This window comes from Neovison vison, chromosome 2 (assembly GCF_020171115.1).
Source record: "Neovison vison isolate M4711 chromosome 2, ASM_NN_V1, whole genome shotgun sequence".
In the NCBI taxonomy this organism is placed as follows: Eukaryota; Metazoa; Chordata; class Mammalia; order Carnivora; family Mustelidae; genus Neogale; species Neogale vison.
In genome coordinates this window covers 77,502,244-77,760,645 of record NC_058092.1, presented here as the reverse complement: position 1 = coordinate 77,760,645, position 258,402 = coordinate 77,502,244, and the positions used below count along the sequence as shown (strand labels likewise).

At 37.9% G+C, this 258,402-nt stretch overlaps 2 protein-coding genes across 13 annotated transcripts in view; both read left to right on the top strand.

Annotated features, from left to right (window-relative positions):
- The first annotated feature begins 107,441 nt into the window (after window positions 1-107,441).
- Window positions 107,442-237,668, top strand: ZNF644 (zinc finger protein 644). Of its 12 annotated transcripts, none has more exons than XR_006383195.1 (9): window positions 107,442-107,563; window positions 108,357-108,953; window positions 141,297-141,357; window positions 191,320-194,357; window positions 194,538-195,143; window positions 197,074-197,196; window positions 212,178-212,280; window positions 213,107-213,463; window positions 236,904-237,668. XR_006383195.1 is itself a non-coding variant. In XM_044238658.1 (9 exons), the coding sequence occupies exons 4-9, from the start codon at window positions 141,314-141,316 to the stop codon at window positions 213,297-213,299; spliced, it is 4,107 nt and encodes a 1,368-aa protein (XP_044094593.1). In that variant the 5' UTR covers window positions 107,442-107,563; window positions 108,357-108,953; window positions 111,397-111,548; window positions 141,297-141,313; the 3' UTR covers window positions 213,300-214,810. The 12 variants fall into 12 exon arrangements, 10 of the variants coding, with proteins under 10 accessions (XP_044094593.1, XP_044094596.1, XP_044094592.1 ...); XR_006383196.1 differs by lacking the exon at window positions 236,904-237,668 and adding an exon at window positions 232,214-232,455; XM_044238658.1 differs by lacking the exon at window positions 236,904-237,668 and adding an exon at window positions 111,397-111,548 and having other exon boundaries at window positions 213,107-214,810.
- An 18,785-nt stretch (window positions 237,669-256,453) lies between these two features.
- The window catches only part of LOC122899148, a 69,950-nt gene continuing 68,001 nt past the window's right edge, over window positions 256,454-258,402 (top strand). The window contains exon 1 of the mRNA XM_044236777.1: window positions 256,454-256,472. Within this exon, the coding sequence (XP_044092712.1) occupies window positions 256,454-256,472 (19 nt within the window). The remainder of the gene's footprint in view (window positions 256,473-258,402) is intronic.

The following is a 258,402-nucleotide window of genomic DNA, read 5'->3' as shown; positions in this document are numbered from 1 at the left end:
GTTCAGTCTTGAGGGGGTAGCCCTCTCAAATGGGATTAATCCTCTTGTAAAAGATTAGTGCTCTGTAGGATCTAGCACCCTCCAAATTCTATCCCATGGGGCCTTCCAATCCCTTCCACCACACCAGGACACACAAGAAGTCTGGGACCGGGAAGAGGGCCCTCGCCAATGGTGCTGGCATCCTGACCTCGGACTTCCAGCCTTCAAAATGTGAGCAGTAAAATTCTGCTGTGTACAAGCCAAGCAGCTTGTGGTATTTGGCTACAGCTGCTCCGAAGGAATAGGAGAATGACCTCAATGAAGCGGCCCCAGCCCCTTGCACAGGAGACCCGGGCACACTTACCTGCACTGGGGGGGCTGCGGCGCCTTCGCCTGGCCCTGAGCTCCCCCCGCCCAGCCTCCTCAGTGCTCCTGCTTCCCGAGCCCCACGTTGATCTCTGCTTGTCCCAGAGCTTGTAGTGTTTCTCTGCTAGGAGGTCTGGGTTCAAAACCCGTTTTCTCCAATCACTATCATTGTGTGACCTAGGACAAGCAACTGAACCTCTCTAAGCTTCTGCTGCCTCTTGTAAAATGAGATATAAAGTAGTATCTGCTCCCTAGGGCAGCATGGGGCTCAAATGAGATAGACGAGGCTCCTCCAGCTCTCACTCAAGAGCCTGGCACAGAGTTAGCATTCCAGAAAGAGCAGCTATTATTAACTGCATAAACCTGGGCTGCTCCCTATGTCACTGTCACTTCTCAGTAGAAGCTTCCTTTAAAGACAAGAAGTAGCTTTCCTCAGCTTTGTATTCCCAGCACTTGGGATGGTGTTTGATACACTGCGGGTGCTCAAGTGTTTGTTGAAGCATCTGATAGCTTTAAATTCTCTCTTCTCATTTAGACTGTATCTTTGTTAATGATAAAAATTGCATATATATGCAACAGCAGGATTTTTTTTATTGGGTTAACATATACATAAAATTCACCAGCTTAACTGTCTATAACTGTACAATCCATGGCATTGAGTAGATGCACGTTGGGCAACCATGTGGTACTTTTTTCAATCCCTCACAGCCCGCAGTTGAACAGGAACAGAAACTGAGTCCACATAGACTCAGTGCATGTGAATAAAGTGCAGGTGGGCTTTGTTCCAGTAGGGACTGTGCCTGGCCCCAGCCCTCAGTACAATTCCTGGACACAATAGGTGCTCAATAAATGTAAAATGAACCACCAGCAAAAGTGGCACTCTGGCAGGGAAACCAGACAGGGCTTTGAGACATGTTTCGGGTTTTTTGGTTTGGTTGGTTGGTTTTGTATGTGTTTGTGTGGTTTTTGTTTTTGGAGGGTTTTTTTTTTGTTTTTGTTTTGTTTTGTTTTGTTTTGGGGGGGTTGCTTTGTTTTTGTTTTGTTTTTACTTTTTTTTTTTTTTTTTTTAGTTTTTAGCAAGAGGTTTTGAATAGTTTGGGATCTCACACACGAAAATCATATGGTAGAGCAAAAACCCAAAGGCTCTGGCCAGGGTGGGCCTGCGCTCCTGTGTGGCAGCTCTCAGGTTTTGCTGAGTAGCAGCTGGCCCTGTGGGCAGGGCCTGTGCTTTCCAGATAATGCTGTCCCTGGGTTCCTCCCCTTAGCCATCTGGGTTTGAGAGCCCTGCCTGAAGAGTCAGAGAGACTGGGCCTGAGACCCACCTCCTCCACTCTCTAGTTCAGTAGGCAAGTGGAGACTTACCTCCTCATTGGCAGGATGGGAAAGACAGCAGCATCTCCCCCAGGCTTCTGTGAAGGGCACTCTGAGACCAAGTATGTGATGGTGTGTCCCACAACATTGAGGCCATTACACAGATGTTAGCCCAACATCTCGGAGTCCTGCACCCGTCTTTTGTGTTGGCACTGGGGAGGTCTGGATATGCCTGCCGTGTGGTATCCCCAGGTTTTTGTAGACTGCACACTCACCTGGGAAGACACCAGCACCTGTAAAAGGTAGGGCGCTCTCTGATCAGCACCCACCAGTCACCTGAGGCCTTTCACAAAGTCCCTACCTGGGTGTGACACAGTGAAGAGCAAGTCTGTAGGGGACAGGCCTGCTGCCCTTCATCTGCCGTCTGAGAGCCCTTCAGCACACCACACAGCGGCCCCACAGGTGGGTGACTCTGTCTGCCACACCAGAGCAGAAATTCACTGTGGATTTGCCACATCTGGAGCCAGCAGGAAGGACGGGGGTTTGGTATCAGAGTACCACTGATTTTCCTTCTTTTCCCTTCAGAGCTGGGGCTTGGTTTCTGTGGTGACTTTTCAAGCTATGAGCTGGAGGAAACAAGGGTCCTTCCACTTTAAGTCCCTTTTACGAACTCCCTCTCATCATTCACCTCAAAACTCAGGTCAACTGTGTTTCATTAGAAGCATCTTGATAGTGAGGAAGAATTCAAGGCAGGCAATAAATATAAAGGTAAGTCACGTGATTTGGTTTTGAAATAAAACAAGTTTATGTAGTAACTGGTTCCAGATTGCCTTACAGTCTTGCTTGGCAGGGAGAGATTTATTCCTGATAGCGAACCAGATGTCACACTTGCTCTTCTAAGACATTTGCTTTTATCTGCAGCCGTTTCTGAGGGAAGAGATACAAAGAAAAGACTAGAGCCTGGTTGAAGCACAGAGTCGTGTGTTTGCGTCCTGACACCAAGAGGATCTGATCATCTGAGAGCTTCCAGTCTAGGTCTTAACAGCTTTCAAAAAATCAAACACGTTAAAATAAAACAATACAAAACAAAAGCACAAAGAGGCAGTTGCACATTTTGCAATCATTTGTGTGAAGACGTAACATGTCTGTGGTACAAGAACTACCTACAATAGATGTATAGCTTGGCTCTTCTGGAAGAAAATAAGGCTTCCAGAAATTGGCTACTGGTTCTGTAGAAAACAAGAAACCATTTCACAACATTTCATTCTAACAATGAATCCAGAAACTTCTGTGAGACTCGTTTTAATTTTTTGAGAGAGAGTGCGCACGCGCGGGGTGGGGGAGGGGAGGAGGGCAAGAGACTCTCAAGCAGGCTCCTTGTCCTGCTCTGCGGAACCTGACGGCCCTGCTGCCGTGTGCCGTGTCACAACCTCAACATCGTGACCTGAGCCGAAGTCAAGTGTTGGAGGCTGGACTGACTGAGCCATCCGGGCGGGCGCCCTAGGAGGCTCACTTCCACCAGGAGCGGCAGCTTTCTCCACACCAGGGCGCTTAGCTACTCCTTGCTCCAAGGAAGCTCGGCTCCAGGGCACATTTTCTGACTCAGCAAAGGTAAGTGCTCGGGCTCTTTGGCAGGTTGTACAAACCCATTGCAAACTGGTGTAAGTGAAACGGCATAGCCGTCAGAACTTCAGCGGCACTAACCCACGGGCCTTCTCTCCAGACTCTTAGTCTTGGGGTCTCTAAACTCAAAATCCAGAGAGCCTACCCCAGCTTAGCTCCCGGGTCCATCTGCTCCGGTCAGCTCCTGGGAGGGACTCACAAGCTGGGGAGAATGTAATGGAGTGGGTCATGGGCTGGCCAGATACTCTGGGTGGAATCTCCTGCTTTACGTGAGGTGGCTTTCATTAGAGGCTGTGGTAGGGGTGGGGGAAGTTCTGTGGAGAGTGCCTCCCAGAGGGAAGTATTATATGCGGGGGCTTGGGAGATGGCCTGGTGAATTGAGTGGCTGTAGTTTGGAAGAAATTGCATTTGTTTTCTATCGAAGAAATTGTATTCGTTTTCTATCAACACCATATCAAATCACCACAAATAACACAAACGTGCTCTCTTACAGTTCTGTGGGTAAGTCTGACAACTGGTCTCACTGGACTAAGATCAAGGTGCCGGCAGGGCCAAATTCCTTTCTGGACGCCTTGGGGAAGATTCTACTTCTTTGCCTTTACTGGCTTCTGAGACCAGTAGCGTCTCTTTTTTTCTTTTTTTTTTTTTATAAACATATATTTTTATCCTCAGGGGTACAGGTCTGTGAATCAGCGTCTCTTGATTTATAATATATTCCACCATTGTTGACAAGCCAGCAGTGTTGCCTCTCTCTGACCTCTTTTCAGTTACCAGAACTCTTTCTGTCTTTCTAAAGATTTATTTATTTAGTTTAGAGAGGAGAGTAAGTGAACATGGTTGGGGAGGGGCAGAGGGAGTAATGAAAGAATCTTTTTTTTTTTTTTTTTTTAGATTTTTATTTATTTATTTGACAGAGAGACCCAGTGAGAGAGGGAACACAGCAGGGGGAGTGGGTGAGGGAGAAGCAGGATTCCCATGGAGCAGGGAGCCCGATGTGGGGCTCGATCCCAGAACCCTGAGATCATGACCTGAGCCAAAGGCAGACACCCAACCCAGGTGCCCCAGTAATGAGCGAATCTTAAGCTAGCTCCACACTCTGCCCAGAACCAGACACAGGCCTTGATCTAACAACCCTGGGATCATGGCCTAAGCTGAAATCAAGAGTCAGACACTTAACCGACTGAGCCAACCAAGCACCCTTATCATAACTCTTTCTCACTGACCACAGAAGGAAAAATCTCTTCACATTTAAGGGCTCATGTGATTAGGTTGAGCCCACCTGGATGATTCTGGAGACCCTCCTCATCTCAAAGTCCTTAACTTTTTTTTTTTTTTTAAGATTTTATTTATTTATTTGACAGACAGAGATCACAGGTAGGCAGAGAGTCAGGCAGAGAGAGAGGAGGAAGCAGTGTCCCCACTGAGCAGAGAGTCTGATGCGGGGCTCGATCCCAGGACCCCGGGATCATGACCTGAGCCGAAGGCAGAGGCTTTAACCCACTGAGCCACCCAGGTACCCCTCAAAGTCCTTAACTTTAATCATATCCACAAAGTCTTTTGTTATGGGTTGAATTGTGTCCAAATTCATATCCTGAAACTATAAACCCCAGAATGTGAACTTACTTGGAAATAGGATTATCACAAATGTAATCAGTTCAATTAGATCCTTAGAGTGGGCCTTACATGGGCCAACATGAATGGTGTCTGTATCAAAAGGCGAAATTTGGACACAGACACCCACAGAAGGAGAGAGACAGGGAAGAGACAGTCACCTGGAAGCCAAAGTGAAAGGCCTGGAACAGATCATCTCCCTCATAGCTTTTAGAAAAAACCAACCTGTTGAAACCTTGATTTTACACTTCTAGCTTTCAGAACTATGAAAGAATGAGTTTCTATTCAAGCCAATTCGTGGTATTTTGTTATGGTGATCTTAGCAAACACATATATCTCTTTTTCCATGTAAGGTATCATATTCATTGGTTCTGGGGATTAGGACATGGACATCTTAGGGAAGGCCATTATTCCACTTACCATGGGTTTAAACAGTGGGTCCTAGCCAAATATTTACTTCACTTTGTCTTGGGACCGTGCTTAGTAGTTCCTGTACCATGAATGAAATAATGGATTGGACCATAGGCTTACTGCTTACAAACACCAGATACGCATGAGAGCAGGTTCTAAAACAATAAGTCTTTGCATGGGAACATTGTCCAGCCTCAGGCACACTGGTTTTTGTAGACCACAATGCAAGGTGCTGGTATTTATTGCCATTTTTGAAGGGGAGATATTGTGTTTGCAGAATCCACTGAACTGGACATTGTTAGCTTTTCTCTTAGACCAAATAAAAACATGGGAATGACATCAGCAAAATGGTGGAATTGGAGTTTTCTACTCTATTTTCCCCACAAAACAGTGAGTTTGGCAATCACCCACAGATGAGAATGCATTTATGGCAGTCCAGGAGTCCAACAGAGAAGTTCCAGCAAACCACTGGAGCGAAGAACAATCAGGTTGGACACACTGGAGAGAGGATGAGAGAAATAGTTTCACTTTACCCATGTTACCCCTCCCCCAAGGCATAGCTACAGCTCAGTGCTAAAGGGAGACCTTCTAGTTCTGTGGCTTCATTCACGGGGTGGCAGTCGGGGGCAGGGGGTACTGAGAATGTGTGAAGGAGCACCTGGCTCCCCAGCTGTGTGGAATGCTGCCAAAAGGGCCCACTTCTTTCACCCCATCTAGAATATTGGGGTATGCTACACAACTCAGGAGCAGAGAGGGGCTGGGAGAACAGCAGCCGGGCTCCTAGGAGGCATCAGAAAGACATGGATCTTATTAACCACTTTGTGGAATCGATCAGGAAGCCTGCCCACAAACTGCTGGGGATGTTTCATTTGGGGACCCTCCCAGATGGACCATGGGTACGTGAACACTTCATTTCCCTCACCCACATACACCCCACCCTGTGACTGGCTCTGTGGGTACTCCAAGAGCAGAGAGTATGAGCCTTTTTAGACTGTCAGTGAGCACGGGCAGAAAGCTGGCCCTGATGCTGGAAGATTGGGAGAAAGGCCTCTAACTTGAGCATTTAGCATCACCTTAGGGAAAGCAAAAGAAGCATGTAATCTTAAGAAATCCCCCTAAGACAGAGCAAGAAATGGGGAACATGTGTATCCATAGAAAATGTCTGAGGAAAGCCTCAAACTCCTTTGCAGAAGGTATTTCTTCCCCAAAGCTATTCAATAAGGACTAGACAAAGGTAACTGCTTCCTCATATGTGAAGACAGCAATGCAAGACTTCAAGGGATATGAAAAATCAAGGAATGAAGAAAACAATGTCATTTCAATAATATCAAAACAGTAGACTAGGAATAAGTTTAACCAATGAGGTGAAAGAACTATACACTGAAAACTATGACATTTGATGAAAGAAATAGAGGAAGACACAAGCAAATGGAAAGATATCCAATGCTCATGAATTGGAAGAACTAATATTGTTAAATGTCCATACTCCCCAAAGTGATCTATAGATTCAGTGCAATCTTTATCAAAATTCCATTGGCATTTTTCACAGATAGAGAAAAAATAATGCTAAATTTCATATTCATATCCACAGAAGACCTTGAAGAGCCAAAGCAATCCTGAGAAAGAACAAAGCTGGAGGAATTACAATGTGGAGGTTCCTTGGAAATTACTACATGATCTACTGGATTAGATCATAGTAATTCAATCTGCTATGAACTACTATATGATCCAATAATCTCTCATCTGGGTATATATCTGAGGAAAATGAAATCAAAGAGATATCTGTATTCCCATGTTCACTGCAGCATTATTCACTATAGCCAAGATATGGAAACAACCTAAGTGTCCTTCAACAGATGAGTTAAAAAGAAGATATGGTGTCTACATAGAATGGAATATTATTCACTCATGAGAAAGAAGGAAATCCTGCTATTTGCAACAACATGGATAGAAAGAGAAGACTTTATGCTAAGTGAAATTAGCCAGATAAAAATAGACAAATACAATATGGTCTCACTTACATGTGGAATCTAAAAAAGAAGAAAAAAAAAGTTGAACTCCTACAGAGAATAGATTGATGGTTACCAGGACCTACTGGTGGTTGGAGGAGACATGAAATGCTAGACAAAAGGTAGAAGCCTTCAGTTATAAGATGAACAAGCTCTGGGGCTGTAAGTACAGCATGGTGACTGTAGTTAATAACACTGCACTGTGTACTTGAAAGTTGCTGATAGACCTTAAATGTCACCACACATACAAAAAAGGTAACTATGTAAGAGATAATGTATTAATTAATTGGATTGTGGTAATCATTTCTATGAAGCCCATGTGTGTCAAAGCATTGTTTTGTACACTTTAAATATATATACTTTCATTTGTCAATTATACCTCAATAAAGCTGAAAAAATGTCAAAATCTTAAATTGGAGAATCTCAGTAATTGATTATAGAGGTTCAGTACTGTCTATCCTATTTTGTCTTTATAAAGTAAGGGTTTTTTTTTTTAAGATTTATTTATTCATTTAAGAGAGAGCAAGAGTATGAGTGGAAGGAGGACAGAAGGAGAGAATCTCAAGCAGACTCCCCACCCAATATGGAGCCTGACATAGAGCTTGATTCCATGACCCATGAAATCACAACCTGAGCCAAAATCACAAACTGGGTGCTTAACCAACAGAGCCACAAAGGTGCCCCATAAAATAAGAACTTTTTAAAAGTATGTAAATTATAAGAAACAAAAATCACTTGTACTCTGTCACCCTCCAATATGATTTCACCGTAAGAGAAGTTGCTCCCCTACGCTACGCCTTGAACGTCCCTCACAGCCCTTCATACCCCCTACCTGTGCTGACACATGGACCAGACAGATCTCAGCAAGAACCTGCGCCACTGGGACTACTTGTTGGTTTAGGCCAGATGCCAGAGAGCAGAAAATAAGGTAAAATAATAATCAGCAAGACATGAAAAATGACATAGATTAACCAGAAAAGTAAATCTGTGACTAACAATAAAATAATAGGTTCATGCTCACTGTAGAAAGTGTTTACCTTGCTCCATTTCCCCTGCCAACACCTAAACACATTCTTGTCCTCTTCCATTTGGACCATGCAACACACCTCCTTGGTTACCTGTTTTCAGTCTCTCCCTTCTTGCTTTTCATCCTCTGGCTGCTACATTCGTAATCAGGAAAAAGAAAAGGAAATCAAAGACACATACACACACACAGATCTGATAGTGTCTTTCACCTGCTTAGGCTTGAAGGCATCCAGAATCCCCATTACCCATAAAGTCTGAGTTTCAGACTGTGATATATGAAGCCCACACCAGGTGGGTCCAGTCTGCTTTTCCAACATCATCCCTCACTGCCCTATACATCCAAGAATCGATTCTAGTGTTTCTCAAAGTATGGTCCCTGAGCACCAGAATTAGCATTCTGGGTGCTTGTGAAAGTTCCCAGTCCTACTGACTCAGTCTTTTAACAAGCACTCAGAGCAATCTTCATGCAAACACAGCTGGAGTTGCTAATCTCCAGCCACTGTGCTCCCTCCCTCTGTCTGATGTGCCCTCCTCTTCCTTGTCCATTTCTTCTTTGGGGGCATTGTTCAGGTAGCATCTTCTTTGCCTCATAAGCCAAAGAAATTGCTCCCCTATTTCTAGTCCCTAGCACTTTATGCAGACCTCATAATACACCTTTGTTTTACAGATGTTTGCCATAGTTCTGTCTCTCCTGCTGGATTATAAATTTCTTGACATTAGGAACCACATCTTATTCACCTTTTCCCCCCTGAGTGACTGTGCAATTTCTTTGTTTCTACAGTGGGAAGTGTGTAACTGACCATGTTTCCCTTTCCTTTGGCCACCTCATGTGCTTAGAGTCAATTCACAGCTCAAATGTAACCATTATGAAGGCTGCCATTGGCTGTGTTTCTGTGTCCTCTCTTCACCCTGGACTTGACCTATTTTAATTTATATTTCCCTTGTCCTGAGTTATAAAACCTGTATTTGGCCATTTTAGTTTTTATGTTTCTGCTACAAGCCACCTCACATCCTTTCTGGAACAAGGTGAGAGAGAGATAAATTATTCATCTCACTATTCCTACCACCCAGGACAGCATCTGACGGATAGAAAATACTCAATAACGATTTGTTAAATTTAATCAAAGGAATAAAGTTATGTGGATTCTGTGACAGCTATTTTACTTGTCACTCAGAACACTTTCTGCTTACTTCTGATTTTGATCACAGTGTTCAAGAGCTAAAGCAGCTAGAAGAATGCCTGATGGACAAGAACCTGTAACTGGACAAAATTCACTTGACAACAGCAGTCCAGTTATCTCAATTTTCCACCTTGACCCATAAGCAACCGATTTTAGGAGTTCAGGCTACTCATTAACTCTGTAATCTGTGATTAATGTTAAAATATAGTGAGCAGGTAGAAATCCACTGGGAAATTGAAAAGGGAACAAAGGACAGTGAGCAGGAAGAATTGGTCATATAAGATGGCACAGGGATGGAGCCAAGAGAAGAATACAGGACACTGAGGAGCAGTCTCAGAGACAAGGGGGCATATAGGGAAATGGCAGTGGACCACATTTGTAAAGCCCATGGGGAGATACAAGACTTCTGTTTCCTGAAGTCACACCATGGTAATGCCCCCATGCACTGCCAGAAAGATGAGTGTGTTCAAGCACATAGTTAAAGATGTCGACATTGAGGGGCACCTGGGGGGCTCCACTGTTTAAAGTTGGACACTTGATTTCAGCTCAGGTCATGATTTCAGGGCTGTGGAATTGAGTCCTTCATCAGGCTTGATCCCACAACCCCTAGCACCCCTTCTTGCGCTCACATGTGCTCTCTCTCTCTAAAAAAAAAAATAAAATAAGTCAACATCAAATCACTGCATAATAAAATTATGAAGAAATAAGATAAATTTTGAGAAAAAAAGTAACTTTTTCTATTTATTTTTCTTCAACTTATGTCTAATGTCTCCCTAAGAAAAGCCATCTTTCTGTCATTATGTATCTTATCTGAAGAAATAATAGCAGCACCCAAGTCTCTTTAAATTGGAGATTTTATTTTCCCTGGGAAACACATGAACATGTGTAGTCTTGACTTTCAGTTGTCACCTCAACTTTCTACACGAGTCCTTCACATTGCCAGTTAACTATTTTCAAAACATCATTCTATTGAATTTTTTTTTCTTTCAAGGAAAAATAAAGGGATGCTAACCTATCAGTTGTTACACATAACCAACTACATGTAAAACCACGTCTAATTTAAATTTGCTTCTGACATCTTCATTTCGATCAGAAACATCAATTCAGTGTGTTTTCTCTATGAAAACTGGAGAAATTGAGATAATTCTTTAAACAACATAAAGAAAGGTGTTATTATTAAATAGATTAAAATGGAAAGTTTGTAGGAATGGATTTAGTGACATTGTAACCATGTGACATGGGATTTGACAAAAATCCTGGTCCATTATAATAAGATATGGTTCTTTCCTCAAAAGTAAACTTAACAGAGAAACTGGGAGTTAAAGTTTAAGATACCTGGTTTGTTTATGTCCTCCAGGATCACAGAGCCACTAGATCTGGCTGAGAGAAGGGTCTGAGCCTTGAAGGATCCAGTGTTAGTGACAGGATAATCAGCTAGTCAGCTGAAGCAGGGAGGCCTCCTTAACCTTGGGTCTAAGGATCAATTGGCTGGCAATGGCAGATGGAGGCCAGGGTCAGAGGTTATGTGTCAGCCCCTCTATGGCAGAGGCTTCCCACTCAATGACAGCTGAACTGAGAGTAACCCTCATGCCCAGCTGATGGCAATAATAACCTCAACTTGTAGGCCTAGCCTTCCCACATTCTGAACCCATGAGCCCTATCAAATATAAAGGCAAACAGTAAACTCAGAAGGCTCCAGGGCTTGACATGAGGTTAGTCTGGTTGTTATAAGCCTGAGGAATGGGGACAGTCTGGAAGCCTCTCTGTATGACCTAGACCATCTAACCTTTCTTTGAAACTTTCTGCAATCCCCCGATTCCTGAAATCATGTAACTCCTTTTCTTCTCTCTATAACACTCTAGTTTCCCTCTGGGACCTCAGCTCTTTTAATGGAAGTCCTTTAATGTCAGACTTTAGTTCATCTCCATCCCAGGGCCTGCACCCTGACTTGTTGAAAAACAAATGTACCATCCCCCAGCCCACATTCCTGCTGGGTGTGTATCTGGTTCACCCTGTCTCCAGTCCTAGCCCCTAATAACTCTTTCTGTGTTGCCTTATGTCTCACAACTACTCCTATTGTGATGTCAGAATCATAATCAATCAGAATCATAATCATACCATTTCTGGAGCTCTTGCCATAGGCCAGGTCATGTCCTAAGTACACACACTATCTCAGCACATTCTTGCAACAATAGGATGAGGTGGATATACTGTCTTGATTTTATAGCTCAATAAACTAGGCTCAAAAAAGATGAGTAGTTTGCTCAAGAGAACAAAAATCACGAGTGATAGAGCTAGGACTCAAATTCAGGACTAAAGGAGGTAAAAATCAAAGTTCCTGACAATTTGTCTCTTATGAATTAGAAACAAAGATACTGTAGAAGTCATCTAGAATCTTCAAGCCAGATCACTGAGGTTGGTTGAAGTGTTGGACGTATCTGGAGTACCACTCCAAGTCCCTGCAGCCCGACCTCTTTCTCCACTAAAGAAGCAGCTAGGTCTCTGTGGGCTTTGATCAGCTTTGTACATAAGCAGCCCAGCAGTGTCTTGCTTCAGTCTGAGTCTCATCCTCTCACTTCCTGTCCTGTGGCTTTTCTGATGTCCCACAAGACACAGAATCTCATGTGTAGGTCTCAAATGCAGGAGAATTCACACCCTGGGGCCATTCTTGACCAGAGGCAGATGAGAGCTGACAGATGTTTCCTTCCTTTATCATCCGTGGACATTCTGAGACACATTTCATATGGATCCTTACAAAGTTCTGCAGGGTCAAGCCCTATTGCCCAGGTCATGGCCAACTCAATCACGCATCCTTAATTTGGCTTTCCTTCCTTCTCTGTTGCTCTGTTCCTGTCCCCTGAGACCACATCTCCTAGTAAACTACCTGCATGGAAGCCTTTGGCTCAGGCTCTGCTTTTAGGGGAACCCAGGCAAGGGGACACAGAAGAACTACCTATTTTTCAAGAAAACCAGGCCATTTATTTACATATCGTTCTCTGAGGTGACCACAGTGCTATCTGTCTCAATTTCTGTCCAATTTTTTCATCCTGGGGACAAGATGGGATCCTGCACTTCCCCCTGTTTTCATAGTTACTAGTGATTAAAATGTCCTGGAAAGAGTAGGAAGAAGACCTAACAGAGGGGCAGACAAGGCAGCCAACACCTCTGAGCCAAAAGCCTAGGGAGGGTGGGCCTTCCGTAAGGCAGGTAAAAAGACGTGAATTTAGACAAAAGATAAAAGCTTTTCCTGCTACAAAGATAGAATAATTAATTTAGGAAGAATACTCTCCAGACTGACAAGGCACACAAAGACCAGCGCCTGCCATGTAAATGCAGGCGTCTGGGCTGGGACTGCAAGTCTGTCTCTAACCTGCTCCCACCAGGCTTCTCCATATCAGTTTCCCTATAGCAAAGTCCTGGACTCCTTGTTTCCTTAAACCATTGTGACTTTTAATCAACAATGTTCTCATCTCTCCACATATACTCACTCTCAACAGGGAGGCCAGCATCATCACTGTTAGCCTGAAGATGGGCCAAGAGAAACAAATCAAGAGAACCCCCACCGAGGCCACACTCTGCATCTCATCTCAGCAGCAGAGGTTACAGTGAACATCCCTCAGTGCCCTACTTGAATTCTTTCCATCTCCCTGAGCATAGGCAAAACTGATGCATGTGCCAGCCTCGTTCCCAGCTCTGAAATGAGATTTATCCATTTTCCTAGATATTTATCTAGAGCTAATTTGATATGGAGACTTTCTGCTAAAATAAGCTTTATCCTTTCAATTATTTTCATTCTGGTATCCCTTATTTCCTTCTGGATGCAATTGTTCTCTAATTCTTAGGATCCTAGATGTTTAAAAAATTGTGATATTATATACAACTGATGAATCACTGAACTCTACCTCTGAAGCTAATAATATAAAATATACTACTGTATGTTAATTAATTGAATTTAAATGAAATAAAATAAAATATTTAAGGCGCACCTGGATGGCTCAGTGGGTTAAGCTTCTGCCTTTAGGCTCAGGTCATGATCTTAAGGTCCTGGGATTGAGCCCCACATTGGACTCTCTGCTCACTGGGAAGCCTGCTTTCCCCCCACCCCCGCCTGCCTCATACCAGTTCATACAAACTAATAGCTCAATATTTAGAACATTTGCAAACTGATTATTAAAATGTTGGCAGCTGATAATGATGGGAGAATTTATATCATGGAAATTAGCAAACACTACAAATCAGGACTTTTTTATTTTATAGGGAGCAACTTTATCAGCACTATTGAAGATAAGAATATTAAAACTAGTACTTCAGGCAAAACAAAAATGATACCAGATAGAAATTTGGATCTGTACAAAGGAATTAAGGATGACAGATATGTGATAAACATAAAACATTTTTTTTAAATTTTAAAATCTCTTTAAAAGACAACCACCTATTTAAAGTAATATAAATGACTAATATTTGTAGAAGTTATATATATGACAGAAGTAGTGTAAAGGATGGCAAGAAGAAAAGAGAAATATACTTCTGTAAGAATCTCACACCATATGTAAAGTAGTATGTTAGGCGAAGATAGACTATAATTAGTTGAAAATGAATATTATAAACTGTACATAATTGAAAGTGTGATATTGTGTAAGTTGAACATGGACTTTGTAAATTGTATAGTAATCACACATTTACACACACAAACCCAAAAAGGTATGGCTAAATATATCAACAGTGGAGGTAAAATAAAATTATTAAAAATGTTTGATTAATTCAAAGGAAGACAAAAAAGAAAAAAAGGAGAAGATAGAAAGGATGGGGTGATGAAATTTTTTAAATAAATGATTAGAGTCATTTCAGAACTATATTTGTGGGAAGTTACCAAATCACACAACTTGGTGAGTTTTATTGTATGTAAATTATACATCAACAAATCTGATAGAAGGATGAGGAAGAGCACAGGACAGGAGAAGGAGAAGGAGGGGGAGGAGTAAGACTACCACCACGGAGTAGGAGAGTTATACTACCTGAGTGTAAGACATGCTATGAAGTTATGGTAATCAAGATGTTGTGGTATTGATGAAAAGATAGACCTAGAGATCAATGGAACAGATTGTCTGGCTACAAGGAACTCATTTCACCACACCTGCAGAGAGTGATGCTATGGACCACTGTTACTATGTGTTCATTTCTCTTCTGTTTTTCAAATCAGGAATGGGAGATGTAACTATCGTACCATTCTTGGACCAATAGAAATAAAGGTCAATAAAGTTTTGATTAGAAAGATGCACAGATGATGGTGATTATCTGGTTTACCATGCAGGGGTCCTGCACATCTAGAGCTGTAAGGGTATAGGTATTTGAGGTAGAGAGCCTTCTTCAGAATGAAGTCAATTGACAGGGATGCAGAGTTAGAAATGGAGGAATAGACAGAGCCTCTTGTGTCATATTGGACTTCTTGATCTAACCGCACCTGAAGCTAGAATCTCCTTGGACTGCCTGATTATTTGATGTAATAAATTCCCTTTTCTGTCTAACCAAATTAGCATTGTAGCAGAAGGAGTATGTATATGTGTACTCTGATAATAGGAGAGAAGCACTGGCTTATGCACATACTAACTGGGTGCTCTCAGGCAGGTCTTTTAAAAGCTTTGGGCTCAGATTTCTCACCTCTTAGTAGAAGTAGTTGGATTAGGGCAATAGTTCCTCAGAAGAGTTGTACAAAGGTGAGGTACTACAGTGAACCTCAATGGGAAATGAGGGAAAGGCACAGAAGGGACGCTAGCCTCTCAACTAAACCAGGAGTAACTCCTCCTCTTAAAAATCTGTTTTAGGGAACCCGGGTGGCTCAGATTGGTTAAGCATCTGCCTTCAGCTCAAATCATGATCTTGAGGTCCTGGGATTGAGCCCAACATCAGGCTTCCTGCTCAGCAGGGAGTCTGCTTCTCCCTCTGCCTCACCCCCCGAACTTGTGCGCGCGCACGCTCTCTCTCTCTCTCTCTCTCTAAATAAATAAATAAATAAATAAATAAATAAATCTTTAAAAAAAGGGGGGGGGCGCCTGGGTGTCTCAGTAGGTTAGGCCTCTGCCTCAGCTCAGGTCATGGTCACAGGGTCCTGGGATCGCACCCCACATTGGTGTCCCTGCTTAGCAGGAAGCCTGCTTCCCCCTCTCTCTGCCTGCATCTCTGCCTACTTATGATCTCTCTCTCTTTCTCAAATACATAAATAAAATCTTTAAAAAAAAAACAAAACAAAAATCCATTTTAGATTTTGGAATTATACATAGAGTTAGATTTGAAAAAAATTTCTTTTCTTTTTTTTTTTTTAAAGCTCTGTGATCTCCTCCAGTTCCCCAAATTCCAATATTCTTTGTTGATTTCTGAGAAGCAGTGCACCCTAAGACTTTGCATTACACCACCTCAGACTGCCTAGAGTCTGAATCCAGCTCCACCCCTACTAATGGTGTGAGATTGAGCAAGTTTCTCTGTTGCTTGGTTGCTTCATCAGTAATATAGGAACAATACTTCAAAGAGTTGTTATGAGACGTAATTGACAATATTGGCTAAACCCTTCCAACAGTGTCTGGTATGTGATGCCTGCTCAATAACTGTTAGTGGTGACAATGATGATGGTGGTGGTGGTGGTGATGGTGGTGATGATGATGATGATGTGAGGATGGTGCTAAGCCTGGAAGATCTCAGTGAATCTGGTTTGCCTTTATTTGTTCCCCTCCAAGGAGCTGAAAAAAGAGTAGAGACCCAAATCAGGTCACCTGCTTTTTCCCTATAATTGTGTCAATAGGGGTACTGAAAGCTTTGGTGTCTATTCTTAGTTTTCTGACTGTAATGGCTCTAGAAATGGCTAGCCCAAATGATAATTTTGTGTGTGTGATTGAAGTAAAACCTTTCCTGATTATATTAATAATGCATGTGCAGTGATGAAAATTTGAAAAATTAATAGAAAAAGAAAATATGAAAGCACTTGTAATTCTACTAACAAAAGATAAATTCTATTAACATTTTGATTATTGCATATTTCAATTTAGAGTATTTTCTTCCAGGTTTTCTTTTAAAGCATTTAGAAATAACATTTAAATACATTAAAAAAAACTTTATATGTGTGTGTATGTGTATAGTTTCTTTTCTCAAGTAAGGCTATGAGTAATTTTCCATGACATTAAATATTCTTTGAAAACCACATGACTTCTTTATTATATGGCTCTACCATAATTTACTTGACAACTTCCTTATAATTGGAACTTTCAGAAGTTTTTAGTTTGGATCTAGTATAAATAATGTTGTGATAAACATCCTTCGATACCCATCTTGAAACAAACCAGATTAGGATGCTATTCCTAGAGGTAGATTTTCCAAGTATGTATTTATAAGGCTCTGATACATATTGTCAAATAGTCTTTCAGAAAGTTTATAACAATTTATTATTATTTTGATTACAACATACTCCTCAACTCTTTCATGCCATACTTCGTGAAGGACCAACGTCCCATCCCTTAAATAGTGTAGTCAGAGGGATTCCTATTATCACACTAATGCTGACTTCACTCTAGTCCTTGAACAATAAATGACCTCTGCTTTAGATCAGTGACCTGTGGTTATTAAACATGAACATCTGAATTTAAGTGTGACAGACAATATGAAAATATTTCTTACACATCTCTCATTCAAGCTGTGGAAATTTTAAGTAGGAGAATGTTCCAAGGGGACAATTCTGTGACTGGAATATTGAGTTGTGAAAAGCAAAATGGCATCATCTAGAATTCAAAATAATCTTTTTAAAGGCCTCAATTTCCCTAGAGCTATGACTGTGTCCTGACTGACATTTTACTTCTCTGTGAAGCCAGAATATGTAGCCAATGTGATGGTTTCTTGGCCTCATTTTTCTCAGTATCTCTTCACCAGTATTAACTGCATTTGTGACCCGAAGGAAAATAACAGAAGTGAATCTGATCATGTCCCCATTCTCCACCCTGCTTAAGGATCTTGTCCAAACCTCAACATGGCAAACAGACTGCTGACAATCTGGACCCAACTATTCTAACCCCAAAGACCGCCATCCTTCCCCATCTTTCTCTCTCATCACATCCATCTTACGACCTTCCACCTTGACCTTCCATGTCTCTAAACCTGGATTGTCTACAACCCCTAGAAAAGTCTCCTCCCCCATGCTGTCTAGTAAATTTCCAGATCCTTCCCCCCCACACATACACAGCTCCAGTTCATAAGTACTACGACCAAGATTCATACTTTGTTTGGTTCTTTTTTTCATAAGGAATAGAAATTTAAGGTACCTCTAGTAATTGGGGGGTTGCTATTCACATGTCTATTACATGGGGGTACTAAGTAAAGAAGATCATGGAAACCAAGGAGCAGCTCCTGCTCAAGATCCAAGACACTCTTTGGATGCAAGTGTTTTTGTCCCTTCAGTTACAAGAGCCAAAGATCTCCATCCTCCTTCTCTGTTGTTAGGGTGACTCCTATCTTACTGGTCCTGTGTATCATTGTGTGTCAGCTCCTTTCTCCATTTTCCTCCCTGGCTCTTGCACCTATTACTGACTCTCTCTGTGCCTTCCCATTCAAACTTACCTGAATTGGTTTCCTGGGCAGAGGTTCTCAGATAAGACCATTTCACAGATGTGTATCCATCCCCTGGATTGACTGCCTTTGGTGGCCACCCCACCTTGGTCCTGTCCAGGCCACACAATGTTTCAATCCCCACCTAAGACCCTAATTCCTGCAGCAGGGGACTGTAGGAGGGCAGTTGCTCTTATAAAAGAAGAGGGGGCAAGATGGGCATGTACCAAGTTGCTAAATTTGGACCTAATAGTATTACTTTTGTGGATAAAAGAAGCAGGACCATAGTTCTCATTTGTTCCATACATTGTAAAGGAGAGGGTTTATAGTCATCCTCCAAGCAACATCAGATCATCCACACAAGATAATGTCCTGGAGTCATATCAGAGAGAGACCTTGGAATTTTGTTTTATCTCTTCCTAGAACAATAAACTGTTGCCCAGTGTCCACTCAATCCCAAGCCTTTAAATGGGGCATATCCATTTATACAGGAAGCACTGTACATGGAAAATCAGCCTTGACCACAGCTCCATTATCAGCTCTCCACCCACACTTACCTCCCATGTGCCTTCTTTAATCCCTTGGCCCTCCCAAGACATCCTTCCCCTTCCCATGACCCACTCTCCTCTGGCTCATCACTTGCTGCTTGGGATAAGAGGTACCTCTCTCCCGGCCATGATTCGCCAGAACCCCACCCCCCACCCCCGGCTACTCCAGGCCTTCCCCTTGAACCTACTCCAGGCCTTCCCCTTGACCCTGAAGGGAGTTTTAAAATTTAGGGCAAAATGGAGCATTGTTTTTAATGAGTTTTGGGTTGGACTATGGCTGAGAGACCAAATGTTCTACTTACCTCAGAGATTTGTTTTGAGGACTCATTGAGATAATCTGTGTAAAATGCTTTGAAAGGTACCTGCCCTTAATTATTATATCTTAGCACTTGGAATCCTCTTGGCAGTCTGCTGAGCTATTCTTCCTTTCAGAATGGGATCTGCCCTGAGGTATAGTCCAATTTATGCAGCGCCAATTATATTCCCAAGAGAAGAGGGTGAAGCATTTCATTTAGAAAAAGCACAGATTATTTGTAGTAATCTTTAGTATTTTTTGAGAGTTTATTAATATCAGATCCTACATTTAATGCTTTGCACTTGTTAACTAATTTATTCTTCATGAAATAAGTACTGCCATCACCCCACCTTACTTATAAGGAACCTAAGGGACAGAAAGATTAAATAATTTACCCAGGGCCTCTCAGTCAGTAAGTATCAGAGTCAGGAGGCAAATCATACAGTTCCTTCTGCCACTGAACCATGCTATGTCCAATTGGAATGGTGAATGTTTACACAGGAAATGGTTTGGAAATCATCTTGCCTCTACCCACCTCATTCTATGGATGGGAAACAGAAGCTGAGGCAAATGAAGGGGTTTTCCTGACCTGTAAACCTTGTTAGAGGCACAAGAAGGACTAGAACCCAGGACCTTCCTTTCATTTCAGTGTGTCTCTCACTACTCCACTTTATGGTAATATTTTTTTAGCTTTTGTATTAGCTTCTATAGAAGTGCTTTCTTCGGATTCATTTTGCTTTGAGAGAGTTGTGTCTTTGTCCCATCTATTAAAACAGTCTTCTGTATTCAGATGTACTCTCAAAACCTGGAGCACCAGTTCCCTCATATATTATGTGTGGTGGTTGAGTCTGATGACTGGTTTCTAGATGAGATTGCAGGGGATAAAATTTTTAAAAACTTAGGGATGAACATAGAATTGCCATTTCATTTTTATGGGTAAGGTTTTTCTAAAACCCATGGGCAAAAGAGAAAACAAAAACTACCATCTAAAATTCTATCATCATTCTGTAAAAGAAAGAATATTACAACCAAAAAACTAGGAAGACTGTAATCTTAAAGAAGTCATTTACAATGAATGCCATTTATCGTATGGAAAGACAAGAAATTGTCCTAATTGTTTTCATTTCATCACAGATCAGTGATGGTTTCCTCACAGATCAGCATCTGTCAATCTAAGCTGAATGTTTCTTTGAAGTTCTCTCTAGCTTATAAACTCTGTGATTTTGAGAATCATTTTTTCCACTTATGATTATTTTAGAGATTTCTGTCTTTATGAATTAATCCTTCTTAAGCCTGTCCTTAAAGGCTTTGTAATATTGTGTGTGGACTGACTACTGGAGATTTTACATTCAGAATAGTAATGCAGACACAGAATTATCTGTCCCCTGTCTTAACATTTTGCACAGCTCCCAGTTTCCCTCACCCCCATTCCAGGGAAACAAAGCAATGCTTCTAAACTCTGCCCTCTCCCTTCTCTCAAATCTCCTTCAGGACAAAGGAGTCAGGCTTATGCTGCTGCTGAAACTCTGGTTTTTCTACTGACTGGGAGCCCTCTGAGAGTTGACTCCTTCTGTCCAGGGTCTAAGCAGGGAATTTTGCCATCAGAGAGAAACAGTCCTTAAGGAAAGAACACTTGAGTCCATGTAACAATCTGGGGACAAACCAAAGTCTGGCCCAGACACCCACTGGGTGTCTCAGTGGGTTAAGCCTCTGCCTTCAGCTCAGCTCGTGGTCTCAGGGTCCTGGGATCGAGTCCCACATCGAGTTTTCTGCTCGGCAGGTAGCCTGCTTCCCCCTCTCTCTCTACCTACCTCTCTGCCTACTTGTGATCTCTCTCTGTCAAATAAATAAATAAAATCTTTTAAAAAAAGAAAGAAAGAAAAAGAAAGAGGGAGTATTTCTTTGTTTTCTACTTCATACCACCATGTTGTACCTATGTGTGTTTGGAGGGAAGAGAAGAGGTAGAGGGGGGTTAAAGAATGCCAGGACTAGGGCATAAATGCACTGAGTGCAGACATATGTCCCTCCATTTGCCTCTGCATCCCTAGTGATTTGCCTGGCCATAGCAAGTACTCTGCAAATGGTTGTGGAGCACACCACGTTTAAGCACACTAATTTAATAACAATAACCTTTTATAGCGTGACTACTAGCATCAGTTACTGTGAGCGATGCTTTATAAAAATTATCTTTTTTTTAAAGATTTTTTTAAATTTTTAAGCAATGTCTCTACCCAATGTGGAACTCAAACCCACAACTCCGAGATCAAGGGTCTCACGCTCCAATGACTAGGCCAGCAAGGCACCCCTAAAAATTATTTCTAATTCTTACTAGAACTCTCTTGTAGGTGAATTATTATTCCTATTGTATGGATGAGGAAACTGAGGCATAAAATAGTGAACTGGAGCCAAAGGCATTGAACTAATTGAAGTGCCTGAACCATATAATCTTTGCAGTGTGCTGAGCTGCAGGGACTGCAATGTGTCAGGCTTCAGGAAAAGAAGGGGAAAGGCAGCCAGCATCTTCCTCCAAGGGCTTAGCAGAACCTCTTTCCCAGCCAAGTCTCTGCATAGGCAAATAAGCAGCTGTGTCATCATCACAGAAGAAGAAATCATTGACCTTCTTCTTGGATTCTCAGATCTCTGAGACCATTTGGGTCCTTCAGGAAGTGAGGGGTAGAGCCCAGACTAGGACCAGCTCTGCAGACTGCCTATCTGGTACTTCACACACCCTGCAGACATCAGCAAAAAATAGAAAAGCTCATCATACTCATCAGAATAGGCCAGCTGCTTCAACCACTACCACAAGGATTTGTAGCTTAGCACAGTGAGAGTCTATTTCATGTTCCTGTCAAAGTATGATATAGGAGCAGGGGGGCTTCCCTTTCCCCTCTGGCCTCTTGGTGTCCTTGGTGTCCTCTTCATTCAGCCAGCAAATGAAAATGAAAAATCAGAGCAAGGATCGTATCTGGGAGGGTTGAACGGGCCAGGCCTGAAAGTGGCCTATCTCACTTTCACTGTCCAGAATTCAGTCAGGCAGCCACATCTAACTTCAAGGGAGGCTGGGAAATGTAGTCTGTGCTCAGGAAGAAGAGCACCCATGGACACTTGTAAGTTCTAGAAGTCTCTTTCGAGAGGAGCAGCTATCAAGGGGCTTGTTTTGACTTTGTAGTTTTGTCCTAAATTTACTATGGGCACTTGAACTTTAGGTCTCTATATTTATTTAAACATGGTTTTCAGGATGTCCTGGTGGCTAGGTAGGTTGGGCATCTGCTCTTGGCCCAGGGCATGATCCCAGAGTCCTGGGATTGAGACACACATTGGGCTCCTTGTTCAATGGGGAGCCTGCTTCTTCCTCTTCCTGCTACTCCTCCTGCTCCTGCTCTCAATCTCTCTCTGACAAATAAATAAATAAGATCTTTGAATGAATGACTAAATAAATAAATAAACGTGGTTTTCTTGGAGGTCACTGCACTTAGCAAGCCTATAAGCAAGGGTGGAAAGGAGAGGGCCATGGCAGTTTTAAGCAGCTAAATATTTTTGCGTGGCTCTTCTGGGTTCTTTGTCCTGTTTTTGTTGTTTGGTTGATTATATTCTGTTTTGTTTTGCTTTTTTGATTGTTTGTTTTGTTAACATTTATTATATAGTTACTACATGCTAAGTGCTATACTAAGCACTTGGCATGTGTTATCTCCGTTAATCCTTAGAGTAGTGCTGGGAGGTGAGTGTTATCATTATTCTCATTTCACAGATATGAACACAGAAGCTTAATGAGGTTATAAGACTGACCAAAGGCACAGAGCCAGTAGGTAGGAGAGCTGAGGATTTAACCCAGGCCTCTTCCACTCCAGATCCTATGCCATCCACTCCATTGGCCTGTGACTGGCAAGCTTCTGGCCAGAGCCGGAGCCCAGTCCCAGCCTGGGACAGTTCTCTGACCTCTGTTCATCTCTGCTATGTGAATTCCATGTGTTGACCTTGGGGTCACCACATGCCCCGCATTGGTAGAAGACCCCAACGAAATTCTCCCCTTGTGAGGGGATGCCAGGGTCACAGCAACACTTCCTTGAGTATAAAACAAGTTGTTCCATATTTGTACATTGTTGGCCTACATTTTAGAGGCTAATTTTGCCCCAAATGAATTAATTTATGTTTAGCCCAATAGCTCCTAAATAATATTTAATTCAATGGGACCTTTCAAAAGGAATACTGCAGTAGTTCTCTTCATCCACTATGGTTACATGCTAGTTAGATCTTTCATTACATACTTTTAAATACTTAGAATACCCTGGAAGTGAAGCACGGGATCAATTAGGGCAAACTGACTAAAGGTTAATTTAACAGAGCCCCGAGCAGATGCTCTTCCTGTCTTTGTGGCTCGATGGTCTAACAAGCTGAGCTACTTGGACTGTGTAAACACCATTAGAAGCATAACTGGACCAGGGTTGAGTATCCACCTCCCCATTAGAGAGTAGCTTAAAGAACCTTATTAGAAAGAAACTGTTGGGTGGGAAGGCAGGCAGCGGAAGGGAGAGATGGGGCTTGTTGAGCTATTGAACTCTAATTGAACAATAAACAAGGCCTTATTACAAGCACTGGTCCTAGTACTCAGCCTGTGACCCCCCTGCCTTCGGGAGTTTCACTGTAGGCAGAATTTAATCACACACCCGTCTTCCCAGGGCATACCACTCCACTTACCTCTAGTTCAAGTCACTGAAAGATGTGAGCAACAGATTTTTTTTTTTTAAAGATCTTATTTATTTGACAGAAAGAGATCACAAGTAGGCAGAGAGAGAGAGGAGGAAGCGGGCTCTCCACAGAGCAGAGAGCCTAATGTGGGGCTCGATCCTAGAACCCTGGGATCATGACTTGAGCCGAAGGCAGAGGCTTTAACCCACTGAGCCACCCAGGCGTCCCTGAGCAACAGATTTTGAGATCATGGTGCACAAGGCTGGACCGCAGAGGTGGTCCCATGTCTCAGGAATCAGTCCTGTGCATTCTTCTCCAGCACTGACAGCCACCATCCAACTGGCAGCAACTCATTACGTGGTGTTCAAGTGATTCCCATGGTGGTAGGGGGAGTCTCATGAGCACCTGTGTCCCCCACTCCTGGTCTAGCACAGTGGTTCTGTAACCTGGCTGAGTACCAGAATCACCTGTGTTTGGACTACTGAGGCCCAGGGCCCTTCCCAGAGAGACGGTATTTTTTATAAGCTCCCTGGGAGGACCTAATGTGCAGAGCTGAGAACCATGGGAGTGGCCTCCATCTTTCTCTAGCTGGGTTGAGTAGTTTGGTCCTGGACATCTTAGATACAGAAAATAAAAAGGAAATGGGCCTCAGGGCTGCTAACCATTGCATGGGCCAGGTGTGCCTAAGCCTCTATTGCACAGGGAAGATAGTAGGACTGTGTAATCCTAGGTGGTCAGCTCCCAACTCAAGTTCCTTGCCTTTCCTTCTGGCCACATTGCCTTCTTACCACATGACAGTTTAATGAACATTTATGTACTCTTTTATGTATATCATGTGCTGGGCTGGACAGTATAGAGAGAAGGAGAAAACGACCTTGTCCTTATCCTCAAAGAGCTTAACACCCTTAACCGGGGAAGGAAATAGGCAAATATGGAAATCTAAGAGCTCTTATTAAGGGTTCCCTGGGATGAGACAAAAAAGTAGGATTGCATAATGTTTTCAGAGATTATTAGTGCTTTTCCTCATTATAGAGGTAATTAAGAATTTCAATGTCTCGTCTCTCAGATCGGTTCCCATTCTCTCTCTCTTAAACATGCATGCATGTGTGCACGTGAACACACACACACACACGCACACCTTCAGAAATAGGAAAAGACTAAATGTAGATATTTTAGATATTTGGAATTTCTTTGTAGGGAAATCTGGGTGAAGTAAAGTTTAATCAAGGCCACAGAATCCTTCTAAGGAACAGGAGCCCCCATGTGGGCCTTTGCATGTGGCAGCTTCAGACCCCCCCCACATTCATGCAGTCAACTAAGATTTGAGCCCTGTTATGTGGACACCATGTTAGACACTGAAAATGGAATTGTGGGTCCCTAACACCATCCCCCCTTACTCTACTGGTGCTTAATTATCTAGTGAGGAAGATAAGGTAAGTGTATAATTACTATTTTTGTAAGTGAAGATAGACATGAGATATGTGGTACTCCAAAGTTAACTCCAAAGTTAAAATGGGAACAGACCCAGGAAATCAAGGAAGGAGCCCCAGAACTTGGTCATGACCCTGAGTATCCCATCTGTGATGCGATGGTCTAGTAAAGAGGTGGTGGTGGGGTTTCATCCCAGCCCTAAGGAAACATATGAGTGAATCAGTGAGGATGGGCTACATTGGTGGTTCTTGAAGTGAAGTAGACCACTCTGGGTCCCAGAGATCCTTTCAGAGGTTTTATGAGGTCAAAATTATTTTCATAATTATACCAGGATGTCATTGCTCCTTTTCACTGGATTGACATTTACACCAGTGATCTAAAAGCACTGGTGGGTTACACTTCTGGGGCCTCAGCCCTGAGCAAGTCAGTGGCACTCAACCATGTACTTATAGGGGGGAAAGCCAGTTTCACCTAGAAATGCCTTTGATTAAGCAGTAAAAGTTACCTTTTTAATTAAATCACTGCCCTTGAGTGCACATCTTTATAATATTCTGGGTGACAAAGGGGAAGTAGGCATAAAGCACTTCTGAGGATGGAGGAGCAGTGGTTGCCTTGAGAAAAAGCACTTGTTTGATTGTTTTGAGTTGGAAATGGAATTAGCTGCTTTTATCATGAAATACAGTTTTTGCTGGGAAAAGACAAAAACAAAACCAAAAAAACCCTACTGACCATATACCAGAAACCATCATTTGTGATAATTCAAACTTGGGTTCTTGGCAAACTTTTTTTCTTTTCTTTTCTTTTTTTTTTTGAGAATGAATAAAGCCAGCCTGTCACTTCAAGGAAAATAACTGACAGTGTTTGTTGCCAAAGATAAAAACTCACGCTTTCAAGCCTGTAGTTACTACCATGAGCTTGAGAGCTTCCTAACACTTCAAGACTCCAATGAGATTGATGGTGATACTAATTACTGTGGTTTTTCATTATGTATCATATAATGAAATATGTCAACCTTTGGAAGATCTTGTTCAACTCAGTGAACCAATCTTTTTCAAATAACCAATGCAGGAGGTTACCCAATCATGCGTCGGTAAAGGATAGGTTCAAAGTGCAAGATAGCCAAATGGATTTAATGTAACAGAGTATGAAAAGGTCACTGGTATGGTTTCGTATTCCATATTGTAAGAAACTACCACTTGCAAGTTTTGATATATTATCCAAAAAAGAATATCTGCAATCATCAGAAAAGGCCATTAAAATATACCTTTTTAACTGTGGTATCTGCTTGAGGCCAGATTTTCGTCATATACCTCAACAATAGTAAGAGGCAGATTGCAACTAATTAAATGCAGGAGCAGAAATGAGAATCCAGCTGTCTTCAATTAATCCAGAAATTTGCAAAAATGTGAAACACTGTCATTCTCACTAGTTTGTTTTGGAAGCTAGCTAGTTTTTTGTAAAAATATGTTATTTATGTTAACATGTAATAGTTATACCATTGTTATTTTTAAATGAATTAATATATATGCACACTTTAAAAATTTCTGTTTCAACCTCTAATATGGAAATATTGCCAGACATAGTCCACATAAACAAAAGCTCTTTGGGCTCATCAATAATTTTTAAGAGTTTGTAGGGGTCCTGAGACCCAAATGATTCAGAACTGTTTGGCTAGATTGTTTTGCAGTAACAGAGTTGTCATGAATCTCAGTGGCTGCACAATCAGGCAGCTCTCCAAAGACAGCTGTTCTCCATGTGCTGACTCAGCAACCAGGTTACTCCAACTTGTGGTTCTGCCATGTCCACATATGGCCTCCCCCATGGAAGTTCTGGAAGAGAAAGCTGGAAGATGGCACATTGGCTCCTAACTCTTCTGCTAGTCATCATGTCCACTCACAGTCCACTCAGCAGAACTGGTCACAGGGCCTCACCCAACCGCAAGTGGGGTGGGAAATGTGAGAAACTTTTTGAATACTTGGTGATCAGCAAATGGCTCCAGGCACTATGGAACCAAGACCTTGTGGTGAGAAACTGAAGCTCCATTGGCAAGAATGATAGAACACATGTGGAGAGATGAAGCATGATGCAAGAAAAGGCAGGGGAGACCTGTGGAGGCCAGATGGTATAGGCTGGTCTCATAAGCCACGGTGAAGGTTGTGCTCTTTCTCAGAGCCATGGAACGCATTGGACCATTAGATGGTGATGGCCATCAGCTGTATCTGTTGATGGCCTACTATAGCTGTGGAAGGAAGTGAACAAAGGGGCCCAGAAGTAGAAGCAGCTAGGCTGGGCTAACAGATGGGTATGTTGGGGAAAAATAAAAGCCTTGATCTGTGGCCCTTGACAATTTATGTTGTGTAAATCTTCCACCATGGCTAATTCCAAACTTACCAATTGATGCCACTGGATGCAGAGCTAGGAGGAGACATGCATGATCAACTCTTGTGAGGCAGCAGGGTTGGGTTCAGTGACACTGAGGCAATAAGGTGAGTTAGGAGTCTAGTCCAAAAAAAAAAAAAAAAGACGATGATACGCTAAACTTTCCTGTCTTTGGAACACACAGCTGGAGCTAATTGAACATCGTCTGCATGTCCATGGCTGGAACCCCCTGCTCCACTGCAAGGACAACCACCACCACTGTCAAATATCACCAAGATTTTCCGACTGTTGCGATGACACAAGAGGGTAAGGGATGTAGCTGTCTGTCTCACATTCATCCACAGTCTTGCCTCGAGTATGAAAGTCTGGGCCTCCATCCTTGAAGGATCAGCAAAGAAGTATCTCCTCCCCCCTGCCATGTTTGCAAACACCCTCAAATATTCTGGCATAACATTCCTCTCCAACTGTTCCAAGGAGGGGGCAGCTCAGAAGGCTTCCAGAAAGGCCCTACTTGGGTTTTCAGCCTCCCCCGATTTACATGAAAAGATTCACAAGAATCAAAATAATTACAGCTGACAACTATAGGTTACAAAAAAATCACTTTTGCTCATTTGTGAACGGGATGAAAACCGTTGGCTGGCTGGCTTAGAATGGAACCAGATGACTCTAACCGGGACAAGGGAATGAGGGAGGGTCCCTACCCCAGGGCTCCCTTACTGAACTTCAGTTACCTGAGCTTAAAGGAGCAGCCAGATGTGCCCCTCATCTCACCCAACCTTTGGTTTAGTTAGCTCACCCAGGCTCTTTTTCCTTTTCCCTTCTCCTCTACTTCTTTCCAGAGCAAAATAAGAGCTTGTGTGTACAAGAAATGGTGCCAGCCAGGCTGCTCTTGAGGTAACTCTGCCTCTCAACACAACAGGTGCCCCTCACAGTCTAGATCCCAAAGTCCAGCTGACTTTTTTTTTTTTTTTCCTTCCTCCAGAGGGCTATGTATTTTTTGTTTGTTTGTTTGGAGAGCTTTTCTGGCTCAAGTGATAATCTCCATCTCCCTCCCTTCCTTCCTGATTTTCCTTCCTTCCCTTCCTCTTTCTACCTTCCTCCCTCCCTCCTCCCTTCTTTCTTTCCTTCCTTCCTTTCCTCCTTCCTTGCCTCCTTCTCTCCTCTCATTTTCTCTTTCCTCTTTTCTTTTCTCTTCATATAAAGCCACATATTGACATCTTCCTCAGCAGCCTCACCCATCCCTCCTGCCAGTTCTAGAAGTTATTGGACCTTAAACAGAGTGACACTACTGCTCTGGCTTTGAGGTTCCCTCCTCCAATCTCTACCTGCAGGACAAACCTCCCATCAGGAGCTAGAAGCATCAGCCAGATTCAGCCATAATACCTGCATCTCCATGAAAGGTTATACATAACCCAAATCACCAGACTCTGAAGGATTCAAAGAAGGGCAGCCAAGGTTGATATGGTAGGCAGATGGGCAAGAAAATGCCACAGAAACCTGGATGCCACCAAACGCTAACTTTCTCTCTTGAGACAAATTATAAGTCTGAGACTAAAGCATGGACATGCGATTTTCTATTTTGGAAATTTCCATTTTTATTCCTAAATTAACTGGAACTACTAACTAAACAGAGGACCCAAAGGCAAAAGAGGGTATACCTCTTTGTTTCACTGGAGTTGCTTAATCCAAACATTCCTGCCTATGCAGGTACAAGTCCCAAGTTACTAGATTAAGAGATTGACTTATATAGTTAAGTAAAAGCATTCTTTAAAAAGATGATCTCTCATCACCACCATTTGATGAAATGTAGGACATTTTAATATTAAATATTTCAGTGAATTCAGCATGATGAAAACCTTCTACATTGTCCCTTTCCACGCAGCAACAGACTGGTGAAGAATTACAGTCCACTTAACAGCACTCAAGAAGCCAAATCTCAGTGCCTCCCACACCATCCAGGAGAAAGAGACTATACTTGGTAGTTATCTCCATTGGACTTACGGAGAACTGAAATCTCAGAGGGGCTAAACCACTTGTTCAAAGTCACACAGCCAGTAATGTCAGAGCTAAAGTTCAAACCCAAGATGCACCTCTGTATGAAAAAAAGGGGTAACATTTTCTGAGCCCCAATATTGAATCAATTTTACTATGTTTATTCTTCCTGCTGTGTAACTCTCTGCCTATCTACTGTGTTTTTTATTTCACAAGCAAGCCTACTGCCGGGTAAAGAAATTCTGGAATAGATTGACTCCCCCTTGTAAATTATTAGCTTCTTGATTACAAATCAACCCCAGTAGAGTTTAGTTATCTTGAGTGTATTTCCCGAGGCCTCTGAGGCACCGTTGGGGAAGTGAAGAATAGGTTGTGGGGTTTTTAGACTGGAAAAACCTGATTTTCCTGCCCTAGAACTCAGAGACAATGAACATGCTGACAAACACTGACAGGGCTGTGGGGAACTGCTCCGGCCAGGCTGTGACCAAGTGGAATGGATCCTCCACCTGCCAGCCAGGTGGGTCTCCAGCCAGATGACACACATACTGACTGAGCGACATTGGGCATGTCTCTACACCCTCAGCCCAGCTGCACCCTTTTATCTATAAACGACAAAGATTTTAATAGAACGATCTTGAGGGCTTCATCCAGGTTGATAAAAACAAAAGTAACCAAGGACATTTTCTGCTGCTAACCATAGGCATCAGGTATTTCTCCCCTTTAAGCTACATGCAATCTATGCCCTGAGCAAGACTTCTTCATTGTTTTTCCAGTACCCAGCCGTTCACCTCAAGACAAATACCGGGCCAACCAAAGCTATTTCCCTTTGAGGAGTTCTCATGTGTGGCTGAAATGTCATTCATGGAGCTCCATTGTGCTCAGTATTCTACAGCAAGCACTCACTAAGTAGTAAAATGGCCATAGATTTACGTCTATTGCACAATGACCTCTATTCATTTAAAAATGTGGACTGAGGTCCTTTTCCCCCTCTGTGTCCCACAGAAGGGGTGACTCACAGCCCATCAGAAGAGTGCCAGAGGGAAGGGACTCTGGATGTTCCCAAGATTCCCAGTCCCAGTGACAGAACAAGATAGGTGGGGGTGGTGAGGGGTGGGGCTCCAGGGTCTCACTAGTTTTATCACTTTGGCCTCTAACTTCCTGCCTCCAGAGGGATCCAGGAAGGGCAGATGCCCTTCATTCCATGGCCTCTATCCTCTTCTTCCTCACTTTCTCTTCCCTGTGGAAATTTCCCCATTTTCCTGCTCTCCCGTATGTGTGTGGATTGGAGGGTGGGGTAGACAGGCCAAGTTTATCCCTCACATACAGACCACTGGCACTAGAGCAGTGAGTAGTTCTTGGGAAGGGAAACAAGGTAATTGAGGGATAAGGGAGAGAAGAATCAATTTTCACTATATCCCCTGTTGTACAGTTTGAATGTTATACCAAGAGAGCATGAAATGCCTATTCAATAAAATAAGGTTTTTTTGGTTTTGTTTTGTTTTGTTTTGTTTTTTAAGAATGATTCTTAAAATCCTCCCACAGGGGCCTAATTCCTTTTTTTTTTTTCCCCTCTGTTGGGGAACTCAGTGCTGCCCAACCCTAATGGAGATCTCTCTTTCTCTCTTTTTAAAAAAAATTTATTTTAATGTGTATCAGACACCATTGCCAAATTTCTAGTTAAAATTGTTCTTTCTTGGGACACCAGGCGGCTCAGCTGGTTAAGCATCTGACTCTTGATTTTGGCTCAGGTGGTGATCTCAGGGGGATAAGATCGAGCCCTACATTGGGCTCCTCCCTGCGTGGGGAGCCTGCTTGAGATTCTGTCCCTTTCCCTCTGCCCCACTTGTGCTCTCCTCTTCTCTCCTTCTCTCTCACTCAAATAAATAAATCTTTAAAAAATATTCTTTCTGGGGTGCCTGGGGGTGCTCAGTTGGTTAAGTATCTGCCTTCAGCTCAGGTCATGATCCTAGGGTCCTCGGATCAAGTTCTGCATCAGGTTCCCTGCTCAGAGGAAAGCCTGCTTCTCCCTCTCCCTAACCCAGTCCACCCCACTTGTGTTCTCTCTTTTTCTCTCAAAAAAATAAGTAAAGTCTTTTTTTTTTTTTAAATTGTTCTTTCTGTGTCCATTTAAAGCCACTTTTGGTGGTCTGCCTTGGAGTCCCTGAGCATGTCAAGGAGAAGGGAGTTTGTAGTGTTGAAAGGAGGGCAGGATTTAAAGTCAGGCCAACTTCCATTCCAGTCCTGGCTCTACCACTTCCTGGCCTGAGCGGGACTCACGTTCTCTAAGCTCAGTTTCTCCATCTCTCTGAAATAAAATCAAATTACCTGCCTTCCCATGAATCACAGCAGTTAAGAGCATATGCTTTGGAGTTAAGTCACTTCCTGCCACTGTCACACCCCTGCTGTCTCTCATCTCAGCCTCTTCTTCCCCAACTGTAAAATGGGGCTAATAATAGTATTGGCTTGATTAAGCTGTGAATTTTAAATGAGATGATGCATGGAGAGTCCTCAGCAAGGGATCCTACATAGGGCCATAGTCACTAAATTGTCACTCTTTCGTGATGTTTTTTGTGAGAATAATGTAAGATGAGGTGCCTGATGGTCAGAAATATACATGCATGGGACACCTGGGTGGTTCAGTTGGTTTACCGGCTGCCTTTGGCTCAGGTCATGATCCCTGGGATAGAGGCCTACATCAGGCTTCTTGCTCGGCAGGGAGCCTGCTTTTCCCTCTGCCTCTGCCTGTTCTCTCTCTCTCTCTCTGACAAATAAATAAATAAAATCTTAAAAAAAAAAAAAGGGAAAAGAAAAGAAATATACATGCAGATTTTTTTGAAGTTCTTTGTTTATTTTGGTAATCTCTACACCCAACATGGGGCTCCAGCTCATGATCCCAAGATCAAGAGTCAAACATGCGTATTTTTAATATTACTTTTCCTCTAGGTTCTTTTTCTAGATGGAGAAATTCCCTATGGGGAATTCCCTGCTGCCTGGCCTTTCTAACTATTCTCTGTATCAGCTAATGGACTCTTTTTTGTCCACCCATTACAAAGCTCATTACAAAGTGGGAAGATTCTGTAAAGTTTCACCCTTCCTTCCTTCCTTCCATCCACTCATCCATCCATCCATCCACCCATCCATCCATCTATTCATCCATCCACTGAAAATCCTAGGACCTGGGATTGCAGAATTGGTCACAGTTATGGTTCTTCCCCTTGGGGGAGCTTGTAGTGAGATGTGAGGAAGACACGAACTCAAGCCTGTGTTGGCCTGAAATTTCTTTGCCTTCCCAGACCAAAAGGATTATAAGAAACCTGCATTTGTGCCCACCAAGTCCCCCCTAAGTTCGGGCTAAATGTACCCAGGAAAATTCCAACTGGATAAATGACAGTCCTACAGACAACTGTGGGAGGGGCAGCCCCTTTAATGCCATATATTTAAGAATCAACCTTAAACTGTGGTAAATTATGCAATTCCCCCCAGAGTTTATGTAACATACAGCAGTTTGTTGGTTTTTCAGGCTTCATGGACCTGAATGGAGGTAACAGAAAAAGTTCACAAGTTTACAGGCTTCCTTTACTCCAGGCAGATGCTCACCCTGAAGGGATACTTGAGACTGAATGTGGCCAAGCCCCTGAATGCGTTTGGAAACAGCGAAGTGGGCTTGGATATGACTGTGCAGCCCTCATTCTTTACAGAGTTGGGCAGAAAGGCAGCATGAGGAAAAGAGGAATACAGGGAGTCAGGAGATGTGGGGTCCAATCACAACATTTGAGGACACACTGCACTGCTCTAAATTTCAGATTTCTCAGTCATTAAAGGAAGGATTTTGAAAAAAGAAAAACAGACGGCTAAGGACCATCTGGTTCCAGCAGAAGCTCAGATTCAGCAGTCAGTGAATAGGCTGTACTGTGTGGGTCCTGTTCACTCTAAGAGTGCTTATCCAGCTTTTGCACACCTCTGTGTGTGTGTGCACATACACACTCCCCCACACACCCGCACACATATACACACAGACACCATTGCCTCCAAAGTGAGGATGTTGAGATCACCTGCTTCCAGTCATGCCTTCCCTCCCAGGATCAGATGTCAGTTGGGGCTCTCCTGAGCCCTCAAAATTCAGGTAAAATTATATAATGTCTACCACATACACTTCCCCAATTCCCATGACCTGTGAAAGTCAAAAGCCCTCTGGAATAGTTCTGAGAATGCGGGGGAGCAGCAGGGTGATGATGTTGCCTTTGCCAGCTCTCTGTCTTCTGAGCCCAAAGGCACTGGCTAGGGGATCTTCCCCATTTTCCAGGTTTGTCTTTGCCACAGCAGGCTCTAAATCTTGCCCACGTGCCTATGAATGATTCCCTCACCTGCACCCCAGGGTTAGGGATTGCATCATATTCATTTTCCTACTCTTAGCACCAGCCTACACCTGGAATCTAGTAGGCGTTCAACATTATTTGATGAATAAATTGAAGGAAGGAAGGAATGGTGTGAAGGGTGCCATTGAGATTACTTTGAATGCCAGGTCAAGGCCAACTCAGGAGAAAAATGTGTTAAAGGAAATATGAGTTGCTTCTCATCCAGGGTCATTCCTGCCCTGCCTGCTTCTGATGCCTTTTTCAGGACACAGTTTAATCCCAGTCTGATTGCTGAGATATTAACTGACAATGACATTGTTAGTTCCTAAAAGTTCAATCCATTGCATTTGCTCCCTGTCCCAGCCTGTTTGCTTTAGGAGGTTTCCTCCATCTCTGCTCTCCCCTTCCAGCCTGGTCAAGTAATACCATAGTAAAAGGCCATGCGCACTCAGGCTAACCCAGACCTAGCCAGACCCAGAGTGGAACTGGCTCCCTAGCTTTGTAGCTGGACTCCCTTCACCCTTTGTCCAGAATTCACTTCCAGAAATGATCACTCTGCACCTCCTGTTTGTTTCTCCAGCTCACCCTGTAGATCATGAGCATTTTTTTGTGATTCCTTCCCTAACTCCAGTGCCTAGCTCAATGCTTGAAACATAGGAAGACCTAGTAAATGTTTGCAAAATGAACAAATAATGAGAAAAAAAAAAAAAAAGAGTATGGGTGCAGTCATTTTGAGAGTCAATGAGCCAAAATAGCAGAAATGCTTATAGCAAACAAAAGACAGGGGGAATAAAAAATGTTTAACAGAGGAAAAAGGTGGAATGTTCATTTAGCATTATTGAACAGATAAGTCATTTGGCAAAACACGCCAAGGGAGGACCGGGTTTTCTAAACCCCAGCTCAATGTTTTTTCATACAGCCTTTATCATATCTGTCATGTTATTTTTGTTTGTGTTTTGCAGCCTTTTGGGAATTACAACATCGGCTCACTGTTTGCTGGGTTTCACAATTCTCCCTTCCCATCAAGCACATACCATGAGGCACATACAATAATTGCTTTTTAGATATCCAAGAATTTAAATTATATTTTGTTTTGCAAACTTCATGATACCCTTTTGAGATAACTGGAAACACCTGGGGATGTTGTGAAACCAGGCCTGAGAGTAGCCATTTCCCAATGTGCTCAGCAGGGCTCCTGCGGTGAAGAAAGAACACACAGTCCCAAGCTTGCTTGCAGGCTTCTCTACATGTGCTTCTGCCTCCTAGGCTTAGTATTTGTGCTCAGCTCAGCGGGAACCAAGGGACAAGTGGCAGGAGAGTCCAGATTTGGAGGGGTCAGAAATATATGCAGTAGTAACTACTTTCCTTCAAAACTGTCCATTAATTGAGGCAAAGAATTTTGACTTGAATTAACAAACTAATTGTTTCTGTTCTATATTTGGCTTTGTGTAGACCTGTGACACCCAATGCTGTTAACTATAACTACTAGTCACTTCCGGCTAATGAGCCCTTAAAATATGGCTGAATTTTGAAGACTTAGTAAGAAAAAAAAATCCCACTAATTTTGACATTGATCACATATTAAAATAAGGATATTTAAATTTGTTGATTAAAATGTTATATTATTAAAATTAATTTCACTGTTTCTTCTTACTTTTTTAACGTGGCTACTGGAAAATTTTATATTACATATATCATTGGTATTCTATATCTGGTATTCTATATTCTATATCTAGATCTAGATCTATATATATCTATACAGATATATTCTATATCTGTAATATGGTGGACAGCACTGGTGGAGACAATGCCTATACACACTAGACTATTTTAATTTATATTTTAAGTAATCTCCACACCCAACATGGGGCTTGAACTCACAACCCTAATCCAAAGTTGCACCCTCTACCAACTGAGCCAGGCAGGCACCCCTTTCAGTAGATTACAGAAGCAAAAAAATCATAAAGACTGGATTGCTAGCAGAGTGAAAGAAGAATTCATTCCAGGAGAAAAGATAGTTTATTTTAGACAAAACCAAAACTTTGCTGGTATTATTCTTTCATAATTTTCATTTCACAGTGCAGTCCACTAATGAGCTAATAATGCTCAGAGTTTATAACAAATAGAAATTCTTTCTTTTTAAAAAAAATTATGTTTAAGTAATCTCTATACCCAAACAGGGCTTGAACTCACAACTGAGAGATCCAAGAGTCACATGCTTCACTGAGCCAGTCACGTACCCTGAAGTTAATTAATTCTGTATTACAGAATTAATGAGTACAGTATATATATATATATATATATATATATATATATATATATATATATCAAACTGCCATTTCTTCCTGAATGAAACACTGCACCTAAATCTTTGGATTGTCGTGGTTGCTTTATGTATTTTCCTACATCATCTCTGGACTGGGAGCTCTTTGAAGACAGAGACGCTGTGTAGGTCGTCTGTTAGAGTGACCAACCATCCTGGTTTGCCCAGGATTAAGGGTTTTTCTGGGACGTGGGACTTCTGGTTATAAAACCAAGACAATCCCAAACAGACTGGATCGGGTTGGTCACTCTGTGCTGAAAAAAAATTCCTCAATCTTTCAATATTCCTTGTGCTTGATATGTAATAAAGGCTCAATAAATGTTAATTGAACTTGTACTAAAAACTGTGCACTTGTATGAATGTTTCCCCCTTTGTGTATAGAACTGAAGTAACTTCTAAATCAAAGAAGAATTAGTATGGGATGCTTTTTAAAAAACATAACAGTTGGGGTGCCTGGGTGGCTCAGTGGGTTAAAGCCTATGCCTTCGGCTCAGGTCATGATCCCGGGGTCCTGGGATCAAGCCCCACATCAGGCTCTCTGTTCAGTGAGGAGCCTGCTTCCTCCTCTCTCTGCCTGCCTCTCCACATATTTGTGATATCTCTCTCTGTCAAATAAATAAATAAAATCTTTTAAAAAAAATTAACAGTTGACTAGAGGTCATGTAACTGGACATCTTCCCAGGCATTAGCACTGTAAGAACTATCTTTTGTCTCTGTCAGTAGAACCCTCTTTCATCTTGTTCCCTTTGGCCCCACCCCTACCAATTCTACCACAGCCCTCATCTGCACCTGCTGACTTAGGGGTCCTTGTCAATGCCAAGGACACTACTCAGGTAAGGGAGATGGCTAGTTTCTTGAGCTCAAGGAGTTCCAATGTATAGTGTCTGTCAAGCAAATGCAGCGTCGCTGTGTGTTTGGGGCAGGGGAGGAACTAGGAGATACGAGAAGGACTGAGGACTTGAGGGAAGAAAGGAGAATTCTCTGACCTGTTACTGGCTTCATCCAGGAAAATAGTAGTATATTTGGTACCTGGATTCTGTGACCGCAGCTCAGAAACTTCTACACAACAGAGGCACCATGGAGAGATTAAGAGGTTGGGCCCCCAAATCAGTCCTAGGTTAAAACCTAGGCTGTGTTTTTGCTGAATTTCTCTGGGCTTCAGTTCCTTATCTGTAGATGGTAACAAGAGTACTCACCTCCTAGGCTTATTGTAAAGAGTAAATGAGCTGATGAATGTAAAGTGATTTGTGCAGTTCCTGGCACATAGCAAGTACCAGATGTGAGTGCCAACCATAATTATCTTGTCACTCAAGGTCAACAGAGAAAGTTGGTACAAGGAAAGAGCATGGACTTTGGAGTCGGACCTGGAAATATTTCAGTTCAGATCCATATGATTGTGCTCTCTTTGTACTTCAATATATTTGTAAGGTAGAACTCTACCTTGAAGGATTGCTATGAAAACTAGATGGTACATAATAAATATGGTGCCCAGCACAAGGTGATTAGTGAAGATATTGGTATTGAACAGTGGTGATAATTGGTAAGATCCTTTCTGTATTCAACTCATCTTTTCCAATCTAAGTCTGAGAGACCCAGTGGATTTTCTGTCTTCCAGTGCACCCCACACTCACATGCCTAGGTTTCTACTATCCCAATTCTAGAAACTGCCCCTAAACTGTTAAAAGCCTGCCTAACACTCAAGATCCAGCTAGAACTCACCTATTTAAATGTCCTTTCCTCAGCAGAGATGGCAACTCTCTCCTCAGCCAAATGTCCCCTCATTTAATCCTTTCCGGTGAGTCAAGTTGCATGCCTTAGATAAAGTCAGCATTCCACAATTCTTAGAAAATGGCGACATAGAGAAAAATAATGATGTTAGAGAGTTTTATAAACCAATTCACATATCCTTTCTCCTCCTTAGTGTTAGTAGTTTAGATAGTAGTGTTAAAATATTCTTTATTTTATCTAAGCATGGTGATAATAGATGATAGTTGTTATTTTTCAATGTCTTTACTTGCCAGAAGAAAAAGTAGGCAGCCCTATATTAATCACCAAAATGTCTCTCATTTTTTTTTTGTTTGTTTTGCTATTTTACTGATAGGCAAAACCCAAAAGGTCTAGAACTACTTGACAGTGTACAAACAAGAGAGGAGGGGGAAAGGACATAAAGAAGGAGGGATGGAAGAGGGTTGGTCAGAATCTGCAGTCTCCATGTGGCCACTTCCTGCTGGTTGAATGGGGTCCCCAGTGATCCTGCCTAGGTGCTAACTAGGCACCCACATAAAACAGGCTACAGTTAAGAGTTAGAATCATTTGTTAGAATCAATGAGCGATCATCTGTATCTTATTCCAAGTTGTAGCAGGTAAGATTGGCTCTACTGGTTTTGTTTTTTTTTTTTAATTTTTTAATAATTATAAAAACCCTGTTTTTCAGTAATCTCTATACACCCGATGTGGAGCTCAAACCCACCACCCTGACACCAAAGAGTTTCATGCTCTAGTGACTGAGCCAGCCAGGCACCCCTCCACTGGTTTGTTTGTTTGTTTTAAAGATTTTTATTTACTTATTTGACAGAGAGAGAGAGAGGGAACAGAAGCAGAGGGAATGGGAGAGGGAGAAGCAGGCTTCCAGCTGGGATTGAGCCGGATTTGGGTCATGATCCCAGGGTCCTGGGCTGAAGGCAGACGCTTAACGACTGAGCGAGCCCTCCAGGCGCCCCACCCCTCCACTGGTTTTGAAGCAATGACTTTCAAACTGCGTCAGAAATGCCTGAAAAGCTAGTGAAACTTTGGAGCCCTGGGCCCACCCCCAGAGACTCGAGTCAGTCCATCTGGGGCATCTGCATTTTAGATCAGCCTCGTCGGAATTGCTGATGCTGGTGGTCCTGGGACCAGCCAGCCAAATACTGACCATTCTGTGCTCTCCTGTATAACCAAAAGCTCACGCACCCCAAGCCTCCGTCTTTCCCAGCCTCTCTCCTGACACAGCATTCAGCTCTCAGGCTTCCATAGCACTATTTCTCTTGGAACCTTAGTAATGAAAAGTCTCTAACGGTCCTAGATGGGTAAGTTCCCCTGAATCAAAGTGAGGTATTATTTCACTTTGGACAGCCTATTTAAAATTCACAAGTATTGTGAGTGTCTCTAGGTCCTGACAAAGCAGCAGGCCCTCAACCTCCCCCATCACTGCTTCTGATCCATTTCCGGGGAGAGGGAAATGCTTTTCTGCTACCGCACTGATGTGTGAGAAGCATGTTCTTAGAGCAGGTGCGTAGCAGTTTGCTCATGACCAACTATCTGAATTCACTACCCCAGGTTTCCAGATGCCACAGGAAAGAAAATATGGCAAAAGGAAACTACCTCTGGTCGATTTAGAGAAAGCAGAGAGAGAAACTAATGTGGAAACTGGCTCTTTTGTTTTCTCAAAAATCTCTAATTGCACTCACTTCACCGTCAGCATTGTAACACCTTCAGCACCCTGTAACATTTATCCATTTTCTTGTTTTAGTCACTACCTAGTGTTGCTGTCAGATTTTCATCATCTTTTTGCAAAACTCTTGACCAACATTCATGCAAATACCCCAAAAGAAAGGGAAAAACAAGCTTTCCTGAGCCCCCCCTCTGGCAGCCTGCATCCAGGTGTTTATCCAGAATCATAAAGACTTTTGAAAAGACTTTACAGGTGTAAAAAGCTCTCAAGGAGATTGATTTACAAAACGCCAACTTGGGTCCGACCTCACTCTTCAAAAACTTGAGTTTCTGGAGGAGTGAATTTTAGCAGCCTAGGAACAAAGCCTCGTAAGCTTAGGAAGGATAGGTGAAGCAAAGCATTCCTTTGCTTTACACACAGAATAATTGAAAAAGGAGGCATGTGAGTGAGGAGTGCGGGGGAAGGGTGTTCATTCCTGTGTTGAAAGAACAGAAAAGGACCATATTTGCTTTTTAATTTTTTTCTTTTTCTTTTTCTTTTTCTTTCTTTCTTTTTTTTTTTTTTTTTTTTGGTGCTAGGCAGATGGGCTGTGGATTGACACTAAATAAATCCTTGAATAAATGAATCTCTCAGCTCTGGGGTGGGGGTGGTGCGGAAGGAGCGGGGGATGGTAGGATGTGGCTTGTACATATGGAGCAGATAACTTTTTAAGGAAAGAGGGATTAAAGCAAGAACCTCAGGGCATTTAATAACTGTGGCATTTTATTCTTGCTTGATGTGGATTATTGGGGATTATCTGCTAAAAGCAAGAGCCCAGTCTAGTGTTACTGTTTGACCCACCCTCTGTTTCCTCTCATTTAAAATCTCTTCCATGATTTTCATTTGGTTAAAGGCAGACAACTCTGGAGTGTAAAAGAAGTTTTCCTGAGAAATGAAAGGCTCTATACAACCAGCCTTCCCTAAAGAACAGAAATGGGTTTTGCTGTCGAATGCAACCCTTATAAAATCACAAAGCCCAGTTAGAAGCATTGCAAAGTAGATCCAAACAAGACTTTTGCAGCCAACTTCAGGGGCCTAAATCTCCAAGCTGCTGAAGCTCGGTAGAGCTGGTTGGTGGCCGAACGTGGGCCCCAGCCCAGGCCTCCGCGAGCACACGAAGCTCTTCCCTGCATCATGTGAGTTCTCAGGAACTCCTGCCTTAGGAACCAGGCCAATGCTTGTGCCTTGCATCAGATATTACAAATTACCTGAGGGAGAAACCGCACTTCAAAAAGAAAAGTCTTTTCCTTGGGCTTCGAGAAGCCAGAAAGCAAGGAAATTATAAAACAAAGCCCAGCAGAACGAAGGTTTAGCCTCCTCGCAGTTCGGGGGGGGGGGGGATTCTAGATGTATGGGATCATCTGAGAGAGAAAGATAGTAGTCTACTAGTCTCAGGAACCATGATCGCATAAAGCAGTGGGCTCTGGAGCCAGTTCCAAAGTAGGGATCCTAGTTTTCTAGGATTTATAGTTTGACTTGAGACAAAGCAGTTCAATTCTTTAAGTCTCAGTATCTTTATTTATGTAACAGGAATAACAACATTTCTCTCACAGACTTGTTATGAGTACGCATGACATAATACACTGAAATCTGTTTCCTTCGATATTTAAACGCTCAGTAAATATTACTTTTATTTTCCTGCTGCTTCTGCCTTCCTCCCACCTACCCCCACACTCCTTAGTCCAGCCAAAACTTCTCACTGTTGCTGTGCCTACACGCCTCAGGGATTTATTTCATAATGTCAGAGGGGAGATCATTTGATGAAACCTGCTAACATTGAGGAATTCCCTTAAGAAACATACTGGTAAGGCCTGAAAACTCGGAAGGCAGCTGTTCCAGGTGGTGACCATAATTTGCACATGATAGGAAGGATTTTGCCACCAGAGAAACTGCCTCACAGTTTTGGGCTAGGTCCAGCTGGAAACAAGAGAAGGTGGGTCTTCAGCACAAATGTAGTCAGAGAATAGAGAACCACTCAAGAAAGAGCAGCAGATGAGGCAATGAGGAGGCGGAGGAGTTGAGTTGGGGAGAAATCCAGGCCAAGGGGTGAGCCAAGGGGGACAATATGTTAACTTCAGAGGCAGAGTGAAGTCAGGGGAGGGGAGAGGCTCTAAAGGCCCAGGAATTCTGGTACAGGGAACTGAGGGCACCTATCCTGCTAGAAGAGTGATTTGAAGCTATGTTTACATAGTACTCGGTGATGGTAAAGCTAATTCCTACATTGAAACCCACAAAAGGGAGGCCATCCCAGTGGTCTGGCCCAGGTCACAAATCTAATCTAGGTCAGCCTCCGTTTATGGGAAACATCTCACCGCCAAGGAAACCTAACATACACCAATCAGAGAGCCAGCCCTGCTTTAGCTAGCTCACCTTACCCTAGAAAATGGGCCCTGCTAGCCTTCTGAGGAAATTCCTATCTCCTAGCCAATGGTGCTCCATTTCCTGGTTGCCTTTGCCCCCTAATATCTCTCCGTGAGAGAGCGCTCCACGGCTTGTGAGTTATTTTCCCTTAAATGAAGGACATCAAATTCATTACTAAATTGTCTCTGTTTTGTCATTTGGTCATATAAAAATGGAGCGGGGGGGATGTATTAGACCTAACAAAGATGAGCGAAGGAATAAGGAGTTTAAGGAAGGAGAGTGGCCACAGCTTCTCCTCCTGACCTCTCCCTGGATGCGAAGGGACAAGATGGAGACGCTGGAAAATGAGCCAGACCAGTAGGAGGGAGGTGGAGCAGGGGATGAGGCCTTGAGCTCGCAGAGAAACTTGGCCGAAGAATCTGTATTTTTTTAAAGCATCCCCAAGGATTCAATCTGGGAGCCCCTCCATGAGTGGGGTCCTGTTTCGCATGATAGTGAGCCAGCAGAACCATCTGCCGGTAGTTCCTCTCCTTCTCTTATTGTTATGTAAAGCTCATGTCCCTGCTCACTCCATTTGCTTTCCTCCGAGATATTAACAAGGCATTAGATGCACAATTCCTAAGGACCTATGAAAAGGTTTCACATTTGAAAAAAAACAAAAAAAAAAAAACCAAAAACTGGCTGCAAGAAAGGAAATGAAAAATTAGTACATGTTTAAATGCTTGCAAAACTCAACAGTCATAGAACTCCTTTCATATTTTGTTACACATGAATTATAGTCAAATATTCAAACTCTGTTCCTCAAATTCTTCTTCTATATAATGGGTATATAATAATAACACCCTTTTCCTGGGGATTTTTAAAAAATCTGCACTTGACACTGGGAATAAATGGGATGTTATATGGAAAGCACTATGGGGGGCCCTGGGACCCAGCATGCCAGCTTAATGTTATTAACGATGCTGTTGACGATAATGAAGATGATGATGGGACGATAAAACATGCTTCTCCCATGCAATACGTTGAAGAAGTCTCAGTGCACTAAGCATTTGTGACGTTGATATTCCTCTCTCCGAAACACAGTGAACAGCGGGCGAAAGCCAAACCGAAGCTCTCTATAAATAGACTCCCACCTTTCTGTTCTGGTCTGGCCGAGGAGGATGTGGCACCAGGCTTTCAGGTCCCAAAGTGTGCCAAGCTCTTTCACATCCGTAATATTCTTTCCTCCTCAGAGCTGTGAATTCTCTGAGCGAGGCAGGGAGGGCCTGGCAACAAAGGAAAGCTCTGGAGGGCTCCGGCTTGAGCTCTGTGATTTTGAACACGTCCTTTAACCTTTTTAGGCTCAGTTGGCTCACAGGGAATGGAGAGAGAATTCCTGCATTGGGAAATCCACTGTCTTGTGGGAATCAAAGGGAAACTGTATGTTAAAGTGCTAAACCACAAGCCTGCATATAAATATCTGATCTGCCCTTATTTTGGGAGATCAGTAAGCTAACATTGACAGAAATGACCTGACATGTGCACGGTCTCTCAGCTTACGAGAGGGAAAGGCAGGACAGGAAATTGGGTCAGTGTGCCTTCCTTCACACAGCACAATTTCCTGAGCTGCTTACATTCCCTGCAGGCCCTTTACCACAGAGGCAAAGTAAGGAAAGACTCAGGTCACATCGACCCCCATGGGCAGGGTTTTGTGAAGCAGGCTTGGCTGAGAGACCACAGCACTCTGGCCCTGTGGGTCAGGCCACCACCTCTCAGTGGGAAGTGTGGCTTCCTGTGTCAGCCTCTCGCCAAGCCAAAGCCCTCTGGGGATCTCTAACTCTTCGCTACATCCCAACTTATACTAGGATCCTGCGATGTGGTGGGGCCTAAGGTTCCTGCTAATGGACTGGCACTTATTATGAGTTGGATAATGAATATGTTTCTGCCTGAATTCAAGACAACAATAGCTACCATTTCTTGATTGTTTCATATGCATACTTGACCCACATTATCTCATTTAATTCTCACTATAGCTCTGTGAGGACGTAAGCAGTATTATTATTTGCAACCTCCAGGTGAGAAAATTGAGGCCCTTATTAGGTTACACTTCCAAGGTCATGCAACCATGTCTGTTGAAAGACAGGCAAGAAAGGAAGCAATTTGATCTTCAATACCAAAGCATCTTTGGCAACATTGTGAACAACAAAAGCCAAGTCCCTTTTCTTTTATAATTTGCTGAATAACCTACATAGTTTCTCTTTAGTAGGTCTGAGTGGGACAAGGTTGTTCCTGTTGATTGGCAGGGATTTTAGCATGAATATTTAATGGGCAGGGCAGCCGGTGCAGTTGGCTAATGTAATATTTCAAGCTCTGCTTTCGTACTGAAGGGATTTGCCCTCCCTTAATGCATGTCTACATCCTGTCCCAGTCCTTCCAACAGCGTTTTCCACACAGATAATGCCAGTCCAGGGATCCTCTTTTTCCCAGCTCTCAGTTTAAGATAGTACTTTCTCTTATCTTGAGATAAAGACTTTTGTGATGAGAGAAAGCCACTGGGCATTGTCTTGATTTTTATCATTTCCTGTCCAGGCTCTCCATGCCTTCTTGGTTACAACCTTTTGACAGAATCAGCTTGGCTGATGTCATTCAGATGAAATGTTCACACCTTTACCATTCTCTCTCTATCTCTATCATTTTAATCTCTATCTCCATCTCTGTCTCGTGTCTATCCCAGTCTCTGTCTCTTCCTTCAACCAAGCCAGTCAGAGGAACAAAAGGCTCTGTCACCAAGGTATATTACACTCTCCTTTGGTGTGTTTCTGAAAATTCTTGAAGAGCAATTGCATACAACTGACATTATACTTTTAGTAAAAGATGAAATACTTTCCCTCTAAGATCAGGAATTGGCAAGGATGTTTTCTCCTACACTCTCTGTAAGGCAAATAAATGAATGCATTCAGATTGGAAAGAAATAGGTAAAACTGTCTTCATTCACATGATACAGCATTGTATGTAGAAAATCCCACATAGGATCTACAGCTAACTATTAGAACTAATAAATAGGTTGAGTTAGGTCCTAAGGTGCAAGAGCTATACACAAAAGCCAATTATATTTCTATATATGAGCATTCAGCAAACCAAAAATAAAATTAATAAAATAATTGCTTTCACAATAACATAAAAATAGATCTAGCAATAAATTTAATTTAAAGGTGGAAGACATTCACTAAAAATGACAATGCATAGATCAGACACATTAACGAATATCTAAAGAGACGGAAAGGCCCCTTAGGTCCGTGCATTGGAAGACTCAGTATTGTCAAGGGGGACAATTCTCCCCAAATTGATTTATAAATTCAATACATCCCTATGAAAATCCCAGGCTTTTTTTGATATGTTGACAAATTGGTCCTAAAGTTTCCATGGAAATGCAAAGGAACTAAAACAGCCAAAACAATTGGTAAGAGAACAAAGAGAACTTCAAGCACTCACTAACAAAGCTTACTATAAAGCCACAGTAGTCACAGTAGTCAAGACAGGGTAGTATTGGCTCAAGGATAGGCATACAGTTCAAAGGAACAGAACTGAGAGTCCATAAATAAATCTCACATTCACGGTGAACTGATTTTCAAGAAAGGTGCAAAAACAACTCAATGAGCAAACTGTGACCTTTCCAATACATACTACTGGAATTGGATATCCATATGCAGGATATCCCTCCCTATAACTAGATATCCATATACAGAAGAATGAACTTACCTCACAAATATGCAAAGATTCTTTTAAAGACCTCGATATAGGATCATAAACCTAAGTGTAGTAGTTAAAATTATAAAACTTCTAGAGAAAATAGAGGAGACAATATTTGTGAGTTTGGATGAGTCCAAGTTTTCTTAGATAGAATGCCAAAAGCAAATCACCAAAATGAAAAACTTTGCCACTTCAGAAAGCACCATTAATCTGATAAGGCACTTGTACCTAGAATATGGAAGAACTCTCATAACTCAACAATAAAAAATTAATGAAACTAGAAAATGAGCATGACATTTGAATGGACATTTCTCCAAAGGTACACAAATGGTGAATACACATATGAAGAGTGGCTCAGCGTCAGTAGTCACTGGGAAAATGCAAATTAACACCACAATAAGGTACCAATTTACATCTGCTAAAATGACGATGATAAAATAAAGAGAAATGATAGCAAGTATTGGTGAAGACCCCTCGTACACTGCTGGAGGGAATGTAAAATGGTGCAGTTACTTTGGAAGACAGTTTGGCAGTTCTTCAAAATGTCAAACATAGAGGTGTCGTCTGACCCAGAAATTCCAGTCTTTAGAAATTTTTTTTTAAAGATGTTATTTATTTATTTATTTGAGAGAGGATGAATGAGAGAGAGCACGAGAGAAAAGGTCAGAGGGAGAAGCAGACCCCCCCCAAGGAGCTGGGAGCCCCATGCGGGACTCAATCCTGGAAGTCCGGGAACATGACCTGAGCCTAAGGCAGTCGCTCAACCAACTGAGCCACCCAGGCACCCCAGAAATTCCAGTCTTAAATATTGACCCAAGATAAATGAAAATAGATGCCCACACTAAAACTTGCACATGATTGTTCATGGCAGCATTACTCATCATAGCCAAAAAGTAGAAACAACCCAAATGTCCATCAACTAGATGAATGACTAAGAAAATGTGATCTATCCATGCAATGCAATGTTACCATTAATAAAAAAGAGTGAAGTACCCGATATATGTTACAATGTGGGTGACTTCCAAACCATTATGTTAAGTGAAGGCAGCTAGTCACAAAAGACCAAGTATTATATAATCCCTTTTATAAGAAATGTCCAGACTAGGCAAGTTTTCAGAGACAGAAAGATTCATGAATGCCAGAGGTTTTGGGGAGGAGAGAATGGAGAATAATTGCTAATGAGTACAGTGTTGCCTTTGAGGATGATGAAAATGTCCTAAAATAAGAATATGGTGATATTACACCGCCCTGTAAGTACACCAAAAGCCATTGAATTGTACAGTTGAAAGACGTGAACTTTATGATATGTAAATTGTATCTCAATAAAACTTAAAAATATAAATAACAACAACAAAAGATATCATTAAGAAAATGAAAAGACAAGACACAGACGGGGGAAAGGATACTTGCAAATCATATATATGGACAAGAGCTTGTATCCAGAGTGTATGAAGAACCTTTGTAACTCAATAATAAGACAAATGATCCAATTATAAAGTCAGAGAAAAATATAAATAGACATTTCATTAAGAAAAATACACCAATGGCTAATAAGCATGTGGAAAGATGCTCAACAGCACTCATTTAGTTACCAGGGAAATGTAAGTTAAAACTACAATGAGATACCCCTTCATATCCCATAGAAGGACTACTATCAAAAAGACAGAGAACACTCAGTGTTGGGAAGGAAGAACAGAAATCAGAACACTCATACTCTGCTGATGGAAGTGTAAAAATGATACAACCAATTTGAAAAACAGTTTGGCAGTTTCTTAAAAAGTTTAACATCAAGTTACCAATGATCCCACAATTCCACTCCTAAGAATAAGAGAAATGAAAACATACAGTCACACAAAGGCAAGTTTGTGAATCATAGCCCCAAACCAGAAATAATCCAGGTATCTAACAACTGAGGAAGAGATAAAATAGGACACAAAAGGTGTCCTATTTTACAAAAAAAAATTTCTTTTTTTCTACATCCATAATCGTTTACTTAAATGGACTATTATTTCATAAATAAAGAAACTACTGGGGCATCTGGGTGGCTCAGTGGGTTAAAGCCTCTGCCTTCAGCTCAGGTCATGATCCCAGCGTCCTGGGATGGAGCCACCTGCAATTGGGCTCTCAGCTCAGCAGGAAGCCTGCTTCCCTTCCTCTCTCTGCCTGCCTCTCTGCCTACTTGTGATCTGTCTGTCAAATAAAGAAACAAACAAATAGATAATCTTAAGGAAAAAAAAAAAAAAAGAAAGAAACTACTGAAATAGTGTTTAGAGAAAACTCTCCCTGGTCTAAGGCATTGATTGTCTTCATTCCAGACCATATTCTTCAGGGAGGATTGTTAAGCAAACAGATGTGGAAGATTGAGATAGTGTCTGGCTGTGAAGCAGAGGGATGATTTTTTTTTTTGATGTCCAGTTTAATCAAGATAATGTCTGTCTCCAGGGCAAATGTTGGGTGGGTTTGTTTGCAGCTCATTACAAAAAATGGGGTTCCCCAAGCTTAGAATTTCTCATCTTTGACCTAGGCCCACTGACATGCCTCCATGTGGCCCCACTTGCAGCACACCTGTGGGACTTGAGGTGCAGAAGGAATCGGCACAAACATGAAGCTCGTAGCCTACTAGGCTGTAAGGAATAACGTCCTTTATCCCTTATCCTGGAGTCTCATGTCTTCAGTCATGAAATTGTGGCAGCCTACCTTGTTAGTTTGCAATCAGGGTGAAATTTCAGACCTTCCATGGTTCCTTTTCTTTTTTTCCCCTTAAAGATTTTATTTGTTTATTTGAGAGATTGAGACAGAGAGAGCTTGAGTCGGGAGGGACAGATAGAGCTTGAGTCGGGAGGGACAGAGAGAGAGACAGATTCCCTGCTGAGCAGGGAACCCTATGTGGGGCTCAATCCTAGGACCCTGAGATTATGACCTGACCAGATTCATATGCCACCCAAGAGCCCCAAAACCTTTCATAGTTCTTGACTTACAAACTAAAACTTTGATGAATGTCAAAAGTATTGTAAGTGAAAGAAGTCAGATGTAAAAAAGACTATCATAGGATTCCATTTACATGAAATAGCCAGAAGAGGTAAATTATAGAGACAGAAAGTAGATCACTGATTCCCTTGGGCTTGGAATGGGAGCGGACTGACTGTAAGTGAATGTGAGGAAACTTTCTGTGTAATAAGAATATTCTTAAACTGGTTTGTGGTAATATTTACACAAGCCTCTATGTTTACTAAAAATCATTAAACTGTATGTACACTTAAAACTGGTAAATTTTTATGGTGTGTAAGTTATACTTCAGTAGCTACTTAACACACACAGTAAGATGCTATTTCACATTCACAAAAATCACCAAATTAAGGAGACTGGCCACTGTGGATCGACCAGGATGGAGAGCAACACTCGTGCATTGCTGGTTGAAGTGTAAAGTGGTGCACTTCAAAAAACCATTTTGCAGTTTCTTGAAAAGTTAATATACATCAAACCTATGAGCCAGTAATTCTGCTGCCTAGGTTTTTACCCATAAGAAATGAGAGTATCTGTCTATAAAAGGGGACAAGAGTAGGCCGCCCCAAGATGGGTCACTGTGGCATGAAGATTATTTTGAGTTAAAAAGCCATCCAAACCCAGCAGATTGAGGAAAAGCCCTTTACCTCTTCTACAATTGCCTAAAAATAAATTTAGATAGAGGACCTGCTCCAGAAAGAGAGCTCTCACCATAGATAACTACATTATACGGTGAAGTATATGTAACTGTAGTAGTAACTGTAGAAGTCACTGTAGATCGGGAGGAACCTAGGAAGGTCTGTCTGATCAAAGGACTTCAAATCCCATTATTTCTGAGTGGCCCAATCAGAAACATTCGTTGACCAAACCTTTACTCTTTTTCATCTTCCTGTGAATTGCATTCCTTCGCTTTGAAGTCCTAGACCCCTATTCCTTTCTCTTTAGTTTAGGATGGCATACATACCTCACTTTGCCTGCCTTTGGAATTTCTGTGTCTGTGCAGATTCCCCATAGGTATGCTATTAAATTTAATTTTCTCCTGTGAATCTGTCTCATGTCCATTTGATTCTCAGTCCAGCCAGAAGGACGTTGAAGGAAACAGGAAATTCTTGTTCCCCAACAACATATACTGGATGTTTATGGCAGCTTCATGTATAATTACTCAAAACTGGAAACCTAACCAAATGTTCATCAACTGATAAAGGAATAAACAAATGATGGTATATTCATACAGCGGAATACTATTTGCCCCTTCCCTCACTTCCACAAGTTACTGATATGTGCAACTGAAAGATCCCCCGGGGCTCCAAGCACCCCGGAATGGACCCCTTCTCAGGAGGAGACCCCCGGACCCAAAAACCAAGCCGAGTCCACTGATCAGATGCAAACAGCACGAGGTTTATTGAGTTGACACAGGTACCTGCGGGCGGTCAAGTCTTAGGAAGACTCGCGCGCCAGCCCTTTGTTCAGGGCCTTTTTATGGGGTTTGGGGAAGCAAAAGCATACGTACAGAAGCAGAAACATAGTTACAAGGTTCTTATTGGCTGGTTTGAATGTAAGGCATACTCGGTGTTTGTGGATTGGCTTTGAAGGACCCCGGCGTACGAAGAGAAAGGTGGGGAGGGGGAGTGAGGAGGGGGAGTTGGACCTTATTACTCAGCAGAGAAACATCCTGCCTACGTGACTAGGCCCACGTACCTAGGCGACCCCCCTTGCCTACATGACTATGCACATAAAGTATCCTGTTGAAACAGGAGACCAGTATCACCCCCTAAAAGCCAAGTGGTTACAGAAAGGCAAGGGAGTGGTTAAACAATTAACTGGGGGAGGGGTCTAACAGGGGAAGGGCGAGTGATTACAGAAAAGCCAAGAAGCAGTTAGTTAATCAAAGGCTGGGGGGGGGTGTCTATATGCGGAGTCTTTCATTCCCCCCTTTTTCTTTATCATGGATAGAATCTTATATCCATTCGCTCTGGTCCTGTACCAGGTCAGTTTGGGATCCGGTCTGTCGAATTAGCTGATATTGCTGTGTCACCAGTGGTTTTGCAGCCCCAATAGCGACAATAAAAGTGGGATGTCCCACTACAGTAGGTCCACTCTCTGGGTCTGTGAAACCCGGGGCATAAGTGTTCTTAACATACTTTGTTGACTTCAGTCCCCATAGCTTCCCCAAGGATTTAACCCGAGTTGCCCCCGGGGGGGGGGGGGAATGGTTGTGAAGGCGGTCAAAGTAATTTTCTACGTCCTAATTGGCTGGAGTTCCCATTGCTAGCTTGCAGATGTTAGGGTGTACTAGCTGCAGGGCTTGCAGATGGGCTTGAGGAACTGAGTTATGTGTCTTTGGAAATTGGGCTATTGATAAGGTAACTTCTTTGTTGTAAATCTCAAGGACACTTGCAAACAAAGGGAGACTCCTGCCTTACAAGACTGTGATCTCTGCAATATAAACATTTGTTCTTTTTTCAGGGCAGTCAGGGGTGCCTGTGAAATGTCATACATATTACCAAGGGGAGGGGTGGAGAGGGGGTGCAAGGCGCCAGCCCCTGCTCCCTCTTCAGCCAGCCTCCTGAACAATTTTGACCCTTAAATCTTTAAGGTGGTTGAAGGTGGAAGGTCTTATCTTCTGTAACTTCTTCCTGCTGAATAGGGGCGTAGAGCTGTCCCTACCTACTCAGGTCAACATTGATCAGTAGAGGAATGTATAGGGGAGTTACGAAAGGCAGAGGCAGCTGAATCCAGTGCTGACAGTGAAAAATTATCTTTGCGCATGGTAAGGATCATCTGTCGTGGTGAAGTCATTGCAGCGATGGAGTCTCGGCATCAAGTAGAGAAATAGCGAACAAAGCAACATATTAAGGCTAATAAGGCAATAAGAGTGAGAAGCCTAAAAAGGAGATTTGGCTACAGTCCTCCTCCAAACCAGTAAGCTAACCAATTGCTGAGAGAGAGAGAAGGATCTTGTAGAGCTTTAATCTGGGCATTCATATCCTTTATTAATCCTGTGACACTTTTGTGATAGTCTGGGATGTACACACAACATTCTGTCTTGATAATTGCACATATGCCACATGACATCCTCTAGTCCCAAAGATGGAACAAAAATGGATGCTAAGTGATTATACCATTTAAAAAATAGATCGCATCCATCTTTGTTTTAAGTTGGGGAGATTAGCTGGAGTTGTAATGGTTTTAGTAATGCGCCCATGAATCCAGGCAAATCCTAAGGTACAGCGACCTATCCACCCTGGAGGAAGCCAGGGCCACAGGTTTGTTTCACATATCCAGTGGGTTCTGTTTGGAGCTGGCCATCTAATGCCAGGTCACCTTGTCCAGTTAATAGCCTGGAGTACTGTTACTTGGGAACACATTTCTAGTGATAGCCATCCTAGATATCGTGCGTTCTTTGCCCAAGTATCACTCGTATGATTTCTTTGTTCCCAGCATAAAACTGCCTTCTGACTGAGCCGTCCAATCGTGGGTGTAAGCCACAGATATGCATCACAGATCTGATATATGCCATCTTCAGTATAGCGATAAGGAGGGTTTGTAACTTAGGCCTATATTTGATTGGGGAGTTATGGCTTGATAGCAATCTCCTTTCCTTCCAAATAGCTCCATGGGCATGTAGTACCAGGAAAGCATATTTGGAGTCAGTATAAATATTAATTCTTAGGCTTTGGCAATTGGAAAGTGCTAGTGAGCACTACGGTATACCTAGCTTTTCTTATTCTTTTTATGAAAACTACTGTTATCAGAAAACCAAGTGTCATTCCTATTTTTAACAGGGGCATCTTAAATCTGGCCAAATAGAGTAAGCAAGATCAATAACCTCTGAACAGTTTTGCTCTATAGAGAAAGAAGAACAGTGGTCAGGTTCAGGCATACAGGTAACTAGGTTTAAACTTTGACAAGTTTTAAGTATTATTTCTGGCATATCTGTAAGTATAGCCCAATATTTAATTAGTCGGCCTTCATCATTCTTTGGTGGCCTTTGAATTCTAAGAAAAATCTGGGCCTGATGTAAAGTCATCACTGTCAGGGACTGTCCCATCGTGAGCTTTGAGGCTCTTTTATGAGGGCTGTTCTAGGTTTCACTAAAGCATCTATTTGCAATTGCACCTCAACAGAGGTGGCCTCTAGGATAAATATGACTAAGGGATGAAACCAATAAGAAAACCTTTGAGTGGGCCAGCCTTAACAATATCCTGACTACAGAGGATCACTGGCAAGTGAGAAAACTTGTCAAGAGATAAGGGGAGTTCCCCATGCATCATCCGATCTAATTATAAAGAAAGTGGGGTCATCCATTATCTCTGTAAGTCCATAGTTAATCCTATGGAGTGCAATAGGCTGGCCTTTAGGCAATTTCATTATCCCAGCCACAAACAAGGTGTTAGTTAAGTTATACAATTATAGGGGAATCAATCCCATTTTCCAGTTGTTTAATCATGTGCCGTGGGGTCTTGTTAATATACCCACAAGATAATAAGATTGATTAAAGAAGCTATTGTGTAACTTCTCTGAAGTTTACCTCAAATTGTTTAGCTTAGGTAAACAAACATTTAAAGACAATCGAATCTAGAATTTAATATCCATAAAGGTGTGTTATTAAAATATAATTTTTCTCTCTAAGATAACCCTCATTTACAGAGATAGCCAAATCAGGACTAAGTCACTTGTGAAACAAGTCCAGTTTTAACAAACTTGGCCCATTATTTACATAAGCTCAGCAAGAACAGTTGAGTGTGATCATATAGATCTTTTAGAATCTGCTTTGCTGGAACTTCTTAAAAGGAATCTCTAGGTTGAACTTCTAGTAGCCTCTCCAGGCCAGAAGCCAAGCCACGTACTTGCCATCAGGCATGCCTGCAATACCTGTCGATTTGGGCATATGCCTCTTCATGAGATTCTGCACCTACCAAGGAGTGACATTCTTTACTCACCTGGTGAGGCTGCTGGGAACTCTGTAAACAAGGTATCAGGCCAATAGTCCCAAGGGGCTTTATGGCTCCAGGTTTCATAAAGTCAACCTTAGTTCCTTAAAGCTGTCTGGTCATATCTGAGTCTATGCATGTCTTTTTCAATTATGACATTCCAGTCAAAGCCTTGGTAAAATAACCAGTTTCCAATGCTGTCCTGTTACAAAGAGAACAGATTCTTATTGAACTTATGCAAATGACTGATTGCCATGGAAGAAAGAATACTTATTGAGACCTTTTGGTTTCAGAGGGTTTAGATAGAGAGAAAAGTTGAATGCCTTGAGCACTTTTACATTTCTGTGAGTTACAGATAACTTAAGAAAAAGTATCCCTAGTCTGGAAGAGCAAACATTAGAGAGAACCAGCAATGTCTAAAATAAGAGACACAACATTATAATCTTTTAGTTCATTTAGTTCCATGTTACTAATTCTGGTGAATGCACCTTTAGTTAGTTTTGGAAATTCTTACCCATTTCAGTTTTAGGATTTTCAAGTATATCAAATATCTGTATTTGTCCTGGAAGTCCTTTATATGAATCTCCTTTAAGATAAAACTCATTTTACAATAGAATTAAAACAATTACAAATGACAAAACTCGGAATGGATATGGTTAGAGCTGATGAGACAAGAGTTTACAATTTAGCTGACAAGGAAATCAGGTTACTTCTGTGACACATAACATTTCTGTAATTATAATATCAAGCGATGATCTTTTAAAACATTTAAAACTTTAGGAAATGTATAGAATCTCTAGAATAATTATAGCATTTTCCCAAATGTAACCCAAGGTTTATCATTGGTTTAAATCTTGTCAACAATTGCTAAAATCTTAGAAAGTTTTAAAGCACATGCCTAAATATAATTAGGGATGTTAAACACGTGATAAAACAAAACATAGAGACTGGGTTTTCTGGGCTGGCAAAGAGAAAACCATTTACATTCTCTTATCTGATCAATTAATCTAAGAAAACTTTGTCCTTTTAAACAAAGAAAATCAGCTTTTTTTTTATACCAGTGTCTTTTCCCTTTTTAATTTTATTTTTAAGTGTGCAGTCTTAAGATAGGAGTTTTCTGGGTTTTTCTCCCATCATGAATGATGTCGCAGACAAGGGAGGGGGATCTTTCCCCTGCTGTCCTGCTCGCATTCCCCACAGGAACTTAGGAGCGTTTTAGCTAAGGCCTGTCCGAATAAACCCTAGACCAGGCTACTCCGTGGAGTAGATGACCGTTCTGCCATATGACGCCCTGCGAGACTCAGGGTGCAGCCCACTCAGACTCCGTAGCCGAAGCAGTGAAGCCGTACAGACAGATTTACACAGTCAGGCACTCTTTAGATTTAAACAGGTTGGATACCCTCCCTTTTGGGTATCTCTGGCTAATGGGAGGTGATCAATCTCCCTTTTTACTCTTTACAGATTAGAGTGAATTTCTATGGTTACAGGCAATGGAGGATGGCAACCGGGTGTTTTCGCAGTCTCTCAAGGTTGGGCTGCTTTCTTAATCTCTCAAGGCCAAATGGCCCTTATACTTTACTTGGAAGTATAATCTATGTGGAGGCAGGTCAGGAGAGTATTAAATCACCTTGGAGGTTGTTTTTCTTTTTTTAGTCTGTCCTGACCATATCTAAAATTCCTTTTCTGAAGATTTCCCTTCATAAACCTTCTACAACTTTCCTTTGCATTTAGGTTTTGTCCCAAGCTATTTCCTTCCAAACAACCATCTCATTGAGGACAAAATTACCTTCCCTTACCTTCAACAAAATGTATTCCCATTCCTTAAATCTTTCTTACATATCTCCTACTTTCCTACATACAGTTTCCCTTTATTTCCATCAGTCTTAGTTACACTAAGCAGAACTTTGTATTCTTAGAAACACCTTTAGTTATTAGCCATTTGTGAACTGTTACAACAGAATTTTTCAGGTGGCAAATTTATGAATCAGTTAAGTGGAAAACAAGTTTACCAGCAGATTTAAATACTTTTAGTTTCTTTGCAGTTAAGAAGTCAAAAGCACAAATCTACATCCAGTAATTAATGACTTAGCATTTTATCCTGTTTGGTTAAGATATAGATGTCCACAATTCAATTCCGTTTGTCATCCAAGTAAAACTTTAAAACTTTCAGGTTACCAAAGACTTTGAAAGCTACTTCAGCAATTACCCATTAGAACTTTGAGACAGACAATTAACCATCAGTTTAGTCATTTCTTTGCCCCAATAGAGGAGCAGATGCCATGCTTTTCCACCAGCAAGGGGGGAGGGGTTAAGCAGTCCAAGTCGGGCCAGAGAACACAGGGAAACTTCCCCGAAACAAAGAGAGTTTCGGCAGCTGCTTGGGAATATTCCTTATGGTCTCTGTCTCGAGGTAGACCAACCTGTTGGTTCCAGTTATAGCCATTAACATGGGAAGTGAGTGAGGGAGAAACCCCCACATCTATTAGGAGAAACTCAGAATCTCTCCAGTGACCTAAAGTGAGACTTAAGGGGGTGGTAAGTGTTTGCCCCATTTTAGAGTCAAAGAAAACACCAAGGACAATAAGTAAGACACACAAAACAGTTAACAAGAAGGACGCTGCGCGATTTCGGTACAAAACCGAAAGCAAAAACTCAAGCAGAGATCCTGGGGGTCCGGATTCCCCCTCTCCAACCAAGGCCACGTATCTCTCTGATACAGGCTGAGCTCCAAATGCCCCGCTGCACCAGGGCCCAAATGTCCCGAAGGACTCAAATGTCCCGCCCGGGAGGACTACAAACGCCTCTGGAACGTCTTCCAGGGCTGCGAGGGAGAAGTCCGAGCCCGTCAGCTCCTTCTGGCCCTCGCCAAATACAAATGGATCCGATCGAACCCCAAACCAAACGCATGCGCAAATACTCAAATGTCCCGTCCGGCGGGACTACAAACGCCTCTGGAACGTCTTCCAGGGCTGCGAGGGAGAAGTCCGAGCCCGTCAGCTCCTTCTGGCCCTCGCCAAATACAAATGGATCCGATCGAACCCCAAACCAAACGCATGCGCAAATTCACAAGTAACAGGTTCAGACGCAGCCACAGACGCAACGAACAGACACAACGAATAGAGTGCTGGCCAGCTTACCTCCTGACAGTGGGTCGGTGGTCCTTGGGTGGGGGGTCTCGTATCCCGGACGAGCCCCCAAATGAAAGATCCCCCGGGGCTCCAAGCACCCCGGAATGGACCCCTTCTCAGGAGGAGACCCCCGGACCCAAAAACCAAGCCGAGTCCACTGATCAGATGCAAACAGCACGAGGTTTATTGAGTTGACACAGGTACCTGCGGGCGGTCAAGTCTTAGGAAGACTCGCGCGCCAGCCCTTTGTTCAGGGCCTTTTTATGGGGTTTGGGGAAGCAAAAGCATACGTACAGAAGCAGAAACATAGTTACAAGGTTCTTATTGGCTGGTTTGAATGTAAGGCATACTCGGTGTTTGTGGATTGGCTTTGAAGGACCCCGGCGTACGAAGAGAAAGGTGGGGAGGGGGAGTGAGGAGGGGGAGTTGGACCTTATTACTCAGCAGAGAAACATCCTGCCTACGTGACTAGGCCCACGTACCTAGGCGACCCCCCTTGCCTACATGACTATGCACATAAAGTATCCTGTTGAAACAGGAGACCAGTATCACCCCCTAAAAGCCAAGTGGTTACAGAAAGGCAAGGGAGTGGTTAAACAATTAACTGGGGGAGGGGTCTAACAGGGGAAGGGCGAGTGATTACAGAAAAGCCAAGAAGCAGTTAGTTAATCAAAGGCTGGGGGGGGGTGTCTATATGCGGAGTCTTTCACAACAACATGGATGAGTCCCACAGCCATTATAACACTGAGGAAAAAAAGATAACCAGATACAAAACATAGGAAGAAGTAGAATTCTGTTTAAGTGAAGTTCTAGGACGGGTAAAATCATCTACAGTAACAGAAATCAAATTAGTGGTTGTGAGGCATGACAATGAAAGGAAGGGGCATGGGAACTTTTGGGAGACCCGCAAATGTTCGATATCTTGATATATACTTGTCAAAAGTCAACCTGTGTGCTTAACATATGCAAATTTTATTCTAAGTAAATTGTACCTTAATGAGGTGAAAAAAAGTTCGCTTATTATCTTCCCTTGAAATTGCCTCTCTCTATCATGGATAATAACATCCTCCAAGTTAACCATACTCCCAAACAGTGAAGATGTTGTTGACCTTTCCTTTTTCTTTATCTTCTAAATCCAGTTAGTCATAGGTCCAGTGGATTTTCCCTTTGAAGTCTTTCCATTCATTACCACCTTCTCACCCATACTGTAGCCTGTTGTTTTCATCTGCCTTCCCCCAAAAAAAGCAGAGGCAGAGAGGGGAGAAGAAGAGAGAGAGAAGTCAAAGGAGGGCAAGGAGGAAAACTTTTAATAATGAATTCCTTTTCTGTTTGTTCGTTTTTTTTGTGGGAGATAGGATTTGAACTTAAGCTCTGTGTCGTGTTTCTGTTCTTTCCAACAAACGCTGAGGTAGAATGTTGTGGTGGTTAAGAGCTTGGACTCTGGGGCCCGGAGGACTAGCCTCTAATGAATCCCTGCCCTGTCACATACTGTGTGACTCTAGGCAAGTTGCTTAATCATTTTGAACTTCAGTTTCACTATATTTATTATCACTATACTACTACTGCTGCTAATGAAACAACCATGCCTTTCTACTCCATAAGCATTTTTATTGCCATTCCATCATTGAATATTAAAAAAAAAAAAAAAGAACAATGTGTTAGATGTTACAATAGAAGTCATGACAACATGCTGTGGGAGGACTGAAGAGTTTGCCTAACCCACAGTTAGGCAAACTTTAAAGCATAGTCCCCAACACTGCCTTCATCAACTCCTTGTTTGGGGAGTCCCCAAATCACCGTTAGGTTCTATAATTGGCTCTAAAGACTCAGAACTCAAAGAAAGCAGTCGTAGTTTAATTACAGGGAAAGGATACAGATAAAAATAAACTAAAAGTAGAGACACATAGGGCAGAGTATGAGAGAGCCTCAAATTTGAAGTTTCCATTGTTCCAGTCCCAGAGAGTCAGGATGTTACCTGCCATCATCAGTGATTGACAATGCTCACAGGGAATTCCAACCAGGGAGGCTCCCTTGAGCTTTAGTGGCTGGAGTTTTCCCTGGGGCTTCATGACATAGGCATGGCTGATTGATTGCTACTCAGTCTCCAGGTCCAGTGACACTACATGACCCAAAGCCCTGACCCTAAGCACATTGTTGGTTTTTCTTGTGTAGACAGTCCCTGCTCTAAACAAAGACTCCTACCAGATATGACAGAGTGCATCCCGGAAGTTGAGAGCAAAGATCGGAACTTCTCTTTGGATAAAGCCAAATTCCTTAGTACACAGGACCTAATCCAGATTTGAAAGCCAGCTATGGTTTATGATTAGGGTTAAGATAAATTAAAGTCCTGGGAAGAATCTGGCAAAAGCCAGATTGATTTGCTACTGGATTGATTTGCTACTGTTATTTTTATGTGTTTTTTTTTTTTTTTAAATAATTCTCCTGTAGAGTTAAATAGTAATGGCAATAATTCTTACCCCTAAACTTCTGTTTATCCTGACCACCCCTTTCTTCTTTCTTCCTGTTACCTCCTGATGAATATTTAATGTTTTCCTAAAATTAGAAAGTTTTTAAGGGTTGTAAGAAAAGCTGAACTGAAGGTTAAACACACATTTTACTTGGAAGAAAGGAACAGAATGGCCATAATCAAGTGTGGGAGTTTATCTGTTTTTAGTAATCTATGCTTTAGTCTTTATTGCTGTAGGTAATTGAGAGTTGCCCAAGATTGGTTTTTGTAAATGCTTAATTTCACTTGATTTTTACATGATAGTTAGCAAAGAAGTTTCCAAATAATTCCTCATTTCAGCAATAATAGGCAAGAAAAGAAGAGCAAATCCGTGGACTATTTACTTAGATGAACAGAAATACCCTTTTCTGAAATAATGGATATGCAAGATTTAGCCATTAAAGGGTTAGAGTTAAATGAAAATCCTCTCAATAATCGTTGAAATCTGAGAAAATCTTTCAAGGAAATTAAACACTTGATCGAAAAGAGAAAAGGGTTATTGGTGAGAGCTGAAATTAAACAGCAGAGCTGTTTGAGAAGAGGCCTCAATTATAAGAAGCAGGCAGTTAACGATATCCTCTCAGGGATCTGTGTTTCCTCAAGACCTCTCTTTGGGGAAATGCAAGGGTTTCATTTTATTCTCATTAAGATAGGAAACAGCACCTCACCTTTGAAAAATGTGAAGAAAACTTTAACTTTTTGAAAAAAATCAAAATTAGGAAGAAAGAATTTAGAAGTCTATTTCCAGTATAAACTAAGAGTAAGAACCACCCCAATTTGAGGGTCTAGGACACTATAAAAGCATACTTGCATCAAATTTTATTTTTTAAATGATTTTTAAAAAGCAAAATAATAGTGATTCACACTTTGTTCACAAAACTAACCAGGCATTTCTAGTGTTTGAACACTTTTTGGCTCATAAGTATGTACAAATCTGGGGTACCTGGGTGGTGCAGCTGGTTAACGTGTCTCACCCTTGGTTTTGGCTTGGGTCTGATCGCAGGGTCGTGAGATAGAGCCCCATGTTAGGCTCCACGCTCAGCTGGGAGTCTCCTTGAGTTTCTCCTTCTCCCTGTGCCCCACCCTCCCCTGACTCTCTCTCAAATAAATAAATAAATCTTTTTTTTTTTTTTAAAGTGCCATTCCCTAAATGAGTCAGTTATTTGAATCCTGTCTTTGTTAGCTACTCATCACATGACCCTAAGGAAAAAAGACTACTTTTCCCATGCTGTATTTGTCTATTGGAAAAAAAGAGCATGAGAGTACTTTCTAGTGAAAAAGTTACTGTTATTATCATCACCTGCCCTCATCATCCTCAGTACAAGTACCGCATACTAAGTGCCAACTATGTGCAACAACATAGTTCCTTTATTTAATTCTCATAAAAGCGCTAAAGGTTTAAGTATGATTGTTCTCACTTTAGAGATAAAAACCTGGCACTCCAAGAATTCAGAGGTAAGCAACCCAGTTAAATGAAAACCTAGTTCTGTGGGGCTCTAAATGTCCCCACTCTTAGTCCCTGCCCCCATGGGTTGATAGTGGAGTAGTTCCTATGAGCAATTCTATCTCTACTGCTGCCAGCATTCAGGACTGGCGTTCATCATACTTGTGCTCACAGTCAGCTCACTACCTAGAAGGACAAGGGCTCTGCCATGTCTATGGGCCTAAGGTTAATGGAAGATGGGTCCCCACAATTCAGTGGGGAAAGGGGCAGTGTGAAGCAGTTCAACTTAACTTGGTTGTGAAGAGAATCCTGATACATCTGGGCCTAAGCTACAGGCTGACCAATCCCTGAGTTGAGCTAAATGAAGTGTTTGGTCCTGGGCCAACTCTCTCCCACACTCCACCCCAACACCACATGTCAATAATAGGTGCCTGACACCTCCTAATCTTCAAAATTCTTTCTAATGTTGTTTCCAAACCAGCATGCCTTCTATTACAGCATACTGCCTTTTAGGTAAAAATACAAACAAAAAAATATTTCACTGGTATCTTCAGTTGGAACTCTTTTTTCCCATGAGAGAAAACCCCATTTGTGTCTAAGAAAATGGATAAATCTATTGACTCACAGAGCTGAACTGTAGGACAGGCAGGTCGAAGCTGACCTGAGGAAAGACTGGATCCGGAGACACCAACACCCCCAGGTTGCCTCTCTGTCTCTTCATGGGAGACACTGGCGGCTCTGGGCGCACATCCTCAGGGAGCCACAACCAAAAAGGAGAAAGTATGTGTGAATCTCTGTAGCTCCTCTTTGAAAAGTTCTGGGATACAGTTGTGATGGCCCAGTTTGGATCATACAGATCATGTATCCAATATCTGGAACCAATCATTGGGCCAAGGGAGGCAGTCAGATAAGATGGCTGCTCCCTCTTAGACCATTGGGTTGGAGTGCAGAGAGGAGGAGTGGTGCCCCCAAGGAAGCAGGCGACATCAACAATGGACACCGGGAGAATTATCCGCAGCTTCCCCAGTCCTAGTCTACCACAGGGTCATATCTGGACCAGGGGCTGGGTTCTAACATCAGCCTGAGGCTAAAAATCACACATCTCAAAATCATCCTTGAAAAAAATCTCTAAAATGGCTATACAATCCTAATTCTTAGTCACACTAAAGATTAAAAAATACCCATCTTGATTAAAGGAAAGAACAGGATAAATGTCTACAGACTGATATTTGGGCACTCCAATGAGCTTGCTTTTAAGAAACTAATCACACCTGTTCCCAAGAATGGGAGATACGGAGAAGATTCTATAAGTGCTCCTCTTTATCCACAGGGTACACTTGGTTCTTTTTAAATAGGAAGCTTCTGCTGCCTTCATGCATCTTAGTAAAAGAATTTGTTGTGACAACTGAGAGGTCTGTGAAGGTACAGAACACAGGATCTGGCCACAGAAGGTACTCGGTAAACATCTGCTGGAATCAAGTCCCAATCTTCCTTGAAAGTAAAAAGAAGTTTCTCTGTTGGGATTGGTATCTCGTGTTGTGGCCCCTCCAAGCCTCAGCCATGGCATGCTTCTCTTGGGTCTGGTCTTCTGTCAATGAAATCATCTGCTACAGGAGCTTGTCAGAACATCGGGTTTGTGCCGGGAGAGGCAGCTTGAGGGGTATAACTTGTGTTGGGATGACCTGAGGAGCTTGAGTTCTCTGCTGAAATTAACCCTGAACTTTAGGCAAATCCTTTCAGTCCTTGGGGTCCATTTCCTGTCTGGCAAAGTTGGGATTCTAATACTTCTCCATCAATAAAGTTATTGTAGGGAGGATCAAATTAGATAGCATCCAGCTAACAAGCAAGCTCCTATTACGAACTGATGAAATGAATTGCTTTCCTTTCTGGGAAGAGATTGAATTGTGCCAAAGCTCAGGACACCAATACCCAAAGAGAGTCTGGAACGCCCACGGGCACATCTGGCAATGAGATCTGGCAACGAAATGGTTAAAGCAGCAGCTTCTGTCTCAAAGAGAGAGAGATGGCATGCCTTTCTTCACTGCCCCCTGTTTATGGCAGAATTAGCTTCCCCCTGTTTCTATCGAGCGACCAAATGATTATTTTCAAATATGTGGAACTGTGCCTCGTGAGAAAAAAATCATTTTTGATTTGGATTTCAATGTGTGCAGGAGATGTGATGTCAGTGAAGAGATTCCAGCTACTGAGCTAGGAAAGCGTGTGGTTTTTAAAAGCATTCAGGACTCACTGTTGACTGCTGTGTATATTCATTCGTTAATTCATTTATACTTGACCACTTGTCCTAGCAATCTTTTTTTAATGTTTCATTGCTGGCAGTTGAGTTTCTTCCTTTCCCGACTCTGGGATTAGCCTCTTTAACCTTTCCTAACTGATGGCTCTGAAATAGTTCACTATTGTTCATTATACTGCAGCTCATGTAAACATGTTTAATGCATGTTATGATTATAAGGACCCCTTTTGGCCCAGAGAAACCCAGATGTGGCACAAATATTCATAACACATGGCCTCTGGAAAATACCTGGCTTGGAGATCTAAGCCAACGTGGAATTAATTTGATGTAATTCAATCTCTTGGAAACATTGTCTAATATAATTGCCTTAACATTATATTACTGATTGGTTAATTTGGATAGAAATGATCCTTTTTTGATAAGCATAAATTAGAATCCTGCGCTGATTTTGCAGAGGTTAGGTTATTCGTTTCATTTTAATGGCCTTGCAGGCCTCCAGTTCAACTGTTGCTGAAGTATAGTTCCTGCCCAGTAAATCGACACCCGGGCTTAATGAGTATCTTGGGGTAATCATCCCAATATGGCATAGACCTAAGCAGCCACCATCATTTTTAAGAACATATATCCCATGCTATTTATTTTCTTGGGCCATAAATGCCCTGTCATTGTACCTCATCTCTGAGACACATGTTGTCTACAACAAATGGAACATTCGTGATCATTACATATGTTAAAACACCCAGACACTGAAGAAAGGTATAACATAGGTCCCCAAACTGTACCTGGAGGATGGCTTGGCACATCCCCATCAGTTATGCCCCTCGATCACAGAGCCAGTGAGTTGCCTACACCAGAATGCAGGACAAGAGCACGTGGATAGACTGATAACTGTAATACACAGAGGATATGCAATGTGACAGGGCTGAGACCTGGCCATTCAGTATACTAGGTCCTGCCACCTCCTGGCCTTATTCATGTCTCCAAACAGAGCAGCAGCAAGTGACTCATCTTTATTTGTTTGCCAGGGTGAGAGTGAGGAGGTGGAGCGTTCCAGCAAAGAGACGGGTAGACACAGAGACCTAGAGATGAGAGAGAGCATGAAATACTCACAGAAGTAAGTCCAGGAGAGCTGCGGGTACAGACCGTAAGGAGCAGGGCAGCATATAGAGAAGAGGGCAAGTTGGCAAGGGTTTTGCCTCGTTGGAAGGGCAGTGGGAAACTCCTGAGGAGCATTCAGTAAGGAAGTCACATAATCAGATCTACATGATTATAAGTGTGTTTTCTAGCTGTGGGACAGAGAATAGATTTTAAGGGGGTCAGGAGTATATCCGGGGAACCCTTGGCAATAATCCAGGTAGAGAACTAGGTTTCCATGTGTGGGAGTGGGAAGAAGTAAGGGAAGATTGGCGCGGGATGATTGACTTGATTTGGGGTTTGGTGGGATGGTTGGTGGAGAGGAGGCAAGAAGAGCTCCCAGGTTTGCGACTTGGGTGACCGAGGACCTGGGGCCGTTCATGAAGCAGGGCAAGACTGGAGGAGCCTTAGGGTTTTCATCTGTCTTGTTCTCGCTTGTTTAGTTTGCAGGGTAGGAAATATGAACATGAGTTCAGTTCCAAGCACACTGGATTTGAAGTGTCTCTGAGACACTCCAGCAGAGACTGGTTGAGGAGTCATAGGGGTGGGGGTGGGGGTGCTGGGAGGGTCTTGGTGGCGGTCAGGGTCAAAGAGAAGGGCTCGGCTGGAAGTCCTGATCCAGAGCTGTTGGTGTGAAAATGGCAGCCTGAAGCTTCAGGAGTGAGCTGAAATCTTCCGAGGGGAGAGAATTTCAAAGAAAGAAAGGAGGCTTTCCAGCATGTATCCTTAAAGAGAGGCTGACAATGGAGATGGAAAAGTAACAATCAAGAGAGTTGGGAAGAAACCAGGAGAACGTGGTAACCTGCAAACCTAGAAAAAAAAGATTTCGTGAATATTACCCTGTTTCCCTGCCTGTGGCCTGGAAGGCTGGAAGTTCCCCTAAATAGAGCATGTCTGCCTCAGACTTCTGGATCTGACCCTGTTCCTACTCCTCCTATGAAGCCAGAGAGGCAACAATTGAACAACAAACACTTACAGCAGTTACCATTTGGAAGCTCTACTCTGGCCTCTATGGAGAACAGAAAGAGGTAAAAGAAGTGGGTGCGGTGCTCAAGGAACTCACCCTCTTGCACGAGGGTCGAGAAATATTTTCGTAGAGAAAGAATTCACAGGGCAGGGTCATGTGAGTATTCACTTCCATAAGGCTCATACACTGGATGTCCTAAGAGTTTAAAGGAAGCAGAATCTGCTGTGGCCTGAGGGAGTCAGAGGAAATGTGGATTTGAGCTAGCAAGGGCCACATCCTTAAGGTCTGAGTAAGGTGGCATTTCAGGCCCACAGAAATGGCCCGAGTGCAGAGCCCCAAGAGGGGAAATCAGACCTCCCCAGAGGGCAAACCAGACCAGGCTGCGGATCCCCACTGCTGGGCTCCAAGCTTGCTGTCGTGAAACTCCCCACAGGCTTCCAGGCTCTGTGGGGGCCTCAGACACACTCTCAACCCCGGTCCTCCTGCTTGTATCTCTTCACACATATACGCTTACACATAGCAAGCTCTTTCTAGCTTCCACATCTTTGTTCGTGCTGTCCCCTCTGCTTTGAATATTCACCTTCCCCTCCATCTGCCCCTGGGGCTGAGGCAGAGCCAAGCTCTCACTGGGGGGCTCATCTGCACCCTACCTTCACCCCGCCCCCAATGCCTGTTCCCTAGTAGCAGGAGCAAACACATTTCCATGAAGACCCCTAACAACTCTCTGCTCTAAATGTCTGATTGTTCCTGTGGCCGTCACCCCTCCCCCAAGCAGACAGTTTCCCCAAGGCAGAAGCTGGCTTTCTTGTTTTTGTATTTTTTAACATAACTCCATCTAACCCAGACAATACATTTCTGTGGACAATGTTCATAAAACAAATGAACTACAGATGCTCCACTTTGCTGTGTTACATTCAACTTAACTGACAGTCAACCTTATACTCCTTCAGTAATGCAATAAAATGCAATAAAACATTAGAGGTATGGAAACACAAAGTAGCCAGGGGCAAGCTTGAACACCACAGGGATGGAAAGCATTAGATAAGCAAAGGGTGCTGGAGGAGAGGGCCCTGGCTTCTGGGTGCTCTCCTGCTTAGTTACTGTGAGTATGCTCAGAGGCTCAGAGCAGTCCACACTGATAAAATTTGCAAAGCGCCAAGTCTTAATGAGAGTGCGAGAGCAGTTTACAAGCATGAGAAATCCATTTTAAAACGAAAAAGGAAAAGAGTAAAGTATAGAAAACCGTAATAGCTAATTTTTCGTGGGGACTTACTAGGTGCAACCTATTCTTGTGTAAGTATTCAGACTGGAAAAATTGGTGTCTGTGGGGGAGAGTATATGTGTGTGTATCTAAAGGTGAGGCTACCAACTTAAAGTCAAGTTCAAGGCATTAAAAATAAATTATTACCAGTTTCTGTCATTATTTTTAAATGGAAATATAAGAGGATGGTAGAAGTAAAGAGCAAACAATTACTGAATGCTAAGCAATCTTGTGAGTTGTAGTTTATATTTTTACTTTATTTCATAAAATCAGCATAGACCACTTGGGATGTACCTGTATCATTATCCTCTTTTAGAGAAGAAGAAACCTGAGGTTTGAAGAGGTTCGATAACTTGCCTGAGTCCCTGGGTTGTAAGTGGCAGGGCTGGGATTTGAACCTAGACCTCAGTCCTTTATTATGATTGTTTTTACACTTGATCTTAGTCAAGTGTAAAAAGTCAAGAAGCGATTATTATTTTTTTTAATAGAACTGACATATAACTGTGGAAGTTAAAGGTATAGAACATGTTGGTTTGATACACATATATTGCAATACGATTACCACCACGTCATCAGCTAACACTTTTATCACATCACATAATTATCATTTCTTTTTTGTGGTTAGAATGATTAAGATTTAATCTCTTTACAACTTTGAAGCTTATCAAATTATAAGCTTGTCTTATAATTAAATACATTATAATTTGCTAGCTGAATTATCCTGATAATCATTTCTGTTAGAGGTCACAGCAAGAAAATCGTTAAATAAATGTTAGAAATGCGTTAATAAGAGAGTTACTACAGATCAAAACAAAGACTTATTTTTGTTGGTAATGCTATGAAACATTTAAGAAATAATACAGATCTTACAAAAACTCAAAGAATAAGAGGAGAGAATACTACATACATTATGAAGTCAGCATATCCTTGATATAAAAACTGGGCAAAGATAAGAAAACATTTATAGACCAACATTTCTCTGGAACATAGACACAAATGTCTTAAAACAACGTTCACAAATCCAACTAGTAACAGTGAAACAGTAGAGTTGACTTAACCATTATGAGGTGCATTCCATCTCCACAATTTATCTACTGGTTGTAAGTTTGTACCCTTGAACAACATCTTTTCAATTCCCCTACTCCCAACTCCTGATAACCACCATTCTACTTTCTAATTCTGAGTTTAGCTTTCTTAGATTCCATATATAAGTGACATGATGCAGAACTTATCTTTCTGTCTGACTTATCTCACTTATCATAAGGTCTATCCATGTTGTTGCAAATGGCAGGATTTCCTTCTTTCTCATGGCTGGATACTATTTCATTAGATAGTTACAAACCATTTCTTCTTTGTCCATTCATCCAGATAGACACTTAGGTTGTTTCCGTATCTTGGCAATTGTGAATAATACTTCAATAAACATGAGATTGCAGATATCTTTACTTTTCAATATCATGTTTTTATTTCCTTTGAATATACATATACACCCAGAAATGGAACTGCTGGATCATATGGTAGTTGTATTTTTAAGCTTTTGAGGAGCCTCCATACTATTTCCCACAGTGGCTAAACCAGTTCATTCCCACCAGCAGTGCACAAGGAATCCCTTTTCTGTACACCTTCAGGAACACTTGTTATCTCTTGTCTTCTTGATGATAGTTATTCTAATGGGTGTGAAGTAATATCTCAGCTGTGGTTTTGATTTGCATTTCCCTGGTGGTTAATTGATATTAAACATTGTTTCATGTACCTCTTGGCCATTTGAATGTCTTCTTTGGAAAAATGTCTATCTGGTTCTTCTGCCCATTAAAAAAATCTGTTTTTCTGGTTTTTGTTTTTGAGTTGAGTAAGTTCTTTATATATTTTGGAAATTAACCCCTTATCCAATATATGGTTTGCAAATATTTTCTCCAATTCCATTGGTTGCTTTTTTATTTTGTTGGTTGTTTCCTCTGCTATGCAGAAGCTTTTTAGTTTGATGTAGTCCCTCTTGGTTTTTTTGGTTTTTGTTTTGTTTTGTTTCCATTTGTTGCTTGTGCTTTTGGTGTCATATCCAAAAATCATCGCCAAGACTAATGTCAAGGAGCTTCTTCCCTATGTAATCTTTTAGGAGTTTTATAGTATCAGATCTTATGCTTAAGTTTTTAATCAATTCTGTTAAGTTTTGTGAGTGGTGTAAGATAGGGATCTAGTTTCATTTTTTTGCATGTTGTTACCCAATTTTTCAAATACCATTTATGTAAGAGACTATTCTTTTTCCACTCAGTATTCTTGGCTCCCTTGTCAAATATTAGTTGACCATATATGCAGAAATTTATTTCTGGGATCTCTATTCTGTTCCATTAGTCAGTGTGTCTATTTTTGTGACAGTATCATACCATTTTAATTACTATAGCTTTATAGCATAGTTTGCAACCAAGAAACTTACCTTACCTCCATCTTTTTTCAAGATTGTTTTGGTTATTTGGGGTCTTTTGTGGTTCTATAGACATTTTAGAATTGCTTTTCTATTTCTGTGAAGATGACATGGAATTTTGATAGGGCTTGTATTGGATTTATAAACAGCTTTGGGTAAACTAGGCATTTTAACAATATTAGTCTTCTGATTTATGATCACGGGATATCTTTCCATTTGTGTCTTCAATTTCTTTCATCAAAGTCATACTTTTCAGTGTACAGGTCTTTCACTTCCTTGGTTAAATTTATTCCTAAATATTTCATTGTTTTTGATGTGAATGGGATTTTAAAAAAATTTCTTTTTCAGATCTTTCCTTGTTTAGGCCTGTCCCAGTTCTGAAAAGCATATTCTCTCCATTATGCCAGACTATATGTAATCATAACTTTCCTCCCAATCAACCTCTTCTTCTCTCTATCAGAACCATAGGAAACACCCATAGTTCTTTTTAGTTTTCAAAGAAAACTGCCTTTTTAAACTGCTAATCTCACACTGCCCCTTTATTTCATTTCCTTCTCTTTCTTTCTTTCTTTTCTTTTTGTAAAGAATATTAAAGATTTATGCAAAAGATTAATGAAAAAGAAGAGAGAATCACTAAATTCTTAAAAACCCTCACATGTGTCCTACAATGGCTCATGGAGATACTTTCACTATTAAGCCCTAAATGAAAAAAAAAAAAAACAATTTGTTGAGTTTTCCATAAACCAAATGCATTCTCTTGATTCAAAGATTCTTTTCTTACTATTTATCTAGTATTAAAATATCTTTCTTTTAAGAAATGATAACGACGGCAACTGGTAATTTCTTTTTAATGTCATGACTTGGCAACTCTGTGTTTGTCCTTCCTCCCACTTCCCACTCCCCCCACCCCCATAATTTTACTGCTTTGGAAATTGCTGCCCTAACACATGCTTTTTTTTTTTTTTTTTTTTTAGTGTTAATACATTTGTCTATTTTTGTCCTACATCCTCTTGTTCTTGTTACTGCTTCTGAAATCTGATCAAATATAATAAAATCTCTAAATGTGTTTGTAATTGTGGCTGTACCCTGAGCAGGTAGGATTTTTGCAAACAGGGAGATATTGACAATACAGCTACTCTATGAAATATTTTCTCTGAAAAGAGTGAAAATGCTGCCTGCTGAGGTATCTCACACCAAACATGGTTCGGAATTATACCCAGTCACGATTATAAAAGCCAAACTGAGGCCATTAATGTGTTAGCTCTTTTGTGGAAAGTGACTTTCCAATACCAGAAAAGTGCACTGAACAGAAATGAAGCGAATTTATTCTCCTACCTCATGCAAAGAACTTTAAAGAATGACAACAAAAGGATTTTCACCTAAGTTTATTTAGTGAGCTACTTGAAAGAAGGAACTTAGTTACCAGCATTCATTGCTATAGTATAATTTTAGAACCAAAAAGAGCTTCCATCCCCCAAGTATCTTCCTGCCAACCTTAACAAAACACAGCTCAGGGAAACTGCCAACAGCAAGACTCCCAGCTGGTTTTGCCTTTGCAGAGGTGACTTTCTTGTGACAAGATCCAGGCGGCCGGGGTTTCCTGCCCCTGGACTCAAAACCACTCTCTCTGCTCTTCTCCAGGACAGCCCATCCCCCACGCTGTGGCAGCCTGTTCCATCAGACCTTTATGACTATTTATAGTACAATGAGAGAAAATGGCCACAGGAAAGATACAAACTTGGTAACTACTGCGATATCGAATTGTCTGATCCTTGATTCATGGCCCCCCCTAACAGCTCTTATCCCTTCCCCAAGGCCAACGTTTTTTCAATCATTTCCAGCTCCTTTCTTTACCCAGTGAACTCAGACTTGCTCTGTCAGGCCCAGGGGAGAGTCCCTTGGCCCAAGAAAGCAATCTTGTCACTTAACGTCTTAGCTCCCTCCCTGCCCCCAACCCTATCCAATCCCTTAATGCAGGCCATTTCAACCCAGAGCAGCTCGTAGTGTCTTAAAGAGCTGATTGTAACATTTGCAGGAATTTTGCAAGCCAGGTGTCAGTTATTATTAAAAATTAAGTTACTTAAACTTATAATTAAGAAAATTACATAAAGGCCAAGGTACTAAAGAATCAAAACTTATCACTTCTTAATTATTTTGCTACATTTTACTTTTTCTATGCTCTTATGGTTACTTATGTCTATTGATTCTGTATGGTGGGAATATCATATAAGAGTGTGCCACTGGGCATCCCTTCCCAAGCCTGAATCCAGTAATATCACATTGATAGCTTGAAGTCAGTCATACTGGGATTATTTATACCACTGCTGCAAATCAGTGTTCTTCCCATCACAACTCCTAAAGCACTTGCGAAGTATTTACCGGCACCTTGTTGTGCAACATGACAGAAGATGTGGCTTAGTCCCCCTACAGTGCCTGAAGAAAACCACAGAGCCCTACATCCTGGTGGTGGTTTAAATTCAGAGTAATCAATGTCAGATGGGTCCTTGACACTTCTCTGCCTCTTGCTATGTTTTCCTGGTCAGTTTCCTCCTCCATACTCTAAATGGGTTTTTTCCTTATCTTCTCCACTTCCTTCCAACATCTAACCTCTGCACCCGCCCCTCCTCCTGCCTCTCCAGAGAAAACTTAAATTCCTACTTCACGGAAAAACAGACAAACAAAGAAACAAACACCAGAAGCCATCCAAGGAGTGCTCCCTTAGCTTCCTGGCTCCAAGTCTCTGAGTGAATCTGGGTTCGCACCCTGCCTTTTCCTGTCACAATGAAATAGGAGACCTTCTTTCCCATTGAGCCCTGGTCCCAGGCTCTTTGGCCTCTCCAGGAACTTCCCTCTCTCCATTATGCTCCGTCCTCCATATCTGGTACCTTCCTTCTCTCTGGTCTCTTCTCCATCTAGTATTTTAACTCCCATAGTTCCAGCTAATCAAACACGCCTTCTCAATTCCATGTCCTCCTACAGCTACTGCTTTATCTCTTCCCTAGAGAAGAGCTAGACCTGAAGACATTTGACTAAACTCTTCTACTTCTTTTTCTCCCTCTCTCTTTTCAAGCTGTTGCAAACTGATTTCCTGCTCAGTTCCACTGAAATGTTGTTGCTAAGGCCACCAGCGTCCTCCAAGTTACTAAATCGGGTGGAAAGTTCTCAGTCCTTATCTTAATCTCCATGACATTTCATCACTCTGTTTTTGAAATTCCCTCTTCCCTTGGTCTCCAGGACATCACTCTCCATTGCTTTTCTTCCTACTTCCAGGTCCACTCTCATTCTTCTTTGCATTTCCTTTCCTCCTTTGGTCTTCCTAAAAAACTGAATTTCCTTGATTAAAGCTGACACTTTTTTCTGTATTATTCTCCTCCTTACTGTGATTATCAGCAGCAAACCAGCCATCAGCCCTTCCAGATACAAACTTGATAGGACAAGGGGAAAAAAATCCTCAAATGTGTTTATATTATTAGAAAAAGGTCAGGGTGTCTGGCAGGTCAGTTGGGAGATCATGCCACTCTTGATCTCAAGGTTGTGAGTTCAAGCCCCACATTGAGTGTAGAGATTACTAAAAAGAAACAAACAAATAAATACATACACACCACAGAAAGATAGGAAAGGAAGGAAGGAAGGAAAGAGAGAAAGAAAGGAAGGAACGAAGGAAGGAAGAAGTTGGGGCCCCTGGCTGGCTCAGTCAGAAAAGGGTATGATGGTTGATTTCAGGGTCATGAGTTCAAGCCCCAAACTGAGTGTAGGGATTACTTAAATAAATAAATAAATAAATAAACTTAAAAAGAAATGAAAGTAGTGGAAGCAAGGAAGGAAATTAAGATTTATGGATATTTATTATTAAATACCAAGCATTATGTTAGATGTTACACATACCCATATATTATTCTATTTAATCTTCATGATTATACTGCAAAGCAAATATCAATCCCATTTTACAGATGATGAAATTGTTTAAATAGCTCACAAGCTAGTAAGTAGCAGAGATTAAATTTAAAACCACTTCTGGGCGCCTGGGTGGCTCAGTCGGTTAAAGCCTCTGCCTTTGGCTCAGGTCATGATCCCAGGGTCCTGGGATCAAGCCCCACATCCGGCTCTTTGCTCAGCAGGGAGCCTGCTTCCTCTCCTCTCTCTCTGTCTGTCTCTCTGCCTACTTGTGATCTCTGTGAAATAAATAAAATCTTTAAAAAAATAAATTTAAAACCACTTCTGACTCCTAGGACAGAGTTCTTTCTGGAGATAGCATACCTTATCAGATCTTCTCTTGGCTTATAGGGATCATGTGGAAAACAATTAAATGCTTCTATTGAGTGTGCTAATTTTGGGGAGAAATGTGCTTATAGTTGTTAGGAAGCCATGGGTTGGTGGCTTGATTGGATGGCCTCCAGGCAAGATTCCCCAACATAGCAAAAACTCACACAGGACTCCACAGGCAGGTTATGGTTTTTGGCCCTGCAGGCTGAGAAACTCTGTTCTTGCCCAGGCATCCTGAAACACTGTCTAGGGGCTGTCTCCTACCATTGAATTCAAAAGACTGGGATATAAAGAAGAAAGCCAATTTATCAAAATTTTAGTCTACATTTACTAATAGGAACCTATGGAAATATCTCTATGAGAAGTTTTTTTTTTTTTTTTCCTTTTTGGGAAGGTGCAGATGGAGAGAGATATAATCTTTTTTTTTATAATGATTTTTTAAAAAAGATTTTATTTATTTATTGACAGACGGAGATCACAAGTAGGCAGAGAAGCAGGCAGAGAGAGAGGAGGAAACAGGTTCCCTACTGAGCAGAAAGGCTCGATCTCAGGACGCTGAGATCATGACCTGAGCCCAAGGCAGAGACTTTAAACCACTGAGCCTCCCAGGCGCCCTGAGAGATATAATCTTAAATAGATTCCACACCCAGCACGGGCCCAATGGGAGCTCATTCTCACAACCTTGAGATCATGACCTGAGCTGAAATCAAGAGTCAGAGATTTAAATGACTGAAACACCTAGGCACCCCTCTTTATGGGAAAATTTTTTTTTAATCAGCAGTTCACTGAGCAAGAAATTGAGCAAGAAATCAGAGCCAGGTGAGTTACAGTATGTTTCTTGTTGTGGCGATTGATCTGTCATCTTGTTAATGGAAAGGAGGGTGAGGATGGGGCCCTTGGGTGGCTCAGTGGGTTAAACCTCTGCCTTCGGCTCAGATCATGATCTCAGGGTCCTGGAATAGAGCCCCACATCAGGCTCCCTGTTCAGTAAGGATCCTGCTTCTCTCTCTGCCTCTGCTTCTCCCTCCAACTTGTGCTGTCTCTCAAATAAATAAATAAAATCTTAAAGAGAGAGAAAGAGAGAAAGGAGGGTGAGAAAACAAATGTCTGGTACCCTTTACCCTGGTTTAGCAGTAAAGTTCCCACTCCACAAGACTTCAGGTTGACAGTCCATCTGCCTTCTGCTTACATGATGTAATAGTTTTATACCTCTCAGGTGATATAAATTTGGACTAAAAAACAGCACAAACAGGGACACCTGGGTGGCTCAGTCAGTTAAGTGCCTGCCTTTGGCTCAGGGTCCTGGGATCAAGTCCCGCATTTGGCTCCTTGCTCAATGGGGAGCTTGTTTCTCCCTCTGCCTGCCACTCCCCCTGCTTGTGCTCTCTCTCTCTCTCTCTGGCAAATAAATTAATAAAATCTTAAACAAAACAAAACAAAAAAACCCCACAAACACCAGCTTGTGGCCACAGATTCTCACTCAAGGGTCCTCTTCTCCTCCCCAACCCCTCAGAACAGGGCTATTTTCCTTGTTGACTTGTTGACTTGTTTCCTTGTTTCCATGAGCATGGGGGTTGCTTCTGGGTTATCCTACCCTAGAGTCTAGCCTAGCTTGGAGTCTCAACTTTACTGGGGGAGGGTTTCCCATTATACTCCCTAGCTTGGGTGTCCCATAAGCAAAAACTATGAAAACTGCCCCTCAGTTTTTCCCTTTTCAGCAAACACTCTCAGAGTAAAAGTAGCTTTGTTTCTCCGCTACACCCTGGATTCCTACCTTCACCCAGATTTTGGCTCGATAACATCTTATCTAACACTAGTTGTTTTTAAGAAGATATTTTAAAACATATTTCATTCAGCATTTTTAGTTGTTTTTAGCAGGAGGCTTAGTTCAAATAACCTGTCTTCATATTAGTAATAATAACATATAATAAGTGCTCAAAAAAATGGTCATTCATATTTTGTCCAAATGGACAACGTCCAGATCTACTAAGCCATACTTGGTCAAGCCGAGTGCTACACAACTGGGACTTGTTCAACAGAGTCTCTGAAAGTATGGTCTTGCACTGTTGACATCCTTTGCCAAAAATGCAACTTCTGGACCTCATCTTGGCTTTCTGATTAGAATTGGGGGATCAAATCAGATCTGCATTTTTATAAGCTCTGCAGGTAATTCTTATGTGCACAGAAGTTCAGAACAATTCAACTAAGGCATGGCTCCAAATTATATCTCATACACTCCCAGAAATGCCTCTTTTCTACAGCCTTCCCGCCTGGAATATGCATTAGCTAAGCATTCATTTATAAGAGAGAGATGATTTCTCAGTACATCTTTTCATTTTCTTCATCTTCATAATACATATTCATAACAGAGTCTTAGTAGCATACTTAAATTACCATAAGGAGTGTATAAAACTTTAAAAATCCTAAGAATGCTTGACAGCATACCCTTCATAAAAATCTAGGAACTGGAAATCCAATTATCAGTTGAATGGGGAATTTAGACCACCAACTGTAATTTAAATCACAAACCTAGTATTCCTAATCAGCATAAGCCCTTATATAGTTGCAACAAAATACGCAAAAACCAAAATAACACAAAACAAAGGCACTTTCTTGATAGATGAAAGCATTAAAGAGTAATATGGATTATATTTTTCTATAATGGCATTTTTCTTTGCCTATTTAATACCACAAATTTACCCTTAATTTCTTTATTCGAGGTCTTATCCAAAAATTTACATTCCTATAACCTCTGATTCCAATATAAGTGGAAAGAACTACCCAAAAAAGGTAATTTATTATAGCCTAAAAATACCCATATTAGCACATACTGTTTTTTCTTATCACTTAGAAAGTTCCTACAGATAGATATATAATAAAATAGAAATATTAATGGTAGGATCTGGGAAGCAGTATGTGGGCATCCATCCTAACATTCTTACAACTTTTTTGTGTTTGAAAGGTTTCATGACCCAATTCTTGCAATAAAAAGGATCGATAGCTATTGTATAGCTATAAACACTGATCCTAGGGCATCCTTTTCCTCTCTTGTTCTCCGGACTAAAGTCTACACTTCCTTTAAGACTCGATTCAGAGATTGGGACTTTTCTGATACCCCCACTCCAGCTCATGGTCTGGTCATGGCTTCCTTCTTCTGTACTGCAGAATATACATCCCCCTGTTGTAGCTCTTATTAGTTCGTTAGTTTACACACAGCCTAGATCCCTATGTCACTGTGAGCTTGCAGGGGGCGTGGACTGTGTCGTTTCATCCCTATGTCCCCAGGGTCCAGGCCAGGTCTCGACTCAACACTTTTCCCTACTTTTATTTTTCTTTTATCTTCTGATACCATATTGTGTACTCTGAACCAGTTATTGACAGGTTATGCCATTAAAGCAATTTGCCTATAGCTAAGTGGGTTTTTATTTTCCTTTGCTTTAAAAAAATTAATTTAGATTTGGAACAATCCGAATTTTTTAAAAAGGTTTTATTTATTTATTTGACAGAGAGAGACATGGCGAGAGAGGGAACACAAGCAGCAGGAGTGGGAGAGTGAGAAGTAGGCTTTCTGCGGAGCAGGGAGCCTTATGCAGGGGCTCAATCTCAGGACCCTGAGATCATGACCTGAGCTGAAGGCAGAAGCCGCCCAGGCACCCCTGGAACTCTCTGAATTTTGTTACTTTCTTTCATCTAGAGATTATTTCAAAGTTTAGCTGTCAGTGACAAAGCTTTGTCTACATTTTATCTTTTCATTCTGAAGACCAGAGTGTCATGAAAGACAACTTTTTGTTTGTTTGTTTGTTGTTGTTTGGGTTTTTTTTTGGAAAGGTAACATTTTAATTGTTTTTTTTTTCTTCTTTGAGCAGTAACAAGGCACAAAGGACATCAGAATGATCCCATCAAATATTAACATTTGTGCTTATAATTTAGTATGAAAAAGTAGAGTTGCCTTGTCTAGAAAACAAAGTGGGGGGGGGCACCTGGGTAGCTCAGTCATTAAGCATCTGCCTTTAGCTTAGGTCAAGATCCCAGGGTCCTGGGATCGAGCCCCGCATAGGACTCCCTGCTCGGCGGGAGCCTGCTCTCCCTCTCCTGGTCCCCCTGCTTGTGTTCCCTCTCTCACTTTGTCTCTCCCTGGTAAACAAATAAATAAAATCTTAAAAAAAAAAAAAAAGAATAGAATAGAAAACGAAGTGGGGTCTCAGGTTTGTCCTATAAACTTTTACAATATATAAAAAGTAATAGCAAAAAACCCTTGAGATTTAAATTTTTCTTTATTTTTGCTATTTTCCTAAAGGATTGTTTAATGCAAGAACTATCTCATATGTTTGGTTGAACAATATGAAACTACTGCTTGTCTACTATTTTTGACTTACAAAAATGGCAATTTCATACTGTTCAACCTTAAAGCTCCCTCATTTAGTCACATATAATCTTGGTCTCTTTGAGAAATACTTTCCATTGTTTTGTTTGTTTTATGTGTCTTTTCTTGGATACTTTCTATTTGGTAAAGTGTTCATGGCTATCAAATGTATTTTTTGTTCTTAGTGGTAAAATGAACAAGTTATTTCTGTTTCTCCTTTACATTTATAAAATGATTTTTTAAATGTAAGCCATATGCGGTTGTATAGATTAAATTCTAAGAGATGACTTTTGTTTTAAAACCTTTCTTCCTTAAACAGTTCTCTTATTTTGCTTCCTTCTCTATGCTTGAATGAGGGACATCTGTTTCTGTTTTCAGTCTTCTTTTGTTACATGACAAAGTAGAGTATCAAAGTTCTCCTCCTTCAACAAGAAAAGAATGCTTTAATTTTGTTTTTTATTTCCTTTTATTTATTTTCACTGGTTTAAGAATTGCAAATATTATATGAAAAAGATGAACTGGTCTCTGAAAAAAATCTAAAGAAGTACAAAGTGAAAGCATCTCTCTCATCTGTCCTGTTCTTACTTCCTAGGGGTAACCACTGATCATAGTTGGTGTGTATCCTTTAAGACCTTTTCCTATGCACATACACATATGTGCATATATGAATATATATATGTGTATGGCTTATCATAGAACAGGGTCATAGTAAACAGATTATTATGCAACTTGATTTTTAACTCACTAATAATCATGAATACATTTCCAGGTTACTACACACAGATCCATTTTTACTGACTACCATTGTATGAAGGTGGCATAATTTATTCAATCACACCCCATTGATGGAGATTTAGATAATTTCCAATATTTTGCTATAACATCAAATGCTGCAATGATTATTGACATACATGACTTGGATTCTTTCTGTGGCAAAGATTGCAAAGGATGGATTTAACTTAGTCAATTGTCTATATATTTAAACTTTTCAAAGGTTTGCCAAGTTGCTCTCCAAAAAGGACATTTTACCAATTTATACTGCTTCCAGCTCTCTATAAGAGAACTCTTTTCCCCTGCTCTTACTTTTATTAGAAAGTACCAGTCTTTAACATTTTTACTAACCTGATAGGCACAACCTGATATCTCTTTGTAATTTTTCTGTATTGTTTTCCTAATCACTAGTGAAAGTAAGCATTTTTTTAAAAAGATTTTTATTTATTTGACACAGAGAGAGAAGTCACAAGTAGGCAGAGAGAGAGAGGGGAGGAAGAAGGCTCCCTGCGGAGCAGAGAGCCCGACGTGGAGTCGATCCCAGGACCCTGGGATCATGACCTGAGCCGAAGGCAGAGGCTTTAACCCACTGAGCCACCCAGGCGCCCCGAAAGTAAGCATTTTTAAAGAATCGTTTGTAGTCCTTCCTTTATAAATTGCCTGTTCATATCCTATACGAGTTATCTATCGCTGTTTAACAAATTAGCACAAATTTTAATGGCTTAAAACACCACACATTTATCATCTCCCAGTTACTGTGGATCTAGGCATGTCTTAGCTGAGTCCTCTCCTTTAAGGTTTCTCACAAGGCCATGGTTTCATTTGAAGGTTTGTCCAAGTAAGGATCCACATCTAAGCTCATGTAGTTGTTGGTGGAATTCAGTTTCTTGAAGGCTATTGGACTGAGAGCCTCAGTTCCTGTTGGTTATTGGCCAGAAGCCATTCTCAATTCCTTATCATGTCAGTCTCTCCAACATGGCAGCTTGACTCATCAAAACATGCCATCTAAAAGGCAACAGAGGGAATCAGCTAGAAGATGGAAGTCACAATCTTATGTAACCTAATCACAAAAGTGACATCTCATCACCACTGCTGTATTTTACTGGTTAAGAGTAAGTCATAGGTCTGCCCACACTCAGGAGTTCATACAAGAGATATAAGTATCAGGCGACAGAGATTACTGGAGACCATTTTAGAGTCTTCCTGCCACCTGTTCTTTGCTCATTTTTCAACTGGGTTATTTGTCTTTTTTAAATTGATTTTCTTTTCTTTCTTTCTTTTTTTTTTTGTTTTACAATTTTATTTATTTGAGAGAGAGAGAACATGAGTGGGGTGGAAGGGCAGAGGAAGAGGGAGAAGAATATCCTCCCCAATGTCCCCAATGCCACTGAGCATGAAGCCTGGAGCAGGGCTCCATCCCAGGACCCTGGGATCATGATTCTGGCCGAAGGCAGACGCTTAACAAGCTGAGCCACCCAGGTGCCCTATTTATTGATTTTCCAGAGCTCTTTATATATTATAGATATAATTGTGTGGTGGTAGTATATATGTCTGTACATGAGTGTGAGAAGATGATAGATAAGAGAGATAGGAAGGAGAGAGTGGGGAGGAGAGAGAGAGAAAAAAATTTTTTTCTCTAAATGTTTAAGTATTTAATTTTTATGTAGTTGGTCTGTAAATCTTTTCTTTTATAACAGCTTTTATTTCTTCTATAAAGTCATGTTGTCTCAATAGTTTAAAAATTATCTTTTCTACTTTTTTCTATTATTATATAAGCTCTACACCCAATGTGGGGCTCAAACTCATGACCCTGAGATCAAGAGTTGCATGCCCTATGAATTGAGCCAGTTGGGTGTCTCCATATCTTTTTTACTTTTTACTTTTGTAAAGATATATTTTGATCGTTAAGTCAAATGGAACTGAGTTTTCCATGATATATGCAAAGCAAACATCTACTTTTGCCAAAAGAATGATCAATTTACCTGGCACCATTTACCAAACTCTATTTATTTGATTTATAAAAATTAACTGCTTTTTAAAGGATTATGACAAATTTATTCATATTATAGGAAGATATACTCATAATTTCTGAGATAAAGTTTGTGTTTTGCTTTCTGAGATATCCTTTAAGGTTAGTACTAAGTGCTTTTAACCAATTGACTAGAGATATATTGGAAAGATAATGGGTCTGTGTTATTGTGTCTGATAGTTACAACTGTGAACCTAGGGTAAATAACTTCCCATTTTTTCCCTAATTGTGTTTAGCACTGTTCTTGGTCCATACTTAGTGTTCAATAAACTGTAAATGGTACTTACTAGTGTTACATGCTCTTCTCCTTCCACTTGATTTCTTCCTTCCCTGTGCACTCATGGATTTGAGGAATGTCCAATACATATGTGACAACAATTGCCTATTGTTTTCCATGATGACAAAATACCAAGTTTAAATATAAAATTTCAACCAAGACAGGAAGCTAGAATAAGGTAAATACCAATACTCTTGACCCTAAATGAAGTTCTTTTGAATGATTACTCAAACCCAAACCTGTGTAGGGATAGTTAACTTAATTATGAGACAATGGGTTCTACCGCTTTACACAATTCTGGGAAACATACATGCACATTCTCTTCTATGCAGAGGAGTATATTTGGAGTTGTACATCACAAGGGCCCTTTGAGTACAGGTCTAAGCTAGAGGGCCATTTGTGAGAATTGTAAAATTGCAATAATATGTCTTCATAATTTTGTTCTGATTACATTGTGCTTACATTATTGAACAATGCCAGATTCCTGGAGAAGCAGTTACACCTGACTGGTTAATAGTTGGGGCCCTAGGAGCCAGTGTGCTAAGTTTGGAACCCTCCTCTATCACTTATTATTTATGTGATCTTGGGCAACTCACTTGCCTCCCTGTACCACAGTATCCTTTTCTGTAAAATCAAGAAAATCTATTTATCTATCATCTATTTTTCTTTCGATTGAGGAAATTATTATGTAACAAAGGAGAATACAGATACAACATAATTCCTTGCCTCAAAGGCTTACAATCCTTTTAGAAGACACTCGTGCAAAGACAATTACAAGATGGTATGATAATTGTTAAAAGAGAAATCTCTACAAAGTTCAGTTAGAGCATGGAAAAGAGTGCCTAAGTCTAAATACCATCCACATGCCAATGACTTCAAGTTTCACATTTCTAACTTTGACCTCTCTCTTGCTCCAGGCATATCCAAAAAACTATTTGATATTTCCTCTTTGATGCTTCACAGGCATAAATTTTACACAGTATAAACAGAACTATTTATTTCTTAAAATCCCAAACCTGTCACCACCCTCCCTCCCCCACCTCCCCTGACTTCCTTGTCTTAGTGAATGGCACCACCAACCATCCAAGCCAAAAACTTGGAGCAAGTTCTGGGAAAAGAGTCAAGGAATCAAGAAATTAAGAAGAAGGACTGGATCTTGGGAATATTTAGTAGATTTTTATCTCCAGGCTAATCTATCAGCAAATGCTCTTGATCTCACTTTCAGGATATCTTTCCAGACGTTCTGCTTTGCTCCTTCTCCATGGCTCCCATTCTCAGCCAGTCCTTCTCCTTCTCCCACTGGGTTGCTGACATGGCTTTTCCTGCTCCTATGCTTATGCTTCTACAGTCTACTGTCATCAGCAGCTTCATCTTGGCCCAAGATGAATTCTCAGCGCTGCTCTCCCACTACACTGGCATCTTTTTATTTCCTGGAACAAGCTAAGTTCCAGGATCCTTTCAGCTGAGGTTCCTCTGACTGAACTGCCCTTGTACAGCTCATCAATATGGCCAGGTTATTCTCATCCTACAGATCTGCCCTCAAAGCATTTTCAGGCCACCCTACCTAAAGGTGCCCTTTCTGCATCAAAATGCTCTGTATCATGTCAGTCTATTAATTTCCTTCAGAGCATTTATCACAACGTGAACTTCATTTTGTGTTTGCTTGCTTATTTATATTCTTCTCCCTCTCCTCTCAACTGGAGTGGAAGCTCCATGAAAACTTGGGCTTTTTTTTTTTTTTTAATACTTAACTATTTTTTTTTTTTAAGATTTTACTTTTTTTTTAGGTAATCTCTACACTCAGTCTGGGGCTTGAACATACAACCCTGAGATCAAGAGTCACATTCTCTACCGACTGAGCCAGTTAGGAGCCCCTGGGCTAGGTGGCTCTGTGGCGCAATGGATAGCGCATTGGACTTCTAGTGACGAAAGGAGCCCCTGGGCTATTAATGTCTTGTTCATAACACCTAGAACAGTGCCTGGCACATAGTAGGTGCTAAATATTTATTGAGTGAATAAAAGAGAAACTCCTGGGTGCCTGGGTGGCTCAGTGGGTTAAGCTGCTGCCTTCGGCTCAGGTCATGATCTCAGGGTCCTGGGATCGAGTCCCGCATCGGGCTCTCTGCTCAGCAGGGAGCCTGCTTCCTCCTCTCTCTCTCTCTCTCTGCCTGCCTCTCTGCCTACTTGTGATCTCTGTCTGTCAAATAAATAAATAAAATCTTTAAAAAAAAAAAAAAGAGAGAAACTCCACAGGGGTGTCAATGAGACTTTCACAGAGAAGGTAGCTTCTGGTCAGGACATGAAGGCCAGGACATGTGTGATGGATAGGTTGGGAACAGAGAATGCTAACATTTTTACACTATACTAAGGAGCTTAGATTTTATCCTTGGTATGACTGACTGGAGCCACTAGTTAGCTTTGAACAGTGAACTCTTTTGGGTATTAGTTCTCTATTGATACCACAGCAAATTACCACAATTTAAAATGACACCTGAAAGTTAGAAGTCCAACATTGGTCTCACTGGGCTAAAAAACATGTGCCAGGAGGGCTGTGTTTCTTCTTGGAGGTTCCAGGGAAGAATCTGTTCTCAAGTTCATTCATGTTTTTGGCCAGAATTTAGCCCTTTATGGTGACAGGATTAAGATCTCCATTTCCCTTGCTGCTGTTATGGGTGTTGGGGGGCACACTCTTAGCCCCGAGAGGCTTGGGTGCCTACTCTCAGAGCCAGTAACGGCATGTCAAATCTTTCTCTCGCTTAATATCTCTGACTTCCCCTCTGGCCGTATCTCTCCTCTTTCTCTTCCAACCCTTCTCTCTCTGACTCCAGCTGAGGAAAGTTCTCTACCTTTGAGGGCCGATGTAAGATTGAACCCACATGGATACTCCAGGACAAACTGCCTATCATGAGATATAAAACCTTAATTGCTCTGCCATATCGTGTGACATTCAGAGGTTCCAGGGCTTAAGGCACTTTTCAGAGTTGGGGGGCAGGCAAGGGGAGCACTTTACCTCCACATTTTTTCACTATCTTACTCAGCATGCTGTGTGAATTAATCTCACTAGAATAGAATGGGGGTAAGACTAGTAATCAAGCGGCTATTCCAGCTCAATGATGATGAAGAGATTTTAGAAAATAATAATAGTAATAAAATAAGAAGGAGAAGAAGAAGAAGGCTGAACCTAAGGAATATTTAACAGGCTTTCTCTCCAGGCTTTGGTAACTGATTAAATGTAGGGCTTATGGCCAGACGGACTCAGAAAAGGCTCTCCAGTAATGTCATTTGCTGGGATGGGTCAAGAGGATGGTGATAGATTTCCTGAGGCACTGAAGATACTCTTAACGTTTTTCTGATGGGTCATTCAGATTAGCAAATTACTCAAATGACTACGTTGATAATTTTCAACATAGTATCCTTTATGGGGATTGTTGGGATATTAAGAAGAAATTATTTTAAAACATAATAAACAGTATTTGTTTCTTTCCAAACTTTAACACTTCATGTGCTAACAGCCCTAAGTTTTTCTTTACAAAGTCTGTAAAAAATTTTTTTTCTAGATATTTGTAAATGGTGTTGTATAATGCTTTATTTCCATCCTCTACTTAAGAAGACAAATAATTGCAATAGCACAGAAATAGCCAAAGGGCACCATAGGTGATACAAGAGGAAAAGGCAGTGCTTCGGAGCCTTGATCTTTGTCCTGGTCTTCGAGGGTCATGACAGGTTTGCATTACACAATAGCTGATTTGTCAAAACATACTTAAAGCTGGTCGCTGTATTTCAAGGAAAAGCAAGACAAATCCAGGAAAGGATTGGAAGCTTGATATGGAAGTGACACTCACTTAGAAACTCATCAACCTGTGTTTGTTTTAAGAATAGCAACATTTTACTGAACTTAGACTCCTAATAAAAATCTCCTTTAATCTTTATAATAAACCAGGGAAGCAGGGATTTTATTAATCCCATGTTACAGAAGAGAAAACTAAATCTAGGGTAAGTTACAGAAGTTGTTCTAAATCCCATACATGGTAAATAGTAGAGAGACTTCAAACCCCAGAGTGTCCTGTCCTAAATGCCTTGTTCTTTCATGCGGCTGCAGGACCTCCCTCTGAAACTCATAGAGAAAAGGAACTTCCAAACTAGTGTTTCGTAGGACTTCAGCTTGGCCACTCTTCCTTGAGCTACCTGATAACAGTATTTTCTTCTACCTCTGCAAAGTTCCACAAATACATCTTTGGGGGCACTTATCCACAGTGTAATTTGTTTGTGTAAGTAGTATATCTCCTCCCACTAAATGATAAGTTCCATAGATTAGGTACCTCGTGGGTTTGGGTTTGCCTGTGAATTCCCAGTTCTTAGGTCAGGACTTGGCACATAGGAGGTGCTCAAAAATTATTTGTTCAAAAAAAAAATTATTTGTTCACTAAATGTATGCAGGCATGAATGAATGAGCACCAGTCATTTAACTTTTCTGGACCACCAGTCTCTCAACTGCAAAATGAAGAAATCAGGACAGATAAATCCTTTCATCCATTCAGAAACATAATTAAGGGCCAACAAAATGATCTGTAGTTCCCTTCAGAAAGACAAAATACAGCTAAAAAAAAATATCTAGCAGAAGTGTTATATGTGTTTATATTTATTTATATCTATGGTCTATCTCCTTTGTACATATAACATTTCTTTTGACCTATAATTTTTAGTTACCACTAGGCCATTAATGAAACCTTTTAATGTTGAATATATTATTAAATATGCAGGAATATTGAATCCTAATATGTTCCATTATCATAGTTGATTGTTTAGACATGTGTCTTTTTTAAAAAAGATTTATTTATTTATTTATCTGAGAGAGAGAAAGAGAGCAAGCAAGGGGAGGGGCAAAGGGAGAGAATCTCAAGTAGACACCAGGCTGAGCATGGAGCCCCACATGGGGCTGGATCCCACGACCCCCTGAGACCTTAACCTGAGTGGAAACTAAGAGTTGGACACTTAAATGGCAGAGCCACCCAGAAAGCCTGATATATGCTTTTTTATATTTGAGGAATTTTACAGATTTAAGAATGCAGTTGCATTAGCTTTATATCTTTTTCCTTTTCTTACTGAAGAGTCTTTTTATGTTTTCTTTATAATTGAGGCTGATAACATGAAGCATTGAATATAAGAGATACAAAGTGTTTATATTTGTTACATCTCATTTATTTCTTTCTTATTCTACAGTTCTGTAATTGGAGCTACCAAGTGTTACATTTTATTTTCTGCAGGCTACTGCTTGCTCTTTTTTTTTTTTTAAGTTTATTCTATCTTAGTGCAAATGTGTTTTGCTTCCTCAAATAGAAAAATTGTAAAGAAAAAATTTTTCTCACTCCTTATAAAGGAAGATTTGCTGTTGTTGCATTTTCACTTATTAAAGATATTTTATACACTGAGTATATTTAATATATTAGCAGATAATAGTATTTTAAAAAATCTTCCAATATATTTACTATGTTTTATAATTTGCTTGTATTGGGATTTGTATTTAAGTAACATTCCTTAATGTACATAAATTGTCTGGTTTAGATAAGAATATACATTTCAAGGTAAATTACTTTATCAGTAAAATGCGGCAAGAAAAGTCTTAAACAATGACCTCTAAAAAACACCAGTGTTTTCACCTATTATTCTTTATGTGTTGAAAATGCTATCATGAAAAATTCTTCCAGAATTTCTAATGATTATTCAATAACTAAAAACTATTAAGTATTTGAGTACTTACTTTCTGTAAGATTATATACTTAGTATTGATGAAGATGGACAAATTAAGTGGCCCTTTCTTATAAGTATTTTAAACAAGTGGAAAAGAAGCAGAGCAGAACATGATTTTGACGGACTGATCTCTGCTGCCCACTCACCATAGTTTCATGGCATCTCTTTTTTCTGTAGTGAATTACTAGAGTCAGCGGTGCTCTGAATAGCTTAGAGCACTTCCCTGAGAGCAGCCCCACCCCCAATCTGTGATAGTTACCTTCACTGTAAAGAGTTGCTATAGGAGAAATCTATTCTCATTTAAGAATATATGGTACCAACAAAAGAAATCTATTTGAGGAAAGGGGGAGAAATGTTGTTGATTTTTTCTAATAATAAAAATAATGCACATAGATACCTATATAGATGGAGAGCTATACTATGTTCAAGAATTACAACATGAAATGTTATTAAGATAGCAGTTCTTCTTAGACTGATCTATAGATTCAAGGCAATATTTAACAAAAACTCAGCAGGTGTTTTGTTTTGTTTTACATGTGTGTTTTTGCAGAAATTGAAACTGATTCTAAAACTTATGTTGAGGGGTACTTGGGTGGCTCAGTCGGTTAAGCATCTGCCTTCGGCTCAGGTCATGATCCCAGGGTCCTGGGATGAAACTCCATATCAGGCTCCCTGCTCAATGGGGAGTCTGCTTCCCCTCTTCTTCTATCCATTCCCATGCTCATTCTCTCTCTCTCTCTCTCTTTCTCTCTCAAAATAAATAAATCAAGTCTTAAAAAAAATAAAATTTATGTTGAAAACGCAAAGAATGGTTACAAAGTTTGAAAAACAAGACACATGTTGGAGGATTTTTATACCTTATTTCAGAGCATACCTTAAACCTATATTAGCCAAAACAATATGATTTGGGGGAAAGGATAGACATATAGAGCAAGGAAATAAAATAGAAAATCCAGACATAAATACAAGGGTAATTGTTTGTTTGTTTGTTTTTTGACAAGGTGTCAAGTCAAAGGGAAAGAAATTTTTTTTTCAAATACTGGTGCTAGGATAATTGGAAATGGCTATAATTTTTTTTAATTTTTAAAAGATTTTATTTATTTATTTGAGAGACAGAGAGAGGGAATACAAGCAGGGGGAGTGGTAGTGAGAGAAGCAGGCTTCCTGCCTAGCAGGGAGCCCAGTGCAGGCTCAAAGACCGGAGCCAAAGGCAGCTGCTTAACAACTGGGCCAACCAGGCACCCCTGGACATTTTTATATAAACAAAACCTTTGCTCTTACCTCACTTGTACACAAAACTTAATTCAAAATGGAATGGTTTGTAATATATAATACACCTAAATGTAAGAACTAAAACTCTGGAACGTTTTAGAAAACATGAGGAAGGGGTGAGCGCCTAGGTGGCTCAGTCAGATAAGGGTCTGCTTTTGCCTCAGGTCATGATCCCAGGCTCTTAGGATTGAGCCCCATGTTGGGCTCCCTGCTCAGTGGAGAGCCTGCTTCTCCCTCTCCCTCTATCTCCTGCTCTGCCTACTTGTGCTCTCTCTCTGTCAAATAAAGAAATAAAATCTTAAAAAAGAAAAAAAATGAGAAAAATCTTTGTAATCTTGAGTAAGCAAAGATTTCTTAGATATGACACAAAAAGCACAAATATTAAAAATTTTAAATTGATTGATTTAACTTTATCAAAATTAAATATGCTTGTTCTTTTAAGAATACCATTTTAAAAATTAGAAGATACTGAGAGGAAATGTTTGCAAGACATGTATTTCATAAAGGAGTTGTACCCAGAATATATTTTAAAAACTCTTACAACTCAACAATAAAGACCAACAACCCAATAACAGACACGGGCAAAAGGTTTGTTTAGTCACTTCATTCAAAAAGGTATACAGATGACAATACACATTAGCATCACTAGTCATGAAGTAAGTACAAATGAAAATCACAGATTTCATTACACATTCAAAGAGTGGCTAAAATCTCAGACTGACAATACTAAGTGATAGCAAGGATTTGAAGAAACTGAACCCCTTGTACACTGTTAGTGCCACTGAGGAACGATCAAGCTGTTTCTTTAATAGTTACCACATGGGGCGCCTGGGTGGTATAGTCAGTTAAGCATCCAACTCTTGATTTGGGCTCAGGTGGTGATTTCGTGGTAAGATCAAGCCCTGCATCAGGTTAAGCATGGAATCTGCTAGGGATTCTCTTTCCCTCTCCCTCTGCCCCTCCTGCTTGTGCTCATGCACTCTCTCTCTCTCAAATAAATAAATAAATCTTTAAAAAGGAAAAGTTACCACATAAACCAGAAAGTGATATACAGTTGACAATATGCACTAGCATCACTAGTCATTAGGTAAGTGGAAATGAAAATCACCGATTTTAAAACCACTTCTCTGTATCTAACCCAAAGCAATTAAAGCATATGTCCCCACCAAACTCTTTTCATAATAGCATTATTCGTAATAGCCACAAATTGGGGATAACCCAAATGTCCATCAATCTGTACATGCATAACCAAACAATGATATATCCACTCAATGGATAAGTAAAAAACTCAGCAATAAAAGGAACCAACTACTTATATATCTAACAACATGGGTGAATCTCATAAACACCATGCTAAATGAAAGAAGCCATGTACTATTAAAAGACTGTATGTTGTATGATACCATCTATATGAAAATTTGGAGAGGGAAAAACTTCACCATGAAGATCAGTGGTTTCCTAGGGCTGAGAGTGAGAGTTGATGCAAATGGACACAATGTAATTTCCAGAGTGAGAAAAGTGTTATAAAATTTGAATGCAGTGATGTTTGCAAAGTTATACAAATTTACTAAAACCCATTCAGTTGTATACTTAACATGGGTAAATTTTATGGTATGTAAATTATACCTCCATAAAGCTGTTAAAAACTAAAGAACAAACACAGTTAAAGGAGTATCTGTGAGAAAATATTTATAATATACAATCAATAAAGGATTAATATCTACAAAATATGAAAAATCCTTTAAAACAATAACATAGAATAATGAGAATATTTAGAACCTAGATCTACATGGGAGAAATCACTCTCATACTACCATGGACATGTTACTACATTACCTTCCGGTCTTATGTTAGTGTGCATTTTGACATAGTTGAAATTATGATTTGGGGAGCCAGATCTATCTGGGGGAGCCTGAAGATTTTTTCAAATTATTTGATGAGGGGTTCCATACAATCAAATAATTATCATACCAAAGGAGAATAGTGCTGGCTAATAATAATGGTTAAGAATGTGCATTTAGTCAGTATGGAATGCAGTGAGCAACAAACATGTATTTCTTCTTACCAACCCCTCTCTCTTTGTGACTGTAATTAGTGCTTACCCTAAGTGCCATCAGGCTTCTCTTTCTCAGGTCTTTTTATCAATAAATATAGAGGCAAGAAGTCAAAGGATATTGAGCCCCTACTTTGTTCTGAGGAAATACATTATTGGATGTGGCTGAGGGTTTAGCAGTGACTAAGAAATGAGAGCTTTTCAAAGTCTATCTAGAAGAGAAGCCAGGCCTTACATAAATCAAGATAAGTAATTAAATTATTACAAGCTCTGAGACTAAATCTGAGCCCTGTGTTCAATGCCCAAGGTATAAGCCCACCTTTGGTCTTCTATCATTATGCATTATCATCTTCATAAAGCTCTGTGTTTTCTTGCCTCTTGTTCAGTCCTTCCCTCATTGCTCTTTAAATTCTTCCTCTCTGGCCTCTGAAACTGCTCCAATATAAAAAACCTGGCCTACATTCCTATATTCATCTACTTCAAGCTGGGTATTTACTACTGTAGTTCATTGAAGCTCAAGCCTGACTTCCTTCCCTTCTCTATATAATCTCTCCCCAGGTGAGCTCATCCATGCCCATGACCATGATCTCTGTGTTGACAGCTCCAAGATTTCTATTTTCAGTACAGGCTACATCCTTAAGTCCCAGACCTGTATATATAATTGCCTACTTGACATTTCCACATCAATTTTAAAGTTATCTCAAATTCAACATGTCCCAAAATTTGAATTTGTGAGATAAGACTCTATCCCACCTGAGAAAAAGAAAAGAAGGAAGAAAGGTAGGAAGAAAGGAAGGAAGGAAAAAATTGGCACCATAAATTATGCAGTTGTATAAACTAGAAATTGAGGAGTCATCATTGCTCATTGTCTCCTCCCTCCCCCAAACCCCGACCGAAATCTGAATACATAAAGGAGTAGCTAAGAGTCATGATAACAGAGATCAGTTTTACTACTGACGACGCCCAAGTTGAAGAATGTTATTTAAGTACATGGCAAAAATGAGTTTCCTAACTCTGAATCCCAGCATTAGGAAGATTTACCTACCCTGTCCCAGGTAGCACCAGGCCACAGCAGCCCTTTCCTCAGAAGAATAATCTCTTAATTAAAAAAAAATAATGGTCTATGGAGACCAAGAGCACATGCTCCCTATAGACAAGCCAGTCCTAAAGAGAAGGCAGCAAGGGCTGAACCTTGCAAACTCACTCTCCCAAACTCATCAGTCATGTGGGAAGAGTATGAGATGAGGAAAGAAGCCAGGAAATTAAAAAAAAAAAAAAAAAAAAGCCAGGAAATTTTAAGGAAAAATCTCTCTTCATGAAAATCAGAAGAGTATGGAAGCCTCCCCCTCCTATAACAATGCAATACCAAAGCTTATTGATTTCATGTCCAAAATATCTGACATTACTTTCTCTCCATTTCTTTCCTTTTTTTTTTTTTAAAGATTTTATTTATTTATTTGACAGAGAGAAATCACAAGTAGATGGAGAGGCAGGCAGAGAGAGAGAGAGAAGCAGGCTCCCTGCTGAGCAGAGAGCCCGATGCGGGACTCGATCCCAGGACCCTGAGATCACGACCCGAGCCAAAGGCAGTGGCTTAACCCACTGAGCCACCCAGGTGCCCACTTTCTCTCCATTTCTATTTCCATCTCCCTGACCCAAACTAACATCATCTCTTAACTATACCTCCACAATAGCCTTCTCACCACCTTAACTCTTGGAAACATCCATTTTCACCTATTTCCATCTGTTCTCCACACATTGTCCACAGTGATATTTTCACAATGCAAACTGGATCATGATTTTTTTCCCATCCATCTACTTTCCCCCTAACCTTTAGCTCTTAGCGTTAAAAACCCAAATCTGGGGCACCTGGGTGGCTCAGTCAGGCAAGCATCTGCCTTTGGCTCAGGTAATGATCTTCGTGTCCTGGGACCAATCCCCATGTTGGGCTCCTTGCTCAGTGGAGAGTCTGCTTCTCTCTCTCTTTATCTCTCTCTCATAAATAAAAAAAATTTTTTTTTAAAGTTAAAAACTCAAATCCTTTGCATCGCCCTGAGCACCTTGCAAAGTCTGGCCCCATCTCCTGCTTCAAGTCATTTTATAAGTATCCCTTTGCCCTTTGCCCTTTGCTGTCCAGTTACACTGGCCTTCTTTCTGTTTTTAAATGCATCTAAATCCCTCCTGCTTCAGGGTGTATGGTATGCCATCTTCCAGAAGGCAATTCACTTCCTTCTTCCCGCTCACCATTAAATCCTCCTCCACCTTCACAACTGGATCAATCTTCACTTCCTCGGGGGTGCTTTCCTGTCCCATCAAGTCCTTTCAAAGCATTGTGTACTTCTGTTTCATAACCCTTTCATAGTTACAGTTTTATATTTACATGTATGATTGTCTGGTCATTTCTGTCTCTCCCGTAAGGCTCTGAGCTCTGTGAGGAAGGTACTATGTTTCTTTTCCCTCGCTAATGTATATCCTGGGTTCCAGACCCAGTATCTGGCCCATAGTGGGTTCTTGCTGAGTGTCCATAATATTGAAACACCAGAGTCAGAGGGGAGTTAGACCTAGACTGAGGGGTTGTGAGGTTTCAAGGAGGAAGTGACCTTTAGGTGCGACATGGAAGATGACTAAGACCAGTAAGGTGAAGAGGAGGACAGCAAAGAATTCCAGACAGAGAGAAGAAGTGGGATAAACCTTTGAGGAAAGCAATAGCTTGGATAGTATGTCCCGGGAAATGAAAGTGGCAGAATGACTGGAGCTTGGTAAAGAGTTTGGAATTTATTTCTAAGGGCAATGAGAAGATTTTGAAGTGTTTAAGGAAGTGTTTAATGACAGATATTTTTGCTTTTTCTGGCTGCTACATAGAGACTGGATTGGGTTAGGATGGAGGAGGCTAAATGTGGAGAGATGATATGAAGGTCTAGGTAGACTGTGGTGGTTGTAATGAACATAGTGAAATAGACTTGAGGTACCCACATTGAAGAGAGTAGAAGGAATAGACCTGATGACTGATTAAATGTGATGACTGGAGGAGAGGGTGGAGTCAGGAATGACTGCCAATTTTTTAAATTTGACAGGACTTGAGTAGATAGTGGTGTACTTACTGAGATAGGGAACACTGGAAGGGTCTTTGGGAAAGAGGTAAGTTAGTTCTGAGTATTCTAATTTTGAGACATTCTTAAGACAACCAAGTGAAGATACTCACTAAATAACTGGAAATATGAGTCAGTTAGAAATAGGATGAGTTGGGGCACCTGGGTGGCTCAGTGGGTTAAAACCTCTGCCTTCGGCTCAGGTCATGATCCTAGGGTCCTGGGATGGAGCCCCACATCAGGCTCTCTGCTCAGCAGGGAGCCTTCTTCCCCCTCTCTCTGCCTGCCTCTCTGCCTACTTGTGATCTGTCAAATAAATAAAATCTTAAAAAAAAAAAAGAAATAGGATGAGTTTATAAGAGAGATATGCATGGATATAAAAATTTGGGAGTTATCATTTGGATGGTAATTGAAATCCCAAGGATATTATTGGTAATGGATGAGATGCTTAAGGGGAGTATACAGAGTAAGAAAATCATCTCAGGCAATCTTTTTTTTTTTTTTTAAAGATTTTATTTATTTATTTGACAGAGAGAGAAATCACAAGTAGGCAGAGAGGCAGGCAGAGAGAGAGAGAGGGGGAAGCAGGCTCCCTGCTGAGCAGAGAGCCCGATGCGGGACTCGATCCCAGGACCCTGAGATCATGACCTGAGCCGAAAGCAGCGGCTTAACCCACTGAGCCACCCAGGCGCCCTCATCTCAGGCAATCTTAAGGAGTTCCAAAATATAATGGTAAAGGAGAAAGATGCCACAAAGGAGACTGACACAGACCCACAGAGAGACTGAAAAAAACACACACGCGCAAAAAAGAAAAACCCACAAAAAACCCAGAGGAATGAAGTACAACAGAAGTCAAAGGAACACGGTGATTTTAGGAGCAAGTATCCTCTTCTATTGACAGTCCAATTCCTACCATCTACCTCTGTTTCTAGGAAGAAAGGATCTAAAACATTTTTCATTTACTGAGCCTTTTACATTCCATCTCCCTGAAATGTCCTCCCTCCTCTATCTGCTTTGGGAAAGTGAAAAGAAGTTTCAATGTATTACTGTCTCTTAGGACACCTTTCACATTTTACTATAGTCTGTTGCTTCCATGACTATCTTTCCTGTTACATCATGACCAGCACAATACCCAGTACATGGTGGCTGTTCGACCAATGTTAGTTGATGAATGAGTGAATCAATCAATATAAATAATATTAAGAATATCTATATTTTATTGAATATTTTTTGTTTCCAGGCACCTATGCTAGTGCTTGATTTATAATTACTATTTTAAGCTCTATTAAAAACTCTGTGATGGGGCATGATTATTCCCATCTTATAGATGAAAAAACTGAGGCTAAGAGAAAAGTAAGTGCTCCAAAGTTAAATAGTAAGTTGCACAGCTGCAATTCACAAATGAATCTGTCTGATTCCAAAGTCCATGCTTTTAACCACCACCTCTCCCAAGAGAAGTAAACATTCACATTTTCCAGACATCTGTGGAAGAGACATTTTTGAACTGGCAGCTTTCCCAATTCATCTCAAATCATCGCTCATAAGCAACAGCCTGCTCTCACTACAGGAATGCTTTATTTTGGATCTGAATGAGCCCCAGCTGAGTTGCCCACCATACCTGCAACACAATAGGTTTTTCCTTCATTCCCTCCCCAGAGCCCTGTGCCTGAGCAAACCTTGGCTTCCCCAGCCAGAGGGCTGTCTTAAGATCAATACCCCAATTTCCTTTTTTCCCCCTTTCCTAACAGTCCTTATCCTGCTTTATTTACAGGATTACTTGTGAATTCTTTGCTTGAAGTGTCCAGAGTGATTTCTTACAGATCCTCTCCTAATGTTGAGCTAGTCAATACACTAGAATGAAAGCTTCATGAGAGCAGGGACCTTGTTGTTCTTGTTTATAGAATTATGCCCAGTATCAGGAACAGGGTGATTCTCAGCATGGTGGGTGACATAACAGGTGACAGCTGACTCAATCAATGTGAGGCTGATGCAGCCCCAAACTTGGCTGACGATCCCAGCAGCATAGACGTGCTGTGATCTGGCACTTGAGAGAGAATAAAATCATAAATTCATGGGTGCCAAGTGCCTATCAAAAGCTCAGCTAAGTGAAACCGTTTTCATGAAGGTTGCCTGAAAGCTCTGCAGGTCAATCCTTCTAGACACAAGCCAATGAAGTGAGGAGGGACAGAGCAAGTTGTCTTTGGAAGAAGGGGAAATTCTTCACAAGTTGCCATAAGTAATTCACAAAGTAATCTGTCTTAAGACTGTCTTAAGACTGTTTCAGATTGAGCCTGGGTGGCTCAGTCCTTTGAGCGTCTGCCTTCCTTCAGCTCAGGTGGTGATTCCTGGTTCCTGGGATTAAGCCCTGTGCTGGGCTCCCAGCTTAGCAGGGAGCCTACTCCTCCCTCTCCTACCTGCTTGTGCTCTCACTCTCTCTCTGACAAATAAATAAAAATAAAATCTTTTTTTTTAAAAGAATGATTTAGTTATTTACGTAAGTATTCTCTGATTATTTATCTACACAAAAATACTGAGAATATACTTGTAACAATCAGTTTCTAAGAATTCCCTGTCTCAATGATTAAGGTTCCCAAAAGCTACGGGGGAATTATGAATTCAGCACCAGTCTTCTTCATTCAGTGTGGGTGTGTGGGGGGTGGATGATTAAATCACAGACTCATGGATCATCTCTTATTTTCTTTTACCATTTCAGCAATTTCTTCTGCCAACCATATTTGCAGGCAAAATATTACTAGTTGGCTAGATGTGACTTTTATACTTAATTATGAATGATGATCATCCAGGAATCTACTCAGGATTCCTCATTGTGGTTGGCTGCATGGAGAATCTGTGTATTGACCTGATTTAGGGAAATCTCTGGCACATGATTACTTTCCCTATATAAAAAAAAAGTTCATTATTACCCATAGGGATAGAGAGAGATTAACTTGATCTCTTTAGGGCTAATGTAGGCAGAATCCCCTTTTTCCATTTCATTCCTTTGGAAAATTTCATTGTCACGAGAAAGCTTCCCTGAGGGATAATTACAAGACCATTTTGTTTTCCTGTACTATTAAAAAAAAATGTTGCTTTTTTGGTCCTAGTGCTTCTTTGCAACATTTTTTTCTTATTAGTCAGGTTGGCTATCACTGTTCTTTTCCAAAGCCTACTGCCAAATTCATCAATTTCTATCCCCAACTCTTAGAGATTCATTTTCCCCCTTTCACTAAAAGAAACATCCCTTATGCATCTGTGCGTAGTTTTCATTTTAATTTTTTTGGCTCACAGCAGTAGAGGAAATAACATGCATATATCTTTTTATACCTTTTTTCCCTTTATTACTGTTTAGCTGTCTCTTCTTGGTGCCTTACAGAGTACTGACAGCCAGCTAGGTGACCACTGAACACTGGATTCTGGCCCCAAGTCATAGTCCCATATAAGATTTCTTGCTCTACTTGAAACAGATTTACAAGAGTAGAAGGAAACTTACTTCTCTATCTTCCCTCAAAGCAATGTAAAGTGATTCCTAACTCAATGTCCAATATGTATAAATACACAGTAAATAAAGACACACTTGCTTGTATTTGGCTATTATGTATCTGATATTTCTCTTTTAAGAAGACAAAGAACAAACTTAATGTGTCACTCTCATTTTATGCATTAGAGCCACATTATTTAATATGTAAAGATTTCATAATAATCTGTTGCCCAAAGTGAGCGAGAGAACAGGTTAGCGTTCATCTTTAATGGAAGGACATTGTGAAGGTTTATTGAATTTCAAGCGAAGAAAATACCTAAAGCTCTTCCTGACAGTGTACTAGATATCACGTACATTTCCTTTTACTCTTGGGTCTCCGGTTACAGATCCTAGGAATTCAATATTGGTCACATACTTCTCCCAGCTCACAATACTAACCCTAGAAAGAAGGAACATGATTGGGTCCAGTTTAAAAATGGGGACATGAAATGAGGCCACCCTGATTAACGATGGTCAAGTGATCTGTAACTGTTATGAGTCCCATGGTGACCTATATGTGAGTAGTTCCCTGCAGTCTCATGGGGTCAGAGTAGAGCCTGGGAGAGCAAGTTGCTCATTAAGGCACGGAAGACTGAGAACAGGGACCATATATATTTAGACTGTTGTATCTTCAGTGCTATTAGACATCTCATACCTGAGTCAAAAGGCTGAATATATGTTGACTGGTTGAACAAATGAATGAATGAAAAATGTCTTGATATGCCTGGCAAAATGGTAGAACAGCTGCCATAGGAATCCGAATGCTTAGAAGACTGAAGAAGTTTGTGAAAGATGTGTTCAGAGAAGTGAGAGAACTGTTCCTTCACGTGTACAGCTGACTTGTGCTAGAGAAAATTACATAATGATACAAGAGTGGGGGGGCGCCTGGGTGGCTCAGTGGGTTAAGCCACTGCCTTCGGCTCAGGTCATGATCTCAGGGTCCTGGGATCGAGTCCCGCATCGGGCTCTCTGCTCGACAGGGAGCCTGCTTCCTCCCCTCTCTCTCTGCCTGCCTCTCTGCCTACTTGTGATCTCTCTCTGTCAAATAAATAAATAAAATCTTTAAAAAAAAAAGAGTGGGGTCACTACGATTCTTATTCTCTAATATCAACGGAAACCACAGTGCTGTCCAAATGCTAAGGTCTGGGCTCTCCCACTCTCGGCAGCAGCTGTTTCAGACTTGTTCCACTATCCTCAAGCCTTCTGCCTGCCTCCTGCAGGTCACTTAGTACAGAAAGGCTTGCTGCCAATTTTATATAGAAATTGGACAACATCTAACCAAAGAAATAATCTCATCTGCCTGACACCTCATGTAGAAATGTGTCAAATGGGAGTGTTATCTCTCCCTGTCCAAGTCTAATCTTAATCTTCTGTTCCATTCCTTCAAGGAACTCACTCCTTTCTTTATCTCTGTCTTAGAATATTTTTAGAGTTTTATTAAAGGTCTTTACTGAAACTCTTTTATGGAAGCAACAAACTATTCATATTTAAAATATACAGTCTGGTTAGCCTTGACATCTGACTGCACCTCTGAAGCCATCATTACAATCAAGATAATGAATATATCCATCATCTCCAAATATATCCTTGTATCCCCCTATAATCCCTTATCCATCTCCACTCTTGTCTCATTTTCCTCCTCCACAAAAGGCAACCACAGATCCACTTTCGGTCACTATAAAATTTGTTCACATTTTCTAGAGTTTTACATAAAGAGGATCAATCATACATTAGGTATTCTTTTGGGGGGGCTAGCTTTATGCATTCACCCACTGATGGACTTTTGAGGCTATTACAAATAAAGCTTGTATGAACATTCTTGTACAAATCTTTTGTGGATGTATATTTCTTCTACCTTGGGTAATAACCAGGGGTGAAAGGGATGAATCATATTCACTAGGTGGTATGTATGTTTCATTTCTTTTTTTCTTTTCTTCCTTTTTTAAAGATTTATTTACTTATTTGTGAGAGAGCACAAGTTGGGGGGGAAAGAAAAAGAGAGAATCCTTATGCAGACTTCCCACTGAGTGCAGAGCCCTACAAGGGGCTTTATTTCACAACCCATGAGTTCAGGACCCGAGCCGAAACCAAGAAGACTCTAAGTAGCACTTGGTGTCACTTAACTGACTGAACCACCCAGACACCCCATGTTTCATTTCTTAAAGATACTACCCAGCTTTTTTCCAAGATTGTTGTACCATTTTACATTTCCACAAGCAGTGTAGTAGCATTGTAGTTTCTATACAACCTGGACAACAGTTGGCACAATCAGTCTTGTTCATTTTAGCCTACTCACAGGTGTATAAGGATATCTCATTTGTGGTTTTGATTTACATTTCTCTAATGATTAATGGACATTTTTGCTATGCTGATTTGGCACGAGTGTTATCTTTTTTGGTAAAAAAAACAAACTGTTAACTCTTTTGTCCATTTTTTATCAGGTTGTTTATTTACTTACTGAGTTTTAAGAATTCTTTAGATACTATGAATAGAAGTCTTTTATCAATTATGCAACTCCCAAAAAATTTCTGCCCATCTGTGGGTTGTCTTCTGATTCTCTTAGCAGTCTTTTGAAGAGCAAAAATTCTTAATTTTGATGAAGTTCATTTTATCATTCTTTTCTTCTATGAATAGTGCTTTTGGGTATTCCAGAAATCTTTGCCTAATTGGAGGTCACAAAGATTTTTTTCCTAGAAGTTTTTTGGTTTAGGTTTTATATGAGGTCTATGATTTGTTTTGAGTTAATTTTTATATAGGGATCAAAGTTCAATTTTTTGCATATTGGATATTAATTTTTTTCTAGTATCATTTATTGAAAAGACTATTCTTTCTCCACTAAATTGCCTTTTCTCTTTTGCTGAAAGTTAATTGACCATGTATTTGTGGATCTATATCTGGATGCTCTATTCTTTCCATTGATCTATTTGTCTTCCGTGCCACTTATATTATAGGCCCCTTGCCAGCCTATAAATTGGTTTTCTTGGATCGGGTTCCCATCCATGGACCAGTCACTGCAGCAAAGTGTTAGAGGGAGCTGGCTTGCAAAGTGTGAAGGAGAGTTGCAGAGAACTATCCATGTGGGCTGAGGGCAGGGCAATTTCCTTTAACATGTGCTATGGTTGTATGTAGGCACCAGATTCTATCCTGAAAATATCCCACTCTTTCTCTGCCTCAAGTTTTACACACCCTTCAATAAATTTTTTATACTGTAGACCTTTCTAAAATGCAAATCTGATCATATAATTTCCTTTCAAACTTTCATCAATGGTTTCCTAATTGTCTTTAGGGTAAAGTCCAAGTTTCTTGACCTTTGAGACTCAACTTCTGTTTTCCCTTCCAGTTTCAATTCTCCACTCTCCACTTATATGCTATATTTTAACCATTTGAATTACTTGCCATTCCCCAACATATCACACTCTTGCTTTTCTTGGGCTTTTTTTTTTTTTTACATGTTTCTTCTGCATAAAATATTTTCCCTCCAACTCTTTTCCCCAAGCTAGCTTTCAAAATTCTCGTAGATATCATGTTAGATATAACGGCAGTTCAGTTCAGCAAATATTTATTTATTTTTTAAAGACTGCATTTATTTATTTGAGAGACAGAGCATGAGCAGTGGGGAGAAGAGAAAAGGGAGTGGCAGAGGGAGAAGCAGACTCCCTGCCAAGCAGGGAGCTCGACATGGCACTCAATCCCAGGACCCTGAGATCACGACCCCAGCTGAAGACAAACACCCAACTGACTGAGCCATCCAGGTGCCCCTCCGCAAATATTTATTAAGCAACTACCATGAATTAAAAACATGTTCCCTGATAATGGGAAACCAAGTATAACACATCTGGCTGTTAGTCCTGTCCTCTGCCCAGTTCCCAATTTCCAATGAGGTGGGTTAAATTTCTTAAATTGGGATGGAGAGAGGCAAGGTGAAATGGAGGAAGTAGAATTCTGCATTCCCAATATTCTCCCAACCCAGTCTTCCTGGATTAGGCAAGTGAAATGGGTGCCAGGTAACTGAGAGATTCCTGGAATCAGCGCTGTGATTCTGGAATTCCTAGCTAGTCATAGGACCTAGAATCATTCCTAGTATATTTAAGCTAGAGAAGTCAAGTACCAGTAGATTGGTCCAAACTCTAGCTGAGAATAGGATGGATTTTAATCATACAGCCAGACCTCTGGAACTCTAGCCCGCAAACCATGTAGTCTCACTCCAGTCATTTCATTAGTCTCACAATAATATGACCTTCTAATTAATGAAATTGAATTTTGGGGCCCTATTTTTCTGTCATGGTGGGGTTTACTGTGTAACAAAGGGAAAACAAAGATTGCTATGTGGGTGGGATGAGGGGGATGGAGCAGAGCCTCTCTGGGACTGGGATATTCAACTGAAACTTGAAGGGTGAGTAGGAGTTAGACCAGGTGAGAGAGTGGAAAGGTGTTCTGGGCAGCAGAGCCTTCTCTGATCCCCCAGACTAGTGTAGGCCTCCTCCTTGGTGTTTCAAGATTCTGCTGGCTGCTTAGTCCTGTCTCCTCTATTTATTGTACATATCACAATGGTACTTTTTCTTTGTTTATCTCCCTCCATTAGACTGGAAGCTCCTTGAGAGCCGGGACTGAGTATTCAGGATCAAGTAGCCTATCAGTTCCCTTTCTGTGAAGTAGGTACAAGGACTCTCTGGGCAGAGAAATTAAAAAGGTTCGGAAGAATTAAAACAGGCAATGCAGGCCCAAAGGCGCAAGGGTGCTTCACAAGGGAAGGCACTTTTGTGGGAAGAAAAATGGCATCCTTTCCTGAGGAAAGATCAGCCTTGAGCTAAGGGCATGATTTGGTGAATGGAAAATGGGCTGGATTTTAGCCTTCATTCACTGTACAGCTGAGTGTCTCTGTGAAGCACACAAACTCCAGAGCTATACAGAATGAGCCTGGGGATTTTTCACTACAGTCTCTGCAGTGACTAACTAGTAAAGGGATTGACATACTAAAGAAATATTTAAAAAATAGTCCATGGAAATGGAACCTTGGACTAAGGATCCCAGCGCTGTCTTAGTAACACATGTATTCTAGATAGTCAGCTATGACTATGGACGTACCTAGTGGAAAATGGTGATGCCATGTGAGAGGCAGTCATTTCCAGTGGAAGACTCGCTATAGCCACTGAAGATAGCTTGTCATATCAGGGAAATAATGGGATAGTTGGTCAGACCTGTTCTTGAGTACATAAGAATGCCTTAAGGAATTTTCCAGGGGTCATAAGACTCCTGCAGTAAACAGTGGTCACAAAATCCCTGAAGGTTATTTCTGGCTTACTTTAGTAGAAAAGAAAGCACTTATGTGTGAACTATTCTCCAATATTCTATATTTTTCAGGAATAAAGCTCATTTATAACCATCTGGCCAAATATGAATTGAGAAGAAAGCACTTATGTATGAACTATTCTCCAATATTCTATATTTTTCAGGAATAAAGCTCATTTATAACCATCTGGTCAAATATGAATTGAGAAGACAAAAGCTTGACATAGTTTTTGAACTTAGGCAATAAGTAATGATGTATCAGGGCAACTAAGTTAATGAAAGTCAACTTAATAAAACAGAATTGGAGGAGTTTCTAAAAATGTTCATTATTCTAAGGCATTGTTAAATGAAAGATCATGCCATTATTTTATGAACCCCTAAGGAAAAAAAAAGCCAATTATAAACAAGATTTGTAAAACATCTTGATTTCAGAGATGTTACTATATTTAAGAGAAAGCACTATAGAACTGATGAAATTTCAATCACAAAATACCTCATCTTTCTCTTTTTTGAAGTTTTTATTTTTAAGTAGTCTCCACACTCAACGTAGGGCTTGAACTCACAACCCCAAGATCAAGAGTTGTGTGTTCCACTGACTGAGCCAGCCAAGCACCCCTCCATCTCTTTTTTCTTTTGTTTTAATATATTGTCATATCTTTAAGGAAAATAAGAGTTATTTTCCTGGTGAGAACAGACTAAGAGTTTAAGTTCCCTTGACAGGTACATCTTCATGGCAGGTGCAGTTTGCTATCAAAGTTTCATGACACCATCTGTTAAGATCATTTTCATATCATTCCATGCTCATTGAGCAAGTAATTTGGCGTTCCTGGCACCCTTCTCTACAGGGGAGGGAATGTGTTGATCAATCCGTCTGAGTATTCTATTACTCAGAATAGAGTGGTTTGGTTGGCAGTCAAAACTTTTCCTGTAAATTAATATATTAACATGTAATTTATACAGTTGTCTCTTATATATTTCATGCTTCTGAGCTTGATCAATTCTGGCCCAATTGATTCTCAAAATGCAAAGCAAAGAGCCAAACCCTAGAAGAAAATGACTTATTGGCATTATCATTACCACATGAGGCACTAGTTGAACAATGAGCTGACAAAGAAAGCTTTGTCAACTTTAAAATGCAAACAGCACTTTGAGCATGTGAGTTTTGATCTATTTGACCATAAGACATTTGAGAGTCAAGAGTGTTCTACTTACCTTCGCATCTTCCAAGGGGCCCAGTACAATGTCTGAAATATTTTAGGCACCATGTGAATGTTAAAGAAGGGAATGACTCCATATTTTCAGTGTACCATTCAGGCCTAGTAGAAAAGCATTAAATTCATCAGCTACTGGAATACCAAAGCCATTCTATGTTAAGGGTGAAGTATGACAATGAGGAATGAATCTGACAGAGTTTGTAAGAAAAAATGTAATGTCCTGGAACAAAAAGAGAAATGGATAAGAAAAATAATGGTGACATTATTGTATCATATTTTTAGAACTCTATTTTTATTTCATACTAAATGTTTCCTAAATCTATTTTTTAAAGGTTATAACTACTGTTCTTTTCCTTCTTCAATGTATTTAGAAAATATTTAGAAAATTTAAGTAGATGATAGAGAAAATTTTAAGTTTCATTTTGAAGATATTTAATTTTATTTACAATTAAACTAGAGATATCAAAGTCTAATTTCTAATTATTAGAATGTAGTAAAAGGAACATATTTGTACAGTTATAACTCCTAATTATTGATTACAGAGGAAATCAATACATATACTGGAAAATATTGGCTTACTATTTTATGTTCATTTTCTATAGTAAAGCACATGGGATGGCTGAAATTGCAGATGCCCTTTTTCCTTGGATGGATCTCAACCAAATATCCCAGAACATCTGGAATCTTTCACTGTGGAAAAAAATAAACAATAAAGGCATTTCTCAAATTTAATGTGTGTGGAAATTTGATGAAGGTCTAGTGAGGCCTTTCTTCTAACCAAGAGAAGGCTGGATGGTTAGTTGCCAAGAATCCTTGAGCAATGGCATTTACCTAGAGTCTGAGATTAATCTCTCAGCCTCATGTGTCCAGTGGTTCAGTTGCTCTTTCCCCTTCTTTCCTTTTCATTCACTCCTGAACCCACTGCTGTAGGCTGAGTCACTCCACTGACCTTGCTCTTACCAAGGTCACCAATGATCTTGTATACCCAGTGGACACCACTTATCTTTCATAACCTCTTTGCTACATTTACTCAGGATGTGCAGAGCCCCTGCTTTGTGTTCACCATTCCCATTTCCTTTTCCTCCAGGGCACACTGCCTAACTACATTTCCTAGGCTCCGCCTGCCATTAAATGGGACCATGTGACTAAATTGCTGACTAGTGGAAAGTGAGAAGTGATTGTGCCACTTCTGGGCTTGGCCACTTCAACTGCACTCGTTTCTCCATGTGTACTCTCCGTTTCTTTGCAGAAGAGTCTTCTCATAGAAGACTCTAAGATCTTAGGAGATGGCATAGTCAAATGGTGGAGGGACCTTTGGTGCTTTGGGGCCTCCTCTTTCCTTCCCATTGACTGCAGTGGAGGGTGACCTGAGTAAGAATGAAACTTGAATGTGTGAAGCCATTGAGGTGATTTGTTATGGTAGTCAGCTGTTACCAATACTTCCTTGGCTTCTGTGGAGTTACTTTCATGCCTGAATCTCCTTTTTTTACCTCTGTCCCTCCATTTCTTGTTTTTGTAGACTTCTCCATTTATTCCTTAAATATTTATTTAAATTTCCATAGCTATTTTCTTTCTCTACATGTGTTCTGAGAACAAACTTACATATTCTCATGGACTCTCATGGTCTATTTCTGATATGCTGTTGAGTTAAGTAAGGAATGTGTTCCTAAATATTAAATATAATTCTTACTAAATATTTATATATGTATTTAACCTATTTTGTACTGTGTTTTATAAGGTTTTGTTTTTAAAAACTTTTTTTATTTTTTTAAGAGGGCTCCACATCAAGCAAAGAGCTCAAAGCAGGGCTTGAACTCAGGATCCCAAGATCAAGAGCCAGATACTTAATTGACTGAGCTACCTAGGCACCCCTTATGAGGTTTTGTGTTAACCATGATTTTGAAATCTTTATTATCTATTTCCTCATCTTCCCTATTCCGTGGTAAATTGAGAGTTGATGATAGTTTTTGCTAGTTCTTTTATTGGACTGTAAAATCTCCTCATGCATTCAACTATGATTTATTAAATATGTACAACAAACCATCTTATTCTTCTTTTTGCTATGGTACCTAGTACAGCACTTTGCATAGAGTCAGCAGTCAGTGAATATTGGTTGAATTGAACAAAACTGTTTATTGCATACCTGCTATATATAAGGCTCTGTGCTGGAGTTAATGTGAGACAAAGATAAATATAAGACTTGATTTCTATTTGCTTCATCTTTTCCCATGCCAAACATCCTCTTACTTCCCACCCCAACTGACAAACATAATATTTGCAATTCCACAAATGAGACTGCCTTATAGTCTTGGTATTCAGAGGTGAGTCTAGAACTAGTCAGGCCCTAAGATAAATCCAAAACTTGACTTTATTACTAGGATAGTGGATTAATGAGTTTCATTTTTTCTTATTGCTTGGAATTCAAAAGTATTAGAATGAAAGTTATCTGCTTTATCCAAAATCAAACTGCATTTTCTTTTTGATTAAGTCATTTGAGACCACGGTTTACTTTGTATCTTTTACTGGGTAATTCCATTCACTGGAATAACTTTCTTCTCTTCTTTCTCCTCCTCCTCCTCCTTCTTCTTCTTTTTTTTGATTATTTAATTATTTGACAGAAAAAGAGAGAGAGACAGCAAGAGAGGGAACACAAGCAGGGGGAGTGGGAGAGGGAGAAGCAGGCTTCTGCTGGGTGGGGAGCCTTATGTGGGGCTGGAATCCAGGACCTTGGGATCATGACCTGAGCGGAAGGCAGACGTTTAACAACTGAGCCACCCAGGTACCCCTCTCTTTCTTTCTTTTAAAAGATTCTTAATCAGATGTATTTATCAGAGCATTATTTTATTACAGTGAGTAGATGTGTTTTGTGAATTTTCTGCCAGGGTCAAACTGTTTTCCACATCCTGATGCTCAACTGCCATTTTCTTTTAATGTCTTTAAATATTTTGGCATTGTACCACTTAACTGGGCCTTGGATTTTTCCAATTGCCTACTTTGTTTTTCTTTTCTTATTACCTTTTTCAAGCTTTCTATCCTTATCAAGTTTTTTGATATTTATTTTGTTTACAGTTTCATTAACTATTACTACTTTTACTTTGTAATTACTACTATTACTGGTACTACTATATCTATAGTACCACATTTTAGTTGGTGGATTGTAGTACAAACAGCTTCTATTAGTAAGACAAGTTCTGGATCATGGTTGAGTTCTAAGTTGTTCTATTTGCTTATAATAGGATCTGTCTGCCCATCTTGGTCAGTCAGTAGTATACATTTACAACAGAGGTTGGGTTTTTTTGTTCATGGGTTTTTGTTTTTGTTTTTGTTTTTTGGTAGTTGCTTTTGTAGTGACCCAATGTTGGGAGAATTTTCATAGTACAAAGTATTTTTATCAATTGTAAGTCCAGTAGTAAAGGGAGTAGTTCCAATTTTAATGATTCTGCAGGTGAGATGACCCAAAGGGATCCCCCCTCAATTTGCTTAAAAAATATACACATTTATATGTTATTATTTACCCATTTATGTAAATAAGGAAGGAAAATTCACATTTTAAAGAGTTTAAAGAGCTGTGTGATTTTGAGATAATTACCTGACCTCCCTTTGCCTTACTAAGTTTTAATGAAATTCATTGAGTTAGAACAGTATTTGGTACCTAGTAAGTGTACCTAGTAAGCTCAAGTGTTAGCTATTAAAAAAAGTGTTGCCCATTATTATTAACTAATGCAGCAAGTATAAATATCTGGTTTCGGGGATCTGTGTTTGCTGCTGTTGATAGTCACTATAGTACAGGAAAGAGAATGTTCCTGATTCTTGTCAAATAAGCGCAATTGTACTGTGTTTCTCTGAGTATCAGTAACATCTTGAGGGTTTGGAGGAGCACAGTTTATGATAATTGCTAAACTAATGAAACATTTTTTCCTTTTAAATTGAAAACAGATTCAGAAAAGCTGAAGAATTTATTAAGACAAGACTTTTAGATTCCTTGGGAACTTTTAGTTCACGTCAAACATATTAGCAACTTCTTGTTTGCTCAGTTCAAAAGCAAAGAGAACAGCCCAAGTCAGTGTTTCTCGAAGTATAGTGTGTGAAACTCTGCTCTCAGTCTCTTGGGGTGGATGCTTGTTAAAAAGGAAGCTTTCCAGAACTCTCTTGGAACCTACTGATTCATTGAAGGGTTAACCGGTATCTCAATTGCTTCCTATATAACCTTAATTTGGAGACTCCTGGCATACTGAGTAACTTGGGGAGAAAATACCCTCCCTGCACTTGAAATCTGGAAGAATCAAATAGGGCCAAATCCTGGGCACCTTTTAGGGTAGGCTGCTCTGCTAATTGAGTTGCCACATTTGATGCTTTGCCTGGCCATCAAGCATATCCCAACAATTGGTTCCCTTAGGATCCAAATCTTTCTCTGCCATTGCAGTTGTGACCGGAGATCTTGAGTTCCTTAGCTGTTTCCATCAACAGTAGGAAAAGAAAAGGAATTCTGGCACGCTAGTGATTATGGAAATCAAATATGGGCCTGTTCCACCTTAAAGGGCCTAGGCTTGCCTAAGTGCTTGGGTCTTGCAGAGTTTGGGCACCACCATATTTGGAGCGTGCCTACTTTGGGGCGGGAACCTCCTTGAGAGTGATTAGGTCAGCGCTGGGGGAGGTGACCTTGTTTGGTTTCTGGCACCCGAGAACAGTGGTGCACTGTTTCTGCTGCCCCCGTTTACCTAATTGGCCCAGGCGCTCCATCAGAGCAAAGCCGCCCAAGAGCTCCTCGCTGGCCGCCCCCGCGGCCCGCAGCTCGGTAGAGGCGGGAAAGCAGCGCGCCTGCGCCGTGGGAACCGGGGCCGGAGGCGAAAAGCGGGGAGCGGAGGGGGGCCGTTGGAGCCGAGTAGCGTACAGAGCGGCGTGTGACGCGGGGACGCCGCGCGCTCCCAACGTCGCCCCGGTTTGACGCACACGGCACCAAACTGTGAGTTTCAGGGGTTATTTGGTCGGATTCTCCGGGACTCGAGTGGGTTTCGGGCCTCTGGGCTGTGGCGGCGGCGGGATTGAGGGTGGCGGAAGAACTTGGGGGACCCGACCTTCGGCGCTCGGGCCCGGGCAGCTACGCCCTAGGCTGGGTCCCAACCATCCAGAAGGACGCGTTTTGCCGCACAGGCTAAGATGGCGGCGGCGGCCGAGGAGGCGGAGTTGGTGCTACACAAGGAGCCCGGGCCCCGGGTTCGGGGAGGCGGCGGCCGCGGCGGCCGCGGGGGGCGGCGGAGCCTGAGGTGAGCGGCGGCCGCCGCCGCGGGGCGGGACTCGGCGGAGAAGGGGTGGGGGTGGGGGACCTTTCCACGGCGGCGTCGGAGAATCCGGTAGCGGACACAAAGGGGCTGAGCTGGGCACTAGACTTGGGGGTTTTGTTTAGTCACATGAAGCCGAGCAGCCAGTGAGCAGTAGGGGGAAGGGGCCGAGATCAGGCGGCCTGGGGAGCCTGGCGGTCGCCATTGCAAAGCACTGAGTAACGGGGCGGTCCGAGAGCAGTCACCAACCCCTCTCCGGGGCTGCTCGGTTTTGGCCAGAAGCGCCAGTTCTGGCATTAACTGTACACACCCCTCCCCTAACGTGGGACCAGGACCGCATAGCCGTCCCCTCCCCCTGTTCTGCAAGATCTTATGCCGCTAGGTGCCTGGGAAGTAACAGCAAGAGGTAAATCGCCCAAAGTGTTTGGGTTGCCAGGGGCTTGGTGGGTGTCCAGCTAAAGCTTTTTGCTTCTCCAGGTCTGATTCCCTGGCCTTTGTGTCCCTGGGAGCTTAATCTCTGCCAGAGGAAAGCAGGTGTGCTCCACTTCTCCCGTGAACCTGAAGATGAGTTGTCCCAGACCCTTCTCAGTGATTGGAAACTTAGGTGGTGGAGCTAAAGGTTTCTTGTTACGAGACTTCCACAGACGACTCTCGTGTTGGGATCCATCCATGGTTTAGCAACATTAGTGGAAAACTTTCTTGAACTGTCTGAGTAACACTGACATAAATTTAGTTTTTATAAAACTTTGATGTCTAGACTTAGATTTTGTGTGGTCATTAAGAAGTACTCAACAAGGGGGTAAACACAATGAGGGCCTAAATGATGGTCCTGTTTTGTATACAAGTCAATAATTACAACAGAAATACCAAAACACCATCATCTCTTCTGGCCATTTCCGACTAATGCCAGTCTTGTTGCATCTGGATGATAGATTAGATTTGCCTTAATAGTATATTGCTTTTCTGCTGTAGTTTAGTACCATTTCTTTGGTCCAAGAAGGAGGACAGCATTTCAAAAAAATAGACAACTCAAGTTACTCAAAGGAAACCTGCTCTTTGCCTTCAGTGTCGTGTGTAAGTATCCAGGGAACTTGATGGCAGTAATCCTGCCTTGGTAGCTTTGGTGAGAAAAAATTAGTTTTTATGAAGAAGTTATAATTTGGTTTAGCCATTTTAATTGGTGAAACATGAAGGCTTGACAACACTGTTGGTGCAGTGATAAGTATATTACTATTAAAATCATGGCAGTGTAAATTTTAGAATTCTAACATAACCTTATGCTGCACTTACGGCTGCATCATACTTTGTATATTGTGTTAACTGGGATTTTAAATAGAAAACTTGGAGACAACTAATGTTTTGTTATGACCGGGTCACATTAACAGAGTAAATAATGTGATTGGAGGGAGAAACACATTGAGATCGTTAACTTTAGATCTGTGCAAATTAAAATTTGAATTTTTTAATATAACTTAAAACTTTGATTTTCCTTGCTTCTTTCAGATATATATTTTCCCCCTTTTAGCTTTTCTTCTAATAGAGAACAATCTTATTGTATTAATAAATAGAAGATACATTAACATTGGCAAAATGTATTATTGAGTCATGCAGTGTTAGGGTGAAAGGAATCTCAGGGAACTGCTAGTTATACCCATTGTTTTATGATATATTGAGGACCAGATATGATTATGTTAGTGCTTAATGGAAAATTGTCTTTTCAGCTTCTACCCCATTGCTCTTTTCGTTGGTCACATTGCTGGGATGAGAAGGTGACTCTGTAACTAAGGGTTGAAAAATGAAACAAGGGAGTATGTTTGAAAGTATTTGTTATATACTATTATTTTAATGAGAACATCTGTGACAATAAGTTAAAAACTGTTATTTAACATGATATGGTGATGTAGTTTTTAAAGTGACTTCCAGTGAATAATTCCAGATACCAAATACAGACATTTCAAGTTAATTTTGGAGCAATATTGCTTTTGAATTTCGAGTTTTTCAAAAAGCAGTCTTGACCCCCAAAATTTAAAGAAACAAATAGCTTGATAAACTTCTTGGAAAGTTTGAAATGACTGCCATTACTACCAGTTATTACATAAGAAATGAGATGCCAAAAACGATGTAGTGCCTTCATTTTGTAATAGATTTTTTTGGGTAAATGGACGTAGATTGGCTCTTGTTAAAAATGATTTGTTAAGATTACTATGACCACTGACTAGATCTGTAAGATCTATTAGGAAATTCAACAAGTAGCAAAATCATTTATAGTAGAATCTCACAGTTCTTTAATTTCTTTATCAAATATAACAAAAACTTTTAAAATTGTATTGAGGATTTAAAGCTTTTATGGGTTATTTAAAGTGCGTTTAAATTACGGATTTTTGAAGAAAGTTGGTAAGCTATTGCTTTATTTTCAACACCATGTGAGTGGATTTACTTGCATTAGGATAATTAGGATTATTCTCAGATGATTTGTAATTACAGAGTGAGCCTGTTACCTGCAAACCTTAAACATTTTGCAGTTTAAGTTTGTTACTCAAGTTATAAGAGGGAGAGTTTTGGTGTGGTTGAATTGAGACTGTATTGGGTAGCAGAACAAGAAAAGAGAGTCAAGGACAGTTACTGGGAGTGGTGGGGATACCTGCAATTTAGAGAAATTGATAGAAAAGATCAGGTTTGTTGGTGATACACAGTTTGTGTTAAGGTTACTTACTTAAATTAAGTAAGTAAGGTTACTTACTTCTCAGGGTATGATTCCAGAGGAAAAGAGTGGATCTTATTTATTCTTGTAGGAATACTTTTCTCATGATTGCTTTTCAGGCATTCTTAAGGCAGAGGTTTGCACTGAATTCAGAAATAGGTATGATGAATTAAGACTTCCTAATTTTTAGAACATTCTTTTTTAAAAAGTATTTTAAACTTTTTAATTGATAATCCTATATAGTAAAACATGAGAATAAAGGATGGCTACTGTGATATTTTGGATAGGTATTCAAATGAGTTCTAACTCTTTACATTAATCCCTATAGAGACTATTTTGTAGATGAAATTTGTAAATATTTACAAAGTTATGAGATGTAGCAATGACTAAAGCAGTTCTAGAAGTATTGTCTTTTAATTCAGGTTTATTAGAGGGATATCATTGCTTTTAATATTAAAACCATTTACATCTTTGAATTTTCAGAAAATTGACAGTAATCAATCTGATTCTACCACTAGCTCACCCTGCTGGTTGGCTGAAGTATATCTGTCTTCTCTTAAAAATAAATACAAAGATCATTGGAGACCTAGAAGGTAGAACAGCAAATTCAATTCCCATAGTCTTTTCTTCAGGAAGATGGGGGTCTCCATGAAAAAGGTATTTTTCTCATCGTTAGGGTCTTAGTTGCTCTACTGTTAAGTTTTTTCTAAAATCTGCCAAATTTGAATTGTGGAGTTACTATTAGCTCTTTGAATTTACTAGGAACTCTTACGTGATTATGAGGAGTTACTATGTTTTTGTTTTTTTAAATTCAAGATAGGACATCCTTTGACAATTGAGAGATGTTAGCATGGAAAACAAAGTCCTGTGAGATAACTTTCCAGGAGGAGAAAAGCAGAGGATTTCAGGGAGAAGAAAAGAAGCATGCCAGGACAGAAGCAGCAGCGCACACTTCCAAATGGAGGAAAGTGAGGCTGGATTAAGATTAGTGTTTCTAAGATACTATCTTTATACTCTCCCTCTACTAATGTTTGCTTTACCTCTTCTGTTTGCAAGCTGTAGCCTTCCCATTTCATTTGGGTTTCTTCGAAATGTGATCTTGTGAGTAACTTTATAAAAAGTATAGAGGAGTCATTTGTTCTTTGCAATTTAATTCTATTAGTCTAGATTGTGGTACAGTTGAAGTTGGTTAGAGTGATAAATATGACTTTTAGGTAATAAGCCTTTTAGTATGTGTATCATTCATTGAAGTTGAATATATAGCCTTTAAAAGTTTTTAAAAGACTTTGTAAAAAGTCCAGAAATGTAAATATGTTAGGAACCAAATGGGTAATTTAAAATAAAATCCTAATAAAGTGTTAGAATTAAAATACAAAGCATAGATATCTGTATGATACCAGTTTTTTTATCTACCTTTTATAAGAGATTAATGTATTTATCCTTTTCTTTCATGGCATTTATCCTTTTACTGGAAAGCTTAATGCAAATCTTCTTCATCAGTTTCTTGAGAAAGATGTTAAATGTAACTTTTATTTTCAAAACAGCATTTATTGGGGAGGGAATGATTGCCAGTTGTTGAATGGTATGTGAAGGTGGGTAAAACCTTGCCAAAGTGGGAATTAATTTCCTGCTGCTTACTATTGATTTACTGAATAATACACACACACACACACACACACACACACACAAGCGTGTGTATGTACACATACACATACACACAGGAAATCATAGTTGCATTTATAATTGTATATGAATAAAGAAGCAGGATGAGATAAGGTTTAAAACTGTAAGCCTTGAAGTAAATCTAGCTGTGTGGTGGTGCCTACCTGGCTCAGTCGGTGGAGCATGTGAGTCTTGAGTCAGGTTGTGAGTTCAGGCCCCACTCCCTACATTGGGCATAGAGAGGACTTTAAAAAAAAAAATCTAGCTGTGTGAGCACTAAGCAAGAGGATTTAACAGTAATATCATCTACATAGAAGCTTAAGGTTTACATTGCATAATTCTCGTAAAGTCCTTAGCTTTCTGGTACACAATGAATACACAAATGTTAAGCTTTTATAATAATAGTTATTCCTATTACCATTGTTTAATTTTTTTATAGTAACTTGATATTTTCATCTGCATGTGATTTGGAATCGTATACTTTTGCTGCTTTTCATTTCTTAGACCCATGTCTATAAAGGTAAGGTTGTAAGGAAGTCAGAAGCAGGCACCAAAGTTTGCCCTCTCCAGTTCTAGCAGCAAAATCTATTAAACAGGTTCAGTATTTCAGGAACACATTTGCTTTTGTTACTGTCAACTGATGAATAAAGGCACTTGAGGATGAGTACGTTCTAGTAAAGTTATTTCCCAACGAATGTGTTGGTTTATCTTTGTTAAAACATCCTAAATTTCTTCACTCTCCTTTAAAATTTTGACCATGAGAATTGTGGTGATCATTAGTAGAGAGGAGAAAGGAGAGAAGAGAAGCTTCAACAGCAGGTAGATTGAGGAGAGGAGAGGCATGTTAATCTTTTCAATGCTTAGTTTGAGTTATGGCAGTTTCTTCAAACAGCATTTCCTTTTGCTGTTTTCTTCTCTATACTTTGTTTTGTATTTGTTTCTGCTGATAGAATCTTAAACTTAATTTTTCTTCTACCATGTACTCCTCTCACTGCCAGACAAATCTTAAGCTTTTTTAAAAAATTGTGAAAGGAAGCTAGTAAAATTAATTGTAAATTCACATGCAGAGGAGTGTGAGTCTGAAAAATTAGAATTTTCATATATGCTTAAAAATACTTTGAGCAGTTTGGAAAATGAAGGGGGGAAATGTCACCCATAATCTTTCCACCATTATATAGTTATTAGTATTAAAGGAAAGGGATAGGAGACTGACATTAATTAAACGTCTATGTATTCCTTGTAATGATGCTTGATACATACATATATTCCCATCTTATATGCAAGGAAACAAATTCAGACTCATGTCACATAGATAGTAAATAGTCTCGCAGCCAACTTTGAACATAGGCATAGCTTGCTTCTATAGATAAATTCTATTCTGCCTTCCTCTCCTTTCAATCTATACTTTAACAATACTTTTGTTACAATTTGTAAGTTTTATTTCCTACTTATAAAACATTATAAAAGCATTTTTCTGCCTACCCTTATTTCAAGCGGTATCTTATTGCCCACATTGTTTATTCATACTACCATATAAAGGCTCTTTGTTTTGGCTACTGGATATTGGTACAGTGATATTGGTCAAAGTAGAAGCTGCTTTTTTCTTTACTGAGTGACCAAGAAGAAAAATAATGTAGGTTGATCAGAACTAATACTTTCTGATACTAGAAAAGCTACAGGTTTAATAATACTATCTGATGAGACATTTAACTCAAAATTGGAGATACATAAAATGTAGATGAATTTTCAATTTATAGCCATCAGAGAACAACTTTTGAAATAATTTTGTATTTTGAAATGCCATAAGCTTCCTTGTTATATTTTAAAGGTGATATTAAAATTTAACAGGCACTTAATTCTATTTAGTTACTATCCGTAATTCCTAATGTAATAATCACTATAGGGCACCTGGGTGGCTCAGTCATTAAACGTCTGTCTTTGGCTCAGGTTATGATCCCAGAGTCTTGGCTAGAGCCCCACATCGGGCTCCTTGCTCAGCGGGGAGCCTGCTTCTCCCTCTCCCTTTTCCCCTGCTTGTGTTCCCTTTCTCATGTCCCTCTCTGCGTCAAATAAAAAAAAAATCTTTTAAAAAAACACTATAAAAGGGAAAAAATATTGAATTCTTATACTTTCATTGGGTGGATGGCATGTATTAAAAAAAAATTGTGGGCCTTTTATAAATAGATTGTATAGGACAGCACCCCCAATAGAAATATGTTGAGCCACAAATGCGGTTTAAAATCTTCTATAGCTTTGTTAAAAAATAAAAATAGGTAAAATTAATTTTATTAATGTGTTTATTTAACCCAGTATATTTAAAACATTTTTTTAATTTGTAAATACAATTGAGTTATTCTGCATTCTTTTTTTTTTCCCATGCCAAGTCTTCAAAATCAAAAGTGTGTGTTCCACACTTAAAGCACATCTCAATTTAGATTAGCTAAACCTCAGGTACTTAGTAGTGACATGGCTTTCATATTGGACATTGCAGATATAAGTAGTAAGTTCTATACAAGGATGGGGAAACGATAGTAAGTTCTGTACAAATACAGAGAAAGGATAAAGTAGAAATTGAACTGAGCCTTAAAGAATAGCTAAGAAAAAAGAGTATGCTGGAGAACAAATCTGTAGTGATGGAAATTAAAATAGGAGATATAATTTGAAATCAGGTAATAAAGTGGCTTGATTCTAGGGAATTTGTTTTATATGGAGGATACATATGTGAAATATATGTTAGAGGGTGCTTAGTCATGTCTTGTACACATGAGCATTTAATGAATATTGAATTAGTATTTAAGTGAATTAATACGAGGCAGAGCAAGAAAAATGCTGGAAGAATACTAACAAAGCCATATAGGTCTCCTAAGGGGAAAGAGTTGTGCTTAGGGTATATTAGTGATCTGTGATTAGCAATATGATGGAGAATGATCAACACGGATGAGATTTGAGAAAAGGTTTTTTGATTTGACCATTATTGGTAAGTTATTTTTAAATGTTTTATTTATTTTTAAAGATGTATTAAGTTATTTGAGAGAGAGCAGGGGGAAGGAGCAGAGGGAGAGGTTGAGCATCTCAAGCAGACTCCCTGCTGAGTGCAGAGCCCAAAATGGGGCTCCATCTCACGACTCCCAAGATCATGACTTGAGCTGAAATCAAGAGTCAGATGCTTAACCAACTAAGCCACCCAGGCACCCCTATATATTTTATTTAGATATAGTTTAAAAACAGTGAAGTGCACAAATCTTAAGAATACAGCTCAGTGAAATTTTACATATAAGTACACATAACTTCTACTCAGATCCATATACAGAACACTGAGAAAGGTGCCTTGTGCCCCCTCCTATTACGATATCCCCTCCAGAAGTAACCATTATTTTAGTCTCTATCACCGTGAATAAGTTTGGCTTATTCAAACTTATTATTATTAAAACTTATTATTTAAGTTTGAACTTGTTTATGGCATATTTGTCCTCCTTTCCAAGGGTAGTGAGAATTGATGGCTTGAATCTCTTTCTTTTCTAACCTTGTTTGGCATTAAGTGAATTTGGAGGTAATGAGCTGATAAATAATTGGTTCCATGGCTCTTCTGGTGTTTTGGTTTTTTTCCCCCAGTGTGGAGTATACCAAAATCAGAGAGGTATTTCTTAGTTTTCATTAATATTGACCCTTTAGAAGTTTTATGATGAGAAAATTTGTTTAGAAAGCAGAGATTTGAATTGCTTCTTTAGAATGTAGAAATTTGAATTGCTTCTTCAGATAACATAGTTATCTGGCTTATTTTCATTACAGTGTCCTCTAGGCGTATAGCCAAGAAGTAGGTAGAGGAGGTCTTGATTTGCCTCCTTATATAGAGGCCTTTTGGAACCTCTTTAGTAGTAGCTTCTAAGCATTATGTGAGTTAGCTTTCAAGCATTGCAGGTTTCTTAATAAGGTATTTCAGTATTTCTGATTGTGATTGTAGGGATAAGAATAAATTGGCATACTTCTGTTTACTGCTCAGTTAGTATCCATTCTCAACCTGAAAGATTTTGACATTTATGTGTGATGAACTAAAAGATTACCTTAAGGACAGCTGCACAAAAATTTGAATGGTTAAAATCATCGAGGTACACTTTATAAAATGAGAATTGAAATAGAATTACTGATCATGATTTTTACTTCCAGTGCATGAATTTATTTTTTATTTATTTATTTATTTATTATTTATTTTTTAATTTTTCAAATGAATTAATGGTTACAACATTGTGTTTCCATAAATATTGAGCAGGGGAAGGATTGTTTACTAGTGTAACAATTGGTGTTTTGGGGAGAAGGATTTTTATTTCTGAAATATGTATTATAATAAAGTTGTAAAAAGTACATAATAATGAAAATATGTATCTTTACATTCTAGTATGCCTAGTTTGGAGGAATAGATATGTTTTATAAATTGTGCATAAGTGGACATGAAAATACTTCCTCATAACGTTTGAATTCTGAATGCTTTTGAATTTATGAATGAAAATATAAAGCTTTGTTTTTTTAAAACGTATAACATGACTTAATTATACTCTTGCTCTAAAAATTTTAATAGTTGTCTTGAAGAAATAAAACCTCATCTATCAACTTATATAGGTTTTATATTTGTGAAGTATAGAAGGCTAAAGCAAATTGGTTAGATTAGACCTTGAAAACATATGGTTATTATCTACAAAATATTAAGACTTTATGTAGTACCTTTTGTGTAAGATTTAGAAAACCACAAACAAAACAATTAGAATGTTACTAATTAATAACCTTAAGAGTCAATTTCTATGGGAAGAAAAAACACATTTAAGGGTGTGTTCTATGTTTTTGTGTTGTTTTGACAAAACTGGATGTTGTATTTGAATGTCGTTTTGGGAGATTGGATTTTTTTGTATGCAGAGAAACCTTATTTGTATGGTTGTATCTTCAACCTTTGCTTGTTTTCATTGGGTTAGTTATATATAGAATTCATATAGTATCTTGCTGGGGGTAAGATTGTTCTAATAATAGAGCAAAGGATATGGTTCCTCCTCTAAGGAGCTCATGAACTAAGACACAACTTGAGGAGTACTTAATAATGAAACATTTGAAATACTGAGTTGACACAAAATAAGATGAGTGGTATCAGATAAGATTGGATTAATTAAGCTTCGCAAAAATGTTTTCATAATCTAGGTTTTGAAGAAGTGGTATAAATGAATAGATTCGTGGAAAGGAAAGAGAGTATCAACTAGGGAGAAGAGCATGTTAAAAAGCACAGAAATGGGAATTGTGGAATGCAAGCATTTTCCTTACTCAAAGTAGAATCTATTTTAAATGAATGTAATGAAGAATAAGTTTGATAAGATTGTGGCCGGAGCTGGAGGAATCTAAAGAAATTTGGATTAGAAATTAGAAATAAGGGATTCAATTAAGTCCACTAAACAGAAATAAATGAAGAAAAAAAAGATTAGCAGCCAGATATAACATGATTCAGAGAAAAGATTGAAGTGAAGAAGGCCAGTTAGAGGTTATTATCTTGGTGGATGGAAGGAAGGATATTTTAAGAGTAAGGATGGGTAGTTTTAAAGTCAGGTAGGTGAAATGTGTGGCTCTTAAATTTGCATACAAAGCTAAAATTAGAATGGAACAGTTTTATTATCTCCAGATACTGAAAATAAATTTACTTGGACTCAATTTGCAAATAAATTATTAACACTAATTAGGATACATCTGCCTTGTTCTATTAAAAAAAAAACTGATGTGCTTTTAAGTTTGATTTGAAAACTAAGTAAAAAAGTTATACTATAGTGGTATTTTCTGAATTGCTAGTACTTTGAACTAAAAAAATACTTGAGATGAATAGTAAGAAGAGCTTGTAATTGTAATGTTGTATTTTGAGTTATAATAGTACATTTTAGCCATGGTTTAAGACACATTTTAATTGGTATGGGAGTTGGGGAAACATATGATAAAAATTAGTAATCTGGACTTTCAGTGTTAAATTTGTTTTTAAAAATGCTTATTTTAAAATTTAGGGTAGTTGAGAATACACTGCTTTTATTGGGGGGAAATTCCCTATAGTTCCTTTGGAGCAATAGTATTTTTTGATATTTAAGATCTAAGTTGTTTGTCTTTACTAGATTTAAGAGTTCTTGACTGTGTATCATGTCTTAGAGTGAGTAAGATTATTTTTAAAACAAGAATTTTTTTTTTTAAAGAGTTATTTATTTGAGAGAGAGAGAGAGCAGTATGGGAAGGGGCAGAGGAGGAGTGTCTCAAGCAGACTCTGTGATGAGCTCCGAGCCTGATGGGGGCTCGTTCCCACAACCCTGAGATCACGATGTGATCCAAAACCAAGAGTTGGATGTTTAACAGACTGCACTAACCAGGTGCTCCTTAAAACAGAAGAACTAGAAAAATATGAAAAATTTATACAAGTAGTACAGTTAAAAATTGTTTTCTGTGCTTTTTAGAGTTAGTAAATTGAACAGAATTTGGAAGTTGAGTCTAGGAATATAAGATAGTATAGTCTTATTTTAACAAGTTTACATTTTAACCATTCTTACAGCTAATATAGGGTTAATTTCAGTTAGTAAAGAGTTTTCTGGCAACTTGACAAAATAGGGAGGTACATTTGACTCTGTTCAAGTTTACCTGTTGAGATAGCAGTTAAAGCAAAAGAGAATAGGCTGTTCCCTACTGTCACTGGAAATAGAGATTTCATCCATCACTCTGAAATTTGGTGTTTTGGTATAAATAGTATGGGTGAGAAGTGTTGACAGCAGAACTGTCTACTCTCTGATTAACCTGATGAACTATTGGTATGGGAATAGGAAGCATTCCTGAAAGTCCTTCCTTGAACCTCTTTTCCTCTTCCCTGTTTGCCTGTAAACTTCTTGGAAATAGATCCATCCCACCTTTTTGTGCTCCTTGGGTCTATACAAGCTGAAAAGCAACAAAAAATCACCATGTGCATGAGGAGAGGCTGCAGTTTGAGAGGGACTAGAAAACAAAATTGACTATTCCATACACATGGATCCCATTAAAAAGTTCATACAGGAAAGCGGTGGAGGAGACAGAGATAATTTCCAGTGGCTGTGATGGAACCAAAAATCTTGTGCTAGGTCATTGAGTGCCATAATGATGGCCATTTAGAGTGATACAGATGGCATCTTGCGTAGGTGTCCTTTAGTGTGATATTCCTTGTCTAACTTCCTCCTGGTTCATCTTATTTTCCAAGACTTACTCACCAACTTCCTGTCAAGTTTGGTTCCTGATACCCTTCCATCAGCTTTTTCTTCACATAAGAGGAATTGGTCCTCCTTACTCCCTCCCTTTACATACTGGATTACACATTCTTGGTGTGTGGTTTTGAGTTTTAGCTTAGACAAAGTAACAGAAACCTTAAAAATAAAGAAATGGCAAAAATATGAAAACTTAAAAGTTCATCAATTCAAGTGAAGGAAAAAAATCTAGGGTAAAACTTTTTAATAAGTTAAAACAACTAAACACTGTCAGGCTTGAACTTTTGTGTGATAAACAGCATTGAAATGTAAAGTATAGTGTAAGTAGCCTTTCTTTAGAGCAATTAGTAAGAGTTATTCTTAACAATAACTCTTACAATAACTTAGCAATTAGTAATTCTTAGTAAATCTCAGAATTTCATAGAAAAATAAAAAATTAAGGCTATGAAGATTTATTGAATAGTGGCATGTTTTATTTACTAGATGTATGTCAAAACTTTATTCCAAATGGAGAAAAAACATTCTTTTCAAATTCCTGTGAATTTTTAAAAAAATTGTGTCTTGGGCTTCAAAGAGAATCCTAAGGTTTTAAATTAGAGAAATTGAATTGTATAGGCCAGTGTTTTCTGACTAAAGTAGTAAAACGAGATGATTGTTAACTACTTGGATGATGAAAACTATGTCCGACTGGGATTTAAGCTTAAATTGATTAGAGGTTAATAACAATGAAAAAACAGATGAGATTAATATTCATTTAAAAATGATGCATTAAAAACACTTTACTTTGCTATCAAATCCCTGATAGAATTATAATAGCAGTTTTCTTAAAAAGGCATTGGGTGTCAAGGACAAAGAAAATGGGAAAGCTAGTTACAGAAGTAAAATTTTGGGAGCTTGAAAGCAGCAAGTGGTAACTAATTTTGTAGATCTGAGAAAACCGAATTTTCTGCCATTAGTTGGGGTCGGGGTGCCTAGAATTGGTACTGTAGACGCTGGGATTGAAATTGGGTGGCTTTAGAAGTTGGTTGCTTCAGGTAATTTGAAAGAATTGCCCCAAGGCATATAATAACAAACAATACTTGTGGTATAGGAAAGGGTTTCTTACCTTCCTGTTTCTTCTCTGATATTCAAATGAGAATTTCTGTATTTGAGAACTCTACACAGCTTGGGTTAAGAGTATCATACTGGAATTATCATATTGGAATTTCTAGAATTACTTAGAAATTTACATGTTGAATCAGGAATCATCCCCAACCTCTTTTCCTCTATTAGTTCTGAGAATACTGGGTATCAGGCTCATAATCCCAGATGTGAGATTGGAAGATTAATCCTGTTACAGCAAACTAATGATCAGGGGAAAAGACCACCAGATAGTAACAGTTGTGGATCCATCCAGGGAAATGGCCCAGATTGATCATCTTGCAATGACACCTACCCATTAACACAGAATTTCCAGACAGCTTTTATATGTTTCATTTTAAGATGTGACATTATGGATCATTAAACATTTGAGGATAACCCCAGTATGAAAGACGAGGAGATAGAAACAGCAGTTCAAAAGAAAAGAAGTTACTGAAATATGTTTGGAAGTAAGGTAATTGTATATTTGAAACAAGAAAGGAAAGCTTGCTATAAGGCAACCCTCAGAAAACAAAAGCTCTTAGACATTTAGAATATGAAATAATAGGATTGGAAATAAAGAATATGAGATACTTAATAGAAGAATTTGAAGTTTAGAATATTAAATTCTTGTAGAAGGTTGGAAGATAAAATTGAGGAAATCTTCCAGAGAGCAGGACAAAAAGGATGTAAAAAGGAAATTAGAGGATCATACTTGCCAATTCAACATATGAAAGGTAAGAATTACAGGGTGGAAGAAAATGTGTGGAGGAAATTAATAATAATTGAACAAAAAACTTGGGTTTTCACATTGAAAGGTCTTACAGAATGGTCAGCATAGTAATTGAAAAACAACATATCAAAGTATATCATAATGAAATTTCAGACACCAGAAATAAAAGGAAGATCCCAATAGCTTTCCCATATGGAGCATATAAAGGAGATTAGGAATTAGTAACAATGGAAAGGAATTGTTATGGAATAATGCCTTCAAAACTCTTGAAGGAAAGGTGTTTCCAGACTACTAATTCTGTACCTGGCCAAGCTGTCAAGTGTGGGAGTAGGCTAAAATTATGAAACATAAGAGGTCGTTGGAATATTTCCTCCAACTGCACTGTATCTCAGGAAGTTACTAGAGGACATGGACTTTATCAAATGATGAGTTACGTAAAAAAGAGGAATTCTCCAGAAAATAGAATTTAGCATAGGAGAGAAGTAAAGAGAATACATAACCTAAAATGATGGTGAAGGGAGATCCAGGGAGGGTAGGCTGTGCAGCAGTTTTGAAAAATGATGAGTTCAGATTGGGACAAGAAGGAAAGAGGATCTAAATGGTAGGTCTTTAGAAAGACTTGTGTGCAAGCACGCATGAAATAGGATTTTTGTGATTTTATTCAAAAGGAACATTTATCTGTAGTTTTCCTGTGATGTCTTGGTTTCAGTATGAAGGTAATAATGACTTAATAAAATGAATTAGGAAATGTTCCTTCCTCTTCTGTTTTGGGAAAGGTCTGAGAAGGATTGGTGTCAATTCTCCAAACTTTGGTTTAAAGGTAGATTGCACCAGAGAATCCATCTAATCCTGTTTTATTTTTGGTAAGTTTTTTTATTACATCATCTCTTTAATTTGGCATGGGTCTGTTTCGATTTTCTGCCTCTTCTTGATTCAGTTTCAGTAGTTTTTTCTAGAAATTTGTCCGTTTTTTCTGGGTTATTTAATTTGTTGCTATACAGTTGTTCCTAGTGTTCCCATATAATCCTTTTCATTTCTTATTATAACACCAGTAGTATTGATCCTTTTATCATTCTTGATTCTAATAATTTGTCTTTTTTTCTTGGCCAGCCTAGATGAAGATTTGTAAATTTCATTGACACTTTCAAGGAACCAACTTTTATTGATCTGTATCTTCTGTTCTTAGTTTCATTGATTTAAGCTGTAATCTTTATTATTTTCTTCATCTGCTTCTTTTGGGTGTAGTTTTCTTTTCTGTTTTTTTAAGGTCAAAGGTTAGGTTATTGATTTGAGATCTTTTTTAATGTAGGCATATATAGTTATAAATTTCGCTTTAAACACTGCTTTCTCTTCATTTAAATTTTGACATGTTGTGCTTTTGATTGACCTTAACAGATTTTATAATTTTCCTGCGTGATTTCTTTGATCTATTGGTTATTTAGGAGTTTGTTGCTTAATTTCCACATATTAGTTTCCCATATTTCTTCTGTAATTGCTTTCCAATTTGATTCCATTGTGTTTGGAGCACATAATTTGTATGATTTTATTCCCTTAAAATTTTTGAAATTTGTATTATAGCCTAATATATGGTCTGTATTGGAAAATATGTACACTTGAGAAGAAAGTGTTCTGTTGTTTTGAGTGGAGTATTCTGTAGATGTATGTCAAGTCTAGTTAGTTTATAGTGATAGTCTTGTTTCCTTGTGGTTTTTTGTTTTGTTTTGTTTTTTAAAGATTTTATTTATTTATTTGACAGAGAGATAGGGAGAAAGCACAAGTAAGCGGAGCGGCAGGCAGAGGGAGAGAGAGAAGGCTCTCTGCTAAGCAGGGAGCCTGATGTGGGGCTTGATCCCAGGACCCCAGGATCATGACCTGAGCCAAAGGCAGAAGCTTTAACCCACTGAGCCACTCAGGTGCCCCTATTGTTATTTGTTTTTATCTGTTGTCTATTTTTACTTTCAATTTTATATGTTTCAGTTTTATGTGTTTTGAGTCTTTATTGATAGGAGCATATATGTTTATAGTTGATACATAATTTTTGATGAATTGATTTTTTTATTTTATAAAAGGTCCTTCTCTGTCTCCAGTAATACTTTTTTCCTTTAGTATCTATTGTGTCTGATGAGAGTATAGCTACTCCAGCTTTCTTTTGGTTATAGATTTCTTGGTATATCTTCTTCTGTCCTTTTACTTTCAGCTTATTTGAATCTAAAGTGTCTTTGAACCTACAGTGTGTCTCTCTTATTATTTTTTGTATGTGTGTGTATCTCTTTTAGATAACATCTAATTGGATTGTGTTTTTTTTACCCATTCTGTCATTCACTGGTTTTGGATTGGAATGCCCAATTAATTTGAATTTAATGTAGTTACTGATAAGGGAGAATTTATGTCTGCTATTTTGTTGTTTTCTGTGTCTTAAGGTATTTTTCTTTTGTTCTTTTATTCCTTTACCATTGCCTTCCTTTTTACTAAATAGATTGTTTTCTAGTACCATTTAAATCCCTTTTTTTTCCACTGTATATTTTTTTCATTGTGGTTGTCCTGGGAATTGTAGTTAATAACTTATTTCAGTCTAGTTCAGATTAATATATATTTCAATAATATATAATAATATTGCTGTTGTATAACTCCATTCCTTCTCTTTCCTTTATGCTATTTTGTCATGCAAATGATGTCTCTATATGTCTTTTAAGTTAAAAGAAAAAAGTTACAAAATTAAAAATTATACTGTCTTACATATTTACCTATTCAGTTACCTTCCCTGTGCTCTTTATTCTTTGGGTAGATTCAAGTTACTGTCTAGTGTCCTTTCATTTCACCCTTTAGTATTTCTTGTGTAGGAGGTTTTGTGGTAACCAGTTCTGTCAATTTTTGCTTAGAATGTCTTACTTTCATTTTAGTAAAGAATTCTTGGTTGACAGTATTATTTTTTCAGTTTGAATCTGTCTTCCTATTGCCTTTTGGCTTCTATGGTTTCTGATGAGAAATTAACTATTAATTTTATGGAGGATCTCTATATGTGACAAGTCACTTATCTGTTGGCTTCCTTCTTGATTCTCTGGTTTTTGAGTTTATATTAGTTCCTCAAGCTTTTTGGATATTAGAGTAATATTTGTCATTAAATTTAGGGAAATTCTCAGTGATCATTTATTCAGCTATTTTTCTGCCCTTTCCCCTCTATTTCTGAGACTTCTGTTATATGTATGTTGGCATGTTTAATGGTGTCCCTCAGGTATCTTAGACTCCTTTTTTTCTTTCCTTTGTTTTTCTTTTTGTTTTCAGAGTAGATAATCTCGATCTTCAGATGCACTGAATCTTTCTTCTGACTGCTCATATCTGCTGCTAAAAACTTATAGTGAATTTTAAATTTTATTTACATTTTTTTGCTTTCCAGCTCTAGTTCTGTTTCATTCTTTTCCATGATTTCTTTCTCTCTGTTTCCTATTTGTGAGACATCCATCTCATTCTTTACTTTAGTTCTTTAGACAGATTTCCTTTAGTTCTTTGAACATGTTTAAAATAAGTGATTTATGAATATTGGCTAGTAAGTCTAAAGTCTGTGTTTCCTCAAGACACTTTCTGTTGACTGCTTTTTGTTTGTTTTCCCATGTGTATAAGCCATTCTTTCTCATATTTATGTCTTACCACTTTTTTGTTGAAAACTACATTTTAAATAATGTGGCACCTTTGATAATCAGATTCTCCCCTTCTCAGTGCTTGTTGTTGTTACTGTTTGTTACTTGTTTATTGAACTAATAAACAGATTTTTAAAAATGAATTCTGTCAAATCTGTTTTTTTTATCACGGGTGGCCACTGAAGTTTTTCTTCAGTTAGCTTAGTGGTCTAATAATTCGACAGAGGTGTCCTTAAATGCCTGAAATCTCCCAGTCTCAACATTCAGAACGGAATTTTATAACTTTGCCTTCCTCTTCACTTACTGCTTGTACAAAGCCTCTGGTTATCCAGAGGTGAGTGCTTAGGACCTTCTCAGACCTTTCCTGAGTCTATGCACATCCCTATGCTTACATGTGACCATCTAGATGCTCAGGAATGTATTGCAGCTTTTTTTAGTGCCTAGTTTTTCTTTTTAAGCTCTTTGGCTAGCCTGTTATTTGTCTCCGCTCTTAACTACTGCCTTGGTCAGCTGCAATATGAAACAATTGCCTCTGATAGTTTTTTGACAAACACCCTTGGGGAAAAGTTTTGCTTTGTTTTATTTTTGCATTGGGTGAGCTCTGAGGTCAAATTAAGATAACTTTAGGAGTGGGGTCTTCCAAGAAACCACCAAACATGTCAAATAATGACAGTCCTCTGGGAATGTAGTAGAGGTGATCTCATCATCTTCTGCCTTTCCCTTTCCCCCATATAGCTGCCAGGCTATTAGTTTTCAACAGGTTTGTGGACTGTTGAGTTTCAAAGCTACTGTAGAGCTGCAGTGGCAGGATGGGAATAGGACAAAATAAAATGCTACAAAGTTTGCTGGTCTTAAAAGATTTAACTATCTTCTTGAATCAGTTCTCCCCAGATTGTGGCAAGACTTTGGTTAATTTCTCATTTGGAAAATGTTGACTCTTTTTTTGCCATTGTTCTTGTTGATTTAATGGAGGTGATGATTTTCAAATGTCCTTTTTTTTTTTTTTTTTTGCTAGTCTTACTCTTGAGTTTCAAGAGTTCTATTTTAGAGTCTTGTTATGTAGTTTACAAACATTTTCTCCAACTCTGTCACTTGTTTTTTAATCCTCTTAACAGGATCTTTCACAGAGTAAATAAAAGATTTTTGCTTTGATGAAGTCCAGTTTATTTTTTTCTTTTATGATGATACTTTTGGTGTTATTTCTAAGAATTCCTTTTCTAGGTCTAGATACTGATGATTTCTATCTTCTACAGGATTAATAGTTTACATTTAACATTTAAATCTATAATCCATTTTAAATTAATATTGGTATAGAGTGTGAGATTTAAGTTGGTATTCTTTTTTTTTCTCTCTGTATATTCAGTTGCTCCAGCACCAGTTGTAGAAAAGACTTTTTTCCCCCATTAAACTGCTTTTACACTTTTGTGATAAAGTCAGCTAGCCATCCTCATGTAGGAGTTTGAGGAGATTATAGAAAATATAGATGAATTCTAGAGAGTTAATTCATTCTCTTATGTAGGAGGCAGTTAGATCCAACATGAAAAACCAGTATAACCAAATTGTTTAGAAATCAGGTAGGGGGAGGAATGGTTAGAGAAGAGGTGGTGGGTAGTGCTAGTTTTCATACAAGCTTTGTTTGATTCTTAAAATATGCATTTGTGTAATTTTAATTAAAATAAAAACAATACTGTAAGGTAATGCCAGTGCTTAGGGGAAATTTTAAAACCATAAATGTCTATATTTTTAATTTTGAAATGTTTTTAATGTGGAAAAAATACTCAGAATAATGCATGGTAAGAAATATAAAACTTAAAAGTTTTATATTCAAAAAAGTTCAAAAAGTGTGTACCTGCTTAACTAACCCTAGAATTAAAACGTTGGTAGTTCCTCCATTCTTTTCCCTTCCAATCAGACCTCCGCCTCTGTCCTTGGGAGACAACCATCAAACCTTTTATGGTAGCCACCTTTTTGTTTTATTTTTTTGCTACTTTTTGAACTATACATTTTTTTCCTATATGAAATTTATATAAATGGATCTTGACTTTTCCAGCATTGTTTGTGAGATCCATGTCTGTTTTTGCATGTAAGTATAATTCATTCAATTTCATGCCTATGCAGGTATACCTCATTTTTATTGCACTTCACTTTGTTGAGCTTTGCAAGTGGTGTTTTTTGTTTTGTTTTACAAATTTAAGGTTTGTGGCTACCCTGTATCTAGCAAGTCTGTTGGTGCCATTTTTCCAACAGCATTTGCTCACTTCGTCTTTTTTGTCACATTTTGGTAATTCTTGTGAAATTTCAAACTTTTTATTTCTGATGGTGATCTGTGATCAGTGATTGTTGATGCTACTATTGTAATTGTTTTGGTGTGCCACAAACCACAGCCATATGAGATGGCAAACTTAGTAAATGTTTTGTGTGTTCTGACTCCTCCATTGACTGGCTGTTTTCCTGTCTCTCTCCTTTAATTTGGGCCTCCCTATTCCCTGAGAGACAGTGTTGAAATTAAGCCAATTAATAACCCTATAATGGCTTCTAAGTTTTTAAGTGAAAGGAAGAGTTGTGCATCTCTCACATAAATCAGAAGCTAGAAATGATTAAGCTTGGTAAGGAATGCATGTCAAAGGCTGAGATAAGGCCGGAGGGTAAGCCTCTTGCACCAGTTAGTCGAGGTATGAGTGCAAAGGAAAAGTTCTTGTAGGAAATTATAAGTGAATACACTAGTGAACACATGAATGATGAGAAAGTGAAACAGCCTAATTGCTGATGTGGAGAACATGTCAGTGGTCTGGATAGATCAAACCAGGCACAACATTCCCTTAAGCCATAGCTTAATCCAGAGCAATAGGCCCTAACTCTCTTTAGTTCTGTGAAGGCTAAGAGAGGTGGGAAGGCTGCAGAAGAACTGTTTGAAGCTAGCAGTTTGGTTTACAAGGTTTAAGGAAAGAAACCTTTAGAACATAAGAGGGCAAGATGAAACAGCAAGTGATGATGTAGAATCTGCAGCCAGTTCTTCAGAAGATTTCTAGGTCAGATAATTAACAAAGATGGCTACACTAAATGACAGATTTTCAAAGTAAACAAAGCAGCCTTATATTGGAAGAAGATGCCATATAGGACTATCATAGTTAGAGAGGAAAAGCCAGTGCCTAGCTTCAAAGTTTCAAAGGGCTGGCTGACTCTTCTTGGGGGGCTAACGCAGCTGGTGACTTTAAGTTGAAGCCAGTGCTCATTTACTATTATAAAAATCTTAGGGCCCTTAAGAATTGTGCTAAATCTGCTCTGCCTGTGCTGTATAATAGAATAACAAAGCCTGGTTGATAGCGTATTTTTTTATAACTGTTTCACTGACTATTTTAAGCCTACTCTTCAGACCTACTGCTTGGATAAAAAGATTCCCTTATAAATACTACCTCTCACTGACAGTGCACTTCATTAAGACCTCTGACAAAGGTGTACAGTGAGGTCAATGTTTTCATGCCTGCTAACCCAACATCAATTCTGCAGCCCATGGATCAGGAAGTAAATTCAACTTTCAAGCCTTGTTGTTTTAAAAGTATATTTTGTAAGACTGTAGCTGCCATAGATAGTGACTCCTGATAGATGTGGACCAAGTAAATTGAAAACCTGGATTCAGGGCACCTGGGTGACTCGTGACTCAGTTAAGTGGTTGCCTTCAGTCAGTAGATATGGATCCTGAGTACCCTGAATGCTAAGGTTAGCATATAAAGAATTCAAAGCACCTTTTCTAACTATATTACAAATATTAAAATAAATTCAGGGATACCTGGGTGGCTCAGTCAGTTAAGTAACTGCCTTCAGCTCAGGTAATGATCCCAGATTCCTGGGACTGAGTCCCACACTAGGCTCTCTGCTCAGCAGGGAGGCTGCTTCTCCCTCTCCCTCTGTTCTCCCCTCTTCTCATGCTCTCTTTCACACACTCTCAAATAAGTAAAATCTTGAAAATAGAAAACCTGGATTCACCATTCTCGATACCGTTAAAAACATTGTTAATTCATGAGAAGTGATCAAAATAATGACATAAATAGGAATTTGGAAGAAGTTGAATTCAACCTTATGGATGACTTGGAAGATTCAGGACTTCAGTGGAGGCAGTAATTGCAGATGTGGTGGAATCAATGGGATAACTAGAAATGGAACTTGAAGATGTGACTGAATGGCTGCAATTGCATGATAAAGCTTGAACTGATGAAGAGTTGCTTCACAGGATGAGTGAAGAAGAAAATGCTTTCTTAAGATGGAATCTGTTCCTGGTGATGATACTGTGAAGACTGTTGAAATGATAACAAAGGAAATACATATTACATACACACTTAGTTGATAAAGTAGCATCAGGGTTTGAGAGGATTTGGCTCTAATTTTGAAAGAAGCTCTACTCTGGGTAAAATGTTACCAAACAGCATCACATGCTACAGTGAAATAGTTCATGAAAGAAAAGAGTCAGTAGTTGTGGACAACTTCATTGTTTTCTTAGTTTTAAGAAATTGCCACAACCACTCTAATCTCCAGGAATCACCACCCTAATTAGTCAGCCGCCATCAACATTGAGGCAAGACCAGCAAAAAGATTGACTCGCTGATAATCTGGAAAATGGTTAGCATTTTTTAGCAATAAAATATTTTAAAATCTAAGGTATATGCTTTTTAGAACACATACTGCTATTGCACACTTAATGAACTATAGTATAGTGTAAACACACTTTTTTATGTACTAGGAAACCAAAAAATTCACTTGACTTTTACAGTTTTGCTGTAGTGTGGCAGTGTGGAACTGAACCCATGCTGTCCCTGAGGTGTGCCTGTATCGTAGGGGACATTATAAGAATAGCCCACAATTTATTCATTCTGTTAGTGATGGAAATTTGGATTGTTTCTACTGTTTAGGCTTTCATGAATAATCCTGCTGTGTATTTCCTTGTACATGTCTCTAGTGCACATATGCACACATTTATATTTAGTAAATTTTTTGGAGTTAAATAGCCTAGTTTTAGAGTGTATTTATGTTTAATTTCAGAAGATATTAAAAACTTCCTTCTCAAAGTATTTTGTAACAATTTATAATCTCATCAACACTTTTGCACTTCATCTTCACCAACACCTTCACCAACATTTTGTATTGTTAATCTTTAATTTTAGCAATTTTAGTGGATGTGTAGTGTTTTTATTTCCCATTTCCCTGATTCCAACTGTGATTGTACCTTTTTATATATTTATTGACCAGATTTTATAAATATTCTGTGTATATTTGAAAAGAATGTGTTTTGCAGTAGAAACGGGTACAGTATTTATATACGTGTCAAGTCAGTTTTGTTAAGCATGTTTAAAGCTTCTACATTCTCACCAATTTAATTGCAGCATGTTGGCTCAATTAGAGATGTGTTAAAATTTTCTACTGTTATTATGGATTTATCTTCCTTGTGTTACTGCCCATTTTTGCAAATTTAGAATTGTTTCTGAAATGTTTCTGATGAGTTGGACGTTTTATCATCATTATTTCTTGTTGTCTTTAGTAATTCTCTCTGCTTTGCAGTCTGTCTTAATTAATAACAATATAGCTACCTTATAGTTAGTGTTTGAGTGGTTCATTCCCACCCCCCCACCTTTAAGTTTTTCTGTGCCTTTTTGTTTCAGAATTGTTTCATGTATCCACCATATCAGTTTTTCTTTCAATCTGATCTAACACTTCATCTTTTACTTACAGTATAAAGTTTGTTTAGATTTCTTGTGATTATTGATGTATTGGGGCATAAATGTGCAATCTAATGTGCTTTCTATTCTGTTATGTCCTTTTTCTTAACTTTCTTGCTGTCTTTTTATTCTTTTCTCCCCCCATCTTTTTTTAAACTATTTTGTCTGTAGCCACAAATCTCACAAAGGTGTTTTTATCTGAAAATAATCTTTTTTTTAATTCACTTTAATTTTGAAGGAAATTGTTACAGGATATAGAAGGTGTTGCTTTAGTATGTCCCATATTTTTCTGATGATGTAACCCATTGCTTGTGTTGTCATTGTCATTTCCTATATGTAGCCATTTTTCTCTGGCTGCTCTTAAGGTTTTCTCTTCAGCCTTTAACAGTCTGACTATGATATGTGTGTAGAAATGGTTCTTGATATTTATCCTACTTGGATTTGTTGAGATTCTTGGATCTATAAATTAATGTTTTCTATCATCTGAGATGTTTTTGATTATTTCTTCAACAAACATTATTTTGAACCTTTTTTATTCTCTTCTGTTGCATCTTGTACATCAGTGTTGAGTTGGGTTATATTAATGTTGGACTGCCTGATACTGTCCTCCTGGCCTCTGAGACTGGTAATTTTTTCTTCATTCATTTTATTCTGTTCTTTGGACGGTAATTTATTGCCATATTTCAAGCTCACTGATTATTTTTCTGCCTCTAATCACCCCCTTCTGTTAATTTTTTAATTATAGTTATTTTACCTTTCAACTTTTTCTTTATGGTTTCTATCAATCTTTGAATTTCTTTTCTTTCTTTTTTTTTTTTTTTAAGACCTTATTCATTTTTCAGAGAGAGAGAGCACAAGCAGGGGGAGCAGCAGGCAGAACATGTAGAGGGAGTAGCTGGCTCCCCACTGAGCAGGGAACCCGATACAGGACTCGATCCCTGGACCCTGGGATCATAACCTGAGCTGAAGGCAGTTGCTTAATTGACTGAGCCACTCAGGCATCCCTGAATTTATTTTCTTTTAATATTTGTAATATAGTTAGAAAAGCTGCTTTGAATTCTTTATATGTTAACCTTAACATTCAGGATACTCAGGATCAGTATCTATTGACTCCCCCTTTTTTCCTGAGTATGGATCACAGTTTACTGTTTCTTTGTTTATGATATAATTTTGCTCAATAACTGGACATTGTGAATATGTTTTAGTGACTCTGCTTTCTTTTAATGTTCTTCTGGGAATTGGGTGAAATTTATAGTCTGATTTTGATGCTTGCCCTGTGATTTTCTTGCTCCTAGAGATGCCACTAATTTCCATGTGTTCTCTTGATCTTGAGTTCTGTTCTCTGGCACTTCAGCCTTATAAGGCTTCAGTTTCCTGTTGCCCAAACTATGCACACTTGAGAAATTCATGCTGTTGAAAAAGCATCAATAGTATGGCTCTATTTTTCAAGTGTAAATATACTGACCTCTGCTAACTTTTTCCCCTTAACCCCTTCAGTCCCTTCAGTTGTTCTTTGTGCATACATAACATACATCAGTCATCCAGTCATTTGGGCAAAATTTATACTGAGAATTTTTGTTTGCTTCTCTGGTTCTTACTGCCATATTCTTTCACTTAAATTTCCATTTAAATTTTTGGCTGCCTTTCTAGGCTTAAGTTCTGAGCCCTATGGTAATATCTTTTTCCAGAGATGATTTTTGTTTGCACCATACAAACAAAGTAATGTCAACCATTACTTGTATTATATGGGATCTCCAGCAGTCTGGGATTACTTTAATTAAATTTTAGGGATTGAGTTTATTTTTTCACCTAAATATCTTTAAGTAGGGCTGCAGTACTTGCAAGAGCTTGTTTCTTTCTGGCTCACTAGAGTTTAGTCCTTTGGGGTCTCAGCTTAAATAGTGGGCAGCAGTTCGCATGGTTCCTACCTTTTCTGAACCTTGCATTCCCCTTTTGGTTCCCTTAACTCTTAACAATGTTAGAAATAACCATCAGTTTCTCAGCTGCCTCATCTGGATTGGCAAAATAAACTTTCAAGGCAAAAGTATCCTTGGGTGCTGGGTTGTTGTTTTTTTTTAAGATTTTATTTATTTATTAGAGAGAGAGTGAGCATGGGGGTGGGTAGGTGGGAGAGGGGAGAGGGAGAGGGAGAAGCAGACTCCCTATTGAGCAGGGAGCCCAAAGGGAGTCTCATTCCCAGTACCCCAGGATTGTGACCTGAGCTGAAGGCAGCCACTTAACCAACTGAGCCACCCAGGCATGCCACGGTGCTGAGTTTTTATCTATAGGTTTCCATCTTCGATCCTGGCCTGGTCATTCTTTACTGTTGTGTCAGTTTTTCGGTGCCTTTGGTGACTGTTTTTAATATTTTGTTCAGTTTCTCTGGTAGGTTTCAGTAGAAGGATTGATAAATATTTGAATATTCTGTTATTAACTGCAATTATTTCAGACATGTTTGGATTGATAGGTGCGTATCATTGTGATAATGTTTATATCTCATGGCTTGGGTTTTTTCTTTGGTGGCTTCATTCCTAATTATGTTAGGAGGTGGCAGAGATAGCTACTGGCTGCTCTGACATGCATAATCTCCTAGCTGTTATTTCCACTGAAGAGTATACCTTTCCAAGTACTTGCAGACATCCTGAGAAGGAGTTTTAATTTCCTACTCTGGCCTACATTCTCATCCATGAAAAAATTACTGTGGCTACCTGAGGAATACTCATCAGCGTGGGTGTCAATTGTTCATTCCTCAGTTCAGGGCTGTGTGATGGGTACCATTTTAACAGTTGAGTAAAAGTGTTTTATTAATGGACAGTCATGGTGCTATTAACATAAATAGGAAAAGGAATGTTAGGTGAGATAACAGATTGCTCTATAATAGTTTTCATAGATTTTTGGAGTATCCTGAAAATTTTCATTATATGATTGAATCTGGTAAAGCTGTCTAAGAACAGAATTTCATTTAAAAAATAGTAGTTGACTGGTAACATTACTTGTAAAAAACGATTTTGCTCAGTTTATATGTCTCTTGAGGTTAACAAACTGACAAAATGTTTGTAGAGTCACTGCTAATAAAATAGTAAAATAGACATTTATGTCTTTTTTCCCTTTTAAAAATTAAGATCTAGACCAGTTATTAATCTGAACTTATTCTTCTAGGGATAGAGATAATTTAATCTGCTATCTTTAGGATAAAGTTGTATCAGTTAGCTATTACTGTGTAAGAAACTACTCTAAAACTTGGTGGTTTAAAACAACGTGTTTATTATTAAAACAAGTCTGTGAGTCAGCTGGGAAGTATTTCTGGTCTTGGCTGGGCTCGTTTATGGGTCTGCAGTTAGCAGCAGTTCAGGAGGGTGGCTTTGCTGCTCTTGGCTGGGTTCTCTAGGCTGGCCTGTGGTGGGACATTTGGGCTGTCTTGTTTCCTGCAGCAGATTAGATGGGGCTTGTTCTTACGGTGGTAGCAGGATTCTAAGAGCAGAAGCCTGCAAGGTCTCACTCAGAATTGGCAAGCTGACATGCGTGCATTCTATTGGTCTTCTTTAAAAGGAAGCCTAGAGTTAAAGGGTGGGGGGAACCATTCTGCCTCTTGATGGGCAAAACTTCAAAGCCTCATTGCCAAATGTATGGATAATGGAGTAGTGTAGAATTGGGGCTATTTTTGCAGACAGATTTTTTGATTCATGCTGTAAAGTTCATTTCTGTGTTCTTGGTTGAGCACTATTATATTTCAGTAGGAATTGTGTCTGAGTTTAGAAGACAGGTATAAATTAAATGCATCAATCTGTTTGGAGGCCCATATGACTCTAGTTATCTTGTTTTGTAGGATATATCTGATGATATTTTGGAAGCATTGCTCATGCATTGAATTACCAATTGTAGAGTAATTGTAGTACCAGTGATAGGTGTTGAAAGATGAGTGATTTTTGCATCTGTTCTCTTTGGGTTATAAATGATGGTATTCTTTTTGTGCTCATTATTATTACTCTAACTTCTTTGAGATTTCATTGTTTCCCCAAGTTTATTAATATTTACATATTGTGATCTTAAATGTATTTGTTGAAGTGTATTTGACATATAATCTTTAATTTTATGTGTATAATATGAATAGATTTGGTATCTATATACACCTATGAAACCATCACCACAATCAAGATAATAAACGTATCCTTTACCCTCAAAACTTTCCTTGTGCCCCTTTCTAGTTCTTTCATTCTTACTGCTTCTCCCCTTATGCAGTATATAATCTTTTTGTCTACATTTTTTTTTTACTCATCATAGTTATTTTCAGGTTCATCCACATTGCGTGTATCATTAGTTCACTCTTTTTCCATTATAAAGCTATAATGCAAGGGTTCACATGTTCATGGATGTTTTTTCCTTCAGCTTTTGGCTATTACAAATAAAGAACATTTGTATGTAAGTTTTTATGTGAACATATGCTTTCATTGCTTTGGGTGAATATGTAGGAGAGTGGAATGATTGATCATATATGTAGTAAGTGTATACTTGACATTTTTTTTAAAATGTCAAAACTACATTTTACAAAGTAGTTGTACCATTTATCTTTCTGTATGAGTGTATGAGAATTTCAGTTCCTTCACACATTTATCAGCATTTGGTATGGTTGGTCTTGTTAATTTGAGCCATTGTTATAGTTGTGTAGTGATAATTCATTATGGCTTAAGTTTGTACTTTTCTAATGAAAAGCGATAGTATATGTTCATGTACTTAACACTCGTATATATATATATATATTTTTAAAGATTTTATTTATTTATTTGAGAGAGAATGAGTGAGAGAGATCATGAGAGAGGAGAAGGTTAGAGGGAGAAGCAGACTCCCCAAGGAGCTGGGAGCCTGATGCGGGACTCGATCCTGGAAGTCCAGGATCATGACCTGAGCCAAAGGCAGCTGCTCAACCAACTGAGCCACCCAGGCACCCCCAACACTCGTATATCTTTGATGAAAGATTTTACCAAAAGATTTGTGGCTTCAAATCTTCTGCCCATTTTTTGATTGGCTTGTTTTGTTTTAATTGAGGTTTTAAAAATGGATTTATTGAGAAATAATTAACATGTAGTGAAGTACAAAGTGGACAGTATAAGTTTTGAGGTATGTATAATATACAGTTGGGAAGCTATCACCACACAAACAAGATACTGAATATATTTATCACTCCTGAAAGTTTCCTCATGCCTTTTTGTGATTCTTCCCTTCTGAGCCACATTCCCCTTTTGGGTCTGTCTTTCAAAAGCATTTAGTCTAGGGTTACTCTAGTCAGTGCTACCTGAATTAACAGGTTTTTCCACTCTGTCTGAAGGAAGCAGGTCTTATTCTTGGCTTTGTGTGAGACTAGGGCAATAATTCTTGCCCTTTTGAGTGGCTCTTTCCTTGGCCTTGGGCTTGTTTTAATAATATGGGTGTTCTTGCTCTGTGCAGTTGTCTTCTCTAGTACTCTGCCCTGCAGTACCTAACTGTCTTAGCTTTGGACTTCCAGTTAAGTCTCCTCAACTCAGAAACCACCAGATTCAAGCTTGGGTATCCTGTCTCGGGTGAGGGTCTGTAGTAAGTTGGGGTCATTGGAGGGTTTATTTACCTTATCTGTTTCCCTTCTCTTGGGATTCACCCTCTGTATTTGCCTATCTAATATCTGAAAACTGTCATTTCATATATAGGTCTGGTTTTTTAGGGTTTTCAGATGGAGGGCAAACTCAGTCCCTGTTAATCCATGTTGGCCCTTATATGTATTTTTTTTTCTTGGTACTTATTTTTTAAATGGTATTAAAAAAAAAAGATTGTTTACCATCTTAACCATTTTAATGTACAGTTCAGTAGTGTTAAGGATATTCACATGTGCACCAGATCTCTAGAAATTCCTATTTTGCAAAATTGAAACTCTGTACCCATTAAACTCTAATTTTATCACCCCCTTACTTCCAACCCTTGGTTAGCAACCTTTTTACTTTTTTCTGTGATTTTGACTACTATAAATACTCAATATGAGTGGAATCATACCATGTTTGTCCTTTGTGGTTGGCTTATTTTACTTAGTGTCATGTTCTCAAGGTTTATCCTTACTGTGACTTGTGATTGGATTACTTTATTTTTAAAGGCTGCACAGTATTCCATTCCAGTGCTTCATGTATATACCACATTTTCCTTACCTATTCCTCTGTCTGTGAACTTTCAGCTTGCTTCTCCCACTTGACTGTTGTGAATAATGCTAGTGAGCATGGGTATGTAAATCTGTCTTTGAGATGCTACTTAGAATTCTTTTGGATATATACCCAGAATTGGGATTGCTCAATCATAGGCCAATTCTATTTTTTTTTTTTGAAGATGTATTTATTCTTTTGAGAGAGAGAGAGAGAGAGAGAGAGAGAGAATGCATGCAAGCAAAGGGAAAGGAAGAGGGGAAGCAGACTCCCTGCTAAGCAGAGAGCCTCACCTGGGGCTTGATCTCACCACCCTGAGATTGTGACTTAAGCTGAAACCAAGAGTTGGACACAACCAGACGAGCTACCCAGACACCCCTGTAAATGAGATTTTCATAATTTTGTTGTCCAGTTTGGTCATTATTAGTATATAGAAATGCAACTGATCTTCACATGCTGATATTCTGAAATTTTGCTGAAAGCATTTATTAGAGTAAATTTTTAAGACTCTTTAATATCTTCTACCTAAAAGGTCATGTTGTCAGCAGACAATTTTACTTTTTCCTTTCCAATTTTGAGATCATTTTGAGATCATTTTTTCCTATCTGTTTGCCCTGACTAGTACTTCAGTACCATGCTGAATAGAAGTAGCAAGAGTAGGTAGGTACTCTTGATCTCAGGGTTGTGCGTTAGAGCCCCACATTGGGTGTAGAGATTATTTAAAAACAAAATCTTTTTTTTTTTTTAAAGAGATTTTATTTATTTATTTATTTAACAGACAGATCACAAGCAGGCAGAGAGGCAGACAAGGGGAGAAGTCTCCCTGCTGAGCAGAGAGCCAGATGTGGGGCTCGATCCCACGGCCCTGAGATCATGACCTGAGCAGAAGGCAGAGGCTTAAACCAGCAACCCAGGCGCCCCATAAAAAAAATTTTTTTTTAAAAAAAAAGAATAGGCACCCTTCCTTCTTAATCTTTACATCTTTCACTATTGAGTGTGATGCTAGCTGTGAGCCTTTCACTTACGGCATTTATTATGTTGAGGGTAGTTTTCTTCTATTCCTAGTTTATTGAGTGTTTCTGTCATGAAAAGGTATTGGGTTTTGACATGCTTTCTCTGCACCATTTAAGATGATCATGTGGTTTCTGTCCCTCATTCTGTTAATATGGTGTATTCCATTGATTTTCATTTGTTGAACCATTCTTGCATTCCAGGAATAAATCCACCTTAGTCAATGAGTAGAATTCTTTTCATGTGTTAATTTTGGTTTTTAGTATTTTATTGAGGATTTTTGCTCAGTATTCATCCAGGGATATCGATCTGTTGTTTTCTCATTGCGTCCCACACTCACCTAAACAATATTTTAATTATACTTTTTAGGTATGGGTTTAAAAAGTACTTCCTATCAAGCTTCATTATAAATTCCCCATTAAAAAATATAGTATTTACAATGACTTGGTTTGGCTTTCTGGGGAACAAATGCAATTACAAGGTGTTTTTTTTTTTCTCAGACTTTGAAATATTACAGAGAAAAATAAAAAAGAACTCAAGTCAAAGGTTACTGTCTTTGTGTGGTGTTTAACATTTAAAGCATTTTAAAGTATAGGTAAGTGGCATTAAGTGCATTCACACTGTTGTGCAAACGTGTATATCCTTGTATTAGTCTACTAGGGTTACAATAACAAAATACACTGACTTGGTGGCTTGAGCAACAAATTTATTTTCTCACATTTCTGGAGGCTACAAGTCCAAAATTAAGGTGTTAGGTTTATTCGAGGCTTCTCTCTTCTCAAGATGGCTATTTTCTTTCTGTGTCCTTACATGGCATTTCCTCTGTGCATGCATTTCCTTGGTGCATGTGTCTTTTTCTTCCTGTAAGGACACCAGTTCTATTGGATTAGGGCCCCATCCTTATGTCCTTATTTAACCTCAGTTAACCTTTTTGAAGGCCCTTTCTGCAAATGCAGTCACATTGGGAACTAGGGTTTCAACATATGAATAATCAGTTCATAACACCTTTTATGTAGTGCTTCTGGTTTATTTCCTAGAGAACCTACCATCATCAGTATAGTCGTTTCTTAGTCGTTCTAACAAATTATCACAACCTAGGTTGCTTTAAACAACAAACTTACTGTCTGGCAATTCTAAAACCCAGAAGTCTGAAATTGGTATCACTGGGCAGAAATCAAGGTGTCAGCGGTGTTATTCTTTCCAGAAATTCTAGGGGAGGCTCTATCTCTTGCCTCTCTCAATTTCTGGTGGCTACTCACATTCCTGACCGAGTTCCATCTTCAAGGCCAATATTTTCAAATCTCTCTCTTCTCTGTCCTTGCAGTCTCTGTGTATATGAAATTTCTCATCTCCCTCTTTATAAGAATACATGTGATTGAAGTTAGGGCCCACCCAGATGATCCAGGATAATCTGTCCATCTCAAAATTCTTAATTTAATCACATCTGTAAAGACTTTTCTTTTGAGGGGGAAGGGTCATATAAGGTAATATCCACAGGTTCTGGGGATTCGAATGTGGATTCTCTTGCAGGGCCATTTTTTTTTTCATCCCATTACACTCAGCAATTCATAGTAGACTTTTAGTGTTCTTACTGTGATTTATAGCTTAGCTTAGCTTGTAATAGGTCTCAGTATCCAGTTATGGATTGGGGGCAGTGGGTGGCCAAGAGAATATTCTCGCCTCTTCTAGACATTACGAAGAAAACTCCAGGTCTGTAGTTCTGAGTGTGTGTGGTCACTTAGGAATCACCTTAGGAATTTACTAGAAATGCAAATCACTGGGCTCTAATTTAGAATTACTGAATCAGGAACTTTGAGGGTGGAGGCTAGCAGTCTGTGTAACAGGCCCTCTGGGAGATGCTAATGTATGCTAAAGTTTGAGAAACAGTTTGTTAGACTGTTGACATTTTTAGTGTTAAGACCATATACACATCCTTTTCTAGCTCTTTTCTGCTTCAGTCTAATACTTCAATGAGTCTAGGATTTATAGTCCACAAAGTTTGTTTTCTGTAAGGATGCAAATATTTAGTACTATAATCTTGGTATTGATGATCAGTGAAATTAATTCACTCAGTAAAAGTTTGCACTGGGCTGATTTTTTATCAGTTGTGTTTTTACTTAGAGTTATTTCATAAAGAAATATTACTGGATTCAGAAGTGTTGTGAATTTTTTTTTCTAATCTTTAAGTGGGCCTACAATGTTGTACTTTTACTATGTGCCACCCCGTGAAATGATGAAATAAGATGAATGAATTCTTATCCTCCATGTGTCCATACTGTAGTTCAGAAAACATGTAAGTGAACAGCTGATACAGAGTTATCACCAGTTTCTGTATCAATTGAGAAACAACGTAACTGTGAAGAAATTGAAAAGGGATCTTTCAAGGTGACTAAACTATTTATTGCAAAACTAGTAAAAAAGGTTTTAGCAAAATTGAAGAGAGATAGAAGGTAGAATACACTATGCAAAGCAGTGAGAAAGCTGAGAAGGCAAGGGGGCTGTTCTGGAATTTGAAGGAGTTTATTATTAGAAACCTGCTGTGAATGGGAAAGTAAAGATTGGAGATAATTGATTAAGAATGAGATCGTTGTGAGTACTGTTGAAGGACTTGAATCATAGATTTGATACCCTCAGGATAGCCATTGGAAAATTATACCTTACATGATTCTGGGAAGAATAAATTTGAGATGATAGTCTGGAAATAGAATAGTTATAGGAATCTAGGCGAGAATGGCAGTAGGTATGTATGGTAGTGCCATTTTTTTGTGAATAAGAATGCAAAAGAATAAGTTAGTTTCAGGTTGGGGAAGATGTGTAGAGTACAGGATGAGACATACTGAATTTTCAGAATTTGTGGAATATGATAAAATTAGGGTTAGATTTTTCAAGTCAGTTTTCAGTGGAATGTTGGGATAGCTGTTATACTAGATTGTGAATTAAATTGAAGAAGCAGGAGAGTATCAGTATGTACTATCCTCTAGAATAATGGTCCTTGGCATTTAGTATTTAATCACTGTTAGCTGTTATTGTACTTATTATTAGTATATACTATTATGCCATCTCATACTTTTTTGTTCTTCAGCTTTTTGGTGTACTTTTTAGTATATATGTAATAGTATTAGATAAGCATCTAGATAGAAGTGTGTGTTTTATTAACAAATACTGATTTTAATTGCTTTACTATTAAATTTAATGAAAATAAGTTATTGTAAATTTTTTTAAAGAAAACTAGAAAGTTTGTCATTTGAATAGATTATTGTTCATAAAAAAAAGTGGTATTGAGCAAGTTTCCTGAAAGTATAATATGATCATGTTTTATTTGAACAACTTTTTTGGATACGTTATATCAAAATAACTTGTTTTGTGATTTTTAATTTCAAAGAGTAAGTGTATCATAGATGTACTTATTCATACCTGACACAAAAATTAAATGATGGTCTCTACATGTATTCTTTCAGGTTTGAGTTAATTTCGAATGAGATTGTTTTTGCAACGAGATGTTAATAAGACAAAATCTAGGTAAGTAGAAGACTACTTTGTTAAATGTTATATATCAAAGTAGGACTAATAGAAAAAGTTATGTTTTAAAACTCTACCTTCAAGTTCAGATTTAATGAGTTTTTCAATAAAATTTTGAAATACAAAGAATTGACTTTAAGGTACTTGCTCGATTTGATTTGGTGGGAGTAACAATAGAATCATCAAATTGTGCTCTTAGTTTTCCTTCCTTTATGTTGAATTTAACTTAAATATGTGACTATTAAACATGTGAGAAAATTGAGTTGGTGTTTAGTTTAGCTATTCAGAAAAACAGTTCAGTAAGAGATTTGCTGCATGCTTCAATGGTCTCAGTGGATTATAGTGCTCAAGTAGTTTTTGCTTTTGTGAATTTTACTTATTTTGATTAATGAAGTACTTCCATAAATTGATTAAATTTGCCAAATTGTGACTTCTTTATGTTAATATAATGTTCAGAATATAAATGATTGTTTCAAAGAGTATCTCTGTTGGTCATTGAATTGGTCAAAGTCATTGAATGAATTTTCTAATTTAGCATTCTGATTTGCATTCTTTTTTTAAGGCGGTTGACTTTCAGGAAATTGAATTGTGATCATGTACTTTTTTAGTCTGATATGTGAAAGAATGTTTTTTGGTGTGTGTGTGTGTGTGTGTCTTTGTGTCTTTTAGGTTTTATTTATTTATTTGAGAGAGAGAGAGAGAATGAGACAGAGTGTGAGAGGGGAGAGGTCAGTGGGAGAAGCAAACTTCCCACCACGCAGGGAGCCTGATGTAGGACCTGATCCTGGCAGTTACTTAACCTGCCAAAGGCAGTTACTTAACCAACTGAGCCACCCACGTACTCTGAAAGAATGCTTTTTAATAATAGAAACTGTTCAGATGTTAAAAAGACTTAACAGTCTTCTGGCAAATGAACATGGTTTCAGGATATAAACAGATTAAAAGGAATACTTAAATTGTAGTTAACTTGGTCTTTCTCTAATCTAACCAGAGGTTTAAGCTGTTGGAAACTTGGCTGATCTCAAAGTTTAAAAAAAAAGGAAAATTAAAAATCTAGAATGAGAAGTGCTGTAGTTAAGTGATATGGAGTTAAACGGTGTGTTCTTAGTAAGTGGTTTAGGCATAATTTGAAGGAGAGTTTCTGTTTTATTGCTATTATATAATAGTAATTGTAGTGATTGTGCTGTATGTTGTGTTAACTGCTTCTCATGCCTTGTTAATCTTTATAATACTTTTGTAAGGTAGATACTCCTGTGTAGAAAATTTTTACTTTTTTGGTTTATAGTGAGCTAGTTCTTTTCTTTAGGAAGAGTACATTATCTCCATAGCATCTATTACTATGCTATAATGAACATTATAGCATATATATCTATATATGCTATATGGAACATATATATGTTCTATATATAGAACACTTGCCTATATATCTTCTTGTAGGGAAAAAGAAGCTAGACTTTTGTACTTAAGGTCTTATAGGGATTTTGTTTGTTAATTGAATATACAGTGTGTTAGAACCTTTATTCTGATTTCTTATGTCAGGTATCACTTAAGGGATGATACTGGTTTAACATATTCTGACCCTATTCTACCACAATTATGCCTTTTTTGCATAGAACTTAATGCAAATGTATAACTTACTTTTTTATATAAATTAAGTTGTAATTTGTGTATGGTAAAATTTAAAGTATAGAGCTGAATGAGGTTTTTACATATGTAAAACTTACATAAAACATACATACATGTTCACACATGTAACTACCATAGAGATATGAAGATGTAGAACATTTTCATTGCTCAGAAAGTTCCTCATACTCTTCCCTTTCCAGTCCAATAGCCTTCTCCTCCTGAGGTAAAATTTCTGAATTTTATCAGCATAGTTTAGTTTTGCCTGTTCTTGAATTTTATGTATAAGAATTATATAATATGCATTAGTTAATATGTGGCTTTTTTCAATCAACATACATCTTGTTGTATGAATATCAGTAGTTCATTATTTTTTATTACTGAGTAATATTCCATTGTATGACCATGCTACAAATTTTTTATGTATTCTCTCTGTAATTTTGTTTATTGGATTCTTCAATTCTCTGACCTCACTTTCCAGCATTCTACACTATTTTCCTTCCTCTAGTTGTCCTCTTTACTGTTCCCGTATCACCTGCACAATAAAATGTAAGCTCCATGACTTGGTATACATTGGTCTCACTGCCGCTATTCCAGAATGCCTAGAATTATCTGAATAAACTAAGTCTGATGTTTCTTATGTTTAGTTTTAGTCCTAATTATATGTTGTCACTCTTCCCCAGCCTCTCACCTCCCCCAACCATCATTGTCCTTCCTCCTGCTCATCAGCTTATCTCCTGAAAATCTCCTGAAATCTTATCCTTTGGGCCAGACCTAGCCATACTGCAGTAGAGTGTTTTCTTTACTGGACTGTGAGCCCCTTGAAGGTAGACACCATCAATGTTGTACTTACCTTAGTAGCATAATGCCAGAGTACTGGGTGTACTTAGTGAATTTTGTAAAACATGGAACAATGAGCATAATTCTCTCTCAGTCATCTAGGGATTCAGAATACTGTCTGGAATGGGATGAGGACATTGGCACAGTTGCTGTTGGGCTGTAGGAAGGAGCCAATGGAGACAATACGGAAGCAGCATTGTAGGTATTTTGGAAAGCCCTAAAATATCCCCAAAGTCTTCTTTCAATCCAGTTTTTAAAAATGACGAGTAATGTTCTTAGTTGAGACCTTAAGGAAAACTGTGTTGATTTTGATTACTCTTTTCAAATGAAGGCATTAACCCATGTCATAGAAATTGGAGTGCTTGCTTCTAACAGTATTCTTTTTGTGAGTTTGTGCTAGTTATTTCTTTAAAGATTTTAAAGGATGTATTAGATTAATACAAGTAGAAGGCTAGGAAGACTGGTCACATATATAAAGAAAACTTCTCATTTTCCTAAAGGTAAAAAAGAAATTGGGAGTAGAGAAGGAAATTGAATCATAGTCTGGAATTGTGATAACATTTATTTTTATAGCTCAGGAAGCTTGCTGTTTGATATAATTTAAAAAATTTGTTTTATCATTGTAGGTCTGTAATATATAAATAATATGCTTACTTAAGAAACTTTTAAAATATTATAAAGTACTTTACAGTAGTTTTTTTCTTGAAATTAGGCTTGTTGGGTTGGCCATTGTAGTCACCTAGGGGATTTTTATGCCTTCTAGCAAGTCCAGAGCAAGGAGAGGTTCTTCCCCACTGGGATCAATTTATTGCTTTTCCTCTCTACAGCTTCTGCCATAAAGGTTGAATACAGAGTTGGACATTGACCCCATCTCTTGCTGTTTCTTCAGATCCCTACAAGGATTTTCTTAGACATAGGTTCTTATCAAATGTTAGAACTTCAGTTATTTGTTTTATTTCATCATTGATGTGAAGTATGTTTAGTTTTCTTGTTGATAAAATTTGAGTATTCAGAGAAATATAACCTTCAGGTTGTTTGACTTACGTGTATTTGAAAGATTTTAGGCTAGTTTCTCTTCACAGATAGGTATACCTCAGTTTCAGACTCTTCGTCTTCATTCTGTGCTTCAATATTTTATATGGTCAGCCACTGCTTTTTCCATTTTACAGAGTTCCTGAATCCAAGGATTTGAATTTCTTTATATTTACTTACCATATATTAGGTAATTTCCTTCATTTTCAAATTAAGTTCTCTGTGCTTCACGGTCTTTAGTAGCAATGTAGTTATGTGCGGACCTTTGTTGCAATGTAAATAAGACTTAAAAAAAAATTTGTCCTTCATTCTAGATGAGATTGCACAGTGCACATTTGACCTTTTTCAAATATATTGCCAGGTAGCACTTAGTATTTTTGAAATTTTATTTTATTAAAGGTTTTTTACTTACTCATCTGACAGAGATCACAACTAGGTAGAGAGGCAGGCAGAGAGAGAGGAAGGGAAGCAGGTTCCCTGCTGAGCAGAGAGCCCGACTCGGGGCTCGATCCCAGGACCCTGAGATAATGACCTGAGCCAAATGCAGAGGCTTTAACCTACTGAGCCACCCAGGCGCCCCTGAAATTTTATTTTTTTTTTAATGGAAGTCACATACACTTATTTAAGTATGAGCAAATAGTGTGTAGATGTTGAGAATGAGTAAACTCTCTCACCCAGCACTATGTTCCCTGTAAATTATCAGAAATAGTTGATCTGTATTCTGCATCTTTCTCTTTCCATTTGCCAGTATGTCTTGGACATTTTTTCATATATGGATTGCATTTAATATAATTGTTTCCTTGTTGATAGAGATACTTTGGTAAATCTAAAGGTTTTTTGCTTGTATATGCAGTGCTGCAATAAATACTCTTCACTACATTATTGGAATTGTGTGAGAATGTAAGATAATTTGCAGCAATGGATTGCTGGGTCAGTATATATGTGCACTTTAATTTCTGATACTGCAAAATTGCAATAAGATTATATTACTTAATATTTCTGCTAGCAAGGGTGCCTGGGTGGCTCAGTCGTTGGACGTCTGCCTTCAGCTCAGGTCATGATCCCAGGATCCTGGGATCAAGTCCCACATTGGGCTCTCCGCTTGGCAGGAAGCCTGCTTCTCCCTCTTCCACTCTCCCTGCTTGTGTTCCTCTCTCACTGTGTCTGTCAAATAAATAAAATCTAAAAAAAAAAAAAAAATTTGTTATCAGTGTTTGAGAATCTCTTTCTCCACACCCCACCAAGTATTATTAACTCATGTTTTAATCCATGGCAGTCTAATTGAAAAGTGGTATTAATTGGTGCATTTTTTTAAGAAGGATTTTACATTTCCAAGTCTTTTGAGAAAGCAAAATTAATGCAGTGCAAATCAGAACATCCAATTAATAAGTATAACAACAAGCCAAAGTAGTTTTGTTAATGGATTAACCTATTTATTATGGGCTAGCAGTGTTTCAAATGGTGGAACTTATACTGGTCTTTCAACTCCTTCAGTCTTCTGATGGTGCACTTCACTGTGACAGCAGGAGTGGTGTTGTAATGGTAGGTCCAGGCACCACTGGCTGCTCTTTTCATGTAGGAACCACAACACCAGATCCTGACGTCTTGTCTTTTCCTCTTGGTCTTGCCACAGAGGGAGCAGGTGTATTTGGCACACTGACCTATTTCACTCCTCACCATTTTCCTGAGTGAGGGACCATAATGGGTCCTGTATTTACCTAAGATTCTGACCTTCTTGGTACATTTAACTATACTGTTGCAAACTTGAGAGAGCTCTCATTGTGTTTTACATTTACATTTCCCTAATGACTAATGATGCTCAACATCTTTTGAAGTGATTATGTGCATTTTTATCTTAGGTGAAATGTCTGTTCATGTCTTTTGCTCATTGTCTAGTTGGATTGTTTATTATTTTTTACTGTTGTTTTGAGAATTATGTATTCTAGCTACTCGTCCTTTGTTAGATAGGGTTTTTCTAATTACTTTCTCCCATTCCAGTCTATAATTTGTGTTTTTGTCTTCTTAACAGCATCTTTAAAGTTCTGAATTTTCATGAGGCTCAGTTTATCACATATTTTGGTTTTTTTGGAGGTAGCATTGTGATTTTAATTTCAGATTCTGTATATTCATTGTTAGTATATGGAAATACAGTTGATTTTTTTTTTCCAAGATTTTTTTCCAAGATAGAACCTAAAATATATTATTAATTTTAAAGTAAAAAATTGAGTGACTTTTTGATTTGCAGTGTTGTGCAATTATCACCTCTAACTAGTTCCTTTATATTTCATCATACCCAAGGAAACCCATTAAGCAGTCAGTCCTCATTCCTTCCCCCCAACCCCCCAGTCCCTGGAAATCACTAATCTGCTTTTTATCTCTATGACTTTACCTGTCCTGGATATTTCATATAAAGGGAATTATACAGCATGTAACACTTGTGTCTAGCTTCTTTCACTTAGCCATAATATTGGTTCTTTTTGGAGTGTTTTATTTGTTTTTAAATATTTTATTTATTTATTAGAGAGCATGTGAGCAAGCATGAGCAGGCTAAGGGGCAGAGGGAGAGGGAGAAGATTATTTCTTAGAGTGAAGAGCCTGACGTGTGGCTCGAACCCAGGACCCTGAGGTCATGACCTCAGTGGAAGTTAGATGCTTACTTAACCAACTGAGCTACCCAGGAGCCTCAATAATAAATTTTTTTAATTTTAATTTTTTTTAAAGATTTTAATTTACTTATTTGACACATAGAGAGAGAGATTATAAGTAGTCAGAGAGGCAGGCAGAGAGAGAGGGAGAAGCAGGCTCCCTGCCGAGCAGAGAGCCCCATGCAGGGCTTGATCTCAGGACCCTGAGATCATGACCTGAGCCAAAGACAGAGGCTTAACCCACTAAGCCACCCAGGTGCCTCTGATTTTAATTTTTTAAGTAAGCTCTACTCCAACATGGGGCTCGGACTCACAACCCTGAGATCAAGAGCCGCACACTCTGTTTACTGAGCCAGCCAGATGCAGCATAACATTTTCGAGGTTCATCCATGTTTCGAGGTATATCCATGTTTCAGCATTTTTTTCTGTGGTTTTCAGTATGCAAGTCTTTCATTTCTTTGGTTAAGTTTATTCCTAAGCTTTTTATTCTTTTTGATGCTTTTGTAAATGAGATTGTTAATTTTTTTAGGTGCTTCGTTCTTTCCCCTTTTTTTTTTCTTTTTTTAAAGATTTATTTATTTGTTTTAGAGAGAGTGCATGCATGAGTGGTGGGAGGAGAGGCAGAAGGAGAGAATCTTCAGATGGCTTGCTGAGCTGGGAGCCCTTCCCAGGGCTCCATCTCAGGATCCTTGAGATCATGACCTGAGCCAATACCAAGAGTCGGACACTTAACCGACTGAGCCACTCAAGCACCCTGGTACTTCTTTTTATGCCTGAATAATATTTTATTGTATGGCTATGCTATAGATTCTCTACCTTTTCATCTTTGGATGGACATTTAGGTTGCTTACACCTTTACTCTATTTTGAATAGTGCTGTTGTATGCATCTTAATCATTTTATAAGTGTGTAGTTCAGTAGTATTACGTATATTCACACTGTTATGAAACAGATATCCAGAACTTTTTCATCTTGCAAATCTGAGACTCTGTACCCATTAAACAGCAAATTCCCTTTTAACCCCTTTCCCCAGTTATCTATACTTTAGATAACTCATATAGGTGGAATCCTACAATGTTAGTCTTTTGGGGACTGACTTGTTCATTCTGTGTAATGTTCTTGAGGTTCATCCATTGGGTAGCATGTGACAGGATTTTTCCCACTGTTTCAGTGTGTCATATACCACATTTCCTTTATTGATTCACCCATCAGCAGATGTTGGATTGCTTCAGCTCTTGGCTATTGTGAATAGTGGTTATGAACATGGGTGTGCAAATATTCTTCAAGATTCTTTAAATTTTTTCAAATATATACCTCAAAGTGTTATTGCTGGATCATATGATAGTTCCATTTCTAAGTTTTCCAGGAATGTCCATACTGTTTTTTCACCACTTTTCAGTCCCACCAATAATGCACACACCTTAACCAACATCCTAATGGATGTGCAGTGATACCTCATGGTTTCGATTTGTATTTCTCTGATGATTAATAATGTTGGGCATTTTTTCATGTTTCTTGGCCATTTTTAGATCATATTTAGAGAACCATCTATTCAACTCAAATTTTAACTGGGTTATTTGGGGGGTTTTTGTTTTGTAAGAATTTTTTAATATTTTCTAGACATTAAATACTTATATCTACAGTTTGGTAATATTTTCTGCCATGCTGTAGATCACCTGCCTATTGACTCAGTTGATTGTGTGCTTTGATACAGAGAAGTTTTTATGTTTGATGTACTTCCATTTTTCTATTTCTGTTTTGTTGTCTCTGCTTTCTGTATCCAAGAACTTACTGTCAAGTTGGATGATGTCACAAACTTTTTCCTCTGTGTTTTCTCCTGGCAGTTTTATAGTTTTAGGTCTTACGTTTAGGTCTTTGATTCATAGTGAGTTAAGTTTTATTTATGGTATAAACTTCAACCTTTTGTATGTGTTTATCCAGTTTTCCCCATTTTTCATTGAATGGTCTCGGCATCCTTGGCAGAGATCATTTGACTGTATTGTGAGTGTATTTCCAGGGTCTGTTCCTTTGATCTGTTTGTCTCTGTGCCATTACCAGAGTGTTTGATTACTGTAGCATTGTAAATTTATTTTTAAATTAATAAATAAGAGACATGCAACTTTGTTGTTCTTTTTCAAAATTGCTTTCCCTTGAGATTTCTTGATTTTTTTTTTCAAGAGTTTATCTATTTATTTATTTATTTATTTATTTATTTTGTTTTATTTATTTATTTATTTTATTTATTTATTTTTTCCCAATTTATTTATTTTCAGAAAAACAGTATTCATTATTTTTTCACCACACCCAGTGCTCCATGCAAGCTGTGCCCTCTATAATACCCACCACCTGGTACCCCAACCTCCCACCCCCCCCGCCACTTCAAACCCCTCAGATTGTTTTTCAGAGTCCATAGTCTCTCATGGTTCATCTCCCCTTCCAATTTACCCAAAAGCACATACCCTCCCCAATGTCCATAACTCTACACCCCTTCTCCCAACCCCCCTCCCCCCAGCAACCCACAGTTTGTTTCGTGAGATTAAGAGTCACTTATGGTTTGTCTCCCTCCCTATCCCATCTTGTTTCATGGATTCTTCTCCTACCCACTTAAGCCCCCATGTTGCATCACCACTCCCTCATATCAGGGAGATCATATGATAGTTGTCTTTCTCCGCTTGACTTATTTCGCTAAGCATGAAACGCTCTAGTTCCATCCATGTTGTCGCAAATGGCAAGATTTCGTTTCTTTTGATGGCTGCATAGTATTCCATTGTGTATATATACCACATCTTCTTGATCCATTCATCTGTTGATGGACATCTAGGTTCTTTCCATAGTTTGGCTATTGTGGACATTGCTGCTATAAACATTCGGGTGCACGTGCCCCTTTGGATCACTACGTTTGTATCTTTAGGGTAAATTCCCAGTAGTGCAATTGCTGGGTCATAGGGCAGTTCTATTTTCAACATTTTGAGGAACCTCCATGCTGTTTTCCAGAGCGGTTGCACCAGCTTGCATTCCCACCAACAGTGTAGGAGGGTTCCCCTTTCTCCGCATCCTCGCCAGCATCTGTCATTTCCTGACTTGTTGATTTTAGCCATTCTGACTGGTGTGAGGTGATATCTCATTGTGGTTTTGATTTGTATTTCCCTGATGCCGAGTGATATGGAGCACTTTTTCATGTGTCTGTTGGCCATCTGGATGTCTTCTTTGCAGAAACGTCTGTTCATGTCCTCTGCCCATTTCTTGATTGGATTATTTGTTCTTTGGGTGTTGGATTTGTTAAGTTCTTTATAGATTTTGGACACTAGTCCTTTATCTGATATGTCGTTTGCAAATATCTTCTCCCATTCTGTCAGTTGTCTTTTGGTTTTGTTAACTGTTTGCTTTGCTGTGCAAAAGCTTTTGATTTTGATGAAATCCCAAAAGTTCATTTTTGCCCTTGCTTCCCTTGCCTTTGGCGATGTTCCTAGGAAGATGTTGCTGCGGCTGAGGTCGAAGAGGTTGCTGCCTGTGTTCTCCTCAAGGATTTTGATGGATTCCTTTCTCACATTGAGGTCCTTAATCCATTTTGAGTTTATTTTTGTGTGTGGTGTAAGGAAATGGTCCAATTTCATTTTTCTGCACGTGGCTGTCCAATTTTCCCAACACCATTTATTGAAGAGGCTGTCTTTTTTCCATTGGACATTCTTTCCTGCTTTGTCGAAGATTAGTTGACCATAGAGTTGAGGGTCTATTTCTGGGCTCTCTATTCTGTTCCATTGGTCTATGTGTCTGTTTTTGTGCCAGTACCATGCTGTCTTGATGATGACAGCTTTGTAATAAAGCTTGAAGTCCGGAATTGTGATGCCACCAACTTTGGCTTTGTTTTTCAATATCCCTTTGGCTATTCGAGGTCTTTTCTGGTTCCATATAAATTTTAAAATTATTTGTTCCATTTCTTTGAAAAAAATGGATGGTACTTTGATAGGAATTGCATTAAATGTGTAGATTGCTCTAGGTAGCATAGACATTTTCACAATATTTATTCTTCCAATCCAGGAGCATGGAACATTTTTCCATTTCTTTGTGTCTTCCTCAATTTCTTTCATGAGTACTTTATAGTTTTCTGAGTATAGATTCTTAGCCTCTTTGGTTAGGTTTATTCCTAGGTATCTTATGGTCTGGGGTGCAATTGTAAATGGGATTGACTCCTTAATTTCTCTTTCTTCTGTCTTGTTGTTGGTGTAGAGAAATGCAACTGATTTCTGTGCATTGATCTTATATCCTGACACTTTACTGAATTCTTGTACAAGTTCTAACAGTTTTGGAGTGGAGTCTTTTGGGTTTTCCACATAGAGTATCATATCATCTGCGAAGAGTGATAATTTGACTTCTTCTTTGCCGATTTGGATGCCTTTAATTTCCTTTTGTTGTCTGATTGCTGAGGCTAGGACTTCTAGTACTATGTTGAATAGCAGTGGTGATAATGGACATCCCTGCCGTGTTCCTGACCTTAGTGGAAAAGCTTTCAGTTTTTCTCCATTGAGAATGATATTCGCGGTGGGTTTTTCATAGATGGCTTTGATGATATTGAGGTATGTGCCCTCTATCCCTACACTTTGAAGGGTTTTGATCAGGAAGGGATGCTGTACTTTGTCAAATGCTTTTTCAGCATCTATTGAGAGTATCATATGGTTCTTGTTCTTTCTTTTATTGATGTGTTGTATCACATTGACTGATTTGCGGATGTTGAACCAACCTTGCAGCCCTGGGATAAATCCCACTTGGTCGTGGTGAATAATCCTTTTAATGTACTGTTGAATCCTATTGGCTAGTATTTTGGTGAGAATTTTTGCATCTGTGTTCATCAAGGATATTGGTCTATAGCTCTCTTTTTTGATGGGATCCTTGTCTGGTTTTGGGATCAAGGTTATGTTGGCCTCATAAAATGAGTTTGGGAGTTTTCCTTCTATTTCTATTTTTTGGAACAGTTTCAGGAGAATAGGAATTAGTTCTTCTTTAAATGTTTGGTAGAATTCCCCCGGGAAGCCATCTGGCCCTGGGCTTTTGTTTGTTTGGAGATTTTTAATGACCGTTTCAATCTCCTTACTGGTTATGGGTCTGTTCAGGCTTTCTATTTCTTCCTGGTTCAATTTTGGTAGTTTATATGTTTCTAGGAATGCATCCATTTCTTCCAGATTGTCAAATTTGTTGGCGTAGAGTTTATTACAAAGTTGACAGCTTTGTAATAAAGCTTGAAGTCCGGAATTGTGATGCCACCAACTTTGGCTTTGTTAAGTCTGGCCAAGGGTTTATCAATTTTATTAATTCTTTCAAAGAACCAGCTCCTAGTTTGGTTGATTTGTTCTATTGTTTTTTTGGTTTCTATTTCATTGATTTCTGCTCTGATCTTTATGATTTCTCTTCTCCTGCTGGGCTTAGGGTTTCTTTCTTGTTCTTTCTCCAGCTCCTTTAGGTGTAGGGTTAGGTTGTGTACCTGAGACCTTTCTTGTTTCTTGAGAAAAGCTTGTACCGCTATATATTTTCCTCTCAGGACTGCCTTTGTTGTGTCCCACAGATTTTGAACTGTTGTATTTTCATTATCATTTGTTTCCATGATTTTTTTCAATTCTTCTTTAATTTCCCGGTTGACCCATTCATTCTTTAGAAGGATGCTGTTTAGTCTCCATGTATTTGTGTTCTTTCCAAACTTCCTCTTGTGGTTGAGTTCTAGCTTCAGAGCATTGTGGTCTGAAAATATGCAGGGAATGATCCCAATCTTTTGATACCGGTTGATTCCTGATTTAGGACCGAGGATGTGATCTATTCTGGAGAATGTTCCATGTGCACTAGAGAAGAATGTATATTCTGTTGCCTTGGGATGAAATGTTCTGAATACATCTGTGATGTCCATCTCATCCAGTGTATCATTTAAGGCCTTTATTTCCCTGTTGATCTTTTGCTTGGATGATCTGTCCATTTCCGTGAGGGGAGTGTTAAAGTCCCCTACTATTATTGTATTATTGTTGATGTGTTTCTTTGATTTTGTTATTAATTGGTTTATATAGTTTGCTGCGCCCACGTTGGGGGCATAGATACTTAAAATTGTTAGATCTTCTTGTTGGACAGACCCTTTGAGTATGATATAGTGTCCTTCCTCATCTCTTATTATAGTCTTTGGCTTAAAATCTAATTGATCTGATATAAGGATTGCCACTCCTGCTTTTTTCTGATGTCCATTAGCATGGTAAATTCTTTTCCACCCCCTCACTTTAAGTCTGGAGGTGTCTTCGGGTTTAAAATGAGTTTCTTGGAGGCAACATATAGATGGGTTTTGTTTTTTTATCCATTCTGATACCCTGTGTCTTTTGATTGGGGCATTTAGCCCATTAACATTCAGGGTAACTATTGAGAGATATGATTTTAGTGCCATTGTATTGCCTGTAAGGTGACTGTTACTGTATATTGTCTCTGTTCCTTTCTGATCTACCATTTGTAGGCTCTCTCTTTGCTTAGAGGACCCCTTTCAGTATTTCCTGTAGAGCTGGTTTGGTGTTAGCAAATTCTTTCAGTTTTTGTTTGTCCTGGAAGCTTTTAATCTCTCCTTCTATTTTCAATGATAGCCTAGCTGGATAGAGTATTCTTGGCTGCATGTTTTTCTCGTTTAGTGCTCTGAAAATGTCATGCCAGCTCTTTCTGGCCTGCCAGGTCTCTGTGGATAAGTCAGCTGCCAATCTAATACTTTTACCATTGTATGTTACAGACTTCTTTTCCCGGGCTGCTTTCAGGATTTTCTCTTTGTCACTAAGGCTTGTAAATTTTACTATTAGGTGACGGGGTGTGGGCCTATTCTTATTGATATTGAGGGGCTTTCTCTGGACCTCCTGAATTTTGATGCTCGTTCCCTTTGCCATATTGGGGAAATTCTCCCCAATAATTCTCTCCAGTATACCTTCTGCTCCCCTCTCTCTTTCTTCTTCTGGAATCCCAATTATTCTAATGTTGTTTCGTCTTATGGTGTCACTTATCTCTCGAATTCTCCCCTCATGGTCCAGTAGCTGTTTGTCCCTCTTTTGCTCGGCTTCTTTATTCTCTGTCATTTGGTCTTCTAGATCACTAATTCTTTCTTCTGCCTCATTTATCCTAGCAGTGAGGGCCTCCATTTTTGATTGAACTTCATTAATAGCTTTTTTTATTTCAACTTGGTTAGATTTTAGTTCTTTTATTTCTCCAGAAAGGGCTTTTATATCTCTGGAGAGGGTTTCTCTAATATCTTCCATGCCTTTTTCAAGCCCGGCTATAACCTTGAGAATTGTCATTTTGAACTCTAGATCTGACATATTACCAATGTCTGTATTGATTAGGTCCCTAGCCTTTGGTACTGCCTCTTGTTCTTTTTTTTGTTGTGAATTTTTCCGCCTTGTCATTTTGTCCAGCTAAGAGTATATGAAGGAGCAAGTAAAATACTAAAAGGGTGGCAACAATCCCAGGAAAATATGCTTTAACCAAATCAGAAGAGATCCCAAATCATGAGGGGGGATTTCTCCCCCCTCACGATTGGGTGAGGGATCTCCTCTGATTGGGATCTCCTTTGATTGGGATCTCCCAATCTCTTCCAATTGGGATCTCCCAATCTCTTCTGATTGGGATCTCTTCTGATTTGGGGATAAAAAGAGGTTCAAAAAGAAAGAAAGAAAAAAAAGAAAAAAAGAATTAAAAAAAAGATTGAATTAAAAATTCAATCAAGAATTTAAAAAAGAATTAAGAAAAATAAAGATTGAAGAGATTAGGATCTCTTCTGATTTGGGGATAAAAAGAGGTTCAAAAAGAAAGAAAGAAAAAAAGAAAAAAAGACTTAAAAAAAAGAGATTGAATTAAAAATTCAATCAAGAATTTAAAAAAGAATTAAGAAAAAAAAAGATTGAAGAGATTAGGATCTCTTCTGATTTGGGGATAAAAAGAGGTTCAAAAAGAAAGAAAGAAAAAAAAAGAATTAAAAAAAGAAAATGAATAAAGAAAAGTATAAAAAAGAAAAATATATATATATTAGATAATCTAGTTAAAAAACGTTAAAAAAGAAAAGGGTAAAAGTTATAAAAAATTTTAGCAGAAGAAGAGAAAAAAAATGAAAAAGAAAAAAATTAAATTAACTGCAAGACTAAAAAATCACAGGCAGAAAGCCATGAGTTCCGTGGTTTGTTTTCTCCTCCTTTGGAATTCTGCTGCTCTCTCCTTGGTATTGAAACTGCACTCCTTGGTAGGTGAACTTGGTCTTGCCTGGATTTCTTGTTGATCTTCTGCGGGAGGGGCCTGTTGTAGTGATTCTCAAGTGTCTTTGCCCCAGGCGGAATTACACCGTCCTTACCAGGTGCCGGGCTGAGTGATCTGCTCGGCTTTGCTTTCAGGAGCTTTTGTTCCCTGAGCGCTTTCCGTAGAGTTCCGGAGGACGGGAACACAAATGGCGGCCTCCTGGTCTCTGGCCCGGAGGAGCCGAGAGCCCAGGGCCCCGCTCTCCTGTGCGCCCTCAGCGAACCGCTCCTAGTAACTCGCGTCTGCCTAACCTCCCACCGCGCTCCGAGCTCACCGAGCTTGCGACCGGTTCAAGGCAACACCGAGCTGCGAGCTTACTGTCGGCTCTGTCTCTGCAGCCGGCTTTCCCGTTCCAATATCCGCAAGCTCTGCGACACTCAGACACCCCCATCCTTCTGTGACCCCGCGGGACCTGAGGTCACGCCGACCCCGTGTGGGCTTCGCCCCGGTTTAGCCTCTGGAGCGATGTTCCTCAGCGGAACAGACTTTTAAAAGTCCTGATTTTGTGCTCCGTTGCTCCGCCGCTTGCCGGGAGCCGGCCCCTCCCCCCCGGGGTCTATCTTCCAGTCGCTTTGGATTCACTTCTCCGCCAGTCCTACCTTTCAGAAAGTGGTTGTTTTTCTGTTTCTAGAATTGCTGTTCTTCTTCTCTTCGATCTGCCGATGGATTTGCAGGTGTTTGCAATCTTTAGATAAGCTCTCTAGCTGATCTCCTGCTAGCTGAGGTAGTCTCAGCCTGCTACTTCTCCGCCATCTTGACTCCTCCTATTTATTTATTTGATAGGGAGAGAGACAGCGAGAGAGGGAACATAAGCAGGGGGAACCAGAATGGGAGAGGGAGAAACAGGCTCTCCACTGAGCAGGGCAGCCTATGAGGGGCTCCACCTCAGGACCCTGGGATCATGACCTGAGCTGAAGGCAGATGCTTTTAAAGACTGAGCCACCCAGGTGTCCCGGGAGTTCTTAATATTTGAATTTTAGGGTGAATTGACCTACTTCTGCAAGAAAAGAAAAAAAGCCAGTGGGAATTTGATAGTGATTATGTTGAATCTGTTGATTGCTTTGGATAATATGGACATCTTAATATTAAGTCTCCCAATACTTGAACACTGAATATTTTTCCAGTTGTGTTTTTTTTTTAACATTTTCAGCATTTTTTTCTGTGGTTTTCAGTATGCAAGTCTTTCATTTCCTTGGTTAAGTTTATTCCTAAGTTTTTTATTCTTTTTGATGCTTTTGTAAATGAGAAGTTAATTTTTTAAGTCTGCTTATTGTTAATGTATAGACACAACTGATTTTTGCGTGTTAATTTTATATCCTACATTGGTGAATTTGTTTATTATAACAGGTTTTTTTGGTGTTTTTTTTTGTTTGTTTTTGTTTTCTACACAAGGTCATGTTGTCTATGAAAAGAGATAATTTTTTTTTTCTAATTTGAATTTTTTTTTCCTTGCCTGACTGCTCTCACTAGGACTTCCTGTACTATATGTTTGATAGGAGTAGCAAGAGCAGATGGTCTTGTCTTATTCTTTGTGTTAGAGGAAAAGCTTCCAGTATTTCACCACTGAGTATGATTTTAGCTCTTGTGTTTTTTTGTAAGTGGACTTCATTATGTTGAGGTAGATTTCTTCTATTCTAGTTTATTGAGAGTTTTGTTTATCATGAAATGGCGTCATATTTTGTTAAATGTTTTTTCTGCATCAATTGAGACGATTTATGTTTTATTTATTCATTCTGTTAATGTGTGGTATATTATACTGATTGGCTTTCATATGTTGTCATCCTTGCATTCCAGTGAAAAATCCCACTTACTCATGGTGTAATAATTTTTTCAGTGTGCTTTTGAAATCAGTTTGCTTTTAGGTTCTTCAGAACTTTTTGGTATCAATATTCGTCAAAGATACTGGTCTACAGTTTTTTTGTCTTTGTCTGACTTTGGTTAAACCAGGGTAATGCTGGCCCCATTGAATGAGCTTGGAAATGTTTCCTCCTCTTCAATTTTTTTGGGAGAGTTTCAAGAGAATTGGTGTTAATTCTTTAAATATTTGGTAGAACTCTCCAGTGAAGCAATTGGGTCTTGGACTTTCCTTTTTGGGAGAATGGGATTTGATTACTGCTTCAGTTTCCTTATTAGTTATAGGTCTGTTCATATTTTTTTATTGCTTCATGGTTCAGTCTTTGTAGGTTGCATGTTCCTAGAAATTTATCCATTTCTTGTTGGTTATCCAATTTTTTGGTGTACAGTTGTTCATAGTATTTTTTTGTAATTCTCTTTACTTCCGTGACCTTGTTTATAACGTCCCCTTTTATTTCTGATTTAATTGAATCTTCTTTTTTCTTAATTCCTGACAGAGGGCTTATTGATTTTGTTGATCTTTTCATAAAGCCAACCTTTGTTTCATTGTTTTTTTTCCTATTATTTTTGTGTTCTCTATGCCATTTATCACTGCTCTAATCTTTACTATTTGCTTCTTCTAGCTTTGGGTTAATGTTTTCCTTTTCTAATTTCTAGAATTATAAAATTAGGTTATTGATTTAAGATCTTTTTTCTTTTTTAATCTAAGTATTTACAACTGTATAATTATCTGTTAGCATTGCTTTCATTGTGTCCCTCAAGTTTTGGTTTGTTGTGTTTTCATTTTCATTTGTATCAAGGTTATTTTCTTTCTTTTTTTTTTTAAGATGTTTATTTATGTATTTGACAGAAATCACTAGGCAGAGAGGCGGGGGAAGGGGACGGAGGGGAGGGTGGAAAACAGGCTTCTTGCTGAGCAGAGAGCCCAATGCAGGTCTCCATCCCAGGATCCTGGGATCATGACCTGAGACGAAGGCAGAGGCTTTAACCAACTGAGTCACTCAGGCGCCCCATGTCTCAAGGTATTTTCTAATTTCCCTTTTTTTCTTTGTTTTGACCCTTTGGCTGTTTAAGAATGTTAAATTTTCACCGATTTGTGGATTTCCGGTTTTCTTTGTGCTGATTTCTAATTTCATTCCTTTGTGGTCAGAAAAGGTATTTGTATCATTTCAGTCTTGAATTTTTATGACTTATTTTGTGGCCTAATGTGGTCTGTCCTAAAAAATGTTCCGTGCGTACTTTGAAAAGAAAGTATATTCTGCTGGTTTTGGGTAGATGATTCTGTATATGTCTGTTAAGTTCACTTGGTGTGTAGTGTTAATCAAGTTCTCTATTTCCTTATTCAAAAGCTGTGGTTGTTCTATCCCTTATTGGTTTGGGGGGTTTGTTAATTGATCTTTGTGTTACGCATCATTTTGACTTTCTTCTTATTTCCTTTTATGTATATTTTTTAGTTATTGTGTTTATCTTGGTAATTACATAACATTTTAAGATTACAGTAGTAATCTAGTTTAAATTAATACCAGCTTTGTGTCCATAGTGTAAATACTTATCTATACAGCTCCATCCCTCTTCTGTTTTGGTGTTACTGTCCCAAGTTACTTTACACAGTAGTACTGGCTTTTAGGTTTGCCTATGTAATTGTCTTTACTGTTGTTCTTTACTTCTTTTTATAGCTTTGAGTTACCGTATAGTGTGTTCTGTAGCCTGAAGGATTCACTTTAACATTTCTTGTGGGGCAGGTCTTCTAGTGGTTAAATCTCTTCAGCTTCTGTTTTGCTGAGACTATCTTAATCCCCCCCCACTTTTTGAAGGATAATTTTGGTGGGTATTCAATTTTGGGTTAAAAAGGTTTTTCTTGGGGCACCTGGGTGGCTCAGTGAGTTAAGCCACTGCCTTCGGCTCCGGTCATGATCTCAGAGTCCTGGGATCGAGCCCCGCATCAGGCTCTCTGCTCAGCAGGGAGCCTGCTTCCTCCTCTCTCTCTTTCTGCCTGCCTCTCTGCCTACTTGTGATCTCTCTCTGTCAAATAAATAAATAAATAAAATCTTTTATAAATAAATAAATAAATATTAATGGTATAAATATATCCATCAAAAGAAAGAAAATGACAGAGTGGATAAAAGATGTACAGCCATACTTATATGTAGCTTACAAGAAATTTACTTCAAATTCAGTGACTTAAATTGGCTGAAAAAGATATAAAAGACTATACCATGCAACCATTAACCTAAAAAAGAAGCAAGAATGGTTACATAAAATTATGATAAAGTAGACTTCAGAACAAAGAAAATTACCAGGGACCAAGAGGAGATTAAGTAATGATAAAAGCATCAGTCTACCAGGAAGATATAATGACTCTGAATGTATATGTACCAAATAATAGAGCCATAATCTACACTAAACACACATACACACACACACACACCAAAAAAACTGATAAAGCTGAAAAAGGAAGAGATGAATCCACAATTGTAATTGAAGACTTCAATATTCTCCTCTTAACAGCTGATACAACTATCAGGCATAAAATCATCAAGACTGTAAAAAATCTGAACACAGTAAAGCAACAGAATCTAAATGACCTATATAGAACATCCCACCTAGCAACATGGGATGCATATTATATCCAAGTGCCCGTGAAATACTCATGAAGTTAGACAACATCTTCAACAGTAAAACAAACCTGACAAATTTAAAAGAATTGTTTTATACACAGTATATTCTCTGACCATAATGGAATCAAATTAGAGATCAATAACAGAAATATCTCTCTTGACTGAAAATTAACACAATTCTAAGTAATCCATTGCTTAAAAATTCTCAAAATTAAAAAAAGGAATGAAAAGGAAAATACAACGTGTCAAAATATGTGAAATACAGCTAAAGCAGTGCTGAGAAATTTATAGTATTAAATGTTACATTTGGAAAGAGAAAATGTTAATGTGGTAGAAAATGAAAAGTAAAACAAACCCAAACAAGCAGAAAAAGAAAGTAATAAATTTAAGAGTAGAAATAAATGAAATTAAAAGAAAAACCACTGAAACAAAAAGCTACTATTTGAAAAGTCAGTACAATTGATGAATTTCTAGCAGGACTGACAAAAAGAAAGTAGGTAAAAATTACCAACTTAATCATGTAATGGGGTTATCACTGTAGACCATTATAGATAGTAAAGGATAATAAGAGTTTACTGTAAACAACTTAAAGGTAAAATTTAACAATTTGGATGAAATGGCCTAGTATCGTAAAACACAACCAACCACAACTCACTTAATAACCCAGTAACTGTTAAAAATTGAATTTAGAATTGCGACTCCCCAAAAAAGCAATCTGTAGGCCAAGACGGTAAGTTTCATGGGCACCTTTTCCAGTATTCAAGTTTCAGTGGAAAATTCTAAGCTGGAGAATTACTGTAAACAATTTTAAGAAGAATTAACAGCAATTCTATCTTATCCTTTCCAGAAAATGAAAGAGGGAACACTTTCCATTTCATTTTATGAAACTAATAACACTGATATCAAAACTAATAGAGACAGTACAAAAACAAGAAAACCACAGAATAATGTCTCTGATGAACCTAGATGCAAAAAATTCTCAACAAAATATTGGCAAATTGAGCAAAACAATGTATAAAAACAATTATACACTAAAAATAGGTAGCATTTATCCCAGGTATATGAGTGGATTCAACATTTGAAAGTAAGTCCAATTTCATCCTTTTGCATGTTTATTGGGTTTCTCAACATCATTTGTTGAGAAGACTAGCTATGCCTTTTAAATGTTGTTGGCATCCTTGTCAAGAATCATTTGACCTTATATATGAGAGTATATTTCTGGGCTATTATCTATTATAGTCCATTCATCAGTATGTTTGTCTTTATGCCACTACCACACTGTTTTGATTACTGTAGCTTTGTGGTAATTTTTAAAATCAGAAAACATGAGACCTGTAACTTTTTCATTTTCAAGATTGTTTTGTCTATTTAGGGTCCCTTGAAATTCCATGTAAGTTTTAGAATGAAATTTCCTATGTCTGAAGAAATGCTACTGATATAGTCATAAGGTTTGCATTAAATCTACTTTGAATACTATTAATATTTTAATGTTACTAAGTCTCCTAATTCATGAACACTGGATGTCTTTTCATTTATTTTTATCATCTTTAATTTCTTTATTAAGAATTTTTTTTGAAATGTTTTCAGTACACAAGTCTTTAGCCTCTTAGGTTAAGTTTATTCCTAAATTTTTTTTAATTAATTAATTTTTAAATAAGCTCCCCACCCAGTGTGGAGCCCAAGGCGGGGCTCGGACTCATGACCCTGAGATTGAGACCCGAGTTAATCAAGAGTTGGACACTTAACTGTGCCACTGAGAAACCCCGATACTATATATTTTTATGCTTTTGGAAATGGTATCGTTTTCTTAATGTTTTTTCAGGATGGCCATTGTCTTTTTATGGAAATGTAGTTGACCTTTGCATGTTGATTTTTTCCCCTCTATTGTTATTTTTAAATTTTTTTTAGTTTTATTGAGATATAATTCACATATATCACTATATAAGTTTAAGGTGTGCAACATAATAGATTGACTGTCACATCCAGTTGACCCTTGAATGATACAGGGGTTAGGGGTGTTGATGCCCTGTAGTAGAAAATCCATGTATATAACTTTTGACTCTCCAGCAACTTAAATACCAATAGGCAACTGTTGATCAGAAGACTTAACCAAAAACATGAAGAGTTAACACATACTTTGTGTGTTAGATTCTGTTCTTAAAATAAGCTAGAGAAAAAATGTTATTAGGAAATTTGTAAGGAAGAGAAAATACACTTATAGTACTGTACTCTGAAATACTGCTTAAAACTGGACCTACACAGTCCAAACCCGTGTTGTTCAGGGGTTTAGCTGCATTGTGAAACGATTACTGCCATGAGTTTAGTTAGCATCCATCATCACATAGATAAAATAGAAAAAGCAAAAAAAGAGAAAAAGAATTTTTTGTGTGTGATTAGAGCTCTTAGGAATTACATTCTTAACAACTTTCCAGTATATCCTATGGCAGTGTTAAGCGTAATCATCATGTTGTACAGTACATCTCTGGTACTTACTTGTCTTGTAACTGGAGATTATATTTTTTGGTCACCTTTCTCCAATTTCCCCCTCCTACTATCACCCCACTTCTGGTAACCATAAATCTGATCTCTTTGTGAATTTTTTTTTTCCTTTTAGATTCTACATATTGTTTAAGTCATACATTGTCTTTCTCTGATTTATTTCACTTAGCATAATGCCTTTTTTTTTTTAAGATTTTATTTTTTTATTTATTTGACAGAGACACAGCGAGAGAGGGAACACAAGCAGGGGAGTAGGAGAGGGAAAGCAGGCTTCCCACCAAGCAGGAAGCCCAACGGGGCTCCATCCCACAACGCTGGGTTCCTGACCTGAGCCAAAGACAAACGCTTAGCTTAATGACTGCTATGCAGTCATTAATGACTTAGCATAATGCCTTTAAGGTCCATCTAGATTGTTATAAGTGTCAAGGTTTCCTCATTAAAAAAAATGATACAATGACAAATGTTGTAAAGATTAATATTACTCTTATATTCTAATTAGTAGAAATATTAAATAAGTTTTTCTCTTGTGTGCACACACAGATGGCTAGAGGGAGGCAGTTATTCCAGAAACAGGCAACGTGTCTGGATAAAACAAAGTTAATAAAAAAGAAAGTTTGCTTTGTTGATTCTCATAATTGATTACAGGCTTTATTATTCACTTATTGTTAGCCTGCTTTGTCTGTGTCTGTTTATTTAGGTATTCAAGCACCTTCTAGTTGCTGAAAACACGGTATACACAACAAAAACATGGTTCCTGTTCTGTTAGAACTTAGGTTCATTGGGAGAAATATGTTAATCAAAAATGTTATAAATTAAATATTTTAAAGACATTAGAGCTCTGAAAGGAACACTTCTTTTATTCAAAAGCCTGTGACAAAGGAACTTGACAGAGTGCTTGAGAAAGTGACAGAGTAAGTGACATTTAGAACCATGATCTGAAGGAAACTTTAGGAGTTAACTGTTTATGTGATGGAAGGCTGGGGAGAAGAGAGCAGAGGATTCCAGATCAGAGGAACTGCATGTGCAGGGACCCTGTGATGAGAAGGGACACACTGGGGAATTTGAGAGAGGGCCAGAGTGGTTGAATCCCTGAAAACTGTGAGACCAAATGGAAAGGTAGACAGGACCCAGCAAAGCCTTTTCAGCTGTGATAAAGACTTGGGACTATGTCCTGTGAGAGAGGAAAATGTTGGGTTCCATAGAGAAGTAGTGAATTTGAAAAGGTCACTCTCCCTCTAGATGTGAAGAACTGATTAGGAAGGAGCCAATAGATCCAGTTAGGAAGCAGATGCATTATTTTGTTTAAAGATTTTATTTATTTATTTGACAGAGAGATAGCACAAGTAGTAGAGTGGCAGGCAGAGGGAGAGGGAGAAGCAGGCTCTCTGCTGAGCAAAGAGCCTGATGTGGCTGATGTGTGATCCCAGGATCCTGAGATCATGACCTGAGCCGAAGGCAGCTGCTTAACCGACTGGGCCACCCAAGCATGCCGGGAAGCATTAATATTTTTTAAATTCTTTATGCTTGTGACACTACACAAATACAATAGTCACACTAGGTACTGTTTTAGATCAAGAGTACATCAATGAACAAATCATTAGTCTTTGCCCTCATGCTTACTTTGTAGTGGGGGAGAAAAAAAACAGGTAATCAAATAACTGTATAATCTGCTGTTATTAGTAAGTACTTTGAAGAAAAAGAAAACCAGAGAGGGTTTTCTCCAGAGAGAGAAAACCAGAGAGAGAAGAAAAAGAAAACCAGGATGAAGAGTGACTAAGGGTGCTGTTTTATTTAGGATGATCTAAGAACTGAGATCTTTGGAACTAAAGGAACTGATCTATGTATATACTTGGGGGAAGAACTATGATGCCAGTTGCAAGTCCAGGTTGTTACCTTGTTACCTGTATCTCAGACCCATCAGCTGTCAATCAGGGGTTTCCATGACCCCCTCCATGAGTTGATTAATTTGCTACAGCAGCTCACAGAACCCAGGGAACCAGTTTACTTACTAGATTTCCAGTTTATTGTAAAAGGATATAACTCAGGGACAGACAGACAGAACAGACAGAAGAGAGTCATAGGCCAAGATATGTGGGAAGAAGTGTGGAGCTTCCATTGTCTTTTCTATATTGTCTTTTCTAGACTCACCACTTTCTCATCACATCCCTGTTTGCCAACCCAGAAACTCTCCAAACCCCATCCTTTAGGGCTTATACGGTGGCTTCATTATATTTGTAGGATTGATTAAATCACTAGCAGAAGTCAGTTGACCCAGCCTCTAACCCATCTCCCCTCCAGAGTTCCGGTGGGTAAGCCACATAGTTAGCATGGTACCCTCTGGCTAGCAGTCCCCAACCTTAGGTGATTTCCAAAAGCCATCTCACTAATGTAACAAAAGACATCTTTGTAACTCTCTACTCTTGGGAAATTCCTAAGTGTTTTATGAGCACTGTGCCAGAAACAGGGAGAAAGACCATATATGTCTCTTATAAATCACAATATCACAAGTATTCATCATTTAATAATTTTTATAAAAGATTTATTTATTTTAGAGGGAGAGAGTCTCAAGCAGACTCCATGCTGAGCTTGGAGCCCATGACACTGAGATCATCACCTGAGCTGAAACCAAGAGTTGGATGTTCAACTAACTATGACCACCCAGGTGCCCCTCATTTAATAATTTCTAAGAGCTATTTTGTCTTATTTATTTATTTATTTATTTATTTATTTATTATTAAGGACTTTGAGGGGGGCGAGGAGAGCACAAGGGTGTGGTGGGCAGAGGGAGAGGCAGACTCTCTACCTGACAGGGAGCCAGGCACGGGTTTTGATCCTAGGACCTTGAGATCATGACCTGAGCTAAAATAAAGGCAGATGTCCAACTGACTGAGCCACTCAGGCACCCCATATATTTTTTTAAAGAATTTATTCATGTATTTGACAGCGAAAGAGCATGTGTGTACACAAGCAGAGGGAATGGCAGGCAGAGGGAGAGGGAGAAGCAGGCCTCCCCATTGAGCAGAGAGCCCAGTGATGTGGGGCTCAATCCCAGGACCTTGGAATCATGACCTGAGCTGAAGGCAGATGCTTAACTGATTGAGCCACTCAGGTGCCCCTATTAAGTCTTTTTAAGTAAGAAAATACAGTAATCAAAAATACAGATGATTAGTGTTATTGCTTCAAATTGTACCACCTCCCCCAACCATGAATTCACCTCCACTGCCTCCAGGTAGGACCTGAAGTAGGTACCTCAGAGTAAACCTTATTTGGAGATAGGGATTTACAGATGTTATCAAGTTAAAGGTAGGTCATTAAGGAGGATGGGGCAAACCCACTTATAACTAACTGATGTCCTTATGAGAAAAAGGATATTTGGACACAGAGACATGCTCATGGACGGAAAACAGTTTGAAGAGACATGTGAAGATGATCAATAAGCCAAGGAGAGGCCTGGAACAGATTCTTTACAACTCTTTAAACTTAATGGAGGTAATAGTGTTATAAAACCTTCAGGTTAAGAGGTGCCTGGGTGGCTAGCTGGTTAAGCCTCTGAGTCTTGGTTTCAGCTCAGACCAGGTCTTGGGGTCATGGGATCGATCCCTAGGTCAGAGTCTATGCTCAGTGGAGGGTCTGCTTGGAATTCTCTCCCTCTGTCCCTCCCCCCTCAAATAAATAAAATTTTTAAAACACCCTTCAGGCCTTTTACTGTGTGTGTTTTACTAAGTTCTAAAGCAATTTAAGTCTTTTAAGAAAATCTGGAATTAAAAGACAAGCAACAAAAAGTAAACGCTCCAGCATTATATTCATAGTTGTTTGCTTTCTAAGAAAAATTTAAATTTGAAACTATAGGTTCTTTAGGGTGATACAAATGTTTTCCAAGAAGATTGACCTTTTTTTGTTTTTTAAACTTTTGTACCAAATATTTTGCAAACTTATCTACTTAAAATTTATTGTCAGATTGATTTCTTTTATTCCATTCTGATACTGTTTTTCAGTGTAATTTTTTCTGTTGCTTCAGAGCAACAGAAAAAAATTTGCCACCACTTGGTGGCACTACTTGGCTTAAAAATGATTCGAATTGTCTGCTGTTAACTGCTGTTCTACATAAATGATTAAATTCAGAAGGGATCAATTTGATATTAAGCAACTTAATATTATAAATATTTGACTCTTATTTTGTAAACAAAATAATAATTGGTATTGTAAACTTGAGTTATATTAAATGCCATATGGAATATAAAAATAAAACTAAGGCTTAGTTTGGTAGGGAGGGAAGCATTCCAATTTTTGAGAGACATATCTTTTTAGTTAGGCGTCATTTATATTCTGCCTTAATCTTTGTCTCTAAGTGTAAGAAAAATATTTTTATATTAGAAACAAACATCTTCAATTTTTATGTTAAAATTTTTCAAGATGTGTATTTTATATAAAGCTAAGAAATTAGATTTTTCTTTTTAGGTGATCAAACCAAATTAAACATAGGAAAATAGAATATATAAATGTGTTTAATTATGTTTTTCTGCAGCATACTGAAAACTCTGACAGTCCTTTTTAAGATATTTTATTTGTTTTATTTAAATAGAGAAAGGATCCAGAAATGTGGAAAGTTACTACGCCCCAGACATGACTTTTACTCCTAAATAGTTGATGCCTAATATCATAATAGCTAAAGCAGTTGTAATTAAGGTATTCTAGGTTACATATACAGCATATAAAAGATCGTGATCCCTGTCTTTTTAAGATTCAAATGTAATACATACCAGAAAGTGCACAACGTGTAAGTGTACAGCTCAGTGAATCACCACAAAGTAAACACCCCATGACTACCGTAGATCAAGAAATAGAGTATTATCAGCAACCGAGAAACTCCCTGTTTCCTTTCCCAATCACTCTTTCTCATTTCCTTGGAGCAACCACTGGCCTGACTTCAAAGAATATATTTTTTTTGTACTTTTGTACTTTTATATAAATAGAATTACATAGTAGTAGTATTTTGTCTTTGCTTATTTTGTTTAACATTATGTAAGTCTCATAGAGATTTACAGAACTAGTCATAGCTCATTTGTATTTTATCACTGTCTTTTTATATTTGGATTGAATAATACTGTCATAACACTCGTGTACGTGTTGGGGTACATGTACAATATTTATGTTGATTAGATACCAGGAGTGGAATAGCTGGGTCGTTGGTGTATTTCGTTTCAAATTTAGAAGATAATGCAAGAATTGTTTTCAGTATGGTTGTACCTATCCCATCAATAGAATATAAGGGTTCATGTTACTCTGTATTTTCACCAGCGCTTGGTATTAATAGCCTCTTTAATTGTAGCCCTTCTGGAAAAAGTATTTCCCTAATTCGAAATAAGATTGTACTTTTTCATAAATATTCTGGCTGTTCATAATATCCTCTTTTGCAAATAAGTCTCCCCCCCACCTTTTATTAATTATTATTATTGAATTTTCTGTAGTCCTAATTTATAGAAGTTACATACTGTATGGATATGAGCCCCTTTTTTCCTTTTGGTGCTTATGTCATTTTGTTTTTAGGAGTTTTTATATGTGCTAGATAAAAGACCTTTGTTGAGTTACATTTGTTAGAAAAACGGCTTGATTTTTACACTACTATCATTTTTTTAAGTTTTTTTAAAAGATTTTATTTATTTATTTGATAGTGAGAGAGAGAATGACAGGGGAGAAGGTCAAAGGGAGAAGCAGACTCCTCATGGAGCTGGGAGCCCGATGCTGGACTCCATCCCGGGATTCCAGGATCATGACCTGAGCTGAAGGCAATTGCTTAACCGACTGAGCCACCCAGGCATCCCAACTATTATTATTTTTGATGAAAGGAAGGTCATAATTTTAATGTAGTTCAGTTTATCATTATTTTCCTTTATAGTCAGTGCTTCTTGTGTCCTGTTTAAGAAGTCTTTCCCTGCTCCAAAGAGGAATATCTCTTATGTTGTCTTCTAGAACAATGGTTCCTAACTAGAGGCAATTCTCCCTTCACTCACCCGACACTTTCCATCCCTGTGCAGAAAATTTGGTAATGTTCAGAGACATTTTTAGTTTTCACAGCTAGGTGAGTGGAGTACTCCTGTCTTCTAGTGAGTTGGCTAGGGATGCTTGCTAAACATCCTACAGTGCACAGAATGCTAAACATCCTATAATGCACAAAACAGTTACCTAGCCCAGAGTGTCACTAGTGCTGAGGTTGTAAGACACTGTCCTAGAAACTCTATTATTCTGCTTTTTACTTTCTTCCTAGAATTGACTGCTGTATATTATTTTGTATATTGTGTATTTGTTTAGATTTACTTTCTACCTAGAACTGATTGTATATACACTTGACCCTTGAACAACATGGGGTTTGGGGCACTGACCCATCCATAGTCGAAAATCAATATGTAACTTTTGACTCCCAAAAAACTTAGCTACTAATAGCCTACTATTGATTGGAAGCCTTACTGATAACCTGAACAGTCAATTAACACATATTTTGTATGTTATATGTATTATATACTGTATTCTTACAATAAAGTAAGCTAGAGAAAAAATGTTAATAAGAAGATCATAAGGGGCACCTGGATGGCTCATTTATTAAGCATCTGCCTTCGGCTCAGGTCGTGATCCCAGGGTCCTGGGATCGAGCCCCATATTGGGCTCCCTGCTCCGAGAGAGGCCTGCTTCTTCCTCTCCCACTCCCCTTGCTTGTGTTATCTCTCTCACTGTGTCTCTCTCTGTCAAATAAATAAAATCTTTTAAAAAGTCATAAGAAAAATACATTTATAGTACTGTACTGTTTTACTGAAAAAAATCCGTGTGTAAGTGGATCTGAGTAGTTCAAACCCATGTTGTTCAAGGGTCAGCTGTATTAATGTATAGTGTAGAGGTCATTTTTTCTTTTTTCTTTATTTCCTTAGGGATATGTATTGTATGAAGCACCATTAACTGAAAAGATTGTTTCCCCACTGCTCGACAGGATCGCTTTGCATAAATCAAGTGACATACACGGGTCTGCTTTTGGGCTGGGTTTTTTTCCCCCATTGGTTTACTTTATCTACCCTTACACCAAAACCATGCTGTTTTAATTTACATGGCATTATAGCAAGTCTTTATAGTCAATAAGGCAAATCTTTCTACCTTGTTCCTCTTGATTCTTTGCACTTCCATGTAAATTTTTATAGTCACATTGTCAGTTTTACAAAAATTAAATTTATTCACTAATTTGAGATAGATTGACATCTTTATGGTATTGTCTTCCAATCCATGAATGTAATCCAATCTTTTATTTATTTAGATGAGGAATCTCAAATTCTGTGTTCTTAAGACCGATTTAAATTCTTAAAAATAACTTTGTTTATTTGGTTATATCAATGTTTCTCATCCTTGGCATAGATGCCATTTTGGGTCAGATAATTTAATTGTTTATGGGAAAAGTTTCCCATTAAATGTTAACATAAATAACATAATTTTGTGAAGAATATACTTTCCAAAACAAAAAAAAACCTCTTACTCTTAGTGGTAAGAGTGGCATTCTTGTACATTTTTGCAAATCTCTTTCAATATCTATCTTAGTAGAAAACAGCTGCATTCTTACACTTGCTTCTGCTTTAATCTGTTGGAATATCATGAGTCAAGTAGACTGAACAACACCATTGTAGTTTTGAGAGAATGGGAGTGAAAAAGCAAATCAGGTCTTTGTGTTATTATGAAAATAGTTGTGATTTTAAAGATCCCCTAATAGGTCTCAGAGATCCCCCAGAGCTCTGCAGATCGCACTTTTGGGAACTGCTGTCCCAGAGATTACAATATATATCTTTGACCTGTAAGAGTCTTAAGTTATTTTATATTTTCCAGACAATTAAAACACTTTAATTCCATCAGTTCTTTCCCTTTCACTCAATTTTTATTTTTGGCAATGCTTATGTATCTTTAACTCTGTGTGTGTTTTAAGCCCCATAAGACATCATCACTCTTTTATCTCATTATTTTAGATTTCCCCACAGTTACCTTTTTTATTTTTAATTTTTTTTAATTTTTTTAAAAGATTGTATTTATTTATTTGACAGACAGAGATCACAAGTAGGCGGAGACACAGGCAGAGAGGAGGAAGCAGGCCCCCTGCCGAGCAGAGAGCCTGATGCGGGGCTTGATCCCAGGACCCTGAGATCATGACCTGAGCAGAGGATCAACCCACTAAGCCACCCAGGCGCCCCCATAGTTACCTTTTTTAAAAAAGATTGATTTATTTTAGAGAGGTGTAGGGAGGGGCAGAGAGGAGACAAGCAGACTCCCCACGGAGCGGGGAGCCCAATATGGACCTTGATCCCAGGACCCTGTGGTCATGACCTGAGCCAAAATCAAGAGTTGAATGCTTCATTGACTGAGGCACCTAGGCACCCCATATAGTTACCATTCTTTTTTTTTTTTTTTAAGATTTTATTTATTTATTTGACAGAGATTACAAGTAGGCAGAGAGGCAGGCAGAGAGAGAGGAGAAAGCAGGCTTCCTGCTGAGCCGAGAGCCGGATGCGGGGCTAGATCCCAGGGCCCTGGAATCATGACCTGAGCTGAAGGCAGAGGCTTAACCCAGGCGCCCCTATAGTTACCATTCTTATATCACTTTTTACTCTTTCCTGCTTATCCAGTTCTCCATCTGTGATCACTTCCCCTTTTTTTGAAGAGTATATGCTGAAGAATTGTCCATATTTGAGGTCTCATCATGTTCTGTATTTCACCTTCATTTTTACTGGTTAAAATTCTGGGTAGGCCATTGTTTTCTTCTAAATATGATATTATCCCTTTATGTTCTGGCTTCTGTTCTTTCTTTCTTTCTTTTTTTTCTTTTAAGGTTTTATTTATTTGAGAGAGAGTGAGACAGAGACGAATATGGGCAGTGGGGGAGAGAGAGAAGCAGAATCCCTCCTGAGCAGGGAGCCAGCACACTCCCTTCTGGAGCTCTATCCTGGACCCTGGGATCATGACCTTAACTGACAGCAGATTTTTAGCCAACTGAGCCACCCAGGTGCCCTAGCTTCTGTTATTTCTGTTGAGAGACTAGTTGTTAGTCTTGTCAATGCCTTCTAGCCAAAAAGACTTGTGAGAACACTTACAGCTTTTTTTTTTTTTTAATACTTCTTACAGTGAGGGATTCTTCATGTATTTATAGGGAACCTTTACGTGTTTTCTTAAGATGGTATTAGAAAAAACCTATTAAGGATTTGGATTTTGGTTGATTAATTTTAGAGAGAATCTAAGGCAGCAGAAGTTTGCTGCAAATTGGATGTTGGCAGAACATGGGAACATTTTAATACTGTCATCTTTTGTTTGAGATGAAATTCATGAAGCATACAATTAAATGTACATTTTAAATGTACAGGTCATTGTTATTTGGTATATTCATAATATTATGGAATATATTATGATGGTATATGGAATATACCATCAGCTCTCTTATTTCAAAACTGTTTTGACACACTAACAGCTATGTAATTATTTCCTATTTCCTCCTTCCACTATCACCTGATACACTTTACTTTTTGTCTCTTTGGATTTGCCTATTCTGGATGTTAATATGTGACCTTCATGTCTGACTTCTCTCACTTAGCATCATGTTTTCAAGGTTTATCCAAGTTGTAGCATGTACTTTGTTTCTTTTTTGGCTATTATGAATAATGATGCTGTAAATATTCTTGTACCATTTTCTGTGTGTATATAAGCTTTCATTTGTCCTGTGTATACATCTAGGAGTTGAATAGCCAGGTCAGATGGTAATTTTCTGTTACATGTTTTTAGGAAACACCAAGCTGGTCTTCTGTAGTGGATGCAACATTTTACATTCTCACCAGCAATGGACTAGAATCTCGTTTCTCCGTATTCTCATCAACACTTATTTTCATATTTTCCTTTTTTTTTAAATTAAAACTATTCTAATGGGTGTGAAATGGTATTTTATTGTGGTTTTCATTTTCATTTTCTTTTTTTAATTTTTTAGAAAAGATTTTTTTTTTTTTAAAGATTTTATTTATTTATTTGAGAGAGAGAGACAGTGAGAGAGAGCACGAGCGAGGAGAAGGTGAGAGAGCGAAGCAGACTCCCCATGGAGCTGGGAGCCTGACGCGGGACTCGATCCCGGGACTCCAGGATCACGCCCTGAGCCGAAGGCAGTCGTCCAACCAACTGAGCCACCCAGGCAGATTTTATTTGAGATACAGCACTCCCTTCTGGACTGCAAAGTTTTTACTGAAAAGTCCACTTATGTGGTTTCCCTTGTATGTAACTATTTTCCTTTCTCTTGCTGTTTTTTAAATTCTCTTGGTTACTTTTTGTCATTTTAATTCTTTTAGTGTGAACCTCCTTGGGTTGATTTTATTGGAGGCCCTCTGTGCCTCCTGGATCTGGATTTCCTTTTCCTTCCCCAGATTTGGGGAAGCTTTTTTTCTTTCTTCAAATGTATTTTCAGCCCTCTTTTATCTCTTTCTCCTTCTGGGATCCCTATATTGTGACCGTTATTACACTTGGTGTTACTGAGTTCCCTTAATCTATTATCATTTTTTTTTTAAATTTTAATTTATTATTATTTTTCTCTCCTTTCAGCTTGATTACATTACTCTGTCCTTCATATTGCTGATCCATTCTTTTGCTTCTTTTAGTCTACTACTTACTCCCTATACTCTGTTTTTAATTTCAGTTTTTGAGTTCTTCATCTCTGATTGGTTTTATGTTTTCTCTCTTTGTTGAGGGTCTCACTGAGGCCCTCCACCCATTTCTCAAGTCCAGTGAATATCTTTATGACAATTACTTCAAATTCTCCATCACACATATTACTTATCTCCATTTCATTTAGCTCTCTTGTTGTGCTTTTACCCTGTTCCTTCATTTGGAACATAGTCTTCTTTCTCCTCATTTTGGGTAACCTTCTGTTTCTCTGTATTAGGAAAATCATCTGTTTCTCCTGCTCTTAAATGTAGTAGCATTATGAAGAAGAGGCCCTGTAGTACTCTGCAGTGCAATGTCCCCAGTTCACCAGAACCAGCCATTTCAGAAGTGTCTTGTCCTACATGTTGTCTTGTTCAACTTGTGTTGGTTTCGTCCTACTGTTGTTGATGAACTACATTTGCCATCAGTCCAGTCATCTGTAATGCTTCTTTGCTGTTTGCAATGGGCGGCATTTGGTCCCTGTGGTGTTATGGGGCAAGTCTGGGCCTCCTTGGGCTTGAATTGTGTCTTACTAGGTGTTTGCCAGAGCCGTACTAGCACTGATCTGCAGGATACTTTCTCTTAGTTGCCCCTGAGACGTTTTGTTGGTGGGCAGGACCGGCAGTCAGACCAGATGTGTGCCCCTATCCCACTTTAGGGCCACAGTTGGACTGATGTGTGTGGTTATCTTTCCCTCCCCCTGGAGTATGAATCATTTCAGAGTTGTGCTTATCTCTGGCAGGGCTGCTTGCACACTGCTTTGGAAGGACTCCTCTGGACCTGCAGGAGAGCATGGTGACAGGGTACAGAGTACCAGCAAAGTCTCTGCCAGTCTTCTGCAAGAGGGGACTTGTAGCTGCCCAGGATGGAGGGACCAAGTCTGCAGAAGAGTGTTGGGGTGGGAACCCTGTTAGAAAGCTATATAGAGAGTGTTTGTGCTGCATTGGTTCTCACAGGTATCCCTGTATCTAGGCTGGAAGGCACGGGAGGGAAGTGGCACTTGCTAGCTCTTTTGTTGTTGGAAAAGTCTTCCAAAGATCCTGCACCCTCCAACACATGCTCTGAGATTAGTAAACCAATCTCCCTCCTGTATATACCCCTGGCATTTTTCAGACTGTTGATTCTATGTTGTAGCTCATCAGGCCTGTTTGTAGTGCTGTCTCTTGAAGGGCAGGGACTCCCGTTTCTTCTCACCTTGCCTGATGATTTTTAAAGTTACAGTCCCCTGGTTTTCAAAGCCAGTTGTTAACGGGGATTCATCTTTGCCTGATATGGAGTCTGTCCATCTCCCTTCTTTGTGCCTGCAGCATTCCTCCCTCCTGGATAGTCCCATTGGTCAGTTTGGCTCCCTACCACGTCTCTACCCTTCCTACCCTCTTCTCTACATTTAACTGTGGACAGTATGCTCTGCTGGTCTTCATGTCATTTTCTGGGTTATTTACACTGATGTGGGTATTATCTGGTTGTATCCGTGGGATCAGGGGAGCTTAAGGTCCTCCTTTGTCATCTTCCACATTAGTTCTAAGCTGAGCCTTTGTCCATTTTTTAAATTGGGTTGTCTTTTTTTTTGTTTAATTGTTAATATATTCTGGATATTAAACTCTTATCAAATATATCTCAGTAATGCTCTTTGATGAAGAAACATTTTTATTTTGATGAGTCCAAATTGCCTATTTCTTCTTTTGTTCATCATATTTTGGTATCAAATCTAAGAATTTATTGCCAAATACATCATCATAAAGATTCATCCCTACGCCTTCTTCAAAGAGCTTTACTGTTTCAGCTACTATAAATATATAGTGGATACCCGCGCGCGCGCACACACACACATACACACGCAGTGTTGATCCATTTTGATTTAGTTTCTGTATGTGATATGAGGCAGAAGTCCATCTTCATTATTTTGTATGTGATTGTCCATTTGTTTTAGCACCATTTGTTGAAAAGACTGTTCTTTCCCCCGTTGAATGGTCTTGGCACCTTTGTTAAAAATCATTTTGCCACAGGTGTTTGGGTTTGTTTCTGGATTCTCAAATCTTTTCCAATGGTCTCTAGGTCTACCATTATGCCAATACAACACCTGATTACTGTAGCTTTCTAATAAGTTTTTAAGTCACAGTGAGTATTCCTACTTCGTTTCTTTTTAATATTGCTTTTGCTCTTCAGAGCCCTTTGTAGTTCCACATGAATTTGAGGATCAGCTTATCCATTTCTACAAACAAAGGGCCTTAGAATTTTCATTGGAATTACAGTAAATCTATAGATCACTTTGGGAAGCTTTATCATCTTTACATATTTCATCTTCAAAACCATGATCATGGATGTCTTTCCATTTATTTATACCTTCTTTAATTTCTTTCATGACTGCTTTGTTTTAGGTGTATAAACCTTTTTTTAGGTGTTTAGGTATATAAGCCTTTTATCTCCTTGTTTACTTTTATTCTTTATTTTGGATGCTTTTGTAGATGGAATTGTTTTCTTAATTTTCTTTTGGATCACTCATTGCTGGTAGAGAGAAACAACTGATTTTTGTGTTTTGATCTTACACCTGCAGTTTTGCTGAATTCGTATATTATCTCTATATAGAATGTGTGTGTGTGTGTGTGTGTGTGTAGTCTAGTATTTTCAAAATACATAAAATCATGTCATCTGCAAATAGAGATAATTCTATTCCTTTATGATTCGGATCCTTTTTATTTCTTTTTCTTGTATGCTTGCTGTCGCTAGAACTTCCTGTGCAGTGTTGAATAGCAGTGATGAAAAGCAGGCAGTCTTGTTACTAATCTTAGAGTGAAAGCTTGGTTTTTAACCATTGATAAGGATGTTAGCTCTGGGTTTTTCATGGATGCCTTTTATTTAGGGAAATTCCCTTCTTTTTCCTAGTTTGCTCACTCAGTGTTTTTGTATGAAACAGTGTTGGATTTTATCAAGTATTATTTCTGTGTCTCCGGAAAAGATTGTGTATTTTTTTTCCCTTTGTTCTATGATGTATTACCTAGATTGCTTTTCCTGTTTTGAACCATCTTTGCATTCCTGGAATAAGTCCCACTTGGTTATAGTATGTAATCTTTTAATGTGCTGTTGGATTCAGTTTGGTAGTATTTTGTTGAGATTTTTACATTTGTATTCATAAGGGCTGTAGTTTTCTTTCAGTATCTTTATCTGGCCCTGGATTTAGGGTAATGTTGGCTTAATAAAATGCGTTAAGAAGTGTTTCCTCTTCTATTTTTGGAAGTTTGTGAAGGATTGATGTTAATTCTCTAAATGGTAGAATTTATTAGTGAAACAATCTGACCCTGTACTCTAACATTAGAGGAGATTTTGGATTACTGTTTCAGTCTCTTTACCTTATAGATCTGTTCAGATTTTCTATTTATTCTTAAGTCAGATTTGTGTTTCTAGGAATTTGTCCTTTTCATGTAACTTATCTAATTGTTGATGTCTTATTGTTCATGGTATTCTGTTATAATCCTTTTAATTTCTCTAAGGTCTGTGGTAGTCCCTTTGTTTCCAATTTTAATTATTTGCATCTTCTTTTTTTTCTTAATTTCTCTGTCAGTTTTGTTGACCTTTTAAAAGAACCAACTTTTGATTTGTTTTACTCTATTTTTATATTTTATCTGTCCCCTAATATTTTTTAATTCCTTCCTTCTGCTGGTTTGGGGTTTAGTTTATTCTTGTTCCTCAAGGTGTAAAATTAGGTTATTGTCTTGATATCTCTTTTTTTTTTTAATTTTTTAAAGGTTTTATTTATTTATTTGACAGATCACAAGTAGGCCGAGAGGCAGGCAGAGAGAGAGAGGGGAGGAAGCAGGCTCCCTGCTGAGCAGAGAGCTGGATGTGGGGGTCAATCTCAGGACCCTGAGATCATGACCTGAGCCAAAAGCAGAGGCTTTAACCACTGAGCCACCCAGGCACCCCTCTTTTGTTTTCTTAGAGAGAGAGTGCACTAGCATGGGGTGAGGGACAGAGGGAGAGAGAGAATCTTAAACAGGCTCCATGCTGTGTGTGGAGCCCAGAACAGGTCTTGATCTCAAAACCCTGAGATTATAACCTGAGCTGAAATCAAGAGTCAGATGCTTAACCAACTGAGCCACCCAGGCACCCCTTGTTATCTTCCTTAATGTAGGCATTTATAGCTATAAATTTACTTCTAGAGTACTGCTTTTGCTACATTCCATGTCTTGGTATATTCTGTTTTGTTTTCATTCATCTTAGGTTTACCATCTTAATAAATTAATTTTAACTAATTAGTAGGAAGGTAGACTGAAACTGGTATCCCAGCTTATAACTGATAAAGAAGATTGCAGTCAGCTCAGTGAGAGAAAGGCATATTCAGTACTTTGTGTTATGCAGTGACCTTCTCTGAAGTGATAATTCTGTGAGATATTTTATGTTCAACAGGAGAACAATATGATTTAGCTAAAGGCATCAGATTAAGTGCTTGGACTTCAGGAGCTAGCTGCTTTTTTTCTCCCCTTGGGGAAATTATTATCTCTTTATATCTATTCCTTTTTCTGCTGCAACTTTTGAGATTTTCTTATTTTGCGTTATCATCACTTTTACTGTGATGTATGTAGGTATATTTTTCTTTTTTATATATTCATCTTAAGAGTTCCTGGTGCTTCCATAAACCATGGCTCCTTGTCTTTTGTCAAGTTTTAGAAAATTCTTGACCATTATCATTTCAAGGATTGTGTCTGTCCTATTTTCTCTTTCCTTAACTTCTGGGATTCCCATTAAATATATGCTGGATCTTTTTATTGTATCATCCTTTGGCTCTGTTCCTTTCTTGGTTTTCTATCTTGTGTTTCCTTCATTCTTACTTTATTCTGACCTTTTTCTAGCTCACTAACTCTCTTTGTTTGCTTTGTTTTAGTAAATACTCTTTTCCCCCAGTTTTATTGAGATGTAGTTGACTTGTTAATTAACTCTTTAATTGTACCTAATTTTTATTTTCATTGCATGGTGGCCAGAGAATATAATCTACAAGATTTCTGTCTCTATTGGGAATTTCTCCATGATTATTACAATATATAGTCAGGTTTATAAATGTTCTACTTAGGTTTTGAAGTAAGAAAACATATTTATGTTTAAAATAAGAATGTTGGTTTCTTGTTGTATAGTGCTATCTATATATTTGATCATAGTTTTTACACTTTTTTCCTTATTATTTCCTAATAGAATTTTGAAAAACTGGTGTCTTTAAGTTGGTATTTGGATTTTTTGTCATGAGTGAAAATAATTAGCAGTGTTTATGTATTGTGCAGGTGCTATAAATCTAATTTCTTCAGTCTTTGCACTGTAGGTTTAATTCATTCAGCCAGTCTTCCCAGCTACAGCAAAGTAACCCTTTGTCAGTAAAAATGTGACTTTACTTTTTAAATTCAGGTATCATACTTTCTGTTGACAGCCTTTTCATTTCTGAATTTTAATTCTAAAACTGGGAAATGGATTGTGGGGGGTATGAAAAAAGGGAAAGTGGGTAAGGTGGGATAGAAGACAAAGGGGAAGGGACAAGGCACTGGACTTTTGCCTTGAGTTTTTCAGTGAACTAAGACTATATAGCCTTTCCATATTCTTTGCTTTGCTGCTGTGGCAAGGAAATATCTATTTCCCAAACCTCCTTTTACTTAGTACCCAGAGGTTTTTACATAGAGCATTATCAAAGCGATGCACAATACCAAGGTTCTGAATGGTGGCATTCTTCTAGACCTTTGAGAGATTCCATTAACAAATAGAAAGATCTATGCCTTAGTTCTGTAGGAAGGATACACAGACAATAACCATAATAAATATTATACAGTATATTAGAAAGTGATATGCGTTTGGAGGTTAAAAAAGGGGGGGGGTGTAAGCCAGTGTAGGTTTATTTGAGATTGCCCACAGACAAGAGAAGGTAAGGGAGTTTGGGTTATAATTTTAATAAAACGGTCCAGGTAGGCATTATTCAAAAGAAAATGTTTGATCAAAGGCTTGAATTAAATGAGGGAATTTGCCATGAGTATCTGGGAGCAAGAGCATTCTAGCTGGAGAATAATCAATAATACTAAGACCTTAATATGGGAGAGAATGTGTTCAAGGACTAGTAAGTATGACTTGAACTGGGTAAGTGAGTTGGGGGGAGAAGTAAAGTGAGATCAAAATGTTGCTGGATAGGTTCTTCGTAGGGCATTATAGGTTATTGTAAAGATGTTGGGTTTTTTTCTCTAAGAGGATAAGATCAAGAGCTGTTGAAGGATTTTTGAGGAACATTACCTGTCTTAGGTTTTAAAACGATTCCTGTGGTTGTGGTATTAAGAATAAACAGTACGTTTGTAAAGGTAAATGCACTAAGACCAATTTAAGAAGCTATTGAAATAGTACAGGGGAGAGATAATAGTGGATCTGGATGTAGCAGTAGTGAGAAGTGATTGGATTCTGGATATAATTTAAAGATGGTGGCAATAAGATTTCTTGATAGTTTTGGTATGAATTGGGAATAAATGAATGAAGAAGATTGCTCCAAGGTTATAACTAACAGAGACAGGGTAGGTTGCAGATTCGTTGGGAACCTTTTTCAAGTGCGAGAAGGGTGATCTTGAAGGAGGAGTTAGATAAAACTGGAATATTGTGCTTGATCTGTTGACTTTTGGGGAGAAATTTTAAAGCCTCCCTCTGTGACTGTCAGTTTTGCTTAACACTTGTAGATGTTTATTATTTATGTATTATTATGTATTATGTATTATTATATAGCCATTTTGTTGTGTGCAGAGGAGCTCATGAATACTATATCTTCTTGGTGAATTGTATCTTATTATATATAATATTCATCTTTAGCAGGTGTGGTGCTTTTTGTTTTAAATTCTATTAGATTGTTCTGATAGTAGATGGTTATTATTAACATTTGCTTAATCTTTTTATCATCTATTATCCTCAGCATTTCCTTTTCCTTTATAAACAGCATATAGCATATATCAAAATAAAACAAGTATGAATGCTTTTTTCTTAATTTATAAACTTTTAATATTTATTGAGAAGACTGTTTGGACTTCTCTGCTTTTTCTTTTCTCTTTGATGTCTTCTGTTGTTACTTTTTATTTTAATTTAATCAATCAAATTTTCTTTACTTTTTAATTCTACAGATTTGAAATTTATATATCTTATTTCACTATCGTATTTGGGCACCCTTAGCATTTTAATACATTTTTAAAAAGATTTTCTTTGAATCAGTGTCCACTAGTCTAACCTTCCATGGTGAAATCTTTTGGGCTTCTTAGTTTCTGTATTATTATATACAATATAACTCTTTTCATAGTAATCCTTTTGAACAATTATTAATAGTTACTACATTTAGTTGCCTTTTTCAGTAGTTTAATTGCTTACTAATGTTTATTGGCTTTTTAAAAAGATTTTATTTATTTGACAGAGAGAGCACAAGCAGGGGGAGAAGCAGGCTCTTTATAGAGCTGGGAGCTTGTGGGGCTTGATCCCAAGACGCTGGGGTCATGACCTGAGCCCAAGGCAGATGCTTAACTAACTGAGCCACCCAGGCACCCCTGTTTATTGATTCTTGTGTCTTTCTTTTTATGTATTCTTGTTTCTGTGCTGGAGAATTACTCTATGAGTGGATGATAAACTTTTGGAATCCTTGCTCGTCCAAAATGTCTATATTCTGTTGTTATGCTTGAGTGGTTAGCTAGTTATCGAATTCTGGGTTGAAAAGTATTTTCACATCTTTCACCATGATGCTGGCAAAAAATTTTAAGACTGTGGGAAAAACAGGCATTCTTACACATTGGAGGTAGATTGACATATTGATAGAAATTTGGGAATGATTTGGAAATGTGTAGTAAACAAAATACACATGGGACTTTGAAAAATCTGTATCACTGAAATAAAAACACTAAGGCTATCTATGCAGGGTTATTTATGGTAGCATGTATATTATATAATCCCACTTCTATAAAGAAAATCAGAAAACAAACGTTATATGTTTGTATGAATAAGAAAAAGGAATAGAAGGATACACCAGACTATTACCACATTGGTAACTGAAGTAGGAGAGAGTGGAAAACATAGATGAGATAATTTATTCAGACAGATTTTATTTATTTATTTATTTACTTATGTTTAAATGTTGGCTATTTATTTATAAGACTGTACTCCTTTGACAGAGAGATACACAGTGGGAGAGGGAAAAACAGGCCTCCCAGAGCAGGGAGCCCAGTGTGGGATTCAATACCCAAAATCTGATGACAGTGCTAATGAAGAATTATGTGTTATTGTTTTTTAGGTAGTCTAGTTTTTGTTTTGATCTTGTTTTCTGGAAGTGAGTAGAATTCTACCTTTTATTCTTAAAGTTCTGAAAATTTCCCAGGACTTGTCAAGAAGTGTATTTTTTTTCTTCATCCACTGAGCACTGTTTGGGCCCTGTTAATCTAAAGACTTCTATATTTTTTGAGCTCTGAAATATTTTCTATTGTGTCCTCTTCTTTAGTCCCCTGGGCTTTGTTTTATTTTGCTTTTTCCTATAATTCCTACTTGGTATAATCTGGGGATCTGAATTTCATGGGTTTTTTTTTACTCCCTTTTTTAAGAAGTTTTTGTAAGAATACCCCCATTTCATCAGCCATATTCACTCTGCTTTTCAACCACCCACTGAGAGTTCTTTTGTTGTTATTGTTGTTGCTGTGTAGTCATTTTTTATTTCAAAGTTCTTTGGCACCCTCTTGCTCAGAGCATATTATACTTCTTAAAACACAATAGTTTATAGAATTTGAGGATCTTAAGTATATTTACTTTTTGTTTTTCTAGTGATTAACCTTATAATTCTGATGAACTCTTAAGTTTATACATTATTTCATACATTTCATACACTTAACATAATAATTTTAGCCATTTTCAAGACATACCTCTCCCTCACATTCAGCCTTTTGGAAAAACTTGTGAGATGGTAGGTGAGTGGTGAACTTAGAGACCCTGTGCTATTACACTTGAATATTATGTGCTCTGTCTCTGTATAAAATTCTATACTCAAAATAATTTTAACCCCAAACTCTGATGTTACTGTACCCTTGACATAATACTTAACTCTTGACAGTGAAAAATCTGTTGCTTTTCTGATTCATATCTTTTGGTATAAAATCTGTTTTTAGGGGCACCTGGGTGGCTCAGTGGGTTAAGCCGCTGCCTTCGGCTCAGGTCGTGATCTCAGCATCCTGGGATCGAGTCCCGCATCGGGCTCTCTGCTCGGCAGGGAGCCTGCTTCCCTCTCTCTCTCTCTCTGCCTGCCTTTCCATCTGCTTGTGATTTCTCTCTGTCAAATAAATAAATAAATAAATAAAATCTGTTTTTAATTTTTTTAGATTGTATTTATTTATTTGACAGAGAGAGAGATCACAAGTAGCAGAGCGGCAGACAGAGAGAGGGAGAAGGAGACTCCCCACTGAGCAGAGAGCCCAATGTGGGGCTCAATCTCAGGACTCTGAGTAGACAGAGGGTTAACCCACTGAGCAACCCAGGTGCCCCTGTTTTTGTTTGTTTTATTTGGGATCGCCCTCTCCATTCTTTCCAGCAGTCCTCATCTGTGACTCTTCTAGTTTATGGTTTTAACCACCTTGGTATGTCTCTCTGTTCTAGTTCATCTGCTTTCATTTCGTTGACATTTTATGAGAGACGAAAATTAAATTCATGTCCTAATGGACCCTAAGGAATCAAACTCTTAAATCCTGAGTGGCCACTTCATGTCCTTTTTCCTTGGAGCACTGGTCAAGCACTGTAATTCCCCTCTTTATTGCTTATTGAATTACTGAAACCCTGCTTTATCCCCACAAGAGTGTTATTCTTACAGCCCCAGCAACTCCTAAGATGTGTTTCTTCTGATGGTTTAGCTTCTGCCCATTTATCTTAGCAGTGGTTTTAAGGTACCAGGTATCTCTTCCCAGAATAAATTTCTGCTTGTAAGGGCCTCCTTCATCAGTAGGAGCAATGTACAAATTTACTGTCATCATTCCATAAATGAAACAAGTTTATGGTAGGGTTTCCCTATATTAGTGAGTAATTACTAAATACCAGGCCTGTTGCTGCATGTTTTATATTGTCTTATTTAATCCTCACAGTCCTCTTAGTAGGTTTCATATGTACTTTATTAATGAAGCAACTGAACTTTAAGAAACGTGGAAGTCACTTTGCCGCAAGGTGGAAGTTGTGGAGCCATTTTTCAAACTCCGGCATGTCTGACACCAAAGAGTGATTCTCCTGGCTCAGTACACTATAAAATTTAGTTAACACTCTCATTTTTCTGAGGCTTTTCTTATCCATGGTATTTTGTAGAACCTTCTATTTCCTCTGAACCATAAAAAGTATAATCCATATTACTCTCTGGGGACATAATTTATTGCCTTTTAGTGATAGTAGTTTTTTATACTATGGGTATTATACTATACACTATACATAAGTGTCCTATATATAGTCTTCCTTAATTAGATAGATAGCAATACAGTAAGAAGAAAAATTGACAGCAATAACATTTGATTAATCTTAATAATTAAAATTTTCCCTGAAATAATCTCAATTTTTTTTTTTTTTTTTTTGACAGAGAGCGATCACAAGTAGGCAGGCGGTGGGGGGGGGGAAGCAGGCTCCCTGCTGAGCAGAGAGCCTGATGCAGGGCTCAATCCCAGGACCCTGAGACCATGACCTGAGCCAAAGACAGAGGCTTAACCCACTGAGCCACCCAGGCACCCCTAATCTCAATTATGCTTTAGTCACCTTTTATAAAACAATAATATACTATTCATAACATTTTGGCATTATGGATACTGAATAAATTGGAAATCATGGGTTCTGTAAGTTTCTTCTGGTTCAACAACTGCTACTTTTGACCTTGCCATCTTTCTCTCTTCGTAGGAGTAAAGTAGAAGGAAATTCTTTTAAATCACACTTGTTTGAATAGAGCCATTTACGTTTGATTATTAGTAATAAGTAATTGCATTTTCTAAATATTAGATAATATTTTCTTTAACATTTTGGAGAAATTTTGTTATTATTTATATTCACAATAAATAAATGTCTTTGGTTTCATACATGAAACTCCAGAATTGAACATGTAGTAAGGAAAACTTGTTAAATCAGAAAAATGTCATGGCCAGTTTGTGATTTGCCATCACCAAAATATGTTCTTTTTGTTTTTTTAAGACATTGGTGCAAGAGAGGTACATCTTTCTGCATATTTTGTTTTAAGGAAAGCAGATTTCTTGTATTTGAATTTTTACCATCCTAAGTGAAGATTATTGTAGAATATTGATTACTTTGGAATATTTTTCTTAGAAGATAATTGTATTTGGGGGGCTGATTTTAGAGAAAGAAGAAAAGGTAAGTTGAGTAAATGGTATCAGTAAGAGTTCAGATTTAATGAAAATACTTTATAGAAAGTAAAACTTCTGGTAGTGTTTCATTTTTCTAGTTCTTAGAGTGTCAGACTTTCCCATCTATATATAAGTTTGAATTTACCTACTGGAGTTTAAATGTACATAATACAGGTAAAAGGCTAAATAGACATTACAGATTATTACAGAATTGCAGAAGTTTTCTTTTTACAATCTTAGCCCCTTTCAATAAAATTAAATTATAATTCAGTTACAGAATTTATTCTCTCGACCTCATAATGTTCAAGTTTACTTCTCTGACCATAAATAGCTTTGTACTTTATAAATATGACTAATCTGTGATTACTATATGAATTAATGGAACTTTAGTAATAAGAGTTTAACTGTAAAATCTACAAAACTTTTTCAAAAATGTACAAACAGTTGAATATGTGAGGTTTTGAATTTGAAAGAGCAAAATTATTGAGTATTAGAAGGAGACATCTGTTATGTTTCAGGCAGTCTTTTGATGCCAGATTATCTCTTCTACTTTTGTGGGCAATTTCTTCAAAGCCCAATTGTTTGAGTTTGCAGTAAGTCACTAACTTTGATGTGCATATTCTAATGGACCATTGTCCTGTGGAATCATACATGTATGGGGCAGAAGTTTCATCTGCAACACTTTGAACATTATTATTTTTAAGTTCTTGAGCAAATTCCTAGTCTTTCCTGAAAACCACTGGCAAACAGACATGTAACGTTGATGCTGATTTTGTTCTTAAGAACTTCTTTTGTCATATTTCCTTATCTCTTGCCAATTATTGTCAGATGTGTAGGCACAGTAATTTCTCAATAATGAAATCTCTTTGTCCTTCACAATTATTTCAGCTTTCAAGCAGTTCATTCCATATGCATATATAATATTTATATCACCAATTTAGGTGTTACTATTATCTCTATTTTCACTTTAATTATGTTTGGTATTCCAAGGACTTTTAACTCTTACACTTCTTTTGCATTTATTGGACGCAATGGGTTTATGTTTATAAAATACCTCAAAACTCTAAGCAAAAAGAGCAAACTGATCAAATGACACTAGAAGACCCAAAGTAAAATAAGAATTAATTGTAGTTAATAATCTGTTGGTGGAGGGTAGAGTTGACACTACCTTTGGAGTGACACATTTATGATTTATGTTAATTATATAATTCTTTTCAAACGTTTGCTGTGTTTGAAAAATATATAAAGAGGTTATCACTCATTTTATTTTAAAAAAACTGCATGAATTGTTATTGTTGAAGTAGTGCATATGTACATTATTTACCCTAACAAAGCTCTGATTATCACTTAACATTTTTCTCTAAGTTTTTTTATTTATTTGAGAGAGAGAGAGGGAGAGAGCATAAGCAGGAGTGAGGGAGAGCACGGAGAAGCAGGCCCCCTGCTGAGTTGGGAAGCCTACATGAGGCTTGATTCCAGGACCTTGAAATCGTGACCTGAACTGAAGTTAGGTGCTTAACCGACTGAGCCATCCAGGTGTCCCAGTGATCTGTTACCTTGTTCTGACTGTATGAAAGCATAAACAATGCAATAAACTGTCATGTCATTCCATGCTGAATATGATTTAGCATTCTCCTTTGGTTGCAACTGTAGTTTATTGCCTTACCTCTTAAAAATACAAAGCTCTTCATTTAGTGACTATCCATTTGTTTTTTTGAATACTCTTACTTCACATTATTGTATAATTTTGTCAGGTTGCTAAAGTTAGGCCTTTGCAGTTCCCCACCACCTTTTGTCCTTGTAGTTACCTGCTTCTTGAGATGTGTCAGATTATGTTAAGTATTTAATATACTTAGCAGTAAGGATAACTTTGTGTTAATTAGGTGTTTATGATTTAGTACCTTACTATTTTTAACATTTTCCTACTAAATAATGAAGATAATTCATGGCATCAGGAATGAAACTACTCAACAAGTTCATTTCATTGTAATTTGATGGTAGGTGGTAAAATTACATAAAGATCATTGGTTTGTAATGGTAGTATTGCATGCTGCCTGGGAAGAAAGCATTATGTGTGCCCAATGTATTCTTGCTTTATTTTTCCTGTTCATTATTTATGTATTTTCTATTTCTTTGAGCTCATTGACTTTTTTTTTTTTTTTGATATTACCAATAGGAAAAACCCCTTTATGTAGTTTTCATGATTGAGATAGTTCTGTGGCCTCGATCTGTTAGTCATTTAGTACCATATCATTGTTCAAGAATCAGCTTATCAACATATTATAATTTAACTAAGGGATTATTTCAAGTAATTATGAATTTAGAGGATCTTTTTAAAGTCCGATAGTATAATTTTCACTTCATTTTTAGCTCATTATTTCAAGTAATGTTACGTGTTAATAATGTAATAACCAAAAATTTAACATATATAGTACATATCAGAGAGGATGTTAGAAATCATCTTATCCAATCGCCAGTGCCATATTACCTTCTACAGTGTTCCTGGCAGTAATCTAAACTGCTGAGCCATTCACTTCACTATTGTGTAAGACAACCCTTTGTAATAGGTTGACTGTTTCCTGTTTTTAGTTTATTTAATCTTGAGATGATATCCATCTTTGTGATTCAGACACATCGATCATATCTTTTATAGGCCACACCTTTGAATGTTTGAAGATTGTTAATTGTATTGGCTAATTGCTAGGCTAAGCATACCAAGTTTTCTCTTTATTTCATCATGTGGCATGCTGGATACTCTTATGAATTTCTGTATTTTTTTTTTAGTATTTTCTCTCAATGATATCCAGAGTAGGATACTGCCTAGATGATATGGTTAAATAGTATACTCTGTCTTCACTTGAATTATATATTAGGTGAGGCTTGCATTTATATATTTGTACACTGTGTACATATATATAGACTTAAATATCACAGTAATTATACATATAGTATTTCAGTTAATTGAGATTTGTTTTGCAATTAGAATGACAGTTGTGAATGTTTTTCTCTTCTTGACCCAATCTTATGTATGACTAACTGAAGTTGTCATGTGTTCTCAAGGATAATTTAAATGAACATGGGGTTTGTGAAAATCTGACAGATCTTAACTGTAACTCAGCTAGTAGGCAACATTATAATTTATTTATAGGTTTGTAATATAGCTATTAATGAGCTAATGTGGAATGAGGGCAAATTGTATTATATTTTTGTGTGAAATTATACTACATGACAAAGGTTGGTATTATGTAATAAGTGCCCACAAAATATTAACCTACTAGCAATAAATACAATTAATAATGTACATAAAAGAATGAAATTAAGCTAATTTTCTATAAAAAATTATTCATGAACAGAAAGTGGACAGCATAGATTTGATGACAGGAAGGTTGTATCTAATCTGAATTACTGAGTGACCTAGGAAGCTTGCTCAGAGGGATTACAGAATAATTATGTTAATATGCAATTATCACCTCATTTCTTCTATAGTAACCTCAAGATGTAGTGTAGTGAGGGTGTTATAGCAAGTGCTGATAGTTTGCAAAAATACTGATGTTTGAAATTTCTAAGACAATAAGTCTAGCTTGAGGCATAAAAGTGATGATCTGTCATCTTGAAGACAGATCTGACCTTTGTACTGTTTTTTTTTTTAATGCTCATAGTATATAACTACAGGCAGTTATAGTTGTAGAACTCATTATGATTTTCAAGAAACTGAAATATGTTTTATGTAGATTTAAAGTTCCATTTACAGCTTTTTATAAAGTGTGTGAATTTTTTAAGGAATATTTTAAAATTCATTTAAAAGAAAAATTCTATGATTACATGGAGGAGGATAAAGTAAAAGTATCTAAGCATTTTATTAAAATATCCTAATTGATATAGCAGAGTCACTGAAATTTAAGGAGTCGAAGCAATATAACATTGGTTTATTTTAATTTATTAGTTTCCCTTTTTTGAACTTAATGAATAATGTCTACCCTCACATATGTCCCCCACTTAGTTCTGTTAACATAAACTGGTGTTGATGGCTCTGTTACATATATTTAACTACATAAAGATAGTTGGAAAAAGTATTTGTAAGTGTGAAATTAACTTGTGGGTTAAATGCTTTCTTGCTTACGTGCTACATAACCATCCACGAATGTAGGGAAATAATTTTTGATGTCAAAGTTCTAGATCCATTATTCACTGCAAAGTATTTTGATGGTTCAGTGTTCTGCATTATATCTCAAAGCAACAGCTGTAAGTTTTGAATACGCTTAAGAAAAAATGTTTTTTAACATTTTTTAGTTAAGATATACTCTGAAAATTAAACTAGGAAAAAATTTTTATTGTTGCTAAGATACTAGCTAGGAGCCGTTTCTTATAGCATACTTTTTAACTGATGGGGTACATTTTTAATATTAATGTGCTAATAAATATTCTGGAAAAGAATATTTTTGAGTAGAGGTAATCATTTATTTGGGGACAGATAAGGTACATTTCTTTAGGTGTGAAGGAGAACTTTGTTAAAGACTTCATTTTATATTTTAACAATATTTAATTTGATCTTTTGTTTTTCCTTCTGCTAGATGTATTTTATAGACAGAAGATATCATATACATATATTCTTACTATGTTTCTGAGCAAACCAGTTTGGTATCTTTAGAATGTGAACTTTTGGAAGACTCCTATAAAGCCATTCTGGTAATGAGAATGCAGTCTCCAAGCAGACATGATATTCTCATAGTTTGTCACCCTGCTGTTCAGGGGGTACCAGTGAAGTTGCTTTAAATGGGAAGCGTCTGTTCCATCTCTGAACCTCTAACACCAGAACAGATGGGTGGAACATGGAACATAGAAGGTTTTACCTCTGAGGTGGTAACAGTGAAGCCACTCATTAACACTGAATTTACCACTTCGTTAGCAGCATTGCTTCCTGTTGAGAAATACTAATATAGGCTTTCAAATTGACTGAGCATATATTTGTCTACCTCTGTGATGATAATAAATAGGAATACAAAGTAAGTGTCTTGCAGGCTAGTTTTTAAAAAATTCTGTTGTCCACTTCAGATTTGTGAGATCGTTCCTATTTGAACATTTTACTTTTTCTATGTAATTTCATGAGAAATGTCAGGAATGGGTAATAGTTATAGCATAAAGGTTTGCTTTTCTTTTCATTGACATTTGTACACTCTTCCCTAACACATGTTTATGTGCTGCCCATTTTTAACTTCTGTGTATGTGATGTAAAGACTCCTGCTGGGTGCTGCATTAGCACCATTTTGGGGTGATATCATTGAATATGATCTTATTGGATGTCTATTTTTATTACTATGGAAGTTTGCCAATCTCAAAACAGAATTCTGAGGCCTAGGAGGGGCAGAAAAATTGTTGGTGTAAATAATAATGCCAAAGACAGATATTTGTTGTATTTGTTTGTAATAGTTGTTGTATTGAAGAACACATGTTGTGGAAAGAGTAAGCTCATACTTAGAAGAGCTTATTCTAAATTGTGAAATAAGAATAATTATAAATAATTCTTTTATTCTTTAACTAGACTTAATGTTTTACAGAGCATGTATTTAGTACCATGAAAGATACTAGAAATAATGAACTGTATTGAAAATATTTTAATTTCTAAATATCAATTAAGTTCCTCCTGTCTTAAAATAGTGTTATTTATTATACAAATTAAAAATACTGTGGGAGGGAAAATGGGAGACTATTCTTTATCAGAGAGCAGGAACCTCATCTGTCTTGTTTACTGTTGGTATTCCCAATAATAAAGCAGTGCCTGGCATGTGGTAAGGGCTCAGTAAATACTTGGAGAATGAATAAACTGTACTTGCTACCTGTACAAAAGGAAAAGAAGTACAGAGTTTTAGCCAGCACTTAAGATAGTTCATAGCTAGGGTTGCCAAACAGCAGGTTCTTTAAATTGTACTTGAGGATTATTGGACATTTTGAAGGCCTTGCTGTCATTGCTGGGTCAAGAAGTCAGAACTATGATGGAATTTGCGTTATTTGAATGGGGTGTCTACATTTCATAGGAAGAAAACTGTTTTTCCTCTTGCATACTTTGGCTTTGATTTTGCAGTTGTCTTTTTATTCATTCAACATGGTAGTACTTTATTCACCAAATACTGCCTAAGCACCTGTGCCGAGCACTGCGCTAGATTTTAGAGATATGAGAGTGACTGTGTACAGTACCTGCCCTCGAAGAGCTTACATTCTTCCAAGGAGACAGACAATTCCAGTATAATGTGGCCAATTCTAATGTTGTTGTTCCCTAGACATTTTGTAGATATGCAATATAGGGTTGTTGTTGCTTAGCATAAGAAAAAAATTAACCTTTGAGATACTTTTAAAGTCTTTCACATTTTTTAAAGTGTTTCTTCATTCTTAGAAAATTATTAGGCTCTTGTTATAAGCAGTAGAGTTACACTAATAAAAATATGTGCTTTGAACTCTCCATACATTCTAATAGAATTTTTTCTTTCATGCAAATCTAAATTTTTTTTCTTCCATTTTCTAGACTAAATGTGTTAAATGGGCTTGCCAACAATATGGATGATGTGAAGATAAACACCGAAATTACTGGTGCTAAAGAAGAACTCCTAGATAACAACAGTTTTATCTCAGACAAAGAAAGTGGAGTTCATAAACCAAAAGATTGTCAAACATCATTTCAGATAAATAATACGCTCACTCTGCCTGAAGAACTGTCAAAGGACAAATCTGAAAAAGCCTTAAGTGGAGGCCAGTCTACTCTGTTTATACATGCTGGTGCTCCTACTGTTTCTAGTGAAAATTTTATCTTGCCTAAAGGAGCTGCTGTTAATGGACCAGTTTTACACTCCTCCTTAACTAAGACTTCCAATATGAATAAAGGCAGCGTTTCATTAACCACTGGACAACCTGTGGATCAGCCAACAACAGAATCTTGTTCAACTTTGAAGGTGGCACCTGATCTTCAACTATCTACACCACAGAAAGCAAGTCAACACCAAGTTTTATTTTTGTTATCAGATGTAGCACATGCTAAAAATCCAACCCATTCCATTAAAAAACTACCTACCTCTGCTTCCGTTGGTTGTGACATTCAGAATTCAGTAGGGAGTAGTATAAAGTCAGAGAGCACTTTAATAAGTCAAGTAGAGGTGGGTGAGGATAGTGATGATTTATTGGTAAAAGATGATTGTGTCGATACATTGACAGGAATTTCCTCAGGTACAGATGAATTTAGGTCAGAAAATGACACAAACTGGGATCCCCAAAAAGAGTTCATTCAGTTTCTTATGACTAATGAAGACACAGTGGATAAAGCTCCAGTTCACTCTAAAGTAGGTCTAGAGAAAAAGAGAAAGCGAAAAATGGATGTAAGCAAGATTACTCGTTATACTGAGGATTGCTTTAGTGATTCTAATTGTATACCCAATAAGTCAAAAATGCTAGAGGTAGACTTTCTGGAACAGAATGAAGAACTACAAGCAATAGACTCACAGAAATATGCATTATCAAAAGTGAAGCCTGAATCAACTGATGAAGACTTGGAATCTGTAGATGCTTTTCAGCATCTAATTTATAACCCAGATAAGTGTGGAGAAGACAGTTCACCTGTTCATAGTAGCACTTTTCTCTCAAATACCTTAAAAAAGAAATGTGAAGAAAGTGATTCCGAGTCACCTGCTACTTTCAGCACTGAAGAGCCATCGTTCTACCCCTGTACAAAGTGCAATGTGAATTTTAGGGAGAAAAAGCACCTCCACAGGCATATGATGTATCATTTAGATGGGAATAGCCACTTTCGCCATCTTAATGTCCCAAGGCCATATGCTTGTAGAGAATGTGGACGGACATTTCGAGATCGTAACTCACTTCTAAAGCATATGATTATTCACCAAGAAAGAAGACAGAAGTTGATGGAGGAAATTCGTGAATTGAAAGAACTTCAGGATGAAGGAAGAAGTGCACGATTACAGTGCCCACAGTGTGTGTTTGGTACCAATTGCCCTAAGACATTTGTGCAGCATGCTAAAACCCATGAAAAAGATAAAAGGTACTACTGTTGTGAAGAGTGTAACTTCATGGCAGTGACAGAAAATGAATTAGAATGCCATCGAGGCATTGCCCATGGAGCAGTGGTAAAATGCCCTATCGTCAGTTCTGATGTAGCCCAGAGAAAAACGCAAAAAAAGACTTTCATGAAAGATTCTCTTATAGGATCATCCAAAAAATCAGCCACCTACATATGTAAGATGTGTCCTTTTACTACTTCAGCCAGAAGTATTTTAAAAAAACACATGGAGTACTTGCATTCATCATCATGCATTGATTCATTTGGTAGTCCTCTTGGACTTGATAAAAGAAAAAGTGACATTCTCGAAGAACCTATCGATATTGATAGCACTAAACCATTAATTAAACAGCAGTCAACCACATTTCCAAAGAACTCTGCTTTAAAACAAGATGTAAAGCGAACATTTGGATCATCCTCACAATCAAGTAATTTTTCCAAATTCCATAAGAGACCACACAGAATACAAAAAGCTCGGAAAAGCATTGCCCAGTCAGGTGTAAACGTGTGCAATCAAAACAATTCTCACAAGACTGTTACGATTAAAAGCAGCACTGACCAAAAACCGAAGTATTTCCATCAAGCAGCAAAAGAAAAATCTAATGCCAAGGCAAACAGCAACTATTTATATAGACACAAATATGAAAACTACAGGATGATCAAAAAATCAGGTGAATCATATCCTCTACATTTCAAAAAAGAAGAGCCCAGTTCATTAAATTCTTTACATCTGTTCTCATCATCAGGTAATTCTCACAACAATAGTTTCATTTCAGACCCTCAAAATTCTGACACCAAAAGGCCGGAAAGCTTCAAAGAACATAGGCGTGTAGCTGTAAAGAGAGTAGTTAAGGAGTCTAAGAAGGAAAGTTCTGTTGGAGGAGAAGACTTGGATAGCTATCCAGATTTCTTGCATAAAATGACTGTTGTTGTTCTGCAGAAACTTAACTCCGCTGAAAAGAAAGATAGCTATGAAACAGAAGATGAAAGTTCCTGGGATAATGTTGAGCTAGGTGACTACACTACACAGGCTATAGAAGATGAAACCTATAATGATATTAATCAAGAACATGTAAACTTATTCCCGCTGTTTAAAAGCAAGGTGGAAGGTCAAGAGCCCGGAGAAAATGCTACCCTTAGTTATGATCAAAATGATGGCTTTTATTTTGAATATTATGAAGATGCTGGAACTAATAACTTTTTGCATGACATACATGATCCTCAGCATTTAGAAAATGCGGAAACTTCATTGTCAAAGCATAGTTCTGTTTTTCACTGGACTGATTTGTCTCTTGAGAAGAAATCATGTCCTTACTGCCCAGCAACATTTGAAACAGGTGTTGGATTGTCAAATCATGTCCGAGGACATCTTCACAGAGCTGGACTAAGCTATGAAGCCCGACATGTTGTATCACCAGAACAAATAGCCACAAGTGACAAAATGCAACATTTCAAAAGAACTGGCACAGGGACACCTGTTAAGCGAGTTAGAAAAGGTAAGTTTCCATGCGGATAATATGGGTTAATATGTGTGTATTCAAGTTCAAAGGATTCGAAGGTTTTGCTCAAATCTGGTCTTTTTAGAATCATCTAATTTTTGTATTTCAGAATTAATTGGCTTTACGATGATCACTTTATAAAAGATTCTGATGTTACTCTTAAAAAATTTTTTTTAGCTATAGAGAAGTCTGAAACCACTTCTGAACACACTTGTCAGCTCTGTGGTGGTTGGTTTGATACTAAAATTGGATTATCGAATCATGTTAGAGGCCATCTGAAAAGACTTGGAAAGACCAAATGGGATGCTCACAAATCTCCAATCTGTGTTTTGAATGAGATGATGCAGAATGAAGAAAAATATGAAAAGATCTTGAAAGCATTGAACAGTCGTCGTATTATTCCCAGACCATTTGTAGCTCAAAAATTTGCATCAAGTGATGACTTTCTATCTCAAAATGTTATACCTCTTGAAGCATACCGTAATGGCCTAAAGACTGAAGCTTTATCAGTGTCTGCATCAGAAGAAGAAGGGCTGAGTTTCTTAAATGAATACGATGAAACAAAACCAGAACTGCCCAGTGGAAAAAAGAATCAGTCTCTTACACTGATAGAACTGCTTAAAAATAAAAGGATGGGAGAAGAAAGGAATTCTGCTATTTCTCCTCAAAAAATTCATAATCAAACTGCAAGGAAGAGATTTGTTCAGAAGTGTGTTCTTCCATTAAGTGAAGATAGTCCATTGATGTATCAGCCACAAAGGATGGATTTGACTATGCACTCAGGTAAGAGGATGCCTATGACTGTCGTATAGAATTTAAACACAATTTATTATGCTTACTTGTATGGAATATTTGTAGAAAATACTTTCTTAGAATCCTTTTACTTAAGCTGCTTTTTTTGCAGAGCAGAGATTGGTTATACTGTCATTTCTATATAAGTCATCAGTTGATGCTCATCAGCACTGAATTCTCTGTGCCTCATTTCTTGGTCAGAATGTAAGGTGAGAACAAAAACAAATAAAAAGCTGATCTGTAAAAATAAAATTTGCTATGGCTGGGGGATGGTCCTATGGATGGGAGGTCGACGTTGTTCAAAAAGCGTAGCGTTACTGAAATGGCGTACCTGTCCTATATATGCCAGTGCTCCAAGGTGATAATGTGTTGTAAAAGCTGTTGGTTTTCCTTCTGCTCAAACAAATAAACAAACAATCAAAAAATAGACTCTTTAAACTGAATGGATTGGTGTCTGTTGTGTGTTGTGATTAACCCGAAGAAACGTCTCCCTCTCCAATTCCTCATTATATTGTGGGATAGTTTGGTTTTAGAGAACTGTTGTGAGTATAAAGCATTTGTTTGGGGTTTTAGATTTTACAGTGGTGGTCTAAAGGAATAGAACAGATGGTTTAGGTTAGTGCTTGTGCACCATTAGTTTTTCCTTTTCAAAAGAATAATTTGTGTGTGCCAGCAAGTGATGTAGCAGGTAAAATAGAAAACTGTATGTGTTCTTTCTAAGTCTGGCTTATACTTTTAGACTAGAAAAATTTTAAGTGTCTTTGTAGGTTTCTTTTGGAGGTTAAAAATTTGGAAATGAACTTAGATGGTCTTATAACTTAGCCCTGAGTTGAATGTGTCTAAGGTAAAAGTAACTGGTCAATGGATTAATAATGAATATAATTATGGTAATGTTGATTTGCTTGCTCTGGCAGACATTGGGATAGCCCAGATATTTGTATGCAGTTTTGATTTAAGGAAAGATTACCTTGTGTTATAAGTGGTCTGCAAAACTATCTTGTATGGGTTTGTGGTTAATAGGGTTCTTTCTTTTGTATGAAGTGAGTCTTTCAAAGTCAAATCTTCAACCTTTTTGAGAAGGAGAAAATGTAAGGAAGGTGTGTTAGCTGTGTTGACTAAGGTGTGGTACACTTAAGAGATGGAAAGTGTATTTGTGGCTGATTATCATAGTTACTGTTGAAGAAACCAACTGAAAGGTGTTGGGGGAGTGAGGATTGATTGTCTTTGAAGTTAGGAGTTTCTTATTGTTTCAACATGTTTTCTTTCCTGTGATGACTAAGATGTTAGCTTGTTGATCATTTATTTAGCACAAAGATTTTAGCAAAAAACTTCAAATCATTAACTTTCATTATTGATTGCGCATTCAGAGTAATGAACATAAAATGCCCTGAATAAAATGTTGTGTCTAACAGCTGCTCAATGGTGTGTTTTACCACCTTTTCTCCCAGCCTTCATCAGAAAGCCTAATTTAGTATTGAGCCTTTTACGGCTTTGTGGGTAAAACACTTTAATTACCACTTTGTCAACTAGACTTTTTAATTCTTTTTATTGGTAATGTTGTAAGCTTTGAAACTTCTCAACTGAACTGTGCTCTTCAAATCACAGGATTGTATTTTAGGTTTAGGAAATGATCTGCGTAACACAGAAATCTGCAAGAAAGTGATAATAGGTGTTAAATCCAGAGGAGCTCAGAGGTTCATGGCATTCCTCTTCCACATTTCCAAAGAGCATGGGTTGGCTCTAAATACTAACAACAAACTAATCATAGTTAACTTAATTCCCCCTCCTTATTTTAAGTTAAGCTAATTCAATGAACGTTTTTAAAACCATCCTTACTGTGGTACTTTTCTTCACGCTTTTAGCTAAGAAAATTTCACTTTTTGAAGTGAGAACTGGATTATAGTTTTCTTTTGAATGATAGGTATGCCTGTGAAGCTTAGAACATGTGTGCATTGCAATACGACGTTTACAAGTGCTGTTAGCCTGTCCAACCACTTACGCGCTTATGCACGAAAGAAGAGTGCTGGACTTTTGACTGGTACAGGTATGTTTGAACAGATAACACAGCAAGTCTACTTGGTACAGTACACTTTTTTTCTCACCAGACTGGTGCTAGTTCAGATGATATTTATAGCTTTCTTTGGTAAGCACAGTTGAGACTGAATATACATTAAATTTCAGCAACTTGTAAACTGTTAGATATAATTTTAAGGAAGTTATCCTTTTTCATTAGGATCTTATCGACTTGATTTAGGGGAAAAGAAAACCAACAGAGGTGTGAAACTTTTGAGTCTACAGAACTCCCATTGATTTTTAAATTATACAATTTTTGATTTTTAAAATTTATTTTTGTTAGTGGATTCCAGTAAGGCACCTCTCTTTGGTAAAATAGATTGTAGTTCTAGCTTGAGAAAATGCTTTATTAGGAAAGGAAATTATTGTGAAATTTCAAATATGTAGGTTAATTAGAAAACTAAGCAAAACTTAAGGAATTTTCATTAGTTTATAGATCAGGTCTTTAAAGAGACAAGCCTTAATAATGGCCCATGTTGACAACTGAATAGATTTTTCTTTTAGTGCTCCTAAACTATGTTTAGGATTAATAAATACAGCCAAGGACATAAATGTTAACATGCACATTTCTGTGTTATTTTTGGTTGGTTAGCCCAACCTTGCAGATAACCTCTTCATATTGCTAGCCTGTGAAGAATTTTATTAACTTACTCACATGTAATACTGCTTCTTACCCTACAAAATGCCTTGCTCTTTTCATTTGTAGCCTTTTCAAGCTACCCTGCTTTAGCAAATCCCATTTCGCTCACGTCTTAAAATATACCCTCTTTCCTAAATATATCCACATAAATCCTTTTGACTAAAATTCTCCTTCCAATCTCTTTATTTCTCTTGCTCTTTGAGATCACTGCCTTCTGCTTTCTTCTAGTTGTTGTTTTCCCAACTTTTTCGTTCTTCCTCATGTCTTTCTATAGCTTATATCCAATATGTTCTTGCTACCAAAGAAACACTTGTATTCATACTAATGTCTTTCTTTCTTCTGCTTCTTTGCTTTATCCTTTGACTTGATATACAAATGACCAGGAATGACCATTGACTGTATTAAAAAGGATAGGGTGAGTTTTACTTTACTGGATTATAACCTCTTACTATGAAATTTTAGTTTTTGTGAGATTACACCTACCTTCATCAGCCTTGGAAGGTGACTGCTGACATTAGAAGCAGGGAGGCAGTAAAAATAAAAGACTGTGGAAACAGAAATTCATCATTGTTATCATAATCACTATTATCGAACATTTACTATGCGTCAGGCACTGTGCTGTGCAATTTTCATGCGTAATATATAGCTTCACAACCACCGTATGAGATGTGGGTACAATAATTTTACAGGACACTGGGGCTTAGAGAACTTAAGCAAGTTACCCAAACTTATGTAGTTATTAATAGCAAAGTTGAAAAATCAAGGCTTTCTTACCCTAGATCTCTGTTTGTAATCACTATTGTCTTGCCACATATAGAACATAAGTAATTGGAAATCCTAAAATGAAGTTCAGTTTAAGGTGGGGAGCATTCTGCTGAAGACTGAATAAATAAGAGTCTTAGAAAGAACAGGAACCCAAGAAACAGGCCTGGAGTAGATTTTAGAGGACTTGAGAGAAATGTTTCAGTCTGACTATTCAGACAGATGATTGCAAATACTCAATGAGGTACATCTCTCCAGTACAGATTTTCTATGCCATTAAAAAATGGCTTTACCTCATCTGAAAATCTTTCAAAATGTAGAATTAATTATTTATAAATAACTGAGCATAACCCTCCACTGACCAAGGGTGCATTCTCAAAAATACTTTATTATCTAAAAAATGTCATTATTAAAGGAAAAAAGTAATATAGAATGAATGGGGATATATTTCTTTGGGCATCAAGAAAAAAAGAGGATATTACTTTTTTTAAAAGATTTTATTTATTTATTTGACAAACAGAGATCACAAATAGGCAGAGAGGCAGTCAGAGAGAGAGGGAGAAGCAGGCTTCCCGCTGAGTAGAGACACCCCCCCCACCCCCCCACCCCCAATGCGGGTCTCAACTCCAGGACCCTGAGATCATGACTTGAGCCGAAGGTAGAGGCTTTAACCCACTGAGCCACCCAGGCACCCTGAGGATACTAGTTTTTAAAGAACTTTAATACTAACCAAAATGTCAGAAGTATTAGAAAATATAAATTGTGTATTTGGCAGTCCTAAGGCAAAGAGAAAGGAAATGAAAACCTGAAGAAAGTCTAGGATGATATTTTTCACAGTGCACACCTACTTTTAAGAAAAACTTTAAAATGCATGCCCCCCGCTTTTTTTTAAGAAATTCTGATACTTTCCTCTTGATTTTTGAAAGCTTCTTGACCAGTAGAGCTACGTGGAATATGTATTTGCTACTTACTTATGCCTACTAAGAAGTTTTTTTTATCAGCTTTAGTGACATTTTTCATTTTCCAAGTGGGAAAATGTTTCCAGTTCCCAAGTGGGAACATTGTATTTTATATTTATAAATTCCACGTGCCTATTTTCTTTCCCCGTATCAGTTTCATGGTTTAAGTCAGTGGTCCCAACCTTTAGTTTCTGGAGAGTTCCACTGGATTGTTATAAGGGATTCATCAATTCATATAACTAGCAAGAATTATTTTTCAAGAATATGTTGATGATGTTTTAATGAAAGAAATACAAAATTGTGTTTAAAAAACCTTACCTTAATCCAAGTAGATATGAAGCTGAAACAATGTAAGAAAATATGTAGGACTAAAACCTCCATAAGAATGTCTGCTATTTAATTCAAGTAGTCTTCATTCATGTGGATGTGGCCTCCTCTTGAAGAAAAAACTTAGGTATCCCTAGAGTAAATGCTTGCAGTCTGCAGTCTTCGGTCTGGTCTGCATGGTTATCTAGGATAGAACAAATCCATAAGCCGCCTCTTCTATGGGAACTAGCTGTCTGTTGAGAGAGGTAAATATTCTACCTAGCCTGGATAGACCAAAAAGGATGCTCCTCTGCTTCCCAAAATAGCTATTTACTTGAGGACTCACATAATTCTGATGTGATAGTTCTCAATCTTTTTTGGGTCATTGATCTCTCTGAGAATTATGAAAGCTGTGGGCCCCATCCCAGAAACATGTACTTATTCAGCCACAGATAAAAAGTTTTCTGTTTCTCACAAGTTTTGTTTCTCTTGAAGGTTATCATCTATAGACCCTTCTTCCTCTGGTGGAAAGCTGAGAAAGAGGAGATGACAAAAGAAAAATGAGGTAGAAAGGACACAGAACTAGGTATCAGGAACCCTAAGAAATCTTTTTTTTTTTTTTTTATGAGTTAGAAAATACTTAAAATGCCAGAACTGTGTAACATCAAAATTAATTTATATGGTCACAAATATAAATTAAAATATAATATGCTTCATAATTTTAGTAAAAGGACATGATGAGTAATAAAGTAAGAAAGCTTAGAATTGAAGACATGGAAGGGTAGCCATACTTGGGACAGAGTTAAACTGTCAAAAAAGAATAGACTTCATTTTGCCCAGAACTGATCCAATTTATAATCCATAGAGCAGGTTCGAATAATCTATATAATAATCCATGCAATTGTGGATAATCATTTATGAAGCATTTTTTTAAACTTTTTTTAAAATGGATTTTTTTGTCTAAAGAGAATAGTGCCAAAGGGTTTACTTTATTGTAAATTCAAGGCATACTTCTAAATAGGAATTTATTACAGTTAAGATAGATTACACTCTTAGTAAAATTCTTTTTCAGGTTTTGTTCTCTTTAGATTAACTGCTCATGTAAATTTTTTCTGGTTAATTTTTTCTACAGTGTAATAAGAACATTACATAATTTTCATTAAGAATCAGAAATTTTATGTAGCTTATATTAAATGCTTTTAGACTTTTCATTTTACTATTGACTTTTTTGTGTTTAATATTTAAATTAAATGTTATCCTTTTTATACTGGCAGTATTAAAAGCATTACTAAGTTATTAATAGAGTGACTGTACACACTGGGTTAGCTCTGTTTGTTCCAACCAAGTAATTGAAAAGTACCTCTTTTCCTAAGTGTCTGGGATTGGACAATAAATTATATGATCACCTTGTTATTAAAGTTTCTAAAATATTTAAAATTATTTAAGGCAGAGTATATTCTATCAATGCCATTAAAAAGAACCAAAAAAGAAAAATATTTTGAGATCAAAGTAAGAGTGAATTCTAACAGGTAAAGAGAAGGAAATAATTGAAGTCTGAGTAGGTTGTTGTGAAAGGAAATGTATCAGTAAGGTAAATGCATGTTTGCACTATGCTTTCCTGTGGTACAGAGCCATGTTATCTCTTGGAAAGAAGAAAGAGTAACAGTGGTGTTCAGCACTTTTATTGGAGCTCCATTTTTACATCTTTACATATAAACCCATATTAATACACATACTCATTTGTTCATTCATTATTCACCCGAATTGAATGTGATGTACTCTAATATTTCTATTTTATTCTTTTTCATTAAAAATAATGCTAGTCATGACCCAGTAAATTGATTTACTACCTACTAAGAAGTTACTATCCACAGGTTGAAAACACTTACCTTAAGTAACTTTTTCTCTTAGGGACTAGTACTGACCAGAATCAACAATAGTAACATTTAAGAAATCACAATACTACTTCTATGGCAACAAGTAATTTTTCTTTACTCTTTGTATTCAAATGTTTGTCTGTAGATCATATATATATATTTTTTTGACAGAGAGAGATTTATTTGACAGAGAGAGATTACAAGTAGGCAGAGAGGCAGGCAGAGAGAGAGGAGGAAGCAGGCTCCCCGCTGAGCAGGGAGCCGGATGTGGGACTCGATCCCAGGACCCTGAGATCATGACCTGAGCCGAAGGCAGCGGCTTAAACCACTGAGCCACCCAGGCGCCCCTGTAGATCATATTTTTAAAATAAAATGCTGGCCTCCAATATTTAAAGTAAATTGGAGATTTCTATTTACTTAAAATTAATGCAAGAAAAACTTTTTTTTTTTTTTCTTTTTAAGAAGGGGTGGGGCAGAGGGAAAGGGAAAGAGAGAAGGCCAAGTAGGTTGCACATGTCCAACGCAGAGCCCAACACAGGGATTGATCCCACAACCCTGAGATGATGACCAGAGCCAAAACCAAGAGTTGAACACTTAACTGACTCAGCCATCCAGGTGCCCCTTTTTTATATGCAAATATATTTGGGGGAAGGGCTTCATTTCATTACCTTCAGAATACTTCCATGACATTTTAGAAGTAATGCAGGATTATTGCTATTCTACACCAATAGACTCACCACCATCATAATTAATAAACAACTTCCAGTGAGAAAAAGAGAACTTAAAAATTGATACCAGAAAGTCTTTCAGTGAATACCACCAGTGCAATATATCTACATTCTTTTTTTAGTAAAGTCAGTGTTTTATTTTTCATACCATCCACTTTTAAGTGGATTAGTAGATTGTGTGTTACTTAATAGGGTCTTTTGACTGTTTTCAGCTTTAATATAATTGGCCATAGAGGCCTACAACAAGTGCTAATGAATGTGTAACACAGTGCCAGGTGCTGAGTGCGTAGATAAGCCACCAGAAAGTAATTCTTCTATTGTGGAAAGTGCTATAGGAACACTTTTCTCCTGTGGTGGAAAGAAAAAAATAGTATTGTGAAAGCTCAAGATGGCATTAAATTATTTGTCTTTTTGTGAGTGTCTCTGCAATTTTTTAAAAAAATTATTATATTGCATCTTGAGGAAATTGCATGTTTTTGTAGTGATTCATTCCACCTGAAAGAGTAGTAGAAACATTTTTTATCTTATGATGATCAAACTTTAAAGGAGCAAACTAGCTTTTAGTTAAAGCGGATACCTTTGTAATTACTCTAGACTAGTCTATATGGAGGATACAGGAGAAATATGAAAACATGTCCCTGTTATCAGAGAACTTAGGAGAGCATTATGGGCAACACATATAAAACTATCAAAATTAGAACTATGCAAGATAATATACAAGTGAATGGAAGTAAAGTATATGTGCTGTAGGAGATAAAGGTGTTTATTTTACTTTAGGCTTTTTGAGGGGGGCTGGGAATTAAGTTGTGTTCTTTTTTCCTGCTGCTCTCACAATTTGTCTCATTTTTAAATAGAGCCTCAAAAAGAAGGAAAAAGGAAAAGTAGAAGTAGTTCATGTTGCTATGTTTCTTGCCATTATGTTTAAAGTGAGAGATTAAAACTGGTAGTCAGAAAATTTTCATTCTTTTTTTTTTTTTTAAAGATTTTATTTATTTATTTGACAGAGAGAAATCACAAGTAGGCAGAGAGGCAGGCAGAGAGAGAGGGGGAAGCAGGCTCCCCGCCGAGCAGAGAGCCCGACGCGGGACTCGATCCCAGGACCCCGAGATCATGACCTGAGCCGAAGGCAGCGGCTTAACCCACTGAGCCACCCAGGCATTCTTTAAACAAAATTTTTCGTTACTATATCGTATACCAGGACAGTGCTAGCTCTGAGGCTGTAAAGACCCTATAATTGAACTACATAAACATACTCATGATCCTGGGGCATAAGTACAACTGCACTAACATGGACAAGTTGATAAGGTTTCAACTAGACCCTAGACTTGAGTACTTTTAGGAGGAAGAGATGAAATAGAACATTCTAGGTAGAGCGAAGAACATAGCTTAGGCACAAAGGGATGAAATTTTGAGTTCAGGAGGTGCTGGAAGATTGAATTACAGGTATTTGGGAACACAGTAATGAAAGAAAGGTGGGGTTGATGCTTTGAATCCTTACTAAAAATTTTAGGAAATTATGGAAGGATTTTTTATTTTATTTTATTTTTTTTGGAAGGATTTTTTAAAATAGGGGAATAATGTGGTCAAACTTGTATTTTAAAGTTATCCCTGATAAAGTGGACGATAGGTTTCTGTATTTTCTTGGCTCTTACCTCTGTAGTACTGTTCCTCATTAAAAGTGCATGTCTCTATATATTTGCACAATAACATACCATCATTAAACATTAGCACATTAAATTGTTCAAGTAGAATAAATTTTCCAGGTATTCAAAGACTAGTGTCACACTTAATTTTATCCTAACCATTTTGATGATGTTTCTAAAATGTTCTTATTTCTGCCTTGTGAAACTGTAGACTGACTATAATTTAATCATTTGGTAAATAAGAGTACCCTTATGTTTTATAATACCAGCAAGAAATGCACTGTTTGCCCACAATACTAAAAATTGATTGTCTGATTTATTCACTAATTCAACAAGCAATTTTTTCAGTTCCTGCTTGGTTTATGCATTGCGCTAGTAAGTACTGCAGAGATAAATTGGATCTTATAGTAGAAGCACATTATACATAACTGTAATACAGGACAAATTTTAAGGGCCATTGGAGAGGTACACCTCTCCTTATGGTATACTGTGGAAGTTCAGAGGAGGAGGGAAGGTACTTTTAGCTGGACCAGGACCCAGCAAGGCTTTTGGAAGTAACATTTGATTTGGACCCTGAGGATATCTAATTGAAATGGAAATAGGCATCAGGGTAGGGAAGAAGCTTACCTATAGGAGGGAGCAACTTGGGACAGCGGGAAGTTTATTGAAAATATGAGGAAGTAGGAGGTAGAGATGGACGGATAAAGGATATGGAATGCTAATCTCTGGTGATGGAATTAATTTTGTACTAAGGGAAAAGAGAACTTTTGTGGGGGTTTGGGGGATTTTTTGTTTGTTTTTGTTTTTAAGAATTTGAGAAAAGTTTTAAAGGATTTGCTGGGGAGGTGGAAAAATTGTAGGTGAGGTCATTTTAGGAGTCCTGAAGCAGGACAATGACTATGAATGTAAAGGAAAGGTAATATTATGGAAGTAGGTAAGAATTCGGCAGATTAGTTAGAGGTGGAAGAATAAGAGGACAGAGATAGAGATGACTCAGATTTTAAATCATGTTGCCGGGAAGATGGTTATACCAGTCAGTATAGTTAATGAATCTGCTACCATGGTGTTTCTAAGCAAAGGGTAGATAAACTTCATTGCTTATCCAGCAATAGGTTATCATCTAGCTATTCACTGTAACAGAGCAAATAACCACACTTATTCAGTCAGTAAATTTGTGTTTCAGAGAGTGGAACCCTGAACAGTTTTGTACCATTGTAGCCCCAAATATTTACATTTTATGATGCCTGCTTTTGATGTCATTAGTTATAAAATTTGAGAACTCTGTTTGGTTGATAATCTTTTTTTACTAACCACTTGTTTTTCATAAAAATCTTAACTAGTCCCCTACCATTCTTGTTCATTCTGTTACAGTTTCTGAGTTTTGCTTTTTATATTTTGTTTGATTTTTTTTAACAATTGTATTAACCTAGATTTTTATATATTTGGATTTTTTAACATGTCTAATACCTTTATATCCTTTGTTATAATGTTTTGTGTTTGCTGTGATTTCTGTTCTAACATGAATTTTTTAATGCTGTTTAGAATCTGGATTAAGATATAATTATACCTTACAAGTAACAAGGCATGTTCTGGCCATTAAATGACTTTATGGAAATAATAAAACAATACACAGACTTTCTTTTGGAGGTAAGGGCAAGAGGATGACTTGATGGAGGCTATTGTTCCCTCATGTATCTAAGAAGTGGAAAAAGAGTATTCACTCTTTCTTTGTTGTGTCTGGAATTTGAGGAATAAGTTTAATTTTTGCTGTGCATTGTTTAGAATAAATATTTAGTTGTGGCCTTAGCTGGAAGTTAACTCAAAGCAGAAGGTACCTGGTCAGCACCATGTTTGATTATAGTTTGGGTTTTGGCTGGAATGTGTAAACTTCAAAATTATTTAAAAAAAAAAAAAATCAGATCTATTGGGATTTGTGCATTTGTGACCTTTAGATATACCGTTATAATTATTGTGCGCCCTATATAACTTGGACATGTTTATAGTAAAGATAATTTATGGCAATATTAAAGTAATGTGGTTTCATTACCTAATTTTATAATCAGAAACATGTATTTAATTACTCCTACTAAATATAAAATGATTTATTTTGAAAATACTGAGGCTTTTAGGGTTCAGGGGAGTGTGATTATATACAAATAATTCTAAATAAAAGTTTTATAACAGATTAGTTATATATTTTAATGTTTATTCCAATTTTAGATGTGTCTTAGTTTTGGAAGAGTGGTTGATATTGGTAAGTGCATATTTTGCTTTAGTAAAACAGCATGCAAGTCCAACCCACTTAAGGAATTTTAAATGTTTTTTTCCTAATCTTACCACAGAGAAATAATAAATTTGCTATCCTTATTAACTCTTAACTGACCAGTAAACAACTTGTAGCCAGGGTATTGTTAGCTTTTAGCTTTTGACAAGCTGGAAAAACTAGTCTGCTTCCAGTTTCTTTGTTGATAAAAATCTGTGTTGAAGTATACTTACCTTTAGCTTTTTCCTTTACCTAAGGGACTGTTGCTCAGAATATTCTTCTACAAATATCCCCCCTACTTTGAAATAGCAGAGACTTCTACAAATTGAATGTACCTTTTTTCTCCCAAGTAGACCTAAGCTTAAATAAAGGCTACCTTCATTTGCTTGAACTTATTCTCTGAACCAAGGATAGAAGGCTATTCCTACCCTTAATATAATCCTTAATATGTAGGGCAAACTCAAGCTACCTGCCTCTTCTAGATTAATACTTTAAGCAATAAACCTCATACTTAAAGCAAAGGAAATCTGCTTTTCACATATTTTGCATTCTGTCCTCTTCTAGGTAGAATGTTAAATCATGCAGGACCTAATTAACTTTGCCATGATTGCTCTGTGATTCTGTGTTAGTTATACTTTTAGTTACTGAGAATGGAAACTCTAAAAATCGATGAAAGTAACATATAGGATCCTGGAAAAAAATATCCAGTTTTGGAGTGAAACTGTCAAGAGAAAATAATGGTGGAAATGTACTTCTGAGGTTGCTAATTGTATATCTATCTATATGCTTAATTTTGATTGGAAGGGAAACATTGCTTTTCATGACAATAAACCCCTTAAACTGCTTTATATGTATCTTGGGAATAATGACTGGTTTGATTATGGCAGTATACCTAGAAACAAAAAATTGGTATAGGGAGTAGGAAAGTCCTTTCCATTTTAATGGGCTATAGAGAGTGGGTTTAATGATTTTTCTCTTAATAGCTATTTTTTTTAATGAGCCAAGAGATTAAGAGGTGGAGCTGAGGGGCTGCCTTTCTCATTTAGAGTGGTAGGTACTCAGATCTGGCTACGTAATATGCAGGATCCAATGCAAAATGAAGATGTAACGTCTCGTGTTAAAAAACTATTAAGAATTTGAAGACCGCATACAACAACAGTGTTTAACAAGTATGGGATCCTATGTGACTGCACAAGTCATATACCCATGAAGTCTTATAGGCACTTTTTGCAAAGAGAAGAGCGTACACTGAAGAAATAAGAATTTGGCTTCCTCTCTCCCGCATCCCTATTTTATACAAGGTAACATGTTTCTTCTCCCATCCCCCCAAAAGCGATGTTCCTTTTCGGTTGGGGAAAGAAAATGCTCTTTGCACAGTTCTTTATATGATTGGGACTTACGAACTTTGAAGGATTAATGATAGCAACTAGAACGGAGTTTATTTATCATCTCAAATTTGTGTGCCCCTTGGGACATACACATTCTCCTCCCAACTTTTGCATTGCTGTTACTTACCCCACTACCAGTATGTTGATGGTGGTAGTGGAATGATGTCTTACATGCTTCCATCTTTTTATTCCTACCGCCTTCTTGAATGAGTTCTTAGCTGTTGTTGCTGCCTACCATCTTACACAGGCCAACTAGATGAAGAAGACCTTTTCTATCCTCTAGTAGAGCTGTACCATACCTCTTACTTTGGATGTATATAACCTGGCCATTGTATTAATTTTCACTTTACTCCAGAGATGCCAAAAACCAGTTAGGAACAAAACAAATGAGATGGAACTTTCAATTGTAGGGGAGGATGACTGCAAATAAAAATATTTTGGAGGTAAATGTCAACTTAGTTTTAATGTGCTTCTTTACCACACTGAAGCTTCAGATGTTTCTAAGAAAAAAATTCTTGTATTTGGAGGTCATTTGTGTAGTGAACTAAAAAGAAAATGAAATTCAAACAGATGTATGTAATGGGAAGAAAGGTGGAAAGGTCAAAAGGACTTATTGTTGGAGCCCAAAGTAAATTCTTTTTCTTCTAGGTATAAAACTAAATAAGGCTCAGAAAACAAACTGGAATTTGTATCTCTTGTGTTACTCATTGATTTGCTTTTAACTGATTTGGTTTAGTGCTTTAGACACATTTGTTGTTGTTATTGTTGTTGTTGCTTTTGCTGTTGTTGTATTTTGTAGCATAGCAGTATGGTGTTCTTTTTGAGCGTTCATAAGTCTACTGTATTTCTCTTTCATTCCTATTTGATCAAACAGCTGTTTTACTGAAAGGAAAGGTATACTCTAAAACTTTGTATACAGCCTTACAGGATAATTTATTCTCCTTACAAGTAAACTACTCTCAGTAGGAAATCAGATCCTTTATAAATCAGATAACTCTCAAAGATGTTTTCAACAGTCTTCTAGTTAAAATTGATCACTTTTCTGCCCCTCCCCCCCATAGGTGCCTTAGGATGGTTTGAATGATTTTGTTCCTTTCTAAAATGCAGTTAAACTCAAGAAGAAGAAAATCAAGATTCTAAAACCAGTCTAGTATTTTGTGTAAATTTTAAGTATAGAAACATTGGTAGATTTAAAATATTTTGGAAGAGATAAAAAAGTGTGCATGTTTTTACTTTCTGATACTAACAAATAAAATCCTATTACAAAGAAAGACTTTATTATAAAGTTATGTATTTGGCAGATTATTAATATAAACAACTTTGTTAAACCTTTGGCTATTTATCACAAATATTGATAAGCCCCATTATACTAAAACTGGATGGGTTAGTGTTCTGTTTTTAATGTCCTAGTGACTCCTGGTGCAGGCCAGAGTAAAACTGCTTTTCCCTTTAGATACAATAAAAACTGTTGAATGAGAACATTTCTATAATATGTTTGTGCATCATCTTTTTCATTTAGTGGAACATTTTGTGTAAATCATCTTTTTCGTGTAGAAAATACCATATGGATGTCCCTTTGTGTGCATATTAACATATTAAATACTCGTTTTTTTGCAGATTTTTCTAAAATGTTTGGGCAGTAATGCAAGGGTGAAGTTTGGATGTTGGTATTAGAAAAAAAACTATTCTTATAAAATGTATTCATGTTTTACCATCTAAAATAAATAAGTGATGTTTCAGGGGATAAGAAATTTTAAAATGATCATGGAGATATCAAGACACCAAGGTGTTTAGGTGTAAACTACCAGAGGTCCCAAGTTTTTCATATCCTTACTTTATGGACAAACTTCCAAGGATGCCCAATGCATGTGGTTCTCTAAACTTACTTGGAATCCTGGATAATGGAGATTCTCAATCATATACTGGCAGAGTTCTCCTACTTTCCAAAGTCATACTTTCAAATATTAAATTACTATGAAAGCCCATGACATTGTCATTTAAAATTTAGATCTGAGCATTCATAAAAGCTCAGTTTCTAGAGTCCATACAATATCAAAAGTCAGAAAACTTCTTTTTCCTGTATTAAAGTCAAAAACATTTCTATATCTCAAATGTCCATTTCCATTTTTAAAAAATTATAGCATCTAAATATAACTGACAAAACATTCTATTGCCTACTTGCCCATCACCCTCTGCCCTTTTCCCTCAATTTGCTTTACACATTTAACATTAGCATTCTGTGAACAGATTTTTAAAGGATTGTTATAATGCATTCTGTTTGTATCCTACAGTAATTTATTTACATTTTAAAAGGAATTTGAATACACTGTGGCAATTTTGACAACCAGCAAGCTCATCAAAGTAAGATTCTCCCTATAATCTCATGATAAACCAAATGCTTACTCTGTTCCACATAACAAAGACAGGGATTGTGTGCGGTTTACCTTTTAGATAGGGAAAAAGAATAGCTGACGTCTAGTAGCACTTAACCCTTCGAGTTCCCTAAACTCTTTACTTCTAGTGTATCAATTGCTCTATGCTTTAAAATCCACTTACATTCAGATTGCTTACCAGTGCAACTAGGAAACCGAAGGTACTAATTACAAAGTACTTGATACCTCACTTCCTACTGGTTGTAAAGAACTTAGTTTCCACATCTGTAGACTGATCAATGAAGAATTTCCATGTGACTGTTAGCAACATACTCATTTAAACAAATGCCCACAGGTGTTTTGCAGGAATGCTACGTATATTGCATAGTGGTAGAACAAATTTCCATTCATATGCTGTCTAAATGTCAAAGGTTAAAAATTTGGGTTTTCCTTTGTTTTTTACACCAGAAATATTTGTTGAGTTTCTATGTGCCAGGCTCTTGATTGAAATAATTAATAATTTGTAAGATTTTTCTATTCCAGATTTTGGTTGTTTAGCTTTGAATTAGCCATTCTTAACTTGATTTCCTGCAGTTCTTTACTTACTAGATTCTTCTTCTGAGCATAAGCAAAGGAATACTCTGGGCCCAAGCAGGATTTTACTTTTAAAGAGGCAGGTGACAAGAAGCAGAAACCAGCGGCTTGAATGAGATTTATCTAGGCTTCTCATGGTTTTTAATTTTCTATATGACATTTCTGTTAGCATTGCCACTTGACTACTGTAAGGAACTGTGTTTACTGGTTTTGTAATAGTAGCATCTATTCTTTTGGAATCTGGACTTGGACAACTCATTTCACAGAATCCTTGAATAGCCAGTTCCTATTCTCTCTTTCCTAGAATTTCCAGGGGATTTCATGTGACAGGTTAACAGAAGAAAAGCCATTTGTGTAACTCTTCTGTTACATTTGTTTCCCTCCCCCTTGGATCCCTAGAGATAAACTCTTACCTTCTCTTCCTGCTAATTGACCAGCAGCACCCTGGAATATTGTCATCCCTTTGTCCAAAGGAATGGTGTAGTTATATTCAAAGACCAATAAAATGTTATGTCCTATCATTCCTACTTATAAAAAAATACCTTTTTTCCCTCTATTAAATTAAATTTTTTAGAATACGTGATTGAAGGAGAAGTCAAGTAATAGAAAAATTTCAAGAACAGCACAAAATTTTGATCCACTTTTAATATAAAAATCTTTTTTCCCCCTTTAATCACATTTTAAAAATAAGTTGTAGGAGAAAATGTAAAATTATTTTAAAAATGTAAAGAATAATTAGCATTACGTTTCCAGTCCATTTGTAAATTTATGTGACATAATCTGGATTTACATTTATTTCTTAATAAAATAAAACATTACTGTACATGCAATACAGGTTGAGTTTTAAAAAAATGAAAGTTGAGCTTTTTTTGCCCTTCCAGATGTTGGGCCAGCATATAATTTTAAGAGCTATTTGATATATATTTGTTATAAAATTGATTTCTCATTGACTTTTTATTATGTTGATGATTCTTTACTAAGTTTTCAAAACATGTGAGACCTACTTAATGGAATAGTAATCAGATGGAAACTTAATTTGATGATCTTAAATAACAGGTTGAAATTTTCCTGGAAATAAGGAAGAGTAATTAGATATGAAAATAACATACTTATAATCATAAGAGGAAAGATTTATCATTGTGATAATTGGCCAATTTAGTAATTTCGAGTTTAGTTACATTCTCTCAGTTCTAGTTCGGTATATGATAAAACATTATTTGAAAAGTAGTGCAGGAAGAATGCATACAGATAATATAACTGTTGTTAAAGACCCAGCTGCAAGTTTTAGTGCATGCTTCAGGGAATACAGATGAATATAGACTTTCTCTAACTTGGTTTAGATGGTCTGACCTCTCTAGAAGTATGTATTTCTATTTTAGAATATATATGAAATGCTAAGTCTTTCTCTTCCCTTTTTTAGCCTTAGATTGTAAACAAAAGAAATCAAGGTCAAGATCTGGAAGCAAGAAGAAGATGCTGTCATTACCTCATGGTGCTGACGAGGTTTACATTCTCCGATGCAGGTATGTGCTTATGTTGCTGTATCTACTCAGTTTCTTCAGATTTTGCTTTGAGACATATTAGGGATTTTTAATTTGTGGCAGAAGGTGCATTCTCAGCTATCAAGTTATAAATGAAGTTTTGAAGACGGGCTTAAAATCTTACTTAGCTCATAATACACTGTATTTCACAACGGATGAATAAATTTTTTATATTCTATCAGAACTTTGATGATACTGTGATTTATGAAAGGAGCTTTTTTTGTTGTGGTGTTTTATTTATTTGCTTTGCTTTCGTATTTATGTACTTTGATTTGGTTTGATTTTTTTTTTTTTTTAATTTGTCTTGCGTTTCTACTTCTTGGGAATTCATTTCTCTCCACTCATACTTCTAAGTGTAGCTATACAAACTTATTCCCATAAGTATAGCTATACAAACTTATTCCCACCTTTTTCTTTACTCATCCTCATGCAGTTTAAAGAATTCTGAGTTGGGGAAGGGTCATTTGAAAAGAATGGTACATTTTGGTATTATAGTTGTTTTAAATGTATTGAGTTGTATAGGTATTAAGATGTTTTAATTAATTTTAATTTAATAATAATGGTTCTACCTCTACAAATATTACTACAGGTAATATAGCTGTTAAGCATATGAATTGGAAGTTTTATATTGTATTAAATAATTTTGACTTTATATGTATTTAATAACTTTTGTTAAGTAGTACAGTTTGTGATAATATCTCCAAGATATAGTGAAGCCTACTTCTTATGTATATGGATTTTATGTGAATTGGCTTTAAATAAAGGGAATTGGTCACGTTAAGAGAACTGTTATCAACTTCTTCTATAGGTTTTGTGGCCTAGTCTTTCGTGGACCATTGTCTGTTCAGGAAGACTGGATTAAGCACTTACAACGACACATTGTAAACGCTAATCTTCCACGGACTGGAGCTGGCATGGTGGAAGTCACGTCACTACTTAAAAAGCCTGCCTCCATTACAGAAACTTCATTTTCTCTACTAATGGCAGAAGCAGCTTCATAGAACAAGGAAACCTTTTAAATAGCAAATTTAAATTGGATGTAAATTTGAAATTCTTTGTCTTTTTTTTTAAAGCCACGTTAAATTATCCATTTATAAATACTAAAGCAGGAAAATGGGGAAAAGTGAATTACAGTGACATCAGAGCAAACTGAGTACTTCAAACAGTAAGTAGTCTATATATTTTATATAGGATGGAGGATGTGTTTTTAAGATTTACTAAGTTTTGTCAGTTAACTGTGTTCACTCAATGAAAGATCAGTACATGTAAGCAGTCATTAGTAAACTGTTACACATGGATAACTTAAAGACAGACTTAATTGGAAAATTACATTTTCTTCAGTGTTACTGGAATCAAGGTTCTGTTTATTCCCCACAAGACTTGCATTGAAAAATAAGATATTATATTTTGTTTGTATGTATTTAGTGTTTTGTATAATACCAGGAACTGCTAAACTAAATTTACTCAACTTAGGGCATTAAATATCATGTACTTCATAGTTTGAGACTGTTCACTCAAATAGGGCAGAGTACTATTCTATCTAGATGTGTAAGTGTTTTTTTAAAATCACATGGAACGGTTTTTTTTATACTAAAAAGTGGAGGGAGATTTGTTTAAACAAGTATTTCTAAAAGAAATATGTACATAGTCCTGGAAATTATTTGTGGTAAGGAAATATTCTTTACTCCAGTTGCATTTCTCAGACAATAAAGTGGTGCATCCATGCTACCTCCTACTTTGTCAACAAAGATGCTATTTACCCTTTACATTTTTGTATCATAATAGATTTAAAAAATCTAATGTTCTTTATTGCAAGACATCCTTTTGTTAACAGATTTGTTTCTTTTTAATGTTTTACCTAAACTTTGACATGCTTACAGGACAGGTTTGCCTCTTACTTTATTTAACATTGTAGAAATGTAATTAATAAACAATGCTCACTACACAACTTAGAATAGGCTTTCTCATTTATATTCCAAATTTGATCAGTTAGCAAAACTTAATACACCAATTGAAATATTTCTACATATGATGAGAATGTTTACAATTTAAATTTTAGAACTTGTTTTGGATGTGATTATATGTACGAAAATCGTGTAACACTATGCTCATGCTAAGAATCGACATAACGGAATTACTGAAATAAATGTGCTGTGAGGAATGGAAAATATGGTGCAGATGTCTTGGTCATGATAAATTGTGATTCTTTTAAACTCTTTCCAAAAACAAAATATTTCTTTTAATCTGCAGTCAGATTCCTTTACAAATAACAGTTTTTGTATGCAAGCACCATTTCATTTTATTTCATGTAGTATGGCTAATACTATAGTTGAAATAAGGATATGCATTGATAATTTTCTTCATATGTAAATAAAGTTAAAAACAGTTAAAATAAGGAGTATTTTGGTAGAGTATATACATACCTCACTGCCAGTGAAATTGCTTTCCTATGGTATATCTCCTTACCAGAAAAATCTCTAAATAAAAAAGACTTAAAGAAAATTATAATGTCTATATTGTGAAGCATTTCTTATTTTTATCACTGGTGGAAATAGTCCACTTGAGGTTGTGTTTTATTTTATTTAAATTGTTTATACTTAGCAGGTTACTTTATTTGTATACCTTATATAGGAAATTAGGAAGTTGGATTAGATGGATCACTTTTACTAACCAAGGGTCTCCGGATCTCTGGGGTACTAGATAAGGGAAAAGTGCTTCTAAGTTACTTTTATATTTTGAAATGCCTAATGCAAACTGTATTTCTCTATAAATATGAAACTAATTAAGATTTCAGATTTCTTTACTTCAAACTAAAATTATACAAAGTCTGTATATACTAGTTGTCTCCTACAGAGCATGTTTCATTCATAGTTATAAATGAATATATTTTTTAAATTGGAAGAATTATTTACATAGCAGGTAGAGTTCAGAAATTTTTTAAAAATTACAGTTTTGGGAGGGAAAGACTAGCAATCACTATAACCCCTTTCAGCTCTAATCTTTATAATTCTGTGATTTTTATTAAGCAGACGATCAAGATGTAAGAATACAGGTAGAATAGGTAGTTTGATCACAGATTTTATAAGCAAATCTATATTAAATTTTTTATGTTAAGCTATTTAAAACAAGAATTTCTTTTTCTGTATGTGAGAAGAAGTTTATGGAATAATTCAGATTAAAAACAGTAAACTTAGAGGGATTCCTAGAAAGTAAAGTAAAAAACTTTTCATGGTAAAGATATTTGGGTTTCAAAATTTTAATTCTTTTGGAAGCCAAGTTTATCTTTTAGTTGACAACTAGAGAATTAAGACTTATTTTCGTTTGGTTTGCACTAGAAAAGAAATTAAATTGTCTCAAATTACATGGCATCAGAATATGGCATGATTCAGTATTGACTGTTGCCTAATTTTCTTTTAATTCTTTTGTTTATCTAAAATATTTGAGCTTTTACAGTATTAGAGTTTTTTCTTTTTTAAAAAAAATCTAATTTAAAGTATCGATTTATTTAACAGCATTAAAACAAAAAGGTTAACTTCTCTAAAAGTAATATTTTCTACTATGCTTCTTTAGAATATATTAGAATGTTGGTGTAGCGAATATCTCTATTTTGGAGTTCACATTTAATTATGGGTTAAGGAAATGATAGTTTTTCAGTAGTAATTTAATAGATTTTTCTTGTGGACATGCATATGAAATCAAGAACTGTATAGTTAAAACCTATTAGTCTTAAAGATAGCTTTGATTTTTTTTCCTAAGAAAGTTTAATATATGCTCATTTTGGAAATATTATGAAAACGAAAAAGTGAAAAATGGCGACATTACCTTGGTATAATCACTCAAAGACATTTACTTGTAATAGCTTGTTATATTTCTTTCTCTTGTCCTATCGTTTAGGTGTACCTGTGATTGTATGTAATATAATGTATTCTGCTTTCCCAGTTTCAAATTTGAGTGGTGCAGTGTGTAGACTAACCTTTGAATACTAGATCTGGGGCTTTTTCCAATACCAACAGCAAATTTTCTCATTCTCCAGGTGCCATCTGGGTATCCAGGAATTGGATTCAATTCTAACATTAACTACCTAGAGTTAACAGCAGACTCGTTAGGTTAAAGAGCTCAGTCCCCACACTTCAGATGCCAGTTACAAGTATTGAATCACTTGTACTTCTGACCAACTGGCTATAAATCGAGGGTTCCCACAACACCCTCTTCAAACTCAATAATTTCTCAAGAGAGCCTACAGAACTCAGGGAAAACATTTGACTTTCACAGTTCATTATAAAGGACATAACTCAGAAGGCACCTGGGTGGCTTAGTCAGTTGAGTGTCCAAGTCTTGATTTTGGCTCAGGTCATAATCTCAGGGTCCTGTAATCGAGCCCCATACCAGGCTCTGTGCTAAGCGCAGAGTCTGCTTTTCCTTCTCTCCTTTTGCTCCCCCTCCCTTTCTCAAATGGATAAATGAATAAAATCTTCAAAATAAATAAAGGACATAACTCAGGAACAGACAAATGGAAAGAGATGCAAGGTATGCAGGGAAGAAGGTGGCATGGAGCTTCTTGCCCTCTCAGAGTGCACTACCCTCCCAGCATCTTGGTGTGTTTACCAGCCTGGAAGCTCTTTGAACCCCCGTTGCTTAGACGTTATTATGGAAGTTTTATTACACAGGCACGATTGATTAAATCACTGGACATTGGTGGTTAACTCAATCTCAAGCTTTTTTCCCCCTCCCTGTGGTGTTAGTGGGGCCAAAGTAGGGATGGTGGGGAGGGGTGCTAGAAGTTGCAGTCCTCTAATCATGCATTAGTTTTTCTGATGATCAGCTCCCATCCTGAACCTGTAAGGGCCCTCAGCCACCAGTTGTCTCATTACTCTTGTAAGTTCAGCTGTTAATCGTTTTAAAATAAGCTGTTCTGTATTTCCCGATTACTTTTCATATATTTACTTAATTTTATCTCTAGTTTTCTAAAGTTTTGCTATATGGGTGGGAATTTATTTTTTTACTGTTGTCAAGTTTGGGATCTCTGCTGGGCGTTGGAAATTTCCTAGCCGTTGTCTCACAGCTATTTCTTCTGCCTCATTCTCTTTCTTTTGGAACTAAATGTATGTTAAATTCTTCTCACTGTGTCCTCTAGGGTTTATTTTTTGTTGTTGTTGTTGTTTTTTTTAACCACTTCTTCTCAGTTTTCTGTCTGTTGATGCTAGATTTCAGTTAATTTCTTTTGACCCAACTTCTAGTTTACTCATTTTCTCAGTTACTAACCCCATTTACTGAAGTCTTAATTTTGGTTGTATATTTTTCAGATCTAGAATTTCTGTTGGTTCTTTTTCAGATATGCTTTTTATTGTTTCTCGTAGGCTGTTTGACTGTTACTTCCTTAAATATGGTCTACATAGTTATTTATATATTCTCCTTCTCAAAATTCCAAATAATTGTGGGTCTGGGCTTATTGATAGTTGCTTTTCCTACTTCTTGTTCATGGTATCTTGTTTTATTTGCCTAGATGTTTAATAGTACGTTGTTTTTCGACATTATATTTGGAAACTATTGTAGAACTATTTTGAAGCCTAGGATAGTATCTTTTCCCATAGGATTTTCATTTACTTCTGCCAAATGAGTAAGAGTTCTACCAGTTTAGAACATGTTAAACCCAAATTCCAGATTTTTATTTTCCTAGTCTACTTGATGACGCAAAGTCAGGCTCTGTAAGAGCTAGATCATGGAAAAGTTCATATACCTCTGGTTCACCTTTTACGCTGTGAATATAGTTAGTTCTATTAGCTCCATGCAGCCACCGAAATTGCAACTTAAGGTTTCATAGCTATTTCTACCAGATAGTATATGCCCTCTGGGTAAAAATAAAAGGCTTTATTAGGTGGTCCCATAGGGTTTCTTGTCTTCCCTTAGAGTGTGACTGGTTAATTTTTTACTCTTGTGTTATATTTTTATTGCTTATGTGATGTTTTTGTTTTTATTAATCCAATCTTTTTAGTTGACCTCAGTGAGAGAAGTTATTGAAATTAGGTAGTCTACTATTATCCGAATCAGAAGTCCTTATATAAATTTCTGGCAGAGGGGATTTTGTGTGTGTTTTTCAGTTCTGTTTTCCTATGAGAGTTCTAGGGACACCTGGGTGACTGATTGGGTTAAAATGTCCAACTCTCTCAGTTTCAGCTCAGGTCATGATTTTAGGGTGGTGGGATGGGGCCCTGCCTTGGGCTCTGTACTCTGTACTCAGCATAGGGTCTGATTGTCCCTCTCCCTTTGCTTCTCCCCATGCTCATGAGCACTCTTCCTCTCCCTCTCTCTCAAATAAATAACAAAATTTTTTTTTAAAGATTTTATTTATTTATTTGACAGACAGAGATCACAAGCAGGTAGAGAGGCAGGCAGAGAGAGAGAGGAGGAAGCAGGCTCCCTGCTGAGCAGAGAGCCCGATGTGGGACTCGATCCCAGGACCGTGAGATCATGACCTGAGCCGAAGGCAGAGGCCCAATCCTCTGAGCCACCCAGGCACCCCTGAAAAAACAAAATTTTTTTAAAAAAATAATTCTGATAGTGTACATCCAGTCAGTATTCACTTAATGATTAAGTGAATAAGATGTCCATCAACAGATGACTGGATAAAGAAGATGTGGTACAATGGAATACTATGCAGCCATCAAAAAAAATTTGGCTTTTTAAAAAAGTTTTTATTTAAGTTCTAGTTAGTTAACATACAGTGTTATATTAGTTACAGGTGTTAGAGTTATAGTGGTATAGTTATATAGTTATAGTGATTCAGTACTTCCATACAACATTCAGTACTCTTTACAAGTGCTCTCCTTAATCCCTATCACCAATGTAATCCATCCACCCACTCCCCTCTCATCTTGTAACCATCAGTTCTCTATAGTTACAAGTCTATTTCTTGGTTTACTTATATCTCTGGGGTTGTTTTCCCCTTTCCTTGTTTGTTTTGTTTCTTAAGTTCCACATAGGAGTGAAATCATGTAGTATTAACTGTTTTGCTCTTCCAGATCTGTATTTTTAAAATTAGTTTGTCAAATTCCATTTGAACTCTGAGATTTTGCTTAGAACTATACTGAATTTATGAAGTAATTTGTGGAGAAGAGGAAAATATGGGTCTTTTTAAGGAATTTGGTATTTTTAGGATTATGGCCTATTTTTTTCATTTATCTTCATATCTTACATGAAAGTCTTGCAGTTTTCTTCATAAAGAATTGCACATTTAAAATTTGTTTCCATATATTTTAGCTTTTGCTGCTATTGTGAGTGGATTCTTCTCAGAAATTTTAGTTGAATATTGCTGATGTAAAGGGAAAGTACTGATTCTCTCTGTAGCAGTCATTTATATACTCTCACATTGCTGAACTCATAATTTTATTCTAATATTTTTTCACTTAATCTTTTGACATTTCTGTAGACAATCATATCATCTGCAAATTGTGACATTTTCTCTTCCTTCCCAGTATTTATCCTTAGTCTTTTTCTTGTGTTCTTACATTATCAAGGATCTCCAGTATGATATTGAATATTAGTAGTGATAGATTACATTACGGTCTTGCTTCTGATTGTAATGGAGATACTTTTGTTGCATCATTAAATATAATTCACTGGAAGTTACCTGTAGGCACAGTTTATTGAGTTAAAAAGGGCTTATTTCTGGGGCGCCTGGGTGGCTCAGTGGGTTAAGCTGCTGCCTTCGGCTCATGATCTCAGGGTTCTGGGATCAAGTCCCATGTTGGGCTCTCTGCTCAGCGGGGAGACTGCTTCCCTTCCTCTCTCTCTGCCTGTCTCTCTGCTTACTGGTACTCTCTGTCTGTCAAATAAAGAAATAAAACCTTTAAAAATAAAAATAAATAAAAAGGGTTTATTTCTTATTGGATAAGAATTTTTTACTTTCTTTTAAATAAAAAATGGACTCTCAGTGTTAACACACGTGTCTTCAGCTTCTGTTGAGATTTGCATATGATTTTTCTTTTTTAATCCGTTGGTTTAGCAAAAAAAAATTAACAGACTTTTCCACATTGAACCATCCTTAAATGTGTCCTTAGTCTTTGCTTTGCTTCATACTGTGAACTTAATTTGCTTCTATTTCATTAAAGTATTTTTTGATGTCTGTTATTGATACTGGATTTTACTTTTTTCTTCTGCTGTATTTGTCTGGATTTGGTACCCAAGTTATGCTGACCTCATAAAATGAGATGGGAAGTTTAAATGTATGTGCCTATGCTCTGAAAGAATTCTCTTAACATAGGCAGTTTTGCTTTCTTAAAGATTTGAGAGTACTCATCCATAAACTCATGAGCCTAATACCTTTGAAAGATAAATCTTTTGATTGCTTTTACTATTTCTTTTATAATCATTGGTTAATTTTTTCCCCTCTCTGAAGCAAGTTTAGTTATATTTTTTCCTAGAAGAATACCTGTTTTTTCTAGATTTTCTAAAATTTTGGAATAACTTATACATAGTATTCTTCTACAAGTTGTTTAATCTCCACATCTGTCAATTGTTTGCTCACATTACTAGTATTTACTACAAGCTTGGCTTTTTTTCCTTAATTAAACTTCCTGAAGTTTTTATCTGTTTTTGTTAGTCTTTTCAAGAACTTATACTTGGTATTTTTTTCATCACCTCTATTTTTCTACCTTCCACAACTTAAGTCTTATTTTCGTTCAACCTTTTGGTTTCTAAAAACCGTACATAAGCCTGTATGTTTTCAGAAGCATATCAAAATTGATCATATCTCATGGGTTTAAATATATAGAACTATCATCGTTATTTATTATCTTATGTTTCCATTTCAGTTTCTTTTTTAGCCAGTTTTTACCTTTGGGGAATTTGTTGAAATTTTCTGTGTAGCCTAAGATATATAGTTACTTCTTGGTGATATCTCATGTAAGAAAACAGTGTATAATCTCTGAGTTTTGGGGTACAGAATTATATATATGTAGATATATTTGTGATACAAGTCATATATTAAAAACATGCCAAGTGTTATATGTGTGTATATATAGGTACACAGGATGTGTGTCTGTGTATGTATATGTACATTCAGGATTTAAACAATGCCATTTAAATTATATCCTACTCCTGTGTCATGTACTTCACCTGCCAAGTTCTGTGAAAGTTATGGGATCCCAGTAGTTAGGATCCCAGTATGATTGCTACTATGTCTCTTTCTCTTCATCCTCCAATTTGGCTTTTTCTCTATTTCCAGTTACTGTTCTTGAATATATGAAGGTTCATGATGACTGTTGAATCTACTTGGATGCAATAGAAACACCCCCAAGAAGCCCCATTTTTAATTTTTATTCTTTACCTGATATGCTTTTTTGCACCTCTTTTCTAATGTCGTTTTATTTTAGGTTTTCCTTTTTTCAACGACATACAGCCCAGTTTGCGGTGAATAGGTTAATATAACCACTCATATTTTTGTGCTTATGTATATGTTTATGCTTATTCTGTCCATATTATCTTATACTTTCTATGTATTGTATTTTCTTAATGTTTCTTTTCCTATCTTTTATTGAATTTGAGTATTCTTTGTTAAATACATATATATAATATGTAAGTATATTATATATATATATATTTGTAGTGAGGTCTTATAGGACAAAGAAAAATGCCTCTTTCATTTAATACAGTTTCTAGATTCTCTTGGAATATATATACTTTTTCAAATTAAGGCTTTACTGTGGTCTCTTTTTTGTGTCGTTTTCCCCACCCCCACCCATCCCCACCACCAAATTCTTATGTTGAAATCCTAACCACCAAAGGTGATGGTGTGAATAGATGGGGCCTTTGGGGCTGATAAGGTCATGAGAGTAGAGCCCTCATGAATAAGATTAGTGCTTTTAAAAAAAGATTTCTAGCCCTTTCCACCACATGAGACATCTGTGACTTTTAAGAGGGCTCACTACAGTCTGACCATGCTAGCATCCTGATCTTGGACTTCTAGCCTCCAGACCTATGAGCAATAAATGTTTCTTTTTTGTTTATAAGCTACCCAGTTTGTGGTGTTTTTTTTTTTAATAGCAATCAGAATGGATTAACACTTTAACTTAAACTAAGTCTTTGTAGGGCACCTGGGTGACTCAGTGGGTTAAGCATCTGCCTTCAGCTGAGGTCATGATACCGGTGTTCTGGGATCGTGCCCCACATCGGGCTCTCTGCTCGGTGGGGAGCCTGCTTCCTGCCCCCCCACCCCGCCTGCCTCTCTGCCTACTTGTGATCTCTGTCTGCCAAATAAATAAATAAATAAATCTTTTAAAAAATTAAAATAAATAAAAATAAACTAAGTCTTTGGAATACCTGGGTGGCGCAGTGGGTTAAAGCCCACCTGCCTTCGGCTCAGGTCATGATCCCAGGGTCCTGGGGTCGAGCCCCAAATCGGGCTCTCTTCTCAGCGGGGAGCCTGCTTCCCTTCCCCTCTCTCTGCCTGCCTTTCTGCCTACTTGTGGTCTGTCTGTGAAATAAATAAATGAAATCTTTAAACAAAACAAAACAAAAAAAAAACCACAGTCTTTAATCCATTTGAAATTTGCTTTTGCTTATGGTGTAATGTAGGTGTCTGTTTCTCTCTCCTTCCATAATGGAAAGATAGCTATACAACACCCAATTTTTTATACTGTTCTTAGTCCAACAGAATTGAACTACTTTTGTCACATATTAAATCTCAGGTAACCTGGGATCTGCACCTGGAATCTCTGTTCTGTTCAGCTGTTTTTGTGTGTGTTGTTTTGGTTTTGTCTCTTTTCTAAGTCTATACTAAACATATTTGTTCTATTACAGGAGGTTTTTTAGGCTATATTCTGATAACTGGCAGAGCAAAATTCCCTGTCCCTCTTTAGAATATGCTTACCTTCTTTACTGTTCTCTCAGAGTGAGATATTTAGAGTGATATTAGTGCCTTGCTATTGTGCTTCAAAAGTTTTAATTCCCTATTTTCATAACAGTGAGATGTCTGGCCTTATTCATTTGTTTAATTTTACGTGGCTAACCAGTGTTTCCATTTCTCTTATTCCATCTTGTGGTCTCTTCTTAGCTTATTTTTTACTTTTGCTCGGAAAGGAGAATAATAAGTTCACTGACTAAAGGCTCTTCAGAGGCAGTCCTCTTCTCTCAGAATGGGTAGATGCTGGTTGTCTCAGGGTGCGTAGATGTGCTATTTCATTGCCAATCTGAGTTTTTTCCTTTAAGTAACTTGCTTTTTCTACCTGGATATTTATAAGATTGTCTTTTTATCCTTAGAATTCTAGAATTTTGCCAAGCATGCCTAAATGTGTGCTTTTCTCACCAGTGCAACCTGCAACTTAGCAGAATCTAAGCTTTCTGTAACTCAGGTAAAATTTTCTGCTATTATCTTTTTTTTTTTTTTTTAAATTTAACAGAGAGAAATCACAAGTAGACGGGGAGGCAGGCAGAGAGTGAGAGAGGGAAGCAGGCTCTCCGCTGAGCAGAGAGTCCGATGCGGGACTCGATCCCAGGACCCTGAGATCATGACCTGAGCCGAAGGCAGCGGCTTAACCCACTGAGCCACCCAGGCGCCCCTCTGCTATTATCTTTTAAATAGTTTTATCTTTCCCATTTGCTTTTGTTTTTCTCCTTCCAGAATTTCTATTATTTTTATTATTTTATTATTCTGCATTTTGTATTTCCTTATTTTTCAAATCTACACCCTCATGATTCTCATTTATGTATGTTTGCCTTGTACTTTGAAATATTTTTTGCACTTATAGTGAATGAGCTCCTCTTAAATTCATTTAAATTTTGTTACAAAATAAAATAAAATTTTGTTTCAAAAATACGTTACTAAGCTTTCAGAAACGTGTGTGTGCATGCGCACGTATGTGTGTATGCACTGCACTTGAATCTCCTTATGTGCTGTGATTTATTTTCATTTATGTTTTCATGTTCTCTAGTATTTCTGTTTTACTGAGTATATGTTTTGATTATTTTGCTGATTTCCTCTCTGGTTGCTGGGCTGCCTTAAGTAGATTGTTTTTCTTTTTCAGCTCAGTGGGTTCAGATCTGTTTGTTGGGTATGGGGATATCCTTTTTATTAACAGACTTCCAAGTAATGAAATGTGAAGTGGCAGTCTGAGGTACCTGAAGGATATTCCCGATGTCTCTCTGCACTCTATAATCTCTCCATCTCCGGAGCAGGGAGGATTCAGTCTACCCATTCAGTTTCTTTTGGGCTTGAAAAGGATATAATGTGCTTACATAGGGGCCAGGTAGCTCTGATTACCAAGCTCTTTCTAGGACCCACCATCTTCTAGTCCTAACCCTTGAGCTTCAACACATGGAGAAGAAAGTTCTGTATCAGTTCCCTTTTCTCTCAGGACTGCAAGAGAGCCCCATGTCTCACATTTACACCAGTTTACCTCTAAGTCTCAATAGTCATCTGGCTTAGAAAAAAACTTAAAGTGTAATAGTGTTGAGAGTAGAGGAAAAGGAAATTGTTAAAATCACACCTATCCCATAATTTCCTCACCCCTAAAACTTTTAACAGCTATTAATTTTTAATTAGCTACTACTATAATGAATATCTGTGTCTTTTCCTCCACCATCACAAGAACCTTAGCATGATTTACCTTCTTCCTATTCAGCAATGTGTATTTTTCAACCCTCCCAAGTTTGGCTTCCATATTTATTAAATTGTTTTATTTATTTAGAGAGATGGTATAAGTGGTGGGGGAAGGGATATAAGGAAAGGGAGAGAGAATTCCAAGCAGACTTCATGCTGAGCACAGAGCCCACGACCTTGAGATCATGACTTTAGCCGAAACCAAGAGTCAGATGATCAAGTGACTGAGCCACTAAGGTGCCCCAAATCTCTGTCCTTTAGTACACATCTTTTTACAGTCTATGTGAAGAATACATAAAGCCCTGTGTATTGAAGTACAGTGGGTGGGTTTGAATTTCCTTTTTGAGGCAGATTCCATTTGTCATCTCATAGTTTCTTATTAATCAAAATACACTCTCTTCTTTCCCAACACTGTTAAAGACTTTCACATTTTTTCTTTGTGTCAGTTTTTAGGGATCTTGACCCAAACTTCAGAAACTAATCCATAAATTATTGTGAATGTATAACTTTCCCAGTTCACCAAGATCACTTCTGCAGTGATTTTGTAGTCACTGGTAAACTTCAGTGTGTTGCACAGTCTATAAGACATGTAATTTACATGAAAGCCCTTTTTTGATTAATAGGAGAAAAGTTCATATAATTGGAGTAGTATATTATTTTCTTAAACCATTATGAAATCATGTTACAGCACATGGTATTTATGTTCAAAACAATGTTCTTTTTATCTGCCTCAACTCTTTTTTTCTACGTATAAGTCAGTCCTTTCAGAATATCAGAAGAGTGCTTCCTACTCACTGCAGTCACTAGATACATATTTTATAAAGATGCACAGAACAAAATAAGAAATGAAAGTATTTTATTTTTTTAGAAGTTAGTCTAAAATACAGATTTCTTTTTTAAGATTTTATTTTTTTAAGTAATCTCTAATCTCTATACCCAGCATACAACATGAACCCAAAAGCCCCCCCGAGATCAAGAGTTGCATGCTCTACCAACTAAACCAGCCAGTCGCCTCAGCACATGATTAAAATGAGTAAATTATTTACCCTGTGATTTAAATATTAAATTTTGCTTTTCAGTTTTTTTGTTTTCAGGTGACATTTATTGTTGCCCATTTTTCTCTCTTCAAAGTAACCAAGCTACTAATTTGAAACTTGTATTTTGATGCCATTTCAGAACCAAAACATTTACCAAGGGTGAAAAATGTGTGAATGTGGTTTACCAAGACTCCTGCTATCATTTTACATAGTATATTTAAGCCCTTTGAGTTCCAAATATTATAGATAAAGCTTATGAGACCTCACCCAGAAGGCCAATACAATAAGGACTTAAGGCCATTCACTGAGAAGATGGAGAGACTTATATTCTCTTATATATAACTTTAAAGGTCTATTTTCACTGTTAGATATCTGCTACTGCTCTGTTTCCTATTTTGACATAGAAGGCAAATGTCCTTAAGTCTGAAGCTAACGTGGCTGTTTGAATTGATGATTGGGAACTCTAGTAGAGTAGGTAGTCTAATGTGTGGTTTGGGACCCACACAGTTTAAAAGGAAGTTAATTCCTCACATAATTACTGCTATAATCACAGGGTTCTAAATGGTAATACAGGCACAACAGTAAATTTTACTTTATTTTCATGACCCATTTTCTGGATGATCCTCTGAATTGCCTAAAAACACATGCATTAAAATGTATTGTGTACAGTTAATGGTAAATGAATTAAGTTAGGGCTAACTTTATGTAAGATCTACCAGTATCTGGGGCGCCTGGGTGGCTCAGTGGATTGGGCCGCTGCCTTCGGCTCAGGTCATGATCTCAGTGTCCTGGGATCGAGCCCCACATCCGGCTCTTTGCTTGGCAGGAGCCTGCTTCTCTCTCTCTCTCTCTGCCTGACTCTCCGCCTGCTTGTGATCTCTCTCTCTGTCAAATGGATGAATGAAATCTTTTTAAAAAAAAAAAAAAAAAAAGATCTACCAGTATCCTTAATAAATTCCATATTTTATTTAACTTTTCAAAGGAAAGAAAGGTCTGATCCTATTTGTTCTTCATTGCCTCTTCTGGACTCCTCCCTCTGTCCTCCCTAAAACTCTCAGTTTTGAAGCTTGTCCTATCAGACGGCTCACTCCTCAGGCCCGTTGTAGCCATCCAGTGGTTCCCCCGGACACCACAGCCTCAAAGATTTTTAGCTCCTGGTCTGTCTCTGCAACACTATCTGTGTTCTAAATCTTGAAGATTTCAGTGTCTATGAGAACGTAACATTAGAGAAAGCTGCCAAAGAAGGTGAGGGAGTAAGTTACATAATTATCTTGGGGAGAAGTATAATGGGCTGAAGGAACAAGTGCAGATTCTGCAAGCGGAGCATGTCTGGTGTGCTGAAGGAACAGCAAGACCTTCATAATGGCTGGAGCAAAAAGCCAGGGACAAGGGAGGAGGTAAAGTCAGAGAAATAACAGAGCTGGGTCATATAGGGCCTCTATGCCGTTGTAAGGCATACATGATGATAAGATTTTTCTAACAAATTTATCCTTCACTCCATTTCAGTTCTCTGATAATGATGTCCTGAACCTTATGTGTATTTATAATTACAGCACCATCTTTTTTCTCGGTTCTAGTATTCCTATTCTGAATTACCATTTCTCGCATTCCAGTTTTACTTTCTGTTATACCCTGATTTCAGTAATTCTTGAACCCCACCAGGGCCTACAGTCCAGTGACCTTAATATCGTTTTTTATTGACTTAGCCTCTTCAAGCCTCCTTACTCTCACTTGCTCCCTTATGGAAATTATATCCATTAGTCCTTCATCAAGACCACGCTGTTGTAATCACTTATCCCTTGTGCCTCTGTCACTTTGTGTACTCTGTTGAGAAAATCTCAACCCCAGCTAACCCAGCTCTCCACACTTAGCTTTTCTCCCATGTTAAAAAAATTGTTTTTAGTAAAGACTTTTGGCCTCCTCTATCCTTTCCAGCTACCATCCATTGCTATTTTTCCTTCTTAAAGCAAAACTTCTGTCAAAGCTTTGTATATAATGATCATGATAACAGATAACAGTAAATAACATTTTATTAAGCACTTGCAACGTGCCAGGCATTGTTCCAAATACTTTATATATAATAATCTTATTTTATTCTCATAACAATTAAATGAAGTAAAAAAATACCAATTTTTACAATGAGAAAAAGACATGAAGAACTTATTTTCCTAGCTACTCATTGGCAAATAGTGAAGCTGGAATTAAAATCCAGGCAGTCTGTCATCAGAGCCCATGCTAGCCCAAAGCGAAGTGTTCTAAATCTCATTTCTCAGACACATTAGCAGCATACTCCAGGTTCCAAGAGTGAGCATACCCTACCCCAATCGTCATTCCTCAGGAGCAGTAGTGTAACAGGTTCTGTTTGCAAAGCCATGGTGTTGTACGGTGGAGCTTTTCATGTAACCTGAAGGTTAAAATTGATTTCTTCTGGGCACCCAGGTGCCTGTTAGTTAAGTATCTGCCTACAACTCAGGTCATGATTTCAGGATCCTTGGGATTGAACTTCCCCATCCAGCTCTCTGCTCAGTGGGGAGTCTGCTTCTTTCCCTTTGCCACTCCACCTACTTGTGCTCTCTCACTCTCTCTGTCAAACAAACAAAAATCTTTAATTAAAAATGATTTCTTCGGGGTGCCTAGGTGGCTCAGTGGTTTAAAGCCTCTGCTTTCGGCTCAGGTCATGATCTCAGGGTCCTGGGATAGAGCCCCACATCGGGCTCTCTGCTCAGCAGGGAGCCTGCTTCCTCCTCTCTCTCTCTCTCTCTCTCTCTCTCTCTGCCTGCCTCTCTGCTACTTGTGATCTCTGTCTGTCAAATAAATAAACAAAATCTTTTTTTTAAAAAAATTATTTCTTCTAAGTGAAGGACTCTTTTTCTCCCATGTAACCTTTTAACTTTAGTCTTTTTGGTTTCCTTGTGCTTTGCATTTCCCTCTTACTTCTCCTGTCAGTTCATTGGTAAGGGGTTCAAGGCTGCCTCTCTGTTTAGTAGAAGCTCATTTCATAGTGTGCCAAATAGGGGCCAGATTAGGGTCCAGGGTAAAGAAGTTTTATAGGAAAGACTTTTCTGATCCTGATCTCTAGTTAAGGAAAAAAAAAAATCCCTGAGCTGAATCAGATTAATAATAAACAGGTTTTTTTTGTTGAATTGTCCTCTGCAGTTGCTGCTTTGGAATCTGTGGTGTCAATAGATGGCATTTAAAAAAAAAAAAAAAAAATCAGGGACTTTGCACTATTTATCAAAGAGTAGGGAAAAAAAACTAATAACATGATTTTAAACTCATCAATTGGAGAGTTATCTTTAAAACCTAGTCTAATATTCCTAGAAAACTTCTTACTCAATTAATCCATTATTAATTTGTCACTTCTTTATTTTTATCATCTTTAGGAAAAGAGAAATTCAGTTAAACATTTAATATATTTTTAAAGTAACTACTGATACAGAAAATTTCAGGTAGTAAATCCTCAAAATCAGTTTTTAAGTTTTAAGAACAAGAAAACATCAGCTAACTGCCTAACATCATTCTAGCTGACTAACCTCATTCTCATTGGCAGGGGCATGTGCCCTTTCCTAAACAACTGCTGGCAAAGAGAAGGGATTTCTATGATTGGCTTTTTTGTTTTCTGGTTGAAAGAGGTTGTAGAGTCACCAACCATCCTGAAGAAGAGTGGTTGGTTTTTTTGGTTCCTTTTTGGAAGTTAATCTTTATATATTTTAAATCTCTCACTGTAAAGAGCAATCAAGCTTTTCCTAGCTATGTTGTTGTCCCTCACACCCACCCTGTCTACCCCATTGTAGTGTATATAATCGTATATAATTCTGCCTTCCCATAGCCACATGTTTTAATTATATTCAGCTTGCAAAAATGTTAAAATTTTACTCACAGTGAATGATCTAATCTGTTTGCTAATATGAAACCACTAAAAGAGAATATAAAAGAGCTGACCTATAAACAACCATGGCACAATGAAGTTCTAAACATTACCCAAGTGATTACTTTTGATTGTGGAGGTTTTATTTCTCAGAAAACCTAAAGCTGAATAATTTTGCCAAACCAGCCTAAACTTGATGAACAAATTCCATTGGCCCTTTAAGACTGATATCTGAGCCAGTTATCTCTTCAGTTCTAAAAAAATATATTTAATTTGATAGAGATTTAGCTTAAGAGTTTGAAATCCTACATGCTTTTGGATGAGTTGATCCCTTTTATTAGACATCTATCTGCCTTAGGACTTGGATCTAATTACTTCTTGTGAATAAACTATTTTCATATAGATGGTTTAAAGAAAAGCAATATTATCAAGGATTGTGAAGATGAGGAATATAAGTTTAACAATCTAAAAACCCAGGGTTTTGCTGTGATGTATCCAGTTGTACCTGTGTTGGATGTTGCCACTTCCTGCTGCTGGAAAAGGCCTTTTATGTGTGTTCAGTGTAAACACTAATCCTTACAGCAAGTCCTTCAGGTTAATGCCAATAGTGTGCCATGAGGACAAAATCATATTTATAGTATGCCATACTCCAGAGGGATTATGTATTGAGCAGGAGCTGTAGAGAACATGAGAGGTTTGACAAGGCTGAGCAAGTCAGAGTCTAATTTCTGCAAGCAGAAATCAGAGAGTAGAACTAGCACTAGAGAGTATTAGGACTCAGATTTCAGTTTAGAGCAGTTTCAGACTCAACCCAATGGGTATGCAAAGAGCCAAACTTCAGGGAAAAAGAACAAAAGTCTTTGTTTCTTTATGTGGATTTAGGGAAAAAAACAAAACGGTGTTAAAATTCATACAGGAGGGAAGAGGACTTCTGATTCAGTAGTACCTCTGTTTGCTCTGTCCTTGCCATCAATTTTCACATTACTGCTTTCTCTGGTACTGTCAGAAATACCCAAATGACAAATACAACTTTAGTTGACTTTTTTTAATTGAATAAATACAACTTTTTCCCCCTGATCATAGAAAGAAGAAAATTTCACAGATAGGAGACCTTTTTCCATGGTTTTTAAAAAAAAAAAAAAAAAGGAAAGTGGGGATGAGGTGGACAAGGACGGGGATGATGTTGATAAAAGCATTTTGAAGTTTAGTGGCTATTGGGGGAGGAAGTTGGAAGTAGTGGAAAGAATACTAAAGCAAGTATTGTAACTTGATTTTTAGGTCTGGGTTGTTCCTTTAGCCAAACATAAGACTGAATTCATATTGACTTTAGTTTCTCTATTGGTAGGAAGTGGCCAATATGATCTCTTGTCCTTCTGCCTCTAAAATTCTGTAATTACAACAGCAGGTGTCTGTGCTAACGCTAATAAAATAGACTGAATAGGATCAAGAATATGAAAAAACATATTGAATAAGTATCCTTTTATAATTAAATTTATGCTTAATTAGAATAAGTTTATATAACAAAACTTTTTTTCCAGAACCTCTGTACTTCAGAAAGAGTTCATTTTGACAAAGAAAAGGCAGAACTGATAAGCCTGTCATATTGCCACATGGAGGCTAACAGTTAGACATAAAGCCAAACAAAATCACAAGGAGAGCCATAAATAAAAGAGAGTCTTAATGTGATTTAAATACCGTGACTGAGTTGCATTCAGTGTCAGCCTGGTCACCAAGTCCAATGCGACATCATTCTCTATAGAGATGTATTCTAGCAAAAGACTTCTGCATCCGCCATCTGGCCCCTGACTCAGGGAGCACATCTCACTGAATGACATAACCCAGTGGGATGCACCAAATTTGCTTAAACATGAGCACATCCTCTTCTCATAACAAAGGCTGACTATGACCCTAATTTTATATTCTATAAATTGTCTTCTGGGGAGGCCCGTAAACGTTTACTGGTCTTGTTTGCATTGTCACAGTCACAATTTCAAGAAATATTATAAATTTCAGCTTCAGTTGAGAAGCAAATTAGATGTGCTTTAAATTTAAAAATTCATTCTTTATGTGATTAAAATACAGAAGTAAAAGAGAACTAAACTGTTTGTGACTAGACAGTCTGACTTTCCAAACAGAAGAGTGTGGGCAGAGTTCCAAAAATTAGTTTCTGTTCTCTATCACAACCTTCAGATGAGCTTTACTCAAGAGAAATGTCTCTGGAGTGCTGATGTTTTAGTTTATACCTTAAACTCTGATTTCAGGCATGTTCCAGAGTAAAGGCAATCATATCCAGTATTTCCTGTTTCTAAGACAGGCTCTGCCTGGCTTTTTTTACTCTGTATTACTTTAGAAGTATCTTACACTTCTGAAGGAACAGTATGATTTGTCTAAATGAAAAGTATTTTTTCCTTTCAGTACATCTTTGGTACATGTAGAGTCTGATGTGAGCCTGAACCCATGACCCTGAGATCACGACCTGAGCTGAAACCAAGAGTCGGTAGTTTAACTGCACCACCCAGGTACCCTTCACTCTACTTTCTAATTAACACTTTATATGAAAATTAGCATTAGCATTTATGAATACTTCTTCCATCTCTTATCAGTTTAAACTTATAAAAAAGTTTTTTGGGTTTTTTTTTGTTTTTGTTTTTTTAAATTCCAGTTAATTGGGGCACCTGGTTGGTTCAGTTGATTAAGCATCTGCCTTTGGCTCAGGTCATGATAACATTTTCTCAAGTTTCAAGAATTGACCTGAATAATTATGGAGACAAATGATAGTGGAGTCACTATCATGAAGGGTAGTGAAGTGAATGAAGATTGCAAGAGAGCATCATAATGTTGAGATTGTCAGATGTCCAGTCAAGTAGACCTGCTAACCTGTAAAACTGCTGAGATTAGTATAGGGAGAAGAAATCTTAATTTATAAACTCATTTAAAAATAAAAGCAATAGGCTGGATAATAGCAGTTTTAATATTTTTTAAGAATCAAGCCTGTTCAGCCAGTCGATAATACTAGATCCTAAGCTTCTGTCTTGAATGTATGCTCTACCTGATTATTAAAGGCCATTATATGGAAGATGTGGACCAGCTATTCTTTCTCCCCTGAGTTCAAACAGTAAGAAATGGGCATACTCTTTAGTGTGAAGGATTTGGGCAAAGAATGAGAAAGAATATTGTGAATTGAAGTGCATTCCTGAGAGAATTTTATTCTATGGAAGTCTTTTAAAAGTCATTACTATCACTCAAGATACTTTAGTCTGTCTGTGACATACATAGGTAGCCCTGCAATAAGAGATGTGAATAATTACACAAGAATTAGAATGTCTTTGAGTTGGGGAGTATTTAGCCCAAACACCTAATAACACGAGAGAGAGGGGCACCTCTCTGGCTCAGTGGGTTAAAGCCTCTACCTTCAGCTCAGGTCATGGTCCCAGGGTCCTGGGATCAAGCCCCTCATCTCATCAGGCTCCCTGCTCAGTAGGGAGCCTGCTTCCCCCTCTCTCTCTCTGTTTGCCTCTCTGCCTTGTGATCTCTGTCTGTCAAATAAATAAAATCTTAAAAAAAATAATAATAACATGAGAGAAACGTGGAAATACATACCCACAAAAATAGGGTGGGGTGTGTCTGGGTGGCTCAGTTGGTTAAGCAACTGCCTTCAGCCCAGGTCATGATCCCAGGGTTCTGGGATCAAGTCCCACATCTGGGATCTCTGCTCAGCAGGGAGCCTGCTTCTCCCTCTCCCTCTGCCTGTTGTTCCCCCTGCTTGTGTGTGCACGCTTATGCACTCGTTTGCTCTCTCTGTCAAAATCTTTTTTAAAAGTTTTTTTTTTTTTTAATTAAAAAAAAGACATGTACGGATCAACATATTGACAGTACTGAGCTAATTAAACTCTTTGGAAATGTTCTAACTGCTTTTGGAAAGCAAAGAAGTCTTCATTTTTAGCGTTGTCAGTTGACATAGTTTTGAATTGAGTCCGATTCTCATTGGCATCTATGATTTATGTATACAGTTATACATAAAATGGAACAGCCGTTTCCTGGATAAAATTTTCAAACAAACATTTGGCATCAATGGAATATTTTTATCACACTGTCAGTGTTTTTCATCAAATGGCGTTTGACTTCCAGAAGATTCAGGCTGTTCTTAGAGGCTCTGAGAACTCTAGGGTATTAGATGAATACCAGGTACATTACAATGAGGGCTTGGACCTGGGGAACTGGAATTCTGAGAACTAGGATGCCTGACCAAGATTGAACTGTCTGTTTTTGCTGGTATAGACCCAGGAAGATACCGATAGCATTTTAGATTGAAAATTTTCAACCTCATTCAAACAGCCTGTTAAAAGCCACATTCTCTTGTATCTATAAAATTAATAGAGTTTGTGTAAGAATATGTTCAAGATTTAGTTCTGTGCAGTAGTGTGCTGGTAAGTGTTTTACTGTCTGGTTTTCCAGGCAAGGAGTGTGTGGTTTTGGGGGTGGAGGAGTGGAAGTGGGGTTGGTAAGCAGGTGTCTGATTTTTGACATTTGCCAATTTCTGTGATGTAAATAACCCCCACCATGCAGTTGCAAGCTACCAAAATGATACCACTGAAGCAAAGTTGGGAAGAGGTACACAGTTGCCTCTTGCACATGAGTGGTCCTATGTCAGGTATACAGTAAAACACCAAAGTTCAGAAACCTCACTTTGTGTCATTCAGTGACAGCCACCATTGTCATTATGAAGTAGAACTTCTCACTCCCACCTTGTGGCAAATGAAATATAAAAGGCATGCCTAACAAACACCTGGCTTCTCCAACTGAGAGCTGTGATTTTTAAATCCTACTGAAGACTATATTATGTAACAGAAGATTCCCCCATGATACTGGTCTTTGTAGTAATATCACCCAGTCCTGTGTATGTTCTCACTGCTATAAACAGCAAACGAAATGCTTATAGGTCAACAGAACTGGTTCTTAGAAGCAGTAAGCACAGCCTTCAGAATAGAAAAATCATTTGGAGGCAGGTTTATAGTATTTTTGGTGGATTTTATTATTTTTGGTGTTAAAAAGACTTAATGCACTGAGAAACAGTGTTTACCTTTCATTAAAAGCCTGGCTAGAAACACATTTCATTGCAGTTCAAGAATTTCTCAATTTGCTTATTTTTGGAAACAGTAGAGCCATTATATTAACATAACAGTTTATGGCCACTACCTCCTTACTTCATTCTCAGACCTTCACATACCTTTATAACCCCAGCATAAATTTTATCTCGTATCTTAAGTCTCTCTGTGAAAGACTTTTTGTAAAACAGAATGGCATTAACTTCCTCAGTGCCAGAATTCCCAAATGCCTCGGGTTCCTGACCATAAAACAATTGGATTGTTTCCAAAACAATTGGAAAATCTAGTTGCTTTAACATTTACTTAAGAATTCCTGCTTTTTGTATTTAAAAGACAAAACTATTTAGCAAAAATCCTCCTGAACCTTCAGAGAGAAAGCAAATGGATTCTTAGAACACAGTCATTCCAATCCTGGCATGGTTAATATTCATTCTGAACTGATAGTATTCAGGATAACACTTAAATTGCTATTTACAGTGAACTTTCACATGGATATCCTCCCCATTACACAATACTGAATAACACTGGTAACATGAAATGTCAACTGTCCAGTCTCAGAGCCCCTGCCAATAATTAATATGTATTTATTCAATAAGTAGGTGATAGGTGCTTTCTGTGGTGAGCCATTGTGGAATCTGTCAAAATGAATTACGACCAGTCCATTAGTATTTGACTTAAGCTGGGCAGGGTGTAGAAATGCTCACACATATTTATATTACATGAAATTTTTATTTTATCACTGGAAGAGAATTTAAACTCAAATAGGTCATCACCATGGCCCTAATAAAATTTTTGTTGTTAGATTGGTTGTTTTCTTTTTTTGGCTAATTGTTTAATGTAAATAATAATCATAGTTGATGAATACCTCAATAAGTCAATGAGTTTTATATACCACACATCTAAGGTCATTCTCCAGATTTACTTTTTCATTGAATTCTTGCCCGACAGTAACAATTAATTACTTAATTACTGTGAGTTAGCAGAGCTATTCTGCATTGCTGTTGGCTAATGAATCCAGTTCATTGGCTGGTTCTGAAAGGGCTGACATAACATGTCACTGATAGAGTAGAAGAGGATGGGAAGAAGGATGAAGAGGAAAGCAAACTCTAGTCAATATATGAAGTCACACTAACACAACATCACAATCTGTGCCCAAGGAAGAGATGAAATAACATACAGAAGTCCTCCTGATCATTTGCCTTAACATTACATTTTTATTCTCCTCTGATATTAAGAAAAAAAAAATAGTAGTAGCATGATATTTCTGAAACTATTATTTATAAGTTGTATTTTGGGAGAAATTGAAATAAGTTTCATGGGATAAAGAAAAGATGAGGGAAATCTTGATAAATTAAATATTAAGTTGGGGTGGACCAGGGTGAAAGCATCAGAAGGTAAGTAGAAATACAGAAGTAAATTGGGTGTTTCTACCAAGTGCTGATCCATTTATCTAATTCTTATTCACAGTATAATTAGGTGGAACCATGTGAAATTGCTGATATTCAGCCATTTTTGACCTACAGAAATGGTCATGGGTGTTGTTCAACTTTATAATTAACTATGAACTATTGGAAACAAGGTAAATTTGTAAAATACATAAAAAAGCACATTGAACTATCCCATGGCTTCTAATAGTAGGGAACTAGAAAAACAATCCAGAAAAAAAGTTTTTAAATGCTGTAGTCAACTCTGTAGCCTCAAATATATGGACTTTTAATCCAAAATACTCTCCATTTACTTGGGGAAGGTTTGAGAAAGCTACATGTTTGCAAGGATTGCAAGCTAGTTAAGCAGACATTTTCTATTAGCTCCAAAGGAATGTAACACCAAACAGTGTTTTTCATTTTTAAGAATCTGGAGGACGGTAACTTTAGAAAAGATCAACAACTGTCACATGCTGGTGAGTATTAGCCAGTCTTTCTGCAGTGACCATGCAAAACTTCCTCAGCTTTGGAGTCTCCCACCCACAATGTAACTTTGACCTGTGTTGCTGTTCACAGGTCCTCCACCATCCTATAGCAGGAGAGTGAATGGGGGTCTTCAAGCAAGCATTCGGGCCTGGTTGTGCCAGCTTTGCCCTGGCCCACCCCTGGCCACAAGTAGGATGTGGACTCTGAAGAGAACCACCAGCGTGTTATTCTTGCCACTTCTCATCCATTGTTTCTGGGTCATTTGAGACCAGCTTTGTGTTTTTTAACAGATCTTAATATGTATGTATATATATTAATATATACATTTGTATATGTTTATAAAATACTGTATGTATATGTATATATAATGGAATATCATCTAACCTTAAAAAGGAGATCCTGCCATCTGCAACAACATAGATGAACCTGGAGGACGTTATGCCAAGTGAAATAAGCCAGACACAGAAAGAAAACCACTGCATAACCTTATTATATGTGGATCCTAAAAAAGGTTGGATACATAGAAGTGGAAAGTAGAATGGTCTTTACCAAGTGGGGAAAATGGGGAGATGTTGGTCAAAGGGTATGAAATTGTAGTCCCATAGGATCAGTAAGTCTGGAAAGCTAATGTACAAGGTGATAACTATAGCTCTTAATACTGTAGTAAATACTGGAAATTTGCTCAGAATGTAGATTTCAGGTGCTCTGACCACAAAAAAAATAACTATATGTAGACATGGGTATGTTAATTCACTTGACTCTAATAATCATGTCACTATGTGTATGTATGTCAAAACACCAAGTTGTACACCTTAAATATATACAATTTTTACTGAATAAATGATAAAACCATAACATTGTTTTTAGCCTTGAAACTGCAGTTTGAGCAGGGCTCAGTAGGGGAATACTCAGTCCTCTCCTAGTAACTGTTAACTAGGGCTGCTCAATGGCAAATGTGCCAAAAACTCATTAATTCATATGACTGGTGGTTACTACTGGCTGTCAGCTTGGACTTTAGCTGGGCTTTTTCTTGAACATAATCATATAGCCCTTCTGTATGTTCTGGGCATTCTCCCAGAATGGTGACTGTCCTCACTATCACTCATTCCAAGAATAAGTGTCTCAAGAAAAAGCTGGGTGGAAATAGTATCACCTTTTCTAACTGCAGTTTAGCTGCAGCCTGAAAATAACAGCCCACATTCTAGGTACCTTGGGGAGCAGAGTGGACTCTATTCACAACGAATTGTCATAATTTGAACTGTCTAGTGGCTTTATCTATATTACCTGACTCAAAACTCAGTTTTGATGGTGTTTGTTGAAATATTTACAGGGAGGGTGCCTGGGGTGGCTCAGTTGGTTAAGCGACTGCCTTTGGCTCAGGTCATGATCCCAGAGTATAGGGCTCAAGTCCGGCTTCGGGCTCCCTGCTCCATGGGGAGTCTGCTTCTCCCTCTGGCCCTCTCCCCTCTCGTGCTCTCTCACTGTCTCTCTTTCAAATAAATAAATAAAATCTTTAAAAAATATATTTACAGGAGGACATTTTAGTTACTGCTGCAAGGAGGAGTAACAGTTGGGGCAAACACTATCTTGATGAAAAAGCTTGGGAGAGAAGACTGGGGAATGAAGTGTCGTTAAGGGCTTAGAAAAGCTCTCTACATGGAAATCTAGAAGGCCATATACATGTATAGCATTGTGTGCATATTCAGGAAGGCCCTAAGCTATCACCTCTGGCTGACCTTGAGGCTCTGCACAATCAGAAAGAAAACTAACACAGTTGTAAGCCTGATGGTGTGCTGTAGGTATGCCTCAACACACATTCAAAATCCCTTGGCAAAAGCCAATATTCTATGGGTTCCAGGCCTTTATTATTATGCAGTTATTAGTTGACCACTAAGCCAACCAAGCAGAAACTGCAGTGGCTTCACATAGGAAGGGATGCAGTTGTACAGGACTAGTTCAGAAATGTCACTAAACCGCAGACCCTAAGGAGAGAGAATGAAACTAATTTCCAGACACATTATAATAACCAATATATCCAGTTTTCTAAAAACAGTGAGGCATGCTATGAAACAAAGTATGACTCCTCAAAAATATTTTTTAACCCAATAGAAAGTGTCCAGAAAAAGCCCAGGTATTGGACTTTGTAGGAAAAAATCTCAAATAAACTACTTTAAATATGTTCAAAGGAGGGGCACCTGGGTAACTCAGTTAAGCATCTGCCTTTAGCTCAGGTCGTGATCTTGGGGTCCTGGGATCCAGTCCTGCTTTGGTTCCCTGCTCAGTGGGGAGTCTTTATGCCTCTGCTACCCACCCCACTTGGGTACTCACTCTCTGTCAAGTAAATAAAATCTTAAAAATTGAGAAACTAGAAAAAGCAAACTAAACTCAAAACAGGCATAAGGATTTTGTTTTGTTTTTCCTTTTGGTTTCAGGTTAGAGATCCCCAAATCCTATGAGCTTCTCTGAGATGATGTGTCTTTATTCTGTCCTCACCAATGGTCCCGAACCTTGATTACTAAATGGGGGAAAAAGGACTGCCCCCTCCTCCTAACCAAGTATTGGAGGTCTTTAACAGAGACAATTGAAAGTGTAAATGTAAACAATGTGAGAAATCCAATTTTTTTTTTAAGATTATATTTATTTGACAGACAGAGATCACAAGTAGGCAGAGAGAGAGAGAGAAGCAGGATCCCCGCTGAGCAGAGAGCCCCATGTGGGCGCTCCGACAAATCCAATTTTTAAGTTGTAGAATAGAAATGTCAATATTAGATATTTTCAGGCTCCTTTGTACTTTGTACTTACCATATATCCCTGATAAAATCAAGATGATGTCAAAATATTACAAGCCAGGGTTCCTGGGTTGCTTAGTTGGTTAAGTGACTGCCTTTGGCTCAGGTCATGATCCCGGAGTCTTGGGATCGAGTCCCACATCAGGCTCCCTGCTTCTCCCTCTGACCCTCCTCCATCTCATGCGCGCTCGCTCTCTCTCTCTCTCTCTCTCTCAAATAAATAAATAAATAAAATATTTAAAAGTATTTAAAAAATAAAAAAACTAAAAAGCCATAAAGAAGGGGCGCCTGGGTGGCTCAGTGGGTTAAAGCCTCTGCCTTCAGCTCAGGTCATGATCCTCAGTGTCCTGGTATCAAGCCCTGCATTGGGCTCTCTGCTCAGCGGGGAGCCTGCCTTCCCCTCTCTCTCTGCCTGCCTCTGTACCTACTTGTGATCTCTCTCTGTCAAATAAATAAAATCTTTTTTTAAAAAAGGCTTAAAGAAGGAAATAATGAAGATAATAGATTAAATACAATAGAGAAAATCAACATAACTAAAAGATCTTTGATAAAAGTCAGCAAACTTGACAAAAGTCTACACAGATCAAGAAAAAAGCCTCAAATTACTAAAATCAGAAATGAAAGAGAGGATATTACTACTGACCTTACAGAAATAAGAAATATAGGGGAGATACTATGGGCAATTACATGCCAACCAATTAGATAACTAGATGAAATAGATAAGCCTAGAAACACAAAACAGATTCAAAAGAAATAGAACACTTGAATAGAACTATCTTAGAAAAGAGATGGAGATAGTAATTTAAAAAACAAAGAAGCCCAGGACTAGATAGCTTCACTGGTGAATCCTTCCAAACATTTAAAGAACAGCTAGCATCAATCCTCAAAACTCTTTCCAAAAAATAAAATAGGAGAGAATGTGTATAACTCATTATATGAACCCAGTGAAACCCTGAAACCAGGATCAAAGACATAATAGGAAAGGAAAATTATAGACCAAATCTCTTATGAATAGAGATGCAAAAATCAACAAAATACTTGCAAAACTAATCCAGCAGCACAAAAGTATTCTATTCCATGACCAATTGGAATTTATCCCAAGAATGGAAAGTTGTTTCAAAATTTGAAGATCTGTGTATTACACCATATTACTAGGATAAAGTGCGAGAACCCATCATCATTTCAATAGATGCAGAAAAGAGCATTTGGCAAAATACAACATCCTTCTATATAATATAAATACATACAAATGGTGACAATAAGAATATATAGTGGGGGGAGGGGTGAAAGTTTTTATATGAAAGTGAAGTGGTAAGCTTATAATAGACTTGTAAATATATTTTATGTAAATCCCAGGGTAACTCTGAAGAAGATACCTACACAAGTTACACACACAAAAAAAGTATCAATTCAAAAAAAGAAAAAACACCACAGCAAGAGAGAAAAGGCTAAAAATGATCGACAAGACCGAACAGTTCACAAAATGGCAAAAGTAAGTCTTACTATATCAATAATTATGGATTAAATTTAGAACCAAAAGACAGAGTGACTGAATGGATATCTTAAAAAAAACTAGATCCAACTATATGTTGTTTACAAGAAACTCACTTTAGGACACACATAAGCTTAAAGTGAAGAGATGAAAAAAGAACGCTTAACTAGAGTAAGAAAAGACTCAAGTAAAATCAGAATTGAAAGGAGGAGACATCACAGTGGATGTCTCAGAAGTAAAAAGAGACTTATAAACAATTATATGTCAATAAGTTTGATATCCTAGAAGCAATAGATAAATTCATAGAAATATGCAACCTATCAAGCCTGGGTTGAGAAAAAAATAGCCTGAATGACCAATAACAAATACGGAGATTGAACCAATAATCAAAAACCTACTATAGAAGAAAACCCCAGGAGCAGAGAGATGGCTTTACAGGTGAATTCTAACAAACATTCAAAGAATTAATACCAATTCTTCTTAAACTCTTCCAAAAAATAGAAGAGAGAACACTTTCAAGTTTGTTTTATGAAGCCAGCATCACAGTGGTATCAAAGCCAGACAAAAGCACCACAAGAGGAGAAAATTATAGGTCAATATCTCTAATGAATACAGATGCAAAAATAACAAAATCTAGCAAACTGAAGTCAATAGTACATCAGAAGTCTCACCATGATTAAGGGGGATTTATCCCTAGGATATGAGGATGGTTCAACTTAACAAATCAATAAATGTGATACAACACATAAACAGAATGAAAGATAAAATCCAAATCATCTCAGTGATGCAGGAAAAGCAAGAACAAGTTGAAGGTATCATACCCACTGATTTCATAATATATTGCTAAGCTATAGTTACCAGAACAGATTGGTATAGGCATAAAAACAGACATAGAGGCCACTGGAAGAGAATGGAGAACCCAGAAATAAGTCCACACATTTATGGTCAACTAATCTTCAACAGGAGTGCCAAGTATGAAAGATAGGCAAAGGAAGGTCTCTTCAGTAGTGGTGTTGAAAAAAACAATATCCACGTGCAGAAGAATGGAACTGGACATCTCACACCGTATTCAAAAATGAGCTCAGTGGATTAAAGTATTAAATGGAAGGCCTGCAACTATAAAACTTTTGAAAGATAACATAGGTAAAATGCTTCTTGCCGTTGGTCTTGGCTACAAAACACCAAAAACGGCAACGAAAGCAAAAATAGGTAAGTGGGATTGCATCTAAAATGCTACAGAACCAAGGAAACAACATACTGAAAAAGTATCCTGTAGAATGGGAGAAAGTATATGCAAACCATGTATTTGATAAGGGCTTAATAAGGGTTCAGTGAGGAGCTCCTATAATTTCATGGAAAATAAAAACAAAAATATTTTCTTAATGGGCAAAAGACCTGAATAGACATGTCTCAAAAGAAGACATGCAAACATATAAATAGCCCAAAGGTACATGAAAAGATGCTCAATATCCCTAATTGGCAGGAAGCACAAATCAAAACTACACTGAGATTAGAATGTCTATTAACAAAAAGAAGAGATACCAAATGTTGTGAACATGTGGAGAAAAGGGAATCTTTGTATACTGTTGGTGGAAATTGTAAATTGGGATAGCCATATGGAAAACAGTATGGAGGTTCCTTTAAAAATTATAAATAGAGCTACCATATGATTCAGCAACTCATCCCTTGGCTATTTATGTCCAAAGGAAATGAAATCAGTATCACAAAGGCATCTGGAATTCCATGTTCATTGCAGCATTACTCACAATAGCTATGATATGGAAGCTGTCTCTCACACATCTCTCTCTCTCTCTCACACACACACACACATACACACGCACTAGAGTATTATTCAGCCTCAAAATAAAAAGAGGAAGTCCTGCCTTTTGCAACAACAAAGATGAACCTGGAGGACATTGTGTCAAATGAAATAAGCCCGACACAGAAAGACAAATACAGCATGATCTCACTCTCACATGTGAAATCTAAAACTGTTGAACTCATAGAAACAAAGAATAGAACATGGTTGCCAGAAGGTAGAATAGTGGGGAAGGGGGGGAAATGGGATGTTGCTTACAAAGTATCAGTTATGTAAGATGAATAAGTTCTAAAGTAATAATGTACAGCATGGTGACTAAAGCCAACATGTATATTGTATACTTGAAATTTGTTAATATAGTAAATCTTAGATTTACCACACACACACACACAAATGGCAACTAGATGGGGTGATGAATATGCTAATTAGTTTGATTGTGGTAATCATTTAACAGCATGTACCTATATCAAAACATCAAGTTATACACTTGGACTATATACAATTTTTATGTAATGATTATACCTCAGTAAAGCTAAAAAAAAAATACATCCTTTATGATAAAAAGAAATTTCAACAAACGGAATATAAAAAAATTCCTCAATCTGATAAAAGACGTCTATGAAAAATCCACAGCTAGCATCATACAGAATAAATACAGAAAAGACTGAAAGTTTTGTCCTTAAGATCAGAAGCAAGACAAGGATGTTTACTTGCTCTCAGAACTTTTATTCAACATTATACTGGAGGTTTTAGCCAGAGTAATTAGTGAAGAAAAAGATACTCATATTGGGGGAAAAAAGAAGTAAAATGTTCTCTGCAGATGTCATGATGTTACACATTTGGAAAACCTTACACCCTTGATAAGTATGCCAAGACCATTCAATGGGGAAATAATCGTCTTTTCAACAAATGGTGGTAGGACAATTAGGTATCTTCATGCAAAAGAATGAATTTGGGCCACTGCCTCACACCATATGCAAAAATTAATTCAAAATGGATCAACAACCTAAATGTTATCAGAGCTAAAACAAAAAATCTTGGAGAAAACACATCTATAAATCTCTGTGACATTGGATTAGTTAACAGTTTCTTAGACATAACAAAACGTAAGGAACAAAGGAAAAAAAAATTGAACTTCAATGAATTAAAAGCTTTTGCATCAAAGGACATTACCAAGTAAGCAAAAAGACAACCTACAGAGTGGGAGAAAGTGTTTGCAAATCATGTGTCTCATAAGGATCCGATATCCAAAATATATAAAGATCCCTTACACTTAAGTAATAACCCAATTTAGAAACAGGCAAAGAATTTGAGTAGACAATTCTCCAAAGATTTTTAAATGGCGAGTAAGCACATAAAAAGATGCTCAATATCAGTCATCAAAGAAATGCAGACCAAAACCACAGTGAGATACCACTTTACCCCCACTAAGATGGCTATAATAAAAGATGACAAAATGTGTTGGTAAGGATGTGGAGAAAGTGGAACCTTTATGTCACTGGTGGGATTGTAAAATTGTATGGCCACTTTGGAAAACAGTTTGGCAGTTCCCCAAAAATGAAGAATTGAAAACATGTTCACACAAAAGTTTGCGCTTTTAGTAGCACTATTCATAATAGCCAAAAAGTAGAAGCAGCCCAAGTATCCACCAACTGATGAATGGATAAACAAAATATGGTATATTTATACAGCAAAATAATACCCATAAGAACAAAGGAAATACACATGTAAAAGGTGGATGTATCTTGAAAATATTATGCTAATGAAAGAAGCCAAAAGTAAAAGGCGGAATACTGTATGATTGCATGTATGAAATCTAGGCAAAGAGAAAGTACATAGGTGGCTGCCAGGGAATTGAGGGGAAGGGATGTGCAGAAGGAAGAAGGGGAAATGGGAATGACTGCTAACCGATGTGGAGGTTCTTTTAGTGTGATAGAAATTTCTGGAATTACTGTGAATATACTAAAATCCACTAAATTGTAAACTTGAAAGTGGTGAGTTTTATGAATATGAACTATATTTCAATAAATAAATTACAAAATAAGGCATGGAAAGGGAGTCACTAAATCCAGCCTACATTCAAGGAGACAGGAATAAGATTCCACCTTCTGATGGGAGGAATGTCAAAGAATTTGTTGAGCAAAGTTTTCCAAATCACACATACTATATTCATTCATCTGAATGGCTAATATTGAAGACTGGCAATAAATGTTGGCCAAGAGCAACCAAAACTCTCATACATTGTTGATGAGAATATAAAATGATACAACCACTTTGGAAAACATTTTGGCAGCTTTTTATAAAATTAAATATATGCTTACCATGATCCATGACATACTTAACATGACGATCACATCCCTGGATGTTTATTCAAGAGAAATAAAAACATATCCACACAAAGTCTTCTACATAAGTATGCACAGCAGATTTATGCATTATAAACCAAAGCTGGAAGTAACAGTATTGAATAAACTGGGGTTTATCCAAACAATGGAATACTACTCAGCAATAAAAAAGAATGAACTACTGATACAGGCATAAAAACAAGTAAACTTCAAGAACAAGCTGAGTGAAAGAAGCCTGACACAAAAAAGAAAATAAGGTATTGTTCCAATTTACAGGAAACTAGAGAAAAGACAAACCTAACGTATTGTTACAGAAGGCAGGTTAGAGGATGCTTGGGGTGGAGATGGGACACTTTGACCGCAAAGGGACATTCTTTTTGGGTGATGAAATTTCTGTATCTTGATTGTGGTAGTGGTTACACGAATTAAACAAAATATGTAGAAATGGATAAATTACATTCTATATAAATTAACTCTTTAAAAAGTTAGGCAAAAAGTTCATCCAGAATCTAACCCTCTCTTAACTGTTTCTATCCTGATCAAAATCCCTATCATTTCTCACCTAGTTTATCAGAACAGACTTCTAACTTTACTCTTGCCCTCTTTCAGCCTCTTCTCAACATAGCATTCAGGTGATGCTATTAAAACACAAGTCATGGGACACCATTTGTCTGTTTAAAATCCTGCAGTGGCTTTCAGTCTTACTTTAAGCAAATGTCAGGGGAAACTAATTTACAGTAACCCTTTATGTGATCTGCCTCTATGGTCCATCCCCAACATCTGTCTGCCTCCTTTTCCACTCCAGCATTCTGGCCACTTTGTTGCTTTTTGAACCCCCCAGGCACTTCCTACCTCAGACCTGTACATTACTGTTCCTTTTGCTTTGGGTGCTTTCCCCCAGCATTCCTACATGGCTCTCTTTCTCACTTCCTTCAAGTCTTTACTCAAATGTCACCTTTTCTATAAGGCTTTCTTGACCACCTTATTTAAAATTCCAAGCCCTTCCCTCCGGGTTTAAGAACATTTTGGCAATTTAGTGATTTGTGGAGATACTTTACAAAATAAAAAGGAAATAATGTGAAAATAATTGTTTTTTTTCTTCATGAAGGAAATGTTCATTAGGTCTGCTCAGCATCTGTTTGGGGCTCAAGAAGTCATGCTAACTCAATTTGTTGAACTGTAAATGCAGTGATGCCTCTAACACACTCTTATGAACCTCAAAAAGTTTTACCACCTTGAAAAGCTCCGAGGTAAGAACAGGTATTTAATAGTGAAGTGGTAATCTTGTTGAAAGTTGCCACAGCTATGAACAGCATGGCCTAATTGTGAGAGACCAAGGACTCCTGTGCCCCATAAGCTGGGCTGTTACTTCTAAAAAGAAAGGGCATAAATTGACCAGGGACAGCTTTTTTAAACAAAGATGTTTCCAATATATGTGTAGCTAAAAAGAACTGTGAGAGTCCCTCTGCTTCCTGTCCCTCTGCCCCTCATCCCCCAAAGTTTTGGCCATCAGCCCATTTTTTTTGTTTTTAATGTATTTTTAAAATTTTTTATTATAAAGATTTTTTAAATTTTTAAATAATCTCTACACCCAACATGGGGCTTGAACCCACAACCCCGAGATCAAGAGTCTCACACACCACTGACCGAGCCAGCCAGGTGCCCATTAGCTCATGCTTTTAAGAAACAAAACAAAACAAAACCTTCAGGGACTGAGTGGGTCTCAGAAAAACCTGTATATTGGAAATGTTAAAGAAATCCTTTGTCTTTTATTGTGACAAATAGAGAAAATGTGAAGGCCACACTTCCCCTGGAGACAGAATAAGCTTAGGCTTAAGGCCGGCTGAGAAAAAAGTTTATGCTGTTAAGGGCATATTTAGTATGAATGATTTCTGAAGTGTTTGTCATTTCTCAGTTTTCTCCCCCTGAATTGTATTAAATACGGACTGGTGTTCTCAAGGATAGAATTTATTCTCAGAAGACAGTATCTCCTTCTTAGGAGAAAGAAGGGCCCAGCATTGCTCTGGCAAGAGTACTTGATTTGGAGTGGGGTATTGAGTGGAGGTGGTGGAGCCTTCACATAAAGTGACCTGAAAAGGAGAGAGGGGGCACAAGGAGAAGAAGGAAGGGCAAGGAGTCTTGGGCCAGGGGGAAAAATGACTCAGAGTTGTGTGTATGTGCCAGGATTTAAAATATATATGTATGTATATTAAGTTCAAAGTGTTTTCTCTCTTTACCAACTTGATTTTACTTGTTACTATGGGACCTTTCACCAGTGCTGGGCCTGGAGGTGAGAAATTATAGGAACTAAAAGAGGCTGGATCACTCCACCTCGGAAAAAACATAGAGCCCCCAAATAGGCCCTAGAGGTAAGGCAAGCAGGGAGAGAGCCACAGCCCAGAGCTTTAAGAGTCTGAGGGGAGGGGCGCCTGGTGGTTCAGTGGGTTAAAGCCTCTGCCTTCGGCTCAGGTCATGATCCCAGGGTCCCGGGGGTCGAGACCCCCATCGGGCTCTCTGCTCAGTGGAGAACCTTCTTCCCTTACCTTTCTGCCTACCTGTGATCTCTCTTTCTCTCTGTCAAATAAATAAAATCTTTTCTGAGGTGTAAGTGTCCTTTGCTGCTTTCTCAAAAAAAAAGGGGGGGGGGAAAACTTTCCTTAACAATACACATTCTCCTCAAGGCATTTGGAATCAGATTGGGCTGCATCACTGTGGCCTTAAGGTAACATACGGTGGCAAAACTGAGATTAGAAGTCTGTCTTCCTATCTTCTTATTAGCTACCAAAGAATTACCCACCTTGGATAATGTAAAGATGTTGGTCTGGCCCCTGGTTCCTGAGAGCTACCGAGTTTAAGAGATGAGCAGTTTTATCTTAGTTCCTCACAACACTTCACAGCGCATGCCTAGATGCCCTGTGGAGAAATAATTACCTCTCCCAGGCTCTCTTCCCAAGAGGCTCTGTGAAACTTGGGGAAAAGAGCAGAAGTGCTTTACTGCCCCAGGAGGCAGAGTATCCCAGGAGGAGGACAATAATCATCTGCCCCATGGCACACACTGAAACTAGCCCACCATGAGCCCCTTTTACTATTCTTGCCCTCGCTCTGGAATCAACTTTTTTCCCAAGGAACTCAATTATTGAAAAGACTATTTTATCAATTGAATTACCTCGTGACCTTTTTTGAAAATCAAATGACCTTATATACGACTCTCTTCAGTTTGTCTATGCTTATGACAATACCATACTTGTCCTTTATTAATGTAGCTTTCTATGTAATAACTCATAAAGTCAGATAATTTACGTCTTCCAGTGTTGTTCTTTTTCAAGATTGTTTTAGACACTGCATTTTCATATAACTTTTAGAATCAATCAATTTCTATTTTAAAAGTCTGCTGGCATTATGATTGGGATTATGTTGAATCTATAGATCAGTTTTGGGAGAATTGACACTTTAAGAGCATGAATCTACCATTTCATAAATATGAAATGCCTCCTTATTTATCCAGGTCTTATTTAATTTGTTTTAGCAATATTTCGTAGTTTTCAATGTAGACAGAGTGCTCAGATACATTTTGTTCAAGTTGTTACTCGGTTACTACATTTTAAGGTATTTGATGCTATTATAAATAGAATTTTTAAATATTTCATTTTCTACGTGCTTTCTGCTAGTATATAGAAACAGAGGAAGTATAGTTGACTCTTGAACAACACGAGGGTTAGGGACAATGATTCCCCAAAAACTTAACTACTAATAGACTACTGTTGACTAGAAGCTGTACCAATAACATAGTCAATTAACATATATTTTGTATATTATATGCATTATATACTGTATTTTTATAATAAAGCTAGAGAAAAGAAAATGTTATTAAGAAAATCATAGGAAAGAGAAAATACATTTATAGTACTGCATATAAGTGGACCCGTGCAGTTCACACCCGTGTTATTTAAGGGTCAACTGTACAATTGATTTCTATATTTTAATCTTGTATATTTTTACTTTGTTGTAATAGTGTTCTCCAGAGAAACAGAATCAATCAGGCGTATGTATATATAGAGAAACTCACTTTGGGAAATTGGTTCACATGATTATGGAGGCTGGCAAGTCCAAAATCTGCAAGTTGGGCCAGCAGGATAGAGACCCAGGGAAGAGCCAATGTTACACGTCAGGTCTGAAGACTCTTCTGTCAGAATTCCTTCTTGTTTGGGGGAGATCAATCTTTCATTGTATGCAAGTCCTCAACTGATTGGACAAGGCCCACCCTCATTATGAAGAGCAATCTCAACTTACACCAATTTGTTTTTTTAAAGTCGGCTCTATACCCAATGTGGGGTTTCAACTCAGGACCCTGAGATCAAGATTTGCATGATTTATCGACTGAGCCAGTCAGCTGTTTCTCAATGTCCACTGATTTAAATGTTAATTTTATGCAAAAATACCCTTACAGAAACATCCAGAATAATGTTGGACCAAATATCTGGATATCATTTCCCATGCAAACTGACACATGTAATTAACCATCATACTGTTAACTTAGTAATCAGTTAAATTCATCTACAAATAGAGATAACAAAGATGTTTCTATTCCTTTCAAATCTTTATGCTTTTCTTCCCCTTGCTGTATTGCCCTGGAAGGAACTCCAGAGCTGTGTTATAAGAAGAGTGGGCATTGTTATTCCCAAACATATGAAGAAAGTATTAAACATATTACCATTTCATATGATGCTATTTATTTTTCATAGACACTCTATAGGAAAAATTCTTCTGTATTCTGTTTACCACAGAATATTCTCTTCACTTCTGACAATTCTGATTACCAAATATGCGTGTGGGTTTTTCCTTACACTAAACAATTCTCTGAGTCTTCAGATACCAGCTGGGTATCCTATAACTTAACTCAATTCTGACAGTATTTACTATCTGCCCCTACTTCAGATATCAATTGCTAAGTACAGGCTTATCATCTGTGCATCTGACTGACCAGCTATAAATTGGAACTTTCATCAACCCACTCCATGGGTTTGATCATTCATTGCAATGGCTCACAGAACTCAGGAAACATACTAGATTGCCAGTTTATTATAAAAGGATACAGCTCAGGATTAGTTAGATGGAAGAGATGCAAAAGGAAAGGTATGGGGGAAGAGGTGTAGAACTTCCATGCTCTTTTCCGGTACACTGCCCTCTCAGTACCTCTATGTGTTCACCAACCTGGTGAATTTTGTAGAGGTCTCCAGTCGCCTTCCAGACACACTCCCAGTCCCTTTCCCAATCCCCCATCTCGATCCCAGAACCCTGGGATCATGACCTGAGCCAAAGGCAGACGCTTAATGACTGAGCCACCAAGTTACCCCTTTTCCCAGTTTCTTAATGGAGAAACTTAGATCATTGATTTTAAACCCTTATTTTCATTATCATTCAGTTAAAAATATTTTCTAATTTTCCTGGTGATTTCTTCTTTGACCAGAAGTGTGTTATTTAATTTCCAAACATTTAGGGGAATATTTTTTGAAACAGTTTGAAATATTTCAAATATTTTTGAAATATTTTTTTGAAATTATTTGAATTATGTGAAATTATTGAAATCGAAAGTATTTTGAAATATTTTCCATTGTCATTGATTTCTATTTTCATTCTTTTGTGGACAGAAAACATACTTTGTATGATTTCAGTCTATTCAAATTTATTGAGACATATTTTATTGCCTAGCATATGGTTTATCTTGGCGAACATTTTATGTGTCCTTGAAAATAATGTGTATTCTGCAGTTGTCTGGTATGGCATCCTATAAATGTCAATTATGTCAAGGTGGTTGATTGTGTTGTTCAGTTCTTCTATATTCTTAATGATCTGGGGGGGTCCAGTTTTTGGGGGCATTCAAATCTTTAATTATAGTTCTGAATTATCTATTTCTCTCCTTTTTTCTGTCAGCTTTTGCTTAATGTATTTTGAAACTGATTTAGATACATATACACTTAAAGTTGTAATGTCTTTCTGATTAATTGGATGTTTATTATTATAAATTATTACTCATTATCTCTGGCAAGACTCTTTGTCTTGAAATCTATTTGGGTCTGATATTAATTAGTAATTCCAGTTTTCATATGCTTACTGTTTTCGTGATATATTCATTTTCATCTTTTAATTACAACTTATTAGTACCTTTATATTTGAATTGTGTCTCCGTTCAAGACATCTTATGGGATGTTGTAGTTATCTAGTGCTACGTAGCAAACTACTCAAATCTTAGAGGTTTAAAACAACCACCATTTTATCTCGAGATTCTTTGGGCCAAGAGCTTGGGCAGGGCTTGGTTGGACAGTTCAACTCCTTTGTCTTGGCTGCATCCACTTGAACAAACCTAGAAGGTTCAAGGTCTCACTCACTTGCTTGTCTGGTGCCTTCTTTAAGCTCTTTCTTTAGTATGGTGTCCTCAGAGTATTTGAACTTCTTACATGATTGCTAGATTCTAAGAGGGAATGTCATCAAAAATAGTTTTCTAAGTTTATATGTCTTGTTCTCTTTCTTCTTAAAAGAAACTTACTTCTTTTCCAGGTAGTTTATTTTCAGGCTTGGTATCCTTTAGGGGAAGCTGTGCCCTTCCTCTTTCCCAGGATGGATAAAGACTAGCTAATAGTCCAATCATGATAAGTCTATTTCTCTTGCCCCACTAGGCCTGTGACACAACCCTGAAAGAGGCTTGTGGTCAAGTCAGAAAGACTTTTGAGAAAGTGTTCATCATGTCTTAAAAAGGATACGATAGAAGAATGTCCCCCTTTTCTGATGCTGAACATTATCTGCATGTGACACTTGCAAATATATGGCCATATTGCCACCATGAAGGAAAGACATAATAAAGGGAGGAGCCAACATGCTAACACGGCTGAAGAGAAATACAGAAAAAAATCTGGGTCCTTGATATTACTGAGATATTAAATCAGTCAATTGGGGAACCACAAGATTCCCCTCCCCTGCCATTTTATGGAGTTATAACGGACATATAACATTCTATTAGTTTAATATATACAACATAGTGACTACTTATGTTGTTATATTAAGAAGTTATTGCCACAATAGGTTAGGTTAACATCTATCATATAGTTTAAAACTTATTTTCTTGTGGTGAGAACTTTTATTTTCAAGCAACTTTCAAACATACAATTAAGTATTGATAACTAGGTTTTACATCCCCAGAGTTTATACCTTTTGACTACCTTCACCTATTTTTCCCATTCCCAATCACCCACCTCTGGCAACAACCAATCTGTTCTGTTTCTATGAATTTGGTTTTTTAGATTTCATGTACAAGTGAGATCATAAGAGTGTCTTTCTTTGTCTGACTTATTTTAGAACAATGCCCTCAAGATCCATTTTGTCACAAATGGAGGGACCATGAGATTATTGCCCTTCTGTTTTGTGAAATAACTTTTATTTGCAACCTAAAGTATTCTGAAAGATATGAGACCAAAGTTAAAATAGAGGTGATGGTGGACCCAGAGTTATTAATCCTTTATTATTTCTTTTTTTTTAAGATTTTATTTATTTATTTGACAGAGATCACAAATAGGTGGAGAGGCAGACAGAGAGAGAGAGAGAGGAGGAAGCAGGCTCCCCACTGAGCAAAGAGCCCGATGTGGGGCTCGGTCCCAGGACCCTGAGATCATGACCCAAGCCGAAGGCAGAGGCTTAACCCACTGAGCCACCCAGGCGCCCCCAGTTATGGATTTTTAAACCCAAATCTGTGGTTTGATTGAAGCGCCAAAAAATATGATCTTAGTCATCACAATTTTAACTTCAAGATAATCTTTTCTGACAACATGATTCTTATGTCCAGCTCTATGCAATGTCAGGTCTGTTGCCAGCAGCAGCTCCACAGAAATGAAGCCATTTGGAGGGAAAAAAAATTTTTTTTAAAGATTTTATTTATTCATTTGACAGATATCACAAGTAGGCAGAAAGACAGGCAGAGAGAGAGGAAGGGAAGCAGGCTCCCTGCCACGCAGAGAGCCCGATGCGGGGCTCGATCCCAGGACGCTGGGATCATGACCCGAGCCAAAGGCAGAGGCTTTAACCCACTGAGCCACCCAGGTGCCCCTGTTTCTTTGTTTTTTAATTTCATTTGTAAAGTACACATTTAAATCCATACCACATGTTTTGCTGTGCTTTATAACTTGTACTGTAGATTTAAATGTATTAAGCATCTTCCCTCCAATAACCAATGATAATATTAATAATAATAAAGGAATGGGGCGTAAGTGGTTTGTAAAGATAGAAAATAGAAAAGAATCCTAAGAAAAGCCCCCAATGACTAGGTCTTAGTCCAGTGTGGTCACGTGTATCACAGTTAGTGCTGTGTCTTTTTTTTTTTTTTTTCTTAATTTGAGAGAGAGCAAGAGAACATGAGCTGGGGGAGGGCCAGAGGAAGAGGGAGAAGTAGACCCTGCTGAGCAGGAGCCCAACTTAGGGCTCAGTCCCAGGACCCTGGGATCATGACCTGAGCTGAAGCCTGATGTGCAACCGACCGAGCCACCCAGGTGCCTCTGCTATGTGTCTTAGTTACAAACACTTCTATTTATTGACAGTCATATAACTATAATTGTTTTAATTTTAATAAGGTGTATAAGTAAGTTATTTAGACTCATTCTTTTGGCTTCCACAGAAGTGTAATTTTTAAGCTACTGGGATCAATGGATGATTTCGCCCACTTTTATCTTGCCTTGTCAAGTAAGGATATGAATTAAAAACGTCTCTCACCTTCAATCATAATTATTTGTGAAAAGAAACAATGCTCAACATTACATAAATATAGAACTTTGGAATTTCTAAAAGATTTAATTTTACCATATAAAATCACATTTATTTAGTTTTGTTCATATATTTACCAGAGATATGTGAAACTTCTTCACAGACTGGCACAAACCTGCAGACAGGCACATGGACAGGCACCACTGATTTCTTCTCAATCTGTTATAGATTGGAAAATACTTACCTTCATCCTTCTATACTGAAAAGTAGTTTTTGCCTCTCTACTCAGTGACTGTTGGGTCTGTGACATGTAAGACCTTGTGGCAGCCACTCAAAAAAAAAAAAAAAAAAAAAATGTAAGACCTAGCCCCTGCCCTTTAACTGCTGATACCTTGGCTGGGCCATAAGAACATGTCACAGAATTAGGCAAGTTCTGTTTTCACTGCATCAAGTGTTTTATATTCAATAAACTCCAAATGTCAGTGGATTTTTTTTTTTTTTTGGTCCAGCTTAATTTCTTTCAGGTCTTAATCTCATGTATCTTTACTAATGGGCAGCCAAACAGTTAGCAATGTTGATTTTGATAGCTCTAGGAAACCAGAAAAGTAGAGTTGTAAGAGGGGAAGCTAATCAAGGTCATAAAGGGACCATTACAGGAGAGTGTGAAGACTGCAGCACCCTGTGAATAGAAGCCCAGCGGCACATGGATTTGTCACTTCTGGGATCTGTTCTTCCCAGCTCCTCACAGAGGTCGGTCTCTCTCTCTCTCCCTCTTTGAGTAAATGCCTGGAAGCACCCCTGTTAATTCTGTGCTCTATGATTTAATCTAGCCCTCAGAATTGTCTTCTAAGAATGTCTGAATTTGATCAGGACCATAAGATGACTATGTTCTCACTACAAGTAAATTGTGAACTAAATGTATCGAGTTGGTAGCCAAGATCAATAACTTTCTTCCCCCTTCTTCTCCTCCTTCTCCTCCTCCTCCTCCTCCTCCTTTTTTTAAGGAAGTTCCTCAGCAGAGGCTGTTACTAGACCTTCTATCCATAACTCAGCACAGAGTCCTCTGGACTGTATAGTGGGAAAATTAGCTCTAATCCCTCACTAATTTAGCTTGAAAAGCTAAACCGCTTATTTCTGAAGAATACACTGAGCGATGTTTGAGAATTTTGAAATGATCAACTAAGGAGAAAAAGGTTTTAAAAACAAAACTAAACAGTGACTTCTTCCAACACACAACCAAGGCACGTCTGCATTATTTTTAAGCCTTTCAAATCAACTCAGGTAAGCAGAAGCAGTATAAGAGTTGTAACCTAATATCATCTATTGGGTGCCGGAGTGGCTCAGTGAGTTAAGCCTCTGCCTTCGGCTCAGATCATGATCCCGGGGTCCTGGGATGGAGCCCCGCATCTGGCTCCCTGCACTGCAGGAGACTTGCTTCTCACTCTCCCAATACCCCCGCTTGTGTTCCTGCTCTCACTCTCTGTCTCTCTGTCAAATAAAACCTTTTTAAAAAATAATTTCATCTGTTAAGATCTTTGAGAGTCAAATATTTTGGTTTAATCCCAATCTTGTTCTTTTCTGTGAGCTTGTTTTATAATAAACATTTTAAAATTTCTTTTACAAAATGCCTCTCCTCAAATATCTAAATAATCTTATCAGGTTCTAATTTGGCAATGCTAACTCCCACTTTATTTAACATGCAAAGCTAGGTATTGAAGCCCTACCTAATTGGGGTCATTTACAGAAAACGCCCAGGAAATGTGCTTCTTACATATATCTAGTGAGATTTTGAAACACTATTGTCAGGAAATACAAGCAATCCCTGAAACTTTTTCCCTTGGGTTATCAGAGTCCGAGACAATTGATGACATTACATCGGTCGTTCATTTTAGATTCGTGGAGCCTACAAAAATCAATAGTTTTCCATTATCAGGTCCAGCTGGGTCACTAGCCTGTCAATGAGCTGTTACAATTGCTGTACAGGGGTGAGCCTGACCAGTCAATTGCTGCTGACAAGAGGAAAACATGCTGACAGCCACAGGAACAAGTCAGAACACAGATTTGCACTTCAGTTCACCATCCAAAGAGACTCAGAGCAAGGCCATTTTCAAGACATGGGGCACACATACTCTGTGGGACGCTTGGGGGAGGGCCTACCCCCTCGTTTTATACCACAAATGCCAAAGGGCCTGTCCTACCTCCTCCTGCCAACCATCTCCTGTAGAGACTATCCTGTGGTCACTGTCTTTGTTAGTAAGAGGGCCTGTACCAGCCAGACTTTTCCCTAAACATCATCTTCTATCCCACGTTGTACCCAGAGTAAGAGTAGGAGGAAGGAACTCTGATTTTACTACCACCAACTCAGATGTAATCATACGTATAAAATATATAAAAATATAAAAACTTAAAAGAGGACATAAATGGGCCAAAGTCACCAAATAAAATCGGATATGACTAAACCTGTTGCAAGTAAGTATTGACTGAAGAACAGAAGGTCCTGCAGTGTTGATATATAGACTCCCTTGTTCCATCATTATTTATCATACTATCTCTACTTTGATCTCAACTTGAGATATTTTACTAAATCAAAAATCTCTGCTATGGTGTCTCATTCACAGCCCCTTATGTGAGGCAATTAACAGCAAGCAAGGGGAACAGAGTTCTCCCTGCCCTACCTTGGGGTATAGAGTGGTCAGCTTCAATAAGTACAAATAAGTACCCCCAAATTAATAAAATGGAGACTGGCTTGCCTTACCTACTGTGTCACAAGGTTGTCATGAGATTCAAAATGAAATCAACAGAGTAATCTCTGTCCAACCAAGTGACTGTATATATGTGTGTGTTCTTGTGTCTCTTGCTCTCTAGAAACTATCCGTGCAGCAAGAAGTTTAGAAGCAATGGAAAGAAGTGCTCCTTTGTCCAGAATAATTCATTTTTGGTCTAGACAGAATGCTTTCATTTTTTAGTTGGACACATGAATAATATATCACATATTCCATCATGAGTGAAAGCCAAAACTTAGAAGACAGCTCTGAAGTCTTACTGGGTTTGGTGGCTCTCCTTAGTACATAGAGAAGAGGATTGAGATGCTAGCAGAGTAGACACACACTGTCAACTTCCTGCGTGCTGAGGGATTTCTGAAGCAATGGGAATTTGTGCAGTGCTCTGGTCTCCTCATGCTGGTTTTATTTCAGACATCAAACTTTTAAGCTCAAAAGATAAATATTTTGAATTTGTTTCAATATTATGATTTTTAATGTTTCACTTTTATTAACATCTTTCAAGTATTAAATTCTAGCCTTTTTAAAAATCCCTCCAGTCTTGGGTTTGATTCTTTTGGAAGTCAACATTCACTTGTGTTCTATCATCAAACAAAACTGGTAATCAACTGTATTACTGGAAGCCAACTAGCTAGGCTTTTCTTTTTTTATTATACCACAAAAAAAAAAAAATCCGTTTCTTTAAATGAGTAAAAAAAAAAGTAGTTTTAACAAGAGCAAATTTGCTAGTAATTAGATGAACCAGTCTTATGTCTTCCAGCACTTGGAAGCATGAAATTCATCAGAACTCTCATAGCATTAATTAAAAAGAATTTATGTTTTTTTAATAAAATGCTTCATGTTTTAGCTCCTTTATTCCTCCACCAAATGTGATTATGTAGGGGCTGAAGGGAATTCAGGTTAATATGTTGACACACTTAACAATGCAGGGTCATGTTGCACAATACGCTTCACTGGTTTGGTTCAGTACACCCCCTGACAGGGCCTAATCATCCCCTGCCCTAAAGGCAGAGGGAAAGAGAGGATTTTAATTACTGCTCTGTATGCAAGTTTGCCAGCATTAAATTGAGACATAATTAGGCCTCTGAATTTTAATAATTGTCCTAGCTAATTGGGCAGACAAGTACGTTATGCATCATGGCGTGATTAGATAATTAGTATTTCCAAATGACAAAATTGGGCTCTTGATTACAAATTCTACATGAAGGGGGAAAAAGGTAGCAAGCAGATCTTTATAAGTCTATTAAGAGAGAGTTTAGCGATGTTGGTAATTTAAAGTCCATTAGGAAGCAACATTTCATTCTCAGAGCTGGGGATCTGGGACAAGGTCCTCTGGCCAACTCTGGCTCCCACTTAGGTCTCCTCCCCACGGAGCTGTGATTCTTCTGGGGTATATTCATCTCCCTTACCCCACCCCCACCCCCATCCCAAGCCTAGCAGTCCTCACCAACCTTGGGTAAGGTCTCTTTGGCTAGACACCAGATGGCAGGTGATAACTCTGAAAAAGAAATCACGGGATGTAGGAAGGATAGAACAGAAAAAGGGGTAACCTATCCAGTCAGGGTATACGTATCTATTGTGTCTTTCCTTTGCAAGCAGCTGTTCTTTCATTCTTCTCC

What these genes read in the sequence shown, in the direction of transcription:
- ZNF644 (XM_044238660.1), top strand. Translation starts at nt 141,314, where the DNA reads ATGAGATTGTTTTTGCAACGAGATGTTAATAAGACAAAATCTAG. An exon ending in GTTAATAAGACAAAATCTAG is followed by an intron (nt 141,358 to 191,319) that starts GTAAGTAGAAGA and finishes TCCATTTTCTAG; the next exon opens with ACTAAATGTGTTAAATGGGC. An exon ending in TGGACTTTTGACTGGTACAG is followed by an intron (nt 197,197 to 212,177) that starts GTATGTTTGAAC and finishes TCCCTTTTTTAG; the next exon opens with CCTTAGATTGTAAACAAAAG.